General features: G+C 44.5%; 4 protein-coding genes across 9 annotated transcripts; 3 read left to right on the plus strand and 1 right to left on the minus strand.

Moving 5' to 3' along the window:
* Nucleotides 1-6,724: 6,724 nt before the first annotated feature.
* On the plus strand, nt 6,725-126,714 carry IKZF2 (IKAROS family zinc finger 2). 6 transcript variants are annotated; one of them, XM_030488124.1, is made up of 9 exons: nt 7,764-8,003; nt 8,425-8,460; nt 9,760-9,808; nt 10,521-10,625; nt 68,402-68,668; nt 78,579-78,746; nt 103,118-103,255; nt 110,702-110,845; nt 116,541-126,714. In XM_030488124.1, exons 3-9 carry the CDS (start codon nt 9,775-9,777, stop codon nt 117,263-117,265), a joined length of 1,581 nt encoding a protein of 526 aa, XP_030343984.1. In that variant the 5' UTR covers nt 7,764-8,003; nt 8,425-8,460; nt 9,760-9,774; the 3' UTR covers nt 117,266-126,714. The 6 variants fall into 6 exon arrangements, with proteins under 6 accessions (XP_030343982.1, XP_030343986.1, XP_030343981.1 ...); XM_030488123.1 differs by having other exon boundaries at nt 7,981-8,003; nt 9,727-9,808; XM_030488122.1 differs by lacking the exons at nt 7,764-8,003; nt 8,425-8,460 and adding an exon at nt 6,725-6,966.
* Nucleotides 126,715-214,748: 88,034 nt separating this feature from the next.
* Nucleotides 214,749-227,747, minus strand: RBM44 (RNA binding motif protein 44). Its single transcript, XM_030487062.1, is given in 17 exon segments — nt 214,749-215,856; nt 218,533-218,674; nt 218,797-218,939; nt 220,276-220,651; nt 220,958-221,031; nt 221,130-221,194; nt 221,901-222,029; nt 222,381-222,483; nt 222,784-222,856; nt 223,272-223,319; nt 223,819-223,844; nt 223,927-224,101; nt 224,907-225,083; nt 226,030-226,088; nt 226,220-226,772; nt 226,774-226,838; nt 226,841-227,747. Coding segments are annotated over 16 exon segments (3,063 nt in total). The 5' UTR covers nt 227,714-227,747; the 3' UTR covers nt 214,749-215,856; nt 218,533-218,550.
* Nucleotides 227,748-232,896: 5,149 nt separating this feature from the next.
* On the plus strand, nt 232,897-239,579 carry LOC115608978 (lipase member M-like). Its single transcript, XM_030488562.1, has 9 exons — nt 232,897-233,067; nt 233,821-233,986; nt 235,320-235,518; nt 235,727-235,836; nt 236,273-236,409; nt 236,852-236,995; nt 238,156-238,227; nt 238,904-238,969; nt 239,346-239,579. The coding sequence occupies exons 1-9, from the start codon at nt 232,984-232,986 to the stop codon at nt 239,577-239,579; spliced, it is 1,212 nt and encodes a 403-aa protein (XP_030344422.1). The 5' UTR covers nt 232,897-232,983.
* Nucleotides 239,580-251,758: 12,179 nt separating this feature from the next.
* Nucleotides 251,759-258,809, plus strand: LOC115608958 (putative lysosomal acid lipase/cholesteryl ester hydrolase). The gene is made up of 9 exons (XM_030488538.1): nt 251,759-251,989; nt 252,993-253,110; nt 253,727-253,925; nt 254,830-254,939; nt 255,600-255,745; nt 256,323-256,469; nt 257,310-257,381; nt 257,794-257,859; nt 257,982-258,809. The coding sequence occupies exons 1-9, from the start codon at nt 251,810-251,812 to the stop codon at nt 258,213-258,215; spliced, it is 1,272 nt and encodes a 423-aa protein (XP_030344398.1). The 5' UTR covers nt 251,759-251,809; the 3' UTR covers nt 258,216-258,809.
* The last annotated feature ends 12,213 nt before the right edge of the window (nt 258,810-271,022 follow it).

Raw genomic sequence — 271,022 nt, forward strand, 5'->3', positions numbered from 1 at the left:
AGACTCTGATGACATACCATTTCTGCAATGATCAAAAGACTGGTTTGAAAGCCAGCTTCTCACCCCCAGCACTCACTGCAGGTGTGGTACCATCCAGCGAACTGCTCGCTCTGAGTCCATGCACTGTGCTGAGTAGCACAGAGGGGACTAACTAATCCCTGCCCTACTCCCCTGGCCTGGGACAGCTGGGCCTGTCCTCTGGATCAGGTTTTTTTGCAGAGCCACATGCCTACAGGAGCTGTCAGCCTGAAAGATTCATTACCTACTTAGTCCCTGACAACCACTGCAACTAGTTTTCAACCCAGCACCACAGATTCTTCCTAGCTCCCTCCAAGCACCAGCATGGTGTTAGAAAAGCAGTGAAGAAAGAGGGACAAGGGCTAAAGAGGGTAAAGCGCACACCAGTAAATCCATGCTCACATTTTGTAGCTATGCACGCTGAACAGGGGCGATAGTGGTTTTGGAAACGTGGCAAGTGAGGAATGTAATGAAAAAACAGGACATCCTTCAGGTGTTTTGAAAAAGGGCCTTGGTGCCCTGAGAGAAATCATGCAACTAGGTAGAATCAGCGAAAACAACCAGTTTAATTTCCAGGGAAGTATGTAAGCTCCTGAAAGGTAAGACAAGATGTGAGCTTAAAACATGCCAGTTACTCCTCTTGTGCACAGCATGACTCCAGCAAAGGAGGAGTGGGATGCCTAACAGCTCCTGCTGAACAAGAGCACACACAGCGAATTAGACAACCTAACTTCATGTTAAGGTCAGCTATTCGTTTCCTTGTTTGAAAACTCCTATCTACAGTTGTTCAGAGTTGAAGCTGGTTTGGCAGTGTGAGGACCCTGAAGGCACCAAAAGACCTTAATGACCCTGATCAGCCTCAGCTGGGGCCCGCACCCACACTCCCACCATTGGCCAAGTAGCCCATTTAAGATTAGCCCCATGCTTTGCTCTAGGTTTGGGACATGCTGGTCTCCTGCTTGGCAGAAGTTGTGTCCCTTTCTAGCCATGGACCTTGCTGATTCTGACCTACAGATTGACTTCTTGGCTTAACCTCCAACCTGCCTCGTTGCTGCAGACTTGTGTGAGTGTCAGAGTTCTTGGTGAGACCTGGCTGTCATCTCTGGCCTGGCCTGTTCCCTTGCTGGGGGTTGTGGGATGGACCCTAGCTGGTGAGGTTCCTGCCGTGCTGGCCTGGGGCACCCCTGTGGCTCCTGGCCTCCAGGGAGCCACTGGCTCATGTTGTGTACTTACAGGTAGTTTGGATTCAAATAGAAAATGATATTATTCCTCAATTATTTGCCAAGCTTTAAAGAGCAGTAGTGGGAACTCTTTTCAAGCTCAGAAATATACGTATAGGGTGGCCTCTATCTGTTCTATATTTCACATGGGATGATAACTCTGAATATAGCTGTAGTATATCAGGTTTAACCCAGAAAGGATGTGTCAGAAGCCTTACAAGACCTGCACCTGTGATGTTTGCAGCCCAGTTTGTTAGAAGATTTCAGTATGGTAGAAGCCCCTTCAAACCCAAATGGCAGCTTTGGACATTTGAAGATTCAATCATGTTATTCCTGTCATAGAGAAATGGAAGAACTCCACTCCCACCAGCTTTTCAGATGTTCAGTGGTACTTTGCAATACTCAACATAATTGATACCTCTAATTTGGCTAAATTTTAGCTCGAGTAACAAATGCCTATCTGCCTAAATGCCTCCAGCAGCTCTAGCAATTTAAATAGATCCAGCACATTTTTGTATCAGCTGCTTCATGAGCTTCATAATACTGTGTTGTCCTCTGTTTGGTATTGGATGTATGTAATTCTGTTGGTACTTGTGATTTCCAGCCATAAGCAAAGCAAGAGTTAATTCTTATTTTTGTTGAAGTACTAAGCGGGAAGCTAGGTCACGCATAAATCCTCATTGTGCTAGGTGCTGTACAAGCAAAGAATAAAAATGATCCCAGGCTCAAGGCTTCTCTGTTAGTAGCTTGTGTCATAGTTAAATTTTGTTAGGACACTTCAGAATTGCCCTTCCTCATAAATGCTATATCCATATACATTTATATCTCCATAATAGAAGATAAAACCTGTACACTTTTACTGTCGATAATAAAACAGGAAATATAATACTATTTTCCAAGTAACTTGGATATAGCAATTGGAATACACGGGGGTGAAGGAAAGGATCTTTGTTTCTTGTATACTTCTGAGTTACATACATGTGAAGTTCTCCACTTCATAGAATAAGGAAGAAGTATGTGTTGTGAAAACTGTCTCACACGTAGCACACTGAATTCAGTTGGAGGGTACAGAGCAGGAGCTGGTGCCCTTTTAAGAATCAAATATTGTTTCTTGATGAATAAAGCTCTAACAGTAAAGATAAGAGAAGAAAATACAGCAAACCATGTGATAGATTAGCAGAATGTTTTACAGAGTCCCCTACAAAGCATCCGCTGCTCTTGAAAAGCCTAACCAGCCCAAGTGAGAAACTATTCACAAATTTAGTATTCAGATTACATACTCTGCCTTTTCAACTGCTCTCTGTACAATGAATGCCTGTACAACTACAGTAACAGACACAGATCTACAGTTTCTGTGGCCTTTGAGCTATTATGAGTATTGTGCCTCTCCATAAATTACATCTGCATGTCCTGAAAATACCAACTGTTTTAATAGGAATTAATCTGTAGGCTTTTATCTCGGTGAAATACAAGGGATACAGTATGTTGTGTCCATGTTAAAATTAATAAAGTATGCTCTGAAGATATTCAAGGATGTTCATTATTTTCTTTATGGCTCTCTTTATGGATGCATATAAGCATAAAACAGTGCTTTATTGTAGCAAAGAGGAGGAGATGCAATAATGAACAGATTAGTGCTTATATGCTTTTTAGATTGCCCAATGCACAGTTAAGTGAAGAAAGGTCTACTTTTGTCCTCTTCAAAGTATATTGGGATTTGATCCAGTTTGCCTTCAAAGTGCCCTCTTCTGTGGGTAGAGAAGAGAGGGTTCAGTCTAAAGGCAAGAAAGCAGATGCAGGGGTCTGCTGCTCTGTGGTGTTCATAGCTGTCCAAGGCACAGTGTGTTAGATATGCCTTTTTGAATTTGCTAAGTATAAATAGATCTGGAGCTTATGCTGTGAGGAGCTACTATTTATGTGAGTACGTAATACAAGCTTTTTGGGAGTGAACTCCTAGAATACCTTGACCTTATACAAGCATATAAAAAAGGAGAAAAATATAATTTAAACCAGAATTTACACATCTGCATTATGGTTGTTTTGAAGGATAATTCTCACACACATGCAAGCGCACATGCACACATACACAGGGGTTAAACATTTAAATATTTTGCTGAAAAGAGGCTGAGCCCATCACTGACCTATCAAAGCAGGTTACTGACAAATGATGAGGAATTGAATTCTCCTCCCAGGGTCCCTGTGAGACAGGGCAGCTCTATTATCTCCAGCACACGGGGGTAGAACTGAGGCTCAAGGGGACTAAGCAAATACCTGCAGGGACATATGGGTCTTGAGTAGATGATTGTCGGCACTGCCTGTGATCTCCAGGGTAGCTGGGCTTGTGTCCCAGGGTAGGCAGGGCTGTGTGAAGGCTCCTTATGTCTTGTTGATGAAAATAGGAGGGAAACAGACTGCCCACCAGGCTCACAGCAGCTCCAGAAGCATCTCTTTCAGAGCTATGCTGAAGTAATCTCTATAATGTGGCAGAAGTCCATGGCAAAGCTGAGAATTGCTCCTGGAGCATTGCTCAGCAGAAGAAAACCTCTCATTGCATTATTCACCACATTTTAGAAATGGAGAACTGAAATGCAGATAAATAATGACTTGGCTGAAATTACACGGAGGAGCCTGGTGGTCTCTTGGTCCCCAAGCCATCACTTGGTCCTCAAGAATATCACAGCTGCTTTGCTGAGTATCATTTGGGGGCAGGTGTGTGGTTGACATAAACCACTGTGGAGCTCTTGCTGCAGCCCCCAAGCTGAGTTTTGTAGTGAAACCTGTGATTCACCCCTGTGCTGCTGCAGTGAAGATGTGCTCATCTCTGCAGCCCTTGGAGTTGACAAGCTGATTTTTAAAGACAAGCCCTTTCACTTTATTCCCTGTCCCTTACTTTTCCTTTGGTCGCTCCTTGTGTTACCAGCTTCATTTGGTTTTGAAAGCTTATGGAGCAGCAGGATTAAAAAATCAGAGGTATTTACTGAAGAGTATGGGTTTGGCTTTTCCCATCAGCTTCCATGGCTCAAGCAGGTTCCAGCAGCTTTGTGAGGAAAGCTGTTAGCTATTAAATTATTACCTGTAAGAAGAGCCAGCTGGAAGCTTTCAGTTTTCAACGTTTTGATGAAAAGCACCATAAAAATCTTGACAACAAGGCTTGTAGCATTTCAATGACATCTTTTGCATTTTCCCCTGCTTTTCAATGGTCTGTGAAAGTGATCAAAGGCTTCAAAATGCTGCTGAGACCCACATCTTAGGCATTTTGACCCCCCAATATGAACATGGAGGGGGAAAAAAATAAAAGGGAAAACCCGAAGTGTGTGCTATTGAGTGAATTTGGACGGCTTTGGGAAGTCACTTTCCATCTGGAGGAGAATGTCCGTAAGGAGAGTTATTCCGGCGTAAACTGTTATGGTATAATTACACAGCTATAGTTATGCCAGTCTATTTTCTGATGTAGGCAAGCCAAGTCTAGTTGTTGAGACGTAGGTGTGGGAAACAAGAAGTGTGCTTTCTAGGCTCAGCTCTGAGTGCTCTTTGTGGCCTTGGGCCAGTCCCCTAACCTTTCTGCCTCCTTCCTATGCAAAATGAGAAGACTTAAGTTAACCCACTTCACAGATGTGGTGTAATGACTAATTGGCTAAAATTTGTATTGCTGGGGAGAGAGCTGTCTATTAACTTTAGTGTCTTTGGCTGGCTGAGTAATTTAAAGTATGTTTAAAAGTGGAGTTTGTCTCTTTCTCTTAGGATAGGGTGGCTCTGTCACTACAAAGGAGAATGTCATTTGATGTGAAGAGTTTGAGTTAATAAACCCTGGGTTTTACTTTACTGCCTCTAACAACAGTGTTGAGTTCATGTGTAGCTGGTACAAGAGTTAAGGCTGTAGTTAAGATTTTGCTTGAAAGCAAAACTTACAGGTACTGAGAGCCTTTGCAGGCTCTGCATACACAAAGAACGTGGGTACGAAGTGACGAGGCTACGTGTGTCAGTGCATGTCTGAAACTCACTGGCAAATGTGTTATTCCTCTTTGGTAGCAGTGAAAATAAGGGACAACTCCCTGATATTCCTTTTGGCTGCTCTGTTGCATGAAAAAGCCCAAGGGTGTTATGGACAGCCTGAATTCTGATGCTTCCTAGTGTTTGTGTACTTAACTTTATGATTAACTTTATGAATTTGAAGTTAATAATACCTGTGTATATAATGCATGACAAACACAACCACGGGACATTCTTCCCTGTGAGGGTGCTGAGGCGCTGGCACAGGGTGCCCAGAGAAGCTGTGGCTGCCCCATCCCTGGCAGTGTCCAAGGCCAGGTTGGACACAGGGGCTTGGAGCAACCTGCTCTAGTGGAAGGTGTCCCTGCCCATGGCAGGGGTTGGAACTGGATGAGCTTTGAGGTCCCTTCCAACCCAAACCAGGCTGGGATTCTTAATGGGTTGTTAACTCTGGTGCCTATTAATGCCATCACCAGAGTCACAGCACCCAGCAGTTCAGCTTCCGCAGAGAGATGCTTGAAGAAAGGATGATGCTGTTGCACCTGATCTAAGGCCTGTCCAAGGCAAGGGAAAGTACATTCTGTGTTCATCATTGGCACCAAAGACGTCCCGGTGGGTTTGGGTCAGGCCCCGATGAGGGGTAGTGGCTCTAGGGGGTGTTACTTCAGCCTCAGCTGTGAGGGAAAGCACGGTTTTCCTCAGGAGAATCATGCCGGTTTTCCCCCTTTCCACACCGCACTGACTTCTCAGGAGGGGGAAATACGTGGAAAGGCTTTTATTTTAACCGGGCTTTCTCTGTAAGCGTAATGCTTACAGAATGGAAAAGAAATTACCTCATATTTACTTTCAATGTTCATTAGATAACGGCAGCTCTCGACCCTTCCCGCCGCCGCCCCCCCCCACCCCCCATAGGCTCCCACCGTGGGGGTAATTAGCGCCAAGCCAACGCCGGCGGGAGAGCGCCGGGCCGCGCTGAAGGGTTAAAAATAGAAGTGCTGAATCATGACTCCGCCGGCAACTTCACCCGCCCGGCGGCAGCGGCTGCCGCTGCTGAGGGAAGGGGAGAGGAGGAGCGGGGACGGCGGGGTGCAGGGGGTAGCCCCGGTGCCCGGAGGATGGCGGCAGCGCTGCCCTGAGGGGGCGGCGCGCGCGTGTGTCCGTCCGCGTGAGGCGCGGAGCGCACACGGCGGCGGCGGCGGCGGCACTTGTCCTCTAATCGATTGCCGAGCGTGCTGAGCGGCCCTGCCGGCGCGGGCACCCGCCCCCCGCGTCCCCCCCCATCCCTCGCTTCTTCCCCCCCCTCCCGCCCCTTCCCTCCTTCTCTCCCTCCCTTCGCCTTGCCGCGCCGGCCCTTGGGTGAGGCGCCGCGGGGCGGCTGGGGCGGCGCGCACCCGCGGGGCTGCGGGAGCGCGCGTCCGCGAGCGTGTCCGTGTGTCCCCGTGTCCGTGTGTCCCCGCGTGTGAGTGAGTGAGTGTGTGTGAGGAGTGAGTGAGTGAGTGCGGGCGTGCGGGCGCCGGCGGATCGGTTTCTCGGGGTTTGACCAGCTGTCCCAGGCTAACCCTGCTCTCTGAAGATGGAGGAAGTAAAAACAGGATTACCCTTAGCTACAGCTCCACTGCTTTAGTTTCCATAGCCAACTGCCGTGCACAAACACACCTCCACTAGGCAGAGGGAGCCGACACTAATAAAAACACAAACAAAAGGGGGATGGAAGTGATTCACTGCCTGCGCGGCTGAGGTAAATCTGCGCCTGGCTTCTTTTTCTTTCTTTCTTTTTTGTCCCCCCCCCTCTCCTTCACCCCCCCTTTCCTCTCTTCTCTCTCCCCTCCCTCACCCCGGTCTTTCTTTCCCAGGTGGGGAGGACAGCTCCGTCCGGTGTGCGAGGCGGCGGCGGGGACGGCGGGGCTCCGTGTGTGTGTGCCTGCCTCTGTGTGTGTGTGTGTGTGTGTGTGTCTGCCCGTGTGGAGGGGTCCCCGAGTAAAGTGCGGGTGTGCAGCATCTCCCGCACGGCGGTGGGCTCCAGTGACTTGTTGCTGTTAGACCATTAAAAATAATAATAATCATGATAATGGGGAAAGAGAAGGGCAAAAGCGCCGTGGGAGAGGGGCGGCGGGAGCTGTGCGTGTGCCGGGGGGCGCCGGGGCTCGCCCGGTCCGTTAGTCAGCGCCGGCCCCAACTGCCATTTCCCTCAGCGCCCGCCGCCACCTGCGGCCCCGGGGGGCTGCGGCCTGACGCGGCGGCGGCGGGAGGGAGGAGAGACGCAGGGGTGTGTGTGTAGGGGGATGTGTGGAAGGGAAGGGCAGAAAATAAAATAAAACGAAAAATGAGGCAGGACTTCCATGACTTTGACAGGTTGTGGTATGGGCGGGCAGAGCAGGGATGAGGCGCGGAGCCCGGTGTCGCCCAGGGCCGGAGCAGCACTCCGGGGAAGTTGGCCTAGGCGTTCTGCGCGGGGTGTGAGTGCGCCTGCCGGCCCCCTCCCCTCACCTCATCCCGCCCCGCATCCCCTCACCCCATCCCGCCCCGCATCCCCTCCTCTCCCCCCGTTTTCGTGCCGATTCGTAAGGAACCGGTGGATCAAGTTTTTCTCTCTCTCTCTCCCCGCTGGTTAATCGCATTGCTGTAGCACCGGCTGACCTCCCTCCCTCCCTTTCCTTCTCTCTCTCTCTCTTTTTTTTTGTGTGTTCTTCATCTTCCTTCAAAGTATGTGCCATTCCTGAGCGAGTTTCCCCGCCGGCTCATCCCCGGGGCTGCCCGGCTCCGTATGCCCCACCTGTAAGTGCCAGGGGCGGGTTTCTCTCCCCTCTCCCTGTCCCCCCTCCCCCCCCCTTTTTTTCCTACCTCTATCTTTTAAAAATAATATTTTTAAAACTTTCCCCATCTTGCTCTGTCTTCAGCCCGAGCAAAACTCTCTCTCTCTCTCCATTCGTTGTGGAGGGGGAGGCTTAGCAGCTGGGATTTGCCATCACCAGCCTAAAAATGGTGACCAAACTTTTTCTTTCCCCCTTTCTCCTCCCTCCCTTGAAGAAATAAAAAATAAAAATCAAACCGTGTTTTAATTTCGGTTATGGATGTTTCTGTGTTTCTTTTTGTCTTCCTTTCTCTTCCTCCTCCCTTCCTCCCCTTTCTTTCCTTCCACTTCATTGGCTGGGATGATCTTTCCCTGTTGCTTCTGATGTTTCTTTCTTTTTCTCAGTGTGTGCCTGCCTACCTGGACTAGGGGGAAGATAAGGTAATTTTGAAGGGCTTGAGGAAGCGGCTTACCTGTTTTGAAAACTTTTTTTTCTTTGGAGATTTCTTTTTAAGAGTCACGTGAAAATCAGTAATTGAAGAGAGTTTGGTAGCAGCTGGGCAGGTTGAAATTTAAGTGTTATGTGCTGAATGCCTTGGGAATTTGATCTGTTTTATACCAAAGAGGAGCACAGAGAAAAGTATTTATTTATTGGGGGAAAAGGAGGGGAGGGGGGAAAGGAAAGCGGGTTAAGGGAGGGGGAGGGAAGTGGTTTTGGAGACAAGAAGTGAAGCTGCCTGTTTTCCAGTAAGTAATGGAGAAATTCCAGGAGCCAGGGCTAAATATACTTGGCGATCAATACAGAAATGGCTCATTGTGAATAATTTAGCTGCCTGGTGCAGTGAGAGTTTTGAAACTAAAGGCAAAAAAGAGGCCATGGAGGGAGAGAGGAAATAAAATTCTTTTCTGGTCATGTCAGATTCTTAACTTTTCCACTTAAAAGAACATAGTTGTGATTATTGATTTCTTTTTTTCTTTTTTCTTTTTCCCCCCCCCCCCCTCAATATATATCAAATGATAGCTAGGGGGTGTCATTCTATACAGTTACTTGGGTTTCTGGAAAGTAATAGCTTGTTCTGTGTCAGCAAAGTGCTTCCAGAAACTTTAAGATTGCTTCACACCACAAAATGCACGATCTGGGAGTATTTAGTGTGATGTTCGGCCCCGTGCTGTGGCAGATAAATAGGGTTAGAGTGAACAGGTGCCTGTACAGGTGTGTGTGCGTGTACAGTGGTGCGAGACAAAGAGTTGTAGTAACACTGTTGAAGGGGAACAGACATGGGAGGGCTTCTTTTTGTTTAGCTCAGGATGGAGTCTCTTGGAGCGCGCGTGAAAAGAGCAATTGTTAGTAGTATCCATCTCCTCAAAGCCTGTTCTGGCTGTGAGAGCTGATAATTGATAAAGCATTACCATCCCAGCTTGAACAAGACAAGTGGGAAGTCAGGGAAGAACCTCTCAGATCAGGTGAAGATGTGAGTAGGGGAGAAAGGGGGGTATGGTCAGACCAAGATGGTCCCAGTGCAGCCTGCCTAGGAGGCAGCCGAATTTCTCTGCTCACATTATTTGCAGGGAGAGTTCAGTGATTTGCAAATGAGCACATGCAGTACACTTGTGTGTTTCTCTAGGCAATGGTTGCAACAGCAGTAAAATGGGCAACTACTTAGGGCTTTTAAGTAAGTTTAATCATTTAATGGTTGATACTGACAGGCGTCTTTGAGGGTGTACTTTTCTGCCTTGCAGCACTGCACTTTGACTATGGAAGCAGAGGCTGCTGATGGATATATAACATGTAAGTAGTCATTTCATTTGATTATTCTGAATTACTTTTCTTCTCCCACTATCCTTTCTATAATGCAGACACCTGAAACTTTAGCTTCCTTCTGTATGGTCTTTGCATTGAGATGACACTGAATTAATAGCATTAAACATAAGTTTTGTATATGACTGAAAATTGCATGGGGGTGGGTGCTTGAGTGAGTACCTCTAGGTCTAATTATTTGCTGAAGATGAATGAACTTTGCAAATGAGAGTTCATCTTCAGAAATTCAAATTGCAACAACAAACTTTTTATGCCTTTCACTGTGCATTTCTCCTGTTTTCTATGTCAGGGTTTATTTAAGTGCTTTGTTTAACTGTCAGTTAACCCAGAGCTTTTTGGGGGAAGGTCTGTATGGTGAAGTACTGTTTCAGTCTTCTCCTGCTCAGGCTGGATTCTCGGTGTCTGCAAATGGAAAAGTAATCCTTAATTTCTCTTGAGACAAAGCAGCTGGGGCAAGGCTTGTCACAGGTGTGTGTGTGAAAGACTGGTGACAGTAGGTTTGAGGGGACTCTTAAATCAGTTCATCAAACCTTTACTTGTGGCAACTGAGAGCCCAGTTTTTACACAGGCTCTAGAAAACCCCACCAGTGGAAGAGGGAAGGGCAGGGGTGAAGGGAACGGATGGGCTGTAGTTATTAATCGTGGGATGGAAACTTACGGGGAACTTGTTTTGTGGAAGCAGGTGACAATGAGTTTTCGCCCGAAAGGGAGCACTCCGGCATGGCCATTGACCTCACTTCCAGCACACCCAATGGGCAGCATACCTCCCCCTGTCACATGGCAAGCAGTAAGTCTCTTCTTAAGCCTGTTTCTCTCTAGCAGCATTTTTGGGTTAGTCTGATCCTCTGGGTCCTTGGCTTGCTTACCGGGTCTTCACCACTGGCATAGGCATTGCTAATAAAAGAAGAGAAGGACAGGGTAGATTTCTTTTTTTTTTCTTTCTTGTTCATGCTGGTGTCTCATCTAAACATGAACGGGATTACTAGTCTGAACTATCCCAAGGTGGCATTTGAGAGCTGGTCCTTACCTGTTCCAGGTAGGAAAACACTAGGCTTGACATGCGCTGGTTTTGTTTCATCAGGTTTTGAAATCCAAATGGAAATTGTTATTATTATTTACTGTGCTTCTGAGAACAGCTTGAAGTAGCTTTATTTGAAAACAAACACGTTTTATTTACAAAAAGGCTTTACTCTGGCAAAAGTATAAAGTTAAAATATCTGGGTTTGATGACAGGTTGTATTTCACTGTTCCATATAGAAACTTCAGCATCCTATTCATTACCTCAGCTTTGCCTTGACGAGTCCAAAAGTAGTTGGGATAATTGGAAGTTTATGGCACTTGGTAGCTGACTCTCTAACAAACTGAAAGGATTTTGTTTTAGAATGTCAGGGGAGAAATCGAGAAAATGTAGAGATTTGGGAGTCTACTGAAAGTGTCAAGTGCTGATAATATTTTTATAATTATTTTTGTGCTGTATTTTGGAGGTGGCTAAAGGTAGTTTACACACATTTCGTAAAGCCGGCATCCTTCCTTTTCTCTGTGTGTGAGTGCCATGGCTTGTTTTACTGTTGGTTACAATGTTATATCAAGATATTTACCTTAAAGGACCCCTGTGCTTAAGTTAAAAAATAATGTAACATTCTTTGCTTCCAGTATACTTTCAGAGGGTTCCTGTCTATGTGATACTAATTTTCTTCCTAGTGGGTATGCTATAGATGTGTATTTACCTTTTTAAACTGTGAAAGAAAAAGAGAGCTTTCAGGGTTGCTAGCTTTCAAATACACAGCCTCAGAGTCATTCTTCCTGAGAAAAAGATGTCACTTTCCTTTAAGAATTCTTCTTTCCTCCTGCAAATTAAGGGTAAAACGCAGTTTTTATGAGCCTTTAAAACTGAGGGTTATTATGAAGATCTTCCAATTATATACATGTTACTAGAGAATATGATTACTAATACTCTGGACTGAACTTTATATGACAACCGATCATAATTCAGCATCTTTAGACAATTCCAATCCTGCTGCACTGGGATTCTGATATATTTTATTATGTTGTAAAAGTTTTACTACTCACTTTCTTCATTTTCTTTGTTTCCTTTTTATTAATGGGAAGGCTTCATTGGAAGGGAAAAAAATCTCCCTGTTTTAAATCTTCTTTATAATCTAGACTAAAAACCAGAGTCAAATTTGGGAATAAAAAGATCTAGGATGAAGTAATGCAAAAATACTTTAACACATTCAGTATTTTCATGTTCACTGTGTTAACATTTTCAATGGTTTTTAAGCTTTGTTAGTTCTTGCAACACACATATCTGCAGCCTGGCTGAATATCTCATTTTTGTAGATGTGTTTTTTGGTCTCTCACAGGTGTCTCAGCTGCTCTCATCACTGCTACTCTTCTGTTAACCATGTACTGCTGTTGAAAAATTAGGGTCTCTGCTTGGGTTTCCTAAGCCAAGCAAAACCTAAAGTTGTAATTTATTTACTCTGTTTTGCAGAGAGGCAGTTTGTTCTGTCTTAAACATGGGAGGTATTGATTAGAGGTTGTCGGCTTTTGTGGCAGCTGTTACGTTGATTCATTTAAGGTTTTTGGCCAAATCTTGGATCTGGCATGCGTAGACTAAATCGCCAGGCTGTGCTTTAGAGCTTTCCACCTGTTTTACAGGGTACAGGAAATTCTTTTAAAGGTTCTATAACCCAGGGGCCTGCGACCTCTCTTTTTTCTTTTTTTCTTGTTTTTCTTTAAATATATATTTTTTTAAAGGAGAGGTGGAGATGGGAGAGTAAGGAGGAATAGCTCGTGGAGATGTTTTGTATGAATTTGGTAGCTCCTGATGGATTGATCCATCATCCATCACTGTAAGTGGAAGAAGTGGCTGCGTTGTACTTCAGTATGGTTTTGTTTCTAGTGAAATCGCTGGAGGACAGATCTACTCTTCCATTATAGTGAAGCCCAGGGCCTGCCATTCTGGCTGGGTAGGGCCTGCTGATGGAGGAGATGGTATGTAAGTAAGGTGGTACATGGATCAGACCCCAAATATTTCTCTCCTGGTTTTGTTGCCACCATAAGGTGGATGGCCCTACTTAGGTGTGCGCTCAGGACATGCACCTGCAGGGTAGAGATCTAAGTTTTGACCTTTGTTCTTGCATTCCCTTGAATCGTTTGAACCACAGCTCTTAATTTAGCATTAATTTGTGTCTGGCTCAAACAGAGACAAAACCATAAGAAGCAAATTTCTTGGATCTGTACCGAAATGACTGAGCAGCACTCTCCCAGCAACAGTAAAATTATGTGCTAGGTAAAGAGTTTTCTATGTTCATTAGCCCTTGGCAATCCAAGTTAGTAGGAGTTCTGGCTTTGCTACTGATGTTTTCAGGTTCTATTCCAAAAGGTTTCAGGTTAAATATTTTGGCTTGTGTTGGAGAGTTGTCTGCTGCATCCTTTAACCTATTATCATTTTCAAGTAGCTAGACGGTATGTATAGGTTATGGATGGGGCTGACAGTCAATTTTCTGTGTGAATGAGATGATCCTGAAAGATAAATCACAGTAAATCGCCTGTCATAGCTAACTAATGATCTTACATATACCTTACGGTATGTATCTGCCTTTAGCAGAATACTGTATGATTGTTGGCAGATGCTCTGTTCTAAAATACTTTATTGTAGTTTTATGTAAGCAAAGATTTAAAATGTGTGTAAATAGTCAAACATAATACGTTGATAGATCATCTCAGTGTCTTCTACAGCAAAAGACAAATTAGTGCTATACCTGCTGAGTACAGATGATACATTTACATAGCCCCAAATCTGGAAGTCCAGCTTTTCTTCTGATGTTCCGTAGGAAAACTCTTCCAATGGCTGACACCCAGGGCTGGGCGTCAAAGGCTCAATTAACTTTCTGTTGGTACTAGAGAGTTCCCTGCATGGCCCTAAGCCCTCCTATAGACCCCACAGGGTTCAAGGGAGTCTGTGTTGTTGCCTTCAGTGAATGCTGAGCTGGGCTGTAAGTGATCAGGAACCTCTGAATAGGAACTGGCATGCTAATTAAAGGCTGATGGGGAATCCTTATAAAAGAGGCTTTAAAAAGAAATAATTCCCAGTCACCTCCTCATAATACCACACTGAGTTCTTACTACAGTTATTAGAGGGGTTTTTTTTGTTTTTCTATAGCTTAAAATGGACTTAGAATGTCCCCTTTAGAAACTGCGGGGCACAGTTATTTGATTAGTGAGCTTGATGACGGCTTTGTATAGGATGAAGGATACTTCTCTAAGACCACTTGCCTGGTATCATGCAGAAAATAATAACGTCAGCTATTAGCATCTGACAGTCAGTGACAGAGGAAATTTCCTCTTAAATTAGAGGCTTTACAGTGGGTGTCCCAAATAACTTTATCTTTGCTGTCATAGACAAAAGGAGCCCTTAAATGAAACAGTCAGAACAATCATAAATATCAAACCCAACATCTGATGTTTGAAACTGATTAAAATTGTGGTGCACTCTCAAGATCTGTTTGTAGTAAAGTGTTACTAAGTTATGAGAAATAATAGATTAAGAAAACAGCCACTGTCAGCTGACTCTGTTGCTGAAACTGAGGCTATTGCATTTTCTCCATGGTGGGGAATGATCGCCCTGTCTGACAAGATCGCCCCAAATCTTTCTTGATTACTTTCATTTTTGAACTCCAAATTGTCATACGACCCGTTTTGTGACAGTTGTGTTGCCCCAAGCGGAAAGTTTCATGTACCAAAACTGTATCAGCACCATATCTGTATGGATAAAGAAATGCAACCGTTGAGCTTGTCTTTTGGGATGAAACCGTGTAAAATTAGAGGTTGCTTCATGCCTCAGCTGCACGGCGAACAAGCCTTGCCATCACTAGCCTACTGCCCAGGCAAGTGAGGCTGGACCTTGCAGTGGGATTCTTTTGGCTCAGCATATGTTTTTTCAGTATGATGAGGTGACGGGGGCTGAGCCTCTGCAGGAGGCTTTTCTTTAGGGAGGGTGGTTGGAGCTGGCTGGGCTGGGCTGCCGGAGGGGGGACTGAATTAGTGCTTTGAGGCAGTCACTCCCCTGACACGAGCACTGGGGCATGAAGAATTCTGGCAGCCAAACTGTTGTGCTCTGAAGTGGGGATTCAGGTCTTCAGTTCTTCCAAGTATTTCGGAAAGTGTGAAACACCACATATGGTGCTAAAAACTTAGACTGGATAACCTCGAGATGCAGAGGAATCTCTTTCTTCAGCGGCCTTTAAGGAGTAGGATAGGCAGCATCTATTGGTCTGGCTATCTTTGATCTTGCCTTGGTGCAGGGAGGTGGACTTCTGATAGTCCCTTAGGATGTCCTTCAGTCCTTTGTGTCTGACTTTCCAACCTTCACAGTTTGATGTTTAGAGTTCAGCTGTGCCTGATACAGATGTACCTATGGTTTTGCAGGTTGAAGGGCAGTGAAGATGCTTTATGCCAAAATGAGCTTAGACGTAAGGGATGAGCTCAATAAAGTGTGGCAGGGAGCTGGAAGAAGTGAACTCCTTTGACACTTACAGAAGCACTGACTTTGCTTCAGCCTTTTAACCTCAGACTCCCTGGGAATTGCTGGAGGAATAATACTCATTAGAGTTTCAGCCAATGGATTTAGCTTTCTTGAAGTTTAAGGAGGAAAAATAATAAATAAGGTGATGATCAGGCTTTGAACAGAAATCTAGGGGGTTTTGTCCACACCTAAAAAACTGAAGCACTGCAGAGTAGTATTACACTACTTGTTTCATTAAAAAAAGAAAGAAAAAAGGGGTACCTGGAAATGAAATACTTGCTGGGATGCACCTTGGATTGTTGTAACTTCATCCCCAACAGCTTAGATTTTTCACACGGGTATGGTTAAAATAATGAAATAGTTCCTCTGATACAAACTCTGTGCATAAACGAACACCAAGTAGCCGCTGAAACTAATAGGTGTTTAAGTAACTACTATCCATAGCTCACACTCCAATGGCAGAGGGTTCCCCTGTTGATTTTTCATATCTCTGTCACGGTCTCTCTGGCATTCCCTATGGAGTCAGATACTCGGCTGCAAAAACATTCCTCTCTGCCAGTGAGTGTTATAACGAGGGTGGAGCAAAATGATCAGTTAATCTCATTAAATAGGTTTTTATCCATTCTGATGGAAGCCTCTTGAGAGGTCATCTGCCAGGGCTTTGTTGCAGCACACACCTTTTCTTAGGGAGCTTCTGTTATTCTCTTGGACTGTCAGGTTTGGTTAACTTTCCTTGGTACACACCCTGTTACAACACTCGGCGCTCTTGCTAGCTTTAGAGTCAGCAAGTTTTCAAAGTTTGCCTCTGGAATTTCAGTTCCTTTTCAGACATGCCAACAAAAAGAGCAATCTTCATCTTCCTTGAAACGTGGCACTTCGATAGCAGCTGGACAATGAGATACCTGTTAGAGAGCGCTTTGTCTTTCCCATCCATGAATCGGGGGGAATGTGCCACTCGTGTTGAAATCGATGGGTATTTTCTCCTGGGAAATTGGATCAAGGGCTTGTTTCCTGTTCCTGTGGGATACAGGCTCTGTCTAGTCCCCCAGATAATTGACAGTTTGCAGGTCTAGGTTTTGCAAGTGGAAATGCAGCTACCTGTGTCATCTTTGTGAGTTACAGAGGGTGAGTGATGCTCGTCCTCCTTTCAGTGCCAAGAGGGCACCTTGGAAGAATGATGCTATTCTAGCTGGGAGGAAAAGGCTTAGCTCTCTTCTGCCTTTTCCTCAATAATCCCAGTGAAGAAAACTCCTTAGGGGATCCACCTTGAAGCAGGTTGGTAGAAACTTGAAGAGAAGGCTGTGCCACTGCTCTCTGTAGTAACAAAACCTGTTGCTAGCCTGGGCGTGGAGCCTGTGCCATAGCATAGAGTGGTGAATGCTTGGTTGGAGTCCAGATGTCTGACTGCTGCATCCCAATGGAAGGAAGCAGAGCTGTGGTTATCACTGACAAGTGATGAGGCTTGACAGGTATGTGCTGGGTGACCAGAGGCCCAGCTTTTCTCCTGACTCTTGTCACCATAGGGGAGTCCCTTAATGTTTCCGTGCTGCCTTTTTTTCCCTCATGCCTTTTTCTGAATCAGAAAGGTCACAGATCACTTAGGATGGTACATGTTAGGCCTTGTCAAAAGTGGGAATTTTATTACAATATCTACTTTGCTTAGGGGTTGTTTTACATTTAATTTTTGCAACCCCACAATGAGACACTTTCAGAAGTACCTGAATACCAGTGTAGCTTATTTCCTGTCCCGCGCAGGAATAATTGCGGTGGTCTTAAAGCACCCTGTTCTGGTGTGATTACATTAGAGCAACCACAGCATTTTAACACTTCCCATGCAGCTGAGCATTACCAGGTCTGTGTATGGACAAACCCCTATTTACACTGCCCAGCAAAATGTGCCCTTGATCCAGAGCCAGGTCTACATTACCGGCTTGTGCTGGCACTGCTGTGTCAGCCTGTGGCTTTGGAGAGCTGTAATCCCTCACAGGCAGAGCAGCGCTGGCAGAAGCTCCTGCTGTGAGCGTAGCCCTGGCTGGCAGGGTCACCTGCAAGTGGTGTTACAGGTGTTACACTGGAGTGTACCGTAAAACAGCAGGCACTGTTCCTGGAAAAGCTGATTGATACCCCTTATTTCTATGCTGATAAAAAGCTGCCATGAATTAGAACCTCTTTTTTTTAACTGACTTATGCTTTCTCCACATATCCTTGCTTTCCACTTTGTGGGTTGATTCCGGTAACGCTGCGTGACCGAGGCATAGCACCACAGAGGTGGTGTGCTCTGTATGCATCATACCTGCTCTTTCAGCTCATGGTTGCTGTATTCAGCCTGTCCAGAGAGGTTACAGGGCACTGAGTTTACCCTCTGGGAAAGCCAAGATTGCTGGTGATCCCTGTGCTCCTGCAGGGAATGTTATGGGGGGCGCGCACCTATATGTGGTTGTAGGTCAGTCCTAGGGCTAAACTGCACTCCCAAGCCTGGCGTGGAGGGTGTGAGTCTACTAGCTGGTGGTGAATGAAAAAGACAGCAGAGTTTAAGTGCATCATGTCCCTAAACAGGTAGGAGCCTGTTTAGCAGACTGGGTTTTACATAAGACAGGAGCCAAGGAATCCAATTCACTCCAGACGTGCCTCTACTCTCCCCACCACGGCTTCGCGAAGAAGCCGCACCAATTGGGGCTTTTTTACCTCTTTTTTCTATTGTGTTATTGGTACCACTTGTGAGGCTGTTCTGGGCACAGGTGTAGTCACTGTAGTAGGGAAAGTGAGAAAGGGAAGACTAGTGGGAATATTGAAGTCCTTTCCAATCACTGGGCTGGAGAAGGCCTTTTGAGGACTCAGCTCTAGTGTTCACCCTGAAGCTTCATGCAGTGGGGATAGAAGACCCAGCTACATCTTGGTGCTGCCAGTGTCGGGCCCTTTGTCCTGAGGGGTGGAAGTCTGAAGCAGTTTCCAAAGAAACTAGGGCATACCGAAGCACAGAAAATCCATTCGCCTTGTCTGTCCGTCCTATCACCTTTTTTCTTACAAAGTTTCCTCTTATGTGGCGAGGTAAGGCAGTTGTGTTTCATCTCCAGGTAATGGAAGATCTGGGCAGGGCTTACAATAGAGGTGCTCCATTTGCAGTTAAACCACATACATGATAGAGCTTGACTTTCCGATGAGGGCTATTTTCTTGTTTATCCCCTTTGTTCCTCTGCTTGAACAAAACAAGTGTTATACTAAACATATCGATGCTGTGACCTTCAACAGTAGGCTGGAGTTTTTTCAGCTCCTTATGAGTCATGTTTCCCTTGCATTCCCCTCAGCCTCAAAAAAAAATCCATAATTCCATCAGAAAAAAGTGATGGTGTCCTGGTTCTTTTCAAGGGACATGTGTACCCTCAGCCCATGAAAGTGATGTTGGTGAGTGGCACAGAAAGCTGGCTGGAGAAAGCCTGTGATATGCCCACGTCCATGTTATTTTTTCTCATAATTACTCTTTGGGAATTTGTGTGTGTGCAGTCGTATGAAAATTCACACCTACTTTTTCCCAGTCCCCAGCTCAGCCTTCGGACATTTTATGTTTCCCTTTGCAAACAAATGTGCTTTTTTGGTAATGATCTAGCCATAAAACACAAACTGAGAGAATTTTTGGTAACTGTATCTGTGCATCCTTTAAACTCCAGCAGAAAAAATTAAACACTCGTTTCTGTCCAAAGAGCAGCAAACAGGATGATGTGAATTCCCTTCTTTTGAAAATGAAAGAAGTTGCCTCTTTCTGTATGAAAACAGCAAGCCTTTTTACACAGAAGAGGTATGAGGTCTATTCATTTGGGGAAGAGCAGCTATTCTCTTTAAGTCTTGGATGGTTTAAAAGTTTCCAAGGAAGTTGCAGTAGATTGAAGACCTTTGCTGGTTAGCAGCCAGGTCTGTGATACAGGGAGAAGGCTCAGGCAAAGAAGAAAATGGTGTTTGAATTTGGTGAGGTTTTGTCTTGTTTATTGAGAAATTGATATCCTGCAGTATGTGTTTTGCTTCGTCCAGATAATGGCTCCTGAAGGGGAACAAATCTTATTAATTAGCAGGTTTGCATACTGCTTTTAATTGACCGTTCCTAGGTACGGCCTTTGTATTGCACATGCAGTGTCATCGTGAGGGGCCTCTTTCCCTGCGTTTCTGGAGAGTTCACAATGATCTGGCACCTGTGCAGAGTTTGTCCCTGTACAGAAAGATTTTAGAATACACTTTTGGGTCTTAAATTCACTCGGTGCCTTAGTCCTTATCACCTTTCAGATGTAGGCATGTCGTAGACATAGATGTGTATAATAGTTTTACAATTCAATCTCCCCAAATTAGGTGAACTTTACCAGTTCTTTGGATTTTGTTACCAGCACAGGTGGTTCCTGTGTGAGGTTAATACATCTCCATGCAGCTGCATGGAACAATCTGGGGTATCAGCTTTACTTGAAACCCCCTGTTTGAAATTTTTCCTCTAGCTCAAATACACAAGCCTCTCGCTCCATCACTGTTAGGTATTATCCTTTGGATAATCTATTCTTCTAGAGTGTAATGGAATAATATCTCCTCATTATATCATGCATTTCAACAATAAATCTTTAAGAGCTTCACAAAGGATGCCAGCTGAAGAGATACAAATGGGTGAATAAAATTATAGGCTGAAGAGGTGGAGAAAAATTAGAGAAATTAATGTTAGTATGAATTCAGCTCCTATAGGTGGGAGGCAGTCAGCTGCATCATTTTTGTATGTGACTTCAGAATGTCAGATTATAGGTAAGTCTTGAGTTCAGAAGAATGATGTGCTAGTTGTGTATTTAAGGGTCAAGTAGTATATGACGTTAGCAGACTGTGAGAGCTCTGTGAGTTTATTCTTGCATTCTTTTAAATTTGTAGTCTATCAAAATTTCTTCATTTCCCCCAAATCCCGTACATTTGAATGTGAATCCCAAACCAAAGTGTTCTCAGAGTATAAATGCTTTCACCAGTCAGCTGCCCCCACATTAGCTAATATCACTAGAGAAGGTTGGCAGCTGGAGCAAAAAGTATGAAAATGTGTCCAGCCCTGGTTTATGACAAGCCTGTACATGTGAGATGTGTGTAAATACAAATGGAAGGCACTTAGGGAGAGTTTCGGTCACATACTATAGAGACATACAGGCTTGAAAAATACTGGAATCATGCAAGTCTTATGAAATTAGGAAGCCAGAAAGAGGAGAGGTATGTGACTTACGCCTCTGCTAAAGGAAAAGCTATTAAGCGCCACCCTTTTCAAATGTCAAATGCATGGGAAAAAGTTGTTGGAAGCCAGTCTCTGCTAAGGTTCCTGCTCGTAGGACCTACATTTTGTTAGATGTTTGTGCAAAATCACCTCGCTGGTTGGACTGTGAGACCAGACATGACTCAGGCTGTCAGCACGTAACATGGTTTCAGGTTGCTGTCTTACTGCTTTTGTGCTAAAATGCTGTAAAGAGGCATTTGCTTTTTTTCTCACACTTTTCAAGTGCTTTGTTTATTTAATGTCATTAGCGCTATTGTTATTTAAATTTAGCTTCTGACTGGTAACCATTAAATATTTATGGAAAAATCGATAGCACTGAGATTTTTGCTCTAGTAAATATATATCACATATGTATTCAGAACCAAAGCAAACTGCAGTGCATTCCAGGAAATAATCTATAATGATGCTCTGTAACGTACTTGCTCATCTTCGTGTCAAGATGCTTTATCTGTGTCCCGACTGCAGCCAATCCTGCAGTGGAACCCTGGCTGGTTTTTTTAATGGCCTAGAACAACAGAGTACAGTGCCTTAGGAAATGAGTAAAAATAGGTTTTCGTTGTAGAAACGTGGATGATAATTGCAGTGTAATTATTCGAGGTTCTTTAGTGACTCTATATGGAGAGATCCTTAAGTTTTATGTGGCATCTGATTTACAGCACCCCAGTAGTAGACTACTGTGCTGGAAGAGAATGGTGCTAGGGTATTGGTTCTGCTTTGGTTATGCCGATCACTATCATCCATTCTGTCTTCTCAAACATGTGGATGTCGTTTGGTGTCCCAGCTTGTCATGCTTTCCCCACCTTTGCTGTGGCATCTGAATGCCCTTATGAAACTAGTGGGGTGCGAGTCCCTTTCAGGAATTTCTGACATGTCTCTCCTATTGTGAGGTCAGTACTCGGGTCTGAGTAGAGGCAAAACCAGCCCTGCGTTTGGGAGCAGGAAAGTGGTTTTGAGAGAAGGTAGCAATGTGGCAACTGAAGATCGTGGTTTAAAACCAATGCCTAGTTAAAAAACTGTAACTGTGACCTTAAACTGGTTTCAGAGGCAGGCTAGAGTTCATTGGAGGGGTATGGACAAAGGCATGGGATCTGTAGGATGCCTGACGTGTGAACGAGACAATTGTTTCTCCAGCCTGGGTCTCTGCATCATATTCTTGTGCGACTGTAAATGGAATAGATCTTGATAGACCATCATAGAGATGACCTGAATTAATCGTTCTGGCCAGGTGTTTTCAAGAGGGGGATGCTTCCATCTGAGTTGGCGATGAGATTTCAATTTATAATTATGACTGTAGTTTATAATAATAATTCTAATTATATATATAAACAGTTTAATCTACTATAATGTGATATGGTAACATTTGCTGAGCTTTGGCTGCTTTCAGATAGTGAAAATGTGCTGGTGGTTGTTGGCTAGGATTCAGAACCATTTGTCAAAATTTTGTGCACTATGTGAACAACAAAATTTTGTGTGGATTAAGCAATTATTAATTCTCTCCCATTATCCATCAGATAAAACTACAACTAACTCATTAACCAAAATTAATGGTAAATAAAGCCGATCTGTTGTTGAGGAGGCTAATTAGGATGGTAATTGTGTAATGATGATGCATTTAATTTCAAAATGCAGATTTAAAAGCTACTCTTTTTGGCAGTGATAGAGCAAGGTGTTGTGAAATGAAGCAGGATGCTTATCACTGGCACTGGCTTCTTAATTAATGCCACCAGGGTTGCCTGTGGCTTTAGGGTTATTTGTGTCCCCTATAGAGCCCTCAGAAATGTCCTAATTCTGCTCACATTGAAGCCAGTAGTAAAACAGCTTTTTTTTTTAACTTCAATGGGAAGAAGGTGTTACGTGGAAGCACTGGTGTAAAACATTGCACGCTCCTGGGTTTACTACTGCAGCAGCGCATCCGCATGTCTGAGCTCTGGGAATACTGACTGTGCTTTGGGATTTGCTACTGACTTGCCATGGAGATAGATCTGGAGTTTCAGGCCAACAGAACTGAATTGTGACTCAATGTTTAAAAAATGATCGAGTGAGTAATTTTCCATGCAAGTTTCATTACAGTATCTTATGCCCCAAGGATTATTTACTGTAGGTGAACTTCCAGCATTTTTTTCACTGCTATATGTAATCTGGAATTTTTATAAGAAAGGAATAGTTTAAATAGGATCGTGTTTTACCCAAATTGCCTCATTCTAACACTAAAATTAACATCACTAGTAAAATCAGCAGTTGTACCTGCTACACTGTATGCACAATTTCTTTTATCTGTTGTCAAAAATATATTAAATGCCATTATGAGGTGTTGGGGGTTTTTAGCAGAGTGTGTTTGTTTAAATCATTAACAAAGAAATGGGCACTGGATGCAGAATATATGATTCAGTTTGTCTCATCCTTTCTAATCACTCTACTGATTTCTTTCCTTCTGACTTGGTTTAAAGGGAATTACAGAACTGAAAGCATTGAATTAATCTTGAATGTTCCCACTAATCAGACTTGAAGGGAGAATTGAGCATAAATACACTTTACCTATTTTATTTTTAAGTTTTCCTCTGTAAGTTTTTTTTCTTGTGCTTCCTGGTTCATGGGGAGAGAAACCCTACGAGCATGTTTTAGTTACATCACTAATATTAGATCTGAGTAATCGGGTGGCTTTGGCAGCAGCCTCATTTATAAATTGGTGGTGAGCAGATGGCTCACCAAGTTGGCATGCCAACTCCAAACTTTCACAATCATGAGTCAAGTTTGAAATCGCAAGATTGCCTTACATGCCATGAGATATTTTTTGGCTGTTTGTTTAATAAATGAAATTCTCGACGTCCCTTCGCATTTCTGAGCTGTGTTTTGCACCGAAGCATGGCTTCTCAGCAATCTCTAGGGCTGGGAATTCCTGGTTTTTTTCTTAATTTAATGAAGGTGGAGCCTCTTGAAGCCACTTATCCAAAAATCTTGCTGCTAAGAAAAAGCAGTAAATATCAGGCAAAGGGACATAAAAGTGAGAATTGGCATTCCTGGCTAACACCAAATAGTTCGAATGGTTGAGATCATTCACATTTTTACTTTCAGCAGCTCCTGCTTTGTTCATGCAATAATTTACTAGAAATAATTTGCTGGTATCTGTAATCCTGGGTATGCAAATCCGTGCCAATTCATTTGTTTCCCGAGTGTGGGGCTTCAGTTGTTAAGCTGCATAGAGTACAAACGTTATATTTTGAAATGCAAGAGTGAGTATTTTCTGTAAGCAAAATGTAGCAATAAGAAAATAGAGCCGAGCTGAAGTGCTCAGATGTTCTCACTGTGAACACAGCGAAGTTCCAAAAGGGTCAGATTTTGATCCACTTGAGAATTTGGGCAGATACTACCGGAAGGATTTTTTTCTGTTGTTGGTTTTGGGTTTTTTGTTTGTTTGGGGTTTTTTTTTTCTGCTCTTTGTAAGCTATTCCTTCAACTAAAATGAACATGGTATATGTGGGTTATAATGCATTGTGGGACCTGCTACAGAATGATAATTAGGCCTTATTCCTAAATGATTCCACACAAAGTGTGCTGTTGTAAATGCTGAACAACAGCGTTTCATCCATAATCACGTAATTGGTGTGTGCAGCTAATTAGTGTGTGTTCAATTTAGGCTCAGATTTTTTGGAAATGTCTCCTGTTCTGGTCCTGATTTAGCAAAGCTCTTAAACAGATGATTAACTTCCATTGGCTTTAATAGGACTTAAGCACATTCTTAATCGGGGCCATTGTGTCAAATCATGTCTCTTGGTGACAATCAGAACAACCTGCCAGAGCCGTAGGAAAAATATCTGTAGGTCCCCCTTAAATTTAGATTAATCATTTCTTTAATCTGTGAGGCATTTTATTTCAGAATCTGAAACTCTGTGTAGATCGGTCTTTTTTTTTCCTTATTTTCTTTCTTTCTTTTTTTTTTTATTTTTAAGCAAATGGTTATTGTCACAATCTAATTGTATGTATAAAGTTTAAAGATTTTAACTAGCTTGGCAGGAGGCTGTTTACATCAAATCTGCTCAATACACCTTTGAGATGGAAAAGAATACGCATCGGAGCGCGCCTCGCTTGAATATAAATGTCAACGCTGATAGATATCTGTGATAGAAAATTTGTGTGGGAGTAATAATTTAGTAATAAAATAGGTCAAATTAATTCTTATGCTGAAGGGGATACCTTACAATAACCATTTTGTAATGCAGAGCAAACTGTCAAACATAAAATTATGTGGATAGGTGGAGCTGAGATAATGTAATCCATTTCCAGTTGTAAACAAGATTGCTTTAAGAGCTGCTGTAGTAAGATGCATGTTGGCTGACTTTAAGCTGAAAGGTAATTGCCTCTGAATATTAATGTGCATGTGGGGATTTTGTTTTTAATTCTGGGATTTCATCTTTGCCCTATAGCAGTTCTGAAGAGGCCCTTGTTTTCCCAAACCCCACTTTGCTGCTAATTGAAGCTGATGGCAAGTGTTGCGCTTTGGGCCCTTTGATTTTATGTGGCCTGTGTACCTTGGAGAATGCTTTTTTGTTTGGCTATTTTCTTTTTTATTTTTTTTGTTAACCACCTTTTGAGTAGGTGAGTTGTTTTGGAGATGCTCTTGCTGTCCTACAGCAGCTATGGCTAGATCCTGGGCTGGGGGAGGATCAATAGGTTATGAGAAAGGGGAGAAGTTGCTGCACTAATTGAATTGTAGCCTCTTAAGAGAAATGAAAGTTAAGGTGCTGATCCTGTGCTATGTAGCTGGAGAGCTTCCTCAGGAGTAATTCAGGACCTACCCAAAGCCCACTGCATTTTGTGGGAGATTCTCGATCTAGTTCCAGACGCTTTTGGAGTAGACCCATATCATGGGGGCAGATTTTAGGTAGTGACAAACTTAGTCTGGGGGAACATCAGCTGCCTGCATTTGTATATGAAATTGTTTCAGGCGTGGAAGGGAGCAGCTAGGTCACAATCAAGTTGTACCTAGTCTTTCCATTTAAATCCTAGCACTTAGCTGCTACGAGCTATTCTATTACCTGCTGCTTACAGTGAGGCTCAGCACTGGGTACAGGGGGGATTGGTGTTGAGCAAAGTGTAACTGCAACTCTGCTCTGGAACAAACTGCAGTCAGAGTGCTGCAGGAGCTTGAAAATCTGTTGTGTGCTGGGTTCTAACCTGCACGTGTTTTAAGGGCAGTGGGTATGTGGGCTGTCACTGTTCAAAGATGTTATGACTGGCAAGTTAGATATAAGGAAGAAGCTCTTCCCTGTGAGGGTGCTGAGGCGCTGGCACAGGGTGCCCAGAGAAGCTGTGGCTGCCCCATCCCTGGCAGCGTTCAAGGCCAGGTTGGACACAGGGGCTTGGAGCAACCTGCTCTAGTGGAAGGTGTCCCTGCCTGTGGCAGGGGGTTGGAACTGGATGAGCTTTCAGGCCCGTTCCAACCCAAACCAGTCTGGGATTCTGTAAGCGCCCCACATGCCCTTCTAGCAGGGATGATTATTCTTAAGGCAGGCATTCAAAGCAGAGTCCAATGTGCCTTGTTCTCTGCCAGCAGTTTTTCTAAAAAAGAAAAACCAAACAACAAAATGGAGTATTTTTAGCTTAGATCGATTCACTGATCCAGTTTGCTGCATGGTCTCATGCAGTGAGAGGGTGGTATCTGAGCAGGGGTGGGAGCTCCTGGTGCTGGTGTTTCTGCAAAGGCAAAGGTATGCTGAACCAGAGCAATGGGGGCAGCAGCTCAGAGGCACTGGCTTTGCAACCGGCCCCTTCTGCAGGTCACCTTTAGCTCATGCCTCGTGGTTGGACTGTAACCTCATATAATGTCTCTAGTTAAACAGTGGGCAGAAGATAGGTGGTGTTATGGGTGGGAACTGCTCAACAGAGCCAGCCGTGAGTCCTCCACATTCCTGCATATTGCACAAACTTTGGGGTATTGAGGTTTTTGGTTTAGAATGATTTTTAAATTTCCACAGTGCCCTGTCTCTAGTGATTTGGTCTGACACTTCTTGAAGTCAAGGGGAGTCCTTGTGGTAATTCAGTCGTTTTTGCAATGTGATGCTGCTTGTAGCAAAGCTGTTCTATGGATGCCTTTGCTAAAAAATTACTTAGCTACAGAAACATTTGACTGTAGGCTGGTAAACAGAAAAAGTGAGGGTGTGTGGGTTTGTGAATGTATGTTGCCCATTAAGGAGTCTCACTTTATGCTGGGGCTGCTTCATTACTATGATAAAAATAACATAAAAGGATTCTAATAACTAATTAACTTCTTCGCTAATGGATCAAGCATTGTCTTAAGGGCAGCAGTTTAAAGGAGTCTGTTTTATGAAAGTTGACTGGAGATATGTCCTGTGGCTATTACAAACTTTGTTTTATAATAGCATGTATTTTTCAGTAGCTCCTTGCCATTCTGTAATGTGGTTGGAGTGGGAGAAATAGAAAACTGGCCATTTCCCGGCAGATAGCGATAAGTTTCTACTCAGTCAGAATGCTCTATACAGTGTGATAGGTTTATAATTATTATCCTAAGATTGATGTTTTTGGGGGGGAGTGTAAATTTGTGCAGCAGTAATCCATTAAGAAATCAATAATCATTCCATCCTGAAATGCAGTTTCTCTACAACATTATAAATACACACCAAAGACTTTAAAGTCTTCTTGTCTCCCCTTCTCCACCCCACTCCTCCCACTTCCCTGAACTCCAAGTTCAATGTCCTTTGCTGTGTTGGAGAAACAATAATGTTGTAGGACTCTTCTGTTGGATAAAACCAAGGGTGATAGTGTTAGCGTAATCCTGAGAGCCAGTAAAATATTTTAGTGTGAACTTTGCTTCCCCTGCAGTACCCTTTTGATCGCGGGGAAATTCCCCTTCTCCTCTGCCTTGGTTTCATCCCTGGTAGATGGGGATGATGAAGATTCATGCCTTGCTCCTCTGTAAAGGACTGTGGAGAGGAAGTGCTGTATAAGTGCGAAGTCGTGGTATGTGTACGTTTCCTTTTCCTCGCTCCTCCTCCTCATTCAGTCTTGCTTCTTCATGTAACAGTTTTGATAGTCAAACAGAGGTTTGACTATCAGAGGCCAGCACGTCCTGCAGGACTTCCCTTTTTGCTCTGAATTCTCCCCAGCATTTTTGAAATGCTGCTGTAAGTTATCCCCTGATCTAGGGAGCTGGAAACCTACTTTGTCTCAGGGTAAAGGTGTTTGTAGCTGATAAATAGTAGACTCCGAGGGAGACTAAGAGTAGTAGTTATGTTTCTCAGTTGAAGGCTAAAAAAGCAAGATGCTGGCCTGGCCTGGTTTTGATCTTGCAAGGAAAATTATGGATGGGGCAGATCCTGTTAATGTAGTAATGGCCACAAAACATGGAGTACTTCTAATATTATGTTTCCATGTCTTTTATTTTCATTCTTCCTCTACTTCCATTTTGTTAGAGCTGGTTGAAAAATCAGTTTTAATGAAAAATACCTCCATTTTCCACTTGAGTTTAAATTACTATAATGTTTAGCCAGCTCTGCTGTTCATTAAAAAATGAGGCATTCTTTATGATAGGGTTGTATCTTATATCCATGATACTTACCCAGGCTTAATTTCACTCTGTTTTCTCATCTGCCTCAATAAAAGACATGCTCAGCTTGGAATGGATGCAATAACTCAGTACCTGCCTTTTACTTTTCTGAGAACATTGTCATCTAGTACATGGATGCTTACCAGCCTGTTCAGCTTTGAGAGGGAGAGAAAGACCTGAGCGTTCATCACATCCTTGCTTTTGAGATATGAGTATCTCAGGTTATGTCCAGAGGTCTAAGCGAGTGTAAGGTGCGAGGTTTGCTTGTCATTTGGCACATAAAGACCTTTGCTTATCAGAGCAGGGTGTGGGAATATCCATAGTGGTAGAATTATTCACATATTTCAGTGTTCACAGGCTTGCATCTTGGGCAGGGGGTTTTGGAAGAGCTGGTAATGAGTGAAACTGGACACTTAAAAGCCAAGAACACTGCTTCTCATCTGCGTAGTTGCTCTAAAGTAAATTTAAGGCTGCTGTGGTTGTAAGTTCCTCACTGTAATCCTGTATGGGGAGAGTTTTCACGCATGGCTTGATTGTGGGGCAGCTTGACTTCCACTGGTTTGCACTGGAATGTGTGAAGTTGTGATGCTGAGAGGAAAAGGCCCAGATGGCAGCAAAAAAAGTTGGTCGTGCCAGTTGTGTTCAGTACGTTTCCATTCAGCATTGACTTTTTGTCAGGTGAATTGCTTTTCTCTAAGGCCACGAACCCCATAGTGGGTTGCTTTCCCATCAGTAAAGAATACTTCCTTATTTACCTAGAACTGTCCTCCTTGCTCAGATGCTGGGAATGTAAGAGTTCAGCGAGGCCTGGTACTTTGTGGGGTTTGACTCTTCTTAATTCAATGCCGTGTCACTGGTGTCACTTCTCCATTGGCCCACGTACTGATCAATGGCTTTTACACATCAACACAATTCTTAATTTGAAACTAACTCTCCCTCCCCCTGGTCAACTTGTGGTGTAGAAGCAGCAGCCGATTGACAGCTGATTTTTCTGCAATGATTTGCTGAAGTGTTCATGCAAATGACGCATGGCTTTTCAGTGAAATAGGAAGTCTTTATCACATCTTTTTGGGTTTTACCCATTACCTTCTTTTTCCAGTGGTTTGCAGAATGGTGAGTGCTAAAAGCCCAATATCAGCTCACAGGATGCTGTGTTTAACAGATAGGGTTTTATCAGCTCTCAGTTGCATTTGTCTTTACTTCACAAGTCTCTATTTAGAATTACCTGTGAGTGGTTATTTTCCAGTGTGCTTTTGTTAAGACAAACTTTTTTTTGCTTTTTATTGTTGCTGCTGGTATGTTTGGGTTTTTTGAACTACTAAAAGCTCATCACCACATTGATAACTTATGAATGTGTGTGTGTCCACCGATAGCTTGAATGGCAAGATAGAGAAATTGCTGTAAGTGGTTCTTTGGAAAAAAAATTCTTCAAAGAGAAATATTTAACAAATTGAAGGATTAAAAGATGCCATCTCAATAAGTTAGAGTTAATTGGCTGTGTACAAAGCATTTTGAAACAACTTCCCTGAAGATTCTGCATGTTAGGCTTGGAGTGCCTTTCTAGCAAGGCTAGACACTGAGGCTATTTCAAAGGCTGGTTCCATGTGAAAAAGTGCTTATTTTCCAAAGTATTTTTTTTTTCTAATTTCCAGACTCAAAACCATTCTGCATTGTAGTTATGGGTTTGCCTGAGGGAATTTAATAACAGCTTTGCATATCTTCTTTTTTGTGTGTGTGCCCCTCTAGGAGTAACCCATGCTGTAGCGACTGCAAACTGCTACTCTGGAAAACAGTTGCAAGCCACTCTCAGTCTGTGGGCAGTAAGAGTGCTGCAAACTGTATTCAGATCTCTGTGTCACCTCATTTTTCTATTTCTGTTGCTGTGAGCATTATCAAAGTCTCCCAAGTGCAACACGTTGACCACAACCCACGTGAAAGGGCCAACGGTCCTAAACTACTGATTCAACTTTATGCTTGTAGATGTGGTTTAAATCCTGTTGGAATTAAAAGGGAAAAAGAACCCCAAGCCCCCTTATTAGTGTTAGCAGGCTATGGATAAAGTTCAGAAAGGATATTTCATCCAAAGGTTTTAAAGCCCTCTTTAAAGATGAACAAGCAGCATCCTCTGTATTTTCAGAGAATGGAGGTAGGAGAAGAACTTAGCCTCTTTTTGAGCAAGAACCACCTGTCTTTGGGGTCCCTTACTTGGGATATCGTAGGCCTGCCTTTTAGAGATGGCATAGATTGCTAGACCATTTCAAAATGGATCAGGAATACAATCAGATAGGATTCTTGAAGAGCTGGTCTTAAGTGACTTGGTCAATGACATGCAGTGAGTCAACAACTGAGCCACAAACAAGCTGAAATGCTTGTCTTCCAGCTATGAGTTTACCACACCAGTGTTTCTTGCTCTGTGGGTTGCATAGAAGTGTTAAATGTGTTTAATGAAGCTCCCCCCTTCTCTTTCTCACCCCTAATGTCACCTCTAAAAGTCAAGGTAAACTGTAAGAAAGAAAGAAATCCCTAGCATAAAATCAGTAGGAGGAAGTGGTTCACAGCAGAATGCTTTCTTTTCTTTAAATGCTTGTGCTGGAAATTGTTCTTCCCATTTGGCCCACCAAAGGTCTTCACCAAGACTTGCAAGCTGAGGGAGGGTAATAGCTCTCAAATCCTTTGAGCAATGCTGTATTCAAATGGAGAAATGTTAACAAATCTTGTGCAGGCTAATTCTCCCTAGCTTGGTTGGGTAAAGGAGGGGGAAGTAAATCATTGAGTAGGTATATCTTCCATTCAGCAGGAGCTGCACATGATGGGATTATTAGTATTTCTAAACTAAAGCCCCTGACAGATCCTTGGATGCTTAAAGCTGTTGTGATGCTTTACCAGATGGTTCAGAAACTCAGACTGGAATATCTCATTGGCTGGTGCTGAACAATGACATTTCAAACCCACACGTTTGTTTGGATTTTAATTTTCAGGAGGATTAAAGCTTTTTGGGATATGGGCTGTCTCTTTCCATATATATGCTCAGCACCTTATGTAGTTTAGATGCTTTTGCAGTGTCTTTATAGTTCATCATATTACTTATGAAAGAGCAGTTTGAACTGTTGCACATTTTTAGCCATATACCTGGTCTGGCAAAGTGCAGACGGGATAAGTGTCCAAGTTGTTGCCTTGCTTCATGCAATGAGCATGACGACTGCAGCTGCTTTGTCTTGTAGCTGGGAATTGTGTGAACAGGTCATCATACTGAAACATGCTATTTTTGATGCTGTATCCCTCTGTTCTTTTCACTTCTCAAATCTTGTCTTTGAAGCCCCAATCCTGCAAATACTAATGCATTTGCATAACTTGTATCGAGTGGAGTGTTGATGTTTATTCCTGCTAGGTGTTGAGCTGTTCAGTTCTGGCTCTACAAAGTACTTTGAATGAGACCCTGCTGCTCTGGGGGAGAAGATCAAAGGAAATTGGTTGGGTTTTACTCCCTTTCAGTCCCATGGCGTTTTGAAAACAGGATGCAGTGCCCCTCTGGCAAAATGTAAAACATTTTTAGGGCCTGCCAAGTTAGGCAGTCCTCCCTGGCTGCCCACATGACTGTCCTGGTTAGAACTAGGACCTTTCTGCTACTTCTGAACTGCCTTGAAGCAGGAGTATTACTATTAAATTCCCTTCTAAATTCCTTAGGGTAAAGACTGCTAGTTTGTTGCGTGTAGATGTATTGTGTGGTGGTAGGTTACTGTGTAAAAATGTAAGTGCACAGATGATTTTGCGATCGAAGGAAGGATTTGAGCTTAGTGTTTGAGGAATGCAAAACTTGTAACGGTCATTTAAATAAGTGTTAATGCACATTCTACAGTGCAAAGAACCAGGATGCTTTGCTGACAAGTCTAAGAGCTTTTGCTTTTTTCCTGCCCTCTCTTACCCCTGCCAACTCTATTAAGAGAAAAGCATCAGTGGAGAAAAGAGTTTGGTTATGTTGTGAAGAAAAAGGACATTTTCTGTAATTATTTTCATGTGTTAGTCTGGTACATTCAATCCCACTGTTCTCCATATGATTCATCCTATTTGTACATGACTGTTGCATGGTATTAAATAATGTGCAGGGGTTTTTTTTCTGTTAAACGAGTATTCCCTTAGGTTGTCACAAAAAGCTGACACATGTTCATTCTTCACTGAGGGAGTTCTGCATCTGTCGACACTTCAGACATAATCAGTTTAGATTTCAGCAGATGATTAGTGCTCACCTCTAACCAAACTGAGAAGCTGTTCCTCCAAATGGTAACAAATAATATCCTAATTAGTCTTCCACATAAGGAGCCCTCACTGAAAGCTGCTGATCTCGGAGGCCTTTCTGTTCTAGTCCACTGGCTTTACAGACTGTTGTATCAGCATTTATGCTGAGCTTTTATTCCCCCTGTCTCAAAATGCCTCGCAGAGCAATTAATTATGCACCTGAAGATAGGCATTAGCCACGCAACAATATTCCACACACAGTTATGAACGTTTCATTAGTGCCAGTTAATTTATGTATGATTATGAAAGCAAGAGCAGGAACGCTGGGCAGGACTCCAGCATTATCCTATAGCACTTGTAGCTGTTAAGTGTCCCTGTGAAGCTTTTTGACCTGGCCAACCAGTGCAGATGAGTGCAGCTCATGCTGCTTATATACTGGTTTGCTCAAAGCAGGAACCCACAGAGTGAACAGAGCAGAAAATGAAGGGAAGAGGACAGCACGCAGAGTGACTCCTCTGTGCTGCAGTGCCTGGATGGTTGTGACAGCACCAGGTTTTACCAGGAAGTTTTAAATGGGTTTATGCTTTTCTGAGTCTGGTTAGCTAGTTAGCAAAACATGCCCATCCCTGTCTATTAAACTCTCTGTACTTCCTCTTAGCTAACGCTATTTTGCACAAGCCTGGAGTTTTTAAATAGATAAATGTCCACAAAGGCATAATTTAAGAAATACCACTCACAGGGATGGCAAAGAAGCCACTGGCATATCTCAGGACAAAAGTCATGTGAGCAACTATAGCTGGATTAGCGTGACCTCAATAGTACAAAGAATTGAGGAAAGAAAAGAGGGAGAGAGGATGGGGCTGGGGGGAGTAAAGCCGTAAGATGCCTTCCGGAACATGTGCAGCCAGAGTTGTCCAAAGCTAGGCTGAGCAAGCTGAACACCAGAGTGCATAATTATCCGTTAGTTTAAAAAGGAAGTTTTAAAATGTCAATTGGATTTTCAGGTTCGACTCAATAACTTTTTTAAACCCCGCATAAGTTTGAAAGTGGGAGTGCCTATTTTAAAACATAAATTGACAGGAAAAAATCACTTAAATAACAGCAAAAGTGCTGCTTAAATATTTGCTGCCGAAATGTTAAGGAATGTCTACCTACTAAAATTGGGGATGCCACAAAATCAGCACCTAAAAGCAGAGCTTGTAGCAGAAAGGGCTTTATTACTATCGTTGTTGCTTTTACTGTTGGTACAGGGATATTTTCTTCAGTTGATTAAGAGTTCAGTCAAAGTGGGTAAGGCAGCTAGGAGATGAAAAAGCAGAAAGATTTGTTCTCGTCTGCAAGCTGGGGAATGAAAACTGGTTTGAGAGGTTGAGGCCAATTCCAATTTGCATTCAGGGTAAGGTTGACATAAATAATGAATTTAAAAATCATCTAGGAAATGAAGCTGTTAATTATCTTTAATATATTAACATGTAAAATAAATGTGTGAATAAATGAATGTTAAGCTTTTTAAATAAGTGCACATTTTATCCCCTGAGGTAATAAAAAGTACCTGATCTGCTATAAAGCTTACATTTATTTGCAAAATTACTGGTCTCTGTGGCTAATAGTTTTTATTTAGAAAACAACCGAGAAGTCCAAATGCAAGATGAGGACTTGCATGGACTGCAAGACGAGCTACAGTATTTTAGCTGAAGTTTCTTTGTTGCTCTTTTCAATGCTTTTAACCCAACTTTAAAAGGTGATTAAATCACTTGATTGTTAATAGATTCACCATGTCTTTCTCTTAAATAAAATGTATTTGTCTTAGAAACAAGAAGCACAGTACACCTAATCTATCTGCATATTGGTACCGCAGCTGATACGTTATTAGTGAGAAATTTGTTGGTTTAAGAGGGTAAAAATTGATACGGCTGTTATAAGGTGCATGAGAAAATATCTAAATGGAAGATTATGGCAGGCTATAATAGACGAGAATTATGAGGTTACCAGAAGGTTGCAAGCTCCTTCTAGTTTGGTCTGAAAATGGATGTTTCAAATATTTGTTAATGAATTGCCATTAAAGATGAGGAAGTACTGATATATCTTCCAAGTCAAATCAGAAGGCAATATCAACATGAAAAAGAGCCGGAAAATTGTACAGAAAAAGTTGACGCTCTTGAGCTGGAGCAGTGAAAATAAGATGAAACATGATAGTGCACGGTGCAAGGTCAGACACACAGCGGCTAATAAGAATTTCTGTTGTAACTTGTATGCCTGAAAATGGCAGAGGAGGAAAAAGGTCTGAATGTTTTTAGGTGACACAAGATGTCTGTCAGGCACCAACATGGTAAAGTTATGAAAAAGGCACATGCCATGATGTGATATTGCAGTGCTTCCAGTGGAGCAGGGAAATGTTGATGCTGTTTTACTACAGCTTAGCCCACGCAGAGGCCTGCGCTTCAGCTATGAGGCGTCTTCCATTTCTTCAGCTCCCTTTTCAGAGTAGTTTGGGAATCGCTCCTCTCTGTCAAGAAATGAAGGTTTATTCTGCTGCATCTAGTCAGCCTGGTAAATTAAACCTATTGAAAGGGCATGGGACTGCGCCCATTGAAAAGTACAGGAAGGGGTAAATATCAGGTAGGGTGGCAAGCTATTTAAACTTACACAATGGTCACGAGGAGCTGCAGACAACGAATAAAGCAAAGTTACCCTTTTGCTTTTGCCAGAGCATGGGCAGGAGTCTGACACATTTATGAATGGGATCATATGGCATGATGGCCTGGCAGCTGCAGGCTCAAAGTCATGTAGGGCAACGAGGCACCTTTTCACTTTATAGAGGTCACCAGTTGTGTGGCCTGCAATGTCTTCCTTCTCAAATTCTCACTCAAAGGCTGATGCAGTCCCCCTCCACTCTGAAGTCCAAGCCAAGCCTGCGATGTCCGTGCACATAAGCAAGGTCTTGCTTTTTGTGGGCCACAGTTCAGTTGTGCAGCAGCAGAAACATTGTTTCCATGTACTTTTCATGACTTTCTACAACTAGCATTAGTTTTCTACGCTGTTGGTTGACTTGAGCCCCAGAAGGAAAACCAAGATTTTCCTTGGCAAGACCTATTCTAGGTCTCTAGCAGGAAGCAGTTGCCTACAAGAAGCCCTGAGATACATAGAGGTGTGATTATGAACTCCCTATAGTTGGAAGAGATGTTCTGTATTTTACTCTAGAGCTGGAAGAGCTTGGAATTAGTGACGACTTAAGAGTCTGTTTCTGGTTTTGTTTGCTGTGCTGCAAGGCAATGGAAAAATGAAAGTCTTCAGACATCTGTATTTCTTCCTCTCCTTAAAAGAGGAAGGTGTAAGAAGGAAAGTCATCTTGCTGAGCAGCTGTGGAAGGAGTCTAAATGATGTGACATTTTGGCACTGCTTAGTGTTGCTCTTTCATTAGCTGTTGGGAGCAAGGTGACTTCACTTCTCTGTAATAACCCTTGGTAGCCAAACTCAGGCCAGCCATGCAGCAGGCTAAATATTTTGAGGAGGAGAAGAACAAGTAGAAAAAAATAACATTTTAAACAATATGTCCATATTCCCAATAAATATCATTAAAATACATAGTTTTTAGTCTGACATTATTCCCTTGAAAATTGTTTTATACACCTTATGCAGATTTTAAGTGACTTTCAGATTATTTTCTATATCCCTATACTCAGAACCTAATCTTGACTATGAGGAAAAAGTTAGATTTAGGTAGTAAGACTGAGGATTCAGTGTTCCTCATGGACAACAAGTGACAGAAGATGCGTGGTCTGAAAACTTAGTCCATTCCTTTTCCCCCTCGCTTTGTTCAGGGCAGGGTTAGGACCATCTTCAATTTTAAATGACTGAGTAGTGGCAGAAATGAAGGCTCAGGTCTGTGTCTGGAGCACTGGAGATTTAACTCTCCCGTGGCTAACTGCAATTGTAATGGCTGAACCATCTATAATATTTTTTTTATTATTATTAAACCTACTGTAAGCTATATATAAATTTCATGGCAAAATTTGTTTTGATCTTTATAGAAGACATACAGAATGAAAATCCTCAGCTGATGCCAAGTTTTCATTTAGTGTAAAGTACCATAAGTATAGCTCTAATATAGGACTTCTGATTTTAGAGCATCTGATCTTCTAGCTTACTAACTATTGTTCATCTCATTTAAAAAAAAATTTTTATTTAACAAAAAGCTCCATATAAAACATTGTTTGGTTTTGTTTCCCATATATTTATCATGAGAAGAGGAGGAATGCCATTCTTCTGTAGTATGGTTGAAATCATGAGTTCACTCCAATCATCAAAATGAAATTTTACAGTCTACCTCTCCTCTGCCATGAAATAGGATGGTGTCACATCACTTCTGTCAGACGAGCAAGGTACACTGCCGAGGTGGTAAATGAGGCAGGGAATTGGTTTGGGCTGGCTAACTGGAATTTTTGGACAATAGTAGGGCAGTGTTTTCTTACGAAGAATAATTTATAATGTCTTCGAGATTTTTTTTAATGCCAGAACAGTCTGGGATATATTTTCAAAGCTGTGTTCACAGGGCTTGTTAACAAATAATGGGATTTGTGCATGTGCCTCCAATGAATTGCTTTCAAAACGTACCCGTAAGCATCAGAAGTTTTCTGGACACACATTTAAGACTTACTATATTCTTTAAAGGCTAAGAATAGGAATTCCCCAATGCTCTCAGCTTGTATCGTATCTAAAGTACATGCTGGAAGAAACTACTGCAAATGATTGCTTAAAAACAAAACAAACAAATGAAAAAGGACTACCTCAAAATTACCTTTTAATGCAGAATTGTTGTGTTTCTGAGCTGCCTGATGTGACAGTGAGAGACGCTGGGTGTTTCTAGGAGATTTCGTTTAGGTAGGAGAAATATCTACAGCACTATTCAGGGGAAAGGCTATTCTAACCACCTTTACCTCAAGATATCTTGTCTGTCAAACCGGAACAATAAGAAATGGTGCACATCTATGCGTTGAATATAATGTGGTGTTTTGGTGGGTGTTTTGGGGGATAAAATTCACCACAAATTAGTACCTGCTCACCTCGAGGTTGGATCTTGGAATATGATAATTCATTATCTCGTGGACAATGTGACAAATAGGGATCAGTTCTTGCTAATTTGTTTTCCTGTCTACACCTATTTCCACTGCTAGGTTACTATCTCTACAAGGGCTGCATGATTAAGAAGGAAAAGCACATTTTGACTGAAAACTATTACTGAGGTTTTACCTCTTTCCTTTAAATAAAAGTATGAATATAATGTGTATCTCTCTTTTTATCAAGGAATTTGGTTGCCCGAGGCAAGCTGAAAAACTATGGGTGCAGATAGACCTTTGTGTAATACAGCATCCTTAAATATCGCATTAGCAATATTAGTAAGACCTGGTGGGTCCAAGATTTTTCCATGCCTGCAGCCTGCAGTAAAGCTGGAGAAAATCAAAATAGTTGACTTGAGAAATATCTGTGTCTAAAAGCCAGGAAGTGGAGAAGCGCCTTCCTCTGTTCTTATGGTAGTTCTGCTGAATAATCACTTGGCAAACAGCTGTGGCATGTTAGAGAAGCTCCTGGTTGCAGTTTAGGTGTAGGATATTCTGAGAGGCTGAAGGCTTTGCTAACATTTTGTTGGATGTAGGAAATGCTGCGTGGTGAGAATGGTAAATTTTCTCTTAAACCATGTTGGTGATCTGCAGCAGTTGAGGTACTTAGTGTAAATGAGAAAAGCTGATGTTTTTGTCTGCTTGGTGATGGTGGAACTAGCAAATTTGAGGACACTTTAGGGAAAGGAGACAGTCTTTAGAATGATTTTTTCACTTCTTTCCTGAAAAAAGTATCAGGTGGCCTGTGCTCACTGTCTTTTATTTCTTTGGTCCTCCTGGAGCTGGATTTTTGCTCCTGGCTGGCTTTTCAGCAGAGACTAGTCCAACACAAACCAGTTGATCCAGGAGCTTAGGTGGATTCATCCAGAACTGCTATTTAATAAGTCTCCTCTAAGCTGAGTTAAAAACTTCAGTTTTCTTCTCCAAGTTACATTCGCCCAAGTTAACCAGGCATTGAAGCAAATCTGTTTGTTTCTGTTCTCTTTACACTGCTCCTTCTTTTCTGGACCCTTTACCACTGTGAAACAGTTGGCATGTGAACGCAGTCTGTCCTTCCTGTACCGATTAAAAACATTTCCAAAAGGTCTCCTAGAAATTGTCTCTTCTACTGGGAATCAACCTGCCTCCTTCAGTTGTTCTTCATAACATATGCTTTTTTGTATTTGGTGTTTTCCTGATTGCTTTTCATTAAACTGTTTCTGGGATAGTGATAATATGTCCTTGAGGGACTGAAGTGGGATTTATACAAGTTAGATGAGTATTTAGCTTAGATCCAACTTTGGTAGCGCTCTATTTAGTGTTACACTTAGGTGTTTGAGTAATCCTCTTCCCATTCATCGGGGGTCTGAAGACACTAGCAAGCCCCTTTGGCTTGTACAAAATTTGAGTGTGCACCCAAGAGCCTTGCTGAATGAAGCCTTCTAGAAGAATAACCACATAACTTGCTTTTTTACTGGTTCCTGTGTATGGTACTGGCATTTCTCAGCCACATTTCTGCTGTGATCCCTAGTTAAGAATGGAGGTGCCTTACTGTCTTTAGCTGTTGTAGGGGCAACTGTGTCTCATTTTCCTTCAGCTCCATTTTTAATTTGGCCAGGCTTTTGCTCCCTCTTCTCCACAGCTTTTCTAGACTTTTTCCACTTTCCAGAACAAACATCTTTGTGATCCGTGTTAAAGCAGCTTAACCCTTTTTCCTCTTCTTGACCAGTGTACTGGGTTGTGGTTTTGACTACTTGCATATACTAACCCCCAAGTATGAACTATTTAGGCACACATGGCTGCATACTGAGGAAGCTTCTTCAGGCTCACATCTATCAAGCATCATTAGATGTATGATAGTTCTGTTTGCTTCACTTTAGTTTCATTATTTTGCTTTTTAGCAACCGTAAAATGATGTGCAAATGCACATGCACTGGAACATGGAAGGGGAGAGGAAACTAAGACCACATTATGGACTTGCTGTACATCTGTCAAACACATAAATAGGCAAGAGGAGCCTGTATGAGTAAATGAGTATCAATGTATTTTTTAAGAGGTTTAAACTGACCTCTGGAATGATCCTTTGATTTCATTCCAACCTTGAAATATGTTCACTTTTGGTACCCTTTGGCTCCTGCTCTTAACTCTATTTACTGTATAGGCTCCTACTTTAGATCTTCTTCCAAAACTCTTCACCTTTGCTGTTGCTGTCTGGTGCAGAATCTTGTGAAATGCTTTTTAGTGCTCTGACACCCCCCGAAATTCCTTTATGTCACTGCAGTACCATGCCTGAGAATTCCAGAGGCTTTGCTGAGCGTGACCTCTTCTGCCTTGGTCCAACCACCACAGTCTTCAGCACATTGCTTTCCATATTTTCCTAGCTTTCGCTCCTCCTGTATGCAGTTCCCAAAACTTTCTCCCTGCAGTTCATTTTTAGCATTATGGCTAATAGTGTTACCACTTTTCTCTTGACCTGGTATAAAGTGATACTAAACTAAAGGCATTTGTAGCATAATTCACTGATGATTAAGCCTGTGTTGTAGAAATCTCACTTTAGGGTCATTTGTGTGACAGCATGGTTCTTGTGATGGACTAGAATTACGCTTCTTCCTATATAAAAACTCTTATTTCTTTTAAAAGTTTGATATGAACAAGCAAGATTTTTGGCTTGCTACTCACGAGGATGCAAGTTTGTGGCCTTCCTTCTTTTTTCTTTTTTTTTTTTTTTTTTTTTATGGTATTATGTGAAAACAGCGTAATATGCTTATTTCTGGTTTGCAGAGAAGGCATTTTTAGAGCAAGCTGATAGTGAGCCAGAGTCTCTGAAACCTTAAAATTGTGGTTAGCAGACAGCCAGTCTAGGAAATTAGGTCACCATTACCTCACTTTTATATATATATATTATTTTTTAGAATTCTGTAGTATGTCCTGCAGTTGACACTGTTGCTGTCTTGCCAATGGCACCAGCAAGAAGGAGACCAAAAGAAGGGTCTGAGGCTGCAGAGGGGTGAATCAGGGGTGTGAAATCCGCCAGGAGCAGAGCAGCAGTGGAGGGTGGCTGGCTTATTTGGGAAGGAAAGTCCAAGCATAAACTGGTCTTTAACACCACAGAAGTAGGTTGGGTTTGGGGATCTGGGCAGTTTGCAGAGCTCGTGGTAGGAGTTGCTTCCCTGAGGACTGTGGCTTAGCAGAGACAAGGCCAGGAGCAACCATGGTCCTTGTGGGGAGGCAGTTGCAGGCGCTCTGCTTGCCTGAGTGGGTATTTGCCTCTGCGCTCTTGGCTGTTGCAGCCTCCACTGCAGCAGAAATCATCCCCGTGTGGGCTGGTGGGATGAGGTGGGAGCAAGAGTAACTTGAAAACCCAAACCTATTTATATAGATATTAAAAAATATATATTTTTCTTCTCTTAGAAATGCTATTAGCAGATTCTAGGAGTACTGAAAGCTTTATTCCCATCTGTTACACTGTGCATGGCTCTTCTAAGGTGTGACCTTATCAAAGCTGGAATCAAAACACAGAGTGAAACTCAAGGCAGGCTCGATCTAGTTGAGATTCCCTTCAGTAGACCATGGCAATGGGGAACAATGGACGTGCTGCTGAAGTTCATTCTTTCCGTAAGTGTGGTTTTATCGACAAGGAGTGTGTTAGAATAGTGCTTACTGCCTTCAGGATCCTTCTCCCTGCTTTCAGATTTCTGTTTGCTCACTTTGCCTAAAAATAAGGGAGGTTTCTACTCCAACTGTAGTATTGGCTGAGCCAGTAGAGCCATAACTGCTGTGTTAGAAGAACAGGTAGTTGTGCCTTGTCAGTGGGATTATTTGTTAAGCTCCAGCTACAAAACTTTTACTGTTGAGTTTTCTTCATGAGCCAGGAGGAGAACAATTTAAATCTTGGATTAGTCTTCCAGGTCCAGGAAAATAAATCCTTTCAGAGAAAGCTAACGTATCATTGCACAGAGCTGGATTTTTGGGGTTGTTTTTCAGGTGTGCTTTCAGGGCTTTGTGAGGGCTTTCATGTATCAGCGGGAATTTTGTGACTAACTCGGTCATGATACCTTGTAGGAGAAAAACGAGACTGAAAAGGGAAAAGAGGGATCCAGTGGGCAGACTTTGCTGTTTGCACTTGTCTGTAATCCTCTGACTCCGGCAGAGTAGCAGGCTACTAAAGCAGATAAAGGCAAAATTGGCATGTTCCCCATTAACCTGAGTCTCTCAGCCTGCATTTAGTGTCAAGGGAAAATATTTAAGCCCAGAAGTTTGTTTTTTTGGAGAAGTGGTTGTTTGGGTGAGGCAGTTCTTGATGCAAGTTGGAAGATGGGAACTGTATTTTGGGTATTGTTGAACTAGCTTTCAGGAGCTTAACAAGTAGTAAAGCATCAGCCTTGGTGCTTTTTTTCCCCCCTTTTTTTTACTACTTCACCTGTGACAGCTTCAGTTTACAGACTCCATTCTTGTTGTGGAAATTTTATTGTGTGACCGTTTCCTTGTTTAGTAATACAGTGGCTTGGGAGGAAGCAACTTTATACTTTTGATCTAATTTTAAAGCCTCCGAATAGGTCATTCACTCCTCCAACCAATTTCTAAAGATTTTCAAATAAGGCCTAACTCGATTTAGAAGGTGAGGAGTAAAGTGTCGGGGCCAAAACTTTGAAGGAGTTTTCATGTGTAACCTTATTGGGATTTTTAATGGGCTAAATACAGCATTGTAGGCAGAAGCTGTAAGCTGAGATGCCCTCCACCTCAGCAGATCCTTGGGGATATGCCCTTGGGAGGGTTTCAGACTGCAAGAAAATGTGGAAAAACAAGAAGATTGCTCTGCAAGGATGGACATAATGTAGGGAGAGGTTGGGAAAGATAAATCCTTCTGGCCCCCTTCATTATGAGCGTAAAACGACACTTTTGGCTAGAGGCCAGTGAAACCTGGGAGATCTAGGATGGTGCAGACAGGACTAGCAACAAGTTTTGTCAGGGAATGGATTGGATGAGTGCAGATCTGCCTCTGCATTGTGGTTTTTGTTCTGAACACAGAGCATTAACCCCTCTCTTCCTGCTGCTTTCCAGAAGCAGAAACGAGGCTGAGGCACTCAATCCCTCAGAGCAGATGGGTAAAAATTGTGGTGGATTTTAATTAAACTTGGAAAAACAAGCGGAGGTAGAGGAATGCTCTGACAGGAGGTGTAGGATTGTTGGAGGAGCATGTTGTTGTGATACTGACCTGACAATACAGAGGTTAACAGCTATCCCGCCTTCCCCACGCAATCAAAATTTAGCAGCTGCGTGGAGAGGGGGCTGCCAGGCAGATTTGCTTACTCACAAGGAGCATTAAAAAGAAAAGTTGGTTTTGTTTGGTTTTTTGCTTTCTTATCAAAAGAAACTGAAAAATTATTTTCAGCAAGAAATGCTGCAATCTATCATCTCGAAAATGGTCACTTTGAGTGAAAATTTTGGCATTCAACTTCTGGTATCACCTATGGTGGCCCGCTGAGGTGGTGCCTTCAAAGAGGCGGGGAAAAGGTCTTTAAAAGTCTGAAATCAGCTTAAATGCGGCACCTTTCTTACGCCTATGGAAACGCATTTTTCTGTACCTATAAATTTGTTAGGTCTGTGAGAAGTGAAGAAATTTGTCTTTGAACTTAGACCATTAAGGGCTAGTTTTTCAAGAGAATTGGGGGTCGCTCTGCTCCCTTCAAAGTACATCTACGGTGTGGTAGGAATTCAGAGGAATAGGAATTCAGAGGTGTGAATGCAGCTTCTGCAGATTTACCTGGGCTGGCTCTAAGTTAGCTCCTGTGTACATGTAGGGAGGGCCAGTGCTGCACCCCAGCAGCATGGGCATGGTGTGCTTTGGGGATCAACCCTGACTGCATCCCTGGCACTGGTACCCACGAGAGCGAGGGAGCGACTGATGCTGCCTTAAAGGAAGCTCTGTGAAGCTGGCTCTGGGTAGGTTGAGCCTGTGTGTATTTGCACAATCTCATGATCTTCTGGGGACAGTATTTAATTTTTTTTTATGGGAGTTGCATGTAAACATGGGAGGATGGAATTTGGCCTGTAAATAGGATCTATTTGGGAATAAGCCTTTTCCAGAGCTATGTAATAATACTTCTAATTTCTTCAGTTAGAAACAAATGAGGGCCACAATCCTAAAAAAGGCTTACATGGAGGCTTTATTCTAAGATTCACCAAGTACTGAAATTAGCCTGTAACTTCAGGGCTTTCAACTTAAACATGCTCGTTTTCAGAGCCTCAGGCCATAGAGCATTTCACCTTGGAACAGTCGTACTGTTCCAACTGCTGTAAGTCTAGGCATGATATCTTTCTGTTTCCAGAGCTTAAGATGTATTTGCAAGTCCAACTTTTTACAACTAGGAGATACCAAGGGGCATTACTTTATAATGATACGAGGTAGAGCTGGTTTGTTAAAATTTCTTATCTGTTGTAGAATAGGAGGTCAGAACGACGAAAACACCCACGGAGGGTAACTGAACAGCCTGGTGTCATTTGAACTTTTCAGCAACCAAACCCCTTAGGAAATACAGTTTACATGATGTAAGGATGCAAGGCATTTAATGTTCCATCCCTTGAGCTTTTGTACTGGCAGCCCCCTAAGGAATGATACCACTGATGAAGAATTTTTTTTTCCTCTGAAACTTATGACTAATATTTTGCTGCTCTGAGGAAAAATGTGGGGAAAGGATGCTGCAATGTTAACTGGGTGTAGTACAAGGGATTCATGAATGAAATCCAAATTGTCTTGTGTCTGAAGGCTTCTGAGGGCACTGGAGAAGTGCAAAAGGAGTTGCTGTTTGCTGTCAGGTTGTCACCCTTAGCACAGCTCCAGTCCTGATTTTGTGCTTTTACCTACTTGCTTTCAAATAGCATCAGCCTCCACTGTTCCCAGGCTGCTTAGTTGTAAATCACACCAAACCTTTGAATCCTTGAGTCATTTTTCGTTATGACTTTTCTTCCTCTGTGGTATGAAGTACATGTGTGTTATCTGCTCACCTGGAGCAGATCTGAGAGGTGGTGTGGTCTGCAGGAATGAGAACTAGGTTGGGAGGCAGGAGGTGGTGAAATCAGTTCTGGCTCACAGGGCAGAGTTAAGCAAACTGCTTCACCTCTCAGTTTCATTTTTCTCCTCTCTGCAAGGAAAGGGGTAGGGACACTTCCGTGCCTGCCTCCCAGGACGGGCTTTGGGCAGAGTACTTAACTCAATCCCACTTGAATCTTTGGAAACATCAGCATACAGGACATGACTATCTTTTAGCGGCTAATGATATATAGCAGTGATCTGTCATTTGCTCTGGAGCTGCTCTGTGTGGTGCATGTGTGATTTGTGCTTTCTGCGTTCCTGATCATGTTTACATGTGGCTCTGAAGGAGGAGGCATAGCAAAGGTCGCCTGTGTCCATACATTTTAACACAGGCCAATACAAACCCCAGTATTCTGGTGTGGAGGGCGTGCTTTTGTGCTGTGATGTATGCTTTGGTTGTTCGCTGTGGTCAAAATGTGCATGTCCATTGAATGCTGAAAAGTCGCTTGGGGAATCCTGGCTGTCACTTTTTGCTTTTCTTCTGCAGTTTTACTTTATGAGCACCTTTCCTCCAGTTGGGGGAAAGGCTGGCAAACAAACACCCTCACACCTGCCAGCAAGGACCACACCTTGGGCTTCCTGAGAGTCATAGCAGTCAATAATTTATTGCAGGGAGTACAAATCTGTTTTCCAACTCTGCTCAGGCAGCAACCGAAAAACTCAAACCAACTGGAGATAATGCCTATTAGAATAATCTCTTACCTGAGAGCAGCCATTCTTAATAAAAGACAAATAGTCATGGTTTTCTGCCCTTAAATAGCACAGAAAGCCTGTTGATCCTTTGCAGTTTCACTGTAGGAAGAATTGATTCTGTTTTCCACCCCTCAGCTCAGGACCCAGGCTTGCATGGTGTTGCCGTGGTGCTGGCAACAGAGAGACAATGGGACCCTCAGCCCTTGCCTGCTTGTTCTCATAGCCTTATTACTCCAAGATGTGCATTGCCTGTTCTTCTGGTTATGTGTGACAAGGAGAAAACCTGGAGTTTGTGAAAAGCCGGTTTAAAAACCAAAACACAGTGTTTTCTGGGAGGGGATTTTTTTAAGTTTCTATTTTTTATGTTGCAGATCTGGTTTGAAACATAGCTGGTACAACTCTCTTGAGCGCTAACTAGCTTTTATAAAAATTACATAAGCGGTTTTTAATATAAGAAAGTATTTATTTTCCTCTCTTTTTTTTTTTTTTTAATGTCCAAGAAAATATCCAAACATAACAAATTTCTCTGTGTGTTTCTTTAGGACCTTTTTTCCATCTGTCTTTTTCTTTTTTTCCCCTTTGAGAAAACCTGTAGGGTTTCTTTTCTGTTAAAGTTTATAGGTGACTCTGACAAGATTGCTTCTTTCAGGGAGGGTGGGGAGCTGTGTGAGTCAGCTTGCAGGACTTCTGCCCTAGCAATACTTGTGGAGTTAGGAGGAACTCCAGCTTCTACTAATCCATTCTTTTCCAGCAGTATGCTTTCATACATGCTCATAATCTGGGATTAAACCTGGCTTTGTTCAGTGTCCTGGCTGGAAGCTTGATGGGAAGGAAGACTTAGCATGGTGGACAGCCAAGTGCACCCACGTGTCCCGGTATTTTCAGGGCGTATCACAGCATGCCGGGGATGAATCCTGAGTTAATTCCATTGATCGCACCATTAGAGTTCAGGACTGTCCTGTGTACGTAGTGTGCTTGACTTTTACAAGGGAGTGAAACAAGTTGATTGAAACCTTTGAACTACCTGCCTCTGGCATCCGCAGAGAAAGAGCGTCAGGGGTTTAGGGAAAGATAACAGCCACCAAGCTGTGGCTTCTGTGCAGGCATTGATAGGAGAAGTTCTGTGGGTAGAGAGGTCAGACTAGAAGATCATAACAAGCTCTTCTGATCTTAATGTGTCTGAATCTTACCCGACTTCTCAAACTGTTCTACCCCTTCGTTCGTGGTAGTTTTCTTTTCCTTGTTTCACAGTGACTTAACGGTAGGTTCTGTCTCACCATATGATGCTTTGTACAAATGCTTGTAACCTTGTTGCAAATTTGTAGTATATGAAAGTTTTCATAGGTGAGCGTGTCTCTTCATTTCTTTTCACTCGAGATGTTTTCTGTAGTTGTTTCTCTCATGGGAATAGGGGAAAGAAAAGGTCCTGGTCTTTCCCACTGTAGAGCAGAAGAGCAGAGCTTGGGCATTATTAGAATCAGCATCATCGGAAGGACTTTGACTGTATGTGCAAGGCAAGCACACGTTATCTTTTTTTTTTCCCAATGTGAGTTCATTTTTCTTATTCCAAGAATCAATAAATTAATTAAAATAAGTACAAGTTTTTTTTCTGGCATAAACTAATCCATGATCTGTAAAAGGGAATTTGGTATAAGAAATTCCAGTAACATAAAATACTCTGACTAAAACTATCTCAGATCCAGATAGAGCTTATAATATTCTAAGAATCAACCTAACATAGAAAATGGAAATGCAGGCATGGGTAAGACATGTCCTTCTAGGATCTTTGAAAGGACCAAACGGGCAAGAAAGTAGAGGTTGTGGTGGCACAATCTGAGTGTGATTCCCTGCTGAACCTGGGAATGCATAGCAATATGGTCCAGCTTTGCTTGATATCTAATAAGGATGCCTTGCTCTGAAGATGATTTAAGACCGTTGTCTTAGTAATAAATGGTTTCAGCTGAAATGGCTAGTAAAGATTTTCCAAATTCTGTGGAGGGATCTGTGAAGTTCTGCACTGAATAGTCCTGTCCTCACAGAGTTCATTTTGAGGAACTTCAGCCTTGTAGAAGCTAGGTATCTAGTCCAAACTAGTCATTTCATCTTACTCTGTAGGCTCCTCCAGAAAATCATCATCTCACAGAACAGGTGGGATGAAATTATTTGCCCTCTGGAAATGCTTGTTTATTTGGATTGACTTCACAGGGAACCTAGACAGTACTAGCTGGGGCTTGGCTAACTAGCTGTTAGATGTGTAAAACTAGGTGGCATAAATTGGCCCTCGCAGCACTAAATGGTGAGGTGATAGTTAAGCTCACCATGGGGAAGGACAAAGACAGATAAGAATTCATGCAACAAAACCATTCTGGAATTTGAGTATGGCGAGGACACCTCTCATGTTGGTTACTTTAAATACAGTGGTTGTTTTGATATACTATATGCTCATAACAGTAATGCTCTTTGTAGCATCATTCTGGGCGCCGTCTGCTAGTGGAACTCATATGCACTGTAATGAGGAGTTTGGTTAAATACACTCACCACCAGATGATTACGTCCAAGATTAAACTCGGGATAAAAATGACAGACTTCTCCGTTTGTTCAGATAACAGCCATAGCAACTGCTGTACAAGCTTGGTGATAGTTTGTATTCCTTTTGGTATTACTGTGCTACCTGGCATCCTTACTAAGGAGTAAAGTCCTGAGAAGTGGTTATTGAACTTCAGAAATAAGGAACACTTTCACTTTTCTCTGCTTGCTTTGCTGATATGACAAACTAAATGAACCACCCCCACTAAAATCCTAACACTCCTTATGCAGTGATTCACTCAGGCTTATTCCTTCACCATTTCCTCTTGCCCACCTCCGGTCTGGTTACTTAGTCTGTGGACTGTATGGAGTTTTCTGTGATATTTAAGAAGGAATGGGGGAAAGGGTCCCAGTCTGGAAAGGGCTTAAACTTACATCATGATCAGAAATATGTCACAGTCTTCCTTGTCCTTATGTGGCCCCTGAGAAGGAGGTGTGCCAGTTTTCATCTCCTTGAGGAAGTGACTGGACTGGCATCACACTCAGCTGCCTTTGGTTCTCTGTCTCAGTTAAAGCAGATGCCTATTTACAGCTGAACTGGTTCAGAATGGCTTTAGGCTTCATCTAGAGCAAGGCTTTGGTGTCTGCCTCTGGATCGGTAGCTAGACAGCACAGCTGCTTTGCAAAGGGCTGGATTCACTGAAGGAGCCTTTGTGGATTAAGATCCAACTTAGCATTTGTAAGGTTGTCACAAGTAATAGTACAGCCTGACAAACAGCGCAGTCAATAAAACAATGCAGTCCCTCTGTGTACTGTAGTTCTCTGCTCTAGATGAGGTGCAGAGTCCAATTTTGGAGTTACTAGGTCTGAAGCTCCTCTTATTCGCTAACCTGTAAATTCAGGAAAATAGTTTTATTGAAGGCAGCAGGGTGTCAGCAGCATATAAAACATGCGCTGCCGGCTCTGGGCTCGTGAGTCTTGGTCGTGTGAATGGTATAGAGGTTTATTTTTCTTTTCCTTTCATAATAGTGTCCTGCTCTCTGCTGCCAATATAACTACTGGACTTCTTTTTTTAAGTGGAATTTCTGCTGAAAACATGAAAAGCTTGCATAAATAATGAAACTTGAGGCCAGCCTCTTATCTTCAGTGCATTCCCCACTAGCTCTGGTGCATCTCCAGATACGTAGTTTTGCAGGCTGACTAGATCTTTCCCTCCCCCATACCACTTAATCCATCAAACTGTGTCCAGATCACTACAATTCTGAGGTTTTTTGTTGTGCTTGATTTATTTTGTTTGTTGTTGGGTTTTGGGGGGTGGTGGTGGTGTTTTAAATTGGGACAAGCCCATATTCTCAGTAACCAACACCCTGACACCCAGCCAACACAAGTGTAGAGCTGGCTACGAATTATTTAGCGTTTGTTGTAAACTATTTTTCGTGAAGATCCCTCACTAGATCCACAGTTCCTTAAGAGAGCAACTGGGTCTTAATCCAGCGAGCAGGAACAGTACAGACAAGCTGCTGCAGCCTTTGCCCGGTAACAAGCAGTCTTGATAGCATCTGTTGCATGAGGATAAGGATTGGAAATGGCAAGGCCAGTTTTGGAACAACTGCATCCTTGTTTCTCTACCCTTGAGGACGAGGAGGACAAGTGCCTACATGTGGTGGATTTTGTTAGCTGGATCCAGTTGCTGTGTTGAGTTAATGAAGGTCATGTTAGTCCGTGGAATGCCGGGAAAGCAGGAGAAGCTGAAACTGAGCTGGCCCATCCCCAGGCAAACTGGTTTTAACCAGGAAAAAGTCAGAGAATGCGAAGAAACTTCTTGTACATCACCTCAGGCGGTTATGTATTCTGTTTCCTAGTTACATTTTTTTTTTTTCCTGGTATCAATTCCAAAACAAACAAATGGAGAGAGAGACACACACACACGGGGGGGAGGTGGAGGGGGAGCATTCCTTGAAATAACCCTTTGACATCTTGGGCCAAGTTCTCTTGTCCTCAGGCCTGAAGATACAGTCTGTGTGTGCTGATATTGGTAGAGAGCACTCCAGATGTATGCTGCAATGATTGTGAAATGAAACTTCTGATCCCTTTTTATTCATTCAGAAGTAGAATCATAGGACTGTGGCATGTACTGGGCACTACACTCAATAGCAGGATAAAGAAGTGGGCACCGCAGGTACAGACCTCCTGACTATCTGCTGTTGCACCTTTTTCTTACACCAGATAGGAGAGACTACTGGGCAGGAAAGGACCCTGGCATCAATTAGCATCTGGAGGCACAGCCCTAATGGAAGGGCTAGTAGCAAGTCTATTCAAACAGTAGCTTGGATATTTAGAAGTAGTAGTTCAGCACAAGTATTTCCTCTTGGCCTCACTGAGAGAGATGGCACAGTCAAGTGCAGCTCCTGAAGTGTTTCAGTTAGCTGCCTTACCTTGTGAATGCTCAAACCTCAGGCCTGCTCCAGTACTGACTGCAAATTTTCACTGGGGCATTTGCCACGCATGATTGTCATACTACAGTGCTTGAATAATGCTTGAATAAACCTTCTTTTTTTGTCTGTGTGATGTGATCACATCCACTTTCTCTCCTACTCTGTGTTGTTTCTAGTCTTTCAACTAACTTTTGACTCCAAAAAATTTAGGGACTTTATCAGACCTCGCTTTGGAAATGACCATTTGATCCGCTTGAGAGCAAAAGCAGAAGATGTTTCTCAACTTCCCTGTACCGCTGCCCTCTATGTCATCCTGTTTCGAGCTCCTCTATACAGCTCCTAAAGTGCTATATAAGGTTCTGAAAAGTATCACATTGCTTGGCTCGGTGCTTAAGGCAGTAGGGCACACAGTCTCTTTGGCATGCTCCAGCAGCCAGTGGAAACAAGGGTAAGCCAGCTCGTGTACATCTTAGCTTTGGCAAGGATGATCAGAGCCATAGCTCAGCAAGAAATCAGCATTCCCTCTGCAAGTGAAAGGTCAGGAATGCAGAAAGCTCACTGCCTTTTTAAGAAGATTGAAAGTTTGCCCTCCTTTTTTTCCAAAAAGAGGGCAAATAGGGGGATAACAATCCCATTTTCTGGTTTGTGTTTGGCTGAGAATGTGTCATCTAATCTATTTAAGGAATGGTCACATGTAATATTGTAAAGAGCTGGTAACCTCTGGGTCAAATCCGTTCCATTCAGTCCTGCTGTTTGCTTGACTCGCTAGTGGCCAACAATGTTCGTTATCCAGCTGACATCATGTTCTTTCCTGCTCCTAAATTCTCCAGCCAGCAGATAGAGAAGAAACAAAACCTATCAGCACAGGCATTTCCTCATTAAAACCTGTGGTGCTGGGATCTAGAGGGGACACTGTTCTGATGAGTTCAGGATCCTGTGATATTTTTCAAGCATGGACATCCAAACCTAAGCTAAGAAGTGAGCGTAGCTTCGTCAGCAGAAGCACATGTGTGTGCATATGTATATGTGTGTGTACTTTTTCTATCCCAAAGCACAGGCACAAATGTTATCAGTCTTGCTGAGAGAGTGGGTGGGAAACTATTCAGAGAAGCTTTTTTCCCACTGGAAGCCTTTGGTGTCTAGAAATCAAAGCTCTCTGCAGATGTGTGCAAGTCTTGAGGAGATCTAAATTGAGAAGATTTCTAAAATCCAGATGGAATTTCTGATGAAAACAGATGCGTGATGAACACCCTTGCCAGCTTAGAAGTTAGAGGCTGTAGCAGTGCCACGAAGAACTTTGGGCTTAGTCAACCTGAGCAAGTGCTCAGAGTGTCACCATAAGACCTCAAAGGGAGGTTCTTCCTTCTGCTTGAGTTGGGGTCTGCTTCATCTTCATGATTTTCTCAATGACAGCCTTGACATTTTCTGTATAATTCATCCCCTCTTTAAAGCCAGCACTAGTCATGTGCTGTGTTTATAGAGGGAGAGAATAAAATGTTTAAATATTAGATAGGATTTTGTTCTGTGTTTCTTCAAGTAGATACTGTTTTAGCAGATGCAGTTGCTTTTGCTTTCCAAATTACTATTAGTGACCTATTTTGCCTTAAATTAACATCCAGATTCTGGGGTTTTTTAATCAATGTATTCTGTTCACAATGTAATAACAACTTACTGTAATGACACAAATTAATTTTCCTTCTTAGCATAGTATCCAGCCATGCTTTTCTTTTAACATTGGAAATAACTATTATGGAATCAGCCACATGTGATGCGGTCTTTGTGAAAGACATCTCAGCTGGCATGGGGTCATGTTATAAGACATTAGCATTAGAAGTTTCTTCCCACTTGCTTGAACAATTCCTCTTTTATGCAAACATATGCAAAGTCCTGCCTGCCTTTTTCTTGCAGCCTGTGTTAAACTTCAGTTGTCGCTTGAATTCTCGTTCCAAGTTTTTCTGCATCAATTTCTTTGAAACCAACAGTAGAGAACTTAAAGGATGTACAGAGATATTTTTTCTGAAGGGTTCATGAAAGAGGCAGGCTGCTACTCCTAGCTTGAGCCAAAATACATGGAGTGAAGATTGTGCAAGTTATTTTGCAAGCAGATGTATCTTGTCCCTGATAGAGAAGGCACTGGCTTTACAAACGCTGGGATTCCTGTAAGCTTACAGTGAATTAGGGATTTGTTTCTGCTTCCATTGACTTCAGCACATGAACATTAATCTCCAACATTAATCAATTTATTGTTGCTGAACCCCCATAAGGTAAAGAATTACAACCTCTACTTTGTAGATGAACTGAGTTGCAAAGAGATTTAGCTTCCTGTTTAAATGTGTGTTTAGGCACCTAAGGATGCAACTAGGTGCCAAATAAGATTTATGAAAGTACCTTAACTGATTTCGCGTGGAAGTTTAGGTCTTGGAGAAGTGAGGGGCTTTTGTAAATTCAGCTAGGCACTAGGGTATCTATAGCAGCCTCCTGCCGACTTTCCTGGTCTCACCTGTGTTTGGGAGCAGAGCTAGTGCTAAACCCAGACGTGCAGAAATGCAGAAAAATGCATGCAGGAGATGAAAGGTGGCTCCTTGAGCAGCTTGCAGCTTGCGTTGGAGGACAGCACTACTCATGCAGATGTATACAGCCGCTATTTCCCATTTCCATTTATTTCCAGCGTCATAGTCTATCAGCAATCCCCTTCCCCATCTCAGGTTATTTTTCAGCTGGATAATATAGAGGTTTCAAATGTTTGCTTTTATTTTTTAGATTTGTCTTTAGTTAGTTTTAAACAACGCCTGTTTCAGAACTTCCTTGATTGAAATAAGTTCAATGCTTCCTTAGTTCCTGATGCAGGAGACAAGCTCGAGACTGGTTTGCATCCTTACGGCCTGCTGGGAATGAGCTTGCTGTGGAAACCGTTAGGTGGAAATGACAAGTAATAAATTTGTCCAAAAAGGCAGCTTGTGTGCAGGACCAGAATGAAATTTGAGTCAAGTTAAATGAAAATGTTGGGGGAGAAAACACTTCAGCAACATTGAAATAGCTTTTGATGTTTGAAAGTAGAAAACATTTCCATGCTTGTTTCAAAATGATGTATTTTAGCTCAAAAGGGCCAGCACTTGAAAGGCAGAGGTTATACAACTTCAGAAATGTTTTAGTTTCTTTTTGTTCAAATAGACATTTCGAGTCAACTCGAATTATTTTCATAGCAAATGAAACATTTCTGTTTGCCCTATATGATTATTTCTTTCTTTTTGTCTCTGGTAGTCACTGCAAAACCTCTTATTTTCCTTATGCTCCCACCAGAATGGAAGGTTGGAGACTGGAATATTCCACCTCCGTGTGTGCGGGGTGCAGCCGCCTAAAATAAATCTTCAAGCTTTAAGCATCTCAGACTCTGCCTCATGGTGGATGCTTTCTTCTTACCCTAGAGCGAGAATCCCCTGTTGATGATATCTTTAGGGAAGCCAGTGATCCCAAAGCCCCAGGCCAGAAACTTGACAACAGAGCAGTAATGAGGCATTGCTTGTGTGAACAGGTCACTTTCTGCAAAGACTGTATAGCATATATGCACGAATAATGTTCAGAAACATTAGAAGAAGTCAACGGATCCACTATGCACATGGAAGCAGATAAATGAAGCATTACATGTGATATATAAAATTCTATGCCCTACCTGGGAGTATGCATAATGCCTTCCTGAACCCCTCAGGTCAAATTTGGCACCAGGGTAGTTGAATCTGACATGGTTCTGATCGTAACCTTTGCAGCTAGAATTGTGCGGGTACATCGCTTGATGAGAATGTGACAAGAGAAAATTGAATGTAAAGTCTGCTAGACAGCCAATAAATTTGTTTTATATCTGTATCTTTTCCTTGCTTGGCGATTATTTCAGCAGGTGCTGAACTACTTTCTGCTTAGTGTGAGTAAGGGAACTCAAATGACCTACTGTAAATTCTTGATATTTCCTGTACTTATGAGAAGACATAATCATCTGAAGAACTTGTATATTTGGTGTGGATTAAGGCAGGTTTTTAAATAATGCTTCCCCCCAAAAAAAGATGAAGATTGGTCATAACTAGTGGTAGGTTGCTTAGTACTACATAACTGAAATGTCTTCACATTGTCACCAAACCCCTGTTATCTATTTTTAAGCTAGAAGGACAGAGTTGTCACTCAGGTCCTTCTACATTATTTGTTGTAATTCAGGAGACTGTTAATAACAGCATTATCGTTATTAGGTTACAGCCCTCCTAGATTATGATTTTTAGAACCATAAAGCAAGAGTTGCAGAGTTTCAGAGGTTGATTACAGAGAGAAATTTATTGTTATTTCTTACACTTAAATCTGCTAGGCAAGTTGAAACAGCCAAGTAGGAGATCTGGAATAGAAACGATCAGCAGTTAAACACTGAAAAATCTCTACCTCTTCTATTCAGGAGAGCTGTTAAACTATTGCTTATTGTACATTAGTATTCTGCATTTGTTATCTGAAAAGCTACTACAGGCAGCAGTTTGAGCAGGCTATTACCATTTCTAACTTCATGCCACAACGTTCTCGCTTGTCTGCACGGTTGACCCGATCCTGTATGTCATCAGGGAGGAGATGTTTAACTTGTGACACTACTAATCCTTTCCTGAAGGCTTTTCGTTCTTCCTGCACGTTGTCCTTTCATTGCTTTTTGTGAGCTGGAACATGCTTGCTCAGCCCAATGATGAATTCATGTAATTACCTATGTATGTGCTGAAGTCCTGTTGACTTTAACGTTAAAGATCAGCGATTGCTTAAGTATTGCACTGAATCAGGACCCCCCAGGCGTTTTCACATGCACAAGGTAACTTGGGAATTGGTGCACCTTCTTGTAGTTCCCCACTGATGGGAACAAACAGCAGGCTGTGCGTGGGGACAGCTGGGAGCATAGCAGCCCAACAGGGTGCTTGTTTCTCCCCAGGTAAGTAAATCTGCAGAGCACAGTTGGCCTGTATGCCTTTGCATTAACCCAAGTGGGATACGTGGAAACAAATCACGATGTTAGACAAAGTTCAGAGTACTTGGTTAATCCAATTCTAGAAAGCCTCATTAGTCTGTGTGCAGGTATGAGTTATGCAAAAGCACATGTCCGTGCCAGGAGTCTGCATCCCAGTGTAGCTGTGTGTGTGTACCTCTGCAGAAACCCTGTCTGCAGGAGCTCATGGTGCAGTCTTTTCTTTCTCAGCCAAGTTCTCACACAAGGGTAGGGATGATTTTCCATGTGCCTCTTGAAAATGTGCTTGTCTCCACATTTTTATTTTGCTGATATAAATACACCTAATGCACTGTGATAGTGCTGTGTTTTGTAGGGGAGGCTGCACTACTGTCAAGCCCAAAAAGTCTAGGTCGGTCTTGGTGTATGTAGGCATCAAGCTTTCAGAAAATATGATTGTCCTCAGCTGGAATGACTGACAGTCCTGGGAATCACATCTGAATTACAAAAAACCTTGGGTCTCCAGTTTGTATGTTGTCATAACCCAGTAGACACATTATATATTCCCTGCAGAGGCTCATTTGTGATCCTTTCTAACACAGTTTGTGCTCAGAATAGCGTTAGCCCTTTGACAAGAGGGGAGATGTTGCTGTTAGAGCAGTTCCAGTCTGGGCTTCTGCCGGAGCTCTGTGGCATTGCTTTCCCAGGTCGATGATGAAGGAGTGGACTTTAGCTTTCTCCATCCCTTCAGGAGTCATCCATGCTGCTTCCTCAGTGCTTTGGTATTCTGCCAGCCGAGAGAGGGAAGAGCCATTTATAAATATTTCTGGTAATACAGTAAGTACTCTCACATGTTTTGCTCACTCATTTTCCGTATCCAGAAATCTATGCGACCAGAATCGGTTCACTCTCTTTTATTAGCAGAAATAGATCCACAACAATTAAAATTGATTTAAAAAAAAAAAAAAGATAGAGAAAAGCAGCAGCAGCAAGCACAACATCGTATTGACTGACTGTGTGTATATTCACACTGGCTTCCAATCCATGGATAATTACCCCTCAGAGATTGTGTGCTGTGTACAGTATGGAGATGGAATTATGCACTTTAAAGAGCTTTAGTGAGGCTCTTAGGATGCCAAATTCTTTCCTTTTTTCCCCCCCCCCCCCTTTTTTTTTTTCCTTCTTTTCATTGCAGTGAGTAATGATTTTTAAATGCACATGACCCATCCTCAAAAACAAAGTAAGTCATGTCAGTGTTGTTTCGTGTCTGGGTCCCGCTTTTCCTGAATGGACACATTAGAAGTGTGCCCGTGAGGTGAAATCTGGAGCATGGTCAGAAATCTATTGGGCTTGCTGGCCTTTCTTCATGAGGGGAAAGGCAAGTGGAACTTAGATGTTACTTGTTCCGTTTGGCAGCAGGTACCCCAATTGGGTTTACTGCAAGGAAAGAGAACTTGAAAGAGACTGTGGGTACAGATCCCTAGAAGAGCAGACTTACTTGAATGCTAAGAACCAGTGGTGGTGGTTTCTCCGACCTCTTTGTCGGAGCCAGTTGAACTGTTTTGATTTGCAGTTTCACATACATACACAAATTAAAATATTGCCTATAAATTTCAGCCTAAATTGGTTTTGGCAAAGTGATAAGCAAGTAAAAAACAGGGCCTCATCGTAGGAAGTGTCAACCCATCTTAATTTTAGACAGAGATACCAGCTCCTCCTAGAGGAAAAGAGCCAGTACGTAAATAGCTCCCAACAGATCCTTTACCCAAGGAGACAAAAGGGTGACGTGCAGAAGTTGCTGCTAATGCCAAATTTAAGCTTTCCAATGGGAATGTGTCATGTACATGAGGTTTGCGTTTGTCTGTAAGATGTGACTTGATGTTCAGGCAGGAGTGTTTAGTATTGTTCTGTCATAGTTTGGAGGTATTAACAGCTCTCCAGATTTGCTGGAGCTCTTTGGAGGACATCTCCAAAGGTACTATCATGGGAGTTGAAAACGGAGGCACCTTTTGAAACGTATGTAGTTGCAGGGCTGCAGTACTCCTCCATGGCAGGCACTTGTTCTTTGACAGTGATATGGATTTTTATCTTTAATTTATGTTTAGTAACAGTGAATGGTGCTGCATCCTGTTCCACCAGGCTGCTCTGTTAAAAGGAGGGCTCCCAAAGACAACTTGTTGCCCAAAAAGAGATTCTGTAAGAGGAACAGACTGTAGCAGCTACCCTGCCCTCCTGCTCAAGGATGAATGAAGGTGGGCATGGGAGAGCTGTCAGGAGTAGGTTTGTGTGTACAAGCCAGCTTTCTGGGCCCTGTGTCCCAGGAGGTGCAGTGTCCCTGCTCTCTGTGTGTCACCTGGACTGCAGAAGCTAGAACAAGGCAAACAAGGACCTTCCTTGGATGCTGCCCAGCCTCAGTCCCTTAATAAAACAAAGGGCACACACTGCTTTACAGGTAACCAAAGACAAACAAATGAAGTAGTTCTGCCATCCATCAGAGAGGCTGCGTGCATGGCTGTGCGTGGTGGCTGAACGTGCAGTTTCCAGAGTAGCTGAGGTTATGGGATGTTTTCAGGAGAGGACTGCACGTATCTTCTGGGAAAGTATGAGATGCTTCAGTCTATTAATCTGTTATTTCTCCCTGTTCTTGACTTTCTGGAATAATACCGAGTGGTGCTCAAAGCCACTCGCAGCATCTTTCAGTGATGGTGCATCCCATGACCTCCTCAGCAGTCTGAAATGCTTCAGTTTGGGGTTTGGTGCTGCAGTCTCATGTCCTTTCTTGGTTTAGCGGTTGATGGAGGTATGTGCTCAGCATTCTTGGGTACTGTGGGGAAAACGGGGTGGGTGCTTTTGGTGTTTTAATGGTTGATATGTGAAAATGTGTGTGTATGTGCCCATTCTTATTGTTTTAATCTAACTTGAAGAAGCATTCCTTACTTGTTAGATATGTAAATTTTTAGGTACCTAATTATCTGCTTTACTTGCCAACTCTCTCCAGCTCCTTTCTTCCATGATCCCACCACCCTCTTCCCTTCTCATTCCCTTAAATATGTGTAGCTGATGAATAGCAAATCTCCTCATAGAATTCTTCAGGAATATTTACTGTAGGGTTTTGCTTTTGTTTGCTTTTCTGGTGACTTAGAGATGGCATAGTGAGAAAAGAAACATGTGAGCTAAACCTGTTGGTTTGAACATTGTGTCAGAAAATATCCATAAATTGCAAGTTACTACACAGATGTATAGATTTAATGAGACTGTGTAATGCCATTTATTTATGCTAAAGAATCTGACACATACGGTACTGAAAAAAGTTAATACTCTAAGAGTTATTTTATATTTTTCCATTGCCATCTGTCACTGCCTACATAATAATGATACAGGTGAAAGCCTAGCGCTGCTTTAAAAAAAAAAATCAGAATGAATAGTCATTTAAATGTCTTGCTGCTTTAGTAGCTGGTGTGTTTTAAGTTGTGGGAAGGAGGCAACAGAGATACCCTCCCCCTGGTTTTTGTATATTAAATTTGGGGTTTAAACAGATTTATATTCTTGAAGTGACTTCTGAAAGTGGAAGATGATTGTAAACTGTTCTATCCTTTAAATTTGGAAAAATTAAGGGACTAAACCAGACTCTGCCATCTTTATACGATCAGTCTCTAGTTCTTGGAGTAGCCCGTTCATGTACATCTTCAGATGCAGGTGAATTTTTGTGCTCAAAGTCTTGCCTTAATGTGCTGAATTCAGTAGTGTGAGTGTGATTCAGCTGTGAGTGGGTCTTTCTAGATCCCAGATCCCAAATCCTGGTTCCCATTGGCCATCTGAAATGAGTAAAGAAAAGGGAAAAAAAAGAAAAAGAAATAAGGGAAATACACTTTTTCAGCTGTCTCAAGTAAAAATACATGTTTCAAAGCAGCACCAACTCGGCATTTACAAACACACTGGCTTTGCAGAGTTTTCCTTCAACTTTATGCAGTCGTACTGTGGTTAGGCAAAGCTGCTTTCCCTTTTTTCTTTTAATCATAGCAGAGTCCAACACAGCAGTGGCTGTGACGTGTGTGGTGAGGGGTCCCTATGCTCTGATGTTTGCAATCATCAAGGGCAGCAAATAGTCCTATACCAGGGGATTTGCCCATTGCTTTGCATCCAAGGGTGCAGACAAGGCTTTGACTTGAATGAATGAAACAGGTTTTGTTGTTAATCACCTTTTAACAGTGTAGTGACAAAGAGAGAAAATATTTTTGTGGCAGGTGCTTATCCTATAATTTTCCATGGGTTGATGAGTTAGGGAGGTTCCTCCTTTAGAGGAGGAGGAGGACATGGTTGGGTCAGGTTGCATTAAGATGATTTAGAGTTTATATAATTAAAAATAAACACGTCTTTTTCTGAAAGCTGTGAATGATCCAAAGGTGTAACTTTGTAATGAAAGCCTTTCACTTACATAAAATAACGTCTCCAGTGGTAAAAATGCCAGAGAATTAAGCAAAGTGCCTGGTCCAGACGCAGAGAAATCATTCCACTGGCTTCCAACAACTTTTCCAGGTGTGTTTTCAAATATAGTGCAGATCCCTCATGGCAAGTTCCTTATAAATGAAATAATCATTACTGTTCTAATTACTACTCTTTGCGTATGTTGGAAAGCATTTTAGGAAGTCATGCACTTTTTAAGAAGCAGAGATGACAATGAGTGAGCAATGAGGTTTTGGTCACTTTAAATGGATGTTATAAATCACTTTATTTTTGTTTATAAGAGATGATCCATATATAGCTGTAGTTTGTCAGCATTTTCCATTACAAACTTCGAGTTTTGGGTACCGTATAGAGCTCTCAGCAGCCTCTTAGAAAACCCACTTAGAGGTGAATGTTGTGTCATTGCTTAATGAGTATATGTTTCTTCTGCTCCCTTATTAGAATTTGAACCAGTCCTAAAAATAAAAAGGTGTTCATGGTTTAATGTTTTGAGAGACAGAGTGTTTCACTACAGGACTGAGCTCAATTTTATTTTTTCTCCCTCTCTCTGCTTTCCAGCGTGCATCAGAAATAACTCTCCTGAAGTAAAAAAGAGCTGTGGTAGGAGAGGAGACTGACAGTATTTAATGTGTGTGTTGCAGACAGTAAGAGACTCGCTTTAGATCGGCAAGGGAAAGGGCTGTCAAAGACCACCCACGTCCCCGAACCCTGCCTCCTGCAGCTCATGGGAACTGGGAAATGGAAGTTTACAATGAAAAGGGGCCCTGGAGAACACCTGCTATACACCACAGTCACATGCCCCTCCCACCCCCCCCAACATCATCTGCCTGTCTGTAAGGACCGAGAAGTCATTAAGACACAGGCTTTGTGATTAGGGTATGCAGCAGGGGAGCATAGGGGCTGATCAGGTGTTGCATAAAGGCAGAAAGTTTGCTAGCTGACATTTGCTCAGAGAAGCATGTTTCATGCAACATAATAAGGAGATGAAAAAGAAAAACCCCACTCCTTCTCACCCCATCAAAACAGCCTGAAAAGTAACAGAACAAATAAACAAGTATCCAACAATTTCTCCTAATTTGACCATAGGGAAAAATCCATGAGTCCAAGCCTAATAACTGGCTTAGTTTGAACATCAGTAGAGGGGACAGCAGCTAGGAGCTGTGAGTACTGCTGTGTTTGCCTCGTCTTTTGCAGGAGGCGGGTTCTGACACAGTGAAGGGATAGGGAGGAGTCGGGGTGAGGAATCTTCCTCGCACCTATAGGGAATCGGCAGAAACCTTGTACTACATTAAGCACAATACCCTGTTGCACCATCATTACTTTGTAAATATAGGCAAAAAAGGAGGGGGAGATTGGGTCATCAGTACTACTTTTCCTACCCTGGGATATGAATACATGACTCTCACTTGTGCAAGTACAAGTTGCATTTAAGAGTGAAATTTGGCCTGAGGTCCTTCTGGAGAGGAATCTTGCAACACTGAGCCATCATATATAGTTAATTAGGAGTTCTTACTCTTGCCACATGGAGGTAAGCAGCATTTGTGACTTGTGGTGAGCAAACAGCCATGCCTAAAGGCTGGGCATCTGGGGCATATTCCGGTCTAGGTACTGCCATCCTTACTTACACTGAGATAGTTCTTACTAAGGGTCTCACCCTTTGGGCTTCAGCAGAGGCCTTACTGTATGCGACTTAAAAGTCATTGAAACCATCCGAATTTGGTCTTGTTATAGAAAAGAAATTTTGGGTCTTAATGCTGCAGTTGCTGGGATGCCTTGTGCTTAAATCAGAGCTCTTCCAACTGTAACTGTTTAATATTTGTATAAGCTTGTATAGTCATTTGAGCATAAAAGTTGTTCCACAGGTTTAACTGCTGCAGTCTTCATTCCTTGTGTCTGGCCGTGGACAGCTGGATGGGGAGAAGCCGCCTGGTATTTTAAAAGCATTGCTGCTGAAAGCATGCAGCGACAGCCAGGCTGCTGCTCCACATCCGCCAGAGCTGGTTCTCGTGATGGCACAGTATGCCTGGTTAGGGGCCTGATCCAGCTGAAAATGGTTGTTTTTTCTCAGGAAGATTAGTTTTTAACCAGAGTGGTTTACCACACAGTTCCATGAGCACTTCCAATATAAAAGATGGAAGTAGGGTGGGGAGCGAGAGGATGGCAACCACGGTTTGTGTCAGCTAAAACCTGACTGGAGCTCGGCTTAGCTATGCAACTGCATCCTAATTTAAACTAATCTTGGGTGTAACAGACCTGTTAGTCTACACTTACTGCACACACCACCTCCAGAAGATATGAAATAAGTATTCTGTTGCATTTAGTGAGAGTTTAAATTGACTTCAGAGAGGTAGCAGGCTTAAACTGAGACTCTTCAATGTGAAAACTAAGAATTTTGAAGGATGCCTAAATAAGCTGATCACTTCTCACTGTATTTCTGGCGCATTAACCACCTCCATGTGGGCTTGAAGAATCCCGTTTGTAGCATGCAGAAAAGGACTCGGCACAAAGCTCCTGAATCTTTCCATCCTTCCTTCTTTTTATTAGTTCTGAAATGTTTGGTTTGATTTAACTGTTACAAATGGACATAAGCCTGCCGAGGTCACCGTGGCAACATGGTGTCACCATCTAAGATTCGCACTTGCTCAGCAGCCAAAAGCTAAATCTTTGGCAGCTTGTGATAAACAAATTTGACACCCAGCATCAGGGACGTCCATGTGTAATGTAAGAGGCCCTGCTTAGGCTTTTGTTGCTTGACTCTAGAAAGGAGCTGGGTAATTCCCCTTTCTTTGCAGGTGACGTTCACCCTCATTTGTTCCATCCAGCTACAGCTTCACTTTAAGTCCCCAGAAAGCCTCAATCTACTGTGAAAGCAGAACAGGCTTCCTTGAAATACACCTTTCTAAGCCCCAACTGAAACATTTTCCATTACAGTGTCGTTAGGGCAGCGTTGCCCACAGGTGTCGTTTTAGGAGACATCTTCCTTTCTCCTACAGATCAGGGTTACCAACTTCCAGTGCCTTAAGCAGCCCCGAATCTCCTTATTCCTCAGCATCACACCTACACAGCTTTGGAGGGATACCTGCATTTCACCAGGAGAAGAGCATGCCTGTTAGTTTCTCAGGAATTAAATATAATTTGCAGCTAATTTACTACTTAATGTCAACCTGTTTGCCAAGTGCTTTGTGGCTATGAGGCAACAACAGAGCAGATTCCTTGCCTGGTTCTGCCACTGCTCAGCTGGCATTCTCACCCTTTGTATGCATGCCTTTTGAAAAAGGGAAGGTTTGCCCATGCTCCCTTGTTTACACATTTAATAGCTCACAATTAAGCCAAAATGGACTTGAAAAGCCTCGTTAATTAAGAGCCAAATTACCAGCAACAGAAACTCAAAGATGAAGTTTTCTTTTCACCCCTTTATACTATTCCAGGGGGAAAGTATATTTAAACATGCATTCAAGTCTCACTACACTTCTGGAGTGGTGTAGACAGCCTCTTTAAGGACCCTTTTTGCTACCAGAGTGCTCTTAGGCTGAACAAGAGTCAGGGCTCATTGTTCCCAGCTTTTGGCATTCCTTACCTTGAATTTTCAAAGTCTGTCAAGATGGAAGCGTTCTCCCTCCCCCCCACTTCCTTAATTTTCAGTTTAAAAACATTGGTTTGCCATTCCAGATATTAAAGTTAACTGTGTTCCACTCATCATTATTAAGTGTTTTTAACAGTATATAAACAGAGCATTTAATAGTATAGAAACGCTCCACATCTGAGTCTTGCGATCTGTGAGAATTAGGTTCCCAGGTTCAAAACTTGTGAGTAGCTGGGTCATTTTCTATTTGTCTTTAGCTGCCAATTAGCAATGTCATTAATCCACTGCCTAGGAGAAGTTCATGATTAAAATAGACGGTGTCACTGACCATGGACAAGACAATATGCAGAAGGTTGTGCCATAGCTGCCCGTCACTGTGCTGCAGCAGTTAGAGCTCAGTCTCACTCTCCAGAGGGAAGTAAAAATTTCTTAATTTCTCTGCCTCCTGGAGTACAGACAGACACATTATCCAGGCTTTGAATATTGCATTGTGTTGTGTTCTGGACAGGGAATCTGCAGCAGAACCCGGGAGAGCTAATGCACCACCTGCCACCCGTTATTGGAGGAGTTTGGAATTAGGGAACACATTGTGTCCGCATTAGCCGCAAATGTCCTTTGCTGCGTCCACCCACAGAGCCACCCCAAGGCTCCTCGGGGGTGGCAGATTTGAATTTTGCCTCCTCAAGGATGAGTGTCTTGAAGCCGGGCCAGAGCTTTGCGTCCTGCTGGCGAGAGAAGACAGATGGGGGAAGAGGCGCAGGAGGGCTGGAAGGGTCAGGCTTGCTTTTTCTGCAGCTCCGGGGGCAGCAGGGAGGAACTGGTGGTGCACGGCTGCTGCCAGGAAAGGCTAACCTCTAGCCGGAGACCGCAAACCCTTGGTGGCAGTGGCCAGCCTGGTTTTCCGAGGCCACAGATAAAATAAGCAACGACCTAGGACAGCAGACAGTGGAGGAGACAGAGGGGCACAGTCCTGCTGCTTGCTCCCTGGTGTGCTGGACAGAAGGAATTTTCTTCTGGAGAGGGAATTGCACTCTAGCTTGCTTGCTTAAGGAAAAGACGACCAGTGCTTTAGTTTACACCCCACCTGGGGATCAAATCTCTCAGCAAGACAGGAGAGTTTTATTTTCGCCCCCCAAATCTCACTTTTGAGGGAAACAAATTTCCATGACAGAGGATGAAATACTAGGAATAGTTTTCTTAGGTGGATCTTCCAACTTCTGGTTTGTAACTGCACTAATTTGTGGGTGAAGGAAATATTTTGGTACTGAAAACTTGCCAAAATGCTGTTTAAGAGGGAACTGCAGTTTAATTAGCACTTAGGAGACATTAACAATAATTGTATTCAATTTCGCCACTCAGGATAAAGTGTGATTCAGGATCAGCTGGTTGGTGCTCTGAAAGAAAGAAAAAAAAAAAGGAAAAAGAAACATTGCTGTGTGGTCTGGTGAACATGTGCCATTAGCTTTGTGTTTATAGGTAGAAGCTTTTGTGGCTGCTTGTCTCTTTCTTCCCACAAGGTGTTGTGCTGGACTGGGAAAAAGTGGGAGGAACTTGTATTAACTGGAGGGAAAGGGTTTAACTTCAGGTTCATGCTTTTGCAGCAAGCTGGGTTATGGTTTATCCCTGCTATCTCTTTTGCTGTGATTTTTAGGAAAAGTGCCAAATACTTTAAAAAAATTTTCCATTTACTTATTTATGCTTTGCTTTGCCAAAGAATGAGAAAGCCTGCCATGTTTAGCAAGCGTGTGAACAAGAAAGGTGAGGGAATCCAGGGTGTAATTCGATGTGGAGACTTGTGTATGATGCAGGATAGCCATCAATATCCCTTGAATATTTCTTTCTTTTTAACAGCAGAGTTCATTATACTCTCAAAGTTTGTGGCTGTAGGTGAAAACAAAGACAGTGCCACTAAGTGACTGTAGTTTCAAAGGCTGGCTGAGAACAGAGAAGACAAACAATATGCAATTGAAGTGCCTGTTTGTATGCAAGCTACCACACAAGCCTGATATATACACCAGTATGATGTAAGGCAGTGGAGAGAACCTGATTAGCAAAGCCCTCACAACAAGCTGGGGAGATCCCTGCTGCACCAGCGCTCCCCTCCTTGGAGACCTGCAACTAGTCCCAGTTGAAGGAAACCATCCCGCAGCAACAGAGCTAGCAGAGTGTTTCTGAAAACGGCTCTGTGTGTGTGTTTGTGTGTATGTGTGAAGGTGAGGGAAGTAAGAAGAGTAAACAGCCAGAACAACTCTGCAGAATAGCTGGGATATGGTGAAGGATGCAAGAGGAATTACTTGGGCTTTGTGAGCTATGTTTGCAGGAGTTGTGGAGCACGGTGTGTCTGGGAGCAAACGGCTCACTCCGTTTTGTTGGGCTCTTTAGCCTGTTGGATGAAAGCCATCCTTCAGTAGAAAGAAATGATAGGGCAAGATAAAGTAAGTGATCTTCCAGTTTGTAAGCTCTTGCAGCCTTGCTTTCGTTTGTGCTGAGCAGGCAGAGGTCCACAAACTTGAATGGGAAGCAGTGGTTCTCAACACTTACTGCAGTCAAGTGTAGTCCATATCAGAGAAATAGAGTCAAAAATCTGTATACGTAAGGAGACGCATAAGGTACAAGGCTTTCTCTCTCTCTTCTGAGTACATATAAATATATACAATTGGTATGAGCTTTGGGTTATTTAGTGCATTACTGTGCAAAGAGAGTGCACAGGCATGTGGCAGCAACCTGGAGTTTTAGGTGAGGAGTTCAGGGCACTATTTCTGGCTCTACCGTAGCTACTTGTGTGGTCAAGTGTATTAAATCCTGCTCCCAAAGACAGCAAACCATTTATTCGGGCTTCATTCTCAGACTTGCTGAATACCCCAAAAGGCTGCTATTATTAGAGGGAACTGCCATTCCTTAGCTCTGAAAGTGGGCTGTCCATAAATCGCCAATGCCTGCTTTCCATGCAGAGGTGGGACCAGGACCTTGGCTTTTTCCCTGCCAGCCTGCGGAACTTCCAGAACTCTCACTCTTCCTCCCTTTGCTTCTCTCGCTGCTGTGGTGGGTCAGGCCCCCTCATTCTTCTCATGCAAACAGCTTCCTGTTGACCTTTTTCTGCCGCCTTCCCCTTGTGGCAGCGGTGGCCTTGCAGAAGAAGCTATTAAGAAAAATGTACCTTGTCCTTGGTGGGCGGGTGATTTGCAATTGCATAAAGTTTAGGGTGTCTCTTTCATGGCCAGGTTTGGGTGCAGGAGGTTACTGTCACCCACTTATTTCTCTGTGTGCGCTGTTGATACAGGGTTAGCACTGTGGAGCAGAGAGCTGGCCTGGGGCACTGTGCTCTTCCACCACGCCAGGCACCAGCTGGGGACAGGTCATGGTCAAGCTCACAGCCTGGGCTTTTTTCCCTTTTATTTAGACAATAAATGCATCTCTGGCAACAAAAATATCAATTCCCTTCTATAAATGTAGCACTTGAGCATTTTGTAGTTGCAGACTGCTTGGATGACGGTGCCTGTGCTGGTACTAGTCTGCTGTGATCTGATCTGGCTGTGTCCTTGCTCTGGATGGGCTTTGCCGTAATAGTACTTTCATTCCTTAGCTCCCATTAGTGCCTTGATGAAGAGTGGAAGATGCATTTCAACAATTTTACGATTAAAAAGCAACATCTTACCGTTCTTTGGTCTCTGGTGCCTTTACCCTGTTCATTATGCTTTGCCTAGGAGTAGCAGCAGTGATTTAGAGTTGCAACATCAACATCAGTCTCTGAACCTTGTGTTTTCTTTAACTGTAAATTCTGGGGAAGCAGGATGAAGGAGGAAGTCTAAGTAGCAGGATTTGTTCTTTTGACATTTCCAGGCCTGCTGTTTGAAACTCACAGCAGACACATTTACTCATTGGGTTCATGGACATTCCCCTTGGTGGCTGTTCTCTGCAGCACATCTGGCCAGGGTTTGGAGGCACTGACCATGCTCAAGGCACATATTTAGACTCTGAGTCTACTGCTGTCACCAGCACTCCTGCTAATGGCCTTAGTACAGAGGTCAAAGACTGCTTAGATATGAAGGCTGAATCACCTCCTTTATAAACCCCTCAGCAGGATCAAGGCTTAGGGAAGCAGGCACGTGGGCTTGCCTTCTGGCTGACTGTGTGGATGGAGATTGTGACTCTGAGACAGGCCTTTTGGGCACTTCAACCAGCCATTTAGACATTGAAATGGGGGTCTCTAGTGATGACAACACCCCTGTGTGAGAAAGCCTGATGCATTCATTTTCTTTAAAGATATGCTGATCCTGCAAGCTCTTGATAGTTAGAGAAGGTTTATCCTGTGACTTGAGGATCACAGAAATCAGTGGTGAGCCTATCAGTCTAACCAGACAGATACAAAAGATCTTGAAGTGTGCTTATTTCACTTGCAAATACATATAAGCCAGCAGCGTAGGTCTCACTTCAGACCTGTTTGCCTTGGCAGTGTCCCATTTGTGTGAATCAGAAGATGGTAGCAAAAAAGCACTGGAGGTTTATCCAGAGATTGGTCTCCCCTCTGCCAGGAAACCTGCCCAACTCTGGCTTCACTAGGTCCTTGCGTTTTCAGTTATCCTGCTTGCAAAGGATGCTTGTTTCCATGAGTTGTGGTGGTGCAGTGAAACTCCATCTTTGGAGACCCTTCATCTTGGTGCACTAGGCAGGAGAGACCTGGAAGAAGCAACTGTGGCTATGTCCTTTGGTCTTGCGACCTGGGCTTCTTGAAAGCAAGGGAGCTCCTATGTTTCAAGCTAAGCAGGAGGATCAGTTCTTAAGCCTGCTGCATCTCTGCAGCTTTTGGTAGGTCTCTGGATCACACCGTGCCTTAGTTTCTAAGCTGTAAAATAGGGATAGAAATTAAGAATTAAAAAACCCACCAAAACAGGGCCTTGACACAGTTGTAACATGTGGTGCCATCACCGTCATCAGACTGTGCGATTGTGGTGCCATCACCACCATGAGGCCCTCATGTTGGTCAGAGCTTCAAGGCTGTGCTTTAATATTGATAATAGTAGAGGTTTATCATTATATTAGTGATTGGGAACTTAGAACATACATGGGTTTAATTTTTTAATTTTTAATTTTTATTTTTTTTACTTTTTTTATTTCAGCAAATTCAGTAAAGCTAGAAATGCAAAGTGATGATGAATTTGACAGGAAGCCCCTGAGTCAGGAAGATGAGATCAGGGCTCATGATGAAGGAAGCAGCCTGGAAGAGCCTCTCACTGAGAGTAACGAGATGATGGATAACAGAAAGATCCAGGAGCTCTCAAGCGAGGGAGGAATCCGGCTTCCGAATGGTAAACTGAAATGTGACGTCTGTGGCATGGTTTGCATTGGGCCCAATGTGCTAATGGTACATAAAAGGAGCCACACTGGTAAGCAGCTGAAAGAAAATCTGATGACTGCCCGTGGCGTCTGATGTTGATATTACCTGACCCACCCTTCTCTCTTCCCTTTTCATTCATGGGGTAGCAGGAGGCTGGGGAGGGAAAGGTGGGCTTCATTGGTTTGGTTCTCTACCTGCTCCCCAAATTCTGGTGATGCTGTGTTTCTGGCATAGTGCTTCCTTGGCATTGATTTACAGCCTTTAGTTCTTAAAAACAGCACAAAAGTATGAAAATTGCTTTTTTTTACTGTTCCTGACCAGGGGCGAGTTGGTGAGAGTCATTCTTTGGCATGGGGGTATGTGTGTGTTCACGTGTGTGTGCATGTGCAAAGCTTTTGAGCCTTTAAGGTGAGTCTTAGGTGGTCTTCCCTTAGAGGTGCCCACAGTGGACAACATCAGAAGCTTCCTGGGGATCTCTCACCTCCTTTGCAAGTGGCTGGGCATGATGCTGGTGGCCCAACAAACCTGGGATTAGCAAACCCCACAGAGGAAGGACACTCATTACTTAGTGATGCATTGTGTGACAGCTCCATCAGGAAACCTGACCTGAACTGCTCCTGTGGGCTAGCACTTGGCCTCCCCCTAACCATCCAGATGTGGCGTCTTTCAATGCTTGCACTCTGCTATCATTTATTTTTATTACTCTTAGTTATTTCGAAGTTTTGGAGACCAAACCAGCTCACTGGGCTTATGGTTCTGAGAATTGAAGAGGCAGACAAAACCTCTGCAATATGCTGATTGAGCAGGTCTTTGGGGCCTGAAAGATGAGGCCTTGAGTTCAAAATGGAGAATTTCAGGGGAGTTTTAGCTAATGGGACAAACTGGGCTGCTCAAGGGTCAGCCTCACTAAGTCTCTGCTACTCCTCAGGTAGGAGTGGCAGTTACCTCCAACAGGATAAAGTACAGGTGGTGCCAGAAGACAATTCTCTCTGGTTTTGCAGAGGTCTACCTGGCAGAGCCTTTGTTAAAAAAAGCACTTAAGCTTGTGCTTAACTTTCATGATATTTAAGCACATGTAAGTCACCTGAAGTGCTACCATATATGCTTAAGATATACACTTCAATCTTGTTAAGGTTAAGCACAGGTTTTTGTGCTGGAGCTTTCGGTTGGGTGCTTGTTTTCATAGTTTTTTGGACAAAATGAAGTATTTTTTTTTTTTTTTAATCTTTGCTATTATTTAATGGGGTGAGAGACTCGCACAGACTGTGAGATTTCTGCTAAGATATGAAAAGAAAATTGGGGGTTTAAGGTAGAGTGAGAAAGACTTTGCGTAATCCCTTTGTAAACCTGGTAGTTCACAGTCAAGTAGTGTGCTCTTGATGTGAAAGAAATCAATAGAATTTCTGTACAGAGGAATAATAAATATATACTACATAGTTAATGCCCTCTATATAAGTTGTATTGATAATAACTTAACAGAAATGTGTAATGGCAAAGCATTGCAGTATCGTTTATGAATGCAGCCATGATTTTAGACAGCAGTTACGACAGGGGAAAAGCACTAGCTGGAGAACCAAAATCTTGATTAACAATTTGACATGCTGTTACTAGGAAGGAGAAGAGAATTGAGAATGTACAGCCTGAGTCCCCAGCTTTCAACCTCCCTAAAAGTTTTTCATTGACATTCACATGTATCTGAGCATATGTATTGAGGTGCATCAGAGTCCATGTATTTGAACTTGAAGCAGCTAAATTAGACTTGCTAAATTTAGATTTAGGGTATACTTCATTAAATGGTCTGCATTTTTTTGACATACTGACAGCTAGTGCATCTTTTAAATACAGGCAAGCTGCCTTTTTCCTGTGAAAGAAGACATGCAAATTCTCAAAACAAAATCTCATCTGCGTGCGGGCAAGGGGGCTGTGTGCGGATGCAGACATGGGAATTGCATAACTGGTAGCATTTTCCTGCAGCTATTGCTGGTTTCTCGTAGAGGCCCTGATCTTCCCATCCGAGCAGAGGAGCTGTGATATATTGCTCTATACAGATGATCTCAAGGCATATAGAAATGACATTCCTTTTAACGTGCAGCTCGGTGCCTCTAGGCTCAGTAAACCAGTTGGCAAATTTTGCGGGGGATTTTTCTTTTTCTTTCCGCCTTTTTTGTTTGTTTTGTGTTTTAATACATGCTGCTGCTTCACTGTCCCACAACCAGAAGGGGAAGTTTGCTTGGATTTCCACATCCTTGATTTTAAGGAGTATTTTTAACATACTGGTATCTGTCTTTTGAAGTGCAGTGTTTTAAAATCTATTGCCACTTCCTCGGCAGCAGGCATTGATGGGCTGGCCCCAGCTCGTGGAATGAGCCCTGACCTGTGGGTAGTCTGGTTTTGCAGCCCAAGGGGAGAATTGTGGAGGAAGGGAGGTTTTCCCTGGTGATGGAAACCAATGATATTCTTTATCAGCTAAAGCAACTGGCATGTAAAATCCTTACCTCTCAAAGCCAGTTTAAGTGTGTTTTGGGAGCTGAATCTTGCCTTACTCTCCTCTTTATCTGTACAAAACCAAAGCATGGTCTAGTCAAGTTATTTGTGTTGGCAAAGACTGAAGTATTTTTTCTTTTTCCAAAAAACCTGTCAGCATTCTATGTAAATCACACAAAATGCTGCGGTCCATAGTAAGAGGCTGTAATTTTGCATGTATGCTGGGACAAGAGTGTGGCTTTCCTTACACCGGGACGCCAGGCTTTTGCGGAGAAGCTGTGCTGTGTGGCTTTGGCCTGATTACACACATAAAGGGGCACAGTTTTTCTCCAGCCATTATTCATCCTGTTTGTGAGAGGCAGTTGTCTTCCCTGCCACATTATGGTAGTTTGGTCAAACAGATACAGGAATGGGGAAAAATCATGCTGTGCTGTGGAATGAGGCCAGAGTAGATGAGCTCAGTGTCCATCTCTCATCCTCATGTGCCAGAGCAGTCATAATTGTTTCATATCACAGAAATCCCAGACTGGTTTGGGTTGGAAGGGACCTTAAAGCTCAGTCCAGTCCCAACCCCCTGCCATGGGCAGGGACACCTTCCACTAGAGCAGGTTGCTCCAAGCCCCTGTGTCCAACTGGCCTTGAACACTGCCAGGGCTGGGGCAGCCACAGCTTCTCTGGGCACCTTGTGCCAGCGCCTCAGCACCCTCACAGGGAAGAACTTCTGCCTAAGAGCTCATCTCAATCTATCTCCCCTCGGACAGGTTCAAGCCATTCCCCTTGTCCTGTCCCTACAGGCCCTTGTCCAAAAGCCCTCTCCAGATTTCTTGAAGGCCCTCTCAGTTGCCCCTTCCCAATGATAGACCAAGCTGGGGGATTTCCTGTTCATCCTTCAGATCCACACAAGCTCTGCCTCGTGCACGTTGTGCGAGTGATACTCTGGTCCACAGCACCTCCGTCACGGAGTCCGTGGCACTGCTCATCTGATACTGCCCAATGCAGCATTTCTTTGAAACACTGATGATTCAGGTGAAACATTTTTTGTAGTCTGCATGATTCCTCAGGAGAAAGGCCTTTCTATTTATTTGTCATCACTTGCAGAAAAGAAATAAAATGCTCAATGTGGGAATTAAGCATGATGCACTCCCTGCTTTCGTGAGCAGGGTAACTCCCCACCCTCTCCCTCACGTGCCACATCCTCGTGTCAGAAAAATAGCATGTTTCAGGTTTGATTTATTTTCCTCCTTTCCCATAGTATCTTCTTTTGGTCCAAATTTCATATTCCACAGCACATGTCCTGAGTTGCAGCATCTTGTGCTTGGGAATGTTGAGGGAAGGGGAAAAGAAGGTAAGGTCAATAATCCAATTTGTTTGAAGGAATGAAAGGGAACTCCAGAGATTTCTCACCTCTTTAGGCTTTCTGATAGTTGGCCTGATTTAAAACTTTCTTGTTTCTCATTTTTGGTAAAGCAGAAACGTTTTGCTAGTGCAGCCCTGCTGCTGCCTCTGTCATCTGCAAGGTCTTCACGTTGTTCTCCCTTGTGCTGTGAACTGTGATTTTTCTCCACCGTAACATCCAGTCCTTTATTTAGTCCACTGCTGGATGTGTAAATACTTTTCATCTCTAAGGGGGGCTTGGGATTATCCTCATAGAACACCCAGATGTTAAATGCTTTCTCTGTTGTGGATGCAGAGGGACAGGGGCAGAGCAAAGACAAGTCCCTGGGTGCAGGGTATGATGCAGCAGGCAGTGGGGATAGCAGTCTTGTCCCGCTCTCACTTTGGGCTGCTGATAGGTTCTTTTTTGGGGTGCTAACTGTAGGAGAGTCTCATCTCTTTGTTTGCACTCCACATGTATTTTAGTACCATGAAGTCAGTGAAATGAGACAAGTTGTGTGCCCATGAGAGAAATCTTCAAGTTCTGCTATAGCAGCCGTAGCATTATAACTGAACATATGCAACGCTGGAACTCGGAATGCTATTTAAGTTTTGTTTTTTATGCAGAGTTCAAGTTTCTGGGACACAATTAATAAATGAGGAAAAACCCAATTGTGCTGTTCAGTGTATAAGACTTTATGCCTAAGCCAGCTAATCAAGAGCAAATTTAAACAAATGGTCATATTAACACATTGCAATTAACTCCGTTGGACTGCCTGTCTTATTCTTCTAGGAGAAAGGTTTTATTTGGTTTAATTTGTCATTTGTAACCTAGTGCAGGCTTTCTGCCTCTTGCAATGTGAATTGGTTTAGCACTGAATCAAAATTGTAGGGCCAAATTTCTAAACGTGCAATTTTCTGCTTAGGTTCTTAAATCGAACTTTTCCAAGAGTTTCATTTTCTGCTTAAGCATAAGGAAGGGGAGCTTAGATTTTTGAAAGCACTATCTGCATAAAGATGTGTTTTACTTGCAGTACGTGGTAGCTAAACTCTTCTGATACTTTTGCCAGTTCACTTAAAGGATTTTTCTCTCTTAAGAGTATGGTCACAAATCTCTGCACAGAGACACTTGGAAATCACCCAGGATTTCTCAGGAATTTTTCATGAGAGATTTGTCAGTAGTGTTTTATAATAAACTGCCCTATCTGGAAGTAGGTTTTTCCCAATAAAAAACCCTAGTAAAATCACTGTTTACAAGTGATGTGCAGCCTCTTAAGTGAATCTGGTAGGACAGTGAATAGGTATGCAGGCTAGATAGTCCCCAGAATAACAAATACAGAAATGGAACAAATTCTGCTGCTTTGTCTCTCGCTCGTGTAAAGGCAGGTTGCAACTCAGTGTCTGTCACTATGCCGGTAGCACAGCTGATATTCCATTTGTGTTCCTGGGGCAGAGCTGAATCAGAGCAGTTGCAGCATCTTATGAACCAGGAGAAATGTTTTATTTTAACTGAATATTAACAAAACGCCTACTACAGAAGGGTGAAAATCAAGATTATTCAATTATTTGATTATTGCCACACTTTCTGGTGGCAGCATGGGAGCAGTAATTTTGCATTAAGAGGTTAAAAAACCAAATTAAATCCCATTTGAGAAGTACTTAAGCTGTCCTTTGCATATCAAAGGTATGTGCCAAAGGGAAAAAGCTGAGATCTCAGATACACATTTGGCCAGGACTAATGTTAAATGTGGTTCCAAGGGACCTGGTACTTATATGTAGATGGACTTTATCCTGGCTTTCCTTGTTATTGTGAAGAGACTTTAAACCTAGTGGATTTTTTAAAACAAGGATATTAAAACATTCAGAGGAAGGGACTTGAGCACTGCTGTTGAAATAACCAGGCTTCACTATTAATGAGAGCTTCTGCATTATTTTGTGAGTCTCTCCGTTTGATTTCAAAGGGACAAAAGTCACCAGCCAAGGGTTGTGAAGATCTAAACGTCCTTGGTTGTGAGATCTGCAGGCTCTTTGTCCTCAGTCAAATTTCTGTTTTGATACAGAAAATATCACTGATGTATTTTGCACCAGTCTGAGATTCGAAGAAGGGTAACTCATACTGAAACTTCTGCAGAGTGCTTCCGTGCTGAGGCGGTAAAGGAGAGTTTTTGTGCCGGGAAGCTTCCAGTTAAGCAGAAAAAGGAGTTGGTTTGCTTTTTGAAATAACATTTGACATATACACAGTAAAATGTGAAAGCTATTAGGAGGAAGTTAATCACTTCATTTGCCTGGTTTCAGGTTGTATCAGCTAGACAGTGTTCATAACTTGTGCTGTGAAGTCTCCAGGCAGCTGCCATATATTAAAGACACAAAAGGAGATACTTATGAAAAGACTGCATCTTGATAATAACCCTGACTCCCTTGGTTCAATTCACCTTTCATCTCAGTGTTTGTTTACACAAACAGCAAGTTAACTTGGGTACTTGAGTTACTGATGTAGCTAAAGAGCAGTAGTATTTCATTATTATTTTTCCTGGAGGAAGCATAGCTGTCTCGGATGCATGTTAAACAAAGAAGTTTCAGCAGTATTTTGCTGTAATTTAGAGATAAATATTTGAAATTGTACCTTTCAGTTAATGCTTTATTTAACTGTAAAATGATAAAACCCCATGTATTTAGTTATTTGTTTCATCATCAGGGCTGTTCCCTGGCACAAGCCCCTCTTCATAAAGCTTTAGGAAAGGTAATACTTCGCAGGTCTGCCTTACCTTCCCTAGCCCATTCCTGAAGTAACTTTAGATAATTGACTTACCTGTGTTGGAGAACAAGGCTTTTTAGGCATTCTTGGTTTTGTCTGTCTTTAGATATTAAATCTGGAGTTGGAAAGAAACATGGTTTTTGTTTGATTAGCTGTTCCTCCCTCTCTCCCCACTCAGAAAGTCTTTTTTTAATCACTAAGGTTTGAGGGTTTTCTGCCTTAGTTTAGCTCTAAAATAGAGAAAAGGTTTAATACTTAAAGTAGATGCCAAATATTTTGTAGTTACATTGGAGTCACCTAGTTTCCAGTGCTGAAAAGCAAAAAGCTTGCTTAGTCACATTTCAGTATATGTTATTCTTATAAGGAGTTCTTATTTTAATAAATCAATATCAGTATATAGTCAAACAACAGTAAATACATAGCTGTAAGTGGTGAAAAACACACCATGCTCCTAACTGTCATTACCCTCCTGTTGTCGTGAATGTCACCTGTTTAATAGGTCTGTAGTTTCTGGTGTGTCTGTGCTGCCATCACCCCCAAAGAAAGGAAGACATTTTAAACACAGTCAGGGGCTGTCATGGAGAGAAGAAATGTACTGAAGACTTTTTGAGTGGATGTATAGTTTGAAGTGTGGTTAATTTCAGCCTATGAATAAAAACTTTTAATTTTCACACAGGAGTAAGGCAAGTGAATAAGGATGTCAAGGTTGTTAATTTGTTATCAGGAAGTAATAGCACTGGAGAACTGCATACCAGCTTACTAGCAAAAGGCAGCAGGAGAAATAATTGGAAAACAGTCTTCTCGAGGCACTGAAGTGATAAAGAAGTCTGGTTTGGTAGTATCTGGAGTGGGCATCAGACAGCACAGTTCTTGGAACACCAGCAAAATCTTCTTATTACTCAGTCTTTACTTTTTTGTGCACCCTTCTATTGGATAATGGTCTCTCAGATTAGCTGTGCTAAATGGAGAAGCTGCTAATCAATAGCACGAAGGTGGGACTAAAATTAACAGTCATCCCACAAGCCTGCAGCTTAAACAAGGAGTAGGAATCAAGTGATTGCACAGAAGTATAACAAACCGATCAAAGCAGCTATTTACCCAGAATTAAGCCAGTAGGAAAAACGAATTCATGCTGGCTTTAAATAGATACAGAGGTTATTTAAGGTAAAATGTGCTGTTATAGCAGATTCTGTCTGTTGCAAGAGATTTGGTCACTTTGTGGTAAGTGTTTTCATGTCATCTTTGCCACTGAACCATGGTGCAGTGACTATTTGAATTCCTGACCAAAGGCTTTCAGCATCTCTTCGGCAGCCAGTTTATGGAGAAATAATACCTGCTCGTATGTGGCCTCCAAAATATCAAAGGTAAATGGGTGATTTAGCAGGTAAAACACTTTAACTGCACAGTTTTAAATACAACAGGAGTAAAAGGAAAGGCTTTAGACTTGGTTAAGAAACTTGCCACCTTAATGTTGTCATCCTGAAACTGAAGCTATCATTCCTGAATACTGAGAAGCGTGTCAAAGGAAGGAGGTTTGCCTGTTTTCTCAGACAGCGAAAGCAAAACAGAAAAGAAAAAAGCCCCGTGTATTTTTCTACTGCAGTCTCTGCATATCTCTGTTATGGACATTTTGAAATTATATAAAAGAAGATAATGGCTAATCAGATCTTTGAAGTATAGTGTGGGAGTTTGAAAGGGAAACCACAAACTCTTTATCAATTCCAACGAGCTCGTGTTCAGTGTATTGGAAGAAGAGTTTTATGCCCTGATTTTTATTTTTTTTTTTTATTGTTACTCCATAATGTTCTTGGCAAGCTTGTAGGAACCTTAGTATCTTCTTCAGTGCATCTGTGGTGGTTTCAGATGTAATTTCCAGCTCATGCACGTGAAATAAAGTTGCAGAGGTATGGCATTATATATGGCACGTATCCTGCCTTATGCTACCCTCCTGGCAGGGCCGTAATGCTGGCAGTGATTTAAACCACTGAAGCAAGAATTGTTTGTGGACATCTGTAAGAGCTCTTTTCCTCCCTCTCTTTCCATTTGAATCTACAGGCGTATTTTGGAGTTTACACAGAACACATGAACTCCTTTGATAAAAACATAGCATTAATTTTGTCTAGCAAGGGAGTAATCATTTTAAAGCAATTGAAAAAAGGCTTTGCAGAGATGTGACAGTCACACAATGCGTTGTGTTTTTCCATGAGATCTGTGCTTCAGGACAGCGAATTCAACCTCAGAAAGTCCCACCAGGATTTAACCAAGGCTTCAAAACAGGTGATGCACTGAAAAAATGGATTGAGGCTGCTTACATTCTGAAATCTGATGAACTTGGTCCTTACTTGGTGGAAAGCATGCTGGCAGCTAATGCCCAGCTGCAGTAAAGCAACTTCGGCAGGTGGCCGGCACAACTATATGCTTATGCCCTATTGATGTGCACAGTGGGACAAGCAGGTGATTAGAAGCTGATGGCGTGCCAAGAATGCTGGAACAGACTAAGTGTCCTCAACAAATGTTGACAAAGAGTATGGTTTTGATGATACTTCATAAAACCTGTGTGGGTTTGTCAGGGCTTTTCCTCTAACTAGTGACTTTAAATAAGGGTGTTTGTTTTTATGGACCCAGTCCCCACTGCTCAGAGCAAATACAAAGGATTAACATCAAAATAAGTTTTGTATGTGTGTGTGTGAATGCATGGGTTCAGGGGAGAGGGTAAAGTATAGAGTTTCTGTTAATTTAGATACTGTGTTTTTCATCAAACAAGTCTTTTCAATGAGTTTTACTTAGAGCACAAATTTGCATATTTCACAATTTAACAGTGTAACATTTTTCTCGGTGTTTGCTACTGCACAAAGCTTGTGGACCTGATCCTTACTTGCATCTATTCTCTCTATACCACTCTAGCAATGCAAAGCAGCCTTTAAAAAGGGTTTTCAATCAAAGTGTAATGTAAGCAAAAGGTTTGGTTTGAAGCAAAGACCTTAACATCTGTCCAAGTCCAATTGTTCTGCTCAGTTCTAAATACTCATATGGATTGGACCTATACTAAAAATAAGTGCAAAACCATAGAGATAAATACTACAAACTCACAGTCATGGATCTGAATTTTGATCAGAGCTTGTCTTTCGTGAAGGATCAAACCTCTGAGGCAGAGAACTTTAAGAAAATCACTATTGAAGTCTTTGCCCATCGTGCAAAAGAAACAGCCTCTGACTTTAGCAAGCGCCACGTGTGGCAGTGGGGGCCATACGTATGTAAGATGACACTGTTACAGAGAGCGGGATAAAGGGCTTCATGCCTCTTCCAATGTTTCTTGACAGCTCTCTCCCTTCCATTTCCCTTCCAGGTGAACGCCCCTTCCACTGTAACCAATGTGGAGCTTCTTTTACCCAGAAGGGGAACCTGCTGAGGCACATCAAGTTGCACTCTGGGGAGAAACCATTCAAATGTCCCTTCTGCAGCTATGCCTGCCGACGGAGGGATGCCCTCACAGGACACCTCAGGACGCACTCTGGTGAGCCTGCCTTGTCTTCTCTTCCCTCTTGTTTTGCCCTTTGTCATTGCCGTTCAAGTGAAGCAGGTTGTGAAAACAACTGTGTGGTCCTGGTGGCTCTGGGTCTGTACCATCCTCTTCAGATAGCACAGCTCTGAACTTTGGGAAAGCCTTGATGTGAATCAGAAAAGTTGTGGTTAAGCCACACCTCTCCTTTTGTGTAACTGAGCTCCTCTGCTGATGCTATCGTTCTTCCCTTTGAATGTCTCCTTGGGTGTATCCAGGCTTCGCTGGCAGATTGTTTTGACACTCTCAGCCCCAAAGTGGCTGTGAAATTCCAAAGACTGTAAAGAATAACTGCTCTTGGTAGCCTGCTTTTCCGTTCATACCCATTTCTTCATCTAATAAATGCCATATGCTGGTGAGTTCTTACTCGTTCATCTTTCAGAAACCTCCTAATTGCATTTTTGATTGTTACATCTTGCTGTAAAGTCCTAATTCATGGCACCCACAGCACTCACCCTAAAGCAGAAAGTGGTGGAGGGAGACTAGGTTTGTCTTGCCTTGCTACGTGATAGTATCATGTCTATGTCAAGTCTACTTGATAGAGTTTCTTGATATGTTCTGAAAAAATATCTGCCCCGTAACTGCATGTTTATAGTCGGGCTGATAGCCCTGATCAGGATCAGGTGTATTTCTAGTCTTTGTATGCTGCACCAAAGGGCCTCATTCTGCCCACTTACTCAGTTGTGTAGGACTCTTGAGTAAGATTTCCATTTGCTGCATTTTTTATCTTCTAAGATGTTCAACTTCTGTGTCCAGGCCATTTATAGGAGACTGTTTTTCATTGTTGAATGAGCAGAGATAATTGGACTGCTAATAGTGATAGCATTACAGATGAACATTTTGGAGGTATTAGCAAATGTGTGACTGCTGAAACACAGTAGTTGAAGTGTAGCCACAGACGAAAACTCTACTGTGAAAATGCAATCATGGAGCTTCCTGATTCTTTATGTGTGTTTCTTCTACAGGGTCTGCCTCACTTCAGTAGAGGTTTCTGGTTCATGAGCATTAGGTTGGTCTTACGATACACAGTTGCCTTGACATTTCCAGGAATCAGAAAGGATAAGCTAGTAAGCTTCTCCAGGTAGATTTTGGAGTACGCAGGAGGCTGTATTGATGCAAATGCACTGCTGGCAGAAAGCATGAGCTTAAAGGACTGCAGGTGTGGGACTAGGCTGAGAGAACGGTGTGAGAGTTGTCAGCCGAGAGGATTCCGTCTGCAAGTCAGAAGGGACAATACCTGTGGAACTGTGAGATGCAATTTTCACACATCTGACCATAACCATAATTTCAGCTTGAAATTGAGTAAAAAAGAATACATGATCATAATAGCCACCATTAAAATAAGAAAGGGAGTTGTGACATAAAATAGCTCACAAACATTGAGGTTAAAGACTGTATTCATAATACGAATATAGATCTTGTTACCCAGATACAGCCATTGATAGAGATGGATGAATTTTCCCATGTGAAAAGTACGTTTCTGATGTTTCTGCTTTTTGTATGAGGATGAAATGCAAAGGTGTGGGATTTTCAGAAGACAACTAAGCTGCTTAGGCACATGAGTTCCTCTGGATCTCGTTCCCTAACTGACTTAGCTGAGTTCAGCTGTGCTCAATGGGTAATTTCATGTTTTGTTTTCAGTGAGGAAAGTGTCACCCCTCTCAACAGTCAGCTACAACAGTTTTCAGCAGAGGGCCAGCAGAAATAGGCAAGTGCTCCCACAATACTCTCCAAGTTCTTAAGAGTAGCACTCGCAGATGAAGAGTTAAAAACCTAGGATATTGCCCTAAAACCCGGTACCCAGCTGTGAACATGAGCATGGGAGTTAAGATGTCATTCTGTCCACGTCTTATAGGCCAGCTTTGTTGGTCTGTGCATATGTATATGAACGTGGTTCATGGAGAAAATGGGGGGATGTTTCCTAGAGATTTTAAACAGTTTCATATCAGTGTACGATACAGCACTTTCTGCTTTAATAAAGCACAACTGAGAAGTCTGTAAGTAGACCGTGAAGATACAGCAATTCTAGTAACTCATCGAAGGTCTTTTCCAATCTAAATGATTTTATGGTGCTATGAATGTTTACATCTCTTATTTCTGACCAGAAAAGACGATATCAGATAAAACATAGGAAGAAGAGGTTGAAAACTATTTTGAAATATGAGATTTCAATCTAGTACACTTAATATCTAAATTGAGGTGAGTCTGTATATGTTTTTATGTTTATAAAAGGAAAGCTCTTTCAATCAGATCCTCAGCTGATACAGATTGGAACCTCATCCTCTAAGCAAGGAAAGTACTGCTGTTTTGCACCAGCTGAGAATCTGGTAAATGATTTCATAAATGCAAGACCAGTTTCCTTTTTCATGTTGTATGTCCTTTTCATCCTTAAAAAGAAAGTGCTATGAATTAAGAAAAACCAAAAAACACAAAAAGCCACTTTTTCCTTCCCAAGAGGGCTTTAAACTACTCAATTTTTTTATGGAAGGCAGAGTTTGTAAGAAAGGAATTAAAGAATTTTTTCTATCCTTTTTTTTTTTTTTCTCCCAGCTAGTTTGGTCTGCGAATTGGAAAGCACTTTGTGTCACCATTTAGTCAGTTACACCCTCTAACTATTGCCAGTTAGTCAATTTTTCCTGCGCTTAGTGCAGGGTTTTCATACAGTAAGACAGGAAAGGTGAAAAAATAAGGAAATGTGATTGCAAACAGAAATTAGCAGAAGCATCTCAGAGAGAGCTGAAATAGCTGGAACTACTATCGACTTAAAAAACCTCAAAATTGGGGTTGGTTTTTTTTTTTCACTTGGGGTGCATTTTTTGTCCATGCTTTTTAATATTGTTTCCTATTTATTTGAAAGTGTTTCTAAGCATCACAATCCACGTTTTGCTTGCCCTTCTTCTGCAGAATAATATCTTACTGTGTAAGTGTTCCCAGGATGAGTGGTTAACAAAATATTACTCTGCATCTGTAGTGCTGCTGCTGTTTAACCCTAAATAATTAAGGTCGTATCTTGCAGTGATTTAATCCTGCGATTATTTACCATTTACTGACATATGGAGTTCTGATGAACTTCGTGTTTATATCTTCCTCCCACATGCAGCTTTTTTGATTTCAGAAATATAACGATGCCTTCAGGACATTAGTAGAATAATGCCTGTGGAGAGAATGTGCAGAATTACACTAAGAGTGGGCCTGAGCATCAAGGTACTTACAGGACTTTCAAATGTTGTATTCAGAATCAACTCCATAGTTCTGTAACACAGGTGATACAGGAGGGGTGCCTGAGTGGGCTTCCCTCATGTGAGTTGTAAGGACAGGCTGTGGAGGGCTGGGGCAAATGTTGGTAGCCCCTGCTGCAGGATGCACTTGACAAACCAGCAAGGATTGGCTTCGCCTTGCCTGGCTTTTGCTGTTCTCAAGGAGGAAAACATCCAGGCAAAGCCAGTCTCCTGGTGGCAGTCACAGAGTACCTGCTATCTCACCCTGAGACGTGCCCATCTTCTCCATCATTTCTATAATTGCACTATGAGACAAAGGCAGACAGAAAGCCAATGAAACATTCTACTGTAGGCAATTAATGAACAAACCCCAGAAGTTTTAAGGAAGGCCGTTGATCTGACAGATAAATCTGATAATTAAAGCACCTAGATGGTGACTTCTGTAGTTTGAAAGATATATTGTACAGCCTGATGCTGTTTTACCTTGAAAAGCCCTGCATTCTCAAATGGGTGCATAAAATTAGCAGTTATGTTTTGGCATAAATTTCTCTTGTGTCTAAAATGGAGCCAAGTCAGCCCTCCCCTCATAATGCTATTGTAAACACAAATGCTTTGATAATTCTTAAAAAAGTCAAGGCTGCAATGATGAGCAATCTGGAAGAGCCCATAGAAAACATCAGAACATCAGTTTTCAGAGCAGGGCTTGGGCAGTAAGCCATAGATTAGGGGTGGAATCACTTGCTAAGGGGAAAACAACATACAGAATAGATTTTGATTAAGTGTGAACCATCCATCCATCCTTTGCAGTAAGCAAGGATGGCCGTGTGGGCAAATTATTTTGTGGTTTTTTGGTGATTAACAGACTGCCTCGTTGTGCATACACACACACTGGCCACATGAAGCCGCCTCAGGCAACCGTACTTCTGGAATTTCCTTATTTTTCCTTTATCTTGGCAACTTCAATCACTCTCCCTTACTGTGGGAGTATGTAAGTGTTATTCATATAAGAAAGCAGTTTTACTGTTTATTTCTTCCTAAAAAACGGGTAGTCAAATCATTGTTCTTTCCTGTCAGAGAAGCTTTTCCTCACAATAGCTTTAAAAAAATATATTTCCAAGCTATTTCTTTCTTGTTTAGAAAATGCTTTTTTTCCCTTTTCTACTTTTAACAAATATTTGCTTTTTCTTCCCCCTCTTCTTCCTGCATTGCTCCTGCACATTGTTTGTTACTTACTTCCCAGCTCTTCAGTGGTACTGAAATAATGGTATCATTTTATTTGCCAAAGAAAAGCAGTGAAGCATTTGTTTTGAAAAGAGAGGCTTAGGCAAAAACTCCCAAAGGCACTATCTTAGCAATCTATGTACAGTGTGCAAGATAAAAGGGCATATAATTAAAAAGGTGAATGTCCCATTCGTATAAAGGTAGTTTATAAGTCTTTCTATGTTTCTTGCAAGTCTTTCTCATCTCTTTTTCTCCATAAGGGCTTTCTGCTCAGCTCCTCCTATGTGGTAGTAAGCCATTGGAGATGTCCTACATGCCTGCAATTGCATGACTGTTGTCAGCAGAACAAGTGAGATCTCTGTGTGTGACTGTGCTCAGAGGCAGAAAGAACCTGGTTCCTAATGCTGACAACATGCCTGACTCAATACCTGTTTGAGAGAGTCATCCCACCTGTGAGTGTCTCAGTCCAGCTGAAAAATGGGATGAACAAGCACAGTGCTGAAAAACAGTGCTGTGCAGGAAGTCCTGCCTGTCAAAAGCCAGCGAGAATTATTGAAACAGTGGCGAGGACAGTTATTAAAGATAATGAAGAATCAGTGTTTTGAACTGCTATTTTTATCTTCAAGGGACTTTTACCACTATTAACATCTCCACTCTCAAAAGGACCAGTATCTACTCTATAACTATGTTTTTGACGATGGGAACAATATAATTAGAAGAATCTTGGGACCTGAAATTCTCCTTACGCTCTGAGCTGGACTGCCTCAAACATATTGTGAATGGGGAAAAAAGTAGTAAATGTGAATAACTAGGATACTGTCTGTGAAAAATGAAGTAGGAATGTGAAGAGGTGAGGGGATATTTTGCATACAAATCCCATTTCTGCAAATAGGTTAGCAAACAGCACCTTCCATCAGTTGTGATGAGCCAGCGGGTATTTATTCTCTTGGTCTGGTACTTAGAGCTGTATTTAATCAGGCAGGGCTACTCTTCCTCTCAGGTTTTCTTACACTGTTTCAGTTAAACTTGGCGGAATTAACCTTGTCACAAAACCATTTTGTGGTGTTCTTATCGGAATTCAGGTTCCAAACTGTTATAAGCAGGTACACAGTACAGCAGCTCATTAATGCTTCCAGTACCTAGAGACCTTCGCTCTATGTTGTAGAGAGAGTAAAATCTCTGGGATTCTGCTTTCCATATTGTTTCTATGTGCATTTTTTGAAGGCAAGATCAGAATGTGTACAAGGGTAGTGTCTTTCATCCCCTAGGCATCCTTATTTAAAGTTTAATCCCCACGTAGCTCCAACTTGTATCCCATGCTTTGCTAAATCCCTATCTGAACCTGATTCTTGAAGTGGCGGGGTCCTCTTCACCTCCAGAGCACTACGGTTACAAGTATTAGTGTCAGCTATATGAAAAGATCATCTTTTATGTGCTCAGAATTATCTCATTATACAAGCTTGGTCGTGATAAGCCTTTTCTACAGAGCACAATTATCGCTGAGAAAACATCTTTGATTTAAAGGTGCTGTAGGATCATGATCTTTCCACAAAAAATAACATTTGGGCTTTGTTTTCAGGGGAAACTTGTGAAAAGATATGGTTCCACCCAAAGCAAAAAGTGTTCACTTTTTGCTTATTGATCTTTTAAAAGTCTTGAAATTCCATAAAGATTCCCTCTTATCTGTGGTAGTTATGGATCAATCTTTGACTGTTCAACCCAGGAGATCTGTTTCCGACAGATAAGACAGAGAAACAGGAGAAGTGGTCCTGGCAAGCAGAGGTAGATGTGTTGTGTACCAGCCTCATGAATATCTCACTCTTGGTTAAGACTGGATATCAGCTTTTCTTCCTCGCCCATCCCCTGGGGTATGTGATTGATCTGACAGGGGAACAGACGCTATGCACCTTCCCACTTCTTATGGTGCCCCACTATAAGCAGGAGGTGGCCGGCTTCTTCAGTGGTTCAGGCTTGCCTGTAAACTGGCTGAATAGGGAAAGACTCACCCACTCTTTTAGTGGTGAGAGACACCAATACCATGGGAGTATCCTTGTTCTAAATATCAATTCACAGCAAGATTAGTAAGTGCTAAGATTTATCATGGTATCTGTGAGACAAGTCTTGTGCCTCCTGCTGTATCTCTCAGTGGAACATGGCTTTACTGTGTCTCTGGCACCTGCAGGTCTACCAGCTCCATTCTTCAGCAGAGAGAAGGAGGAAAGCATGTCTGGAGGGAGGTTACATCATCTCCTCCTTTCCCTGATCATCTAAGTTTCCTCTCCTTAATGAGACAGAATGGCAGAATTGGGTGTTTGGTGTGAGGTTAAGCCTCTGGACCCTTGGCAAGGAAGAGTTTTGTGTTAAGGCAGCAGATCCTGCACCCCAAAATGGGGAAGAGTATTAATGCCTCAACACTCCAGCTTCACCATGAGGGAAAGTTTCCCCAGGGCACATTTCGGTCCTGCAGTGCAACAAGGTGCTCATAAGGAGGGGACGGGGTGGCTTTTGCCTCTCACTTCAGATCTCCTGAACCTGCTGTCACCTCATCCAGAAGGTCAGATATCACCACAAGGCTTAGGGGTAACTAGGTCATTGTTTAGGCAGCATCGTCGTGGTGAAAGACTTGCATGGGATCATCCCTGATTAACTTTGTCCAGTTCCTTTCTTCCTGCGGGAATGCCTGTGCCAAGATGGAAGTGTGTGTTTTGGGTGGGACTGTTGACGTCCAGTTTTTGTGTGTTTTCTGTCTCTCCTCCACGTTAGCAATTTGCATCTCGGCATCATCAGCCAGATTCTGTCCCTCTTTGTGTTGCCTCAGGCCGTATACAACCAAAATGAAGCACCTGGTCTTGCCCTACTGGACTGCTCATTGGAGAGGAAAGGGACACTTCTCCACTGCTGCGTGATGCCTGTTCTTAAGCCAGACATCCTGCTTTGGAGGAGCAAACAAGACAGTGGCTTTCTTTTTCCTCTGGGCTGTTATTCTGCCACAGTGCTATATGTGGGATTTCACTGACATAAAAAAAGCAGATGAATGTGAGATGACTTCTGCATATAGAGCAGCAGCCCTTCTAAACAGCATGCCTAACCTGTTTTTTTAAACATCCAGAGAGACTGTTTCTATCGCCTCCCTAGGGAGACAGTTCCACTCCCCATCTGCTTTTTATAGCTGTAACTCTCATTTGGATATTTAACCAAAACTATCCTTTCTTTTGCTGCAGATTATTGCTCTTCCTAACACTATTTTTTGTGACTGTGAGTAATCTCTGGGCTCAGTTTACACTGTGATAGGCTGTACTCATTATGTCTGGCATTGATTCTATTCTAGCCTGTCTTTATCTTCCAATCCTCTCCTTTTTTATTTTTACTAATTTTGATTTTTTTTTTGCTACTCTTATTATTATAAGGGACCTAAATTTTGAAGTCATTTTACACTCTGGAAACACGGGCCAGTACAGATGCAGACCCCTTAACCTCATCTCTGCCTCAGTTGCCTGTCAGTGAAATGGAAATAAAGTGCACTTCTCAACCTTGTCACGATGGTGAGAGGGCAGCATGCACAAATGATTGCAAGGCGCACACATATTGCTGCAGTGAAGGTCATGTAAGTACGTAGCAGAGTATTCCGGTGCTGCTTGTGCCCCTGCTGCATAGCATTACATATTATCTCCTTAGTTTTACTTAGCCTTTGTGCAATAGTAAAATGAGATAATTACAAAGTGGAAGGAATAATAACTTTGTATTGTTCCCATAACCACTGAGGTATTATACCCTGATCCTGGTGTGATTATCTTCGACACAATAGTAAGGTGATTATTAATAATGCTAAAGGACTTACTACTTAGCCTGCAATTTTTGTGTCTTGTTTCTTTCATGAGCCCTATCTATTTCATCAGCCCAAAGCCTGTGTGAAGTGGGTATGTGTTGTTGCCTTGCCGTTATCCGTTTTTCAGTGATGGGAAAATGAAATAGGAAAAAACCCCTATGAGACCAGGTTGGCAAATTTGGGTACCTCAGCACCAAGGTAGCTTCATGTGAATCACTTGTCTTTCTGCACCAGAACTACAATGGGCAGGCTGGCAGGTGAGGGTCTAGTAGCTTAGGTATTTAAGGATGTGTGGTCCTTTTCTCTTAAGTTCAAGCTGTAGAGGCCTCTTGTGGCCTCGTTTTCTTTGTCATCAAGGATTGTTTCAGAAATCCAGTGTTTTTACACTCCAGTTGATGTATGTACCTACAAACCCAGAGTTTAAGGTGTAGCTGTAAACACAGGCATTACATGGCCGGGCTCCAAACTCTTTGGGATCTGGGTGTCACATTGTATTAGAATAAGCTTGAAGGATGTAATGCAGTGCATCAGGAGTCCTCCTGCTCCAGAGGTGGCCTTCTGAGGTAGCTGCAGTGGGTTTTGCAGAACAGAGAGCCAAGAAATGGCTGAGAACTTTCTCGTGTTCTTGAGATGCAAACGTGGTATTGACTTGATGAAGCCATCTCTTGGCAAAACCAAGACCACTTCTTGCACATACTCTGACCAGCAAAATACCACAGCAGCTCTAAGGAGGAAAAGAGTTTGGCTTTTTTCCCCCAAGAAAATTGTTTTCAAGGGCAAAAAGCTTTTGCATATTGCCTCCAAGGAAAGAAGATCCAGCATTTGGAGCTCGCCTTTGTCAGTTCTTGAAGGAGTTCGTGAAACTTTTCAGCTTGAGAAAGTTTGAGCTTGGAATCAAATGGTGGTTTGAGGCCACCTTTCCTTGACATCTCAGAGGTGGTTTATGGGGCAGTGTGAAATGGAGAAACGTCACTGACATTTTTGATAATATATGAGTGCTTTAAGGTGTAAGAGAGGTTATTTTTGCCATCTGGAAAGGAAGCCAAGAGAAACTAAAGGGGAAAAAAATAACCCAGTTAACACCACACCATAGCAGAGCTGCAGAAAGCTGCTACTGGTATATTCTCCCAGACTCTCAGCAACCTGTAATTATGAATTATCTGACAGCTAAGATATTGATGGATATCGCTCAAGGAAAATGAGAATGTCTAGATTTTTTACAGTGAACCTGTACTGAACTCTGTGTGACTCTCCTATTTATAACCCTGTGTGAAGTTCAAGGAAACTTGTCCTGGAGGTTTCCTATGAGAGGGAACTGTGTTTTTACCTGACTAAAACTCTCTGGATATTTTCCCATTTTTTATTTGATCTAAGTGTGAACTTTCTCCACCCTCTGCCCCTCCTTCCTTTCTGGAGTGGTTAGAGAGGTTGATTACAGCCAGGATTACACAAGAGATGCCAGTTGCACACATGTTTTGCATAACTGTGCTGTGCTGATTTCAGACAGGGTGCCCCAAGTTCCCTCCCTGCCTTGCAAAAGCGAGTCAAGATCTCTATCTTCATTCCTGAAGCTGGAGAAATGCTGTTGAGGCCCTGCCTATTGAAACTTTGTCAAAGAGCACCTGGCTGGGACTCTCCCCAACCACAGGGTTACCTGTACACTGCAAAGCACTCCCTTTTGGAAAAGCCTCTATGTCGAGTTTGTTCGGGCTTTTTGTATTAAATCTGCGAGAGTCACTCTGCCTCTGTGGGAAGTGCTACAAGTAGTTGGTGGGACAGGGTAATTGAGGAGGATTTTCAGTGTAAGGCAGCAGAGTTCCCCGGGATGCTGTAGCTGCCCAGACAGCCACCTGCTCCCTATCAAGGATGGGGGGATGTGCTCCCCAGGGATGTCTCCTCTCCCTCCTTTCCAGGAAGACAGGCATGAATGCTCTTCCATGCTCCGAGATGGTCAAGAGCCCATGGTGAGGATCCTGATGGGACAGCTAAGACAAGCTCAACCCTGTGCTGATTCTGGGGCTAGTTAAACGTGGCTCTTCAAAAGCAGTGAGCTCTGTTTGAATTCGGTAAGAATGGGGGGCTTTGAAAGCCTTAGCCTGTGTTTCAGTTCCTTTTGCTGAGAAATAGGTACTTTCTTCCTCCTGCCTCTTTTCAGTTTGGAGTAGAAGTCTAGGACAGCACATAGCCAAACAGGACTGGACTGTGCTGACATGCCTACAGCACCATACTGTACCATGGGATAGAGCTGGTCTCACAGGTAGGCAGAGCACAGACTGTTTAAGGGCTTCAGGCTCTTCCTAGAAAATAAATCACATGTAAAGGTAACACTGCTGAGAATCTGATGATGAAATTTTTATATAGAAAAGCAGCACGGGCCATAGACTCTCTCTCACTTGGATACCCTTCGTGTGCATGCATTTTGCTTGTCTCCTTGGAGACAGTGGCTTGTCTGGGAGCAGCTAGCCTTGGCTAGGAGAGGCCTGACATTTCTGGTTTGTGGGATGAAGCTGTGCTGCTGAATTTTCCAACAACCACAGAGGCATGATTTGATAGAAGCATAAGCAGTTCCACGCAAGGTTTTCGTGTGAACATCTTTCTCTAATACCTCTCCGGGGACACCATTCGAGTCTCTGATGTGAAAGACGGGTTCAGATATCTTCGAGGAGAGCCCAGCAATCCCCATCCCTCGGATATCAGAAAGGTTTGAGAAATTTCTCCCTTCCCTTTCCTCCTTTCAAAGAGCTGAGTCAGCTGGACTGGCATGTCTGGAACTCTGTGGCACCGCGAGCAGGCAGTCTGCCAGCTGCATTACACACCGCATCCAAAGGAACACGTCACTCCCCTCTCTTTCCCTCCCCTCATTCCCACCCCCCCCTTCCCTTTTCCCTTTGCAGTCTCCACCCTCTCCCTTTTATTTTTCCTTGTTGATCCGTGTAGGTGAGTCAGAGAAACCTGCTCATCCACAACCTGTTCCTTCTTGCCAAATCCTGGAGCAGCACTCCCAGTTCTTGTTAGGTGTCAGGAATAGGTTATGAAAACAAAAACTGATATAGGCAGTTTACTGGGTATAGAGTGCATGCTGTAAATGAAAACTAAATGCATAGTGAATGTGCCACTTTGAATGTGTTCCTAATAGAGTGATGTCTTTTGTAGGAGGCACTTTATTCTGTGATTCATATGTAATGATAGTTTTCTTCCTATAAAACACCAGGACAGAACAGGGAAATGATTTAAGGCTGAGAGAGCTGGGCTTGTTCAGCCTGAAGAAGAGAAGGCTCCAGGGAGCCTTTAGGGCAGCACCCATTGCCTAAAGGGGCTACAAGAAAGCTGGAGAGGGGCTTTGGACAAGGGCCTGTAGGGACAGGACAAGGGGAATGGCTTTAACCTGCCAGAGGGGAGACTGAGATGAGCTCTTAGGCAGAAGTTGTTCCCTGTGAGGGTGCTGAGGCGCTGGCTCAGGGTGCCCAGAGAAGCTGTGGCTGCCCCATCCCTGGCAGTGTTCAAGCCAGGTTGGACACAGGGGCTTGGAGCAACCTGCTCTAGTGGAAGGTGTCCCTGCCCGTGGCAGGGGGTTGGAATTAGATGAGCTTTAAGGTCCCTCTCAACTGTTCTAAGATTCTGTAGGAGCAAGCACATTTACAAAGAAAAGCCATGTTAACTCCTCTGGATTTTAAAATAACTGGAAAGTGGAAAATTTCCAGTAGGAAAAAAGGTGGTTCACAAAAGTGATTTTGAACAAAATGACTGAGCTTTTGATATCAATTGTAGTTGTACTAATCTGGAGAAACTCCACTGATGTTGGCATAATTCCTCAAAGTTTGCACTACCAATGTGCTTCTGACCCCAGGAATTAAAAAATGATGAATCTGGATCCCCTCAGTTCATAGATACTTAGAAATGAGAGTGAAACATGATAAATTAGCCGTTTTGTTTACCTTATTATATTTATTTCATGAGTGGGGAGGAAGGGGGAAACATGCAAGTTAACTTTTCTCTTTGGTCAACTGACTCTGGGAGCTGGAAACTGGAGAACAGCGTAGTATTGTATCTGTCTTGGGCTGAAACTGCAGGTGCTGGTAATGCTGTAGGATCAAGTGTGTCTCAATATCCATAGCTACGTTTCCATCAAGCAGCATCAACAGATTGCTTTTTGGCATGTTTTGTTGGAATGAAGCTGCTCAGCTTCAAAGAATAGATCATCCACTGGGAAAAGTGCTTTGTTTGACTTGTATGTGTCCCAGTAAAATGTCCACATTAGCTATATTGTGAAAAATGTCTTCATTATGTGTTCCTATCATTGGTCTTTTACAAGCAATGAGTTTTTCCCAAGGGCTAATGATGAACCAGCTTCAGGAGACTGTAAGTATGGTGTTGGTTGAGATGCATGAGATTTCTGCCCTGATCAACATCAAGTTGAGGACTAATTTGACCTGGCTGGTGAGCAGTCCATGGGATAAGATTGCACCATTGGTGAAGAGAAGGTAAAAGGGCCATTTTGTGTCAGGGAGTATAGAACTCATAGTGAGACACAGTCATTTCTCAGAGGGTTCAATCCCAAGACAAGAAAACAGGAAGGCTTACTGCCCAGCCACCTTCTGCAGAGGATGAATCTAGTACAGACAAAAAGGGACTTGAAAAAGGCATTTGAGACATCAGTGTCACAGATAGGAATGAATCCAGATGTCCTAAATCCCAATCTGCTGACTCAGTTCAAGACTCTTCACACACAAAGTAAACAAAAAAATAGATGTAAGAAAATGAGAAAAAGATAGTTTTCTTCTCCCAGGTTTTGAGAAATGAGAAGATTTACACCCTTTCACTCTTGATTCAGACTTCGCACTGAAATCAGCTAATTTAAATAGCCTAGTGGAGCATTCAATATGAATTTTTATTTTGTTGTGGGGGTTTTTTTGGTCATGGAATGCAGTTAAGTGTGTTCAGAGTTTCCTAAATTCCCCTTTTTTGCAGGAAACCTTTTTAAAGTATTTCTGGATGTTGAAAGAGCTCTGTGGTGTGTTGTCCAGCTTTTCTGTCTTTACTTTCAGCCCAGGCAGTTGCTTTTTCGTTCCTCTTTTTCTTTCTCTTCCTTTTGGTTTAATTTCACACCCATGTTTAATTTCCTTTCATTTTGTCTGCCTCCCTTTCAGCCACAATAACAGGTTCTGAATCTATCCAGGGCTTGTAGTGCAAAACTAATCGCACCAAAAAAGAAACATCCTAAACCCCCAAATCTTTCCTGCTGGAAATTGGAATTGCTGAATTTTATTACCCAGAAAAGATTAATGCAGCTTCAATGTCAGACATACACAGTTGATGCAGAAGTTTGTGCTAGAACAGAAGCTGCCCAGTATCCCAGATTCATCTCTCAGAGTTAAAGGATGCCATCATCCTTTAAAAGTTATCTTTATTGTTAATTGTTGTTTTGGTAAGAATTGTTTTCATACAAAATGGTCCTGGCTTCCCCCTGCCAAATACTATGGCTAATTTTGAACATGGAGCACTGAAGACCACAAGTGTTGGTGACAAACATGGTAGGGAAAGGAGGCATCTGTCCAGCCCTGGTGGCAGCAGATTCATTTGCTTTGATGAAGCTGGAATAAATGGGAAGATCATTTAGGAGCAGTGAACTGGCCCAAAACCCCTTATCCTGAAGGAGCCTTTAAGCATATGAGGTTTTCCAAAGTATGCAGCACAGCTTGGCTAAGCACTGTCTGCTTGAGAAAAGTCCCACCCTTGTTTCGAGCTCTTCAATAATGTTGGTGGTAAATATATATGTTGTCAAGTAGAGAGCAATAGGAAGAGATAGGAAAACTGCATAGGTAAGAAGTGTCAGTCAGCTCAATCTGTTTGACCTCATTTGGCACCTGTGCAAGGCATGACAAAACCACATGCTTGAAGAGCAGATCTTTCCAAGGGTGACAAAGGCCTGGGCCACACTGGTTCTTGGGCAGAAAGTAAAGTATAAATAAAAATGTTCATGTCCCAAAGGAGCCCATTAGTTTCACAGCCTGACCTGGTTTTGGAAGCAAGGTTCCCTTCGCTTCTAGCCTTGATCAAAGTAAGTGAAAACTCCCAACTTCAGTGGCGGGGAAGGAAGAGGAGTTGTCAATATTGCTCTTCCCATGTCACTATTATCTTCATAACAGCTTACTGTTAATAGCCTGTTTCCAAAACTTTATTTCTGACAGTAACAAGAAAAGGGAAAACTTACTTACATAAAGGGAAACTGGAGCATGTTCTTGCTATCTCCTAATATGAGACATAAAATAGAATGGTGCTAACAGAAATACTTTTTCTCATGTGGGAGCATGTTGGTGGAACAGTGGAACTCATTGACACGGGATGAGAAGAAATGAACTAGGGATAAGGGCTGGTTCAGAGGTTTTATGCAGAAGAAAACTGTCTAGCTCGATAGGAAAGTTAAAGGCCATGTATTCTCTCTGTCTTCCTGTGTTTATATAGTATAAAATAACTGGTAATGCTATGTTTGGCACTGCTTGCTCCAAGTAATTAATGGATTCTGTTTGCTTTATGATGCTAAAGGACTTCTGCAAGATATGCAAAGGGGCTGCACTTGGAATAAATACAAACTGTATGCAGGTGATCTAAATTGACTTCAGGGTCTTGCTTCCATTGATACTACCTATGAATCTGGCTCGACATCTACATTTGTTTTACCCAAAGGGAGAAAAAAAACCCACAAAACAAACAAAAGCACTTCTCAAGGGAGTGTTTGTCCAGCAGCATTCCTGATCCGCACCGAGGTACCCACACCCTGTGCTGAGTGTGTGAGCTGTTCCTGTCCACCTGCAGTCGAACCTTGGCTTGCAATGATGTGTGGATCTCCAGTCACCTCCTTAAATTCCTGCTGGGCTGTGGCATTGACAGGGAGCGGACAGGACAGGGCAGAGAAGAACAACAGACAAACCTAAACTTGTTTTCATTTTTCCTACTTGCTCTGTTGCTGGAGCAGGGTTAAAATAAAGAGAAGCAAACAAGCACATTTTGTAAGGTTTGTTGTGCAAACCAGTTAACTCTCAGCTTATCAAGTCAAGTTTAATATGACATTAAGGGTCTGAAGTGGAGTGGAAAGTACAGAGCTGGTACATACAGTTAAGGTTTAACCTTCATCTTAAGCCGGTTCCCACCCACATCCAGATAGCATGGAGGCACCGTAGGGAGGAGGCTCCTTTGTGAAGGCACATCTCTCATATTCATTGCAGGGCCTCTCCCCCTTTAAAAGAAAGTTGCAGTAAACCTGGCTGCCTCTAAGTGACTTTGAAGCTATCCAGGTGATAAAACTCCAGATTATTTTGTGGACTTCCTGGGGTTTTTTAGTTTATCTCACCACCAGAGTGCTATTTAAACAGAGTCCCTTTTTAATAGTATTTAACCGTTTCTGAGTGAGCATAAAATTCCTGGGAATCCCACCAGTGTTGGGGTGCCTGGAGGACTGGGATGTGTCGGTATAGAACAAGGACAGTGCACCCAGTTCAGTGGCCTCACAGCACAAGTGCAGAACATTTGCAGTTGGAATTTTCAAATATATCCGGGCAGGAATGTGAAAGCCCCAGTGCCATTACTATAAACTAAAAAACGAGTTTCAGGTGCCTTTTGCCAGGTTCAAAGCTCTTATATTGAAGGAAATAAAGGTAAGCCAAGAGAATTATATGAGGAGAGCGCCTGTATAGCACAATGTATGTTTTGAGGACATGGAATTGGAGCAAGCAGCCATGAATTTCATCTTTTTTCAGAACTAAATACAACTTTAGTGACCTTATCTGTGTTTTCCTTGATTTCGTATGTAATTTATTTGCATGGTTTCACATAGACAGCTACATTTTCCTTTGTTTTTTTACACATACATAGATACAACAGACAAATCTACAAAGAGAACTGTTTGTCTTCTGTGCTGCAAGGGAAGGAAATGGGGTGTAAGATTCTTGCTTTTCTGTTTTTAATTATTTAATAGGTGATGTGAGACTGTGGCAGGAGCCCTGCAAGTATCTGGGCTGTAAGGGAGATTTCAGTAATTCTGTGACTGTGCCAGTGAAACAGGAGTTTGTTTGTTTGTTTGTTTGTTAAACTTCTGGCATAAAAATGCCACCTACTTATTTATAACCCTTGTGGCAGATTGGAACATTGTTTTATCTGTAAAATCCTGCAGAGCAGTTAATAAATAAACACAATCTGATGAATCAGATTAAATAACAGAGCCACCAGTAGCTGCAAGATAAATTGTAATAAACTACTCAAGTAATAAAAGGCTGCAAGCAGAAACATCTTGAAGGTGCAAGTAAGGACCCCAACCCCTTAGCTATTGGACGTGAGCACCAATGTTTACTAGTTTACACTATATTCTGGCTGTGTGCTTATGCATAGAGAAGGTATAGATGCTGGAAAATTTCTCCTAACTAGTGTATTTACTTGTTCTCCATGTGCTCATGTTTTAGTGGGTCTGTTCTAGCCAAAATGTAGCCTGTATGAAGTTCACGTATAATCTGATGTTTAACATTGCTTGGTGCAGGAGTTCAAGGGAGGACTGCACACTAGCACAGTATTCCTAGCTAGCTGCTTATTTTACAGTACCATAAACAACTGGCAGGTAGATGCAGGTGTCAAGCTGCTGTTTTGTGCCCTGGAGATATTTATGGGAAAGGCAGGCACAGGTAGGAAACAACGGGTGTGTAGGTGCAATGTGTTGCCATTGTTTTACTGTGTGCTGATGTACCGCAAGTATCTAGTGGTGTTTCACTGCTAGCTGTATAGGACTACTGTAATAGTACATGATGGTTGTTGACAGAAATAACATATCATTGACTGCTGCTGTGTAAAAAGTGAGGACAAGCCATTTTTCATGTGCTGGGAGGCTCACAAAGTGTTGAACAGCCACATATATATCAATAAGCAATTGATAATAACCTTTACTAAGAGACATTGGGTCACGAGGTTGCGAAGTGAGTCAAGTATTTCAAGATCCAAGTCAAGAAAGTACTAGTTGCTTAATGGCATGTATATAGCCTTCTCCTGTTGTAATGTTGCATTTTAGGTTTTGAACCTTTTGAGGAATCCAAAGTGTCCAGAAACCTTTTTAAGCACAGATCTATCTGTATGGTCTTTTCTACTGCATGACCTAGTGAATCCATCCTTTACCATGTGACCTCACGAAACCTAAAACTTGGCCCAAAATATGATAATCTAAAAGGTGGTGTTGAGTGGGGACATAAGAACCCCATGAGGTCCAGCAATGCATTTGCATCCTGTGAAATATACCCCAGGTATTGCTGCCTCTGCTTGGACTGGCAAGCATTAAAAGGTGAAGGCAAAGTTTTCATAATGTGATTAGAGATTTGGTTCTTTCTGAAAATCAGACTGCTTTAAGGTGTCACAGGTTGGGCACTCAGAAGTGGAAGTACTTGACACTGTGTGTTGCATGTCTGTGTGTGTGTGTGCTCTAGCATCCTGAAGCCTTATTTTAGATGTTTACATGTTGTGACTTCTGCATGCAGATTGTCTTGGACAGTCTTGGGTTAGCTGTGGGACTTGCTGTTATTTCTGAACACCAGTATATACCCATTATTGTGTGTGTGTGTAATCTCCCAGGCAAAAAAAAAAGCAACGAATCAAAGAGCCCCCATGAATTTCAATGAACACATTTACAGTCATTAAGCACAGCAGCAAGATACAGCATCGGAGTGGGAGGCAGTTTCCTTTGCAAAGCTACGTGCCGCTCAGAGACAGCATGGGCTTAGGTCTCACTGTAATTTTTTTTGTGATTAATCCGTTCAGGGGTCTATTATTCATGTAAATATTTTTGTGTGTGAAGCTTTGAGCTGGGCAGCTCTAGAAAAGCCAAAATGCGCTGTTTAATTACAGTAGCAAACTGTGTTATGTCTCTGCAGCCTCAGCCCTCCTGCTGGAACCTCAACCGCTGCCTCGGTCCTCCCTGGCTCCAGCAATTGCTTCCTTGGCTCAGGGAAGCTGGAGGTGGGAAGGACTGTGGCGGTTGTGGTATCCACCTCTTTGTGACTGTTACATTCTCTCTTTTTTGTCCTGTATGGCATTAAATGTCACCAAGCTCAGAGGCATTTTACGTTTCCTGGGCTGACCATCTCATGGCCTGAAAGGACACCATGCGTACGCATTGCCTCCTATGCCACCTATCGTTTTTTCCTGATTTGATATGTATTTTATTCCTTGATCCTCTTTTATTCCTTTTATTATTTTTTTTTATTCTTGATCCTCTACTCTGCACCATCCTGTCTCCTCCTGCTCTTTAATGTTCACTCCCATATCTAATAAAATCACAGTGTATTATTAAGTCCTTAATTTCTCAGTAGAGATACGGGCCGTATTTTTCTGTGTCTACCTACTTGTGTGAGCTTCACCAAATGAGCCTCTGTGCATCTGGCAAAGTGTATGAATTCATTTACATGCTGTAAAGAAGGGAATTATTACCTTAATCATACGTATGAATAATTGAAGCACAGGAAATCAGAATAACTTGCCTGCAGTCACAAAATTTGTAGCGTAGCTAAGAGGTGAACCGTACGCTCCCTAGTCCCAGCCCAGTGCCTTAATCATACTTCCTACCTCTGTGTTAAAACTGATCTTACTTTGATAAGTCTCATGGAAGTGAAAGAGCTGCTTCGTAGTAGGCACCACGTAAATGCAGAACAGCTCCCCTTGCCCAGGTGGCTTCCAGTTTCAGGGAAGAAAGAAGAAATAATGAATTAACACTGGTTATGATCATGACGGTGGATTCTACAGTCTCACTGATAGGTGTAGTTTCAGCCCAAAAGAATCTCAGAATTCTAGAATGGTTTGGGTTGGAAAGGACCCGAAGCTCATCCAGTTCCAACCCCTTGTCACAGGCCGGGACACCTTCCACTAGAGCAGGTTGCTCCAAGCCCCGTCCAACCTGGCCTTGAACACTGCCAAGGATGGGGCAGCCACAGCTTCTCCGGGCAACCTGTGCCAGTGTCTCACCACCCTCACAGGGAAGAACTTCCTTATATCTAACCTAAATCTTCCCATTACCCCTTGTCCTATCACTACGATCCCTGATGGAGAGTCCCTCTCCAGCATCCTTGTAGGCCCCCTTCAGATAGTGGAACATTTTAACTTCTTCGATGCTGCTTCAGAAAGCTTCAGTTGGAGAGTACTGGGGTTTCCTCCAGCTCTGGAGTGCTGGGGGCTGAGTGGGAATTCAGATTTTACAGAAATAAGTGACTCTCGGTGTGCTGCTATCAGGGACTTCCTCAGACTGAAAGTAGCTACGTCAGATGGCCACTTAGTTCACAAATCTTGGCTGGCTTCCCTTCCAAGGCCCTCATGGGGCAATAATGCAAAAGTAATGAAAGTCTGGTGCAACCGTCAGTGCAAAGTCTCTGGTCCTCGGACTAGGCTGCCCTACGTCATATGGCCGTAGTAATGCCCTTTCCTGTGTGAGCTGTTAGTGTTAGCGGTTGAGCAGACGCAGGGACTCGGGACATGGGCAGATGGACAGGAAGGAGTCTGCTCAGCACTGCTGCAGAGGAAACATGGTACTTGAAATAGGGAAATGTGGGACTGCTAAAAGCAGTGCATGTTTTGTCACTGGTCTTAAGGAAGACAGGATTTTAGCTCAGGCTTTAGCTTATGGCAAGGTATTACCTGGGATGCCTTGTTATTTCCCTTTGACTTACATTATATTCTGCTATGCACTCCCATCTCTTTTGAGAACAAAATGCTGTTCAAATGCCTTACGGGCTCTTTCTCTTTCGATGACCTTTTTTTATGACTTTAAAGAAGTTTTCCTAGGCCCAAGTCTGCTTTCTATCTTGCATATTGACCTTAGAGTTACATCATCTCATTGTCACTGCACGCAGACTTCTCAGCTATCAAAGTTGCCCCACAGGACTCAAAGTATTCCTAACTCAGAAACACGTTGCCTTTTATGTCCTCCTCCTATTCTCCCTCCTCCCTCAACGTGAGCATTTTAATTTCACAAGCAAACTCCGTTTCTCTGTGAATTTCAACAAGTGGTTTACCTGTTTCATGGTAAAAATTGTACTTCAAATTTAAATGTCTTTTTCGCTGTGACTGTCATAATATTTTCCATTTGAGGCTGAGACTCCACTGTGGGTTTTCTCTGCCACATTGTCGTTTGTACAAATCTGAGTTTAAATGCGTGGAAATTCTGACATTTCAGTAAGAAATGTAAAGTGTTTTTTAATGTTCTTCAAGTTAGCTGTTTCATAGGTATGGCCGCTGGGTTTTGCCCCGTGCCCTGGTCTTTCCCAGTTCAACAATAGATCGAAGATTTCTCAAGATTTTGGGCTTATTTGCATTCACTATATTGCGTCATTTCTATGAGAATGAGTGGTGGTAATTTCTTATCTGATTGCTTGCCCTGAAAAGGTGATAAAGGAATAATTACCCCAAACCAGGGATTTCCAAACTGACTTTGCTTGGGTGCCATTATCATTGGCAGTGGTGGTTACATACAATGCCAAATGTGGTGTCGTGTACCATGGTCTTCAGTGAGGATCTTGGAGAAGGCAGCTTCATACCAAGCAAGCTGAGCCAAACTTTGAGTGGCTTCACAGTGAAAATGGCTCTATGGTGGAAAGAACTCTCTTGTGTGGGGGATTAGAGAGGGTTTTGTTAGGCAATAGCACTGTTGAGCTCTTTGCCTTCAAGTCAGTGGCCTATAGACCAAGGCTCCTCATGCCCAGTAGTGCAAGTCACATGTTTTGGGGGCAAATTTGGACTACTAACATTTATGTACTATACAGTATTTGAAATCCCTCTTAACAAACCACCATATGAAACCACATGACTGCCATGTGGAACAAAGAATACTGTTGAGGAGATCACTGGAGTTGAATTCTCTAATACACTTTTACAGTTTTCTGTTGGGTAACATGAACTAGATGATCTTAGGGTCCTTTCCAACCCTAACCATTCTTTGATTCTGTAATGTGAAATACAGAAAAATGTCCACCCACTTATAACGTTCATGTCCATAAATATATATTTTGTCATTAGTTACTTTGAGAACACGAGGGGAAATTTGCGGCTATTTCAGTGACTTGACATTTGTCACAATGACAAGGATTCTAAAATCCAGACCGTAATTGCTATCTCAGCTAGCCGTACCTCTTACCAAATGGGTTGTGAGAACTGCTGGTGACACAAACTGCTGCTGTCAGAACTGATTCCATTGTGGTTTGACCTGATCAATGGCACTGCAACCCAAGTCACAGTCACTTTGTGTAATTTTATAGTAGAAATCACAGAATGGTTCAGGTCGGAAGGGACCTTAAAGATTATTTAGTTCTAAGCCCCTCTGTGAAATTGGATTTTACGGGTGTGGGGCTCTGATGTGACTGCATCAGTAAAGCAGGAGGAACAGAATTTGGAAATGAACCCAAGGGAGTTGTATTCAGTCCTCCTCAACTGGAGCTCACAAACTTTGTTCCTCACAGATGTGTTTGAGCAGCTTCCAGTTGTGTATTAGGCAACATGACTAACATTTGTCACATGTTGTTTATTCTTTTATCTTCTCCCCAGAGCAGGCAGAGTGTGTGCTGGAGTATTTCTTTCCTTGGGGAAAGAATACTGTTTCCTTAGGTTCCTCAAATCCCATATTGCCTGTAGAAATTGTGCCTTTATCATTAGCTTTTATCATCTCTATGAACCTTGAATTTTGATGGAATTTGGGTAGCTGACCATCCTAGATATCACTGGAAAAGCTCAGCCTTGTTGTGTGTAAATAGTTTGTGATATTGTTGCAATGCGGGGAGCAACCGTTTCAAGAGGTGTCATACAAACCTTGTTTTGGTTGTTGAATCAATTTTATGGGGTTTTTTGTACTGTGAGCTTGTAGCAGAACATGTTCCTTTGTGCTAAATGACAATATATTTTATTAATTATAGCTGCCTCTTGAACAGCTGAAAGGAATCATCCCTTTCCCTTGTGTCTTACAGTTTATCTGAGTTGCTTGATAATCTGGTGTAGCCAAATCAGGTGGGCTAATCCAGCCCTGTTTCAGCTTGGTTAATACCTGCAATTGCATTGGATTTTTTTTATTAGACAACAAGTTAGCTTCTAATAAAGGCATCAGGCTGACAGACATTGATGCCATCTAGGTCATGAAGAAGCATCGTAATGGTGATGATAAAAGTCTATCCTAGGGAGCCGCTAGTGTGTTTTCCTAAAGGTGCCTCTAGAATGAGATGGCTGGTTTATGTTTAAGAGCTGAGGCTTGATCCAGATCATTCACATCAAGGACAATTACTCTGGGAATGATAATGAGCTTCATGCTTGGCCTCCACTGAGATTTCCAGTGCCAGCACCAGTTGCAGCAACAGTGTAGGGCAGTGAGCAAAATAAATGAAGACCACAACAACTCTTTGGTTTAAGACACAATATTTTCCTGGGCATAAGCCTTATCTCTAAATAAATAAATAAATAAATAAATAAATCCACAGTTTGGATGCTCAGTAAAAGCAGCTTTCTTTTCCTGGTGGAAAACTTGGTTGTGTCACTGAACTGTATGCACAAACTCTTTGAGAAAAACCAAAACTTCTGCAAGTGTGTTCATTTCATCAAATCCCTTTTTTCAAAGACAAAAAAACATTTGAAGCTTTTTGACCAGCTCTGATACTAGAGGCTCAGGCTTTTTCATCTTCCATCATATGGGTGATGTGGGGTGCACACTGTGGTGTGTGCTAGTCCTGCAGAGGCCCCAGACAGTTTCCCCGGCACTGGGACTTTTGTGTTTAGGAGCCCTCTGTCCAGCTTCTTGTTGGCTACGGGTGTCCTCCCCACAGTTTCCCCTGCATTTACCCCATCCCAGTGGTGACGGTACATTTTGGCTGTAATTAGTACAGCTTGGATTTCATTAAGTAAATGACTATGAAAAGCTTTCAATATTGGGTTAAACCCAATAGAAAGATGTATATTATCCAACAGAGGATGTTCTCAATTTCTTTGGCTGGAAACTAAAATTCTTACCTAAGATCTTCAGAACTCTGGAAGAAGTTTGACCTTCCCTATCCCTCAGCCAGCTCTGAAAATCACAGCCAATGGTGTTTTGCTAGACTTACAGTACTGACTTAATAGCTCTCTAGTTATTACAGAATAAATGTTCATGTTCTACAAGTTTAAATTATATTAAAAGCCTTTATTAGCACGACTTGGCAAAATACACTTCTGGCTAGCTTTCTGGCCTTGGGTTAGGCCATTCTTGTGGTTTCTTAATGACATGCTATGAAGAGGATATACTTTATGAGAATCTGGTGCCAGGTTTTGCATGTATTAAGAGGCATTTAACATTTGTTCATAATGCTGCTGAGTGAAACAAACAGAAAAAAATAAATTTGAGTTACAAATCGTATTCATCTGGCTTGATTTTTGTTGTACATGGCCTTTTATATTTTATTTGTGTATATATATGTTATCTATATTTTTTTATTACCCAGTCTCTATGAATTACTGGTGGAAGCTCAGTTCTGGCATGTAACAGTCCTGTTACCAAAGTTACTTTCTGTTATCTTTTAATTTCCAATCTTCCCTTAGTAATTTTGGCAATGTTTTCTCAATGAAAGAAGAACTCCTCTGGGCTGTGTAATGGCTTTCCTCATAGTTGGGAGCAGAATTAGGCCACTGGGGCAGCTCATTTTTGTGAATGCAACTCTTGGTACAATGGACAAAATGTCTCAGAAGTTTCTTTCCCACAAGACTTGGTGACACACAGGCAGTGCTGGGGTGTGATTCAGCTGTTTGGTTTGTTTTCCCCTCTTGTCGTCTGTTTGCTTTGCAACCAACAAGTCCGCCTCTTTTTCCTTCTGCTGATATTGCATGTTAGTGTGAAAAAGGGATGGGGCAAAGTACCCATCGGGTGGGAGGAGGTGTGTGCGACAGGAAAATGGGGCTGGGAAAAAGGTCTGGGACTTGAGTAACCTTTCTTAGGTGTCTTTCCATCACAAGAGTTGTTTGTTGCAAAGGTGCGATTGTTGATAGTAAAAGTGGGTCGCAGTGGATTTGACCTGACGCTCTCATTCTTTCCACAGTGGGGAAGCCTCACAAGTGCAACTACTGCGGCCGGAGCTACAAGCAGCGCAGTTCACTGGAGGAGCACAAGGAACGCTGCCACAACTATCTGCAGAATGTCAGTATGGAGGCTGCTGGGCAGGTCATGAGTCACCATGGTGGGTGGAAACCGCCTGTTGAGGTCTCTTGGACTTGGAGCACCTCTTGCGGGTTTTTTTTCCATCTGTTTTTCTTCCTTCCTTTCAGCTTTGCATCACTTCCATCTTTGCATCATTTCCGTTTTAGAGATAGGTTATGCTCAGATAGGCAGGAGGAGAAAAGATGGGCTAAAGTCCTCTCTCTGTCCAATTTAATAGCAATGGTTTTGCTGTTCAGTCAGTATTTCACTTGTAACTATGTATAAATAGGCAGACATGAAAATAAAACAGTCATCTGTGTAAAGTTACCCTGAAAATTAACCCATAGTTATAGGAGGTAAGGGCGGTGGAGGGATTCAGAAGTCATTCTTTCTACGTCCTCTAATATTATATCACCAAAAAAGAGAGGGATAGATATAAAAATCTCCAGAGCAGAATGAAATTCAGCAATGTTGATGAAAGTAATTATAACCCCCCAAAAATGTTTGTATGCATTTACATGTGTTAGTATTAATATGTTAACTAACACTGCATGTGTTAATATACATAAAGACTGAAGATTGCCAAAAAGATTGTTGAAAACAAGAAATGTCAAACTCCATGAATTTGTTTTCAAAATTTTCTGTAGCTATCAGTGTGGATAATGAGCATAATGTCTGAGACTGCAGGGTTGTAGCACTAAATACTAAATGATTGCTATCCATAAATTGTTATAGTTTCATTCAAAATTAATGGCTTGGAAACTCTTCTAAAACTGAACATCTTTTAACTTTTAGAAGTTGTCTTTAGATGTTTGGTACCTAATCAGAAAATATAAAAAGTACATGTTTTCCATTTTGATTAAAAATTACCATATACAAAAGAATATCAGAAGTTAGATTATAGGTAAATGGAAAGGCAAAAGAATGTTTCCTCTTTTTTTTCCGCATTTTGCTTTTTGTTGTTGAGTGGAATCATATGGCTTCGTTTGGAAATTAATTATGTAAAAGTTCTGAAAGGTCATTTCTAAAAACCTAAAAGTACAAGCTGAAATAAAATGTATTCATCATTAATAATATGGGATGTTTTCTGGTGAAAAAGATCATGAAAAAAAAATAGAGTATTTTTCTGTGAAGAATTTAATCCTATAGAGGCATTCTAAATATATTTGATACATATTGCCAAAAGGTTCATACAGCTGTATTAAGTAATTACAATCTTTACAGACACCCTGGAGACTAAAGTCAACATTTAAAATGTAATGGATGACTTTAAAGATATTGAAATTAGTGGTCATATGCTTTAGGCCTGACTTTATGTTTGTAAAAGTCAGTGGAAGGACTGATTTCAGGGCTCGGCTATTTGCAGGTACCTGTTGTGTGCTCAATCTGTTGGATGGAGTGCTTAGTTGATAGTAGGAGTTTAACCACCAACTCCATTCCCAACAAAATGCACACTCTTTACTCTACAAGGGCATGCTTGTCTTTTATTAGCCAGCGATTTCAGTCAGCCTTCCTTTAGGGGAATAACAGAAGGCTGATGCAGTTATGACAGCCAGGTTGCTTTAGAGATCACACTCCGGAGGATCTTCCCAATTCCAGTCAACTTCTGGGCTTTATTCAGTTATATATTAAAATTGGGTTTCCTTTTGTTGATAGTGTACTTCTGAGGAAATCTAAAGCTTTTTCTAAGCTGCTTAATGCTATGACAAGAAGGGTAAGTCCTTAGCCTTGTCTACCCAAAGAAGCTGGAATGGTTGATCTTGCATCGATTTTTCTACCAACTGAAGTTAAACCAGTGCAAACCCCATGTGGACAGTTCTTTTATTTACAGCCTGACTGACTTTGCTCAGGCTTAAAATAGAAATGTTCACACAACCACTTCGCTTTTCTCAACAAAATTAGCTTAAAACAGCACTTTGAATTCAACTAGTGCCTCTTTCTCCTCCGGGCAAATATGTCTAAATCTCCCCTGGTGAATGTTTAAGGGGATATTTGATCCACTGTCTTTGTTTAGCTGTTTAGTGAGGGCACAGCAAGGACAGGCAGCAACAGGGAGCTCCAAAGTCAGCTGGGACCAGGAATAAATCTCACCTCGCATCCCAGCATCACTCCCACCTCTGAAGCTCAGCATGGGAGCGAGGATCATGAGCACCAACCTGTAGATGTCTGCAGCGAAGTCCTTTCTCCTGGCGCACTATAAAGTCAGCAGGGAGGAGAATACAAATGATTACTCAACTTAACGTTAGGTCTTAATCTAATACTGAAAAATGTATTGATTTTTCTCTCTCCCATCTCACACATGGAAAGGATATTACTGAGGATGAGTAAGTGTATGCTTTGCAGATTTTGATCATTGGTTCATTTTGCATCACATTAGAATTAAGTTTTTCTGACTCTGTTTCCAAATGCTTTTAAGTATTTTCTTCCTGCTGAGTGTTTTGAAGCCTCTGAATGCATTTTGGTGTGACTCCTGATCACAGCTTCACCATTATGCACAGAATAGGTAGAGGTAGGGATTTTCTCATCTGTGTGGGTATTAAGTGTGCAGGCAGCTGTGCTGAGTCTCAACCAATATAGCCAACATTTAACATCAGTCTAACTCATTTCTGCAGAGATGAATTGTTCCAGAAAACTGGAGGCAGCCCCTAGAGAGTTTAAGTGCTCAAGTTGATGGGTTTATAGGCATGCTACAGGCATCTCCTTGGGTGCTTTTACTATGGCCTGATGAGGTCTTTGTCTTGCAGATGGCTAGATCACCTAACTAAAGCCACAGGGGCAAGCAAGAGGTGGGGAAGGAGGGCTAGTTTTCAGTGTGTGGGTAGGAACGTACAAGTCTCTGGGTGTTTCTCCATCCTCTTGCAGGGTGCTATTTGCTTGCTGAGCTGCCCCTCCTTGTGGCTATGTCCTGTTCCCTGCTTAGCACGATGGCTGCTGCAAGAGAGCTCCCACTTCGGTGGCAATTTTTGACTAAGCAGTGCTGTCCCCAGAGGTAGAAATTAGTCTGTGGTCTCCAAGCTAGCGGCATGTTGGAGGTGACTGAAGTGACAGTCTCTGAATGTCAAGAACATGATCTTTGTGGGAACAAATGGAGAAATATTGAAGGCTAGCTATGGTTTACACCCAGTTATGTGTTCTTCTCCATCTTCTCAAAGCAAAAAGTCGAGGGAAATTCTTAAAGTGGAGTGGAGAAGCATACTCTTTTTAGGACAAGGAGAAAGAAGCCTAGCCCTAGGCTATGTGAGGCTCAAAGGCCAGCTCTACATAAAATACACAATGGCCTTGTGTCCTTCCCTCTTAAATAGTTGCTTAAACCATCATTAAAATGCTGGTCCCACAGGAGGCTTCACACCAGGGTCCCTGGGAATATTTCCTGTCATTTCTTTGTGCACACACGCTTTTTTTGATAACAATATTGTGAGCTTAGGAAAGGAAATTGAAGTTGATGGAGTAATGCTAATTTATACCAGCTGAGACTTAGCCCAGTGTCTGTTGTCTGCACACAAAAGTATTTATCAGCACAACACACACTGGGTATGTTTCTTACTTCTTTTTTCCCTATTCTTTCCTCACTGGAACAGCATAGAACTTTTTTAACAGTATGTGTGGTTCCTTACAAATGAAGAAGCAAAACCTAAGAGATAGCCACTTCAAGCACTATGATTGAAAGACCAGTGTCTTCAGGAAAATAAAGACTTTGTTCTGAAGACCATCCAGTGAATTGAGAGTTTGGGCTTAGAAGCAACATTAACTGCAGTTGAAAAGATGGTGAACATCTGCATGGGCAATCTAGGAGTGCACCCCAATAGCTGATCAAGAACATCCTTGAACAGAAACGTACTCGAGCGTGGGCTTTTCATGGACTAGATGCTTGGCTTTTAGAATAAAAAAGCCTTCCTGGGCTGAGGCTGTAAGTTCACGGCATAAAATAAGTTGCTGTATCAAAGCTAGTTATAACGTGTCAGCTGTTCTTCAGTAGCTCCCACTACCAAGGTAATGAAATGTGATGAAATACGACACAAAAGGAATTGCGTTTACTACAGAGTAAATGCGTACACATGAGCTTCTACCACAGAGCAGCTGATTTGTGACAACTGTTGTCTCTGCGTGATCTGTTTTTCTCCTTTTTCATTCATTCTGGTTTTCCTCAAAAAAAGGAAAAGAAAAAAAGGTGCAGGCTGGGCTATTTGTCCTTCATTTGTATATTTTTAAATTGAAAAGAAAATGATTGTATCTAGAATTGACGATGTGATCTTAAGCTTAACTCTTTGGGTTTCTAAAATGTGACATTTAACCTGTTTGGTCCAGTTTTGCATGCAATTTAAATGGTTTCAGAAACTCGACTATTTCTATCTCTCCCTTCTCCCAGGAAATCTGCATAACAAAACACATTCTAGTAACTTACTGCCATCGTAACACAAATATTGGCGTGATTCTGTTGAAACAGAGCCATGCCCTGGATTATAGAGTTGAGTTCTGAGGTGGGAAAGAGAGCTTTCAGCATGAAAGATAGAAAAGAAAATGCTTTTACGGGTGATGCTTTTACTTTTAAAAGGAGTCCAAGCAGAATTTTTGCCTGACTTAGAGAAGAGCAGATGTCTTTTTTAGCACTATTCATTTTTCATGGAAGAAAGGTTTCAAATTCTGTATATGCAATTTTACACACATATGCCCAACAGTAGAATTATTTAATTATTGCTTAATTGTTATAAGACATACAAATGTCACTACATTTGGGGCTTAATCAGATGACTATGAAAGTAATCACGAGGTTTTCAACTGATTTTGTTGGCAAGTACAGTCTTATAAAGCCAACATGCCTTTAGCAGGTCTTTCTAGGAGGGATTTAAAGCCCTCTGCACCTTCCTAGGTCCCCACAACCAGCCTCATAAGACCTGTACACTTAGGACTGGAAATCCTTGAAATTCCACAAGGTCTGGAAATCCTTCAAGTGGCACTCACCTGCAAACTTGGCCCATCGCAGTGAGGATGGGTATTGCCACTGAACAGGGATCCAGGGTTTCACACAGAGCGTGTGTGCATGTGCATGCATACACTGATTTTTGGTAAGCCAAAGGACAGTCAGATGCCAGTTCCCAATGAAAATCAACAGACATAATCTTTCCTTTCTTCCCAAATCTCCTTGGTAAATACTTGTGTAGAACTAGTGCAGATAGCTGCTGACCAAGCATGGTATTTGAATAACCTTAAAAATTTAGCCTTAGCTATTAGAGTATTCCAGACCTCCCAGTCTGCACTGGGCATTTATTAGGTCACTTGAACACTGCATCCCATTTTGTTGCAACATTAGATTCATTTCATATTTATGCTTTTTCTTCCTTTCTTTCACTGAAGCCAGCAGGACTGCCTTGTAAATGAGATACCATTGTGTTTCTCAGGGGGAGCATCCTGTACAAATAAAAAAGCAGCAGAGTAAATCATTTTATAGCATATGGTAGATTCTAAGCCTCAAAGAACTCAGCTTTCCATAGCAGCAGAGGCACAAATGGAATCAAATGAATAAATTGCCATGTTTTCTTATTATGAATGTCTGAATTGAGAAGTTCACCTGAGCAGATACCTTCTTTTGTAATTGCCTGGTATTTGCTCTTCCTTACTAGAAAGAAGGCAAAGACAAGACTTTTATCACCCCATTTTTCATTTATTATGTGCTAGCAAACAGCTGCCTGTTTAAGAACAGGGGAGTGATTATTCCATATTAGGATCCTTAAGGTAGTAAATTTGCATGGGAGGAAAGTAGGCTGGTGGTGTTCATTTATGGCACAGTCTGAGAGAGAGGGTGCCTATGATACACAAGGCTGCTAAGGTGAGAGACCAGAGGAGGACTAGTAGAAGACATGGGTTTCAGTCCTCCTCTGCTACCTCTGCAATACCACCCAAGACTTCACTGGCAGATTTATCTCATGCAGGGAATGCAGTGGGTTGCTCACAGTTTACAAACTATAGGAACTCCCAAAGTCATCCCAGTTTCTCCTGAAATAATTTTTTGCACCTCAACCTTCCCATGGGCTAGTGTCTGATCCTCCTCAAGTTTCTCTGCTACCTTCTGAAGGTGAATGAGGGACAATTAGGCCATATATTAAATTCATGGCAGCAGAACAGAGCTACGTGTGGAATCACACGTGGCATATATTGCAAATGACTCAGACTGTCTGGGCCTGATCTGCAGCATAGTACCGCTGCCCCTTCTTGGTGTTCAGATGGTGTTGGATGTTCAACAAAAGGGAGTACTGGGTAGGTATTTAATGAGTAGCTATGTGTGTCAGCAAGTGACATAAAACCCTGTGCAGGTTGGTCACTCTCCTGGTAAGAAGCCTGTGCTATTTCTCTACTTCTTTTGCTCTAGCACCTTATTCCCCAACTCAACAAGCAACAGTGAGTGAAATGAGTAAAGACAGAAGGGGTCATTGATTTCTTTTTATTGCCTTGAAGACAATGTGTGAGCATTCCCTTAACATAGTTAGCACAGGAATGCTCCCTGCTGATCCCAGAAAGTGGGAAGACAGACACAGAAGACTTGTGTTCACAGGTTGTTAGGTCTTGTTCGAAGGGATAAAAGATTAGAATCATAGAATGGTTTGGGTTGGGAAGGACCTTATGATCATCTAGTTCCAACCCCCTGCCACAGGTGGCTCAAGGCCTCATTCAACCTGGCCTTGAACACAGCCAGGGACGGGGCACTCACAATTTCCTTGGGCAGCCTGCTCCAGTGCCTCACCACTCTCACTGTGTAAAGAATTTCTTATATCTAATCTGAATCTCCCCTGTTTAAGTTTGAACCCATTACCCCATGTCCTATCACTACAGTCATATATCAATAAAAAAATTGATAGTTTCTGCAAGTGATTCTGAAGGGAATTTCCATACAATGTTAGTCCTGTAATTCCAGTCCTGTGTTTGTTGATTTTGCAATCTCATGTATAGAAAGAGGAAACACGCTTTAATGAGCAGATCCTTCATTCGGGAAGCCTTTGTCTTGGGGAATGCACAGCCAGGCCCAGGAAACACAAGTCATTAATGCTTTGTAGTTTTTTTAGTCATTGAGATTAGTGCATAAAGAAAACAAGAACGGCAAGCATGCCTTATGATAAGCATGAAGTTAAGGGACTACACAAAGAATGATAACTAAAAAGTTGCATTGGCAACAGGCGATGATGTTGAAGGGAGAGTAACAGAAAATGTCATCTACAGAGTGAGTTTTCAGAAGTGTACCTTCCTCACTGAACAAATCAAGTCCTTTAGTAAATGCTTAAATTTGGGCTTCTGCTAAGTAAGATGGTCCCAAAGAGAGGCATTTTGTAAATGTGACTCTGCTTAAATGTGATTGCTGTCTTGATGCCCAGTGTGTCCTTGTACCTTGCTTTACTTTGTGTTGCACTTGTTGGGCAGTCAGCAGGGCTCAAATGATTTGTGTTGTCTCTGAAGCGTAGACCAGACTTGTCTGATATGATTTTTTGGTTTTATGTAGTACCTCCTATGGAAGATTGTAAGGAACAAGAGCCTGTGATGGACAACAATATTTCTCTGGTGCCTTTTGAGAGACCTGCTGTTATAGAGAAGGTGACAAGCAACATGGGAAAGCGTAAAAGCTCCACCCCACAGAAGTTTGTGGGTAAGCTTGAAATACGCCTTTTATTATTTTTAGTGTGTAGGTATAGGTTACTTGTTGTTTGCAATAGCCAAAAGAACAAGGGGAAAAGTAGTGCTCTCAGAACTTGGTCGTGATGGGGAAGGCCAACAATGAAGATGATTAAATAGCCGCAAGAAATCCTGAAAATTACTGAATTCATTTTACCCACCCAGAGAATTCAAAAGTGAGGTCCCCAGAATAATGAAAATGGTTTAGAAATCCTTGAGCTTTTTACTGTGCCTTAAGGCTTTTTTGGTTTTTTAAACTTTTCTCTGGCCCTTTTGAGATTTAGACTTGTCTTGTCCTTGCCCCAGCAAATAAAAACTAAGATTCTCATATAATTATTTGTCTCCATATATGTGTGTGTGTGTGTGTGTGTGTGTGTGTGTGTGTGAAAAACAAACAAGTATCTCAAGACTTGTAACTTGTATTACATTCTCGGGAGTTGGCAACAACTGATCTGATAGTACCGGCATGAGGAAATAAAATCCCATCACTTCTGTTGGAAAAACTGCTTGCTCCAAGTGCAATGTTCTGCACACAATAAACTTATTAAGGCATGAATACAAACCAGCACTTTGGATGACTTTTGCATACCAAATTTAGAATCCTAGGCCCAGAATTCATCTTTTGCTTTGTGTTTTGACATCTTAAAATTGTTCAGCTTCTAACAGGAGACAGTATGGGGAATTTTGCTTGGCTTGAGTGGTAATTTAAACTTTCTTTTTACTGCTACTGAGGCAGTGCTAAACTTCTTAGGAGGGAAGTTGGGACATAGAATTATTTGGGGTAAGTGTATGCTGCTAGACTCCAAAGTCATGTAATATGCATTTTCCACACTCACTCCCTGGAAGGACAGTTGTACAGAATTTAAGGCTGTCATATACTCATTCTGCCTACACTGAGGATACTTATGGAGAGAGGATCAGAGCACTGTAAGCAATTAACACAGCCATTTAGAAAAGTTGTTGCCCCTCAGCTAAATGCAGATTCAGATGGATTTGTTAAATCACCACTGAAGGTGGTTTTCAGCTAACCCACATGCTTTTGAATAGTAGGGGGCTAGCAGCATGCAGCAGCTCACCTGGGGGGCACTGACACACTGACCTGGCTGCTCTTAGTCATCTGACCATTTCCAAATATCAGTGCTAAGCCAAGGTTAGGTCAGGAACAATCCAACCCACATGAGGAACGCTGGGAGACATCGGTGTTTCCTGTATTGTAATTAGTACTTCTGATATAAAAGCTTAATTCTTAGACTGTTGTCTTTTAAAAGTGGTCTGAAATGGATTACTGTTTAGCTGATGAGAACTGGAGGATTTATACTCTAATTTACAGCTGTGATAACAGAGCTGAAGAAGGGGGAAATGGGAGCAAAACTCTACTGACAAGCCAAATACAGCTTTATGAGACTGTAAACATGGCCCCATCATAGCAGGTTTCCCTAATGTTGTCTCAGCAAGTACTGTATGTTCTTGCAGGTTGTGATCAACAGTGGTATTAGTTAACCAGGCTGACATTTAAACTGTCAGACCTCAGAAATATTACAGCTTCAAGATGAAGAAGGGCAGTTCACATCTTTCACTCTTTTCCGCCCCCCAGGTTGTCCACAGATGTGAACAGAATTGTTTGCAATACCTCTCAAGGTTATCTTTGCAGGGGCGAAAAACTTAATCTGGGAAGGCTGGAGACCTTGCTTTCTTCCCTTAAATCCTGTTGTACCCAGGCCTGCTCCCATAAACAGTATAGTTTGCTCATTATAAACCTACCTCAACTGATTGGAAATCCTTGCCTGAGATATGCTGTAGCAGATTATTCTTCTCTTCAGTATGGTATACTACTTTGTTGTTAGATAAACTTGTTTCTTCTATAGGTGTAACAGATCATTCTGCTATTTTCTGGGGCTGGGAATTCAGGATTTCATGTGACGTACAGCTGTTTATCCAGATCCAGCTGTAGGGAAAAAATACCCTCTTTCATATTTACTGTATCTTATTTTTCTGCTTTTCTGATCTTTCATGGCATCACCGTGTTTGAAATGAATAACAGCGGTCTCCACTTTGTTCTTTTTCTTTACTTTTTTTTTTCTACCATGACCTCACTTTTCTTCCCGTTTTATCCCCAGTGAAATACTGTTCAACTCTATCAGGAAGAACTTGTAATGGTTCTCTTGCTTGCAGGAAATTTTTCTGTGCATACTGCAAGTGTGGCACGTGTCCAAAACAACTTAATGGTGTTTATGAGAAGGTCATGTAAGCATAAGCTAAAACCTTTGCATGCTACATCTATCAATGCTTTACTGCTGTTTCTGATCAGCAATCTCCAAGGGACCTTGGGTTTGGACCACAGTCTCTACTCTGGCTGAAATTTCGGAAGGGAAGGAAAGGAAGCAACATCCAGCAAATAGAGTTAGTTTCTGAATGAAAGATTTGGTTATATATCTGCTGTTGAGATACAAGTCTTCCCAAACCTGTTGAAAATGGTGGAGGCAGAAAGTATAACTTCTTTCAATGAAGGGAGAAGCACACACTAGAGAAATTGAAAGTAGCCATCTTCAAGCTGATCTCGTGAAGCAGATTCACATATTTTCAGTTTGAATGTGGTGCTCACTCTCACAGAGCATTACTGAGGTGTCAAGAACTAGCAGGATACAAACCAAGACATTCATGTGGCTTACGATAAGGCCACGGTTGTTATAGTAAGAATCAAAAATACACAGGCATTTCAGAACAGATGAAGACCAACCAGCTTCAAAATTAGAGTCAACTTCTAGTTAATGGGGGTCAGAAGGAAGTTTACCTAGTGGCAAATTCTGTGACTGCTTTTTCCAAGATTTCCTGCAGCTTTCTCCCAAGTGTCTGGCATTGCAGTTGCTGTAGATACTTGATGAGATGGTCTACAGGTATCACAGGGCAGTTGTGTCTATGTGCTTTGATCTAGCTTCAAATACCTGCTTTGAGGTTTTTTTGAATGTCATACAATAAGATGACCATAGTGGAGAATGTTTCTTCTTCTACTTCACTATTGTAGGGCCAAGTGTAAATAGAATTTGAGCATAATCTTGCATGAAAATTAAAAAATATGAGTCTGATTAGTTTTCAGTGCAAATTTGGCCAAAGAGGAATTAAAATTGAAAACCATGTTGGACTGGTTTGTTAATTCTTCTGAGCTCTTTTGTTTCACGCCCTCTCCTCCCCACATGATCATTTATTTTACTCTTTTATGTCACGCTCAATTTCTAAGGCTCTGACATCTTTGGAACCAGTTTATAATTAAAGGAATGAATAATTCAGGTCACTGACAATTTACGATTTTCTCTACTCTGCTGTCTGTGCTGGAGTAACTAAACGTGGAAGACAAAAGGAATCAAAATAAGGTTTGTGTCATTCATGAGAGTTGTCCATAAAAGACAGGTATTATTTCTTGATCTATATAGCCTACAAAGGACTGACAGCATGTTTGGCAGCTGGATCAGACTCTCACGAGATCCAGTTCTTTATTCAAACACAGGAATGATGTGGGTGGCCAGAGCAGGTGACAGGGACTAATGTTTTTTCCATTTTCATTCCTTTTCTTCCCACTGTGACAAAGACTCCATCTGCCTCTTGGAGCTGCCCTCCAGTCCCACTTTGGCCCCACCTGGGAAGGAGCTGCTCAATTTCGTATGAGACCGGAGCCACCTCCCATTACAGAGTTGTCCATCCTATCAGTGGTAGGACAGGCATCACAGACAGCGAGACTGCCAGCCCATGGCAGAAACACTGAAAAGAGGATGTTTGATGGCAAGAAGTCACCATTATGTCATGTTAGATTAGGGAGGCCATTGCTTTAGGACTATTTGCTCCTTCTGTCCTTCCTTCCCTGTTTTTCTCCAAATGCCTTGTGTGTAACAAAGAAGTAATTTTCTACATTGTGCTTTCTCACAGCCAGCCATAGGGAAACAAAGTGAGGTGCATGAACATGGTGTCTAATCAGAAGCATGTGAGCAGTATTGCTGAAGAGAGTAGGAATATTTATGTGCTTCACTTTAGACTTGCATTTAATTACCTTCCTAATCAGGACTAAGTTCCCAAGCGAAAGTGATGCATCATCTCCAAGGATAACATGATTGTTCTGTGGGTAATGTTAAATTATTTCTCTATGCATGATTTTTAGATAAGCCACATTAAGTGGAATGAATTATTATAGTCAAAAATAAAATGCTGAGTGATAGCTATGTTGAAATGTACTAATGCTATTTGGAAGAGATTTGGGAATACAGTTCTGTTTCTTTCTTATGGTGGTTTATACACATTTTGTTCCAAGCAATTTTGGCAAAAAGTGATAGAAGATTCTTGAGTTCTTTAATGCTTGGATAGTCAAACCAGTTGTCTGTAGCGACTCCTTGAATGTGTTAGCTTATGCTATTGAAGAAAGTACAAGTTTATGTACCAAGGTAGTGAAAAGTAACAAAGACAATGAATACCAACCAAATTATTTATCAGACTTTGTCAAATCAGCTTTAAAATGTAACAACTAGCTAATATTTGTGTCTGTGACCACATACGAGCATGTATATCTTGTATCTTATACATCTAGTTATGCATACAACCTTTCCTATTTAAAAAAGAGTTGCTGTTACATGAACTTTCCTTGTACTGACACTCTAAAGCCATCACAGGAAAAGCAGTGCTGCTGAGCTGAGGCCTGATGGAAGTAGTAGTAAATTGTTTTTTCAAAGGAGAGCTGTGATAGGTAACATGCCCTACAACTAGCATAATTTACCAGCATATTGGTAATGCCATTGATTTAAAAAGGTTACAAGGATGTGAATTTGGGTTCACATCAGCCAACTTCATCATTATTATGTATTTATTTAACCTGTATCAGTGAAAGTTGCTTTTGCCATTTACCAAATGACACTAAGCTACACAGTGTGGTTTCTCTATTTTGTGTTCTTGCCTAAGCAGACACTGTGGTGGTGGTAGCGATGTCTTTTTCTCAGACCAAAACATTGGGATAGGATTTTTTTCTTTTTTGAGGGGGAGAACTACAAACATACCATAGCTTGACCATGAGATGGCAGATCAGCCCCCAGTGCTCCTGTTACTTGCTCTCTTCTGTGTCATTTTACTGACATTTCTTCTGCCGGTTGAAGGATTTAAATATTGTATCTCTAAAGGTGCCCCTGTACCTGTTGGTCAGGTTTCTTGCTATGCAGCCCTATTGTAAGGTATGTATGAGGCACCGCAGAGTGCCGGGGACGTGTGGCACTGCGTCCTTTAATTTTGGGAGAGTATGTCTAATGATATAAACGAGCAAAGCTTCATTGACCTTGGTGGTTCAATCCCATTTTCTACCAGTTAACATGTATTTCCTAACTTGAAGCACAGGCCCAGTCAGGCCCAGTGGGAGGTTTGGAATTGGTCAGGAAGTCACTGCAGCCACATGCTTCACTTAAAATAAAAAAACAAAAAAAACTGTTGGTGAAGTTGCTGTTTTACCCATCTCAGGACAGAAACTTCATAGGAGGTCAGTTATCAAGTAGATAAGGAGGCTAATTTGGGACTCTGGAATGAATTTCACACCAAGTCAGGGTGAATTTCAAGGTGAAATTCTGCCCCTCCCTACCCCTTTTACAGTGAAGCCTTGAAGTGGTTACGTTCATTTGTCTCATTCATTTGCTCTTGTCCCTTAGGTGAAAAGCTCATGAGATTTGGCTATCCAGATATTCCCTTTGATATGAACCTAACCTATGAGAAGGAGGCTGAGCTGATGCAGTCTCACATGATGGACCAAGCCATCAACAATGCAATCACCTACCTTGGAGCTGAGGCACTTCACCCCCTGATGCAGCACACACCAAGCACAATTGCAGAGGTGGCCCCCGTCATCAGCTCAGCTTATGCTCAGGTCTATCATCCTAACAGGATAGAAAGGCCCATTAGCAGGGAAACAGCTGACAGTCATGAGAACAACATGGATGGCCCGATCTCCCTCATCAGACCAAAGAGTCGAACCCAGGATAGAGAGGGCTCCCCCAGCAATAGCTGCCTGGATTCTACTGACTCAGAGAGCAGCCACGAAGACCGCCAGTCCTACCAAGGAAACTCTGCCTTAAATCCCAAGAGAAAGCCAAGCCCGGCTTATATGAAGGAGGACGCCAAGGCTTTGGATGCCACAAAAGCTTCTAAGGGCTCTTTAAAGGATATCTACAAGGTCATCAATGGAGAAGGGGAGCAGATTAGGGCTTTCAAGTGCGAGCACTGTCGCGTCCTTTTCCTGGACCATGTCATGTACACCATCCACATGGGCTGCCACGGCTACCGGGACCCACTAGAGTGCAACATCTGTGGCTACCGAAGCCAGGACCGCTATGAGTTCTCATCGCACATAGTCCGAGGAGAGCACACATTCCACTAGGCCTTCTCATCCAAAGGGGACTTGTATGAAGTAGAAGAACTGCACATGAAGAAATACTGCACTTACAATCCCACTTTTCCTCAGACATTGAGACGCCTATTTTGTTGTTGTTGCTGTTGTTGTTGTTGCTGTTGTTTAATTATTATTATTATTAACCTTATTTTTTGTGGACCCAACCTCATTTGCTCTGCCCAGCTTAAGAATGGAAAGAAGGGAGGGAAGGGATAAAAGAGGGGTTTGTTGTTGCCGTCACTTTTTGGTGGGTGGCCCGCGTCGCTTTCATGGGAATTGAAAGGCAGCCTGTTTCTGTCTCAATCAGCTGTACATTGTGTCCTGTTTTGGGACATCACTCAACCCTGCTAGGTGCTTTAAAGTCCTGACGAGATGCCACTCACTCATTTACAATTTCAGACGAATAGATAGAAACATTTCAGAGGAGGGCCTTTTCCAAACGTATAGATATGGTGTGGGGTTTCGGTGGCTGGAGGAGAGAGGGGGATCTTTATTCTGCAGAATGAACAATTATTTTTAAAGCAAAACTATTAGGGATTTAGGAGCATGAATGAAAGTCAATGTTCCTTTCAAAATTACTTTTTAGGGTGAGCTGTTTTCCTGGGTTCAGTGTGTATTGCCCCTCTAGAATGTAAATTTAAAGAAAAAAAAAATAAAAACAAAATATATGTCTTAACACTGTACCACATTACAGCAGTTTAGTTTCATAAGTCTGAGGGCCTTTTGTGGTAAGTCTGAGGCTTTGTATTTTTATTTTCCTTAACTTATGAAGCACCTTTTTTAGAATTGTTGATTTGCTGTTACTCCATGCCTATGTATTGACTCACAGGCTTCTTAGAGACCCTTGGGAGCCTTACTTATTTAGTTGCACCCTGTGTTTTAAGAAATAGCATTTAGAAATAACTTTTACACTTGCTTCTAGGACAGTAAGTGGCCTAGGAGTGGGTGAGAGAGTCTGTAGTTTACTCAAGAGGTTCTGCTGCTCTTCTGAAATAATTTTGTTTTAAAATTACGGATTTTAAAATGACAGAAGTCCTAAGTAGCAAAGTGTTCTTTAAATACAGGTATATAGAGATATATAATTATATAAATACTTTCTCATTCTATTATCACAGTGTTAACCTCTTGGCAACAGCCTAAACTAAGACTTGCAGCTGGGAAAAAGCTAGGAGCCAGATCCTTGGCCAGCATTAGTCCCCTTAGCCCCACTGAATTTAATGAAACTACCCCAACTACTTCAGCTACATCAGGAGCCAAGCCTTTACCGTTTAGTCTCTCGTTGACATCTTATTTGCTAATCTGCTGAAGTTCCTTTCGGTTTTAAGTCATCAATTCTACTTTAATTTAGGAGTGGAAGTGTTTGCAGGTTTTGATGCATAGCCTTTGCTCTTCGAGAGCACAGAAGCCCTGCAAATGAGCAGATAGCGTATCACTTTCCCTATTTCTTCAGAAAGTGATACATGGAGATGCAGGTGTTGTGCTTTGATTTGGATTTGCAGATTTCATTTTTATTCCTATGTTATTAAATTCACTGTAGGGAAGACGAAACAAACTTCAGAGTAAGTCTTTGAACTATAGACTGGACAAGAGCAAAAGAAAATCAGACCTCCAATCTGTTTTGGTTCCTTTCTTTCTTTCCCAATAAATAACAAAGCCAACAACCACCCAGCAAGTTGCAGGTTGCATCAGTAAAAACTGGGCTTAAACCTACATGACAGATTGCCATTGAAACCCAACTGTTTGTACCAATCACAATTGAAATGTTGTTGTTTGGCAACAAGAACAAAGCTTGAGAATGGAAAGATCTGCATGGTTTTAACCCCCTCCATGCACACGGTCTCCATGCGCTTGGTGAGACCTTTTCCAAAGTATAAAGTTACTAAAGTGTAAAAGAGAGAGCAAGATCAGGCCATAATGAATTCCCATCTGCTCACTTCAATCTGCGTACTCGATGCATATGCCAGTTTGCTGTTCGTTTTGAGGGTACTGGTTTTTTAATTCTCCTCTTCCTAGACCTGGAGCATGTGAAAGTAGGAGCTGAGTGGTATTGATTGAAATCTTTTTATGGTGACATTCTTGGCAGCTAGAACCTGTGTTTAGAAAGGATACAGTAGATCATGGCCAGATTACCTGATGACTGCTTCCCAGCACTGAAATGCTATTAAGTAGGAGCTGGTAAAGTCTTGAAGTAGCCTATTAATTATAATACAATGTGGAGAGAAATGTCATCTTCTGTAATGTGAGAGCTATCAAGGCTCGGAATATACGGGCTTTGGAGAGACAGATTTAAAGACCTATTCCCAACATTGTTCTTAATGTCATTGGGTTCCTCCCCCTCCTTCTTTCTTCATCCTAATGTAGAGGAAAGTCAGGCAAATGAACCACTGCCGTCCTCCAGACCATTCTCATTTTCTTGTGCTTGGTGCAATCAAAGAAGCTTGTGCAGGAATAAAATGGGGAGGTGCTGGAGGGCATCACTTTTATTCCTTATGGCTGATTCTCTGCAGCCGTGAAGGTTGGCTGAGGAGGTAGCCAGCCGTGTTCTGCATCAGGATGTGCTTGGAAATTCAGAAAAGAGGGTTTGCTTTTTGAGGTCGGAAAAGTCATCTGAGAACAATGTGCAAAGGGAAAGGTGCTGGGCCTGAAGGTCACTTGGCTTGCATGGGCCTCCAGGAAGACACGTGCCTGAGCCAGAGAAAAGGGTTGCCGGCAATCCCTTTCAGTCTCTGGGGGACAACGTTCTGTTCTCCCCTCTGTGGTCAGTGGAAAGAACACAGGCTATGGTTTCTTGGAATGCTTAGCACTAGGGAAAAAGCATTAACAACTTCTGCCCGTGTTTAGGAAAGCACCAGAATACGGGAAAGACAGAGAATAATCTCTTGTGTATTCACAAATAAGTTGGCTGCAATTACATCTGCAGTTTGTTAGTGTGCACTTTCATTCATTGATGATTCATTGATACCTCCTGTAGCATATATTCTGTAGATGTTTAAAGTATCAAACAGGGAGGCTCTGTGGTTTTGTAGCTGGGTTCAGTTAAGCTCAACTTCTTGTTCCAATGGTAGCATGCGAGATCTGTATCTGAGCACCCTATGTCCTGGTATCATAGGCACAGAGAACTGGGAAGGCAGTGGGGAGAGACACTGGTTTAATTATCTTCCAAAAACTGCATTTTTGGAGAGCAAGAAAGTGAGGGGTTACATTAAATCAATGCCTTTTCTGAAGACTCAGTGAAGTTTTTCATCCTAGAGCTAGGGAAAAGATTAAATTCTAGTTCAGATTTTGAACAGTGTTTTGGGCTAGCATTGATTTTTAGCATTTGCTTACTACTGAAAATCACTGGAGGGTTTTATCTCAAGCAGTTTGCCCCTACACAGAAGTGTGCAAAATGAGGCCTCAGAGATTTTTTTTTTTTCCTCTTGCTTCTTCTCTGCAGATTTCTAAGAAAAGCTCTTGAGTTTTGTCGAGTTCATTAGTCATTCACAGTGTACTAGGAATTTCAGTAGATAATCCTTGGCCTGCAGATCCATTTGTTCTAAGTATTTGGTGTTGGAAATTGAACCTGACTGATTTTTATTGGGCTCTCATGAAATTCTTGGAATTGAGTTTCCAGTTAAAAACATGCATTTGCAAATGCTTGTGAACATCCCCATTTTCATAAAAAAAAAAAAAAAAAAGCCATTTCTGCACATATTCCTACCAGTAAACCCTTTTGCTTCTTTTTACATCAAAAATGACAAGATTCTGACTCAATTTAGAGTATTACAAGCCTATTAATTTCAATAGAAGTGTGACTGCTTATTCTGCTCTTGCTATGATCCATATTCTTGGAGCAAAGGGCATTATCTATGTATCTGCTGTTATGGCCAATGAATTTTACAGCCACCTCTCTTTGCAGTCAGTTAGGAGTGCACATCAAAATATATATAATATTTTCAGTAAAGCCAGCTCTTTACTCAGTAACTTATGGGATTAAAACAATTTTATTCTCCTTAAAAAGTGCTTCCATCTATGATGTGATGGGAAATGTGTTTAGGCATTAACCTCTGTTGCTCTGTATTAGGGAGAAAGAATCAAAGTCTGTTAATTGGCCTGATTTTTTAATGGTGGGCGTTTCTACAATGTGAGGTCGCAGCTCACAAAACAGCCATGTGGAACTGAAGTATATTTACTGCAAGGGGAAGAAATTCTCGATTTCAGGAGTTTCCAAATTTTTTTCTGTTTACAAGGGCATTCCTAAATTGGGGCTGTCAGGCAGAAGAGGAGGCCAGGAATTAAACAAACCCTTCAAAACTGGCTTTTTATTACTGTTTCCTAGGTCCTGTGTTAGCTTTTTCATATTCGAAAGAAGCTAGACAACAGACACTCCTTCCTCCAGAAAGAAACTTCAGAGATAATTTATGGAAAGGACATTATTATTATTATTATTTCAGCCAAGGACAGGAGCCACAGTAATACAGTTCCTTTGCCAGATAATATTCCTTTCCTTAACTCTTGCTGTGCATTGTAACGTGATGAGGAGGGGGAAAGGAGGCTGCTCTGATACCCCAGTTGCCTAAACTCAGTGTGGCATTTGAGGAAAAGTGTGATATAATTGGCTTTGACTCTAGAAATTGGCATCTTAGCTTGGCTTAGTATCATTTAAAAACAAAAATGGATGGCAGTAGTGGCCTGTGGTCTAGGGCAGCTGGAGATTTTGAGAAAGTATATTTATATATATATATGGTATCGTATAATTAGATATATGCTTTATTGTATATGTGCCTTTTTCAAATGCATTTTGGAAGTTTGTGATGTCGTTCATGATATCCTACCATACCCTTTCAGAATGCACGACAAAAACCAACCCAAAGTAAACATCCCTTCTGCTATGGTGTAGCGAGGCAGATCCCTCTCCCCTTTGGCACCCTTCTTGGCAGCTCGACCCAGAGGGAGGACCATCTTTGTACTTTGCTGTGAGATTTCCTGGAGTTTGATGGCTTTTAGGAGTGGGAGAGGCTAAGAATTGCCCTAGCAAAGTGCATTCCAGCTACCCAGCCAGACCTGGCCCCAACCAACACAGCATCCCCAGCTGCACAGTGCCCTGCACAGCGCCAGGGCAGCGCTTCCCTGTTCTCCCCCTCCCAAGATTTAAGTAAAGTATGCTTGAAAACAGACTTTGCTGTGCTTTTAAGATGCTGCTGAGGAGCAGACTTTAAAGCATCTACCACTTGCTTCGGCCTGGAAAAAGAAATCTGTCAGAACAAAAGTCCTTTGGAAATGGTTTGTAAGTTTGATGGTCATGCTGCTGCCACCCTGATGGTTGATGCAGAGGTGAGAGAAGCCCATCTGTAGAAGATGTTATGGGGGTTTATTAGCTGGAACACTTGGGTGAGAAGCGCAGCATTTGTTTCGGTGCTTTCCTGGCAGGTTGGTGACCTAGTTTCAGATCTAGTTATTTACCCTGCATGGGTGCAGTATCTAAGTGTGCCGGCACAGGCACAACGTGAACCTGGCAGGGGAGGTGACTAGGTGAGGGTGCTTTGGGTCAGGCCCTGAGCCCGTTGCCAGCTCCTCAGCACCTCTCTTCTGGGGTCTGGGGCTGTGGCAGTCACAGAGAGTATGTGGGAGGAGGAATTAGGTAGAAAAGAGGCAGAATTTGCTTCATCGTAAATATATTCCCTTTATCCCATTAAGAATTGTCCTGAAGTATAAGCCAAGGAGAGCATTACTGGTTTCTGATTTAGCCTCTAACAGCCGTGCCTGAAAGCGTGTGATTATGTCCTTCTCCACTGAAGCTCTCAAGTGAACAGAGGACAGACAGGAGGAGGTGGTGTGCTGACGTCTTGCCATGCTGCACACTTAACAGGCTAAGATAACAATAAAACTGGTATCTAAATCACCTAGCTTTTCCAGCCTTTGGAACGGTGGTTGTTGGTATGCTCACTCGGATCCTTATTTGGGAGGATAACTGCCCGTGCGCTCTCCTTCTGTGAAAAACTTCTTTACAAACTGTCCTGGGTTCAGTTTGTGTCCTTAAACCACAACACAAACAAATCACGGGACAGTGGGCAGAGATGACCGTTTCAACAAAGACTTAGATCACTGTAGTAAACCATATGATTTACAGTTACAAAAGGAGTACTGTGATGTATTTCCTAGCAGTATGTGAAGTATTTTAACAGAGTGAATGACAAGGAAGTTACTCACATCATGTCTTGAGAAGGGCTCATGATGCATACTCTACTGGGAGAAAGGGAGCAGCTTGGCCCAAAGCTTGGGACTGACACTTCCTTCCTGCAGCAGGTATTGATTTAGGTGCATGCACTGCAGCCCAATAAAACATGTGAGCATAATCAGCCTCCTGCCATCCCTTCAATTAGATCTGGAAGTACACAGGAGCTTTGCAGTTAACAATGTGCTTAATAATTACCATTAATTAATTGTGAGATTGGGTCCTTAGTTGCTGATCAGTGCAGTGCAACAGCTCTGGTTAGGTCTTGGTTTTTGGCACTCCATGGTGGGGCTCTGCAGTGAAGACGGTGGTGTAGCAGCCTTAATCCCTCACACTCGGCCATATGTGAATGGCAGCAGCCTCTAGTCTGGATTATCCATCACGGATAAAATATGGGCACCTCCCGCAAGGCATGGTGGAGAGCGTGACTCCATTATTGGCACAACGAGGCCAGTTTGCAGTAAATTGGGCCATTTAGTTTTACCTCAAGTGACATCAAATACGAAAAGCTTCTTGAAGGGGTAGAGGTCACTGAATCCCCTACTATGCACTTACTGGGATTTGACATTGCTTACTGGAAATGGATGTTCGTTCCTGAACACACTGTAACAAGGGAAGGACTTTTTGGTTATTTTTGTAGTCGTTCAGATTCTGAAACTGTGATCAATTATTTGACGAATTGTCAAGTGTCCTCAGAGCTTGAACATGTTCACTTCCTCTGCCATGTAGCAGTCTCCTCGGGCTTTCAGTGGTTTTCTCTTTCTCTCTCCCCCTTTTCCTTCTCTGAGCTTTAAGTCTGGGCCTGCTCTTATCTCCTGTAGCTTGGGGCTGTCTAGGGGTTTGGGGGTTTGTTTGGGAGGGGTTTTTTGTTCATTGGCTGTACAGTCTGTTTACATATTTTTGTACTCAAGTGTAGTTTTATATTAAAAACAGGAAAAAGAAAAAAAGATAGTCAATTTGAGAAAACAAAATATTAAGGTACGTCTCTTTGTAACACTTTAAAGACCTAGGGTACCTTCAGAGATGACTCCACAGTGATGTAATTATAATACTGTATATTTGCCTTCCTTTTTAGTTGGTTTTATTTTCTGGTTGTATTTTTTTTTTTCCTAAAATGTATATCTTTTTATGAGAAACTGGAAACTTTTAATGCAAATGTTTAGAAAGATTTAAAATTGTAAAGTAAAAAAAAAAAAAAAAAGTCATATAATTTTTTTTTTTTTTCCTGTTGGAAGAAAATGCTTTAAAAAAAAGTTTTACTACTGTTGTATTCCAGGGTGGGGGTTACCAACCCCAAATTTGCTTCTTATGTTTCATTCTTGGATCCTGCTTTCTCAACGTGGTCAATGCAGACCTGGATGATTTGCTTATATTAGTCAAAAGAAAAACTTCACCAACAAAACCACCTTTTGGGGTTATTTTTCTGTTCAAGTGCAATACTTTCCCTGACATCGTATTAATATGCGGTGGTTTCTTTCTTCTTTCCTCAGTCCACACAAATCAGTGAAGCAAAATGCTTTGTCTTAAATACATTCAAAGATAAGGGTTAAGTAAATTAGACAAAATTAGACTGACAAAAGGTGAGAGAATGTAAGTTAAGGCTAAAGCCCATACCTTAACTCCTGCTTTTATTTGATATTGAAACACATCCAGTGCATGAATTAAGGACATACCTGTTCTTGCCTCTTCCTTTTCTTTTCTAATTGCAGCTTTCTTTTTAAGAAAAGCACTTAATATTGATGTTTATTAAAAATAACAAAAAATAAAAAGATCTTTTAGTCTGATCCAAAACCCACTCAGTGGAGACTCTTGTTGATTTTCATGATGGGTTTTGGATTAGCCCTAATCTCTTAGCTAGGGCAAAACTGCCATTTACTCTAATGGGAGAGATTTGCCTGTGTAAGAATTACAGGACTCATGTCCTTTATCTACCTGAGAGACCAGAAAAGCTTCTTTAGAGTTGTCCTTGTCTTATATAAGTTTAGATGGGACTTGTTTTACATATCATACATATTTATATATAGTGTATTTTTAATGCCTCCCCCCTCCCCCCCCCCCCAGTAGACTGAAGCCGCTGTTCTGTAAATATGTATTTAGGTACAAAATAAAGAGAGAAAATCCCATTGAGATTTCTTTGCAAGGCAGTCGCTGCGCATGCACAGTAGCCACTTTTGTCTTTTTAATTTGTATTTAGGAGATTTCTTTTTAATAATAACAAAGGTGAGGAGACTGTATCCCTTTCTGACTGATTGCCAAAATGATTTCCCAGACTCTTGTGTTTGAGTTCAACAAGAAAAATGCATTTGGTGGGTGACTGTAGCAGTCACCCACAGGTTCACACTCCTTGGGCTGAGTTCTGGTAACCTCACATAGGTTGCTCAGGTCCTCCCACAAACGGGGACTGTGCTGGAGCAGTGGGATCCTAGCAGAGCACGCACCGTTTTGTGAATGTAATTCAGGATATGGGCTCTGACCCATTTGTCACGGCATCTTCCCTGACTCACAGGGAGCTGCATTCTGCCCACTTTAGTGCTGGTTTCCTGAAGCAAGGCAGGTGAGTAATCTGGCAAATGACTGCTTTTCTCCCCAGTTATGATTCTTTTGGTTCTGTGACAGATGTTCTGAGCTCAAATTGAGGAACCTTTGCAATTTAAAAAAATAAATAGGAATGAAAAAAGAAAATCCAAGAAATGGGAGTTTATTCCAAAAGCCCGTGAAGACACTGGGGATTGTCCCATTTCTTTACATGGTCATTGGAACATGCTCTTATAAAAGGAGTTCAGAAATGATCACTATGACAGTGGTGCATGTGAGCAACCCTAATGTAAACCTGTATCCCCCTGCTAAAAGAGTTTTGCCGCTATAGACTGAACTATGGGACTTGTTATTTTTTTTCTTCATCTTAGTATACATGCATACATATGGTTCCACATCTGTATGTGTGTACTCTGTACATGTGTGAGTGTTGTACAGCCATGTGAGAGTGTGAGTCTGTATGTGTGTATAAATAAAAGAAGCTGCAGAAACTTTGTAATACTTTGTGAAAAGGATTATATTATAAAGGTTTGTACTGTCTTGAGTGCACAGCTACTGGAATAAATGTAGGGAATCTCAGGAACAAGCATATAATTTGTCCAAGAATTATTTCTTCTCAGAAGTGTAAGTGCAGTTTTTAATTCTGTATATTATTTAATATTTTACCAATAAAAATAAACTTCTGACACGAAAGGGTTTTCCATTCAAGCTTTCTGGAAACATTGGTGTATGCATACACTTTGCTTTCTTGCAGCAGGAAACACCTCAAAGGAATCACATTTCTACTGATAACAAAGCCTATGAATTAAATAGAGAGACTGAACATCTTATGAGTTGGGGTTATGAGTGTGGGTTATGAGACTGGTGAACTGGGCACAGATCCACTTTCAATATTCATTTGAAGCTAATGACATTCTTTTCATCAGCTTCAGCACGAGCTAGAGAAGTATCCCCACTAAGATCCTACTATGCCAAGTGGTGACATCGGTCACCTGCCACTGGGTCTACCGTGTTTTTGGAATGAGTTAGTGGCCCAAGGTCCAACTTTTTCTAGAAGACACTCGGAGTGCATAAACAGTTCCTTCGAGCCCTTCCCTTTGCAGGGGTTCCCCTCTGTCGTACCCAGAGGCAATCTTCCCGGTAGAGATTTATCGGGTAGTTCACATCGCTTAACTTGTTCTTTCTTTCATAGTGCAGCTATCAATCCAGTAGCGTTCACAGTACAAACTCTTCAGAATAACAGGAAGAAGGTCTCATGAAGCTTCGTAAGTTGTTTCTTGTTTGTTTTAAGTATCTCTTGTAAATTGTTGGTTAAAGATTAACCAGCCTCTCCCCATAATTAAAATGTTCATTACTGACATGGGAATGGAAACTCCTTAAGATATCATCTGAATAAAACTTAATCTTCCTTTAAGACATGGTTGATGTATATTGTCTCCGAGGAATGCTTCTGTCTGATAAGCAGAATTTCCTCTGCCGCCTTTTGCTCAGGATTGCCAGATTACTGGTTTTGCTTCAAAAAGACCAAATATTCAGCAAATGGGACAGTCCAAGTATTTAAAGTATGGAGAAGAAATCATGTTCTACCATTGTAAGACAGAAATGGCTGACTTGAGTGACTCATGGTCCTGTCTAAGTTTTAGACTTACTGGAGATGGTGACACTCTTTTCATTGACTTCAGATAAGGGTTCTAAGAAGAAGAGAGGAGAACTCATAGGCAGAAACTAAATGACTGATAGTCATTAAGGCTGCTGAGTCATTTGCTGGAGTGAGATTCTGTGCATGGCCTCATGTTGTTAAGGAAGAGAATCTTAGAAATCTGGCCATGAGTCAGGGACAGTATGCTGTTTGTGGCTGTTCAAGTGTCTGGGTGAGAGTCATACCGTGGTGTACCATTGCCTTTCTCTCTAGATCACCCTGTCAGCAGGCAAAGGGCAGGTTGACCTCACCTATTCAACTCCATCTAGGCAACAGGGAATCATGTCCAAACTCCTGCATCACTTCTGCTAGGAAACTCTTACTCTACTGAAAATAGCCTTTTCCTACTTTATAGCAACAGAAGCCTAAAGATTACTCCAGCGACCAGTGCCTGCATAAGCTGTCATCATTGAGTCTTAATTTGGTCTATGGGAGGCAACTGCTTTCAAAATATTTAATCATTTTCTCTGTTACTGGATCAAATTGCAGCAGGTCTTTTAAACTGCAGCATTGCCCTTCATGTTGATTGACTGTATCAGTCTAGTAGCCAGGTAAGTGATGTTTGTCTGACCAGCCTGTCCAGCACCTTGGCATTAAGCTGAAATTCCTCTTGTCACCAACAGGCAGTGACAGCACAAGCGAGCTTTGAGCAGTGCGTTCTGACAAGTGCCTTCTGCAGCTTTACCAAAACAAATATCATTTTCCCAGTTAATAAAGATTAAGTGTTGATTCCTGGCTTTCGCTTCTATAGCGCTAATATTGCTATTTTTATGCACTACTTTCAAGAAATTACTAAAGCTTCATCTAAGAGTGAAATTGTGTTTTTAAAACGTGGTGAATCAAAGCACATTCTTCTCCATCTCTGTGCTCGGATGTCAAATCCCAGCCCTCCAATGAAACATTTCCCACCAAGACATTGCAGAATATATAACAGAATAATGGGAGTTGACGGTAGGCCCTCAAAATCATGTTATGAAACTCACAATAATTGAGGGACTAAAAATGAATTTTGCTTGGATTGCACTTTGAACATGCTTGTTTTGGGGGTTGTTGGGTTTTTTTAGTCAATCCTAATGTAGTCAGTCCTCAATAAACCCAGCTTTAACCTTCTGCCCTTCAGTGTTTATTTTTCTCGGTGCATTGTATAAGCATGTCATAATTTCCAGCATGCAATTAACAATGTTTTGGTTGGGTTTTTTTTCCACAGCAGAGTACCTTAGGAGCCACGGTGACTTCTGGATTCAATGAAATAGGAGTTGAAAGGATTACTGTGTAAGTACTCAGGTCTCTTAATATTTTACAACTAAGAATGAAAGCTCTTTTCAAAGGAATATACTTCTGAAATAGCCTCTGTGTGTCCTATTAATTCCTAGTGCAGAGATTAGGGATGAAGCCCCAGAATACAACATTTCCCAGGGATTTCTCTCAGTGGGGAAACCAAGCCCTTCTAATGAGACTATATAAATGCTCAATATTATCTCATTATTTTTCATTAATCTGCACACACCAGCCCGCCTCCACATGCTGTAATTCCATGTTACCACCCATGTTCACATTAAAATAGGAACAGATTATTCAAGACTCCCACACAAATCGTGAACCTCTATCCCTTCTGATCTGTCACCGGCCATTCCTGGGACTGAGGGATGTCCCCCCTAGGCCTGAAGAAGTCTTTAACCCTGGCAACCCTGCCCTTCAGAGCTAAATGCCTGTATTTATTCCTGGCATCCAACATCTGAGCCCGGCTGAAACTACCCTGTCAAAACTGATTTTTAACAGAAAATTGCTTTTCAATGAACCCATTCTCTATGGAAAGTGTCTGCTTTTCATAGATTTGGGAGGGTTCAGGGTTTTTTTTTTTTCTTAATAAGAAAGCCTGAAACTCTAAACCCTCCAAAGGTTTCTGGGTTATTTTGTTTGGTTTCAAGAGGAAATACTTCCCTGCCCTGAACTCCTGTTTTCATATCAGTTCAAATAATGTCAAGACGCTATTTGCTGCTCTTTCCCATTATTTTCGTTACTTTTCCTGTTTCAGGCTGCCTGTGTGTAGTTTATAGGGTGTGGTGAGGAATGTAAATTATTATTTTCATGTAGGTGTGGTAGCTATTCAGTTGTAAATCTTGTTTTCAATCCTTCTGACTATTTTATTTGTGATCTGCAATATTGATCTGTCTTCAGGGCAGAGAATGCTGCAATCTATCAGGAGCAGAGACTTCTATTCCTTGCTAAAATAAAGCATTCAAAGGACTCCCAGAAATCTCCAAGATGGAAAAAAAAAAAAGATCTTGCTTGAAGCCTTTCTCTTATTTTTTTTTTTTTTTTGCTCTTTGAGATCTGTAGAGGAATTTGTTTCTGTGGTTGATTTGTTTTTATCAGTTGGTTGCAAAATCTGCCTGGCCTCCCTTTTCAAATTCATCTCCTGTGATAGCCTGCCACTGGCTGTCTCTTGATAACTGACTTTAAAGAAACAAGTTTAGAGGTTTGCCTCTGAATGTGATCCATGACGGTGAAGAAACGGGACTAATCTACAAAAGGGAGCTCTGCAGTTGCTGTTGGACTCGAGCAAAGTAGTCAAGCTGTTTTCAGTTCCACACGAGCTGTAGCAGACATGCCTGAAACACAGCTGTATTTTCACACAAGCTGTGAAGAGGCATTTTGGCAGCCCACTGTCAGCGGTACTGCTGATGCTCTGGCTCTCCAAAGCCCTGTTCTGAACCGGCCCCATCATAGGGAGGATGAGCTGCTGTTTAAGGCACGAAGGATACGGCCCCTTGTAGAACCAGATCCTCAGCTGCTACAAATCGACGTGGCCTGAGCAGCCTTACTGGAGCTAAGCTGATTTACTCTTTCTCTGCAAGATGCAAGCGCTCCTCTGAGCTCTCTGGGCTGTTGTGTGTGCTCTTGTGGACATGCTCTCATCTGTGCATGTCCTCTTGTATGTACCTGTTCTGGAGCTAGCCCTTAAAACCACCAAAATGGGTGATTTGTGGATAAATCCAGACATCTAGGAGTATAGTCTAGTATTGCAGATTTTTTTTGTTATGATTAGCTTGAGGCATGTAGAATCCTTGTGCCTGAGGTTGTGGCTAGTATCAGTCACTGGCCTCCATGAAAACTAAAGTTTAGGTGTCACATGCTGCATACTCAAGACTGATGGCCATGATTGATGGTTTTGGGCAGCATACTTATGGTAAATGTGGAATCTAGTTGTCCTTGGATACCTCTGTATATTGTTATCTATCAAAGAGATGTTTTGTTGGCTGACCTGAAAATAACCCAAGTCCTACCAGCTTGAAAAGCTTCTCCTTTCACTGAAGTGGCAGAAATGCATAGTGTTTGGGTAACAGTTGCATTTCCTGAGCAGTGAATGCAAGGTTCAGATGCCTGCAGTACATGCTGAGTGTTATGCTGATGCTGTGTGTCCATGATAAGGCATTTAAAGTGCTTTTTCTCAGGAGTTCTTTTCAAAAATTCATTTCCTCAGTCAAATGTTCTCTTTTATTTACCTTCAACTTTTCCCCCTTTCTTCTAGTAATAAACCAGAAGTTGTCAGTAGGCATTAGAACACAGCAAGGTTTAAATCAATCCAGGTTGATATTAATTATTTGCATTATGTTAGTTCTTAGAAGCCATTCAGAGCTAAGTGATCTAGCAGAGAGCAAAAAATAGGTCCTAGCGAACTCTAAACAGTTTTATCATCTACTTATAAAAAGAAACCAAGTTTCTTCTCATTTTCAGAAGTCCAAGATATTGTGGTCAAAGCATGGATACCAGGCTTGGAGACTGTATTCCAGTAACTGTTCCTCTAATATCTCACTGCTTGAGACTATTCCCCATGTACTTATATATGAGTATATACAGAGATACATCCTTGTGTTCCAGTGGATGGCTTTTCAGTATTTGTGGAGCAGGGAGCTGTGCTTACAGTTGTGCACTGCACTTTTCCCCTGTATTTGTCTGACCTCTAAGCTTTGGCTTAATCACTGCTTTTCAGAATACAGCCCCCCTCCTTATAAATGTGGCCAGCATCACCAGTCCTTGGATGTCTGATCGCAAGCAGAGATGTATTAAAACACGTGTTGGTCAAATGAGTCCAGCTACCCAACAGATCCGGATGGCTTTGGATAACTGACATCCTAATCTTTATCATGCTCGCACAGATCTGCCTCATCTGTGAACGTTACCGGCTCTATTTCTGCCTTTTTTTGTTTAAGTAGATCCTTTGATAAGATATTAAATTATCTGGCTCAAAACCAGATCTAAATGGGACCTTGCTTAGAAACACTACAGCTGGATGATATCCTATTCACAGTTCCTACTGAAAACTGTCCAGTACGTAGATGGACTGTGATCCATTTAATATGAGCACTGATTTTTTATTTTCTCTGGAGAGGGGGAAAGTGATCACAGTATCAATAGCATACCGTTTTTATGGTGGTCATATCTGTTGGAAAGGAAGCTTTTAAGATTAAGCTGGTGTGATGCACCCTGTACAACACACTTCAACTGCTCTTAGGAGACAACTTTAAGTAACAGATGAAAGGTGAAGACTTTTTGGGTGTGGTATAGACTCAAGTTATGAAAGAAAACTGAAGGTATTCAGGAAGGAATGGTTTTGAGGATAACATCACTAGCCAGTTCATTCAGCTTCACGTGAAATTGTCCATATTTTAATGACCTGCTCTCCTGTCCTGCCAACTTCAGATGACCACGATACTAGCCATGTACTTCATTTCCTCATATGTGTTGCTGCGTTGCTGAGACTTCTTTGAGATCCAGATTGTTAAAGGGAAAACTTTGCTGTTATTTCAGGCTGATCTGTGCATGTCTAAGCTAGGCTGCATAAACCATGGATGACGTCTGATGCAATTTTATCTTTAGTTGCTTGCCCCATTCTGCTACCAGGCTTACACACTACCACAATCCCAAACCTGACATTTCTTTTGGTGAAAATGATGGTAGAATAAGCCAAAAGATGATTAGAGCACAACAGCTCTCCCACTGCTGCTCTCTCAGGGTACCCTCTAATTCATCATTGTCAGAGCCTTTGCACCACTTGGCTTATCCCATTCTGCACTGGACCAAAAAGAGGGTTTAGTGCAAAGCACTGTGTATCTATCTCAGGAGGTATTTAGGCAGGAGTATTCCACAACAGCTATTTTGGGCAATTTCCCCACATAGAGAAGCTCTAGTGCTTATCTCGATGGAACGAAAGTCAGGCCTGTTCTTCTAGATAAAATGCTTTCCCCTCCAACTGCCTGATGGCTTATCTCTGGTCTTGCAGCATCACTTGTAACCCTTCTCCTGACCCACTTAACTTTCTGCGTTTAGCAGAGCTGGAGTGGGGGCAGGGAGACTTGATTAATGAAGAATATTCACTTTCTTTTAATGTGAAAAACTCTTCAAGTGCTCTGTGCTCACATAATTAGGACAGAAATCTCTGTTCTTAATCAGCTGATAAATTATCTATGGGCAAAGCTTTAAGAATGTATTTCTGGTGTGTTTGGTTCATATAAATTATCTATTTAGAAGGGGCTTAAGCATTTTTAAGAATCTCCTAACAGAGAACTTTAATAATATCATTTGACACTTGCCACCTTGTTTTCTTTGCCTGTTAAAACAAAACAAAACTGTGTTATTTCTTTTCCATACCCATAACATTTAGTATTAAATCAGTATTTTCGCGAGCATAGCAATCTACTAGTGCTCACCTTTTGAGCTTCAAAAAATAGATAAGGACTAAATATAGGTAGCCAAGGCAGTGAATGCAGTGAATGCAGGTACAGCGAATGCAAACCTATTTGTTAATGTATTTGGAATTAGGCTGGTACTTCTAAGCCATTTCCTAGTGCATGATTATCTATTGAAATGTTTTTATCAGCTAGAGCTGACTGGTGTTAATTCAGGTAGTTTCTTGGAGAGCCACCACATGTGCAGTTAAGCAGGATTCAATCTGGTTTCCTACTCTAACCAGTTTAAGGGACTGGTTAGAGGACTGCCAAGGTGCAAGTGACAAGACACTTGATTGACTTTATAGTTTCAGCTCCAAGGAGAGGAAAGAAGGGATGTAAGCACGTGCACATCCAACTCGTAAGGGTTCTTGCCAGGTTCTGCCTTTGGGAAATGGCAAAACAAGCCAGCAAATCAGTCATTGAATATCTTCATGTGTCACACAGCCTTTCGCATTCTTGCATTTGCCTTCATTCCTTCCATTAATCGTATGAAGTGTCACCATTACACCCACTGCATTCCAAGGACAATTTCACCGCATCACTTTTGATTTTATCTTTTTCCGTGCATTCATTCATAGGTGGAGAGGAAAAATGAGACCTGCTTTACTTAGCCAGTGTGGAGCTGTGATTTTCCTATGCTGGCGTATTGAGCTGTAGCCGTGTGTCACAAATCTGCTGCTTGTCAATTCCCATGTTCTTACTATTCCCTGTCACTTTAAAATTAATTCATTGCTAATCACTTACTCCTCCCAGATGATACCTATTTTCTTGTACCACAAGGTACCACCTGATGCTTCATTTGAGGAGGATGGAGAGAGGGAAAAACAAAACCTGACAGTTGTGCTATGAACCAATATGATTAATATATCCCGTGTGGAACACTGAATTTAAACAGTATTAATAATGAAGCTAGCTCTTTGGTCAGAGCATTGCATCTCCAGATATTGCAGTGTAATTTTGTCTATACAAGGGGGCAGAAAGAGGAAAGGAGTCATATCTTCCTTTCTGAGTTTGTATGGGATCTAGCACTCTCAGGTCTCGGTGGGGCAATTTGACATTAACACCATGCAAATCATAGTTATATTAAAGAGCAACCATCTCTGTGCATTGCCAAAGTTGCTTTTGGAAGCTGTGCTCTGAGTCAGGCTGGAGTTTTCTGAATCACAGAATGGTTGAGGTTGGCAGGGACCTAGACAGGTCACCTACTCCAGCCCCCTCCTCAAGCAGGGTGACCTACAGCAGGTTGCCCAGGGCTGTGATTTTTAGTATCTCCAAGCTTGGAGTCACCACAACCTCCCTGAGCAACCTGTGCCAGCATTTGTAACCATCACAAACCCTTGTTTGTGACCCTTCTTCTTGTGCAAAGATCATGGCAGCATTGGGAAACAGGATGTCCACGTGGAGCACGGGAGGGTGTTGCATGTGCTGGACGGATAAGATCAGGGCAGAGCTCCCTTTTCGGTTGGCGCCAGTTGCTGGGCTCTGCTCCCTGCTTGCAGCACATTTAGTGACAGGGAGCAGCCTTATCTACCAGCCCTGAGCAAGGAAGCCTCAAACCACGGCTAGGAACATTTTGAAACAGATTTTTGTCACCCCAGAGGAAACATCATAGGGGAATAACAGGCCCTGGTAGCTGTAAACCAGTGATGACAAGATAAAGGCACCCAGCTCATCCTTTGTACATATCTAATAGTGTAACAGCAATTAATTTTAATCCATTTATTTCAGGCTGGGAAGGAACAAGGACACTTCTCTTTCTCAGCTCTTCTCACTATTTTGTTTCCTAATGCAATGTATGTGTGCACCTATTTTTTAATGTATATATAGATAAGGGGGGGGGGTGTGTGTCTGTATGTACATACAGAGAATGGGACTTGCTAAAATGGTGGGCTTTGGTATGGAGTTTGAGGAAACACAACCCTGAAAGTCAAAAGAAGGATTTCTGCTGTGTTTTGTGGAGCATCTCATGTACCACTCAGAGCCCAGAGACGTGGCACTGAAGGCATTGCTGGTCTTGGTTGATGTGTGACCTCAAGCCAAATTTGCAGAATTAGATTTTGACCAAAGGCAGTACCTTTCTCTGCTCAAAGAATGTCTTATGCTTGTGGGCAGTGGTAAATGCCCAGAGAAGGCAAGGTTCTTCAGAACTTGGAAGTAAGGCTTTGTCAGAATGTAAGTCGGGTTGTTCTGGTGATTGTCAGCAGGTAATTGAAAGCTGTCACTGCTATCCTCATTAAAAGGATGGGTCAAGTATTAAATCTCTGTGGAGAAGTGAGGGAAGGGGAGCCAGAAAATCACCCACAGGTAGAATGGGATCATATAAGAAGCTGCAGTATTTCAAATAAAATTGATTCTCTTTATTTACTCCCAAATAAGCACCTGAATCAGTATGAATCAATACTAGTGAAATCAATAAACGTATCTCAATTTAGTCTAGTTTAAAATCTATTTCAAAAGAGAGCCAGAGGTAGGCTCTCAGAAAGTGTTTTAACACACCGATGCATGAAATACTGCTGTCAGATAGATTCAGATTATCCCAGATAAGGACATTACATCCCAGAATGAAAACGGGCAGCAGAAATATAAAAGCAAAGAAACTGTTAGCACCAATTTCTTGGGAAATGTCAAAAAGGCTGATGTGAGGAGTGGCGGTGTTTGAGTCCCAGCACCAGCTAATATTTGTATTGCTGCTGTTTGCCCTATGCTTCTGCAGCGGTGAGAAAGAGAGCTCAGTCTCCAGCAATACCAAATAATATTATTTTATTTAACTTTTGAATTTTACCAATAAATGAGAAGTATGTCTTGGTTTTCTTCAAAACTTAGTCATGTCTGACACACCTGGCACCACTTCTGTTTTGAAAAAGGTGGTATTGTTTCCCAGGTTGTAATGACTCCTGAATTCTTTGAAACCTAGTTGCAGAGTATGTTAATCTGTTTTTTACAGTGTTTTTTAATGTGAATTGGTGTCAGTACGTATCTCTGCACGGTTTGCAATGTGTGCCACCCCAAAAAAAAAGATGAAGTTAAACGTGAAAGCCAACCAAAAGCTGGAATAATGAAAAGGTCAAATATATTATTAAACATTAAAATTCTGAGAAGTCCCTGTTGTGCAGCAGATTGTAACAAGAAGAGGAAACAGCACAGCATGAGCGATCTCTCGTGATAAAGATCTGGTGAGCAGAGAAGAGCGGAGGAAGTGGAGCACATGTGATGATTCCTGTTACAGGACGTGGCCCTCCTCCCCATCAGGTGCTGTGCTCAGGGCCTTGCCTGAAATATGCTGGAATTTGGTTAAACTCAGAAATAATTTCTCCTTTTTGCTTATTTCATCAAGCGAATGGGAATCTTTGTTTTTCCAGTCGTAGAAAGGCATCTGAGGCTAAAGTTGTCTGATCCCAATGAAGCATCCCCAGACATGACCTGGAAGGAGTCAGTGCCACATATCTTCAGGATCACCACCTTTGTACCATGCCTCATGTGTAACTCAGACACCTATTTTCCAAGATCTGGGATGGGACTACTGGCACTGTCCCATTTTGCCACCAGACAGGTTGGTACCCAATTATCAGGGCTGGTGGCACATAGGGCTATGAACAAAGACTCCGTTGAAGCTGCTCTTATGAAAGACTTTAAAGGTTTTAAAGCCCCTGTTGTTATTGTAAGGATTGAGCGGCTTTGTGATATTTAGACGCATCATTTAGGGGATGAGCAACAGTTGGTTAAATGACCTCAAATATATAGTATTATTCCTGTCACTCAGTACAATCCACCATGGAGACTTGTTTTTTGTGTGTCACTTGATGATTAGCCTCTGCTTTTACCTGCAGGCAAAGGCAATGAACAAGGTGAGGGTGGTAGAGGTCCACCTATGTCCATACTGTAGCTGTAGTTCATCCAGTAGCATACAGATGCCAAGCCTCAGAGGATGGAGTGAGATAGTACAACCTCTGAGGTTGCCATCCATCCTTTTCATCAGATACCCTGCCTCAGACTGGACTTGCACTTGGCTCTGCAGGTGAGTGGATAGCTGAATTAGATTAGGTTTAGCATTTTTAGCCCTGATGTAGGCACAGGGACACAAGAAAGGGAATCGAGGAGAGAAGGAAAATGGTCAAATTTCATGAATCTCACCAATGGTGATCAGTAGCTGAGAGTTGCTCATGGTAGATTGGGTGGGATTTGCTAATTCACCCATGCATGCAATTTCACTGAGGAGTGAGAAGGCACAATAACATAGCAATATGTGATGAAGGGCCTTGAGGGAAGCAAAGAGCAAGGGGAAAAACCTGCTCTGTGCCCAGAGAGTAGGGGAATCACCCCATCTACTGCATTTGGAAAATGCTGGTATATGCACAGAGATGCAGGCACCAGCCAGGAACCCATGTTGGTTTATGCGAGTTTTTGACATGAATAAGGTCATTCTGAAACTTAATAAACAAATGAAAGGTGAAAAAAAGTGACTCCATCACCTTCCCTCCCCACACAAGTTTTTCTCTAGCTCAAATAATAAGTTACAAGCACAGAGAGTTAGAAATATAGAGCTGAAACGGACTGTGGGAGATGAAGCAGTGTAACACCACCACACAGAGACCAGAACAAGTTTAACTCTCATGCTAAGAAAATTCAATCAGGGTAATACTGATTCAAGCCTTTATGCAGACTGTCTTTACTGTTGCAAGGGGGACGAGGCCCATCTTCACCCTGTACCTGCTCACGCCACCAGGCCACCTTTGCAAGTGGAGATGATGAATCCTGGCACTGTGTGGTTGATCTCCCCAGAGCCCTGAAGGATGGTGTGGTCCCTTGGTTTGTGTGTGCCGATTGCACCCCAGGAAACATTGCTGCTGCAGGGCAAGAGGGCTAAAATCACCTGCCAGGCCCCTGGGGGAAGTCTGTGTTAGAGCTGGGATGCACAAGGGTTGGGATAACAGAAACGGGCACTTTCAGGTTCTGCCTTGCTAATTACTCAGCACTCATCAAAATAACCAGGAAAATAATTTTGCAGATTGTATCAGTTTGTGGTTGGCTTGAACTGGTGCTTTATTCTGCAGGGCTGAAACATGCAGCACTTTTGAAGGCCTGGACTTTTAAAAACCGAGGACATAAGGGGCTTTATTCATTTCTTTCTTTCCTTCCCATTCACCACAGAAGGAAGAAAAAAAATCCCAACAAAAGCCTAATTGATGCCTGTTGTTTTGCTTCCCTCCATGCTTTTATTTCTCTTTGCTGCTTGCTACCTAGTGTTTTCCCTGACTTTAGAGATGCTAGTGAAGAAGCTAAAAGGGAAATGAAACTCTGGCCGTGCAATATTTTCCAGATACATATCCATTTTGCTGTGTGAAGATGAAAAGGAAAACTTAAATCCAGCCCTGAGATGTTTCCATTTCAGGTCTTCAAATAATATTCTAACCCTCTTGCAAGCACTTTAGGACAGAAAGTGTCTTGCTATGTGTGTAGATAGCAAAGGAATGATCCTTTTCTGATTGTATTATGGGAACCCCTTACATGACGCTGTCCTATCGGCCATGCAGCTGGTTTGAAGATCCATGTGATTTATCTTCTAAAAAAATTAATAATCTTTCCAAAACCAAAGAACTTTGGGGTTTTTCTCTCTACTTCAGACGCCTGTCTGGCAAGGGCTGGTTTTAGGTGAAGAGCTGGTTTCAGGAGGCAGCTTGTCAGGCAGGATTGTATTTTAATTTGCCCCCTCCCTACGGATGAATGATTGGCTTAATTCAGGAATTCTGAAATTATTATGATTATTCTCTCTGGGCACGAGAAACACCCCTATGATTTCTCATGGAGTACGCTTTGCTGCAGAAAAATCACATCCCCTCCTGCGCCGGTGCATGAAATGTGTCCTTATGTAAAGAGCAGCTTAGCTCATCTGTTTATTGCTCCATCAGACTCCGCGGCCGTATGTAAACGCTTGGCGTGTTTGTTTGTGTGCTGGTGGTTAATGCTCATTAAGCAGGGAGACTAATAGCACTGCCTGGAGCCACGCAAAGTGGAAGGCAGTTGCCATACAAATTTCCCCAGCTTGATTTGGCAAGTGCAGGCAGCGCTTAACCTGCAGCATCCCTGCTGCTCCTCTTGCCCGTGTCAGCTCTGCAAGCTTGTGCCAAAGCCCAGGATGCTTTATGAACAGCATCTCCCTGCATAAAAGGCACTGATGACTGGGGTGGGGGAACGGTGGGCTGTCGCTGTGCGAGGGATGATGGAGCCATCCCAGGGGTCCCACTCTGCCTGGGTTTCCTCTGTTCTTTTCAAGCTGTGGTCCTCTCCGCTGTCCGCTGCTCCTCCCAGGCATCCTCTGCTCCATTTCAGTCGTGTTTTGCTGGCTGATTTATCCCCCAGCTGCTTCTTCTGCATTCAGGGGATTATTTATGTGTGGCAGCAAATGGGAAACTGAGGCATCTGGCTGTAGAGTGGGTCATGTGAAATATGTCAGTGGTGGTGCAGTGCTAAACTATGAGAAAATATCAGCAGGCTGACAGGTCAGAGGAAGATCAGGGTGCTGATAACTCTCTGCAGGCAGGAGAGATTGGCCAAAGCTGAAAATCTGGCATAGCACTGAGGGCAATATGGGTTTCCCCAACCTGTTTGCATCCCACACACTTAGAGAAAAGTTTCAGTTAGAGACAAAGATGAGAAGCACTTTGGGTTTGTTCTGAAGTTTTATTCTCAGGGATAAACAAGCCTTAGGTACCCAGAACAGGTTTTTCCCCCAAAAAAATGAAGTTGGGGTGTCCACTCACCTGGCCCATATCTGTCAGTAAGCATGAGAACAGCTGTGATGAGAGGTGTCCACAGAGTCACTATCCAGGGCATGTGCCGTATTGAAGGCATCAAATCCCAGCTCTGACAGCTCTGAAATCACCTTATCGGCCACACTGGGTGGATGAAATGCAGAACAGACCCTGCAAGGGGGCTAATGTGTTAGGTGGTTATCAAGGAGCCAGGTTCCATGTGGAGTCATAGAGTTGTGGGATGGTTTGTCTTGGAAGGGACCTTCAAGCTCATCCAGTTCCAACCCCCTGCCAAGGGACACCTTCCACTAGAGCAGGTTGCTCCAAGCCCCTGTGTCCAACCTGGCCTTGAACACTGCCAGGGATGGGGCAGCCACAGCTTCTCTGGGCACCCTGTGCCAGCACCTCACCACCCTCACAGGGAAGAGCTTCTTCCTAATGTCACTCGTTTCTAATGTTAGCATTTATTACAGTTCTCTTGTTTAGACTTGGCAAGATTTGAAGAAGTCTCATCTTGTGACAGGAATCATTGCATGTGTGTGTAGCTAAGGCTGGGGTCTCACTTCAGGAAGGTGTTTGAAGGCAAAACGTAGCATGATGCTCCCTGCTGTGGCTGGAGGCTTCCTGAGGGATGCTGAGAAAACAGGACTGCAGGGTACCCTGTTTGTGGAGAGATGACTTGAGGCACTGTGCATTGCTTTGAACCAAGAGAGAGCTTTTATCCCAAATTCCTTGGGAGGAGAAGGGGTCTTCACCGAGATTTTGGATGCTGAGGATTGGGCTGGGTGCAGAGTAGGCCAATGTGGCAGAAAAACTGGCAATGCCCCCTTCTACCTACCCTGAGGCTCTGGCTATGGCCATGCTGAAGAGTCCAGGCTTTGGTCCAGGCATGTGCAGAAAGCCATGCCTCGGTAGATGTCATACTGGTAATAAAAAACCCCACAACAACAATTAAAGCAAAGTTAATCGGTCTTGGTGGATGTGATTGGGGATTCTGCCATATGTGGAGCATCTGGCTTTAAGTCTCTCGGGGTGAAACCCATCACATGTTTCTCTTGTAGGACGATCTCCAGTCAACTGGCAAAGACTCTGCTGAATGGTCAAAGAATACACAAATGAGTTCTAAAAGGGATTGTCCTCAACACTTATGGTTAAGCAGGTAGTTAAAATGAAGTATTAATACTAGAAAAACTAGGCAGTGCTTACAGCATCCATAGGGTATTTCTCTGATAAGCTGTGGCTGGGATGTGCCAAAGTGTCTAAGAAACTTGGGCGCTAGAGTCTCACTCATTTTGTCTGACAGCTTTGGGCTTCTCAGCCTTCTGCAAACACCAACATAATTTGTCTGGAAGATGAGTGCTTACGTTCAAGTTGTTATCTCCACATAACTTACTGAGTTACCAGTGTCACACTGACTGATGGTGGCTAAAATTTTCCTTTTGTCCTGGATCAGTTAGTCTTGAATGACAGCTTCACTGTGCAGAAGAGATGCATTTGATCTTCAGACAGAGGTTGAAATTAGGTCTTGTGTTTGGTGAAAATACTTTAACCAATAAGATATTGAATGAAACTTTTGCTTTTTCCTTCTCCTTTTTCCTGTTTGGAAGGAGAATTGTCCTTAAATTCTTAATCTTGAAAGACTGAAGTGCCACATTGAAGAGCGAATCTAGAGCATGGTGAAATCCCAGGAGCACACAGTTATGGGGAGGTAAGATGAAAGATACACCATTCCCTCACTGAAGATTTCCTAGTCCTTCTGTTGAGCTGTGGCAACTGCCACTCAGTCAGATGCTTAAAAGGGTCTTGTCTTGAGACACGCAGCTCTTCCTACCCATTCACAGCCCAGGGAACACCTCCATCCACTCCAGGCACAGGTTTCTGCGATCGGGACCAGCCTCTTGGAAGCTCTGGTAAGTCTCAAGGATACAGCCTTTCACCTCCTTTCTCAAGAACTTGACCCAGTAAAGTCAATGAAAGTGTAACTGTGCCCTCTGAGAGCCTTTGGGCTCATGTATATCTAGAAGCACATCCATAAGGATTGATGTACTGAATACAAAATATAGTAGCACTCATTCTGGAATAAGAATTGATTTATTTTAATGTGACTTAATACATTTTCTTATTCTAGCTTAAGAGCGTCCAGAAGAGCTCTTCTAGTCAATTTTCAAGTGTCAACAAGCTGTTTTTCTTGGTCTCACAAACTCATCTTTGAAATGGGAATAACTTAGTCTCCCATATGGTGTTGAAAGCTACTTCATAGCGGAAATCTCCTGTATATTCATACAGAATTTCAGAGGAGCAGGTGGAAATTATCTGGCAATTAAAGTTAGTGCTATGGAGCTAGGACTTGGAATGACATAGTCAATCTATTCAAAGTTCACATCTCCCACTGTCAGCAATTGGTTACGTGACTGTCCATCGTGCTGCTCCTTGGGGGGGAAAAAGGCCTTGAAGAGATGGCAGAATATTTCAGCTGATTTCTGATAACTGCGTTTGAGCAGCTGATTGCATTTATCTGGAAGGAAATGGTTAAAAGCAGTTCTTTCGCAGTTCTGAATCTCGCATCGTTCTGCAGACTTATTGGGGCACTAATGAAGAAAAGTAACTTTCTGTGAATGCAGGAAGTAGCCTCACAGAAAAACGGACATAAAAAGGTCAAGACTCCCCTCAGATGTTCATGTCTAATTTTATTTCAAGCAGGAGATTTCTCTACTCACTTGAAATACTCAGGTTTGAGCAATAATACAGGATGGTTGCCATCATTCTGAAGGGGAAATGCTCATCATCCTCTTGCAGCAGCAGCCAAAGGTGCACCAGTCACCATTTGTCAGAATTGCACAGTATTTTTGTGACTGTTTGTAGCTAATGTTAGATCAGCAGTGAAACACTGAATCACAGAATGGTTTGGGTTGGAAAGGACCTTAAAGCTCATCCAACCCCCTGCCACAGGCAGGGACAACTTCCGTTAGACCAGGTTGCTCAAAGCCCCATGTATTTGTCTCCATTGCAGGAATGTCAGGATTTTTTTTGTTTGTTTCTCCATTTATTTTGTTTCTCAATTTTTTTTTTTTTAATTTTTTTTTTTTTTTCAGTTTACAGGGAACTAATTATTCTCATAGCTCCCTGAAAGGGTTTGCTCAGGCTTTCCAAACTAACTTGACTGGAAGCCCTGATGAACCATTTTAGCTCCAGAATTCATGACTTGTAGGGAGGAATAAGCATATATAAACAGCTGGTTTGGCTGGAAATTGGTGTACAGTATTGCTTCCAATACACAAAAAAATGAAGCACAACACTCCATTGAGGCTCCATCAACGGGCAGGAAGGTTTGCTACCTGTATCTAATAGACACTGCTCTTGTTTAAATTTCTCTCTGATGTTACAGTGAGGAACATTGCGGTGTTGCTGTGAAAACCCTGACAAGCAATAAGGATCCTAGAGAGCATCCTTGGCAGTGTGGAGGCTCATCCACTCCAGACAAAACAGAAGCAAAGCCACATGGCTGGTGGGAATGCAGGAGGTCCCATGGCGTGGCAGCATGTCAGATGCAAACTGATGGAGAGGTGTGCTTCAGGGTCAGCCATAAGGGTTTTGAGAATCCTCTGGAGGATGTCATTCTAAATACATAAAACTGTATATTCATTTCACCACATGAGTGGTAAAAATGGGTATGAGCAACCTAGTGAGACTAGTTCCATGGGGAGAAGCGCTCAGGTGAGATCCTAGAGCCTGGTGCTCAGGGAGGCGAGGGCTCTGTCAATCCTGCTGGGGCCAGAAGGTGATCAGGGAATTCAGTGCTTGGCATGAGCAGTCTTGGAAGAAGCGAGAGTTTAGCAGGCTTAAAATTAAGCAATGAAAATTGAAAGGGAGCATGATCAATCTCCACTGGGAGTTGGTGCGTTTTAAATACGGGATGGTCCTTTGTTGCAACCTGTATAAGTTTGCTAATGCCCCTGATTTATTATAGAAGCTGAAAGAAATAGCTTTGCACAGTGGGATAAGCATGCATTTGACTTGGTTCCAGGTATAGAATAGAGAAGAGCCATCAAAACTGGGAAGAAAATAGCTGCCAACAGTCCTATCTATCTCAGATTATCCTGATTTTCTACTTGCTCTGACAAACCTTGCTCCCTTGTTCCTTCTGATGGAGTCGAGGACAGCATTTCCCTTGGAGAGCAGTTTTTGTTCCGATCAGCATTAACCATGTTTTCTCTGTAGGATATGAAGAGCCTTGGAAAGAAAAATCTCTCCTCTGCTTTCGCCTTGCTTTACTGGCAACAAATACTGGGTACTGCGAATGGAGGAGACATGGGATGGAAAGAGTTCTGACCTCTAAGGTTCAGAATATGCCAGCAGACAGAAGCAGCGCATCTAAGATGATATTCAGGAAGGCATTTTTGATTTGCTATTGGGAGTTACAATACAAAGGAGTATTGTCCCCGGCTCATGACTACCGCAAATGGAAATACCAGACCAAGCCTTTTTTCCCCTCCTCCCTGAAAGAGACAGCAAGAGGCCAGGTAAGCCTTCACCACCCCTTGGTTAGAAAATATCTGTGCTGGGAAAATCCTTACGAGTGGACTGGGTGGATGCTAGAAGATGCGCACTATTAAGCTATGAGATTCTGGTCTGAAATAAACCCAGAACCTGAGTGTTTGAAGTTTCCTGACACTGCAAATGAATATATTTTTGCAACTGTCTGCAAGGGGGATTATGTGCATGCTCTGCAGTCATAGTGTTTTAGTTTGCATGCTCACATAGCACTGCAACTGGAGTTTTATGGTGCTTTTCCTCTTGTTGTGGGAGGGACACCTTCCCAGACGTGTAAAGGACTCTGTGTGTTGGAATGACCAACTAAGTAAAACCATTTATAAAACAAAAATGAAAAATAGGACATTCTAACTAAAAAAAAAAAACCCAACTTCAGGCATTTGGGCACTTTCATAGTCCTTTAACACAACTTGAAAACAAATGGTTAAAATTTGGCTAAGAATACTTACCCCTAGCCACAGATTAAGCAAAATGTCTATTTTATGCCTTTTTTCCCCACCAGGCTATTTAAACCTGTTAAGAAATTAGTTTTCATGTAGAATTTGAGATGTATGGTTGTTTTTTTTTCCTTCTAATATGCAAAATACTTGGATTTTGAGCAATGTTGTAGATTTTAAGCTGGTCAGACATGTATCTAATGGTTATGAAATATGGAGGGGGTTCGGGTCATTCTTTGAGGGTAAACATGGTGAAGAAAGCCACGATTTGGAGTAGTTCAATTGAAATACTTTGTTGGTTGCAGCTTTTGCTCTGTCCTGTGAATGTCCATTCTTTGCCAAGGCATTGGGGATAAAGGCTGTCCTGAAGAAAAATAACTTTTAGGTAGTAAGAGTGGAGAGTGTGTGGCATGAGTAAGCTGGACACCACCTTTATGAGAAGGCTTATATTGAAACTTTGAACTTGCAGTCCATGGTTTTGAAGGAGAAGGTGATGGGGATTTTCCTTGTTTGAGGAATTTGATCTTGAGCTGAATAATATAGCCTTTAAAAGCCCATAGTGGTGATGTGTGTCTTTAAGACAACTATGCAGGTGTGTACTTTTGTACCCAAAGGCATCTCTCCATGTGTTTCCTCATGGACTGAGACTCCAAAATGCCATTGAAGTGCAATAATATTGCTTAGGGAAACTGAAAACAGCCTTGCTTTGAAATCCCATCTCCTCATTGCTAGATGCATCTGGAGGTGTGTGTGTAACAACTGCCCTGATAGTCATAAGCTATATAATGATAAGCTAGATGCAGTTATAAGTAGCTATAAGCTCCTTGGATACCCTAAAAACTGTGGAGGTGGAAAGGAGAAATGAAAGGAGGGCTGGGGTAGAAAGAAATGGGGCAGAAAATGGCATGTATTGCCATGCTTAGACACACATTTTCCCTGTTACACACAGACATGCAGGAGGGGAAGAGGGAACTTGAGGAGAAACCTGTGCTGGGTGTAAGGCAGGGAGCCTCAGGGTGCTACTGCTGTGGACCCGCCAGTAGTGTCTAGTTCTTGTGATTGTCTGCACGTTTGCTATTATTTGAAGGTTTGGGTCTGCTTTGGAGTGATTTTTTAATGTAAATGGAGAGTGTGAGGGCTGCTGGGTTTCATTTTTAAAGAGAAGAGCAGTGTGTTTGTTCATCAGCTGCTGTCAACTGGGTCTCAGGGCAAAGAGGAAGGAGGACAAGATGTGTAAGTTTCGATGATGAACCCTTTCAAGACTATTCTGCCTCAGTTAGCAATTTCTGTAAGTTTGCAGCCAGTGTTTAGTGTGTGGATGGGGGGGGGGAAGGATATTTCTTCCCTTCTCACTCAGAGAAGAAATCTGTCATATCCACAGCAAAATCCATCAGTTCCAAGCTCCTTCCCCTTCCAAAAATCCTTGTGCTCTACTCACCTATGCCATGCCAGGCATGTGGCTCTGGTTACCTTCCCAGTCCCTTGCTCCTCCTTCCTCCACACATTTCCAATGGGTTTTAGATTTGGGATGCAGATCTCTTTTCTCCTGCCCTCCTTTTCTTTGGTGAATTCATCCCAATCCGACCCTGGAGCCTGGGGTGGCACCGAGGCTGGCAGAGGAAGGGTGAGCTTGCACCCCTGTGGCAAGGTGAGCCAAGACGGTGTGGGTAGAATTCATCTGTCTGGCAAATCTGAAGTCTCCCCAGAGCACCCTGTTTTGCTGGGGAGGGAGAGACAATAAATGAGTCACAAAAATGCTGTTCTCAACGCACAGCAAGTGCCACAGGGCTCCAGAGTAGATCTAAAATGTAACTTCTCGGAACATTTCAAGCCATCTCTGCCAAGGCTGGGAGTAGTTCCCTTGCTTTCTGACAGCCCAAAAGCAGACAGGGAAGCTGGCATAGTCACAATCATTATTTTATGACATTTCAGCAAAAGGCCTGTGGCAAGAGACATGTGGACTGTCCAGTTCTCTGTTCCAGCTTTTCACCCATCTATGTCCTTAGAAACACAGACCTGGCAGACACAGCATCTTCTTCTGAGCCCACAGCAAAAAGTTTGCAAGCTCAGGTCCTTCGTGGACCCTCTCAGATGCTTGTCATCGATCTTGAAGATGCAAATTGGTAGTAGCTGAGAAGATTTTTGTTTTCATGAGGTTAAAAGTCAGATTTTGTCAGCAGTGGCTTCAACTGTCAATTAAAACAAGTTTTGTCTGGGTGTTATCTGACACACAGCTTGCTAACTCTGAAATTAAGATGCCACTTCAGATCAAAACAAAATCTCCTTATATTAAAACATTATAACTATGTTTTCGCCTGTAGAACACTGAATAGAAGCTGCTCTTGAAAGGTATTTCATTGGGAAGTATCCATGGATGCTGATGGCAGCTGTCTTTCCTATCTGCCTGTAGGATGCAGACATTCTTGTTCAGTTTCTAGGCACTACATCTCTATGTTAAACTTAAAGATTGGGTTTTTCTCAAGCTTTTTAGGCCTGTGACTCTCATTGCTCAGGGATCGTGGCACAAATGCTATTTCTTTTTTGCAAGATCAGCATAATCAGGCTATATGATCAGTGCTCTGGACTGAATGCCCACAGTGTTCATCCCTAAGTACCATTATCTCATGGCAGGAATGAAATAAGCTCATATGGGTTTCATAGGTGACAGTCCATGTTACCCAAAGACCACAAAGTATGTGCAGGAGTGTTTGATACGGATCTCACAACGCTTTCAAGGAGAATTCCCCTGGGGGTTGCAGTTCACACTTGACTTACTAAAATTTATTTTGAAATGCAACATGTCAGCTCACAGAGGAAACTCTTAATATGGACGAAGTCAAATACCAGTGAATGTGACACTGGATTTGACTCAGATTTCTGGACAGAAACTGTGATCAGTGCAAAGAAGCTACGCTGAAGTTCTTGCTCTCCAATTAGGGAAATGTCAGCGAGCGCACGGCTAAGCAGCAGTCTGGTAAGCACAGGGATGTTTTTATTAAACAGCTTTGGGAAACAAAATTATTTATACTGACCTTGTTTGCCAACTCTTCAGAGGCCCAAGGAGAAAGCTTGCGATTTTGTAAGAAGTAAGGCTCCTTCATTATACTGCTTCCATCTGTCGGGTTAGTTTTTAGGATCTATATGTATTCATCTCTCGGGGAGCAATGGGGATTTCACAGGCAAGAAAACATATGAATGAAACTTTGTTTATCAGTGAAGGGTCTAAGAGTGCTTTCATGTGTCATATGGACACAAACTTAATGACAGGCTGCTGGGATGTGAGCAAGTTCAGCTTAGTTCCGTGCTGTACTGCAGAGCATGTAACCTGTAACTGCTGTATCCAGAAGCATGAATGGATGAGGGGTATGAAGTGGGAGCTTAGGTTCATGTGCAAACAAATCAAAGCTTTTGGGTTGCAAGAGGGGAGAGAGGTGAGGTAAACTCTCCCCTTGACGTCTATGATGATAATTTCCCTAAGATATCATATAAGGTTGCTATTCGCTTGAATGAGAGGATGACAAGCAGTAAGTAGTCTGAAGGTATAACCAGATGAGAGCAAGCCCTAAGCCTGGATAAAGGGTATGATTTTTCCAAAGTGCTTAAGAGACTCATCATTTCCACTTCAAGTCCTACAATAACTTAAGGGGATATGTTTCCCTTTTTGGTGCCTGGTGAAATTTGCAGTGGGTTAAAAGAGGAGCAGCCACCACGTCCGAAACACAGAGCACCACAGGTCCCAGCAAGCATCAGCTGGGCAGAAGCCTGTGAGGATCAGCCTGAGCTCCCCAGATTTGGTGTGGCAGTAAGTGGGGCTTCTTGTGAGAGGTGATGTGATATCAAGCTTGAGGAGCAAGTGCCTGGTGGTTCATGTTCACTTTATTGGAACTATTTATTACCTTTTGGAAAATGCAATTAAAAGTGAAATCACCCATTTGACATATGGTTTATTGACCCCATCTAATTAAAGTCTGCCTGGGATAAAAGTGCTGTGGTGAGCGCAGGTGAGATCCCAGTGAAATCCTACCGCTGAAATGCCTTCCCAGGGCATGTGCAGACCAGAGGAAAGAAAGATGGAATAAAAATGAATAATGCTGGCTGCAGGAAAGAGGTGAAATGATTTCCTGTTACACTAAGCGTGTCTCTCCTCATTGCTGTCCCCAGTGAACAGAGTCAGGAGCAGGGCAGTGCTGCACTTGTGAGGTAATCCCCAAACTGTATTCAGAGCTGGCAAACTCATAATGAGTTTTTACTGTTCTTCTGCACCACAGAGGCCCCACGAAGCTGTTTGCCTCTTGTCCTGCTGTTCATAGTCTTTCAGGTATATTCTTGTGATTTCAGGAGGCTTGGTCAGTCGTCTGCTCGGCGTTGCTGTTTGGCAGGTTAAAACATGCCCAGAAGTCAGATGTGTTGATGCTGATTTCTCCCCATGCAGGGACAGAGAGGCACATCCCTCTGTGCATGGTTGGGGCGTGCATGGGAATTGCAAAACCAGGCACCTTCCTTAAAAAGGGATCTCTGGCAGGGTTAGGACCCGCTCTGAACCTTGTAGCAGTTACAACGCGTGCTGTGTTTGCAGCCTGAGTAAGCTGCTGGGCACTGAGTAGCATCAGGTCATGTCCACTAAAATCTGTCTGCTGGAGGCTATGCTGCCATCGCTGCCTGTGCTAGCTGGCTTAGAGTAAGGTAGCCTGTCTGTTTAAGATGCAAAGACCTCTATTAGGTTCAGTATTGCTGTTCTTGACTTCTTTTATTGAAGGACTTTGAAATGAAGGTAACTCCTGCATCCTTTAGAAGTATACCCATGTAAGTTAGGAATCATAGAGTCCTAGGGTGGTTTGGGTTGGAAGGGACCTTAAAGCTCATCCAGTTCCAGCCCCCTGCCACAGGCAGGGACGCCTTCCACTAGACCATGTTGCTCCAAGCCCCATCCAACCTGGCCCTGAACACTGCCAGGGATGGGGCAGCCACAGCTTCTCTGGGCACCCTGGGCCAGCGCCTCAGCACCCTCACAGGGAAGAGCTTCTGCCTAAGAGCTCATCTCAATCTCCCCTCTGGCAGGTTAAAGCCATTCGCCCTTGTCCTGTCCCTACAGGCCCTTGTCCAAAGCCCCTCTCCAGGTTTCCTGGAGCCCCTTTAGGCACTGGAGCTGCTCTAAGGTCTCCCCTTCAGGAGCCTTCTCTTCTCCAGGCTGACCCAGCCCAGCTCTCTCAGCCTGGCTCCAGAGCAGAGCTGCTCCAGCCCTTGCAGCACCTCCTTGGCCTCCTCTGGACTCGCTCCAACAGCTTCACATCCCTCTTGTGTTGGGGAAGTAGCATCTTAAAAAAAAAAATCATATGCATCCCGTTTTGTAGCTTTTCCTACTCAACCTGGAACACATTAAATGAGCAGTGAAGCACATGGTGTGGAGCCATGCTCACAGTCACGGAGCCCATCTCCATCTGCCTCTTTCTCAATCCCCTGTACCTGTCTAGCTCCATTGCTGTGGTGTTGCAGTAGGGAAGTTGGTTGTAACATCACTAGAACAAACTAATTTTTAATTCAGTATTGCCTTCACATTGGTTTTTTCCTGCTCTGTCAGTGCTTGGTACTTCACCTGAGGCCTGGCTTCAGGTAACTGATGGAGCACAGAGGACTTCTGCTCCTCTTGGGAAGTATGGGCCTTGCTCGGGTGGCTGCTGCTGCAGCTCCCAGTCCTGGGCTCTGCATCACCCCTGGCTCTGCTTCTCCTCAGCTGTTCATGCTGGCCCTCCCATTGCCTCCTGAGATGCACCTGGATCTCTTCTGGGCACTTAGGTGCAATCAGGGCATGTCCCTAAATCACTATGCATGAGTGAAAACCTTGAGAAAGCAGGAGACAAGTAACCTTTCTTTCCTGGCTCATGAGTTTCAAGGCAGTGTTGGGATTCACTGAGAAACGAGTGGTTTGTCAGCTCTTAAAAGCTAAGGAAGCTATTCCGTTTGGTACGATGATGGTGTGTGCCCACCCTCTTAGGGGCAAAGCAGTTGTGGCATCTCATCCTCCAGTACCAAGCCGCGTTCCACTTTTCCCATGGCTCTTTCCAGATCTCCACAGCTAGTTTGGTCTTGACTAAAGCAAACCTTGGAAGGATGTGCCTTCCCTGTGCTGCAGACAAGGTAGAGCTCTGCAGAGCTGCAGTAACAAAGCGGGGACAGCTTTCTTTCCTTCTGCCTGCTGCAGAGCTGGGCTCTTCGGCACCCCTTATTTATTAACTCTTGCTCTCTAAACCTGTTCTCGCTCTCACACCTCCGGAGCTCTGCAGCCACTTCTTGCACCTCCCACAAGTGCACATGCTTTTGCTCCAAGAGCCTCCCTGGATTTCGGACCTGTGTGTGATCAGAATGAATTAAGACTTGGCTGAGGCATGGGATTATTGCAGACCTGTCACTTCACAGTATGTTCCTGTTACAGCCCACACTCGTGTCTGCTAGTATTTTAAAGTAAACTTTAATTAGCATCTTCCAAAGGGTGTGAATAAATTGTTTTATTGTTGTTTTAGGTTTGGTTTTGTTTTAAGGAAAAGAGTGTTTACTCACCAAGGACATGTTTCCAAACTCTTCATGAACACTGGTCCTGCTTTTCTGATACCTCACTGTGAAGCTCTGTGTAGTGCCGTTGGTGGGAGCAAGGATGCTCAGTGGTGGGGTAGGACCTGACATGGAGGCACATGCAAGCACTGAAGTCTTTTGAGGCCATGTTGGAGCAATGCTGTCAGACTCCTGACGGCCATGTGTCACCCATTTACTAACAAACTATTCCAATAAGAGTCACTTTGGGCTAAGTAGATCTGTGTCTGCCTTGGTTTGGTCTAGCAGCTCCTTTACCTATAGTCTGATGGGCACAGCTTGGGCTTGGTGCCCTCAAAGGTATTACACAGCTTCTGTGTAACACTGCTGCAATCCAGCAACAGTGGAGATGTCTCCCCCTTATTGTAAATAACATGTTCAAAATGTTCTTTGCAAGGAGCGTTGAGCATGTTGTCCAGCCTTCCCTCCAGAAAGAGTGAATCAGGTATCTGATGTGGTCAAGGGATCTGCTCATAGATAGAAAAGAGATGCAAGGGATGTTTTGTACACGGCTGAATTCCTGCAGAATTTCTTTTGAAACTGCTGAAATTAAGGATATTATTATTGTGTGAAGGTTTCTACCCGTCACCCAACCCATTTACTAGGCTGAATTTGTGAAAATGGTGGAATAATGGATTGGAAGGGGCTGAGCTACAGACCTGTTCACCCTCTTTGTGGGGAGAGCGTTAAGGAAGGGTTGAGAAATCAAGCTGGGGCTGGAGTGTTACCTGCTAGTGCTGGCACAGAGTAGTGATCCCCACCCCATACCGTCTGTTTTAAAAGGTGGTGTGTGATGTGAGGAAGGTAAACCCGCAGCCTGGAATACTGGAGGCAGGAAGAAGTAAACTAGCAACAGGGGGAAGAGGCTAAATTTAAAGGCCTGGGTGTTTCAGAGGACAGAAGGTGTTGACTTGGGTGAGCTGTGAGGACTCCATTGGCTTTTGCATTGCTAGGAAATGTACTTGAGCAAATGTGCTGGAATGAAGTGTTCAGGCAGATAGATTTACTCCTTTTAGTTTCACCCATGCATGGCTTCAGTTCCACCCATCTTGTTTAAACAAACATACTTGGTGGGGATGAGGCAAGGAAAATCCTGTTCTCTGCTTGTGTTTGTTCTTCCCTCTGCTCCTCCAGCAGGGACACTCGAAACACAGATGGAGCTCAAGGCGTTAGGTTTTAACAGATCCAAATCAATTTGATGTGCCCTTAAAAATTCCCACAGTCATTTCCAGTGGCATCCACAGAGCTGCTAACAGATGAGCATGTGCCCAGTCACTAGCTGCTGCATGTATTGGTTTTCTCATACTGAAAGCCATTCTTTTCCTGTAATGTGAAGGCTTCAAGTGTGCCTTTTTGGTGGCATCAACACAAGAGCATCTTTAGAAGTTACAAAGTACTGTTATTTGGAGTATCAACATGGGAGCAGCAGGGCAGTAGAGACCGGGTTGTCATCTTGTGTTTCTAAACCAGTTGTTCCCAGTTTCCTAGTGAGACCTATCAGTGACTGCCGCATAAAAAGGCTTCCTGTAGGTAGTCAGAAAAAGGATAATGTCTGGGAATTGAAACATCCAATTCCCTGGTCCATTAGTTGTGAAAATGGGCTACCAGCAGTTCCCCAGAAGACACAACCAACTGCTTGAAGGAGGACCATCTGCCTACTGGGAAGGACTGGAGAAAAGTTGGCCTGCATTGCTTCCTAATATGAGATAGAGGGAATCAAGAGAACTGGCAGCCAATGCTGTGCTTACCCACTGGTGTATGGCATTGTCCTCATTTGTGTGAAAATAGTATTTGATGACTTGGAAAAACAGTCTTCAAAATAGGAAAGGATTATTCTATTTATGCCATTTCTGCTTTATTCCTTCCCCCAAGGTTACACAAAAGTGATGGTGGGAATGGGCCTCAGGAGGTTTGTAATCTAACCTCCCATCTGGAGCAGGACTGTCTCCAACACCAGATCAGGTCAGCCATGGCTTAGACTACCCAAGGTTTGATCACTGCTGTGGATGGAGATGTCACCATCTTTCTGTGTAACCTGTTTGAGGTCTATGCTACCCTCCTAGTGCAGTTTATTTCTTATTGTCGAATCTGGACCTTACAAGCTACAATATGTGGCCATTGGCCCTACCTGCCATTACCAAGAAGCGTGACCCTGTCATCATCACAACTCCCCTTCAAATCCTGTAGGCAGGAGCTTGACTGTAGAAAGTGACACCAGTTTCCCTTTTGTATTGGTTTTGTGCTCGGGAATGACGCTTCATGCTCCTTGGCATTGCTACTGGAGGAGAAAGTGGTTTTCTGTAGCCATGACCTCCCCAGCTGGGGAAGAGCTGTGACAGATCCAAACCCTGTGAGAACAGTGGGAAAGTCCAAACCATGCAAGTCCATAGGGCAAACTGTGTCTCTGAGGAAGAGTTCACTTTCTTTCCTCCATGGCTTATCCTACTGAGGAAGAGAGAGAATTCAGTCGCTATTAACATTGATTATCAGTATAAAGGATTATAAAGGACTGAGCTCTGATCAGGAAGCTCTGATGCAAGTTCCCAGTCTTCCCTATTCCCCTTCTCCTGACTCACCTGGTCTGCTTGCTGCGTGTTGCTCCATCCCGGGGGAAGCAGAGCACTCAACACATTGCTCACCTCTCCTGTGACCTCTCTGGTGCCACACCTTTGTTGGGTGACAGCAACAAAAACAGCACAGAGAATTCCCAAAAGGGTGAGGACTCCTTAATCCCTTCAGAAAACCAACCCGATACTTCATGGGTGGGTCCCTGCTAGTCTCAGGGTAAATTAACATCTCCTTCCTCATCCACAGCTCTGTGCCTTTGTGATCACACTAAATGCAAGTGCCAATCCCATGTGCCTCTGGCCAGTCTGCCTCCTTGTTGGCAAAGGTAGTACTTCATGGGGACAAGGGTCTTACCCTCTTAAAATGCCAGCCCTTTTTCCTTTCCCTAGTTCCACATATGGCTATGTAATCATGGGTCAAGTTGTGTGCCTAGCAGCCGGTGCGAGAGTCCGCTCACCACCACTGGCTTAGAGCTGTTGACAGTTTTGCTGTTTCTTCAGGTGATCTCCCTCAGTGTTTTCCTTAACTGTGTTTCTCTTTGAACTGAATCCTTTGTCTATTTATTTAGCATCTTTCTTCCATCCTGTATTTTGTACAGTCACATCACCATGGTATCGAGACACTCTGTGGTCAGTATTAGATGTTAACCATTAAGACGCTGGAGAGTTTACCTCCATTTTCAGAGAAAAAGGCTAAAAGAAGCCAATTGCCCAAGTTATGTGATATATTGCAGGTGAGACTGAACTCATGGGCCCCATTCCTCCTAGTCAGACCATCCTTTCCGTTTGGTGTTTCAAAAAAAGACATGTTCCATAGGGCAGACCCCAGCTCACAATCTCTTTGTTAAGAAATCTTGACGTTTTCCTGCCTTTCCCTGCATTTGTAAGGTGGTGATTTATCAAGAAAGAACATAGCAAACCAACATCTTGTTCTACAGCTTCACCACAGGGATGATTCACATGGACTGCATGGCATCTGGCACTGGGTTTTGGCTGCTCCTCTGGAAATAGTGAGCCCTTTGTGGATATCTGGTTATTAGATGATGAATTTTTGTTTGCTTTCACCTCAACTTAATTCAGACTCAGGTGCCACACATCTTCATTAATCCTCTTAGCCACAATTTGGTTGCACCCTCTTACCTGAAAGAAAGGAATTTGATAATGCACCGATGAAATGAGCTGCAGCGATCTGACATTCAAACCCAGACAAACAAAACTCTCTCAACTCTCTTGGAGAAAACCACATCAATTACACTGTCAGTTATATTTACCTTGCACAGTCCTGAACCATCCCAAGGCTGAAACGTGTGTTGTCAGTGTCTGGGGCAATGCCTCTGCGGTTAAGGATGTGCCCCGGTCACTGGGATGGACTGAGGACACAGCACACAGAGGTGCATCCATGGGCTGAACAAGGCTGCAGGAATGCTGAAGAGCAAAGTCTCCAATACACGATTGCCACAAAATCTGACCGAGTTCAGCAAAGCTCATTTTGTAAGCTTGGGCTTACAAAACAGAAGAAGAAAGGGAAAAAAAGGAAGAACCTGCTGGAAAGGAGGGATTTCCCGAATTTCTGCAATGTCAGGCACTGACTGCATTCCTGTGCCATGAGGACAGTGTAGTCCAGAAATGCTCATTTTGTCTATTTTCCCACTGGCCTTTGCTTCTTGCTTATGTGCAGTAATTTGCACCGTATGGCAACAATCCCCTCGCCAGACCCTGGGGTTAGAATGGGAACTTTGCTTCTGACGTTAAGCTGGGAGTAGCTGTCTGGGTACCCATGCAGGGGAGCAGAGAGAAAGTGCCCTGTTCAACCTCTGGGCTTGCACACCCATTGCTCCCCTCTGCGTTTTGAAGCGCTGCCGGTACCTCACTTCCCTGAGCTTGGAAACCTACCATCACAGCCCTCGAGAGTGGCTCTCCTCCCGAGGCTGACGAGCAGTAAATAAGGAGGGTTTTGTTCTGCTGTCGTCTACCTCAGCACATTCAATGGGGAAAATTAAAACAGACGCATGAGCGGATTAGGTGTCAGAAAACATCTAATTATGGCTTATAAAATTACCGGCTCAGTGGCTTACAAATGGAAATGTGCAGGGGAACCCTGTATCAGTGTAGCCTCCAGCTTATCCCTGAAAGCCTCATCTCCAGAGAAAAGGGAAAGAAGCAATCCCTCCAGAACAGTCTTCTACCTGCCATGGCAAATGGAGACAGTCTGGTTCCTTGGGAGCCGTGTGCGCCCTATGTTTCAAAACAGCCTGTCTCCTGAAGGGTAGTAAAAGATAATGTTGCTATTCATTACATAGATCCTCTCTGCCCACTCTCAGCTCCTTATGTGGTTTCTGTCATGTTTTTTGCTGAATGGTGCAGACCGATGCTGTTCTTCGCACTGCCGCAGTGCTTAGAGTCTGTGCCCACATCTGTGATGCTTCAAGAAATTCAGACAGAGGCCTTTGCCCCTCTGAATTTATGATTTGATGGCCTAACAGTTATGGTTTGGTTATGGTTTAATGTTACATAATGATTTAATACTTCTCACCTTTAACAATTTCCCATGAAATGCAGGCATGACAGCAAATACATTTTGCTCTCAGTTTTGAGCATAGTACGTTCTGCGGTGTAACCTCCGTGTGTTTGTAACCTACAGGACAAAGACTGTCCCCAGAGCTGTCTGCCAAGGCATGGCAAGGGAGAAGTGTGACTCCCCAGAAGGTAATTACTTGCTTATCAAAAGTTATTGGAGTTTTTAATGGGCTTTGTGTACATGCAAAATGCATACACACAAATAGGAATTCGCCAAGGTTTTTCCAGCTATCTCCTTAAACCTTTCAGAGTGAGTGTTTCAGTGAAACTTTGGTGCAACAACAACAAATTGTTGTATGTACGACAACTTTTTTTTTAAGCTTTCTTCAAGATAGCCAAAATCTCTCTTTTCAAAATGTACCAGCTGCATCCTTAACTGTTGGAGAGCCTGTATCCCTCCCTCTCAGTAACTAATACCCTATCGCTGGTATGTTGTATCTATCCTGACTGATCAGAAGCCAAGCGCTGCTTCGGAGTCCAAGGGCCAAATCTTGGCTCAGCTCAGCTTAGTATCACATAGGCCTTACATGCAATGGCTTTTCCTCATACTGACTCATGAATATAGGTGTGCCCTCAACTTCTTTTGGAGCATTTAAGTGGAATAACTCAAATGGGAAGGGAACGCCTTGTGCTTTGCCTGGTCTGCTTGTACTGGTCTTGCCACAGCACTGGTGAAGACGCAGGGTTTTAGTCCTGCCTTAGAGAGATCCTGGGCTCAAGGAGTTTTTCAAACTGGGTTATGTTTTATGGGAAATAGCGTTTGTCATTTTGTGTTTCCAAATGGATTGCAACAGATGTGTATCTCTGGGCTTCATATCTCTACCCTTGGAATATTTACCTGTGCAGACCTGATGAGTGTTTTACTAAGTTTTTCTATGCAATTTCCTATAGTGCCTTAGTTTTGTAAGCAAGATGAAGTTCTTCTTGCAAAAATCTCTGAGCTACTACAGTAGGTGCACAACCTAGGCAGCTAACAACCCTTACAGTAAGCAGATACTCTTGGTAAAAAACAAGAGCTGAGGGGTGGCTTTGGCAGGTCATACTCTCAGCACTGCTCAGTATATTTCCTCAAGTACAGCATCTTCAGATTGCACATGTCCTGCCTAGGCAAAAGCCTGCATATGGCTGCAGCTATCATATCTACCACAGGCATATCTACCAGTAGAAATGTGGTCTGAATATTTGTGGCCAGCTTGGGACCGGTGAGGCTGTGAGCAAATATGTTTGTCCTAGTTGTAGCTCTTGTCATGAGATGGTTTTGATGGGATGTCTCTATCACTCCATGTGCAGAGTGTGACCTGGAGAGCCAGTTTGCACACATGGACATCAGTGCCACTTTTGGTCAGCACTGTGCAATGTTTAACATCCTAAAGGAGAAGTCCTGGCCGCAATGTGGTGAATAGCAAAGTCCCCATGGGGCTGATATTTCACAGGACTCTACCAGAAATACAGCTTGTCAGATTTATGGTGCAGCTTCCTCTTCCCTTGGTGCAAAGTTGCTTCTGTTTTGTTTTGTTTTTCCTTTTTAACTAGAAGTTACCTTTTTCATGTGCACATCTGCTTTCCACCCCAAATCTTGGTATTTATGTATCGTACTACTCACAACCAAGCAGTTCTGGCTGAAAACCAAAGTATTTTTGTGCAAAATGGCATTAGTCTTTCATGGGAATTGTGGTTTTCAATACCTTCTCCTTCCACTCTCCTTTCCAGGCCAAGTTTTGTTGCAACCTGCAACTCCCAGGATGTGCATAGACAGAGCGAGCATGTGTGCTAAGCTATGAACATCTTTAGCTTTCAAGGCCTTATAAATTTTGGTGAAAGAAAACAGGCTAAAAAGCAAAATATGGAGGAAAAAGGCAAAAGAAAAGCCTTAAGGGGCAATAACTGAAGCTCAGTGACACATTTTTGAGTCATGATATTTCACTGAAAAATATTTTTCTAATGTGGAAAATTCTGATAAAACCAAAATTGTGTATCAGCACTTCCTATAGGAAAATACCTTTTCTTCCAATTTTCAATCTAGTCTACTCCTATAACAAGGAAAAAAGTTTTGACTGAAGTTGGCTTATGTGGGATTTTAACAACCCAACCAAATGCATCAAAAGCCTTCAAGATATTTCACAACAAAATTCTCTGGAGTTCCACAATGTTTGTCCAGCGTCCTGAAATTCAGGAAAGTACTTTGAGACATGAAAAGTTTATTTGCAGAGTTAGCAAGTTGGAGGGGTAGCTGCCTGAAATAAATCTAATTCCATTGACTTCAGTGCTACAGTGATTTACAGCGCTGGCGAGTGTCGCTCAGTGATTTGAGCTCGCAGCTTGCTGCGCGTAGAGCTTGTGCTGCTTTCATTTACCCATATGGGAAAAGTGGTATAATGGGGCTGCAACTGTGCAACTGCTATAAATGTGCTTGTTTCCATGAAGGGATAGGCTTTTGTGTGTATGTTTAGTTGTTTGTTTGGTTGGGTTTTTTAATTTAAGTGTGTTTTGCTCTCTACAACTACCTGAAAGGAGAACGGAGCCAGGAGGTGGCCGATCTCTGCTCCCAAGTCACAACTGATAGGACAAGAAGAAACGGCCTCAAGCTGCACCAGGGCAGGCTTAGATGCAGATTAGGAACAATTCCTTCCCCAAAGGGTTCTCAGGCATTGGAACAGGCTGCCTAGGGCAGTGCTGGAGTCACCGTCCCTGGAAGTGTTCATACACCGTGTAGACGAGGCCCTCAGTGACATGGGTTATTGGTGGCCTTGGCAGTGCTGGGGTAAAGGTTGGACTTGATGAGCTTAAAGGTCTTTTCCAACCTGGTTGATTCTATGGTTCTGTGTCCACAGTAGTGGTTTTCTGCTATTAACTGAGTTTTGCAAATTACAGCACCTCTGCTGAAATACTGAGAACTGGGTGTATGTCCCACCTGAGGAAAAAAAAAAGCTTTTTCAGTTTAAAAGTTCCTTTTGGAGTCAGAAAACAACACATTCAGCTCTGCCAATCTATGGAAATCACTGGTTCTGTTTATACAGCAATTAAATGGGGATTACAGCTGCCGTGGAGCTCAGCACCCCGTCCTCTCCCCTGTGCACACCAGGAGCATTGTTCCCTGTAGCCGTCAGCACCAGCCTGAGGACAAGGTGGGTCATGAAGATGGGAGAGGGTGGTTTCTGCCAGGGAATGAGACTTAAAGAAAGAAAAAAAACCAAAACAAAACCAAAGAAGACAGGGTGGGGAAGGAGCGATAGTTATGTTTTCTTCTTCCAAAGGTGTTTTCCATGGCCATCCTTGATGCAGGGCAGTGGGGAAGGGAAATGTCTGTACCAAGTGCACCCTGGTAGTCATCCTTCAGGGCATGTGTTATACAAGGTGCTATACAAGCATGTGGGCAGAGGTTGTCCTTGCCCTGAAAGCACTGGCTTACCCTGAAGGACTCAGTTTGGAGGCGGCATCCTCCTGCTCTGCTCAGAGGAGCCTCACATCAGGGATGGAGCGAACCAGAGAGGTGAATGCGTGTCTCTGCTTCAGCAGGATCCCTTGGGCTCAGTACAGCTGGACAGCCACCAGCAGAGCCAGATTCTTGCTCCCCATGGAAACAGCCTCCCGTAACGCCCGTCCCTGCTCAGACAGCCCTAATCCTCCCACCGCAGTCACCCTGAGAAGCCTCCCGGCTCTCTTATCAGTGAGGATCTGTCTTTAGCAAATATTTACAAGGCTGCTTTGCAGCGGGGATGGTGAGCCAAAGTGGGTGGCGGGGGCCCATGCTGTGGAGAAGGCACTAACTGGGACAGGATGGGGGGCACAGCCTTCCCACAGGGTCCCTGCGGTGTGTGGGGCCACATCAGCCCCCCACATCTCCCCCCATGCTGGGGAGACCTGGCTGTGCCCCTGTGAGTTACAGCATCCTGACCTTTGCTGCCAGCAGAAAACCTTCAAAACAAGTGTCAGTGTGACTCCCCCAGGAGGAGATGATGCCTTGGTGACAGGGAGCATGGTCGGAGATGGGGAGATGTGTTTTTTCCTCAGAAAAAATGGCTTTTCTTGCAGAGAGGGGAGGTTTAGGGGGGAAGGGGAGCCCTGTTCCACACCAGCTACAAGTTCAAGTGCTGAGGAGCCACAGGCTATTTAACAACAGCTTTGTAGTTAGTCACATAGCTCCATTCTCAGCTTTCAGATGTTGGGGTTTTTTGAAGACCCACCAGAGAACAAACTCCAGCATTTATCCTGCCTCAGCATGGAGGGTTATCCAGAAAACATACCCTCTGGACACAGCAAGCAAATTCAAGCCCATGCATGGGTTACCCTGATGGTCACATGGGAATTTATTTCCACTTGGTGGTAGGGCAGGAGCTGTTTTGGTGGTGCTGCTGCAGAGGTTGTGAGCTGAACTCCCTTGAGCAGAGCCGGTGTGCAGGCTTGAGGAGCAATACCTGGTGAGGTTTTACAGCCCTGGTTGGAAAAGGATTCAGGTTGGCACAAGAGAGAGAAGCAGAAGAGGAGGCCTGGTCATTAGGGATGAGGAGACAATGCACACACAGTGCCACCATATTTTGACACAGCAACTCAAAGTATGGGACTGTAAGAGAAGCTCAAGCAACCGATGAGAGATGATCCCAATAGTGGCATCTTGGACAGACCAGTGAGAGCCAAAATGAATCACGAGGAGGCACTTCCTGCCCAGCCTCTCCATTCCTGGGAGGTTCATGTTGGTACAGGTCAGGCTGCAGGTCCAACACCCAGATCTCAAGTGTTCAGGACTGCATAGCCTGGTTTGCAGCTGAAATTCATAGCAAAACCAATGCTTACCCCACCCATGGGGGCACACATGGAGGCTTGGGCAATCTTCAGGGAACATGGGGATCTTCAAAAGAATTAAAAAAGAAAACACTGAGCCCTGCCAAAAACCCACACACAATTAAAATACAGACAAAAAAAAAAAGGGCAAAAAACCACAATCCCAAAAAACAGGCTATGGGAAAGTAACAGGTACTGTCCAGCTTCTGGTCTGACCTTGGTGATGGCTACGGATGCACCAAACTGGAGTTTTCACACCTAAAGGTGACAGCACCTGGGTCCATAAATACCAGTGCATATAGGTGTAAGCTCACTTTTTTTCTTTCTTTTCTCACTGCAGCATTCAGTCAGTTCTGCCTTACGAAGGAAAGGTGAATGTGAAAGATGGAGGGGCTTTGTTACCTTATTAATGGTATGTAAAGTAAATGGGGCCTGAGAACCATTTGAGCTGGAAGCAATAATCAGCCTTTGTGGTAACATCCTTCTCCCTGGACAGGCAGCATTGAGAACACAGAATTACAGAATCTTAGAATGGATTCTGTGGAAGGGATCTCAAAGCTCATCCAGTTCCAAACCCCTGCCATGGGCAGGGACACCTTCCTCTAGACCAGGTTGCTCCAAGCCCTGTCCAACCTGCCCTTGAACACTTTTGTGGGAATGAGTGTTAACACTACATAGTGCAGCACAGTAAGTAAATGATATCTGGAGCCTTTTGCAGCATTTGTTGGCTTTTTACATCTCCCTGCATTGCTCTTTTGCACCATGCAAACTGACCAGTGGTAAAGGAGATGTGCCCCTCACTTTTGCAGCAGCACAGGGGAAGATTAGGAGCCATTAAAGTTTTGGATTGGTTCTGAAGTGCCTTTGCACACGCATCCCATATCCCTTTGTATAACAGGACGATGCTGTTTACGGAGGTAACACGTACTGTCAAAAACCCGGGCAAAGGAAAAAACCTGACATCTCCTTGGTTTTGAGCCTCAGCTTTGTCTCTCCTGCCTGCCGAGAGGCAAGCGGTGCCCCGCAGACTGCGTGGCTTGCAGGGCATCTAGTGGCCGGATGCTGTACGAGTGCTCAGGGCGTTGCAATGCTTCCCATATACCCTCTTTCAACAGCGGCTCTAGTCAGCCCTCTCACCCTGAAGAGGTTAATGTCCCTCATTACACAAATACAATCAACCCCTGGAGGCCAAAAATGTTGCCACTAATCTGATTTAAAAGATATTCTCCCTCTCCTTTCCCTCCTCTCCTTCCCAAAGTACCTGTTTTGGATAAGAAGCAAAACTTTGCAGATGGCTTCAATCCTCCCTCTGTTGAGTGTATGGGAATAATGCTTAGTGGCAGTGGCATCCCTTCACACACCAGTGTAGCTTCCCCAAGCACACCGAGGAGCTGCTTTGTGGAAGCCTGAGTGCAAACATCAGTTTGGAGGAAGCCTGCTACTACTGCCTAATTTTTGGTTGCACGATTTGGCACGGGCATGTCTCAGCTTAAAAAGACTGAAGAAATCACAGGATTGGGTGGGAGAAAGAAAAATATCACATGCCGTTTTGCAAAGCCAAAATTTCTTAGCACACTACAGGGGTTCAGGACCAAATCTGCCTCTGCCAGCAGTGAGATGCCCAGGAAAGTACGGCACAGCCGTGCCTGCAGCCATCTCTGGCTCCAGGGATGTGAAAGGGACAGGGAAGAGCCAGGAACACCACAGTGGCACCAAGTGCTGCATTTGCTTTCTTTAAATATTCAGAGGATGATACCTGTGGCAAACAGTCCCTGAAAGTACAAGTGCAATGTAGCAGATTGGAGGCTGATAAAAAAGACTCTTTTGTAAGGACTTGTGTCTCCTGGATTTTATAGGAAAATGCACACAAAAGCAATTACTGGGGTGTGAATAATTTCATTTCTTAATGGCCTGACAGTTTTGACAGCTCTGAGCTTGTTATCTATCACAAACTTTCTTGATCTCCTAACTTTAATGTGACTTTTAATTATACTTTCATATGAGTAAAAGGACAGACAGTCTATAGTCTGGTTTCCATTCAGTCTAACATATTTAAAGCGTAAAGGAAACTTTTCCTCCTAGCAGGGTAAAAAGGGTGATTTGGATGTCTAATGTGGTACATATATGTAAAAAAAAAAACCAAACCAAACACAAATAATTCAGAGTTTGTTCTCTGTATGTATGGAAGGTAAATCGGTGCTTTCTTTCCCTCCCTTTTTGGAGCTGCTGGGAAAGCCGTCTCCTCCTGGCTATGCCTGTGTTTGCTCATGGAGGTTTGAGTTTGGAGTGAAGTTGTGGGTGTTGTTCCCAGAGAGGGGTCTGGTCAGAGAGGGTACTTCAGCGAAGGAGATGGGGACATGAGGATGTCCCTGAGGGGCTCACTCTGCGCCAGGCATGGCGGAGGTACAGGGGTTCCCATGTGTCCCAGGCTACAGGGAGGCTCTGGAGACAGTTTATGGCAAATGTCATTTAAAAATTATCACAGTCCAGCTAATTGCTCTCCACAGTTGAAAAAGAATAATTCTTTCCATTCAGAATTTAAAAAACAAGAAATCACCTGATCACCACAGGCCTGAGCTACCAATGCCTTTGCTGCGGACCTTGCTGGGAGAGCAGTAAGCTGCATGACCTCTCCTAGAAGACCCTTTTCATTTCCAAAACACGGGCTTGCCTCCTCAGTCATGCTGATGCTCAGCAGCATTGTGCATCTTGGTCCCCATGGCCCATGTTCCTCCTGCTCAGCCACTGGTCTGAGGGCAATGCCATTACAGACCAGCACTAAAAGGCTAGGTATATTAAGGATTATAAAGAACTTGGAAGCTATAGTGAGGGACATCACATACACTGGAAGAGGTAAGATGTGAGCAGGAACTAAAATGTAAATCAAAATTAGGAAGATTATACTAAACCTATAATAAACCCCACAACAAACAAAGTCTACTGTGTTCTGCCAGATCAGTCATTTAAAAGTTAGGAGGGAGCAAAGTTAGGGATACTTGTAGAACACACTTATTTCTCCTGCGTATGTGCATTAAAGCACATTCTTTCATGTCATCATTATATATTAATTTTTCTATATGACCTGTTATGAGCATGTCTTAGAATATTGGAAAGCAACAGCATATATGACCAGAAGGCCTCTGGAGTTGCAGAGGTATTAAATAGATCCCATACATCAGTTGTTTTGTTGGTCTGTCTAGTGACAGGCTGCTGTTTATCTTATGATAAAATAGCATGTTAGGGAAATGCCTCTTTCAACTGCATTTGTATAGAGAATGTTTTTGTAGAGAGAAAATATACGGAAAAGGTAAGATGAGAAAAGTTAAAAAAAAAAAAAAGTAACTTGAGAAATTCAGGGGCAATAAATCACCACAGCAGATGGTATTCATCTGTGAATGCTGTGCAGAGCTATCAGTTTAAAAAATTGCACAGGAGTGTGCCATTAAAATGCAGACATAATATCTGCCTATTTTCACTGCCCATCGTTGTGGTACCTGGGCAGGTATGAAGTGACTTGGTTCTGCCTGCCAATGTCTCTAGGTGCCTTCAGAGCCCACCCAGTGTTCCCACCACAGCCTTGGAAAATTTGGCTCAGTGGATTATGTGTCTATTTACTTGCTAATTCTCTCAATTATAGCGAAGAAGTGCAGCTGAAGAAGTGTAATCTGAAGAATATTTGTTAAATCCATGGGATATTGATTTACAATGATCTTCCTGCCAACTTACATGCTTGGAGAAAAAAATGCTTTATGTTGAGCTCACATGTGTTTCATCCTAGGTTTTAGAGGGCTTTTGGATGTGTTGGCCCCATGGATGAGGAGACAGCCTGCGATATGCCTACATATGGTTCTGAAGATCAGGAATTAAGTCTTATGTTGCCACCAGTGTGCAATACAGCAGCAACTGCTCTTGCTGTCAGGATCATTCTACGGACCCATCATGGTCACCCTGAGTGGGGCTTTTCAGTTAATTCCCATGGTTGGGATACAATGGATGAGAAATACTGTGTCTCAATCCAGTCTTGGGTCTGCAAGATAGAGCATCATCCATGAGAAAGCATCCCCAGCTGGTTGGTGGGAGCTGCCTGTTCTCCCAGAGAAAGAGGTTAAGTAGGGGCCAAGCTATAAAATACTGGGAGAGTGCAATCAGCATGTCAGCTATAAGGAAAAAAAACACCAGCTTTATCAAATTTGGGATTTCTAGCAATTCTTTGAAAGTGTTGGCAAAATAATGGACATAAGGGAATCCAGGAAAAGATGCAGAAGTTAGCACTTGGATTATGAAGCTCACATTTAGAGCTTTGGAAATTGCAGACTGCGTAAACTGGGAGTTGAGTGACAGTAAGTAAACCCCTTCATCTCTTGAATCCTATTTTCTCTCTTCCTCACCTTGCAGATCACAGTGTGAGGATAAATTCAGTAGAAGACTGTGAAGTTATGGCAGGTCACAGTTGCATAAAGTAAGGGAGTCTCTGCATTTGGGAACCTGTGATGCGGTTCTCCTGTCGTTTAAGATTTGGCAAAGAAAAGGAAAAGAAAGACTGGTTAGAAAGCCATGGTTGTGGCAGTGCACAGCTATTTCTGCCATATATATAATTATGTAAATATATACATTATAATAAATAATCAGTGCCTGGATACAATTGCCATTGGAGCAACCTGCTGTGCTGGCGACACAGCTTAATAAGTGGACCAAGAAACAGGGTCTTGCGGACCAGCTTTCACCTGGCGGGGAGGAAGGAGGGAGCAATGTGTGCACACAGGGATGCAAGCCCAACGGGGTAAACTCTCTGCATTGGCTTGTGATTGGGAAAATATTTCCCCTCTTCTAGATTAAAGTGGGAGATGCTGGCTTTATGCCCTGTGAGTCCTGTTTAGAATATATACACAGTGTGGGTACTTTCTTTTACAATAAAGAAAAAAAGTGTTGTTTCATTCGCCAGTCCTAAAATGATGATTTGTAAAGAAAAGAAAATTGATTTCAAGGCCACAGGAACAAATTGAGGGGTCAATTTTGACTTTAATTCCAACAATTAATTAAAGAACTCTTCTGGAAAGGTTTGTAAAATGAATATTGATCTCGGATCTCAGGCACTCTGCAGTCATGTCTCCGTCCTGGTTTATATCCTTCCATTTTGATTTATGGATTGAGTTTAGCAAATAGTGGAGCTACATGACAGGGCTACTCAGCAGCACTGTGCAAGCACTTATCCTGAGAGCACAAAGCTCATTGCAGTCATCTGCACAGTGGATCCAGAATATTTTTACAGCGTGAGCAATGGATGTGTCGCTTTTGGTGCGTGCTTTGATGACCAGGAGTCACCTACTGCTGTCCTGCCCCAGCTTACCCTCCTGCCTCCCAGTAAATGTCCCTCTGAGCAATATTTTTGTCTCTACAGCAGTGTAAAATGAACTAAGTTCTGCATTGTTGAGAGGGCAAGAATGCATTTGATACTGGAAGACGCAGAAATTGTTGATAACCTTTGTTTTAAAAGAAACTTGTCTGTAGAAGGATGGCCAAGGTTGTGTTTGGTTTTTGAGTTGTTTTGGTCGGTTGTGTTGGGATTTCTTCATGGCACGGCTGGGGTCTTTTCCTACCAGGTATCTCTGATTGCTGAAGAAGAGGTGCTTGGGGTAGGTGTGGGTGTGGGAAGGCAGAAAGGCTCCTCCTGGTACCTGCTGCAGATGGGTTTGCTCCATTTTTGATGTCCTGCTCCATAGTGTGGGCACTGCGAGGCTGGGCAGAAGTACAGCCTTCACGCCCTGAAGAGTATGCCTTTTCTCTTTCATTCTCTTTATTCTCTCTCTTTGTCCTACTCCCTGTGAACACTTGTTCATGGATTTGGGGTGAAGGACACAATAGTTCTGTTTTCTATCAACCCCTTCTCTGCTATAAATGGGAAATTTTCAGAAGGGTTAATCTGAACAATTGTCCTTAGCACTTCACCAGTTTCCCTTCTTCTTGCCCAGTTTCCCTTCTTCTTGCACATGCCCTTTATACTGACTGCAAAACACAGATTTCTCCAGCTGAGTGGGTTGAGTTTGCCAGGAAAATCGCCTCTGCCCGGAAAAAGTTTGGTGACACAAAAGCACTGCCCCAACATTTGCAATCCTACAGTAAGTGACTACATCGAATGAATTTCTAGCATCACCTGGACCTTAATCAAGTAGCATCAGATTTAATGCTATTGCTGCAGATAGAAGCCTGGGAAGCAAAGATCTAGCTTCAGAAAACATTCCTACCTGCTCAGTATAAATCATGTTCACTCTTCACTGGAGGATAATCAGATTGACAGGTGATAGATATTCAGCATAACTTAAAAAGATTAGGTGTGAATTGTAGTCACAGTGTAAAGTAAATAGTAAAAATCAAGGTTTTTAACATTGGGAATTACTGCATAGCTGAAAAGCACCCCTGGCTCTGAAATACAGCTGGTATTTAGAGTCTTATTGTTTTATTTACTACTGCATTTAAAGCACACCCAGCTAGTTACCCAACTACTTATAAAACATATTTAATGTTTGGAGGCACCCAGTACAGCTATAGAGTGATTTTTAAGGGCATGCAAACATAGTGTGTTAACAGCATTACATGCACCTGAGTTCTCTCTGGAAAAAAAAGAACCAAAGAACACAAACGAACCCTCTTTGCAAGTAGACTTGATCATCTCATCCAGAGTTTTGTAGATGAGCTACACAGCTCAATCTGGTTGACTTCCTGACACTTGATGGGAACCATTTAAAAGGATAAACTCGAAGAGATCAATACCCCTTACATACTATAAGTGATATAGCACCGAGTACTCCAAGGCTGTTAAAAACTCTGTGATAAAGGACTGCTCAGAAATTAAACAAGAAGAGGGGGGAAAACCCACCTGGTGGTTGTAGGGACTTAGTATCATTTCACTGCATGGGGGATTTATCTGCAAAGCTGGGGGCTGATGACAGTCTTTCAGGCAGGTTTTCCTCAGGTTTTGTTCCTGATTTACATGGGTAGCAACAACAATATCAGACAGAAAGTCTGTGAGCAGGCAGAGATGAGAAGAGGCGCCGCGGAGAGAGGCACCCGTGTGTGTGTTTATCCATTTATGAAAATGGGGAATCCAGAGGCAAACATGCTCAGCAGTCCCCTGGTGCAGATAATTGAAAGTGAGTGCTGAAAGCATGCGCTCCTGTTTCATGCTCCAAGGGTTAATAGTCTTCTGGGGCACTTAAAATGAAGCTCCTTTGAGAGTCCACATGATATCTCCTGCCTATCCCTCAACCATTACTTTGCTTCTCCTTTCAGTAAATTCTTATTATTTAGGACAGAGTGGTGGTTATTTTTCCCTGGCAAAACTCATGCTGGCTCACCCTTCACATATTATATTCATCAAGAGGCTCTACAGCTTTCCCTAAGGATCTTTGCTGCTATTTTTCCTGGTAGTGTGGGGAGGGACTGGGAGTCCTGGGAGAACCATTAGTTCATTTTGAAAGGATTGATATGGACCTGGCCTTCTTCCAGTCCTTCCACTGCAGAAATTGTAACTTATCATTTAAAAGCATACATTATTTTTGTTAGCAGTTCAGCTACTTCATTCTCAGTTCCTTCAACTTTTCTGGATGGGTGCCATGGAAACCCAAATGATTTATTGTAATTTAGTGGTTGGGATTGAATGAGCACCTCTTTATCACCATTTGTACATCTCCATCAGCTCTGGGCATGGTGCAGAGCAACCCAGCCCCAACATCCAGTGCAGGAGGGACAGTAGGATCCAGCAAAGAAATAGAGAGCGTGTTCAGCATCGGGTACTGAAGTTGCTCAGCCGTGTGGCAATGGCGGCAACCTGAGTTTGATCTGGGGCAGAGCCCAGCTTGCTGTCTGCTTCACATCTTTCTTAAGTGCGTTGGGTTTCTGAACTGGAAGGACTAAAGGTAAGAGATGCCTCTCCTTCTGTATGCTGCAATATAAACATATTCATATATTCGGGCACACATCAGGGCTGGTGAAAAAAGTTACTCTGCATTAGTAATTTTGCTGGCACACTGAGGTGCATGCAGTCTCCCATGTCTAGCTGAATCCCTGCCTTTCCTGTAAAACTGATGTGTAAGACCATGTCTTGAGCTTGTTTCCCATTATCTGAACTATTGCTGCTTTGCTATGGGACTCTTCTTGCTGTCCTGTTGGCATGGAAATAGAAATCAGAACAGAGACTGAAGACCCTTCAGTGTCTGCTCAGTGAACCCTCCCTCTTCAATGATGTGTACAGATTCATTTTTTGCCAGTTGCCCCAGATATCTTCTTCCACTCAGTAGAAGAATCTCAGCAGAAATATTGCAATATAAGAAGTAATGAATCTGTGCTGCCCTATTGCACGTAGGAATGCTACATGTGCTGCGCTAATGAATTTATAAGCTGGAGTAATGCAACAAGCCTGCTGCTACCTCACATCTGCATGCACCTATGGACACACATAATGCTGCCTTATGTTAATAGCAGGATGGCCAAATAATACAGGACAGCAAACTTCCTCTCCTGAGATTATTTTGCTGGTGCAGACACCAAGACCGAGCCATTTAAACTAGAAGATGCAGATCCCTGAGGCTGAATATAAAATATTTATATGAAGAGACCATGGACCAATAAATTTCAGTTATAAATGTTTACAGCTGAAGGTAGTTATAAATAACCTCCAAAAGCAATATTTCAATTTGCACTTATTGTACTTGTACTACACGTTATATTTTCAGGAAACAATAATAATTGTAGCAGGACATGGAATTAGCTCATGTTTAATGAATGATTACCCGATTTAGTTGTGATCATTATAACATCAGGACACAATTAAAACTGTGAAATGTTGTTTATTCTGGAGAGAGAGATGGGACTGTTTCTCCATGGCTACCATTTGTATGTCCACCAATGCATAATCTGTTCATTAAATTGTGATAGAGGTGGGTAATAAATTTGTCTGACAACTCCTAGTTCTTGAATTTCCAGTCATCTAACTTCAGTTGTGCAGGCTTCACATGGTCTTTGGCAACAGAGAGTTAAAGCCAGGAGAAGATTCACTCTTCAGTGAGCTTAATGGCCATTTCCTACTGATCTGCAAGAACTCAACTTCAGATCATCGCAGGGACCATACCCTCCTGTGTGTTCGCTGCACCCAGCATGGCTGCTTTCTCCTCATCTTCTTCTTTAACCTCTGTATTCCTTGTACGGCAGGGCATAGGTTTGTTTCAAGTTGTCATCTTGCAATTAAACATTTGGGATGGGTTTTAAAGAGAGAAATACCTTACCTGGTGACACAGATGTAAATGATGTGTTGACATCTATGTTGGGTTGATCCAGCCTTCTCTGGTGTAAGTGGGATGGTTTATGCTATAAAAGTGAGTTACTCTTGGTGTAAGGCAAGCACTTGCTAATAAATCTGGTTGTCTATCTCATCTTCTGGTGACTGTCCTGTGACAGGGACCAGTAAGTTTTTTCCAGAAGGGGAGAGCTCTTGGGTTGTCTCTCTGCCAAATCAACCTCAGATACGGTGGGAGATAAGAGAGTTACAAATAACTCTATACTGACTTTGCATTCAAGTTGGAGAACACTTACCTAACCTGAAACTCTAACAGTTGGGCTTCACCTTTCACTAGGAATGGAAGCTGTACAAAACTAAAGCACAGTCCTTAGGGTCCGTGAGAAAGTCAGAGAGAGGGAGAGGCATCTACTGAGGATGATTTATCCCATGCTTGTCATCGGATGCCATGAGTCTTCTCCTAGGGAGTCTTATTGCTTGTTGTTGACTGTAGAGAGCACTCTACAACAGCCTCTGAATGATCAGCTTTCACTAGACAGACAGCTCTTCTGTGGCTAAATATGATGAGATGACATCTATCCTCTCTAATGTTTTTGATATCCTCTGAGTGTTTCCTGCCTAGTTGCACACTGTGATAATTTTTCCCTTCTTTTTTTTCTGTCTGTCTTTGTCTTTCCCCAGTGCCCTGTGTCTGGCTGCCTTTATCTAGCCCACATGTCTCTGTGGAGAAAAGACTGACTTTGGCAGGAAGTATGTTCTTAGCTTTTCCCGGAGAGGACATGACTTACTGCAAGGATAGATGGGAGCTGTAGACAGGATGAACCACAGCGCAAGGTGCCTCCAAAGCCCTCTAGAGAAAGCTCTTAGGTGTGCCTTGGCCAACCTGGTATACAGGATACCTCTGCGTACAGAAGATGCCTGAGGGGTGATACTTTAGAAGTGAGGTACCTCTATAACTTCAAGGCATGAGTCTTCATGATAGTGCTGTGACTGTGTTGGTTTAAAGATATGGGTGAAACAAGATCTGCAAGGACCAAGTAATATATTGAACAAACTTCTATAGCTAGTAGAGGTCACGCAAGCATAGAGTAGAAATAGCGTGTTAATAAACCCAGCAAATCTCAATGCTAAATGCAAGCTTAGCACCTTTCTTCCATGTCTAGGTAGACTACCTGCAAGAAACTGAGATGGGCACAATTATAGGAGAGGGTTTATTGGTTGCATGGGAGAGGTATTAGATGGCTGCCTCCTAGGTAAGAGGTACCAAAAATTTATAATCCAGACAAATATTTACTGTTTTGCAGTTAATAAATGTTACAACTGTCTTCTAGGCAATGTCTAGATCCACTTGGCGGGTGTTGGACTGCTGTGCTTGCTCATTATGAAGTTTAACATTGATGGGAAAGCTGTTTGGAGGCTAAGAAGGGGCAGCACTGGGAAAATGGTGAGACAGAGTTTACTTTTCTTGCGTTCACCATGGTCTAATGCACTTTGTAAGCTCCCTTCTCTCTTTCTTTTCTTTTCTAAGAGAGTACAAGGCGGCTGCTGAATTTCCCCCTCACAGTCTGCATTTCCCCTAATAACTACCTGAGATAAATTTAGCTGGGAAACCAAACTGGTTGGGCTGCCTTCTGGGGGAAAGCAACCCTTTTGCAGGCTTTGATCTGCGCTATGATGTTTAGAATGTGCAAATAGACAGAAAAAGGAGAACTGGGCAAATATTTGAATGCAGGTGTCTGTGGCAGCTCCCCTTTAGCAAGCACTCCACCCAAGAGCCCATCGGAGAGCTTTTGGCTGTGCTATCTCAGGACTGGCTCCTAAATGGGTAGATGAAGACAGCAAAAGCAAGACTAAAAGTAAGGACATTTCTGCTAAGGATGCACAGCATTCCCATGCTCCCCTCCACACTTTTGAATAAGATCTGGTATTACTGAGTTGCTGGAGCAGGTCCAGAGAAGGGCAATGGAGCTGGTGAAGAGCCTAGAGCACAAGTGTGATGCGGAACGGCTGAGGCACCTGGAGGGGTTTAGTCTGAAGAAGAGAAGGCTCAGGGAGGACCTTATCGCTCTCTACAGCTACCTGACAGGAGGATGGAGCCAGGAGATGGCTCGTCTATGCTCCAGCCAGAAGGAACAAATGATAGGACAAGAAGTAACATCCTCAAGCTGTGCCAGGGAAGGTTTAAATGGAGATTAGGAACAATTCCTTCCGCAGAGGGTGCGCAGGCATTGGAACAGGCTGCCCAGGGCAGTGCTGGAGTCACCGTCCCTGGAAGTCCTCACAAACCGTGTAGATGAGCGTCTCAATGGCATGGGTTAGTGGTGGCCTTGGCAGTGCTGGGAACAGTTGGACTTGATGATCTTAAAGGTCTTTTCCAAACCAGTTGATTCTTTGATCCTACGAGGCTGTGACCCTCATGGCCAAAGAGGGTATTTCAGGCAAATTTTTCCCATTAACGAAAGCAGAAGAGTATTTCCAAAAGCACAAGCATAGCCCTGCTGCCAGTGATGAACTGCTCTTGCTCTTAAACCAAGGCCTCAGTTGAATGCTTTGGTGCATTGGGACCTTGGAGTAGATACAGGATTGTGCACTCTGCACCTGCCCTTGCGAATGCATCACTTAGGGCTCTCATTCAGCTGCTTTTCAGTAGCTTTGTGCAGAACAGCTAGACAAAGGGAAAAATGGGCAAAGATGATGAAAACATTAATACATATGAAGGTTCCATTAATTATTGAATTACTAATTCAATTATTGAAGAACAATTATTAATATTTATAGCACCCAGATTGGTGGTGATAGATTAACCATGATGGCATAATTTAACAAATATTTTTAAAATAAAACATTTAACAAATAACATTTCCACCATTTTCCATCTTAAAAAGAAGTGTGAAGGGTTCATGAATATATGCAATCTTTTCTGATTTTAAAACACGGGTTTGATTATTTTATTTTTATTATGGATTGCTTTAATGTAGATTTTATCCTCAGGTTGTTTCCCAACGAACTTCTGCACTCTCTTAGGCAGAAAGAAACCTATGGCAAAATAAGCTTATAGTAACAGCAATATAAATCCACGGTGTAAGTACAGGAGTAAGTAAATGCATAATACAGCTATTTCTTTCTACTGATTTCTCTTTCTGACATCTTTGTAACACAGTGATTGATGTATATGAAAACAATTTAGCATATATTAAACTAGGGAGTCAAAATATTACTTTAAAGTTTTCCAAGGTACATTGATCCAAACTTATGTCAGAATCTCCTGAAAGGTTACACTGACCCATGTTTTGCAATATTCATTTTTCATTGCAAAAGTTCCTACATGACATTGCAGTAAAACCTAACACATACATGTATACCAACATGCAAAATTTCACAAAGAAAATTTCTGAAACTAAACATCAAATGAAATTTGCAGCTTCTGCAAAATGTCAGATTTGTAAAGGCTTGTTGGGCTTTGTCAAAAAATGATTTGCAAATGTTTTTATCTGCAAAAGGTTTATTCTACTGAGGGGAAAAAAGGATTTGGGGGGAGATCATTCCACCTGATCTTATGATAAGCCTACGCCTGCCAAATTTTTAAGCCTCATCTGTAGGAACTCTTTCAACAGATGTTTGCTGTGTGTGATATTATCGTGTTTTCTCTGAAGTATTTAACTGCACTTCATAGGGAAAAACAATTCCTTGACTTCCTTCACAATAACATAATGTCAAAAATAGACTTGAGATCTTGTTATTTATATTACTGAAGTACTGAATGGCCTTTCCTGAGAACAGGCTGTTCTAGCATCAAATAGAGTACCGAAGTACGGTGGGAGATGGTCTTTGCTCTGAAGAACTAACACTTGAGGTAAACAAGACAGACAAGGAGAAGATGACAAATGGAGCATCCTAAAACTGCCGCAGAGAAGTGATGGAATATAAGTGGCAAACCTTAGCCATTTTCCGAAGCATCCCACCATTTCCTGTTTATTTATATCTGCTCATCATCCTTCCTTTCTAATAGCCAGAAGGGGCCTGGGACATGCTCCTGGTGACAAGAGATGTAAAATTCCTTCTTTGCTTCAGTGTTTATACCAAGAAATAAACTTATTAAGGAAGCAGAACTAGAAAATGCCCCAGGTTGTACCTTGTAACTCAGCTGAAGATGGGCTGGTAGGGAATGAGGATGACTAAATTTCTTCATTCCTGCCTTGCAAACCACAATGACTGATCCACTATAAAAAAGTTGGGCTGTTAAATTGCTATTTAGCAAATACAAACTGAAACAGCTCTGGTACATCTGAAATGATGCATCTTTGCAAAGCGTGGGCATCAAACTAGCCCACTTGCCTGTACAATTGCTTTAGTTACCTCTTCATAGGCCTGGCTAGTGAGGCTGGTCCTTTAGGAGCTCATTACCCTGAAGCTCAAAAAGGAAGCTGGCTTACAGGTTCATTTTATTTAAATGTGTCAATTATTATTTATTTATTCTGGGCAGAAAAAAATAGCTGAAAATATGCAGTTTTTCCAACGCATCAGAGTAAGTTTCTACTGTCTTTGTTAGTGCCCTTTTTCAGGATGTATGTGCCAATCTATGAGAGTGCTCTGGACTTCAGTTTCTTCTGCCCTGGGTCATATCACAGCTGTAATCTCTCTGCCATGAATTTACCAGAGAATATGTGGAGTTTGCAAATAATATTTCCTTGCCTAAAGACAAGGCGATGTTTCTTTAGCAGTTGCTGGTCTTTGAACTTCTCCAAGTGCTTTGTCGGCAAGCAAGCTCTCTTCAGGATTCTGCTTCCTCTGATATATAGGAGGCTATTTCTTGGCATGAAGTAATTAGAAGCAAGGCAATTTTACAGCAGAAGGCATAGGGGTGCTCACTAATCACAGCCTTCTCCCTGCTCAAGTGCTGCGCTTGCTGACGAACCCCTCTTTGCTGCAGGCAATTGTGTTTTCTGGGGCAAATCAGGTCACTGACATCCGTGTGCTTCCTTGTGGCTAATGCAATAAGCTGGAGCTACAGGAGACATCTCTTCAGGACAGCACTTGCCATGGGTGAATGTGGGCACCCTGCAAGGTGGAGGCAGTCATTAACTGTCCACCTGATAGAGTTTGGAGCTGGTCTGGTGGGGCATTCATTTGCAAAAAGGTGCTTGTGCTCATCCAAGCATGAGGAGGGAATAGGCAATATCTTCTCTAGAGTGGGAGGCTTTCCCAGCAGAGTTTGTGCTCCACTTGGAGGGAAGTGATCTTTCCCAACAACCCGAGCACCCCAGAGGGAAAGCAGAACCATGCAAGGCTGTCACACATCCCTTGGATAATGCCAATGTTCTTCAAACCACTCATAATTTTAGAAACAGCTCTGAATAAGCAGGATGGTGGCCTGAAGTCTTTTCACTGATGACTGCAAATGCAAATGGGGAGTTTCGTTGTACAGGATATAAGGGAAGCCCAGATGTGATGCACTAATTGTCTGAAAAGCCTGACCTACATAGTGCCCTCTGCAATTCAAATCATGATGATCTTCCAAATCAAAGCTCTTCTGACTTTGACATGCAGAGTTTGAAACTGCTGCTTGTCTACAGCTACAGGACCAGGTTACAGGTCTGCGCCATGCAAAGAGCTTGTTTTCTGTTATGTGTTTGTGTAGGAAGATGTAGTTTATCCAAAGAGATAGCAATTCCCTTCCTCATATTTGTCACCACAGCTGGAAGCCAAAATGGATTATTTATTTTTGTTGTTGCTGTTTTTCAAGTATTAGATACCTGCAAAGAAGATTCAAGTAAAACTTCACTTAGTGGGGCTCCTTGAAATAGTCTTATTTCAGGTTTTCCATGGAGAAGGTGCTGGTTATACCCTGCTTCCCTGCTCACACAAAGGTCATTGAGTCAGCACTAGGGCATGGCAGACCAATGGAGCCGTCTTTCAGGATGTGCAGCTCCTCAAGAGCTGGTGCTCAAGGGCAGATGCATGACAAAACAGCAGTTTTCTTTGCCAGGATATATGGAAAGAGAGGAAAATGGTAGCAGTAGGTGTTCTTATTCTCAAAGTTTAAATCCAGCATCCATCCAATGCAGGACAAGAGTAGTACCTTATCCTTTACAAGTAAAGTCACACCTGGTGAGGAGAGGAACAAGGGAAAAAATGGTTTTCATGGAGAAAAAAAAAAGTCTTCCCAGCAGATGTCTCGGCCAGCCAACGAGGATTACAAACCTCCCTGGGAATCCTTTCTTTATGGCTAGTGAGAAGGTGATATTGCTAGTGACAGCACAGAAAGATTGGCTGAAATAAAATAAAGAGGTTTCCATGGTGATCCCTTCATATTGCAGTAAATTTCATCTTGCAGTCAGCCGGGTTGTGTTTCTTCCCCCGGAGGAAGAGTCCTCGGCTCCCCCTGCGTTATTAGTTACTACTGGTGCTAACGAAATGCCAGCAGACCCCGAGTAAAGCCAGTGACAGGGACGTCTATGCAATGGCCTTGTTAATTATCTCAAAGAAGTGGGACTGCCCAGGCAGCCTGCAGGTGCTTTAGAAATAATCCTGCTTTCTGTTTTAAACTGTAAATAGATAAAGAATTGATATAAAGATATAGCTGTGCGTAAAGATCAGAGAGGAAAGAAGGAGGTTTCTTCCCATTTTACAGCTGGGGAAAGAACCATAGTCAAAATGTGTAACTGCCCTAAAACCAGAGCCCAGCTGCTGTTAGAGGAGGGAATTGAATGTGTAATTCCCAAACTCCAGCACAGAAGATGCCTTTCCTCCTGAGGTTAATGCCAGGGAAGGCACTGACCTGCAGAGAGATTGCTGGCAGGGAAGGGAAGCTCTTTGCACTTGGGTGACCAATGCAGTATCACCTAGGAAGCGTAGCAAAGGGAAGGGGTGAGGGGTCCTCCCAGGTCTTGTGCTGACAGAGGTGAAAACTGTCTGGTGAAAGAATGACCTTTCCTTTGGGAAGATGAGGAATCCCCTCCAGCTGTTGAAGCTGATTACTCACAAGCTTCACATAAGCATAATCTCTCCTACAGTCTGAAGAAATGAGCAGCCGCAAGACGTGTCTGCCTGTGGGTAGGCTCAGCGACGAGCTTCCCAGCTCACTCCTGGGACGACGGCATCTTTCCATCTGCATCTGAAATTGAGAGTCACAAGCGCAGTGCTAGTCAAGCTTTGCAGCCCAGAACATGCTTGACATGAAAAGCATTTCCCTAAGAAGGTGTGTCATTGAATGCAAATGAGTGCTGCCTTAAGATCATGTGAATTTCTGCTACAGAACAAATCTCTTCTATCTGCTTAATGTACTACACAACCAGAAAAATGTTGACCTACCCATTGCCATACTCAAACCTCTGTGTCTTTGGAAACGTTTATTTTATATTATAGACAGTTCAAATAATGTGCTGGAGACTTAGGAAGCAAAGAGGGATGTGCAGGAGAGATGCCCAGATTACTGCTAGCTGTAATGGCTTAGGGTGACTCTTGGGTGAGCAGAAGGTGTATGAGGGTGAGCTGCTTCTAAACATCAAAATTACTGGGGTTGGCTACCAGCTCAAGCTGGGAACTGATCATGGAGAAGGATAAAATGAAGCCTCTGAAGGCTGCCTTCTTTTCCTTTTCACCCCTGAAGTTAATCTTCCTTCCAGAGCTTAGGAAAGCTGAAATTTGTTTCTCCTGAAGCCACTGTGCTTGACTTTAGCAAAATGCTGGATCCCACCTTCTGCTGTCCTGTTTGTAAATCTGCAATTACTGCACTGTCAGGAAGCTGGGAGCTGTGATTGCAGCTCTGAGTTTGGAAAGCACTAGCCCATCCAGCCTGGCAAACAGCCAGTCCTTGCACTGTCTTCTACCTGGGCTCTGTACAGTGGCCACAGTGGCCAAGGTGTGATATTGAGGGTCTGCTGGCCATCAAACTGGCTGGTTGGACAGGCTGATGCACTCAGAGGTAATTGCACTGTCTGCACAGGCACATGTTACACCTGGAGCTTTGAGGTGCTCAGGTTTGTTGAGCCCCAGCCACTTTTCAGGACAACCTTTCATCAGGTGAGGCAAAATTCGAGACAATCTTCCATCAGATGGAGCTGAGAGAGAGGGGGTGTCAGAAGCTGCTTGAACAATGGGAGCTTTGTGTTGGATTTCTTATTTTGCTATTTGGAAGAAAACTGTTGCGTCCTCTGGCTGGAACACTGGATTGGTGCTCCACAAAGATGTCTTCTGCGAGGAGCCGGGACAAATGGGAACTTTCGTAAGGAAAGGAACTGGTATGAAGTTGCCACTCCGACGGAGAAAGTCATCCCAAGTGCTAATTTCCTGCCATTGTCAGTGTGAATTGGGGCTCAACCCTCTAGTTTGCAGTAGGGCAGCTACAAAAACATGTTTGGCAGCCAACTTTTAATGTGCAACTAGTGCTGTTCATATTATTATGTTAAGGGAAAGCTGTGATTCTTTCTGCAAAGAAAAGAGCTATTTAAAAGAAAACAAACCACAGAAAACAATGAGAGATCAAGACACATGCTGACTGGCTCTGCAAGGAGAGCTTGAGAAAGTCTTAGAGGGAAAATAAAGAGACATAGGGTGGAGGCTGTGATTGTTATCCCAGTTGAGTGCTGTTGAGCTGCAGTGCATTGGCGTCAGCCAGGTAATCTGCTTGGAGTGATTGCTCACATCTCCCTCGCTTTTCCCTGGCAGTGGCACGTGTGTATTACTGGGGTAAATTTGCTTTGCAAATCTACCTTTGTGTCTTCAGATTAGCTGTATTTGCTCAAGGATTTTAGAGGTAATGTGGGGGAATATTCATGCTTCTATTAGTTAAAATTTCTGCTTTTTGTTAACGTCGTAACATAATGTCATCCAAGGCAAGCACCTAAAGTGGGTATTTTGGGCATTTGAGATGCATTTTTTTATTTCTTTGCTTTTAAATGGTTTCTCTTGAAGTTACTGAGTCCAACGTGGGTAACTGCTGTGCTCGCTGCATGAGTACAGCTCAGGTTGACCATGGTCTCCTGCTTTTGCTAGGTGGGAGTGCTGCTTCACAGCAACAGCTGAAAACCCACTGAGCCTGGTACCTACAGTAAAGTCATCCAAGGACACATGTCAACATTCACTCTCAGCATCACCTCTTCAAGTGTGCTTCAGCCGCACAGTGCTCTCTGCTCTGCTAGCACTGCTGGTAGTGCACCCTTTGTGCAAGCCCTCTCAGATGTGCATCCTTTGGCCCAGAACCTGACAGCAAAGAGTGCAGTACATGGTCCCCTGGCTGTGAAGGCTGAACAATCATGTCTTGCCATGACCAGGTAACCAGGTATTAATTTTGGGGGTGATGTGAGAAAAAGAACCAAAGAACCTGATTGCCTGTGCTGTCAAAGCTGGAAAGGGGGAAGCAAAAGGTCCCGGGCATGTTATTCAGTCACCTGCCTGTGCCAGAGGAGCCTTGTGATGCTTTCCCACCAGCCAGCTTTATTCCCAGCAGAACGGTTTATCACAGGCCTCTCTATTTAAAGCAGAGAGAAACTCATTTCAGCAGGAATTTTTGCCTCAGACCAGCCCTGCACCACATCTGCTGCATGTCCAAATTATCTGGGACAACTTAATGACCTCAGCATGTTGCACCTTATAAACAGGATTTTTAGTCAAAGACCATGGGCAGATTCAGAGGAGAGTCAAAGGGTCTTTAAAGCATAAGAGGAGGGGAAAAGAACCATTCATAGCATGGTAAAATAGGCTGAAAATGCACAAAATTATGGGTTCTGATCTCAAAACTATCTTGGGGAACCTGACAAAAAAGCTTCAGCTTTTTCACCAGCAACATGACCTGAAAATAGGCTAGAGATAGTAGAGCAGAAGAAAAAGAGAGAAAAAGGAGTGGGCTATTGCCATAGAGGCGATACTGGACATCACATATATCTTCTTGGTACACCCAGGTGAGGCCAAGAAACTCTCGTTGCCCTTCGAAAAGCTGTAGAGCAGCAGAGCTCTGCTTGGTCTAGCACCAGGCTGGCTGCCCTGCATCCCAGCAGACATGGTGGCAGGGAAGTGGGGGAACTGCAGGAGAAGAGCATTAACCAAAAACGTGCTGCCTGGATGGCCCAGACTTCAGGGATCACCCAGAGTTTGGAAGCAACAGAGAACTAAACATGTTAAGCAAAGTGGCCTTGCCTGAATCTCTGCTGAGGTTCAGAGAAGGCCAGAAGTATCTTTCAGGCTCTGAAAGCAGAGAGGAGCAGTTCACAGACATACAACTGCACATGAGGGGGGTTGGAACTAGATGATCTTTAAGGTCCCTTCCAACACAAACCAATCTGTGACTCTGTGATTGGTGTAGGCATCCATCCACCAGAAAGCACTAGCAGCATGCTCAAACATTGCACCGAAGTAGGCAATCATGGACTCCAACCGTGTGGCATCTGCAGGAATCTGATACTCTTTACTAAAAAAAAGGGGGGGGGGGGGACTTTTTTACAATTCCCGTTTGTTAAAAAATGTGCAAGCACCTCATTAACTCTGATGGTACGATAGTTTTGGCTAGCTGCATTGCTAAGCATGTGTTAAGCTCTGAGTTGGTGCAAGAAATTACCTTTGTAACAGCAGTGGAGTCTTCTGAATGCAGTTAGCACCTCCCCAGCGCTGATAAGGTGCGAAAAATGATCTTCCCATCTACAGTTGTGTCAACTGAATGCAATTAGCACCTCTACATGTGTTTAAAATCATGACCCCAGGTTATACATTTCAGCAGCCTGCAATACATTAGCACTTAATCCCATCTTTGTGAATCAAGGAAAAAAAGTCGCTGCAAAACCAGTGCAATGAATACAATTAAGTGCCATTAACATTCCATTAACTATTTTTAATGAAGCAAATCCAATCCCAGATTGGGGAACAATGGACTAGGGACTTTTCATAGCTCACGGACAGTTGCTTGCTGTATATACATGTGTTGGAGGAAGATCTCTTTACTCCTGCTAGACCTTGTTTAAACAGCTCTGTTACACTGGGGTGGCAAAGCCAGGCTTTTCTCTTGGATCGTAGGGTACAGGCACCCCAGAATGCTGCAGAGAGTGCAGGATGCTCCTCCTAAAAATGCTGCCTTCTCTGAAGCAAAAAAAAAAGAAAGAAAAGAAGGAGGAAAAAAGCACAATAGGTATTTTTTCCTTTGGTGCAAGTAGCCAAGTTCCAGCGTGTTGATCATTTATTATATCCCTCTCAGGCTATTAATCGCATCTTTAACTGCATTAAACCAGATTCTGTCTATGTCTCTGTATGGAAGCCTTTCCGTGTCCAAATAATTATTGTCAGCAGTGTCCAAACTCCTCCTTTTATTGCTGTTTTCCTTCCAAGTTTCACTGACTAAAAATTACTATATGGAGGATTGTGTAAGTGGGCCTGACACAAGAGCTTCAGTAATATTTTTCTTGCAAACACAGCATGTATACAGAAATGGTCATCTTCAGACATCAAATATGAACACTTTTGTTATGCATATTTGAAAGCTGTAAATAAGAAAGTAATGTAGACACACCTCAGTGGGATGGGAAAATATTTTCATCCCAAACACATTTTTACATTATATATTTAACAAATGATGAGTCTAAGCCATTTTCTTTGCTGGAGCTCATCTGGCCCTCTTTGCCCAAAGCCATATTTTTCAAGAAGTTTTGCTGAAATCGTTGGCAATGCTCCCCAACAAGGAGCATCCCAATGCTGGGGCTTGGGATGGAAGCTGGGTGCAACAGTGGCAGCCTCTATACCTCACCTCTATTCATTTTTTAAAAGCCAGCTATTGATTTTTCACTTTCAAGGGGGATCTGCAACAGCTGTGAATTGTTTTTTATTATTATTTACTTTTTTTCATGAAATTTGTAATCAAAAGGGACAGATCCCCATCTGGGACACTTGACAGTGGATGTACAGGGCTACTCCTGCTGCTGGCAGCAGCCCCATGCTGGTGTGGCATCTATATCTTGTTAGGGCAGAAGGAAACACCATGCTCAACTCGTTTCGCTCCCTACATATCACAGGACATAAAGCCTTACTCAGTGATTCCTACACAGAGGTCCAAATAACTTTTGGTTGAACTAGGGCATATCTTTGAGGAAGAAGCGCTCAATCTCGCTGTAATTTATTCTTGATCATCCTTTATTTTCTCTGTATTTCCACAATGCACGGTATTCTGCACAGGAATAACTGCTCCTAGAAAGATGAACATCTGCAAAGAGCTCTCTGAGAGCAATACTGTCCTGATTCTGAACCTAAATCCAAACCCTATCGCAGTTAATAGGGTTTCCTCCTACTGCAAATTTAAATGTTCATGGGGGTTTTTTCTTCTAAAGGAAGCCAAGGTTGCTGATGCAAGTTGGGGAGGAAAAGAGGGGTTCCTTCCTTTCCCCTCTCTCCCAGGAACATGTGAGATGAAGTTATCATACAAGATGAATGTCCATCAGAAAAGTCCTTCACACCCCTGAGAAGCCTCCAGGACAGCCGGGATGTGAATGCCCACTGGTAAGTGCCTGGAACACTGCTGTTGCCTTTTGCCTTGGCACAGCAGCATAAAGTGACCTTCTCCTCTGTTTTCTCCTGAAAACTGCCCCCAAAAGTCCTTGTGCCAGCTATAAATATTGCATTGTCACGATGGTGGACATGCACATTCTGCACATTGCTGTGAACATGACCTGTGTCCCTTGGGGCAGCCAGGGCTGAACTTCACATACCACAATCCACTAACTTCCTGGCACATATGGGGAAGGGTCACCATCTTTTTCCAGGTACACAATATTGAGGTGTTGTGGTATACAAAGCTTGAAGTGCCTTGAAGGAAAAAAACCCCAAACAAACCAAACCAAACCCCCCAACCAAACATCTTTCTACATCCAAGCATGAGAGCTTGGGTGTCTAGCTCAGTCTTCTGGATCAACAGTGTTAACGGAAAGGGGCCTGATCTGAAGGCTGCTGAAGGCAGTGGAATCAGTGGTTAGGTCTGGCTGATGTTGGCTTTGCTGGCTATTTCTTTGACTTTTTAGTGGGTCTTCTATGAGATCTACAGGTCCCAGTGAGGAAATCAGGTGTGGGGGAATCACAGCTGACTTTTATTAGATTCTGCCTTTTAGCAGTTCCTTTACTGCACTGAGATAAATACCTTTGCTATGCATATCCATGCACTGGTCTGGCATTGCTGAGAGCTGCAACGTGAATCTGACTGTGCACCTTTTCACAGAGCAATTCCTGCGAGAGTCATGCTGGTTGCTGCAGTGAGAGCTGCCAGGGGGAAACAGCATCCAAGCAAGATGAGCTTGCACCTCGTAGGCAAAGCAGTGTAAGGGGTCACTGCTGGCTGAGGGTGAATCTGGGGGACAAAGTGACTGTGCTGAATTGTTGCCATCTTGCTGCTTTGAAAAGCAATGCAGTATTGTGGTCAACAAAGCAAGTCAGGAAGAAATGAATCTGTTTTAAGGAAAAGTCCTAAAGCTGGAGGTGAGAAAAGACAACTCAGCGTTATTAAGAGTAAGTGGATTTGGGGCCATGTGCCCAGCTGGGGCCACCCAGCGCTGCAGCAGCCTCTCGCTCGGAGCCAGGACATTCTGCAGTCCCACTTGGATGCAGGTGGGAGGATGCAGCACTGACAGCCATCCATTCTGGAAATTAAATTCCACTCCCCTCGGTCGTCCTCAGCTCACAGCCCCACTTGCTTGCTGGAGGATTGCTGAGCGCGCAGATTAGTATGGGCTAAGTCCAAAACCTATGAGATCAGCGAGAAAGGCTTCAGCATCCCAGGGAGGCATGATCTTGGTACTCCAGGAGTGGATTTCATCTCACGTGTGTCCAGCTGTGGGCATGAGGAGTGGGATGGAAGTGGGGACCTCCTTTGCTATCTGTGGGCTGGAGGTCAGCACATAAACTATTAGACACTGTGGGATGCATGGCTGTCCTGCTGCTGTGAGTGGGATGGGACAGGCAGTGTTTCCGTGGAGCCTGCCTGGCTTCCCTTTTTCTCCATCCCAGCCTGAAACCTTTCAATAAGGACTGAACTAATGGACCAAAGAGCCCAAACCTTCTTGTTCAAAGCAGTGGGAGGGGATAGGGATCAACCACAGGGTTAAGTGTCTCTCTTTGAACCAGGGGGCAAATCCCTGTTATGATATCCTGCCTCTGTGGGCTGAAGTCCCTGCATTTGGGGAGAGGAAAATCTGAGCAGTTAACTGGAGCTAGGAGAGTATGGCTATGTTGGCAGGGTCCGACAGGGTCTGCTTTTGGCCTCAGACGCAGAAAATCCCCAAAAACAAAAGCATGATCCTTGCTTGAGACTCCTGCTGGGTTTTCCAGTGGTATCCTGGGGAAAAACAGTCTGTTTAGGCTATTGCACAAGGCAGATATTTATAAAACTGTATCTATTTAAGCAGAGGAATGTGCTTTTTCCCAGTGAGGTCTCTGAAAAACCAGCAGTATGTCGCTTGACCCAGGCCTTTAACTTGAACTGTCTTGGCGGTTTAATGAAACTAAATAGCTGGACTACAGGGAGTTCATTAGTAAGTAATCCAAAGGCGAAAGCTCTGTGAGCTTGTTCAGCTCTCAAACACTTATTTGTGTTTGCCAGATTCACTAGAGCAAAACCCCTTAATAGGCACTGGCAGTATGTGCAACATGCTCTCCTCTGATCTGGAGACAGTGACACATGTACTGGGGTGACTTCATCTTTCTACAGGACTTAAGGAAAAGGCCAGGACATGGTGCAGTCCCCTGTGTTCCACTGGGCAGGCTCGAGTGGATTTGCAGAAGTGCTTCTGCTGCTCAACTTCTCAAACCTCTTGCTTCTGGCAAAGCAAGCAAGGGACTCTTGTTTCTTTCCAAAAAAGCTTTCAGAAATGGCTGCTGCTGCCAGCAGTGCAACGCTGAACCTGCAAGGGACTCTGGCTTTCTTGTCATGCAATTATGAGCTGGTTTATTGCGTGCCTTTTGCCCAGGATGTGAAGTGCCTGTAGGGTTTTGGCAGGTTGTAAAACAGGATGCAGAATTGCTGCTTATTTCCTTCGAGTGGGGGTTTAGAGGAGGGAGAAGGGAGAGGATCTTCCTCCCGCTGCGCAAAGGATTTCTGGGTTTCCAGAAACCAAGTGAATGTGCTTAAGTTTCACTCTCTTTAATTCACAGGCATAAACAAGATTAGACTGGTTTAGACTAGATATTAGAAAAATTTGTCACTGGAAGGGTGGTCAGGCATTGGAACGGGCTGTCCAGGGAAGTAATGTAATCATCATACCTGGAAGTGTTCACAAACCATGTAGACGAGGCCCTCAGTGACATGGTTTAGTGGTGGACTTAGCAGTGCTGGGTAAAAGTTGGACTTGATCTTAAAGGTCTTTTCCAGCCTAAGTGATTCTGCGATTCTCTGATTCTAAGATTTACAAATAAATGAGCTGCAGCACCACTGAAGGTTTGGCAGGGAGCTCACTGAGGGCTGTTTGAGATAATTAAAGGAATATCCTGACTCCAATATACTTAAATTTATTTTTTAAGGTAGCATGTAAAGACCAGCCAAACACTGTGCTGGCTCTTAGGGGTTGTCCACCATGAAAGCCCTTAGGGAAGGCTCTGCATGCCACATCCTAGAGGTAGCATTTAGTTTTTTCAGACCTGATTAAAACCTCTTACTGTGAATTTGGTAGAAGCCCAGTGTAATCATATGGTGAACCCTTGGGCTGGAATTGAAGGATTGTGGATTACATCCATGCAGGAAAACTTCCCTGACCTGAGTTAAAGCTTGTGTCATCCTAGGAAGAAACAGGGTTTTCTGTAATTGAAATTTGTTTTGTGGGAAAATTCTTGCTGGGCTGTAGTGTAGCTGCCACACAAGTACTCCTAAAAGTAAATAATCCCATCTGCTGGGTGCTTCTTGCAAAGAAATTGACTGTGGACAGGTATGAATATGAAATATGAATGTTATAGAGGGGAAAACATCAACCTGAGTAATAGATATCCCAAATGTTGCCAGACCTGTAGTGGTTTCAGCAGTGCAGTTTTTCTTCTGGAATGTGCAAAATGCCCCAAAGATCAAGTAGATTTTGAAAGGGGGCTTGAGTCTTTACTGGAGGTACCTAAACCTGTCTCAATTTATACCACAGCACTGCATTCCCAAAAGAGCCTGCACTAAATTAGGCATTGCCAAACACAACTTCCATGTCTTAAATTTACAGTATGGAAAAAGACTGGCTACCTTATAGTAGCCTTCCAATACCTAAAGGGGACCTAGAAAAAAGGTGGAGAGGGACTTTTGACAAGAGCATGTGGTGGCAAGACAAGGGGGAATGGCTTTAAACCTGCAGAGGGGAGATTGAGATGAGTTCTTAGGCAGACATTCCTCCCTGTGAGGGTGCTGAGGCGCTGGCACAGACTTTTCCCAGAGAAGCTGTGGCTGCCCCATCCCTGGCAGTGTTCAAGGCCAGGTTGGACACAGGGGCTTGGAGCAACCTGCTCTAGTGGAAGGTGTCCCTGCCCGTGGCAGGGGGTTGGAACTGGATGAGCTTTAAGGTCCCTTCCAACACAAACCAGTCTGAGATTCTGTGGTGTTATCCAGAGGTATGATGTGAAAGTTCTTGTGGCAGCTACAGGAGATTTCAAGGTCTGCTGAAGCCCCGGTAGCAATCCTGTTTTCTACGAGCTCGGGCCAGCTGCTAGCCTATGCAGGCACCTCTTCTCCTTTTTGCTAGCCTGGCTCAGTGCAGTCCAGAGGGCTGACAAAAAGCCAGAACAGCTCTGCAAGTCTCCATTCCCAGTGTGGTGTTGGGAAGAGCAGTCACGTGCCCTTCTCCACAGGTGCTGTATAAGCATTGGCTTCCATGCTACAGCAATGAGGGGTGTGCTTTTATTCCTAAACCCTCCTTTCCATGTAAAACAGAATCCCAGCAGTCCCATCCGAGCAGTCTTTCTGCACTTGCTGTGACTATCCAAAGCAGCCCTGCAGTCGAAGTCCAGGCAGGACAAAGCCTCCATGCAACCCAGCCCATGTCTCAAGGTGCTGCTACAAGTCCTGCGTGCCCATGCTGTGCTCATGGCACAGGAGGAGACCTGTAGATGCTTGCTCATGCACTGGGATGAGTGGCTAGAGCATGGGTAGGTCTCTCTAAGGCTAATCTTATAGCAAGTGACATGCATGGGTCAGGTCTGTAGCTTTGGCAAGGTTGAGTGTGTTGTTTTGCTGGGCACTTGTGGGAAGCCTGTCCATAAATGTCCCTAGAGACATGGGGTGTTCCTGAGGAGATGGCCTGGAACACGTGGGCTTGGGTTTAGATGGGAAAAGTGGCGCTTTTCCCTGCAAGGGAAGCAAGAATGAGACAAAAGCAGCGCAGCAACGACATCTTGTGATGCGCGGTGACGGCTGCATGTGCCTGCTGCGAGAGCCAGGCACTCGGCAGTGTCCTCACTGGGAGGGCAGGGAGCATGGAGCTGTTGGACAGGAAGGGACGTTGTCCCCAGCATGTTGTGATGAAACAGAGCCAAAGCAGGGTTTTGCCCACAGCAAAGCAGGGGTGGGAGTGAAAAAGCTGCAAAGGAAAGTCCTGCTTATTGCATTCTCTTTTTTCTCTTTTAGTATGGCAATGCTGCAAAGCACTGAAATCTCTCTCGAGTGCTCTGTGAGAACCTATGCTCCACCCATCTGCAGGTATCTTCTGAAATAGGTACACCAGTAACATTTCATTTTCTTTTTGCAAAAAGTATGCAAGTGCAAGTATTCTGTCTTACATCTGAGGATCACTGTGGCTGAAGACTCACTTATCAAGACGCAGACCAGTGTTTCATCCCAAACAAGGATAGTAGTACCCATCCTTTCCCAATCTGATTGCACCAAAGAGGAGCAGTGGCAAAAATTACTCCAGACTTGCACCCTGGGGCTCAGGATTCAAGGTTTGTAGTGGAAGGGCAGCAGCAAAGACTGAGAGCAGGTTGAGTTGGTGCCTCACCATTGCCCAGCTGCTGAAGAGCAGCCTCTTTAATGTACCAGCTCAACCCACCAAGTGGACAGTTCTTCTCGAGGCCCTTCAGTTGTAAGCTGGGTTGAACTGTGGCCAATTTTATACTGAACTCTTGCAAAATCAGTATGTTTTGGAACTGTGGTGGCTGAGTTTCTTCTTGAGATGTCGTCTTTGTTGCCGCCGGTGCTTCCTTGCAGAGCTTGCGAGACAGAGGTCACACCAGAAATAAAGGAAAGCCTTTGCATGAAGCCCTGCAGCATCCATCTGCTGTGCTTAAGGTAATGGTGAGCAGAAACACACTCCTGTCTGATCTATGTTGTGTTACGTCTCTGGGTAGGATTTTTGGAGACACCTACAACACGTAGCAGCAGAAGTGCTACTGAAAGTCAATGAGACTTTGTTCAGAACAGCCTCGGGTGCTTTTGAAAGACTTGTCCTCTTGTAGATTTCTTTAAAGACTTGTAAATTATAGTTAATTCCTACGGCTTAGGTGTATTGATAGAACCCAGGTTTACATTCCTGTCCTCCTTAGGATCCCACTGCTGGGGCCTCCTAGTCAGCCTGGATTTAAAGTTTGGCAGGGCTCAGGCATAGCAACTCCTGCCTTCAACTGCATGAGAGAGCCACAAATGTTGCCCGTGCCCCTGTGTCCTGTTGCCCAGCCTGAAGAGACAGGTCTGCATACCGCAGCTGGGACAGTGCTCTCACACCACAAGAACTCAAACTCATCCAACACAAGCTTCTGCGGACAAAGTAAAGCTGGTTGAGCTGTGGTCATCCTCTAGGCCACCTCCAGCTGAGAAACCAAGCTACTTGCAGGGCACCTCTGCAAGGAAAACAAGAGTGGCTGCAGTTTGGCATGGTTTGTGATGCCAATTTATCTCTTTCATGTGGAAACAGAGGTCCCTGTTGCACTCAGGCTGAAATGAATGCTATCAAGGATTGTAACTAGGCCACCTGCCTACAGAGCCATCTTCACCAGGGACCGTAGTGATAGGACAAGGGGCAATGGATTTAAACTGAAACAGGAGAAGTTCAGGTTAGATATAAGGAAGAAGTTCTTTACTGTGAGGGTGGTAGCACAGGCTACCCAGAGAAGTGGTAAATGCTCCATCCCTGGCAGTGTTCAAAGCCATGTTGGACAGTCTTGGGTGTCATGGTCTAGTGTGAGGTGTCCCTGCCCATGGCAGGGAGTTGGAACTAGATAATCTTAAGGTCCTTTCCAACCATAACTATTCTATGATTCTATGCCATTACATACCTCTGGGGATTTTCTTGTTGGCTTTGGTTTGAGGGGTTTTTTTAGGGAATATGGGTTCTTCCTGTGTTCTTCACAGATAATCAGGAAGAAGTACCCCCCATAAATGAGATAAAAACCTGACAAAGTTTTGTCTGCTTCATCACTAGGTATTCCAACCTCTTCTGATCAGAAACAGCATGTTGCTTCCAGTGAGCCTGACCGAGGTTGTTGACCTCTGGCAGATTAAATAGTCTTGCCCTATAGGTCAGACAGGTAAAACATGGTCTGCAGGAAACAGTAGAGGACTGAGGGTAGGAGGTGGGGGGCAATAACAGTCTTTTGCAGAAAAGTCACTGGTTTTGTCCAGAAACCAGTGTCACATCTCAACACACCATAGGCAAGGGTTGGTGTTTTCATCTGGATGCTTGTGCAGAACCTGGCCCGTGGGGACACCAGACTCCTCAGTTTTCACTGTGGTGCTGGGCTTTGTTGTTGCACTACAGAAAGGAGGCACAGCTGCCTCTGTCCTCTGGGTCTGAGGGGAAGGTTCAGCTCTCGGAGGCAATTTGCAGTAATGTGACAGCATGTCTCAATTCTGCTGAAATTTCACAGGAAAACCTTTGTTGCCTAGCTAGATCCACAGGCAGGTTCGAAATCAAGACCAAGGTTGTCCTGTCTGTGCAAATATAAATTCCAAAATATATCCTTGTGGCTTGCTGCTCGAAGTCTTCCTCTGCTGGTTTGGAAAAGGTCTGATTTAATTTGTAAAATTCTGGGGGGAGCTCAGAGTAAATGGTGCTGAGGAGAAGACAAAGCCACGGCTACAGAGAGGGGGTCCTGTCTGCATCTCAGGTTGTAGATCATAGAATCAGGGAATGGTTTGGCTTGGAAAGGACCTTAAAGCTCATCCAATTCCACCTCCCTGACAGGGGCAGGGACACCTTCCACTAGACCAGGTTGCTCCAAGCCCCTGTGTCCAACCTGGCCTTGAACACTGCCAAGAATGGGGCAGGCACAGCTTCTCTGGGCAACCTGTGCCACCACCTCACCACCCTCGCAGGGAAGAACTTCTTTCTTATAGCTATCCTGTAGGAGAGGATGGAAACTATTTGATTATTGCCAAAGCGAAGTAACTGCTTGGCTGGAGAAGAAAGAGTTAAAGAAGAAGCAAAGTACACTGTGTGATTAAGCAGAGCAACCCAGCTGGACAGGAGCAGGAGAACAGAAAGATAAGGAACTGATTATTTTGGGACTGTTTGTGAAACAACGAAGAATGTTGGAAAAAACAAAACCGTAAACCAGGAACTAAACATGATGTGCTAAAACTAGCTTGGTATAAAAGGTAGAGCAATAGGCTAAAAATATTTTTTGCTAGAATGGTATAAAAGCTAGAGCAATAGGCAATAAAGTGATTTGCTGCATGAAGATGCTCTGAGTCCGTGCCTTTCATACGCCACACTATCCCAAATCTCCCCTGTTTAAGTTTGAACCCACTGCCCCTTTTCTTATCACTACAGTCCCGGAAGGGTCCCTCTCTGGCATCCCTGTAGGCTCCTTTGAGATGACTATTGGGTTTTGCAGGACTTTACTAGTGTGGTTGTCAAGACCCTGAAGGTGACATTGTGTAATGGACCTATAAGTCACTATGGGCACCAGACTCTGGTTTGGAAACTTCTCAGGAGGCTGCCTGACCCACTGCCCTGGCCGAAGCAGAGGGAGAGCAATGGCCATGGCTGCTTCCTCCTGTCTTGGCTTTCAAAGAGGATGCTCACCCCAGAAGGTGGGCTGGGTAGAATCATACCAGGGATATGCAGTATGTCAAAGGTTAGCTGTGTCACCTTCTCTTTCTTAATCCCTGCAGACTGAAAGCCCAGCTGCTGTTGGATCAGGAAACAGTAATTCATAGTGGAAACGGCTCTTGCACTGAGAAGAATTGGATCCTGTGTCTTCCCACACTGACGACTCAAACCTTTTTGTTGAAGTTGGGAAGGACAGTTGGATTGTTCTTAGTCATCTCCAATGCCTGTGTGGATGAGGGTGGAGGTGGGTGGCAGGTGTGATTTTTGGTTTGGTTTTCTTTCTTCTTTTTCCCTTGTGCCTATAGATCGACGTGTCTGCGGTGGCGTTGCTCACAGCAGCTCCTCTGAACAGCACTCAGAGGTCCATGAGTGCTCAGGCTTGCTCTGAGGGCTATGGGGGCAGCAGTAATAAATGAATGAAGACCGGAGAGCAACAAGTAAAGCTGTGAGTCACCCTCAGTGCACAGGGTGTCATGGATCGAAATAGGGGTTGGTTGACCCTGACAGGCTTGTCAAGGAGATGCCTATCTGAGTGCAATGGAAAAAAACTTGCAGAGTGAAGTGCTTGTGAACTATTTTAAGGTTGTGGTGTTGTTTGTCTTACAACTGAAGTGTGAAACCCCTTGTGGATTTTTAATTTCTTAAAACAGATCCTTAGGTGCTAGGTTTTCTGCTAATTGGTGCACAGGATGGTGCATTAACATATAATACATTGGGTAATATAAAAGAGAGATTGCCCACTGAACTACAGCATTTGTGCAACATCTGATGCTATGATTTTTGTAAACAAAGAGAAGTCTCGTGTCCTTATGAAACCACTCAGTCACTCCCTGGGAAGACCTGAACTCTTTGGTTGATTTCTGTCATATCTCATAGTTTCTCTAGGCCTTATGAGGAGAGGTTGAGCGAAGCAGCACTGCCCGCAGAGGGTCCCCATGGAGGGACAGGCTCCTGACGCAGGTTCACCTTTTATTAGTTTCCAACAGATTCAGCAGCACACAAAACCAGAGGAGACTTCAATCATTCCGCTGCTAGACTGCCTCCTCGGCTGGCAAACTATCTGTATAACTGTACGGGAGGAAAAACCCGCTCAAAGCTTCCTGCTGCTGATTGCCGCCTATAAAAAGATCTTGACAACCTCTCCTGTGAAAAGCTCTCACACCTTCACTCTGCAGCATGCCTTTGATGCTTTAGCAAGTGGGTAGTCCTGAGGCTACCGAAGTGCCTTTCCTTTGTCTTCTGTGCTGCTCAGCTCCTGCCTGCCTGCACAGGCATGTCCCTCCCATAGTGGATGTGGACCCCCTAGATGTGTTGGGAGCTCTCACCTTTGGAGGAGGTGCTTGGAGGGGCCCTTATTTGGCTCGGGTACCGCAGGTTTGTCAGCTGCAGTGATTATAGCCTGTAGATCATCAGAGTTCTGGGGGAGGGAAGAAGACATTCAGCACTGAAATTAAGCTTGGGCCAGATGCTCCATCCTTTTCTAGGTGGGGGTTCAAGAGCAATCCCTCTCTGCTCCTAGCTCCTATTTCATATTTGACTGATATAAAGGAAGCATCATCCATTGGTGTAATGGGATCATAGGAAAACAATGAGGCGTGAAATGATTTTTCCTTCTTTCCCAGATAAATCCCTTGTTGTAAATTAAGTAGTTTACCCATTTAACTACAGGTGAATCACAGATGCGTGCATAAGTCTACTGTTAATAAGGAGGGAGATTATCCAGGACAAACTTTCAGACCTCTTGGGTCTCTCTTGCTAATGATGAAGTAATGTTCTTCACAAGTTGTTATCACTGAGATAATGGGGAAGCTGGGGAAGGAACATAGCATCAGCTGCTCTCAGTGTGTGGGATCTGGATGGGGTGATATCCCCATGCTGAAAGTATTATCCAGTTCTCCACACACAAAAGAAAGTTTCTATTGAAAACAAACATAGGATTAGCATTGGATCAAGTTGTCCAATGGAGGCAAATGTTGGAACAGGTGGACAGCTTTCCCAAGGCCAACAGGAGCAATCCCTTGGCTGGGCTCTGCCAGCAGCGGAGCTGGAGCCCATGGCAGGGTGTCCTTTGACTCTGCATGGTGACCTTCGCATTCATGAACCTCCCTGGTGAAATCTGAAATTACATTCACACCATAGCAAATGCAGTCAAGTATAGCTAAGACAGCAGAAAGACAGGACTCATCCTGTTCTTCACTGAGTTGTCTTTCAAAATGAGTTGGAAATGCTGTTTGTTTTACACAGTGGATATTAATTCACATTTTTAAAAGGCCTTGAAGCGCAGTGAGAGTTTTATCCCCATGGTCTGGGGATCAAGCCCTGACAAGGCTTGACTGTGTAATAGGAAGAGTTAGCAATGGGAAACTATTAGTAAGGAGAGCAACAGCTGAGCCCCTCAGGCTGCCAAGTGCAAGGCTGTCTAGTGCTAACTGCAGGAGTCACTGATGTTTCTGACAGGTCAAGTATTAATGGGGTCTTAACAAAGATAACAGAAAATGACTGTGAGCAGCAGGCTGTCATGGAAGTAGCAGGTTCATATTTTATTCCTGCAGCCAGAGCTCTCCTGGCCCCCTGTGGCTCAAATTGGCTGTCCCAGTGGTGCAGAAGTACTGCTGAGGATAATCATAGAATCATATTCTCTTAAAGCCATGTGATTTGGGGGCCTCATGATGGTAACTAAAGATACTTACAAGTCATTGAGGCACAAATGCATATGAACTGAGGCACAGTGTCATCCCCTGGTGCTAAAACCTCCCTCCTCCCCAGCCCAAATTCAGAAGACGTTGTTAGCAATATGGCAAAGAAACCTTCCCAACATAACACCTACGTGTGTCTGCAGAGCCATTTCTTGATGCACACGTAATGTGCCAGCTCAGGGAGCCCCCATGCCCTGGTGGGAAGCCTGCATGCAAGTGGGTTCCCACAGTAAGGAAAAATAGCCTGAATACAGTATTTGTACAGCTTATATCTGCTTCTGGTAAACCCACATTTCTCTGATAGGAGAAGAGGGTGTCTGACATCCACCAAGCTCTAGCTGATGCTTCCCAAGACCCTGCAGCCTAGCATCACTCACAGCTCATGGGAAGTAGTTTTGGGGAGCTGTTTCCCTCCCTTTGCTGGTCCTAAAGCAGAGTCTATGGCTGCCATGTGCACTTGGACCTCTGATCCTGGCAACATTGCTTCTTCTTAGCAATTTGCCTGTGTTAAAATTGTATTTGTTCATGTTTTTTGGGAGTGTTGCTCAAAACTGGCTTTTTCCTCTAGATCTGGTTTATAAATCACTTGTCTCCTCACTTGGTTGGGGTGTAAGGGTGTCTCCAGGCAGATATATGGACTAAAATGTTTCTCTTTAGTGGCTCTTAGGTTATCAAGACTGCAGACAAGGTTGGAGATGTAAGAGGTGTTGCATGGGTGTTGGGTTTGGGGAATTTAAGACAGCTTATCCTCCCTCTGGAAAGGGAATTTCAGTCAGGCACTGACTTGGTGTTTGGCAATGACCTCTGCAGGATTTGCAAAGGTGAGGAAAGCCCTGACATCTCATAACATCTTGTCTGTTTTGTACATGTCTCAAGGCATAGTCTTAGGAGATCTCTAGTTGCCTAATGTGGAAGGGCTGCTTAAAGTCCAGCTCTGGATTTCAATGGGTTTCTTATCTTCCAGTTGGTTCAGCGAGGAGATTTGTTTGCTGTTGCTGTGGGTGTGTGTCACAGCACTCTGAACCTCCATCATGCATCCTGCTGAATCCTGCTGCACCACACATCACATCCAGCCTTAGATCAGGACAACTAAACCAGACTCCTGGCCTTTCCCACATATTGAGCAAAGCTGTTTTGCACTTCAAATGCTAAGCCAGGCGGATATTCTCCTTTCTGTCAATATGCAAGTTATGTACATTTTTCCTCTTGCAAAATTTCCAACGGTGGGGAGATAAAAATACTGCCCAACTTTATGGGAGACCAAAAGGGACAAGGGGCACAAAGGGACTGCCAGATTTAGGAGCTGAATCTAAAGCCACTGAACGCTTTTCAGTCTTAACAGTGTGTCCTGCTTCTAAGGGATGATATCAATTGTTGTGCAGCTTAGAGAGTTATTTACAAAGCTATTGTCAGCAAGCTTGTTCAGGCAAATAAGTGGGGAGCCTATTGCTTAATCCTGTTTTCAGAAACACTAATATAATATCAGAGAGTGTCACCTTCATGAAAGCATCAGCTGGAAACATGAGGTAAGTTTTCCTATGCCTTTCCATTACCTTTGCTTTTTGGAAGAAAAAAGGTTAAATACCAAAGAGAAACAGTACGTTAAGACTCATATTCTAGTCCAGAGCTTAATGCTGATATTCACATTTCTCCCCTTTGGTGACATGAATGCTGCTAGAACAGCCTCATCTGCAGCTGAAATGCCCTCCAAGAGTATCATGCTCACAGGAAATAGGATGCTGAAATCACAGCCTTCTTGGTGAAGTATTTTTATATTGTCTCCTCTTCTTCAGACCTGATCTTCCACCCTCTTCTCCTGGATAATGGTTTCTGGATGTCTGCTCTTGCCTGTGCTCTTCTGCAGTCCATGTCTTTGCCTTAAATTCAATGCAGCACTTATCCAAGGACTGCTTTGTTTCTTACTGATGATATTTAAGCTGCAATAATCCTGCAAGGGCTTTTTCTACCTGATATCAAAGACAAATGGTTTGAATTTTGATCCTGTTGTAAGGACCAGCCTACCTCTTTCACAAAAGCTGGAGTCAGCATGAGAGATTTAAGTTAAGCAGCATTTTTCCTGTTACCAAAGACATTTCTGCTTTGGTCTGGGAGTGGAATTAATTCCACAGTTATAACTAAAATAATGTAGTGTTTCTGCCTATGTTAGCAAAAAGTGTCTGATTAGTCCCTTAAAAACTCCCAAGTGCCTATAACTCATGGCCATAGCTGACAGGATTTGGATCCAGCTCCACTTGTTGTGGAAATCCTACCCCACTGCCTCTGCTTTCAGATCATTCCTCTCATCTCTGACTTAATTTGATCTAACTATAGCTCACTGGCAAATGACAATTCATAGTTAGGCGATTTTCAAAGTCTAATTGCTCCAGAGTTTTCTCAGTACTTGAGAATTTCTTAATTGTATTAGCCAAGGTGAGGATAATTGCTGCTTTCATATCCTTGAAACTTCTCATACAAAAGAGGCTTATGCAAGAATCTGCTTATTCTCTCCAATAAATGATCTCTCTGTTATTAAGGAGTGTGTATTGGGGGACTGCTGGGAAGCATTCCTCTGCACCATTATGTACTTGAACAAAACCTGAAACTTGCAGATACAAGACTAAATTATAGTCTGGGGCAATCATCAGAACACACTTTTTTCCTTTTTTTTTCCTGGAGGTTGCTCGTTCAAAAGAAGAATAAGCCCCGAATCTACAAATAACCTGGTATTTTGCATTTTGGGGATCTTCTGGGTGGGGGAAATCTCCTATTTATAGGTCACTGGTGCTCTAACATTGCTCCTGGTCATGGATACCGATGTTGTCCTATTTAAAACTACTAGTCTTTGCCAGTCAGTGCCTTATTTTTTCCTTTGATCATGAAATCCTCAAGCAGGGACCATTTCTTCCCCTGGTTTGTATAGCTTCAGGATCTTGAGATTATACAGGGCTTCTAGTCATCTCAGTATTGTAGCTCTGTGCTTGTGCATAAACTGCAATAAAGCCACTCCAGCAGAGAATTAGGCATAATGTTCTTCCTTAAGCTCCAGCAATTAAACATATGCATGCACAGTAAAATGCCATGTATCACTTCTGAGGCTACAACTACCATTAGAGAAAAAAAAAGGAGGATGAACCATATATTTTCTAACATGCCAATTCAATAGACTGAGTGTGGGAAGGAGGCATTCAGTGAGTCAAACACTTAATGCGAGAAGCAAGTTCTGCACAAATTGCTGATAAGGTAGACAAATTTCACAGCCCTTTCTGGGGAAAATATTGCATTTCATGGTGCTTTACAGATGATGAGAAATCCTATTAAAATCCTGAAAAAAATATGTATACAAGTTAAACGTGGATATTTAAAAGAACCTGTAGTTTTGGATACAGGATAAGAAGTAAAATGGGCATCTCTTAGGGATAAAAGTAAGTGTCATAGAGGTTTTACACCAGGTCCTTGGTAAAAAGTAATCTTCTTATAGTTACAGGACTGATTTCTCTTGTACCACATGAAATAATGCTCAGAAATAGTCCAAGTATTTATTTCAATTGCTAGACAAACTGAAAGGATAAATAAGATGAAGACTGTAATGATGGGTGTTTTAAGGACTGCAAGAATATCAGACCTTTCAGGTAAGCTCTTTCCTTACTCCAGGACTTTAAATCAAGATGGGTTATGCCATCATTTTGAGGCAGCTGAGCTATAATTTAGGAGCTTTTCCCAGTAACCGTGCCTGGCTGAAGTAGAGTGGTATGAGCTTTGCAGAGGTTTAAATCATTGCTTTTTAAACTCAGATGCCAGTGCTCTGACTGCGGGGATATGCTGATGCAGCAAGGCCAGCTTGTGCTACCTACTGTATTTCCCTGTCCATCTGGGTGTGAAGCAGATCCACTCCCATTGGTACCCACCTTGGCAGCCATACCTTTGGCCACATACTTTTGTTACACATACTTTTAAATCCTCCAACTGGATTCTGTCTATCCAGCACTGGATAGGTCTCAAAGTAGCTCTAGAACTCTTAGTAGCAACATAAATTTTCTCCAGATCAGGAATCAGCTCACCATGAATAAACGTTGCTCTACCAATACATCAGTGTGTTTTCCCCTGCTATGTTGCCTGATCATGTTTGCTTTAAAAGCACCTCCAGTGCCAGGGTTGCAATAGGACCTGGTTTTCTGTGGAAGAGAAGGATAGGCTCTGCACCAGAGTCCTCCTGGGGACACCCTGACCTCTGGTGACCAGGTACTTCACTAACACTGTGCTCCAGGGAAGCTTTGCGCTTTACTTCTCATGCATTAACACATAGAATAGCAAACCTCCTGAACTCTCCCCAGAGGAGCTACTTGTGGTCACCATGCAACTTGGTGTTTGGAGAAACCCTTATATTCCTTGGAGTTACTGCCACCTAATGACCCAGTGGAGGACCAAACATGGACCCAATTCAGCCATGTCCCATTTCATTGCTATAAACCTGGTACTGCCGAATTCCTGCATTAGTCTGCTTTCATTAGCTGTAGTACTACAGAAATGAGAAAATGGCATGTGACAAAGCCCCTAGCAGATGAACTAGAATGCTTTATCTGCCATAGATCCAGGAAAGCCTGGTTTCCCGTAGGCTTGTCCTGCACCTTGGCACCTTAGCATGCTCCAAAGTCCAACCAGGACCTGTTGCTTTCGTGTGATCTAATATGAAACCAGTAGTCTGGAATAATTGGTCTTGGGAAATTAATGCCAAGTTACTTGCAGAACTTCAGGAAGAACCATCGCTTCTTTGTGACAGTTAAGTACTGGGAGGTGTTGAAATGGTCACAAGTGACCTCCTCTAGTGAAGGATAACAAATGATTAGCTTGTTGGGGCTGTGTCCATTACCAAACACCCAGAAATATTCGAAGGGAAAAATTGCCTTCAACCACAGATTACTTTACTAAAAATAGCACTAGGAATGACTCTTATGTCAGATGGTGTGAAATGATGTAAAAAACAATGCCTTTTTGAGAGCCTCTATTACAAGGGAAGTATGGGATGCTGCTGTAATAGTCATTTATATGGTTGCCTGCCAGCAGGTCCATGTATTTGTTACTGGCAATGAATGTCCACACTCCTGGAAGGAAAAATGTTTGTCCTCAGACTCTGACAAGATAGGTTATCCCCTTCGGATGGAGGAAGAGGCTCTCAAAGGAAAATTATCTTCCCAGTTTCTGCTCCTGGAAGCTCTTCCCAGGGCATTTTGCAACTGTGCTACAAGCCAACTCAGCTCCTGTGAGGTTTCAAAGGGGCACACTGAGTCTGGAAGTGGGAAGAGGATGTGAGGCTTTCAATTTGACTGTCAGGGTTGGGATGTGAAGTTCTGGTTGAAGGCATAGGGATGAGACAAGCAAGCTTATCACATAGCTTCTTGGAGGGATGAATTACAACCTGGAAGGACAAAGAAAAGCTTTCTAACAAGAAGAACTAGAGCTGTCCGAGTGTAGTGGTGGGGTGTGGAGATGAAGGTGGCTCATCCCCAACATGTTGTGGTGCTGGAGAAGCAGGAGAAGGGGAAGGAGATGCCAACATGTTGCAGCAGCCAGAGGGAGACCAGGATAGCAAAGGGTCAGTGGTTCCTTGCTGCTCTGCAGGCATGACTGCTCATCTGACCTGTGTATAACATCAGGATCACTTTTTTCACTAAAAAAAATTTTTTCTTTTTTTTTTAAGAATTCTGAAGAACTAGAAAATTGCCTTGAAAATGAAAAGGAGACTTGAAACAACTTTCAGGTATGAAACTACTTGCTATTCAGGTGTGAAACTACAGTGAGGAAGCATTTTTTGATTAGTATTTTCAACTAAAACCTAGCTCAATTACAAGTGACAGGACAAAACATGATGATGAGCTTCCCAAGTCTGTAAATATGCAATTAATAACATGCTCATCTACAAAAGGAAAGAAAAAAAGATAAAGGATGGCATGAAGTAGCAAAAAACTAGCATGTGCTTTTTGCTATGGGAGCTGTTGCCATCATTATTTAGTAGTAAACCTTAGGAACTGGCTTTGCTCTCAGGACATGTGATGTCTGTTCTTATAAACATGCTCAGAAACACGTTTTAAAGTGTTTGTATGAATTGAAAGGGGCAACTTTGGGAGAAACTGTAAACCCATTTTGGAAATCTTACTCCCATTTTCCGAGGTACCTGAGTGCAAAGTGGGACTGGAGGAGATCTGTGGCCAAGTTCAGGTCCCAAGGTGTGCTCAGGAGCAATGGCTGGTAATACCTGCTGTCATGGGCTGACTCATTAGCAATAGAGATTTACAGGAAACTCCTTCACTGTGTGTGGTTCTGGCAGGTTCATTCTCCTGGGACTGAGACCCTGAATCTTCTGTGGCACTTCCCTGAAAGTCTTGAGAAGCTTCTCAGGTGCAGTTACCTCTTGGAGAGGCACTCCTGGCTCCCCACCAAGGATGCTGAGAGCTGCTTATGAGGTTTAAATAGGTTACAGCTGCCATCTCTTCCACATGTTCTCCTGCCAAGAGTGCTCCTGAGCCTCTTGCAGAAATGCTGAATGGCTTCTTGAAGCCCAAAGCAGGGCTGACAGCCTTCCCACTGAAACATTTTATGATGAAGAAGCCTGGTTTGCAGCTAACCAACTCTGCTATTTCAGTGACTGATGTTCTCAAGGGTTTTTTCTTTTTGCCTTCTCTTTTGAGCAACATTTTTCTTACTCTCCCTGAGGTATGTTGTCTGCCCTATTAAATCTCCTGGAGTACCATTCAGAGACTGTGAAAGCCCCAGTGGTATGTGTCCCTGCCTTCAGGAGACTTCACATAGTCTTTGCTGCCCTGCCATGCAACAGGAGGTATAAACATGACACTTAGGGATGTGTTTTAGTGCTGGACTTGGTAGTGTTAGCCTAACTGTTGGACTCAATGATCCCAGAGGTCTTTTCCAACCTAAATGATTCTGTGATTCTAAGATAATGGGAGACTTCTGGTAGGGGAAGAGGAGGAAAGGCCAGGACTCCTGACTGGGAGCTGGTTGCAGGTAAAAGCAGGTTGGAAATTACCTAATGGGAAAGGTCATGTGTGGATAAAAGGAAAAGGTGGGATTGTTCCTTCATTCTTGTGCATGTGAGTTTTAAGCTGGGTGACCTGTCTGTGTTTTCTCTTGTTTGTGATCTGGGGCTTTCTGCCTCTTTATATATGATCCTCAAAGCTAAGAATAGGCACTTTCTAAAATGTAGATCCTTCATCACTTAAAATATTTCTGCCCTCTTATAGGGGCATCTCCAGCAGAGGAAGATGAGTTGTTACAGACCTGGCTTTTCACAGCAGCCTGGTCAGAAGGTGCAACCATGGAAAAGGAAACATTTCCTTACCCAGTACAGTGTCTTTCTTATGCTATGAGGTTAAAGGTTTCTCTTACCTTTCTTGTCAGCCTCAAAGGTGGGTGAAATAGAGTGTTGTGGCTTGATGCTGTTGGAAGAAGCAAGCCCATACCACATCTTCAGAGACACCATGGTGAGGCTTCCAACAAGGCTGGGAACTTATGGATAAGGACACCTTGAGTAAGCGTTTGTAATGCTGCAATTTGCGGTGCATTGTGTTGCTTTCTGGAAGTGTTTGGATAACTTAACGGGCCCCTTACAGCATCCGAGGAAGAAAAATTTGACATCGTTAGACAGTGCTTTGATGAGGAGAACATTTGTATTTAATTAATACTGTTCTACAGTAACGGGTGTGAAGCTGTGGAAAGCTGAGCAGGGATGAGAACAATGTTGCCCAAGTCCAGCAATGCAGAAACAAATTATTAGTTTAACAGGGCATGAAATTACCCTTTCTGTTTTCTTCAAATTTAATCTTAGTTCACAATATAATCTGCCATGGCTGATGAAAACCCATCAGGGTTGCCCATGCAAGCAACCCAAAAACATTTGCCTTCATGTAGGACTCTGATGTGTAGCTCTGAGGACTGTTAGCAGATTATCAGCCCTGGACACCAAAAGAGACCCTGGCAAAACTCCCATGGTTATTCTTTTATAACTTCTTTTTCTTCTTTATTGCCCTTAGTGGCAAGGCATTTGGAGGACTGCAGAAAATAAAGCATTTTTATCAAAGCACATGGGTTTTCTGCAAGGGCCTGTGGAATGATTTGCTGTATGTGCCTTGGGGCAGCTGTGTGGCAAGTGGGAGAAGATGCTCCCTGCTCAGCAGTAGAGTTACAGATCCAGATGGAGTCCACAAAATGCTGAATTTGCTCTTTGAAATCAGTAATGCCCAAGACATTGGGAATGAGAAACTTCACAGCTTTCTTAGATGCTCTAAGGAGCTGTGTTTAACTCTTCCCAAGCAGGAAAGCTTGGTAGCTGGTTTCCTGGCCTGCTTTAGGCACACAGATGAGAGAATGGGATGATGGTACTGCTGCAAATACTGAACAGACTTGTGTGTCTGCATCGTCATTTTGTCTCATTTGAATAGTTGATAATTTGTCCAAACCTAGAACTGCTTCAGAGTAAAACTGTCTACACCCAAGAAGTCTTAAAATGTAGGCGATTACATGAATATTTGAAGGTCTAATAGTGGGTGAGTGATAAAAGAGTGAATGGAAATTCACCTAATCCAATCAATAACAAAATCTCAGACCATTGCAGTAAACTTGTGACTGAATATGAAATCAAAACAACTTTAAAAATACTGGCTTTCAGCTCAGCCTTGAAAGCTGTCCCACTTCCACCCTATTTTAAGTCCACACCAACCATTCCCAGCTCTGCATCCTTTACCTCTGCTGTCTTCTCTGTGGTGTTGGTGAAGGTACTTCAGTAGAAGTGTGTAATGACACAAGAATTTCTTTTTCTTGCTATTGTGCAGATGTAAAATTAGCTGCTTATCCAGTGGTAATCAGATGTGACTATTTGGCAAGCAGCCCTTTTCTGAAGAACCACTGTAGAGATGCTGTTGAATGTGATAGAGAGGGGTAGAAACTTTAAAGTTAAAACATAAACACAAACCACTTGCAAATACGTGGCAGGTGGCTGAAATTACAGCTGTTAATGGCCTTATAAAATGACTGAGAATCTGTTGCTTAACCAGCCCCTTGAGTCTCACAGTACTTGTTCTGGCATTGAAATCGATGACAAAGCTGTCACTGATTTCCTGGGAACTGAGCAAGAACACAAATACTTCCTATTTGTTGCAGACTTTAACTGAATCATGAGCAATGCTTTAAAAGGAGGGAATAAACCCCTGGGGCTAATTTACATATGTTTTTACACAAGCATGTCTGGAGTTGCATAGAGCAACACTGATTTCTACCTGCCACTGATAAGGAGGGCTCACCAGCTTGTATTTCTTTTATGCTTTAGTGATCTCTAAACTAGGAGACCTTTGTATGAACATCTTTAGACAGTATGGAATGGCTGAGGGCTCTGGATCAATTTTATCTTGTCCAAACTAGCCTGACTTTAAGAGAAAGCTTATGAAGAGTGAGTAGCCTGGAGTACGTGGAATAGTTCTGCATCGCCTGGTAGCAGTGCCTGTGAAACTGAAGGTGCATGGCTGATGGTTTATACATAAGACTTCAGGGGGTTGGGTGCTTTGCTTTGAAAAGTGAAAGGCTGACACAGTCGCAGTTTTCCTTCAGCATCACTTAGTTCCGATAGGGCATTTTTTTGATGTCAGTGGGAGTTGTGGCTGTAGCAAACCACACACAAGGTGCTAACAAGTGGTTCCTGACATCGTTTAAAAATAAGTTCATTGTGGACTGTTAAACTCTTGCAGTATCTGTCTGCTGGCATTCCTTTCTCTCCCGGCAAGCTGACTTGGCTTTTCAATGGAGGCTGGATTGCAACAAAAGAAATTGATATTTTGTTCTATGAGATAAAGTTTATTTACAGTTAATTGTTGGATTTATTGCTTCCAGACAATACAACAGTTGAAATGTCAATTTGTATTATCTTTCCTTCAGACCTGTATCAATAGCGATCCACTGAGCCACTGTTAAAGCAGCAGAACAGAGGGCAGCCAGGAGAGATCTCCAGTCACCCGCTGTGAAAGTGGAGGCATTGGGCTCCAAAAGCCATGATCCCTCATGCTTTCCATCTATTCCTTTGGAGAAACCTCTTCATTGTGTCAAAAGCTTTTTTAAAGCAAAAACCATGTTCAAAAGGGAAGCAATGACTGTTTCCTTGCTTACGCCCTGTCGTGCTGGTCCTGGGCCTGCTTGGCACACGCTTTCCTCCCTGAAACCCACCTCTACTAAGTGTGAGTAATAGATGCCAAACTTCCTCAGCATGTCTCAGGATATAATGCAGCCCAGAGTGATTAGGTTTGCTTTGACTTGTTCACACTACACTGATTCATTGCCCAGATTCATTAGGCTGGAGGAACACTAATGACTTTTCAGCATTTGAGATGGGATGGATCATTAGATGGTCACCAATAGTTTCATTTTGGTTTTGTTCTTTTTTTTTTATTCCCTTACTCTTCAGGAAATAGACCAGAAAATTGGATTTTTAAATTTTTTTCCTATCTAAAAATAAGCTGTAAATGTAGCATTGTTTTTGGCTGTATCATTATCTGAAGTGCAAAGGTCCTAGATAGAACCTTCTAGAGGGCAGCTTAGCCTTAGATTTAATTTCAAATATGAGCATATCCTTGTCCTTTCAGTGAAGTTTTACAATATTGCATACTTGCTGGAAATCTGTACGACTTTGCAACACTTCATTTATGAGTAGTGACATAACAAGATTAACATTGACCTTTCTGCAGCGAAGGTACTCCCTACCTTTCCCCCAAGGCCCATAGGCTGCTGTTGAGTAAAACTAGCGCCACATATTTGAAATTCCATATTGAGATTAATGGATAAGTAGTCTGGAAAAAAAGAAAAACAAATAAAAAAAGGGGGGAGGATTTACTTATTTTGCTATATCTGCTCGATGGTTTGCAATTTCTCATTCTATGTAGACATGCAAAGTAAGATAGAGCATCGGTATATTGATGGGCAGAAGATAACACAAACACTACCTTGAAAACTTGCAGATGGTGTTCATCTTGCAGTATTTTTTGTTTGCAAGTCATTATAGCTGATTCTTTGTTCTAACATAGGAGTTCTCTGAAGGGCAAACAGCATCTGTTGTGGCTGTCCAGCATGGAGCACCTCTGATGGTCAAAAAGGGAGCTGAGAGGTCACACTCTTTCAGTCCTGTGTCACAGGAAGAGTGGGAACAACAAGGATTTGGTGAGAGGAACAGAAACGTGATACATCAGATACAGGGCCACCTGGAAGGCAAAGAGGTCTGCTAATTCCTGCAGGTATTGGTGTCTCTGAAGGTGGCACAGGTTAATTTAAGCTGTGTTTGTGCTCGAAGTCCATCCCCAGTCAAGCCAATAGTCCTCATGGTAATTTGCTACAATCTTTATTCCAGAAATGCTCTTCTTCAAGGACTGGAAAACTTGATTTCAGGAGGATATCATTCTAACTGGTGCAGGGGCAGCCATGCATAGAATGGTCAGCAAGGAAGCTGTAATTAAGTAGTAACCTCCATGGTGAGTGTGCATTAGTAGCCAACAGCTTCTCTTTAATAAGACTTTTCAGCTTTGGACTTAAAAAACCATAATCCCAATATATGCAGTCATCCCACTTGTGAGGCCCTACATACCATCTCTGATGCTGGCTAACAGCAACATGCTTAGCAGAAAACGTATGGCTGTGGAATTCTCCCTGGGGCCCTCGCTGTACGAGAAAAGTCTCTGTAGATCCACATCTCAGCTCTGCATGGCTCGCAGTTGCACAGGCTGCTGCTTTGTCTGTGAAAACAAGCTCACATCAGCTTCAAATCCCTGCCTGAACTTCCAGAAAACTAGAGAAGGCATTTCCTTTGCCTGGGTTTTTAGGCAGGCTGAGGCCACAGCTCTAGGCAGGCAGGCAGCAGGCTTAATGCAGTCCCTCTCCTATCTGTAACGGCTATAAATCTTAGCCAACACCTTAGCCAGGAGAAGGTAGGACATGCCACCAAGTATGTGGGAGGCAGAGTAGCAGGTCTGCTGATATATTAATTAAAAGGTGTAAGGAGTCATCAGGTTTTGAGTTAACGCTGCAAGTTCAGAAATGCTGGAGTATTTTCCTATTTTCCCCCAGATTTTTAAAATCCAAGTTCTTTAAAAGAAGCCTTGCATAAACAGACTGTATGCATGAGGAGAAGGGGTAGGATTGTATTTTAAACCATGTAACATATTGCTAATCTGATATCGAGATGACGATGGGATACAATATACCTGGGTAAAATGGTTTGAATAACTTGATTTGAGAATTCTTCTATTGTCTAATTCAAATCTAAATGAAAGGTGGCTGTCCTAGTTACATGAGCCACATGTTGAAGGTACCAGCTTCAGTTAATGTTGTCAATGTATTTGAACCCATTTTATTACCTGGACTTAAAACCAGTTTAAGTTCTCAGTAAAACTGCTTCCAACAAAATTCTGAAACTTTTCCATAGAGCTAAAGAACTATCCAGTTTCTTTTTCCAGGTCAGAACCTTGACGAATGTTGTGCAATGTAGAAAAAAGGGTTTGAAGAAATGTGTATGTTTCCTTTCTTGTATTAAAAATTCCTGGCTAGGTCTCTTAAGCAGCTCTTAGCAAACAAAGGTGTATTTTTCTACTCTAGATAATATTGGCAGGTATCTTTGGCATCATGCATCTGTGTGACTGGCTCCTCTTCTTTATTATTTCCATGCATTAAGAAATTGAGAAGTGAGGAAAGTACGACTTTCTTTTGGAAACATTTAGACCAGCTGAGGGGAAGGGACGTTTGCTGCTCTTTTGATGGGGCCTTGGTACTGAAGATGCTTTACATCTTTATTTGTTTATTGGTAACTTCATTCATCGTGGCTGGCAATTTCTGTAAAAGTAAGTAAAACACTGACATCTAGTGCCTAAAATAAAGCATCCAAACGTGCTCTCATGAAATTCCAGTCTTGGACCTCTAGGTTGGATGTTGACTGTCCATTAATATTATGACTGGAGTGTGTTATGGATATTCATATTATGGTTTAGCTCTGGATCAATGAAAGGAAGCTATTGGTTTGTGCACTTAATGTTACAATATGCAGCTGGTGAGACAGGGTGGGAGATGAAGGTCTGTGTCTAGCAGGAGCTGGTTGTACTGGGGTGCTGGAATAGGGGTGGTCAAACACCAGGAAAAACAGACCTATGCATTATCTCTTATTGTTTTGAATATATGAGGATTTTAAGAGGAATATGTTAATATATAGTAATATAGCACACTTAAACACGGAATATAAGGGGGGGAGGGGAGGCTTTTTCCATGATTGTGAGTATGATCCTTACTGATCCACATGGAAGGGAGTTGCAAGGTGGGGTTTTTCATCAGACCTGTGGAGGTAAAGCTGTTAACCAAGAAATGGCTATAGGCCATAAAGTGGCCATTGAGGGCCAGTTTTGAGAGCTGGAACCCTAACCCTGGGAGTATGCCCTTCTTGTCAAGTGAATCATTACAATGTCTTCCTTTCCTGATTCTCATGCTGCTTTTTAATATCTTTTTGTTCGCCTTTATTATTTGATTGTTCAAAACAGGGTAGTCCTGATGAGACAATCAATAGCAAGAGGGAGCTCAGCTGCTCTCTCTGAAGTGGGTATGAGTTTGCCTTTTCCTCCAGAGCCAGTTCCTCCTCCTGTGTTCTTTCCCTTGCTGTAGCCAGTCCTCATTTAACTCCTCTGAGCCTCAGGCACCAAGAGCTCTTCTGGCAGCCTGTGTGCAAATAGTTTTTAAACCAGGGCTGCCTACTAATTTTTAACTGGCATTTTAATAATTTCATTATTTAATAGCCATTTCGAGGCCATTGTGGAAATGGCAGAAGTAATCTTTGGTTTGCTTTGGTACCACTTCATGCCTTCTGTCCCTTCCCCTTTTCTTGATGCTTAATGCGATCATTTTTTGTAGTTGTTCTGCAAGATGAAGGGTGCAGACAATCTTAGTTAAGTCCACCAAGGGAGCACAAAAAAGCAGTGGGGTTTGCAAGGCCTTTTTTCATAGGTCAGATTTAGTGGCTAAACTACATAAAAACAGAAGTTCTTCTGCCCCTGCAAAACCCCAGATCATAACAGAGCATTTGAAATCCACATGAAGTTGTACCGGCTTAAATGTCTTTAAACACAAACAAAGAATGCAAACAGACAAAAAGTGTGGGTATTTCCATGTGCTGAAGCCATCGAGGCAAACATGAACTCACATGTTATTTCTACAGGCAACTCTGGTGTTTCCAGGTACAATAATGAATGAAGACAAATCACTTTTGTGTAGATGCTTTCCTAAAAAAAGTTTATCAGGCTTCTCAGAGGCAGTGTTACAGAAGTCCCTTGCCTTGCCATGCTGCACTGTGCTGATGAGCTGACAGAAGCAGAAAGGCAAGCCTGGAGCATGTGCTGGGAGCCACATTGAGTTGGCTATTAAAAAAAGTATATATACCAATAGTTGCCTATACTTATTGCTCCAGAGGAGGTAGCTAAGTCTTTAAAATCAGTTAGGAAACCAGCTCAACAGCCTGGAATAATTATAGGGCATTTCTTGCTCATTTTCTATATAATCCATTAAGTATATCCTCAATTTATCTTCCTATTTCTGCTATGTCATTTGCAGTTTCTAGTCTACAGAAGTATATTTAAGGGATTAGCCAGCAGCCAGACTGATGATACTTGGTATCTGGAATCTAAGCTCAGGAGCAAGGATTTCTTTCAGTCTGCCACGAATAACCCATTTTGTATTTATTTTGCATCTTTTGTTGTCTAAATGAAATAGCAAACATGTTCTAGACACTTTTGTTCTGGCTACTAAAATATAGGAATGACAGAAACTTTCTATGTCAGCCAGCCTTCTAGGAAACCTGAAGTCATATCTGAGTTACTCAAGTTTAATAGCTTAGGGTGGGAGGTAGTTACTTTCCGTAACATCTTTCTCTATCAAGAATTTTGTTGTAACCCTCGATTCAGAATTATTCCACTGACATTATAAACTGTAGTGTAATGCCTTATAATGTCACCTCTTACTACCACAGAGAAACCTTTATGTTATGAGTTAGATTATACGTTCATAACCTACACCAAAAATGCAGATGAATATAATGAAAGTAGATTGCTAATGGTGTTGAGGTGGCATTTCAGCTGAGAATTTGTTTTTGTGGGTTTTTTTTACTAATATGTCTGAGAACATGAAATAAATTAGCCAGATTTTTGTCTTGCCAAAAAAAGGAGCCAAAGTCAATTATCTTCAATGGTGGTTCACCCATTTACCATCAATAGAAATGATGTCAGTAAATCTCAGGTTTGCTTTTGGCTTCACTCTTGGTTTTTTAGTCAGTTTTCATTTGACATAGCTGCTGTTGATTTTTCTTATGCCATTTCTTTAGACAGGAGATGAAAAGCCTGAAGTTGAATTTATCCTTCCATTATCAGACTGATAGACCCTAGTTTAAAGGCTGCTTTTGCCTTTCTTTTTTTCCTTTTCCTTTTCCTTTTCCTTTTCCTTTTCCTTTCCCTTTTCCTTTCCCTTTCCTTTCTCTTTTTTCCTTGCTTCTCCTCTCTTTTCTCTTCCTCTCTTTTCTCTTCCTTTCCCTTCTCTTCCCCATCCTCCTCCCTACCAAACCACCCACAAGGACTGGAGAAGATGCAGGGAAGAACACCATGTGCTACAACCTCTCCCTCTCTAGGGACTCCTCAGCATCTGATATCCTGGAACATTTTCCTTGGCTGATACGGGGAAAGGCTTGTCCTGGCAAATCCTTCTTTTTTAATGGAAGACAATCTTGCTGTGACAGCTTGGAAGGAAAGGTACTGGAGATTAGATACTTCCTCCAATCCTCCTTTATTTTGGTGGTAATAAATTCATTGGTATGGAATTCATATCAGCACCATGCTATTTCAGTGTCATTCTTCTGACACAAAGCCTATCCATGGGTAGAATGGCAATGAAGACAGTTTCTCAGGAAACATTTTGCTGTTGGAAAAGACTGGGTTTGTTCAAATTATATATGGCACTCTATGTAGGCAGTACGCAGGTGGACTTTTATGTGGCTAAGCAAGGGTGGATTGCCATGTTGGTGGCACTGTTCAGGAGGGCACCATGTGTAGGACATGCCCAGCACCAGCTTTCTGTCCTGGCACCTTAGGCTTAGCATCAGAGTCTGGACATTCGCACTTAGGGAACTGGTTTCTCAGTCACCGGAGAGTGCTATCCAGTGAGGCTTTACACAGATGGAGTTTTAGCTGGGTAAGTAAGTGAGGATATCCATGTTGGTGGCACTGTTCCAGAGGGCACCATGTCTAGGACATGCCCAGGGCCTGGTTTCTGTCCTAACGCATTAGGCTTAGGAGCAGGGTCTGGATGTCTGCCCTTAGGGAACTGGTTTCTCGGTCACCAGAAAGTGCTGTTCAGTGAGGCTTTCACAGATGGAGTTTTAAGTGGGTAAGTAAATGAGGATACCCATGTTGGTGGCACTGCTTCAGAGGGCACCATGTGTAGGTGATGCCCAGCACCACCTTCATGTCCTAGCACCTTCGGCTTAGCATCAGGGTCTGGTCGCGCTTGGGGAGCTGGTTTCTCGGTCACCGGAGAGTGCTGTCCAGTGAGGTTTTACACAGATGGAGTTTTATTTCGTAAGTGGGTGAGGATATCCATGTTGGTGGCACTGTTCAGGAGGGCACCATGTGTAGGTGATGCCCAGCACCAGCTTTCTGTCCTGGTACCTTAGGCTTACCATCAGGGTCTGGATGTTTGCACTCTAGAGAGTTGTTCAGTTGTCCGCCTGAGAGCGCTGCCCCAAGCCATGGGTCAGCTCGCGTCCGGACCTGCTCCAGCTAATCCCCCCGGGACTGGGCTGGTGCCGGGACTGGTGCCGGGGTTCTGGGAGCAGCCCGGGCCGTGCCGGCTCCTCGCTGCTGTGTTTGGCCATGGGAAGCGTCAGTCTGTGCCCACCATCCCCAAGGAGGCGCCGTGGGCTGTGCTCCCGTTCCAGCACGCCGGTTCAGCACACGTCGCTCCAGGACTCTGCTGCAGGACCCCATGCACTATGCCGAGGGGCTGCGGGACCGGGGACATGCGGGGCCGCGAAGCTGGTGCTGCACAGAGGTTCCTGAGGTTCACTGGTGTTTATGTGATGTGTGTCTGGGGAGATGCGGATGATGTGGCTGAGGAGCGATCGAACGGCGATTTGGACCTACCACCACCAAAGTACGCAGAGTCACGGAGATTACAGACCAACGGGATGCCACTGGATCCATGGTGGTGACTATCTCTTGCTGCAACTCTATCCCCACTGCTTGCTAGATTTTTGCTAGATTTCGTTCTTTTCTATTTTCTCTCCCTTTCCTATTGCTATTTTCTCACCACAATAAATTACTACTTTGTTTAGTTAAAAAAGCAATAGATCTCTTTGATTAGCGGCATTTGACCTCGCTTGTGTCTTAATCTCACTCTGAGTATAACACGGCACCTCAGCTGCTCGTGTCCTCCTGGACCAGGACAGGGTCATTGCCCCAAACCGGCCCCGTGGGGGCTCCGGCTGACGCGAGGGGTGGTTATGGGTCTCGATGGAAGGTCCCGAGGCCGTGCAGAGCCGGGAGTAAGCCGCTCCTGAGAGCCACAGCTGGGGTTAAAAAGGAAGAGAGGAGCGATCCTGATGGAAACCGGTGTGGAACTTGCGTTGCGAGGGCTTTGGCTGGACCTTTCATCCCAGCTCCGCGTGTTCTGCCCGGGAACGAAGGCAGGAAGAGGAGAGACGCGCCGCTGGGTACGGGGACGGCGACTGCAGGTGACGGGGCTGCGGGGACGCCACAGGCCGGAGATAGATGGCCGGGCGGCAGGACCCGGGGCGGCCCTGGAGGGGGGCGGGGCCTGTGAAATTAGGGGGCGGGGCGAGTATGGCGGAGGGCGGGGTTACATCTATAAAAGGAGATGAGGGCGGAGCGATGTCTATAATAGGAGGAGGCGGGGCAGCCTGATGTTTATACAAGGAACGGGCGAGGGGCGGGGCCAGGCGGGTGCGGTTTTGGCGGCTCTTCCGGCGTGGTGAGTGCGGGCGGCGCCGCTCCCGGATCGGGGCTGCCGGTCCTCCGGGTCCCGGGGCATAAAGCCCGGAGGGTCGGAGCCCGGTGCCTTCGCCGCCCGCCGGTCCCTGACCCCGAGCGGTTTGGGGCTCCAGCGGGGGCTGCGGCTCAGCAGAGCCGGGCGCGAGAGCGGGGACCAGCGCCGGTGGGTGCTGCTTGGCCGCGGCGAGCCCCGCGTTCCCGGGACGTGGCTGCCGGGGGGCGCCAGGCCTCGCTCCCCGAGAGAGCCGAGCCCTGTGGGGCTGGACACCGGCTCTGGAGCTCCCCGAGAGCGTGGGGTTCGCTCCCGAGGAGGGTACCACGGGCTCCGGCACACGCGGCCGAGTTCTGGGAGCAGAGACCGAGGCCTGAGTCTGGCCTGGAACCGGGCTCGGAGCGGAGCAGTAAAGTTCTGAGTTTGGAAACCAACCAGCTCCTGGGGCCATTTTGGGCACAATGGTAGAGCTGCTTGTTATCCTGATCTCTGGCATGCTACTTTTTAAGCCTAGTTCAGGTTAAAGGGGCTCTTCTGGTGACCTGTACCTACGGAGGGGGACCATAGGAGACCTCCTGAGAATAAGGATACTTTTTCCAGTTCAAGTCAAAGTTCAAAGTTGAAGCTTCTGTTCTTGCTCTGGATGTGGAGATGTGAGTAAGGTTGGAGCACCCACTGTCATTCCTGAGATTCCTTTCCTCTACCCTTAATCTAATGAGGAAGGAGAAAGCTTACAGTGATAATGGTGGGATGACTAGTACCAATTCTGCTATGGGGTCTGGATTTTGGGGAGGCAGGAACAGGAAAGGTAAAACTGTCATTCCAGATACAAAGGCCATCTAGTTTAACCTGGGGCATACAGACTGTTCTTTCACCGCCTGGCTCCTGCCATGGAATTTTAGGTGGCAAAGCAAGGGTGGATATCCATGTTGGTGACACTGTTCCAGAGCTCACCACGTGTAGGTGATGCCCAGCACCAGCTTCTGTCCTGGAACCTTATGTGTGGGAACAGGGGCTGGACATCTGAATTTAGGAAGCTGGATTCTGGGCCGCCTGAAAGCGTTGCCCTGAGCGGCAGTACAGAGCTGGGAGTTTTAGGTGGCAAAGCAAAGGTGGATTGCCATGTTGGTGATAGTGTTCCGGAGCATCCCATGTGTCGGTCAGCCCACTCCCGCTCGGGTGAAGGCAGCATTAGCTCCATCTCCTCCCGGTGGAACAGACAGTTGCTTGTTCAGACACATGGAACAGGGAACAAAACAAAGTATCCAGAAACCCATTTTTCTCACCCATCTTCCTTAGCCCTCTTTGCACTTCCACCAAAGGAATTTCTCTCTAGCCTCAGGCTAAAAATCCTTCCTTCTTTCTACAGTGTTGAATATGAACATAGAGGATGCAATGCAATTTTAGAAGGAAATGTTTTGTGGTTTGGTGGGGTGTTTTTGCTTGCTTTAACTGAGTGGAAAATCCTGACTGAGCTCATACAGCTCCACCTGCAGCAGGTAACACAGAGTGTTCACTTAAGATGATTCGGATAGAGGGTGAGGGCTCAAGCTGCAAGGAGGTCATTGCCCCCTAAATCTGTTCTCTAATATTTTAAGTTAGCTCTCCCTTTCAAAGGGAGAAGAAGAAGAAACAAGGAAACAGGAATGACCAGCACAGGGTGCTAACTTGAGTGTTTCACATCATCCATGTTTCTGCTTTCCCAACAGAAACAAAACAGGTTGCATACCAGAAAGCCAGTTCTGTCCTAAACTGTTAGCACCACTTCCTACCTAATTAGAGAATCATGTCTGGGCAACCCAACCAGCGGCGTGTGCTGTTAATAATGTAGAGCAAAGCCTTTGGCTGCTTTCAGCTTGGTATGAACAGGGAAGAAACTGAGGGCCTCAGTTGCGGCTTCAGGACCAAGTTTACAGTACTGGCTGCTGAAAACAAGGCTGGGGTGCTGAAAGCGTTACCTGCAGTGGGGCTGCTGAGAGGAAAGGGATGAGATCTAGAAACAGCAGAACACCAGCACAACTTTTTGAAGAAGGGATTGTAACCTTTATTCACATTTGCTGCTGTTTTCAACAGCAAATGCAGCTGGGATCTAGAACTAAGTACAACAAATAAACAGAGATGTACAACAGCAGCGTACTGTCTTTCCTGCAATATCACAGCATGAGCCTGTGTCAATCAAGGGTAATTCTCCTCACCCCCAGACTAGACGCATACACTTAAGCTGCCTTTCTTTGTCAGAAGAGGATTTAAAATCTAGACCTCTTCTGTACAGTATCTCTCTTTATCAACCCAACCCAAAAGTTTCAGGGGGTATATGCTTCCCAAGATACCAGACCATGGGACACACAAAGAAGGATTTAGAAGCCCATTCTCTGCTTGCAACAACGCAAGTGGGAGATGAGATAAGAAAATGCCCTGTTTGGGGCAGGAGGGCTGAGAGGGGGGGAATCCAGGCTGCATCCTGAAGGAGCTGTTTAAGCCCTACCACTGCTCTGCAGCATGGAACACGCTCCTAAGTCAAAAACGGACATGAGGATGCTGCTGCAGCGCTGCGTTAGGTAACCAATGCACCAGCACTGCCAGCTCCAAAGCCTAGCTTCCTCCAGTAAAGCCCCTGCTGCCTCCTCTGTGCCTCCCTGATATTCAAAGGATATATGAAATTTCAACAAGACTATTCAGAACCAGATTATCTGGAAAGCACAAGCATGTTGGCTACTTGTTAACATCTTAGCAGCTACTACCATGTCTAAAATTAAGTGGCATGCCAGAGCTGGGGGTTGTGTACTCCAGCCTAGAAGAGCCCTGCCAGTATTGGGAGTCTTGTTTCACTGAAGTGTGATCTACCTTAGAGAAACCTGCTGAAATGCTTGAACCAACTACGGGGAACAACAAAACTGGGATGAATCATTTAATATCTACATAAACAGAAAAACACCTCAAACTGACCTTCAGGTTATATTCTCTTGGATAAGACTGAACATGAAACAGTGACGCTACCCGAGTTTTCATTAAGATCTGCTGAAATAAACCAAACAAGAAGTACAATACGATCCCGGAACAAGCTGAAGGATGGAAGTTGCAAAATCTTCATCTTCCAAGGGGAGATGATCAGTTCTTCATAGTTGGAAAGCCATCTACTTAGAGAGAAAACAAGAAATACTAATAAAACACACCAGCAGGTGAATTTTGTTTGTACACACTCAAACTGAACTAAAGGGAATGCCACCAGTTTTAATACCCCAGAAAAACCACTAGAAGCTTTAACAGTTTTGCTAGGGACTGCAGAAGTACACAGCAGAATTAGGTTTCCTAGCTTCAACAACCACAAGTAAGAAGTAAGTACAATAAAATGTATCAATCAATCATCTTTGTGCAACAAATCATACTTGGGGGGCATTTTTTTATTAATTCAATTAATTCAAAATTAAGTTCCCAAACCATCATTTAGGAATACGTAGACTCGATGCATTTCTTTATGTTTCTCAAAGCACTGGTTTAGTTGTGCTTTGGAAGGACCCCTCTCTATTGGTCTGGTTTTAAACTGTAGACTGTTAATTTCACAGAAAGCTTCCAAGCATGAACATTGGGTAATATTTAAGGCAAAAACCATTTTTAATGATGCACTGAATAACTTTGATAGCACCACAACTCCTGTTAACTACTGCCTACCATTAGGTTTAGAAAACAGAACAAGGTTAGAGCGAGCTCTTCAAGTAAATGTGACAGCCCCTCCCTAATGAGAATAAAAGGACTTTCCAGTCCAAAACATAATTTCAATGAAGTTCCTCCTTCCAACTTAACAAACATACAAAATCCAGAAACGTTCAGATCCAACTCTAGGCTAAGTCAGCTAAAGAAAAAAGCAAGATTCTATCATGCTTTACTTTAAAGCTGAAGTTGTTATACATTAAATACTATGTAATACAGCTTGATATAAAACTATTATCTGTACAACTCTGGATGTTTCATCAGCTTGCAAGAACATAATGCTCTGAGGTGGTATTTCTCAGTGGACACTTACACTTCAGGAATGTCTGAAGCTATACACATACCAGAATTAGGACAGATGAGCTCGGAGCAGACTCTTTTCTTAAAAATATTAAATGTTTCTTACTATGGAAAGATGAGAATTCTTTTCTTTTCCCTATTACCTACTATTTCACAGCTTCCTCATGATGAAAGTAAAAATTGTTATGGGCCAGCATCTCTCTAGCAAAGCAACAGAGAACAAAATACTATCATAGGAATAATGACTGTAAAGCCCACACAACATTTAAAAGAAACAAATAAATTACTTGACAGGGAAAGCACAACACACTTGAGGCCATTAAAACCTTAGTAACTGAAAATATTTTCAAGTGTAAGGTTTTATTTTATGACTTTATGTCCGTATCTGCAGCCCTGTATAAGTCAGTCAGTGGATTAATACAAAGAGTTCTCTCTTGTCAAATTTATGTTGATTCAGAGAGGCATCCGTAAAAGCTCACAGGGCAGTCAAAGGCCAAAGTAACAAACTTATGCCACACAGTAATCCTTTCAAAAGGAACTCAGACAAACATGCATCTTGGTTGAGATTCTTTCATGCTCTTCGTCGCTATGTATGTAAAATCCTACCCTATGCCTCTGTATATTTAACAAAATCTACAGTCATTCTTTCTGACAAGGACTGAAGATGAATGACTTATAAGCATCTATTTGTATATTTAATGTATCTATGGAAGCTCTTCTAGCCCAAGCTCCTGTTTTGTCTTACTGGGCAGAACCACTCTACTCTTAGTACAGTTCTAGTATCTAACGTACAGCAGTTCTGTTCAAGTTAGGGCTGTGCTGTGGTTTACTTGTGCACTACAGTAACGTGCACAGGCATCTGACTAGGAGAATTTAGTCTGATAAGCAACATTGAATGGGTAGCAAAGATACTTAGATATGTAAAACTATCAGCATAAATACTACTCATCTTAGAAGAGGTGGTCTTGATTAAAACCAAACTGACTCCTTGAAATAGTGGCTTTGAGACCAAAATCAAAGTGTCAAGAATTTGGTGCAGTTTGGGGAGGAAACAACACAGAAGAATAAATATTGTACAGATTGTGTTTGTAGGCAAAAGTGAAGCTAGAGCATTGCTAAGAACATCTGGGACAGTGCAGGAAACCTCATAGTGCAGGAAACCTCATAGTGGCACTGCTAGCAGCCCTAAAATAAGCAGAACACCAAGCTTATTAGGAGACTGAAACAAGCATCAACTCCAAGATGTCTCCTACAGGAGAATATCCCTGGAATTCTGGGCTGTGGTTTTAGCATGTTCAGGTTGCTGCAGCTTCCTCCAGCATCCGGTGCTGTGTCACCATACAAGGTGTCTTTTAACATGAAAAAAACCTAAAAGAAATACAATCTTATTCTGTTAAGACTTCTACTCCAGAACTCATCCATCACAGAGAAATCCTCCAGTTTTAAACCAAAATTGAGCCTGTGCTGGGATTTCTTTATGAACTGCTACACAAGGACTGGCCATTAGGTGTCAGCTTTGTACAGAATATGTATGACAGTCTCCACTATATTAATCAGTACCATAGTTGACATAATAAACCCAGTAGTATGTTTACGGAGTGCACAGAGCTAGCAAGTCAAGATGTTCTGCTAAACAGCTAGCAATGCTGAGAAGCTATTGCTTCAGTGGATTCATTCACATCCTTCTTTCAGAGCTTTATACTAAGTTACTTACTAATCTAGTCAGGCTATACAGCTACAAAAATTCGGGGGGTGTGGGGGGCGTGTTATTTCAATGTATTTCTGTAGGCTAGAATACCCACTTATTTACATGCCTTTTCTCACTTCTGACTGGATTTCTTTAGAATGGCAGAGGTCCTTGCCACAATAGTATTGATGGACAAGCCACTTAGGATACCATTGTTGTTCTTCCTCACCTCCAGCAAAGCAGCCAAAATTGTGTCTCTAGATGAATAAAAGAAAGACCTGTTTACATAACATGTTGTGCAATACGTTTAGGACTTAGTTACCATGGATATTTGATCCATTAGAAATCAAGGGCAGAAAGGAAATCCAAATCCTCTCACCTGCTAGCCTGTGGATGAAGTCCTTTAAGTTTCTCAACTAATTTGGTAAAACTGCTCAAATTCAAATTATCAGGTAAAATAAAGACATCATATGACTTATTGGAGTAAGAAGATGGTTTGAACAGGAAGTTTTCTCCAGTATCCTAGAATTTCATCAAAAAGGTACAATACTTAACTCATTTTTGCAAGTAATACATCTATTTACTACTAATAAATATTCCTGTTATGGAAAATGGAAAAAGAAAAAAATGACAGCTACAGATTCAGCTCAATAAGTTATTCTAATACAACCAGTCATATTATCCAATTTGTAAATTATAGAATGGGTTGTGTTGGATAGATAATTTATTAGAAATAAAACTACTACATGCAGACCCCACTTGGAGTACTGTGTACAGTTCTGGTGTCCTCAGCGTAAGAAGGACATGGAGCTGTTGGAGCAAGTCCAGAGGAAGCCACAAGGATGACCAGGGGACTGGAGCACCTCCCGTATGAAGACGGGCTGAGAAAGTTGGGGCTGTTCAGCCTGGACAAGAGAAGCTGCGTGGAGACCTCAGAGCAGCTTCAAGTATCTGAAGGGGGCCACAAGGACGCAGAGAGGGACTCTTCATCAGGGACTGTAGTGATAGGACGAGGGGTGATGGGTTTAAACTTAAACACGGAAAGTTCAGGCTGGATATAAGGAAGAAGTTCTTCCTTGTGAGGGTGGTAAGGCACTGGCACAGGTTGCCCAAAGAAGTGGTAAATGCTCCATCGCTGGCAGTGTTCAAGGCCAGGTTGGACAGAGTCTTGGGTGACATGTTCTAGTGTGAGGTGTCCCTGCTCATGGCAGGGGGGTGGAACTAGATCATCTTAAGGTTCTTTCTAACCCAAACCATTCTATGATTTACATGTAACTGACATTCCCACTACTTTAAATTAGATATGATACACATTTCCCAGGGGACTAGCATGTTTAAAAGCTAAATCCCCAAAGGTAGCATATCTATATAGTTTATGAAAGCAACACCAGCAATTACTAACTGCCTTATCCTCCAAGGACCAACCTGAGCAAATAGAAAATACTAAATTTAAACAGACGTGTTTCCTAGATTTATATTAAAAACCCCAACAGCCACCCCTCCAGTATCCCAAAATCTTTCTTGTATAACATCACAAGACATTCACTTTAAAAAATTGTTCCAAGTGGAAACTCAAAAGAGGAGAAAAGCAAGATGAAAACTCTAATGCAAATTACTAGGTTCCCGACTGGTTTAGGATTAAGAAAAAACACATGGAGTATCACGGTTTGATGCAGAAGCAAATGACTGGTGCTCTCAGTCTTCTGCAGCAGCATGCCAGGAATTTATTAGTGACACACGGTATGTTTTCCTATCCTAACATCATTCTCTATATACTAAAAATGCAATGTGTTATGAGACAAGAAGTTTTAAAGCTCTTAATTTGCCATATAAAGAATCCTTAGTAGTAATTATTTACCTTTTGTTTAACTTCAAGCAAATAAGGATCTTCTGTAGATGGTTTCTGATCAGGGCACTTTGTTTCTGAAGGTACATGTGTAGAACAAGAGGTTTTTGAAGAAGTTATTTTCTCAGAAGCAGAAGCAGTGACAGGGGCTTCCACAGAATCGGAGGCTGAAGCGAGTGCGTTATTTTGATCATTTCTTTGACTCTTCCCAACAGGTTGGATTTCATGGGAAAGCTTATTTTTAAGAACTTGGGAAACCGCATATTTACTCTCTGATGAAGTATTTACAATTTTAACACTTACTCCTTTTCCTTTTATCTTCTTGTGGTTCATTTCCTCTACAGCTAACTTGGCTTTACTAAAGTCTTTAAAGGAAAGAAGTGCGCATCTAAGGCATAAAATTTAAGAAAAAAAGAAAAAAGAAACTAAGTAAAACACATTACTCTCAGTAATAACACGTGATGAGCATTACACATCTTTTGAGCATTAACTATATCTCCATTAAACTCAACAGAAAATTTCAGGCTCAACTTATAAGGTGAGAAGCTGTCTGGAATGACAAGCTTTTGTCAACCTATCTATATCTCTATTAATCACTGAAATGAATGAACAACTCTGTCCTCTCTCCCATGGTTTGCTTACTTCGACAGAAAAAAAATATAACTTGAAACAAGTAAAACTTCTATTAATATACCTGCAGTTATTAGATTCCACAGAGACAACAATGTCACAAATCTGATACTTCTGGAAATGTGATCTTAAATCAGCCTACAAAATAGAACAATATTTGGTTGCAAGTGTGTGATATGAAAGAATTCAGAAAGAGGCAAGACATTACTGCACTATGTAAATAAGAACAGACATACCTCTGACACTGAGGAACTTAGGCCATCAACACGAATAAAAGAATACTCGTTTCCACTCTTTGCTTCTAACAATGAACGTAAGAAACCAAAGTGTTACTATTTTTGTTCCAGTTCAAGCTAACACCTCAGTAGATCTCAGAAAGTATAGATGAAAAACCTTTAAAAGAACCTATAAGAATGAAGAGTATCTTCTTACAGAAAACAGGTGTCCTGAAAAGCAGAACAGTTCAGTTTGTGAAATCTGCTTTCCCTGAGTATTCTCTGAGGTTTGAAGAGGCAAAAGAAGTACAACCAAAGAAAACGCTGGTCTGAACTAACAGGTACCAGTGCTAAAGCATGGGCAGTGTACTCCGAGTCCCCACAAGCTCTCTGCTTTCAACAGATTGGGACTTCTAACCATGCCCATCAGTGGGACCCAAGCGTCCAAACACAGACCGTTCCCCCTCCAGAAGTATGGAGAATGGAGCAGAAAGAGAAGGAATAGGAAAAAAAAAAGAAAGATTTCCAGCTAGGTGACTGGCTGGACATTTACTAAATTGAGTTTTCAATTTAGTGTGAAGTTTTCAATGAAAACTGTGGCTGAAGGGAGCTGAATTGTACATGGATTGTACATGGATTCATGGATTCATGGATTTCAAGACAATGAAAAAGAATCTGAAAACCTAGCTAGCATTTCTTCCAAGTTTACTTATGCTTGTGGAAGGATCAGAATACTCAAATAACAAACAAACACTATTATTAGGTACAGCAATTTAAAGCACACAACCTCACCTCTTAAATCAACTGTGTCTTGTTCTTGTTGCTTTTTTGTGTCTTCAGCTATTACTGAAGAATTTGCTACTGCCAAGTTCTCTTTAGCATCAAACCAATCTTCATTCCCTTCTTCATTTTTCACACAGCCTTGATGGTTGAAATAAATTTCAGTGTGTTAAAATTCAGACCATAATATGTCATATGAATGAATAACAAATCTCTGTGCTTAAGAAGATTCCAGCTACCTACATGACTTGGTACTAGGTACCAAGTACTTGGTACAAAGAGGTGACACATACTAGTTTTCCCTTCTGATTTAAGTAGCAACATTTTTTTTTTTTCCAAGATGTCAAGTATATATATATAGAGCTGATATAATCTTAAACATTCCATCACAGAAAGCACAGCCGAGTATCCATACATGTTTTACACAGGGTTTGGGGTTTTGCTAACAACTTAACCAACAAATAATACTTGTAAGAGAAGCAGATGGCTTACCACGTTCCTCAACCTGACTTTTAGGTTGTTCTTCCAAAGTCTTGGATGAAGTAGAGTCACTTGGCTCACCTCCATCAGTTAAACCTTCAACCTGTGGATTGTCCTACAAACATGTCACAGCACTTGCACCTGATTATACATTATTTTTCTGAGCTTCAAAATATTAATTGATTAAACAGGTAAATTTTTAAAAGTTAACCTACTGATTGTATTCAAGAACCCTCAAGTTACTTTATTTTGAAAGGACCATCAAAATTCTGGTCACATGAGCTACTTTGGCAACTACTGGCACAGAATCCCTGCTTAAGCCCTTAAGACTCTGCTTGTATTTGCGTACACCTAAAAGGAGACCATGCTTCACAACATTAATGTCTATGAAACTCAGTAATCAAGAAGTCCATACCATGGTGTCAGAAATCTTCCTTTCTTGCAGTTCTGGTGCTTTAGAATGAGATTTTCTTGTGCCTGAAACAGAACTAAAAGAGAGCCAAGAATTTCATACAAAATATGTCACAACAATTTTAAATTCTACAATGATATACCAAGTACTCTGAAGTATTCATTTAAGGATTTCCAAAAGCTCACAGTAAAATAAATGTGCTTAAGAAATCTTAAAGTAAGAATCAAAGTTTTTTGATACCTGTAATTTATAAAGGCATTGATTGCAACCTGAAACATAAAGCTATGTTCCAGGCTTATGTTAGGTTATTTTTCCTTTATACCTAGATGGCCTTCTGCGTGATGTTTTGATGGATGTCTCTACAATTTGAAATCTCTGTGCAGTTTGTGATTAATTTTATTAATGCTTAACAAGAAATTTGAAAAAGATCACTAGTTGTTCACCTGATGCAATAAAAACTTCTTGATGGATTTGTTTTAATCTCCACTTACATAAAGTAACTGGGTATGGTTCTTGAATGTGCAGAACCATGTGCCTTCCTGGAACCCGAAATGATTTTTCTATCATTCTTCATAACTGAATTGTAATCTCAGCAGAACAGCTGCTTATATGCCTAATATTATCTTCGTTAGTAGCAAAGTCTTTTTGCTCTGGTGGGGTTTTTTGTGGGTTTTTGGTTGGTTGGTTGGGTTTGGGGTTTTTGGGGGGTTTTTTGGTTTTATTTTTAACACAGACAGCATTAAGATTAGAGACAAAGATTTTAGTAGTGAAAGCAGGGAACCAGGAAAGTTATCTGTAAATTGAAAACTTTGGCTATAAAGATAGTAAATATGCAACTGCATAGTTTGCATACTAGAATGCTGCAGAGTAAAAATTTCCTTAAAATTAAAGCACTGTACCCAGAGTGCTATGCAAGTCTTTCAGCTAAACAGTTTGGAGAAACAAGACATATCCTGAAATAAACAAATTGTAAGATTAACTTCTCTTAAACTCACTTCCCCTTTATTCTAAAACATATCACAAATGAGAACTACTTACTCAGTGCAAAGATCCTCTCTGAACAACTGTCAAACAAAGAAAAGATTTGTCTTAATTTTCTGGAGGAAAAGGATTTCTATTAACAACAAAAAGCAATTAAGAAATTACCTTGGAGGGGACATAAGAACAGTAGATTTGGAAAAACTTCATCTCAACTGATAGCGGAGAAAGTGCACTTAAAGGTGCACCCATTTTTATTTTCATTTTCATACTGTTGTAATTCTTTTCCAGCTCTTCCAAAACCAATGTGAGAGCTGAATCTAATTCTGAATTTTCATTAAATCTGTTAAAAAATGTATAAGAAAGCAAGATCAACTTAGACAGACATTTATTTTACTGCTTCTAGATTTGCCCAAATATTTTACAGTTTTTAAAGATTCCTCTACATCATGTAAGAACATGAGCTCACTCCTAACACAGAATCCCAGACTGGCTTGGGTTGGAAGGGACCGTAAAGCTCATCCAGTTCCAACTCCCTGCAAGGGCAGGGACACCTTTCACTAGAGCAGGTTGCTCCAAACCCCGTCCAACCTGGCCTTGAACACATCAGGAGTTCTCTGGAGCCCAATCTGTTTCACAGCATCACAACCTGCTCTCTTGAGCCCTCTCCTAAGCTGCAGAGCACACACTACGTTAAGGAAGTTTTACAGCTATCCATGGCACAGTAAAGTGTTCAGAGGCAGGACTTCTTGGTTGAATTCCAGGTTCATTACAGGATGTATGCTTACCAGCTAGAGTCTGCAATCCCTACCCCCTTCCTGCCTCACCTCCTTTTTCTCCTTTACCACTTCCTCCCCAGTTCCCTCTCTGTGCATCTCATCCATTCCTGAATGGACTCTCTGTACTACTCCTCCTGTACAGAAAATCATTCCTGGAAACAAACTGTATTTTGCTGGGTCTGTGTATGCTACAGAAAAAATTAGGCTGAAAATAAGACTCCCAGTTACCAGAATGTAAACTCTTTTGGACAACAATGCTAACTATAAAGACTATTAGAAGCTATGGGTAGAATACCTCAGGAACATTTAACAATTCATGCCTTTTAACCAAGTTATCAATTTCATTTAAAAGGACATTAAAGTACATGCCTGCTAAAACATGTGTTTTCCTCCAGAGCTAGTTTGTAAATCTTCAAGCAGTGCTGATAACACATCTGAAAATGAGCATTTAGAATCTGCAATTCTGCTTCAACTGCTCTCTCCAGTATTTTTTTACAGTCAGTTGATGTAGAATTCTTCACAGCTTGTTCATCAAGGTGTACAGGCCTTTAAAATAATAATAATAAATAAAATCTTGGAGGCCTTCAGTAAGTATTTTAAGTTCATTATGGTTTATTTTGAAGAAAGTAGCTCTCTCCAGAAGCTATTTCTGATATGATTCAAGGAAAAAAAAAAAACAACAAGAAAAATGAAATCAGTTCCTCCTATTTACTACACAGGAAAAAATAATGATGTGCAGTAGCTTTCACACTATTATCAGCCTTAACTGAGAGGTGGGAACTGCATGAGCGCCACAATCATTTGTAAGAAACTTTTTCTTACACCCACTCAGAATTCCCCCCACAGTAACTGCTGGTTCTTGCCCTTTCAAAATGCACCTCTGCAAAGAATTTGCCTCTGTCTTCTCTGCAACCCACCACCAGACTGCCAAGAGCTGCAGGGATGTTTCCCACCTCCCCAGACTTCCCTGCTCTGCACTGACCATACCGAGTTCCCTCAGCTCTCCCCACACATCAGATTCTCCTCCCACCATTCCTGTGGCCCTTCAAGTGGACTTCCCCCAGCCAGCCAATCTCTTATACTGTAAAGCCCAGAGCTGGAGATACCTTTCTAGATACAACCCCACAAGCATCCAACTGAGAAGAATCAACACTTCCCTCCACCCACTGGCTGCACTCTTGCTAATGCAGCCCCAGGATACGGTTTCCTTTCTTTGCCATACAGAGGCACTGCTGACTTACACTCGACTTGTTCTTGGCCAGTCTGCAACTGCAGTCCGAGGATGTCTAGGGTTTTGTTCAACTTTGGGTGGTCTTCAGCTCATGCTTCTGACTTGTCCAGGTCCTGCCTACCCTCCAGCATAGCAACCACTGCCAAGCGGTCTTTTAATACCATCATTTTTGCTAAGTTACAGACAACCTTCCAACCATTAAAAACATAAATAACTTATCTAGCATCTAGAATTCTAAACTAAGAACAATTCATGACCCACCTGTCAGTGCTCATCTTTAAGTCACTGCTACTCGGCTCAGTTTTGGATTCCTGCTGTTCCTAAACAAAAATAATATTTCAAAATGTTATGGATTAACATTTGTATAGACCAGTTGTGAGCAACTTTCAGTTAAAAAAAGTTCTATCTATCAAAATTCTTTGGTTGTAGGTTGGATTCTTTTTGTAATTACCTGAATTTGTGAACTTCTTTTAGCTAGTGCAGTATTGCCATCTGAGGGTTCTTCCAGGGTGTTGGTAACCTGTGACTGAATTTCCTCTGTCCTACCAGCTTCATACGAGCAGTCCGTATTACAAGCAACGTCTGCATAGGTTTCACAGCACCATCCCATCAGTCGAGATGTGTTCATCATTGTTATCTCTGTATTAATAGCTCTGGACGAGAGACAAACCTGAGCACAGGTACTTCTGCTTGTTGTAAAGCAAGCTCTAAAATCAGAACTTGCATCAACAGCCTGGTTAACTGCAGAGGCACAGGCAATGTTTACCAAACTTTCACAATGCTCCAGCTCTGAGTTCATAGAATTGGGATTTCCATGGGAGGATTTATCTGCAAGATCCGCCCCAAAAAAGGGTTTCTTGCTAGTGAGAATTTCAGAGATTGCAATATGGGTTTCAGCATCCTTTACAGTGCAGTCAGTGCAGGTGGTAACATGTGTGCACATGCCAGATTCTTCACAACTGCAGAAATCCAAGTCCTCTGCGTGTATGCAAACTTGCATGGCTACTGCAGGGGCCCTTTCTCTCAGAGACAGTGAAGGATTGCTTTGCTTCGCTGAGATGCTGTGAATGTGTCTGCCAGTTTTTGCAGACACTTCTTCAGTTATAGCCATTTGGGGTGGCAGCGTGCCATCAATCAGTGCCACGTCTTTCACCTCTCCATCTTCTAAACTGTCATATACAAACAGATTTGGACAGACCCCATGAGAATGACTTTCAAGTATACTTCCACAAACAACACTATGATACTCTGTTTGCTCTTCCTGATGATCACAAGTCATGCCACTGCAATCTTGCAGAGACAGAGAGTCCTGAAGCAGGTGGGGAAGCTCTGGCGTAGCTACTTCTGGGCAGGTCTGGTCATCTACGATATACTCAGAAGCAGAACAACAATCTTCTAATAGGTCAGTGAGATTTTGTTCCTGTGTGACTCCACCCCCTGGAACTTCATGAATGGGGTCTATCAGACTTAAGGTTTCAATTTTTATAGTTTCCCTTGGTTCAGAAAACTCACTTGAGCTATTCTCATCATCAAAATCTTGCTCGTGAGCACTGAGATACTCCAGCTGTGAATCTTCACTCAAATAACTTTGTCTGCAATGATCACACCCCCCGCAATTGAAGTGCGTATCATCACGTGCCCTTTCCAACCCTTCAGCTTCTTTCTTGTTTTCATCTACCTTTGCACAGCAAATTCCCATTCTCTTTTTATTACACATGTCAAGATCTGCATCTGAGTATGAAATTAAATAAGGTAAATTTTCCTCTGACAACTTTAATTCAGGAACATTGGCAGAACATGCCTGGCCAAAAACAGAGTGGTTGGGTCCTGCTGCAACATCTCCGATGAGCATCTGCTCAGCTTTCTCAGAGTAAGAAGAAAGAAGGGAGGTCTGACTGAAGCATCTTTTTTTGCTTTTAATATCACTGTTCTTTTCCAATTCCATGGCACAAACACTTAAGCCCTCTTCCTCAGCAGTAACCCACACCACTCACTTCCACTGCAAGTTCTCAAAGTCATCAGCTTCTCTCTTCCTATCACTTTCTCACCTTAAAAATTAAGAGAAGTTTGAGGTACTCCATGGTATACAAGAAGACATTACTGTTTAAAAAGTACATTAAATTAACCATCTTATTTTTAACTACTGCATGCCAGTACAGAAGCTAGGAATTATACGATACTATAGACATCCTAAGAGCTCATGGAAGGCTGTTAAAAGAATTTGCTGTTCTTGCTTGTGTGACTTCGATTGAGTAAAAGCATCCCCAAGGCCAACCAATCCAATTTTCTTATATTTTTGGGCAAAGTTTCCATCCTCTTACCACTGAAGCATTTCTTGTCTGAATCAACAGAATCCCTGGTGATACCCAGCAAGCTATTTACATCATATGCTAAGTCCATGACAGCACACAAGGGGTTTAGATGCCTGTACTGACTTCTGAAAGCCAAGATGCTGATGGTCGAGGACTCAGTGACCACAAATGACCTCACATCATTCCTGACTGCATACTGGCCCGTAAGCACTTCTTGCTGCAGAAAGCTTACAGCTTCTTGAACCATGATCAGTGTATTTATTACAGGTAAAATCCTTCAGGACCTATAAAAACTACTTAAATGAGTGAAGAGGTGGTGGCGGTGGCATTCGCTGGTTCTCCTCCACTAAGCATCATTCTTAAAATGGTATCATTTCAAAAAACTTAATAAAACCCATTTAAATCATTTAACAGAACTCATCAATAGGAGTCAGCCACCTTCCAAAAACACCCTTTACCATGATTTCATTAGCTTTATTACTCTAACTTTACCTTGATCTCCTAACTGAAGTTTTGAGTGACTCTATCTGTGAAACTATAAATCTTTCTGTAACTCTACCAAAGCACCTCTCACATGCCTATACAGAAATCACAACGTATTATCACTGTGATAAATAAAGTGGGGATCTTTTCCCCCCACTTCAGAACAAGAATCAGAATAGCTCTGTGCCCTAGATAAACAACGATAACCTTGTCGTTACTACCACCAGCTCTGGTATTAAAAGCACAGCTCCCGCACCCCAGCGCGGCGTGGAGAGCCACAGCAGAGCCCCCGGGGCCGGAGAGCGGGGTCAGCCCTCGGGAGCAGCCCAGCGTGCTGCACACCCAAGGAGGACCCGCAGGCAGGGCACCGCCGCCCCAGTAACGCGCCCGTACCCGAGCCGAGCCGCCGGCTCCCCGTTCCCCTCACCCCTCACCTCACCCACCGACCGCTCCACAACGGACCGACCCAGCCCCCGCCCAGCGGCCGCCCGCTGCCACTGACCCCGCCCGCGCCTCCAGCCCATTGGCTGCCACTTGAACCGCTCTAGCGCCTGATTGGCCGGCGCGGCGCCTGCTGCCTCCCGACGCCATGAGGGCGGTTGGTCGCTGTGCCTCCTCGTCCCTCGCCCTCAGGGCGCGGGGGTGGTCCTGCAGGGCGTCCTCCATCAGTGCTCTTCTTGTCACAGGAAGCCCCAACAGTCATTAAAGCCCACCAGCAGTTTATTATAAATAGTTGTCAATTCTTCCCTGCCTTCCCCCAGAAGCTTATATCGAAGAGAGGGATACATAGAGATGTTAGATGTCTCAGTTATGTATGCTTTCTAAAGCACTTGAATGAAATATAACAATTTTATGTTATAGGCACTGGTCTCTAACCTGGCTGTAATGTTACATAAAGCACAGCGAATTACAGTCCTGCCTGTAACTCCTTCCCCTCTTGAGGGCATGCAGACTTGATGCAAGCTCCACGGGTGCCTTTCTGGTGTCCTGTCCCCAGAACGGAGCCAAGCTATTTTTTAATTAATATATGCTGGAAAGAAGGGGGAGTGATTTTTTTTATCTTGGCATATTTGAACCTGGTTTTCCACCTTTTCTCCTTGCCCTCCAGGGGAAAAATCAGGCCCTGGTTTGAGTCACGGCTCCTGTGAGGGTCAGCCAGGGAGAGCTTCTGGCACCGTCTCCAGCTAGTCTTTAAAGACAACTTCAAATAAAGGTGGAATTATGTAGGCTTTCCAAAGAACGCATGTTTACATTGCAGCAAGTGCAGCTCGGCCAGACCTGTCAGGTAGAGGTGACGGGTGCCCGTAGCATGCTAGGGCTTGTTGGCAAGGAGTGGAGAAGCAGCCTTGAAGGTAGTGGTGCCAAAAATGACACCCACAGCCCACGCCACCCCTTGCCATCCCTGCAGGCAGCTCCTCAGCCACCAGGCAGCTGCTGGCAATGGCAATGGGAAGAGGTGGAGCCTGTTGAAGTGCAGGGCAGGCAAAAGGATGCCGGAGAGGGCCTCTTCATCAGGGACCGTAGTGATAGGACAAGGGGTCCTATCCCACATCTCTCAGTTTAAACTTAAACGGGGGAAGTTCAGGCTGGATATAAGGAAGTTCTTCCTTGTGAGGGTGGTGAGGCACTGGCACAGGGTGCCCAAAGAAGTGGTAAATGCTCCATCCCTGGCAGTGTTCAAGGCCAGGTTGGACGGAGCCTTGGGTGACATGGTCTAGTGTGAGGTGTCCCTGCCCATGGCAGGGGGGTGGAACTAGATGATCTTAAGGTCCTTTCCAACCCTAACTCTTCTATGATTCTATAAAAAGTGCCTTAGCGAGGGCTGTGATAAGCACATACAGAGATAACTGACCAGATAGAGGTAACTGAAAATTGGGTGGGCACAAGCACACAGCAGAGGAAGTTACTTTTCATTGTGGTCCAGACAAGTCATCCTTTGTGGTCAGGAAAAAAGACACATCCTCTCACCAAACCTGCATCCCATGGCCAATGAGAGCAAAAGGTAACCTCATCTACAGCTTCTTTCCTCACCAGGAAGGGGTTTCTTGTTCATTTTTTTTAAAGAGCACCCCCAGCAGTCATTATAGGGACTGGGAGATTTTGCTTTTCCAGGCAATGGCTCATTACATGCAATGAGGCAGTGAGACGAGCCAAGGAGAGCTGGATGGGTTTCCCACAGGAGCTTGCTGGGATGAGCCAGGCTGGCCCCAGGCATCCCGCTATACCCCATGCACCCCGGAGCACCCAGAACACCAACACCAGCCCCATGCACCCCGCTGTGCCCCGCGAACGAATGCCAACCCTGTGCAGCAACACCAGCTCCACTGCGGTTGCAGAGAGACCCAGAGGCTGCACATCCTCCAGTCCACAGAGGTCATGGGCAACTTCAGATGATGCTGTGCCTCATCGAGTGGAAATAACTAGTTCGTTACAGCTCTAAACTCTTCCTGTAGTGCCACAAAAACATTCCCAAGCGAGCCCTGGCAGGAAAGGTGTCTCATTCCGCAGATTAGAGGGAGTGGCAACCCGTGACGTTCCCAAATGCGTGGAACAGAGGGAATAATAGCCTGATGCATGGTGTGTGAGAGCAGTGTGCTCAGGCAGCGGGGACCTCCTGCTTGGCAGACATCAGGAAGAAAGGCACCCCCACCTCTTCTGGACCACAACAGGTAATCCTTCCTCCCTGGGTGCCTTTGTGCAGACTGCCAGCCAGGGGCCATCCCCAGGGATGGCCGGAGAGAGCTGTAGGTAGGTGAAGAGCCCCACGATGGGAAGGCAGGGCTTCTCCAAGAGTCCTGGGTCCAAAGGAAGGTTGCTTCTGCTGGGTGGAGTGGTGGTGGGAGTGCTCAGGGGCCAGGACCATGCTGCTGGTGGAAGAGGTTTCACCCTGCTGCACCTCTCAGAGGTCACTTGGAGCTCTCAAGGTCTGCTGAGCTGAGGAACCTTTCACAAAGGGAATATTTTTGCAGGTTGGCTGTTGAAGGAAAGGGCCGCCCTAGGCAAGGCTCTTCCCTTGAATTTGCATGCTATTCTCCAGATGTTATGCCACAAAAATGCTTTCCGTCTCTCCTTGCTTTTCTGAAAGGCTCAGTCTTGAAAGTAATGAGCTCAGTGGAAAGGCTCTGTTGAGTGGGCATGGGAATGATCCCTCAGCTGCCTTCCCCTGAGGGGATGTCAGCAGCAACAGGATGTGCAGCAAGGGGTCTTGGTCCCAAATCACAGCCCAAAAGGTTCAGGGTGGAGGTGAGGAACCCTTCTTCCCCCGGAGTGGGGAGCAGCCATGCGAGGGGGGTGTCCGGGCTCTGCTGAGCCGAGCCACAGCCACCCCAACCTCATGCTGACAACACCCCACTGTGAGCTGGAGGGTGGACAAGGCGGGTGCCGAGGTCCCCTCCAGCAGAGCAGCAGTGACTGTGTGATCCTCCAGGGTCACATCACAGGAGACGCTCCAAGGACACCAGAGGGAGCAAGTGGCCTTCTCCCCAACTGCAAAACCACCTCCTGCAGCACGGGAAGTGAGTTCCTCCAGCAGAAGAGAGACGGAACAAGGAGAGATAGCTGGGAAGTGACAGAAACCTGCTCACAGGACTCCTTTCCGCAGGAAGATACTCTGCAGGGAAGCAATGGGCTGGATGTAAGATACCTGGTGCTGGCATCTGGCCCTGGTCGCTGCTTCCCACACAGCCCTGCACAGGCACATGCATTCAGACAGGATTGGGTAGGGCTCCATGCAATTTAACTATTCAAGCATGTCGCACGAGAGCTGAGGCACTATTTCCATTGCCAATTTGTTGTCTCGAACAAATAAAATGGTTTGTGGTAGGAACATTCAAAACATATGCTTCAAAACCCTTCCCAGGAAGAACAGCAGGTCTCCTGGGGTAGTATTTCACTCAGGTTTGCAATATCAACTCACGTGTGTCCTGGGGTCTCTTTCAGGTTGGGTAGAGCCCAACCAAATCACGTTATTTGATTACATATTAAGAACAAAACCTCCATGGTCCTGCAACTTGAAATCAGGTGGTTTCCTCTTGATTAGTTCAGCTATCAGTTTAACCAAATAATCTATTCTTACGAGTCTCTGAGACATCATTTTAAATGAATAGTCTATAATCACCCCCTCAGAAAACAGATTTGCCCAGGTGCATATAGCTGTATACATACACATGCATTTTTCTGAATACAGTGATCTGATGGAGAGTGTGTGATTAAATGGGACAGAGTTTGGACTCTGGCATTGTTCAAAATGAGCAAAATGAGGCATTTTTAGGACAAATTGGAGGATTTTAAATGTATTGCACCTGTTGAGTGGTCAGATTGATATACTAACAGAAGTGAAGTGCATGCAATCCCTAGCTTCTGTGTCAGTACTGTCAATGTCTCTCATGCTCATCATGTTGACAATGTTTTGCAGAGCACCATGAAGTGGCTGTTCATAACCATTGCTTATTTAATGTGCATCAGTGAAAAGTCAAATGCAAGTCCTGAGGCGTCCATGGATGTCGTAAGTCCTGACTTCTCTCCCTTCTTTTCCTGCTTGGGCATGCAAGCTGCCTATGTTGCCATAAAGACCGATGGTCTTTGTGTGTACATGTTCACCAAAGTTTGGTACCAGGGTTTTATTAGAGAATTTATTTCCCTGTGCTTATGTACATAGAGATTTATGGCAGACATTGTGGGAGATTTGGGTGAAATCAACAGGGTTGGTCAATGTAGCTGTCTCAGGCTTGGAGCTTCACTGTCGTTGCTGCCCCGCTCTTAGAATCATAGAATCCCAGACTGGTTTGGGTGGGAAGGGACCTTAAAGCTCATCCAGTCCCAACCCCCTGCCCCGGGCAGGGACACCTTCCACTAGAGCAGGTTGCTCCAAGCCCCTGTGTCCAACCTGGCCTTGAACACTGCCAGGGATGGGGCAGCCACAGCTCCTCTGGGCACCCTGTGCCAGCGCCTCACCACCCTCACAAACATTGATTGCAACATGAAAAGTGACAATGGGTCTGTCTTTATCAGATCTGCTGAAAGAGCAAGGGAAACTCACAGCTGCCAAAAATTTTAGCTGAAGGCATAACATTGCCACAGCATTGGTGGAAGGGGCATTGGGAGGTCCGTACTCCAACCTCCTGCTGATAGCAGGAGTCACCACCATGAGCTCAGGGCAGCCACTGTTGGCTTCATCCAGACAAGCCCTGACACCCTCCAGAATGGAGACCCCCACCTCCCTGGGGACCTGCCCCACACTGTCCTTCCCTTTTCACAGGGTGAAATTATCCGCTACCATGGGTACCCCTATGAGGAGCATGAAGTGGTGACAGATGATGGCTATTACCTCACCATGCAGAGGATTCCTCATGGCAGAGACAATCTGGAAAGCATGAGCACCTCCCATGAAGCAGAGGCACAGGGCTCCAGCATGTTCTGTCCCCGTAAGTGCCACAAGGTCTGCCTGGTCGAGGGACCCTGAGAGCTTTGCTGGGCTGAAGATGCCCAGGGCTGAAGATGGTCAGGGCTGCCTTGTCATGGGCTGGATCCTCAAGGAGACAACTTTCTCTGTAGGATTAGCAGAAGAAATGCAGGTGCCCTCCACACCAAACTTCTTGTTCTTGTTCTGAGAGGATCTGCTCCAAAGAGGGAGGAAAAGATAAGGAGAATGAATGGGACAGAGAAATTTTGCTCCAGGTTTTACCTCTGCTCAAAACCAGCCAGTGGAACAGCAAAAAGCCATTTGTGAGCAAAAAAACCCCAGCCAATTTCCAGTCCAATGCCGTCTCACCATTTTGGCTCCTTTCTGTTCTTCACTTGAACCACTGTTTCAAAGTGAAGGGGGTGATGCCCCATTCTTGGCAGGGTGTCCCTCTCCAAGGAAGCAGGAGAACCGGCGTATGAACATGGCAAATGGGTGTAAAAAGCCAACATTCCCTTCAGGACACTTTGTCCTCAGCTGTCCAGGGTGGGAACGTGAGTCTTATATTGAGGGTCTGAAAAACAACAGAAAAAAAAGACAAAGTAAAGAAAAAAAAAATAAAGTCACTTTTACTTCAACTTTTCATGCTGCAACCTATGGTCACTCTACCATATGAATTCAGATATCCCTGTGATAACCCTGTCGTGGCTGTGAAGCTGGACCTGGTTTGAGCAGAGCAGAGACCTCCAGGCAACCTTTCCAAACTAAACCTTTCCATAATCTCTCTTCCTCTCTCTTCCTACAGCACTTCAGGCTTCCTGTTCCTTTGTAAAAAAGTTTGTAAGCTTGTTGTGAGGAGCTGAGACTTGCCCATATGGCTTAAAGTGGGCTGAATTGAGTGGAGGAGATGCTCTTGGCCCCTCCAGTAGCGTGTCTCTTGCAACAGGGCATCATGGGGTTGCTGTGCCTTGGGAGGTTCTTAAACTCTGCTGGGTTTTCAGTGTCTCCTGGTCAGACCTGGAGTACCTGAGTCAAACAAAAGGCACCATGAACAGGGTGGTCTCCATGCAAAGCGCACAGCCATTGTTCAGACAGACACAGGTTCAGTTTCCTTCTTTCTGGGAGCATAATTCAGTGTGGAGTCCAACCTTATTTTTCAGCTTCACTATATTGATTTTCTCTGCCCTGGGATGACCAAAGAGCATATTTCAAAAACAGCTCTCCAAAGAGGTTGAGGGCATAGCTGACCATCTCCCTGCACTGGAGTCACTTCCCCAAGAGGTTGCTGCGAAAGCAATACCTGGATGTGAATTTTGCTAGTGGTCAGAGAAATGATCCTACTTTTCTTTCTTCAGCTCCAAAGCCCGCGGTCCTCCTGCAGCATGGCCTGGTGTTGGAGGGAAGCAACTGGGTTACCAACTTACCCAACAGCAGCCTGGGCTTCATCCTCGCTGATGCTGGCTATGACGTCTGGATCGGAAACAGCCGGGGGAACAGCTGGTCACAAAAGCACAAAAAGTTTGAGTTTCACCAGCAGGAATACTCAAATTACAGGTACTTCCTGCAAAACTGAAGGGTGGGCAGGTACCTGGTACCCTCAGCAGTGTCTGTAGGCTGGAGGAGCAGCACTGCTGACAGTCACACCATCTGCCAGTGGGCATAAACCAACTCCACCAAGATACCTGCCAGAGCCCTCACCTGCTCCCCAAATAGTCAAAGCACTAAGGTCAGTAATTTTGTTATGTGCCCATCTCTGTTGCAGCTTTCATGAGATGGCCATGTATGACCTTCCAGCAACGATCAACTATATTCTGCAGAAAACTGGACAGGAGCAGTTATACTACGTGGCTTACTCCCAGGGAACCACCACAGGTACTTAGGAGGAGATCAGACCGCTGTCAGGATTATGTTTAGTTGCGCACCCCTGGTTTGGAAGTGTTCTTCTGAGAACACGGACAGGGAGGGTAATGTCTAGGCACATCCAAGCAACAAAAGGAAAAGAGCAGGTAAAAAATTCCTGTTTGCATTAACAGAACAGTTTTGAGCAGCGACAGCCCAAAAATGGTTGCAGTGATGGTTTTTGGTGCATCCCACTGCTCTCAGAGCCTCAAGAAGGGCTTGCGGGAGCTGCAGCTGGGCTGAGCAGTCAAGCTAGGAGCTAAAATGCATCAGTAGCAAAGGCTTCAGGTCAAGTCACCAACCTGCTAGAGCCACCTCCAAGGGTTCTTCTGATGGGCACACACACCTGGGAATCAACAACTCCTTCAGAAATAACCTGGCAGGGTCTGCTTCCTTCTCCCTCCCACAGGTTTCATTGCTTTTTCGTCCATTCCTGAGCTGGATCGCAAAATCAAGATGTTTTTTGCCTTGGCTCCTATCACCACAAACTCAAATATGAAGTCACCCTTGGTAAGGGTGTTAGACCTTCCCGAGGGGCTGGTTAAGGTACGTCCTTGCCACACACTTGTCTGGTGTGAAGGGAAAGGAGGGAACAGGAAGGTCTCATCACTTGAGACATGCAGTGCTTGTACATCGCTTTCATTTCCCTTTGTGTGTGCCCTTTGCATTGAGCAGGTAGGTACGTTTGTGCCTATGCCCTTGAGGCTGCAGGGTGTTGAACAGTGTAAAGCATCCTCTTGTCCAGCCCTAATCTGAGAACAACTATTTCTAGCTATTACTTTTGGGTCCATCTTCCTAGGAGAAACCTCTTGTAGGAAGATCAGGGCTCTTCCAGGGCCATGGCCATTTCTGAAAAGCCAAAATCACAAAGCCCAGTAAAGCTGTGGCAAGGAAGGCAGAAACTTTCAGGGATGAGCAGAGAGTTGGGGAGTGTCTGAAGACAAAAGAGGAATGTGACCACACTGATCAATGCCTTTGACTTTCACAGCTCATTTTAGGACATACAGTGGTCTTCGATAAGGGCGAAATCCTGCAGCAAGTGATTTCCAAACTGTGCAGCTACCCTATCTTCAAAAGCTTTTGCTCCTTGGTCCTTTACTTGCCTGGTGGGTTTACCAACAGCTTAAATGTGGTATGTACACTCCAGCTTACCTTTTAAGCAATCCAGTTTCTCGTTGTTTGAGCCTGAGTTGTCAACTAGCTGCCTTCACCTGGCCTTTCACCTCTTCAATTTGTTGAAAAATCTTGCCATTGAGTCAACGTTTTGCAATCTGGCCATTGTGATGCTCTTGCATTGGCACCAGAGGGAAGCCCAGGGTGTGCACAAGGTCAGATGTCTGCTGAGCACACTGTCTCCCCAGAAGGGATGATACCAAAGGGGAGAGCACAGAAATTCATTTGGTGCTTCAGGGGCACCCAGGGTTTCTCTTTCACTAAGTGATTTGTAATTTCACGTGTGTTTTAATAACAAAATGGGCTCTTGCAGAACAAACTTCCCTTCAGTCCACTGCTAGGAGATGTGGGCCCTCAGACTCTTCAGTCCACTATCCCTTAGAACATACTAAGCCTTTCCCTGTGCTGCACTGCACTCTGAACACAGAGTCATAGAAAAATTCAGGCTGGAGGCACCAGGGTGCAGGTCTTCAGCCCAACCCTGCTCCCACCAGGGCCAACACTACAGCTGTAGTAAGTTGCCTGGGGACATATCCAGGTGAGTTGGGTGGTCCCAGGGATTCCCCACTCACACAGGGGCTATTTCCTTGGGGCCAGCCAAGATTTCAAAGTCCAGATCTTACCACAAACCACTCATGTAAGCAAAATTGAAGACAGGTCCATGTAAAGTGCCAAGCAATAATGACTTGATCATGGATGGAGTCAGAGCTAGGCCACTGTTTCTCAAAGAAAGTGGGTTAATTTCTTAATATTCCAAGGAGAAAACACATTAGAAACAACATGTAGAACTATTGTCATGAGTTGCCCATTGTCTTTACAAAAGGACCCTGAGCACAATATGTGGAGTTTACTTTGGATTGAAAACCACATAGACTCATAACATGACCCAGCGTTCCATGGGAATTGCTCAGCTTACTGAAGGAAGCTCTACAGGACCTTTCATGCTGCTGTCTGCAGCATGAATTCTCATGGCACGTGGCTGAGCTGTGCCTTCACAGAGCTAAGATGAAGCAGTTTGTGTGAGTGGAAGATTTCTGTGGCTACTGAAAAGGATCAGGTTTATTTCTAATGGGATTTCCCTCCATGCAGAGAATAAATGTCTCCAATGGTTTCTTGCAGAGCCGCATAGATGTCTACCTGTCCCGCTACCCTGATTCAACATCCATAAAAAACGTGTTACACTGGCGCCAGGTAATACTTCCTGCTGCAGAATAAGATTGCATGTAACCAGGGCCCATGTTCTCTCAGCTGCCAAGGACGTCTTCTCAATGCTTGGATATAATCCTCCATTGCTCTCCCTGCAGAGCTATATTAGAGAGAAAGGGGAAAATTGACATGAAACACTGGTGCAGATGCAGTTCTTTTAGCCATAACATTCAACAAAAGATGACCAAGAGTCTTAGGAGCTGATAGGAGATGGAGATGGAAGAAAAAAATGGTAATAAATCAGCACAGGAGATGCTAAAGGCCAAGAGCTGTGGGTCAGTAGAGACAGCTAATCATAGAAAAACTAATGATTGAAAACATGCACAGATTCATATCCTTCTGTTGTAGACACTGACCATGAGAGACAAAGGAAACTTGCCCAAAGGTCTGATTTATGCCTTCTTTGAGGCTAGCTCTTGGTGCACTGTGGGTTTCTGGGGCCTCAGCCTCCAAATAGCAGACATGAGCAACGCCAGGCAGTCTTGCAGGTCGTGCTGAGATCTTCCTCAAGGTTGATCTCCCCTCCCAAAAGACAGTATCACATGTAACATGTAGCCTTGGTGGCAGACAGGAGCTGTACAATTCCTCGCTTGCCTCTTTTATCTTTCTTATGGTTCCCCCTAATGCATGGATAATAAATACAACTTCCCTCCTTTTCCAGCTCTATCAAACAGGGGAATTCAAATATTATGATTATGGCAGTGACAACATGTTTCATTACAACCAGGTAAGAGAAATCCATTCTCATTTGTTAGTTTTAAAAGAGAAAAGAAAAAAAAAAAAAAGGAAAGACAGACTAAAATTACATTGAAAATATTGCAGTAGTTGAGACTGAATTTGATGGGATTTACCTTATATGGTTAAACTAGTTTGTACCTTTCTTACAAAACCCATGTCTGTGATGTTGTTCAGTGATGACTTTTTGACTCTCTGATGAAAAGCACAGGAGCCCAAGGCATAGTCAGGATCTCTGCTGATAGTTTCTGTACCACCTCTTAGGATAGAGGAGAAATTCCAAGCAGCAATCAGGAATACTTTGAAGTTTTGACTTGCCCATGACCTCCCAGGTTTTCCTTCCTCAAGCCACACTATTTGTCTTGCAGACCACACCTCCCTTCTACAAACTGGAAAACATGAAAGCCCCTCTTGCTGCATGGTATGGTGGCAAGGACTGGATTTCAGCCCCCGAAGACGTAAACATCACACTGCCTCGGATAACCAATGTGGCGTACAAAAAGTACATTCCTGAATTCGTCCACTTTGATTTCCTTTGGGGTGTGCAAGCATATGAACAAGTATACAAAGAAATTCTTGACCTGATGGAGAGGAGCACCTAGAGCTGGACCAAGGGCAATAATTGTTGGTTTCTCGTTTGATTGATGGAGCTTCTTTTAGTTAAAAAGGAAAAAAGAGAAGGAAAAGGCTGATTAAACACTGTGCTTGGTTAGGATTGATATTACTTTGGCAAGTGACAAAAAACAAGCCAATCCAATGATCTGGAAAGCACATAGGATTTAGGTTAAGTAAGTTAAAGTCCTTGAAGAAGTGGGGCATGGCCCTTGGACCCTGAGTGTCCTAGGTGCCTCACTGATGTGGGCTTCCAGAAACATGTAATTTCCATGGAATTTGGCTTCTGGGCACACTTAGGTTCCCAGCTGCAAACACCTAGATAGCAGCTCAGCTTTCTCCTGGGCACTGGTGTTCCACAAGAGTAGGTGTGCTTAGATGGGAATGTGGTGGGTCAAGTGATGAATCCTTCTGATGCAGGTTTATCCACCTTCCGGTGACTCTTCCATACCAAGAATCCCAACATCCTAACATTCTTTGCTTTTCTTTACAGTTGGAAGGAGCTAGAAACAGTGTGACAGGTGACAGTGAAAAGACCTCACTTTTTTTCCCATGAGAACTGCCCACTTTGCTGATGTAGGGAACATCTTTCTCAAATTCATGTTGATTTGGGTAACAACAGCCTTGCTCATACACGAAAGAGTTTTCAATAAGTTCTAAGCAGGAAACACCATTTTGCACCATTTTAAACAATATTCCCAAGGCACAACCTTTTACCAAGTCTCAGGAAGTGCTTCTGTTTTCCTTATATGGGACAGAGAAGAGTCTGGTGGAAGCAGCAATGAGTCTAACTTTGTTTTCAGCTTGGATTATACTTCTTAATAATATATTGATTAGGGGAGGAATTGTGAATTTGCCTGTTTGTGTAACTACCTTCTTAAAATATGCCTAGGAGCAGGCAGGGCAAAGGATAAGATGCTCTTTCCACAAAGGTGTACAAATAGTAATCTTAATAGTAATAGTAATAGTAATAGTAATAGTAATAGTAGTAATAGTAATAGTGATAATAATAATAATAGAGAGGGTCTGCTGGGCTTTTTGTGGTTGTAATGCCATAAACCTCTGGAGGAGTATGGGGGTTTTCAGCACAGATGTCTTGCCACGTGCAGGAGAGGGAGAGCTGCTCGTCCAACACTCCCCCCTGCTCAGGGGTGGCTTTCAGTGGCTTGTAACACTGGCAGAAAACTAACACTAGGCAGAAGTTCTTCCCTGTGAGGGTGCTGAAGGGTGCCAGCTGAGGCGCTGGCACAGGGTGCCCAGAGAAGCTGTGGCTGTCCCATCCCTGGCAGTGTTCAAGGCCAGGTTGGACACAGAGGCTTGGAGCAACCTGCTCTAGTGGAAGGTGTCCCTGCTCGTGGCAGGGGGTTGGAACTGGATGAGCTTTAAGGTCCCTTCCCACCCAAACCAGTCTGTAATTCTGATTCTGTGAAATGTCTGGAGATGGTGGGATGGGGATGATGATGCATGTCCTCGTAGGACAACTGCAGTGGGCTCTGTTTGAGTTATCATCAAAAGGGACCAGCTGTAAAGGTATTTCACTTTCCATCCTTGCAGCTAGAATTGACCACAGAAGGAAACAGGATGGAGAGCAGTAATCTCAGGGTGAAATAATTAGGTTATAGGTTAGATATTATCTATCTGGTGTGACAGTGTTTAGCTACCTCACTTAGCATATTTGTAATGACAACTTTTTCTGTGTAATTAGTTATTTATGGCAGGGCTCTGCCCTGGAGCAGCATTCTTACAGGACTGCGTTGTCATGCCATGGATATCAATGCAAATGCAAGAAGACTTTTCTGTCTCTGTAAATAAACACCCAAAGCTTGGCAAGATGTTTCCCAACAGACTTCTGAAAAGCTTGCAAGAAGTTATTTACTTCTGAAGATTTCTAATAACTGCAGGGTTTAGTATCTTCTCTTTCTGTTCAGGTTGTCATGTTTGTGCCGCTTCAGTAATGATGTGGTGTAATGTTTGTATTGCATTACCTTCATTCATTGGCATCTCCTATGACTGCTTTTTCACGAAGTTCTTTCTAAATCAAGTTCTGGAAGTCCTCTGATATGTGCTTCCTGTCTCCCATTAAAGGATCAGTAATCGCTGAAGCAGAGCATTCTGGAACCAAACAGAACAGTAAACAATCAAGGTGCTTATAGGATAAATATTATGATGTTCTGACATGTGGGATTGCTTTGATCAATAAACAGATTATGTTGATGCTGGGACTGGAGTCCTTGCATGTCTCAAGTCTGTCAGGCAAGTCAGAAGTCATCAGGCAGGTCCATGGTAATGGCACACATCCAAGGCCAGGCTGGGACATCAACCCATGATGTCAGGGTCCAGATCAACTGAATCTCTTGACCTTAGACTTCACAACACAGCATGAGGCCTTCACCACCCTCATAAATGTATTCATGCCACAGCACTATTCCTTTTTTATTGTCCCTGCATGAGCTAACCAGCCTCAGTCCTACACTTACATGTGTGACGGATAATGGGCATTCAGTGTCCTGGTTTCAGCTGGGATAGAGTTAATTCTCCCCCTAGTAGCTGGTGCAGTGCCGTGTTTTGGCTTTAGTCTGAGAACAATGCTGGTAACACACTGATGTTCTAGTTGTTACTCTAAATCAAGGACTTCTCAGTCTCTCATGCTCTGCTGGTGAGGACAGGCAAAAGAAGCTGGGAGGAAGCAGAGACAGGACACCTGACCTAAACTAGCCAAAGGGGTATTCCATACCACAGCATGTCATGCCCTTTGTCCCTCTACTCTACTGTGATGAGACCCCCACCCTGCAATCCTGCATCCAGCTCTGGAATCCTCAGCACAGGAAAACATGAACCTGTTGGAGAGGGTCCAGAGAAGGGCCACAGAAATGATCAGAGGGATGGAGCACCTCTGCTATGAGGAAAGGCTAAGAGAGCTGGGGTTGTTCAGCCTGGAGAAGACTCCAGGGAGACCTTATTGTGGCCTTTCAGTACTTAAAAGGGGCCTATGAGAAAGATGAGGAGAGACTTTTTAGCAGGGCTTGTTGCAACAGGTTGAGAGGTGATGGTTTTAAACTAAAAGAGGGGAGATTCAGCCTGGATGTGAGGAGTAAATTACACTGAGGGTGGTAAAACACTGGCACAGGTTGCCCAGAGAGGTGATGGATGCACCATCCCTGGAGACATTCAAGGCCAGGCTGGATTTGGTTCTGAGCAACCTGATCTAGTTGAAGGTGTCCCTGCCCGTTACAGGGGAGTTGGAATAGATGAGCTTTGAAGGCCCCTTCCAACCCAAACCATTCTATGCTTCTATGATTCTATGCCCAGTATATAAACTGGGGGGAGTTACCCAGAAAGGGCTGGTCACTGTTTGGGGACTGGCTGGGCATCGGTCAGTGGGTGCTGAACAGTTGTACTGTGCATCATTTGGGGTTTTTTGGGAAGGGGGGTTATTCCTTTCTCTCCGTCTCTTTTTTCATGTTATGTTATGTCATGTTATGTTATGTCATGTTATGTCATGTCATGTTATGTCATGTCATGTCACGCTATGTTATGTCATGTCATGTCATGTTGCTGTGTTGCTGTACTGTTGTATTCTATTCTATGATTATATTTTACTTTTATTTCAATTATTAAACTGTTCTTATCTCAGCCCCTGGGTTTCATCTTTTTCTGATTCTCCTCCACATGCCACCATGGGGCTATGGAGGGGTGGAGTGAGCAAGCAGCAGCGTGGTACTTAAGCTGGCTGGGCTTAAGCCACAGAATTCAGCCACTTTCTTACTGTCCTTCTAGATGTGCTAATGCAAAGCCATTCTTGATCTGCTTGCTTATGGCCAAAAGGGCTTAAAACCATATCACATCCTATTCAAAATACAGTAGTTGCACCATGTTTGCTGACCTATAATTTTCTATCATCATCATGGTCAATGCAAAAAAAGGCAGCACACACATGAACTACAGAGCGTATAGTCCAACTCCAGTCTGTGTCCACACTGGAGAGGTGATAAGCACATGTACTACAGTGTCCTTGCTGCTTGAGGGTTATGCTTTGGTGTCTGCTTTAAGCAATATACTGACCTTCCTGGTTATTTAGAAACTCATTTGTACCAGGGTTAATCTAGGATAAGGTTTAATCGACTTATGTCAGATGGTGTACTCCCTTTTCATGGTTTTTTGGTCCTTAACAGCAAGCATGACAACAGTTTGCAGCAGTGACCAGCACTGCTGAGTAGTTTTATTCACTTGAGGACAGGTTGCTTTCTTATTTCAGGAACTATAAGCAATTTCTGTGTTCTTCCCTATGTTATTTCCAAATTTTCTTTTGAGGTTGCTTGGAAGAGAGACCCAGTAACTGCTCTTTGAGACTTATATTTTCATATAGTGGTACTATAGGCAGATAGGAATGGACTACAGAGCCCTGGGAGAGGTGGTTAGGGGCTCTGGAGCTCAGATAGTTTTTTCATCAATTCTCCAGGACAAAGGGGAGGACCTTAAAAAAGCTAGGCGTGTTTGGCAGGTTAATAAACGGTTAGAATGCTGGTGCCATAGTCAGGGGTTTGGCTATTTAGAACATGGGGCTCCATTTGGGAGGCCAGATCTACTGGAGGCTGGTGGAGCTGGTCTGACAAAGAAGGGGAAGAGCTGTTTTGGTAGGAGGCTTGCCAGGCTGGTCAGGAAAGCTTTAAACTAGATGTGTTGGGGGAGCATTGATCCATCCCAACATTCCTGGTCAGTTGCCAGCACCTGTAATAAGTGCTTGGAGCGATGTAGAGATGTTCCAGCTGCCCCAGCCATTGAGTCGGCTGCATTTGGAGCTCGGCTGAGGTGCCTCTATACAAATGCCCGTAGTATGGGGAACAAACAAGAGGAATTAGAGATGTGTGCAAGGCTATGGGAATATGATGTCATTGGTATCACAGAAACATGGTGGGATGGCTCCTATGACTGGAATGTCGGAATGGAAGGTTACAGGCTGTTTAGAAAAGACAGGCCAGGCAGACAGGGAGGGGGTGTTGCTATCTATGTCAGTGATAGGCTAGAGAGTATGGAACTCTGTCTGGGGACGGGTGATGAGGTAACAGAGTGTTTGTGGGTCAGGATCAAAGGGAAAACAGCAACAGGGGACATTACGGTGGGGATCTGTTACAGGCCGCCTGATCAAGAGGACTCTGTGGATGAAGCGCTCTACAGACAGATAGGAGCAGCCTCACGCTCGCAGGCCCTGGTCCTCATGGGGGACTTCAACCATCCTGACTTCTGTTGGAGGGACGGTACGGCCTGGCAGAAGCAATCCAGGAGGTTCCTCAATTGTGTGGAAGACAACTTCCTCTTTCAAGCAATAGAGGAGCTGATGAGGAGAGGTGCCATGCTGGACCTGCTCACCAACAGGGAGGGACTGGTTGGAAATGTAACGCTCCAGGGCAGCCTTGGCTCTAGTGATCACGATATGGTTGAGTTTGAGATCCTCAGGACAGTGAGAAGAGCATGCAGCAAGCTCACTGCCCTGGACTTCAAGAAAGCAGACTTTGGCCTCTTCAGGAACCTCCTTAGTAAGGTTTCATGGGATACAGTCCTAGAGGGCAGGGGGGCCCAAGACTGCTGGTCAGTATTCAAGGATCACCTGCTACATGCTCAAGAGTGTTGCATCCCGACTAGAAGAAAGTGCAGCAGGAGGGCCAGGAGACCTCCATGGATGGACAAGGAGCTGCTGAGGAAACTTAGAGGGAAAAAAGAAGCTTATAGAAGGTGGAAGCGAGGACAGGCGGCCTGGGAAGAATATAGGAGCATTGCCCGAGAAGCTAGGGACCAGGTTAGGAAAGCTAAGGCCCAGCTAGAATTAAGTTTGGCAAGGGATGTAAAAGATAACAGGAAAGGATTCTATAGAAACGTAGCAAATAAAAGACAGACTAGGGACAATGTAGGCCCTCTCCAGAAGCTATCAGGAGAACTGGCTACCATGGATTTGGAGAAGGCTGAGGTTCTTAATGACTTCTTTGCCTCAGTCTTCACCAGCAAATACTCTGACCACATCACCCAAGTCTTGGAAAGCAAATGCACGGACTGTGAGAATGAAGACCTTAGGCCCACTGTAGGAGACGATCAGGTTCGAGACCATCTTAAGAACCTGAATATGCACAAGTCCATGGGACCTGATGAAATCCATCCACGGGTCCTGAAGGAGCTGGCGAATGAAGTTGCTAAACCACTGTCCATCATATTCGAAAAATCCTGGCAGTCAGGTGAAGTTCCCGATGACTGGAAGAAGGGTAATATAACCCCCATTTTCAAGAAGGGGAAGGTGGAAGACCCAGGGAACTACAGACCAGTCAGCCTCACCTCTGTGCCTGGCAAAATCTTGGAACAGTTTCTCCTGGAAAACATGCTAAGGCACATGAAAAACAACGAGGTGGTTGGTGACAGCCAACATGGCTTCACTAAGGGGAAATCCTGCCTGACCAGTTTGGTGGCCTTCTATGATGGAGCCATGGAACTGATGGACAGGGGCAGAGCAGTTGACGTCATCTACCTGGACTTGTGCAAAGCGTTCGACACTGTCCCGCACGACATCCTTGTCTCTAAATTGGAGAGACATCAATTTGATAGATGGACCACTCGGTGGATAAAAAACTGGCTTGATGGCCGCACGCAAAGAGTTGTGGTAAATGGCTCGATGTCCAGTTGGAAACCTGTAACGAGTGGTGTCCCTCAGGGATCGGTGTTGGGACCGGTCCTGTTCAACATCTTTGTCGGCGACATGGACAGTGGGATTGAGTGCGCCCTCAGCAAGTTTGCCGACGACACCAAGCTGTGTGGTTTGGTTGATACGCTGGAGGGAAGGGATGCCATCCAGAGGGACCTTGACACGCTTGTGAGGTGGGCCGATGCCAACCTTATGAAGTTTAACCAAGCCAAGTGCAAGGTCCTACACCTGGGTCGGGGCAATCCCAGGCACTGCTACAGGTTGGGCGGAGAAGAGATTCAGAGCAGCCCTGCAGAAAAGGACTTGGGGGTGTTGGTTGACGAGAAGCTTAACATGAGCTGGCAGTGTGCGCTTGCAGCCCAGAAAGCCGACCGTATCCTGGGCTGCATCAAAAGAAGCGTGACCAGCAGGTCGAAGGAGATGATCCTGCCCCTCTACTCTGCTCTCGTAAGACCTCACTTGGAGTACTGTGTACAGTTCTGGTGTCCTCAACATAAAAAGGACATGGAGCTGTTGGAGCGAGTCCAGAGGAGGGCCACGAGGATGATAAGAGGGCTGGAGCACCTCCCCTATGAAGACATGCTGAGAGAGTTGGGGCTGTTCAGCCTGGAGAAGAGAAGGCTGCGTGCTGACCTCATAGCAGCCTTCCAGTATCTGAAGGGGGTCACAAGGATGCTGGGGAGGGACTCTTCCTTAGGGGCTGTAGTGGTAGGACAAGGGGTAATGGGTTCAAACTTAAACAGGGGAAGTTTAGATTAGATATAAGGAAGAAGTTCTTTACAGTGAGGGTGGCGAAGCACTGGAATGGGTTGCCCAGGGAGGTTGTGGATGCTCCATCCCTGGCGGTGTTCAAGGCCAGGTTGGACAGAGCCTTGAACCATGTGGTTTAGGGCAAGGTGTCCCTGCCCATGGCAGGGGGGTTGGAACTAGATGATCTTAAGGTCCTTTCCAACCCTTACAATTCTATGATTCTATGATTCTATGATTCTATATGGCCATGGAAGGTTACATGAATAGATGTAACTATCTTTCGCACTCTTCACAAGCCTATGTTAGTCTCCATTCCTGACCCTGGCCTATGTCGTGTGGGACATGCTACTGCTCCCTGAAGGTCTTAAATATATATGTGTGTATATATATACACACACGCACATAGGTATTCTATATATGCATATGCGCCATAAGCATATATGTGTATGTATGTATGTATCTATGTATACGTATGTATGTATATGTGTGTGTATATATGTATAAAAATACATATAAATAATCCCAAGAGCATTATGATACCAAATTTGAAAAAATTTAGTGTTTATTTATTGAGCAAGTTTGCTGAAGTTGGCCCAGGTCATGGACAAAACAAACTCTTTCAGCTTTAGCAGACTCTTTGAAGCCAATTGTACAATGAAGAGAGATCAGAGAAGAAGTACAAGAAGTTCAGGGTTGTTCTGCGGTCTTCTGAGCAAAGAAACAGGGGAAGAGTAAGATAAGACAAAGCACTGGTGACCACATCTCAGCTATTTCACGACCAACATTTGGGGACATTTATGCTTTGTTAATTCAGTTTCACTACTGTGAATAAACACTGCATAAACAATTCTAGCAAGGTGTTGTGAAAAGAATACACTGTTTCATCACAGCTTCACTGTGCAAGTCTACCATGAGTAAAATCCCTACTACATGTGTAATCAGAGATGCTGGAGATATCCCAGCCCAGCTGGGGGGCTTTAAACTAGGAGAAGTACAAACAGATTAGGACTGTATCTTATTAGGTTCTTTAACTTAAGCAAGGTTCTCCAAGGTTACTGCAAGGGAATCCTGCTTATCTGGCAGGAATTACACTAGACTTTATGTTCTCTTATTGCTAAAATCAGAATGATAGTCTCTTTCCTAGCTCAGGATCCCAGTTCAGATGACAGCTAGTTAAGCACCTCCCTGATTGTGACTGGTTTACCCTTGTGCTTGGCAAGAGGCAATGGATAGAAGGAAACAACCAGCATCCTGGTCATACAGGCAGCAGACTTGTACATGCATGAAAACACTGGGAGAAACACCAGGGCAGGAGTTAGAGGAATGGTATGCATTGGTAGCCAAGGACATGATAAACACCAATCAGACTGGTAAGCACTGAGGAGCATGTTGCTTGCACTGTGATGCGCCACGGAGAAGGTGACTCATCAGCAGAAGACCTGCATCTGTTAACAGGACAGCAGTGGGGATACAGCACATTTCATGGGTCATTTCTCTTCTTGTTATCCCAACAGCAGGATGTGTTACAGTCATATGATAACAAAAAAGTGAAACAGCCAGCAGCAACGTTGCCTAGTATTTATGAAGCATGAAGTAAACAGGATGCAGAAGCAAAATGTCATGCCATAGTAACTTCTGACTCCTAAAGCACCTTCGAGGCCAAGAAAGACTTGGCCTTTGGGAACCCAGAAGGCTTATGGAGAACTCAGTAGCTGGCAATCCTTGCCTTCTATATCACACTCAGGTGACCTTGGGCAGGCTACTTCGTACACACATTTTGGCCCCTCTGAAAGTGTGTGTATGAAAGTGCTGATTGGTACAGTCTACTTGGTTAGAAAGCTAAATAAAATACCTTTCTGTTTCTAAATGGTCTTGAGTTTTCTTACACTGGCTCCCACCTCAATACTGTAAAAACATCCCATGAGCATGGTTATACAGCTTCATTTTAAGATGCCCATGTTAGTCTATTTAATTTTGTGCACCTTACCATGTATTATGGCATCCTGGCCTGTAGGTTATACTAGTGATTATTTACAATCCTGTTAAGTGCACAATCACAGAAGTAGCATGACAGCATTGCTCTTTCCACCTATACTGTGTCAAAACATCCAATGTGGGTCCTAGAGGAACTAGAGTTAGAACTTCAAATAACTCAAAGGTCTTCCTTTCTTCCCTTGACTAAGCTCCGCAAGAGTTTCTCAGTAAAAAGATAGCTGCTCTTTTCTCCAACTTCTTTCCTTCCTACCACAGTTATGATACGTCCTGGTCTGAAATCACACGCTAGCCTCAGCACTGATACTCTGGTCTGATAGCCTTGTCCCATGGCCTGAGGATGCTGGAGAAATCTCTGCTGCCTCGTATCTAGTACTAGTACTTTGTATCTCCACTAGATAACTAGTACCCTGTGGAAGTAGGAGACAGCAGACTTGACAGTGGATGAAGTAGCTGACCGTACAAATAAAAGGTAAGACCTGTCTTGATGCTAGTGTGGTAGTACACAAGCTGGGTAAGGGCTTCTCCATCCCTAGGGTGTTTTCTAACTCCTCCTTGGACACACAGTGGAATTGCCCTTGACACAACCTGTAAAGTCCATCTTATGTAGAGGGATTTTTGCACTCATGGGAATGGGAAGACATTTTCAAAAGCCTAAAGTAGGCACAAGGACAGAAGTAAGGTAATGAAACAGTGAAGGCTCAGGCCACAGGAGCTGTCAGGAAGAGAGCACCCACACACAGCATCCCTTTGCATCAGCAGTTGTGGCACTGACAGAAAATGATAGACTGGTGGATGGAGTAACACATGCTTGATCTGGGCTGTGTTCCACAGCTTGCATACTGCTCACAGACCATGGCTGGTATGAATATTAGAAGTCAGCCTAATCCATGACCAGGAAAGATATACTCAACCAAAGCACCTGATAGCCAACTGAAGGCTTAGTCTTTTAGGTGGCTACCAAACAGCTAGAGAAAGGCGTAGGTTGTAAGGTGGAGAATGAGGTGGAGGTGGAGAATGAGCACCTTTACTCTGTGAAATACCTACCACTTCACCCAAATGGAGGCATTGCACAGGCTCTGCTGTCTATCAGCAAGAGGCTACACTTGGCACTTGTCCAGAAAATGTTGCAAAGGTTTTGCAAGTTGTCAGTTGCTAACACACTACCACTTGGGTGTAAGGGCTATGTGGAGATTACCTGGGCCACTGTCACTTCTGAAGAGTGGTGCACCAAGTGCCTCCCATGCAGGAAGCCAGTGAAGCCTGACCTGTCCTTGCTGTTTTGTCCTTGTTTCAGCTGGGATAGAGTTAGTTCTCTCCCTAGTAGCTGGTACAGTGCTGTATTTTGGCTTTAGTCTTAGAATAATGCTGATACCCTAATGCCATCTAGCCATCGAGGGACAGAACCCATTTGTATTTCTGGAATGACAGGAGGATCTCAACAGCACTTGTACTGCATGGTACTTAGTTGCCAGCTGGGTTTAAGCCATGACATGTGCCTATGGAGAGGTTGACATACCGCTGAGGGCTTGTGAAGCTGATAAAGTCCAAGTCCTTTCATTGCCCCAGGAGCATTTCTAAGAGGCATTCCCAAAGAACTCCTTGGAGTTAGGAAATGACCCTTTACAAAGAAAACCTGTTGACATTTTTTTACTATGGCTACCGTGAGCTTAGGGTGCAATTCCATAGCTGAAATTCCGTGCTGCACCACTCCACTGCTTTTGGAAACAATCCTTTGCAACCACGAAAGTCATGACCACATGGCCAAGCAGAGGAAGTTATCAAAGACATGACTAGCACACACATCACTTAATTGGAGGACGTGATGTGGTCCAGCATGGTGCCAGGGATCTGACACAACGTGCTGGTTTTAATACTGGTGATGATAGAGCCACCACCATTCACACCACCAGCCTGATCAGTTACGACAGTGGCCTCTGCCAGGTAATGTATTTTCCTTCGCATAATTCAGATTTGCATTGGAGCTATCCTGAGGGTGGAAAAGCATTCATTGCTTTTGTTCTTGTAACTTGCCTATTGGCAATACCATAGAGAGGGTTACTGGGAATATTTCAGAGAGCAGATACATCTCATGGTGTGAGTGACCCATTAGGAGGAGGAAGAAGAGAGGTAGAGAGTAACCAGATGGCTGGTGAGATGATTTGCAACTTATGCTACTGTCATAGCATAAGAGCCTGTCAAGGGATTAAAAATCATATCTGATATTAAGCGGGTATATTAAAAATAGATCTCTGCTTGGAAAAGAAAAGTCTCTAAGGTGATCAGAATGGTTTCTGGGTTTTTATTTTAGGCTACACTTATTTTATAAATAGCCTTCCTATGAGGCTCTACCAGTTTCAGTTCACAGGATCCTTCTGTTCATAGTGGCTTCCGGGTGCAAAAGCTAAGCAACAGAGAAACAGCAAAAGTATAGACATAGTCATAGCCCAGCCAACCTAAATGTGTTCCTTCTATAGCATAAACCCTTACTTTAAATTAATTAATTCACTTTGAATTAATTCCCCCTCTGTGACAATTGGCCTGACAGTATTTTCTATCAGTTCTTGGATTATAAAGCAGTTTCTCTACTTTTTACCATTAAAAATATAAAAATGGGTCTTGCCAAGCACCAGATCCAGTCTGTACGGAGGAGTATGAAGAGCCTTGCATGGACTGTAATGGTAGATGGAATTGGGAATCCATTCTGCTTCCAGCCCAGACCGTGATATATGGTCTTCAGGCATATAAGAAACCTAACCCATCATAACGAAGTAGAAACAGACATTCATAACAATGTTAAATAGCAATAGCAACAGCAATAGCAATGGCAATGGCAATAGTAATAGTAATATTTTACACAGGCACAAGATGTGGCTGTTGATTGCAATCCTGGTTTTAACACAAGCACCCGTGAACTCAGAAGATGTCATCGAGCAGAAAAAGGTTATAAATCCCGAGACTTTCATGAATGTTGTAAGTCAGGAGAACTTTGGACTTCCACTCTGTCTGAAAGCTTGGGGACGTTTATCTGGGGAGAGAGGGATGGAGGGGACGTATGTCGAGAAGCTTGGGTCTTCATGTGTGCTGGTTTTCTTGAGTGGTGCAGTCTGATGTTGCCTCCATACCATCATTAGCAAGCCCTGCTTCCTGAAGGAGTCCTGTTCCTCCCAGCAGTATGAATTGCAATTGCCAGCACTTCACTTACCAGGTCAGTTAGAGAAGGGGGTAAACCCAGCCTGGATTTGATCAGACACCTTCCTGAAGGGTCAAAAGTTGTGCATGGCTTCTCTCCTTCAGCTGCGGCAAGTCCAGGTGAGTTCTGCAACTCTCTGAAGGTGGTTTTAAATGGACCCATGACATGGGCAATTAAATTGCTAAAATTAATCCCTTCTGCCAACTGCGTGACAAAGCAAGCATACGGCGATGTGTAGGCAGGACCACAGCTGGATTTCACCAGACTGAAACTTCACAATCTGTGGAGTTTTCAGCATAAATAAAACTCGGGCAATAACCTCAAGAACCATGAGACAAATCCTACAGGGTTTGTCTTATTGCCCTTCCAGTCAGCCCAGCTCAGCAGGTTCAATATGCCCTGCTATCTTATCTGCCCCACACATCAGCTCAGAGTGTGACATGACATGTCAGATGTCAGTAAATCCTTTTCATTTCAATCTTTGGGTTTGGAAACATCTCAAATACATGTGCTGCTGCAGCTGCGAGGGAGCCCTGCTGCCACTCACCCCCTCCTGCTCACAGAACAAGCTGAGCATTTCCTCTTCCCTTTAGCATCTCATGGGGCATCGTATGGAGAAGAGAAGGCTCAGGGGGGACCACTCTCTACAACTACATGACAGGAGGATGGAGCCAGGAGGTGGCTGGTGTCTGCTCCCAAGGAACAAGTGACGGGACATGAGGAAACGGCCTCAAGCTGTGCCAGGGGAGGTTTAGCTTTCCACCTGTGTTTTTCTTTCCCCAGAGCCAAATCATCTGCCACAGAGGGTACCCCAGTGAGGAGTATGAAGTCCTGACTCGTGATGGCTACTATGTCAGCCTCAACAGGATTCCTTATGGAAGACCAAATCCTAGGAACAGAGGTACGTGACTATTTCACAAGGAAGCCAGCAAAAAAAAAAAAAAAACCCAAGCAAACAACATAACAACAAGGGATGAGCCTGACCAGCCAGGGGAGCATTTATTGTGAAAGCAAAAATACCAAATGCACAGTACTTCTCAGATTTACAGTCACACTTCTAGCAGCCAGCACAGAAAAGTGTGTCTACAGCACAGCAACTGCCTGTCACATCCAGCAGAGACCTGAGCCTTAAAAAGGCCCAGAGGATGCAGACGTATCTTAAGAGATATATCTTAATTTAATTTCCCCCCCCATAAATCTGTGCATCTGAGGTTTGAACAATCTCAGGAATGAGCCTGTACGTTTGAGCTTTCACATGGTTGTTCTCAGTGTCCGCTGCACTAAGCTTGTGGGGATGAGCTGGTGGGGTCTCAAAGGCTTAGGAGGGACATCTGCAGCTCTCCAGCCTGAGACAATGAGGGCAACCACCACAAGACAACTACAGCAAGGAAATGTCATTCGAACGCACATTGTATGTTCTCTGGCAGTGTGAGAAAGAGGCTTTATTGGCCTGAATTTGGGGTGAATAAGCAGAGGAATTCTGGTTCAGTGCAATGTGCTGTTTCTTTCACATCCAGGGCCCAATCCAGTCGTGTTTCTCCAGCACGGCTTACTCGGAGAAGGCAGCCACTGGGTCGAAAACCTATCTAACAACAGCCTTGGCTTCATACTCGCAGACTCTGGCTATGACGTCTGGCTGGGAAACAGCCGGGGGACAAGCTGGTCCCAGCGACACCAGCACCTTTCTGCTGACCAGGCTGAATTCTGGGATTTCAGGTGGGCTGGAGCACATCACAACAGCACAGCCCATTCCTCTGCCTGTCACTAACCTCTAGGCAGAGGTGGGTGCCTCCGAGCAGGCAAGTCAGAGCACCACATCTCCGGTATGGCCTCCCCCAGCATTCCCGGTGATGTGCCAGGGATTTGGAGGTACCTGTGCAGACCTGCCTGCTGACACGGTGCCAGCAGCTCCCTGCAGCTGCCTGGCCCTGCTGCATGCATGGGGACATCCATCCTGCAGAGACATCAGCCCTATCTTGGGGCCTCTGTGGGGACCTCCCTCACCAAACCCCCCCAGCAAGGGGTCCAGAAGCACCATTGCCACCTACCCTTCTCCTAGATGTTGCCCACAGAAACCTTGTTCCCAAGAATGGCTTTTTAAACTGCTACTGCCTCTCCAGAACTGATCTTCAGAGCAGTCCTGGATTTCCCAAGCTCATAAACATGCTTCCAGTAAGAAAAAGCTGATAGAGCACCTCTGTGCTTCACCTTATCACACTAAAAAGCACATGGGCAGTAACCAGTGCTCCATGCACTGCTGGGAAAGAGCATCTCTAGGAGCAGAGCTGGTGCTGTAACCCTGACAAGAGCCAGTTCTGGGGCTGCAGACCTGGATGCGCAGCTGGGCAGGCTCTGCACAATCTCTTTGCTGCTAACCATGGCTATGGGAGGACTAAGCCCTTTCAGGGAAGGATGAGGCCGTGGCAGGATGGATACATTCAGCCCCTGCGCAGTTTCACCCAGCACAGGGCTCTCCTACCTCATAGGAATTTTCTCCTGGTAAATCAGCCATGGATATTAAGCCCTTCAGTACAGAAGCAATGCAAGGCAGCCAAAATTCAAAGGGAGCTTTGCTCTACGGGTGTTATCTTATAACCAGTGAACTGCTCCTGTGTTGCAGCTTCCATGAGATGGCAATGTACGACCTCCCAGCCATGATCAACTTCATCCTGCAGAAGACTGGACAGAAGCAGATCTATTACATTGGCTACTCCCAGGGCTGCACGATTGGTGTGTTAGAACTGCCTGGACCACCCTGAAAATCCTCATTTTGGTGTTTGTAAGCAGGAAGCAGAGAGGTCCAATCTTTGAGGGCTGACAAGCAGGCAGACTAGGTAGAAGGTCTCTTGCAATGAGGCACACAAGCCATGCTCTCATATAAGACATCTGGGAGGACCAGCATGCTCGTAGGGGAGTCAGAAAGCTCCTTGCTGCAACTATAATTCAACCTAGAAAACCAAGTTGCAGCATCCCGCATCAAAACCAAAGGCGTTTTGCATGGATGTCACAGCTTCTGCTTTCCAATGAAATGCATTGTGCTTCTTTTCACCTGGGCCATCAGGGGTATGAGATAATCTCTGTGATGATGACACCCTTTAGCAGGGGTTGATGGAATATGACAGCACTGTTCCCTTTACCTGGTGTATGGGGCAGGACTTCCCATTAGTAGTAGTCATTGAAGTGCCTCATCAGCCACTTCTAACCACAGGAATAAAGGCTTTGCCTCCTTCTGGACATCTCTAGTACTAATGCTAAGCAGAAAGGTGGGAAGAGATCCCAGGTTTCTAATTGGATGTAATGCCAGCTAAACAGGTCTGGGCAAGCATACCCTCAGATTAAGCACCTGAAGAAAGATGAACCCTGTCTTAGGTTGTTTTTCTGTTTCCTCAGCGTTCATTGCCTTTTCATCCATGCCAGAACTGGCTCAGAAAATCAAACTGTTTTTTGCCCTGGCTCCAGTAGTGACAGTCAAACATGCCAGAAGTCCCATCATGAAACTGTCCTTCCTTCTAGACAGGCAATTCAAGACGTTACAGGTAGGGGATTGCTCCATGCTCTCCTCTCCCAAACACGCCAGTGCTAGAAAAGGGATTGTGCCCAGACACAGCCCCCAGGGCTATCTGACACAGCAGGAGACAGCTAATTCCTGCTGATTTATAAGCACAGACACGATTCATCAGGTGCAGGTGCACCCTGCACAGTCCCTTTGTTGAGTGCACGCCTGCCTTCCATCTGCAGGATCTTAAGGTGTTGAAGCTGGTCTTTCTGTGGGGACACCTGTTGAATTCATGGACAGATCACCTGGGAAAGAGCAGCTTTACTGTGTTGATGTTAATGACAAACCCAGCACTTGGGGGGCAGAAGAGAGTCCCGAGTACTGATTTCCTTGGTGTGCATTCAGTCAGCATCACCTCCTGCACTGAACTGTGCAGAGGGGCAACTAGCAGGGCAGGGGGGCAAAGGAAAAGTGGGTTTGACCCATGTGAGCGCCACACATCCCCTCCCCACACAGCTCAGGGGACAGCGGCTGGTGGCACATCAAGGGGGGCAGTTTGAGGTCCAGGCTCAAGGAAGGAAAGTGCCAGACACCAACCTTGCCCTTTGCTCCTGCAGCTCCTGCTCGGCAGAACGGACGCCTCGCTGCGGATGAGGAAACTGTGGAGGTTTCTCCCCCAGCTCTGCAGGAACCAGCTGCTGCACAAGCCTTGTGCCAACCTCCTCTTCCTGCTGGGTGGCTACAACGAGAAGAACTTCAACATGGTGAGTGCAACCACTCCGCGTGGGGATGAGAGAGCCGGAGCCCTGGGCTGCACCACTTGGGAGCACCCAGCAGCACCTACTGCCACCGAGACCATTTGTACATCCCACCAGCACTCCTGGGTGCAGCCCCTGCTCCTACCCACCCTGGGTGACCACAAGTAGTCACTAAGGTCTTCAGCACAGCCCCTGAGCCCAGAAGAGGTATCTCCAGGAGCTAGAGGGTACCTCATCCTTCACCATTCTCCTCCTGGAGCTGTCTGAGAGCAATGGGTTTTTAATGAAGATTATATTCCTGGCCCAACTCTCCAGGCAGCTTGACTCAGCAGTGGCTGTTTTGGGAAATGCATCATCTGGCAACTGCCATCCTTGCTCTTATCCATTGGAAAGCAATCACAGAATCATAGAATCAACTGGGTTGGAAAAGACCTTTAAGATCATCAAGTCCAACCATTCACCAGCACTGCCAAGACCACCACTAAACCATGGCACTGAAGGCCTCGTCTACACAGTGTGTGAACACTTCCAGGGACGGTGGCTCCACCACTGCCCTGGGCAGCCTGTTCCAATGCCTGAGCACCCTGTGGGGAAGGAATTGTTCCTAATCTCCACCTAAACCTCCCCTGGTGCAGCTTGAGGCTATCTCCTCTTGTCCTGTCACTTGTTCCTTGGGAGCAGAGACCAGCTGCATCCTGGCTCCATCCTCCTGTCAAGCAGTTGCAGAGAGTGATAAGGTCTCTCCTGAGCCTTCTCTTCTCCAGACTAAGCCCCTCCACTTTCCTCAGCCATTCCTCACCAGATTTGTGCTCTAGTCTATGATAGTTTGAATGTGTTTCCTTGCAGACACGGCTGGATGTGTATACATCCCACTATCCGGATAGGACATCTGTCAAAACCATGATACACTGGGCCCAGGTAGGTTCCTAGCACAGAAGCAACCCTTACAATACCTGGGACTGATGTTTCTATACTCTGAGCCCAGAGTGTGACAAGAAAGTAAGAATGATCAGGTTGTTGATCATCCAGCACCACCCTGCACATGAGCTGGTGATGAGCAGGTCTGCAGAGGTACGAGCTTCACACCGCAGCAGCCGAAGTGTCACATGCAATGCCTTGGTTTGCCAACCCATAGCTAGGGATAGGAGTGGAGCTGGAGCTCAAAGCATCACCCTGTTAAAAAAGGTAGAAAGTCCAGCTTTGGAAGGATGCCACCTCTGTGCATCACGACCTCCTCTCACGACATGATCCTTTTAGGAGGCTAGGAGATGCAGGACCTGCCCAGAGGTGCTCCCTGGCCTCCCACCGCAGACCTATCCTCTCCTTGCAGGTAATGAAATCAGGAGAATTCAAAGCCTTTGACTATGGCAGTGAAAACCCAGCCATATACCACCAGGTAGGAGGCTGCACCAGCAGTGCTGGTGGCTGGAGGTGCCAGGGCTCTGTGGTGTGGGGACATGTTGGCTTGCAGCGGTGGACAACAGCAGCAGCTCCTCAAAGCCCCCCGTGTCTCTCCAGGAGACACCTCCCTTGTACCATGTGGAGGAGATGCCCGTGCCCACCGCAGTGTGGTCGGGAGGACAGGACTGGGCAGCTGACTGGAGAGACATCCGCCTGCTACTGCCCCGCATCGCCCACCTTGTTACCTACAGCCACATGCCCGACTGGAACCACTGGGACTTCATCTGGGGCTTGGATGCCCCCGCGCGACTCTACAGCAGCATCCTGGAGCTGATGGAGGGGTCTCAGTAGAGTGGTGGGTCCCCAGGGAGATGCCAGTGGCCTGGCCCCTCTCCGTCAGCTGGGACATCCCCTATTGTCCCCTCCTTACTGCTGGCCTGACACACTTGTGGTGATGGTGCTTCCCATGCAGCCGTTGGTCATCAGGGTTTGTCCTCCTTGCTTGAGAGCTCATCATGGTCCAGTGACACCGTGCAGGCAGGCAGCACCGGGGTAAACCGAGGCATCAGGGCAGGCAGGAGCCACCAGTCAGGCAGCCCTGCTGGAAGGGTGATGGTGGAGCCACATCCTGGGCTGTGCAAGGGGGATGTGAGGACCCTGCTGTGACCCCAGTGGGTTGGAGATGAGAGCACCCAACCCACAAGGAGATGGGAAGGAGCTGGGCTTATTGGGTCTGGCCATGGGGAGGTGGGGGGTGTCTGAGTCCAACCCCCAGTCACAAGAAGGGATGCAGGGAGTGGATGGATGTATGGCCATGGTTCCCCTATGAAGCTGCCACCAGGCTGGTGTTCTGCTGTGGTGTGCATGCCCTTCCATGTGGTCCCACCCTGCTGCTTGCTGGAAAAACGGAGGTGGGGAAAATCCCTCCTAAATAAAGAATCATCAGGGTTGAAGGGACATCTGGAGATCATCCAGTCCAACCCCCTAGCAAGGCAGGGCCACCCAGAGTGGGTCACACAGGACCATGTCCAGGTGGGTTTGGAACATCTCCAGAGAGGGAGGTTCACAACCTCCCTGGGCAGGCTGTTCTACTCCTCTGCCACCATCAACAGAAAGAAGTTCTTCCTTGTGTTGAGGTGGAAGTCGTGTTTTAGTTTATGGCCATTGCTCCTTGTCCTGTCACTGGATACCACTGAAAGAGTCTGGCACCATCCTCCTGGCACCCACCTTTGAGATACTGATCTGCATTGATGAGATCCCCTCTCAGTCTGCTCTTCTCCAGACTAACCAAGCCCAGCTCCCACAACCTCTCCTCATAAGTGATGCCCCAGACCCCTGATCACCTTTGTGGCCTCTTGTCTGTCTTTTACTGAGGAGCCCAGAACTGGACACAGTGCTCCAGATGTGGCCTCACCAGGGTCAGTAGAGGGGGAGGATCCCATCCCTCGACCTGTTGCCACACTCCTCCCTATGGCCTCCAAGATACTCTTGTCCCTCCTGGCTTAAGGGCACGCTGCTGACTACACCACTGATCACAACCCTTCATAGAATCACAGCCTGGTTTGGATTGGAAGGGACCTTAAACTCATCCAGTCCCAACCCCTTGCCACGGGCAGGGACACCTTCCACTAGATCAGGTTGCTCCAAGTCCCGTCCGACTGGCCTTGAACACTGCCAGGGATGGGGCAGCCACAGTTTCTCTGGGCACCCTGTGCCAGTGCCTCAGCACCCTCACAGGGAAGAACTTCCTTATATCCAACCTGAACTTCCCCTGTTTCAGTATGAACCCATCATCCCTTGTCCTATCGCTACAGTCCCTGATGAAGAGTCAGTCCTTCTCCGGCATCACCCGGCCCGTTCCCATACCACCTCACCATCCTTCCATCCAACCCGCTCTTGCTGCGCTCACACACGAGGATGTGATGGGAAGAGGCGGGGCCTGGCGGAGGCGGGACCATGCGGAGCGGGGCGGGGCGTTGCGGGTGCCACGGAGGGCCACGGAGTGCGGCGGGTGGTGGCGGTACGCGCGGGACTGGCGGGGCTGGGCGTGGTGCAGCGGCTCTGCGGGACCGGCTCCGGCTCCGGCTCCGGCTCCGTGCGGCTGGTGGAGGCGGCGGCCCGCGCCGGCGGCCGCGTCTGCACCCGCCCCTTCGGTACGGAGGAGCTCCGGGGAGTGGCACCGGCTGCGGAACCGGCCCGGCCCGGGACGGGGGCAGCAGCGGGGATGGGGGAGCTGCACTGCGACCGCCGTTGTGGGGCCGGTTCCTGAGTGGGGGGACACGGCGCTGGGGGTCTCTGGTCCTGTGGGTGCAGTGGAAGCACACTGGAGCCAGTGACGGGTGGTACAGGGGGTCTGGGGCAGGGTCTGCTGACTCCAGCTGGTTTTGGGGGTCCTGCCTTGGGGTGGCCTCCTCCTCCCCCGCAGCGTCAGGGCTGGCAGAGATGGGGGCATATTGCATCCACGGCTCCTTGCCAGGGAACCCCGCCTTCTGCCTGGCCACTCGCTATGGCCTGCTGGGTCCGGAGGCTGCCGTCCATCATCCCCTGCTGCCCTCCATGACCTACAGCAGAAGTTGAGCTGCACAGGGCAACCCAGACCTCGCCATTCTCCCACGGGGACTGAGCATCCACACCGCGAGTTTCCAGGTGTCACCCTGTGCACGGCGCTGTGGGTGCTCCCTAAGAAGTGCCCACAAGTGTGAAACAGGTACCACTCCTCCACTCCACACCTCCACTCCCACTCGTTGGCACTCAGCTGCAGAGAGACACACACCTTGAGAGCTGAGGACAAGCATGATGTGTCACAAGCTTCTCTGAAGCGAATGGCAACACTGCCATCACCGATGGCCCTCCCCAGCATCAAAATGCAGACCGATGGAGGCTGAGATGGCAGCAAGGGCTGGGGCTTTGCCTCCACTCAGAAACCCTGCCCCAATTCGCTCTGCGCACCACTCAGGCCGGTTACACAACCCCCGCACCCCCAATTCTGCCCCTAACAGCCCACACGTCCCTCCCCTTGCCCCGTCAACTAGTGCCCTGCCAGCTCCACCTCTGGCCAAAGAGGAACCAGCATAAACCACTCTGACAGCAACACCACCCCACCACCAAAGTCGTCTCTGGAAACCAGCACCTGATATGCCAGAGATTCCCCCTGCAACCAGCCAGGACCAACACACATGGAAAAAACGCCAGTGGTTGCTGAAGGTTAAAATCGCGTGTGCGGTGCAATTGTGCTGCATCCCTTAAAGCGGCCTGGGGCAGGAAAGTAGTCAAATGGCCAAGAGACGGTTGGAGAAAGCGCTTTACTGGGTGCCCGCAGCTAATACGGAATAGCTGGGAAAAGGGCAGCGATAGAAGCTGTTGCAGGACACAGACAAGGAGGAGGAGGAAGCGCCAAGGAGCTGCTCCAGAGGCACAGCCATCATCCCGGAAGAGCCAGGGATGCTCCAGGGGCCCGCAGCCCTGCAGCCAGGGAGATCCCCTGCCCAGGAGCACCCTTCTCTCTCCCCTGCTCTTCGCGCTGCCGCTCCGCTCCTCTCCTCGCTCGCTCTTGCGCACGGCTCCTTCCGCACACGAGGGACACCGCCGCTTTCTTCTCTGCAGGCAGCCGCTGCACAGGTCGCAGGACGCGATCAGGTCCGAGTCAACCACCGCTGCTCCGTCGGGAGAACAGAGAGAGGCGAGGCCGCCCCGGAGCGAGCGCTGCGCAGCGCCACCGGCCCCGCCCGTCCTCCCGCCCCACCCCGCCAAACACGTCGCCGGCTTTTCTCACCGGGGTGGGGCCCCGGGGCTCCGCCGGGGCTGGAGGCGAGCTTGCAGGCGGCACCCTGGGCAAACGCTGTTGGGCATCCGGGCCCTCGCATGCTCCTTCTCTCGGACTGAGGGGCAGCCTGACCTGTACCCCATATGCTAGCGGGGCGGTCACCCCACACAAGCTGCCAGCTCAGTGCTCTGAAGAGTGCGGGGCACTTCCTGCCCTAAGGGCAGGGGAATCGCTGGTGCCTCTGGCAAGGGCATTTCCCTCATACAGGGCGGCCCCCCTCGGCTCGGCACTCCCAACAAGCCCCAGGGAGGCCGAGTTACGGGCGGGCCGTCTTGGTTGCAGCACGACGCCGCATCTTCAGGAGCTCCACTTTCCCGCACCCTGGGCTGTGGAGATGGTGGCTCTCACCCTTCTTACAGGGTTGCCCTTCTCTCCGGGCAGGCAACATGGCCAAAAGCCAACAGAAGCAAAGACCCCGGCCCTGCTTACAGGGAGGGCACCCAGCTCAAAGCCAGCCAGGACACCCCAAAGGTGCCAGCGACACCCTTGTGTGGCCACAGCCCCGGTGATAAGGTGGTCCCAGTGCCCAGACTGCCTTTCTCTTTCCTCGTCTTCAGCCTCCCGGGCTTCCTCCAATCCGCTCTTCTTGTCGGTCGCTCTGGCCTCGCAGCGCCACACGATAGACACCTCCTCTCTCTGCTCCACCACTGGTGCGAAGACGGGAGAACGCGGTCAGAGCCGAGCGGGGCCAGGAGCTCCCGACAGCCTCCCCGGCCCCGCCGTCCTCCCGGAAGTACCCCCGGCCCACCCTCGGACAACACTCCCCCGTCGGCTTCTCTCCCGGGGTCGGTGCTCTGGGGTGCCCTGCAGGGACGAGGGCGAAGAGCTCCCTGCTGCTGCGGGCTCCTGACTGCTCCCGGCGGGCGCTGGACTGCCGTGGACCTTCTGCAACCTCATTTCCCGGCCCCGCCGGGCAGACAGCATGGCTAGAGCTGACTCCACGACTCAGCTCCCGGCGCCCCAGGCAGGCAGCGGGGCTGGTTCTGACCACGAAACTCAGGTCCAGGTCCCTCGGGGCAGGCAGCGGCGCTGGTTCTGGACTCGGGGCTCAACTCCCGGCCCACCTGGGCAGGAAGCAGGGCTGTGCTGGCCTCGGGGCTCATATCCCAGCCACCCCTGGCAGGCAGCAGGGCTGGTGCTGGATTCAGGGTTCAGCTCCCGGCCACCACCAGACATGCTGCCCTCCCGGGCTGGCCGAGACCTGAGCCCCGAGGCCAGCACCAGCTGAACTGCTTGCCCGAAGGGGCCGGGAGCTTAGCTCCAAGGCCAGCACCAACTATGTTGCTGCCCGGGGGGGGCTGGGAGCTGAGACCTGAGACTCGCACCAGCACCACAGCCTGCGTGGGGGTGCTGGGAGCTGAGCCCCGAACCAGCACCAGCTCCGCTATGTGCCTAGGGTGGCCGGGAGTTGAGCCCCAAGGCCAGCACCAGTGCTGCTGCCTGCCGGGGGGAGTGGGGAGCTAAGCTCTGAGGACAGCACCATCCAAGCTGCCTGCTGTGAGGTCAGGAGCTGAGACCCCAAGTCTGGCAGCAGCATCACTGCCTGCCCAGGGAGCCGGGAGCTGAGCCCCGAGGACAGCAGAAGCCCCATTATCTGCTTGGGGAGGCCAAGAGTTGAGCCCCGAGGTCAGCACCAGCCCTGCTGCCTGCCAGGGGGTCGGGAGCTGAACCCTGAGGCCAGCACCAGTCCCTCTGCCTGCCTGGGGGGCCTGGAGCTGAGGTCCGAGGTCAGCACCATCCCTGCTGCCTCCCCAGTGGGGCCAAGAGCTGAGTTCCAAGGTCAGCACCAGCCCTGCTGCATACCAGGGGGGACCTCGACCTAAGCTCTGAGACCAGCACCAGCGGTGCTTCCTGCCCGGGGGGGGGGGTGGGAGCTGAGCCCTGAGGCCAGAAACAGCCCCCTTCCCTGCCCGGGGGGCCAGGAGCTGAGCCCTGAGGACAGCGTCTGTCCCGATGCCTGCCCAGGGGGCTGGGATCTGAGCCTACTTCTGGCCACAGGTCTCAGCTCGTGGCCCCCCCCTGGCAGGCAGCTGGCCTGTTGCTGGCATCGGAGCTGAGCACCCGGCCCCCCCAGCTCAGGCAGCAGAGCTGGTGCTGGCCTTCAGTCTCAGCTCCCAGCCAGGCAGTAGGGCTGATGCAGCCCTTGGGGTTCACGTCCCAGCCTCTCCAGGCAGGCAGCGGGGCTTGTGCTGGCCTCGCGGCTCAGCTCCAGGCCCCACTGCGCAGGCAGCAGGGCTGGTGCTGGCCTTGGAGCTGAGCTCTTCGTACCCCCGGGCAGGCAACGGGGCTGGGGCTGGCCACGGGTCTCATGTCATGGCGTGCCCAAGCAGGCAGCGGCACTCATGCTGGCCTCAGTCCTCAGTTCCTGGCCACTCCGGGCAGGCAGTGAGTCTGGTGCTTGCCTCGGGGCTCAGCTCTTGGCCCCCCCCCCGTGCAGGCAGTGTGGCTGGTGCAGGCCTCGGACCTCTGCTGTTGGCCCCACTGGTCAGGCAGCCGGGCTGGTTCTGGCCTCTGGTCTCAACTGCCTGCCCCCGGGCAGGCAGTGGGGCTGCTGCTTGCCTCACGTCTCAACTCTCCACCCCCCAGAGCAGGCAACAGGGCTGGTGCTAACCTCGGAGCTGAGCTCTAGACACCCCCAGGCAGGCAGTGGGGAGGTGCTGGCCACGGAGCTCAGCTCTTGGCCCCCCTGGGTAGGCAGCAGGGCTAGTTCTGGCCTCGTGTCTCAGCTCCAGGCCCACCCGGGCAGGCAGCGCGGCTGGTGCCCACTGGGCAGGTAGCGGGGCTGGAGCTTGCATCAGTGCTGAGCTCCCAGCCCCTCCAGGCAGGCAGCGGGGCTGGTGCTGGCCTCAGAGATTTGCTCTTCACCCCACCGGGCAGACAGAGGGGCTGGTACTGGCCTTGCTTCTCATCTCCCACCCCCCCCCCCGAGTATGCAGCAGGGCTGTTGCTTGCTTTGCATCTCAGCTCCTGGCCCACTGGACAGGCAGCGAGGCTGGACCTTGCCTCGGGGCTCAGATCCCGGCCCCAACATGCAGGTTGGTGTGGCTGATGCTGACCTCAGGTCTCAGCTCCAGGTCCCCCCAGGCAGGCAGCAGGGCTGGTGCTGGTTCAGGTCTAAGGTTCCAACCCCCCCGGGTAGGCGGTGGGGCTGGTGCTGGCCTCAAAGCTCAGGTCTTGGCCCCCACGGTCAGGCAGCAGGGCTGGTGCTGACCTCAGGGCTCAGTTCCTGGCCCCACCGGGCAGGCAGTGGGGCTGGTGTTTGCCTCAGGGCTCAGCTCCCGACCTCCTGGGCAGGCAGTGGGTCTAGTGTTGGCCTCGGGGCTGAAATCCTGGCCCCGCCAGGCAGGCAGCGGGGCTGGTGCTGGCTTCGGAGCTGAGCTCCAGACACCCCTAGGATGCCACAATACACAGTGCAGCTCCCGGCCACATATTGTGACATCACCTGCCACGCACTGTGGCATCCCCCAGCCCAGCACGGTGCCATCGCCAGACACACACTGTGACATCACCGCTCTCGCTGCTTATATTGCATCCAGTGACTCCCCCATGACAGTCGCTGTGGGGAGGCGACTCTGAGAACTTCCCAGAGCAGCACCTGCGGCATCGTCGGGCAGCGCCCAAGAGGAGGCACCTTCCGCACTGGCTTCCTGGAGCAGCCCCCTCCATCAGCGCTGCCACAGCTGGAAGTTTTCGTCCTTTCCTGCTGCCTCATGAATGAAAAATCCTTCCTTGGTAAGCCCGCAGGAAGCCAGTTCAGAGAAACAGACTGAATCCAATGGTCTGAGTGAGCACTCCTCAATGTCCAAGTTTCCAGCTGGGGATGAAGCAGTGGCAAATATGAAGGCCCATGGTAACAGCCCTCAGCCACGCACTGTGACATCACCTCTCTCGCTGCTTATATTGCATCCAGTGACTCCCCCACGGCAGTCGCTGTGGGGAGACGACTCTGAGAACTTCCCAGAGCAGCACCTGCGGCATCATCAGGCAGTGCCCAAGAGGAGGCAGCTTCCGCACTGGCAGTGGCAGCATCACGCAGGTGCACCAGCCCTGCACCATGGCTCCAGGGTTCGTGGGGGATTTCTAACTTCTGCCTGGGGGTCCCTGTTCCAGAGGCACCCACAGCTCCTCCGGTTGCTGCAGCCCTGGCTGTCTCGGGAGCTGGAGCGCTTCTTTGGCATGGAGAGTTTCAAGGCGTTGATGCTCATACGTGAGATCCTGGGTGCGCTGCCTGTCTATGGGCTCGATGAAGGAGTCCTGGACGCGGTGCTGCGGCCTGACCTGCAGAGCCACATGAAGACTCATTGAGGCCACTGGCAAAGATGAAGATACAAAGCCCAGCACCTCCTGATCCACAAGGGCTCCTGTGCTGCCAACGGGTTGGGGGACAGCCACGGAGGCTTAGAGTGCTCCACTGACTTTAGCAGGTGGAGGGAGGGCAGCGCTGTGGCAGGAAGCACTGAGGCCAGAACCAGCCCCCTGCGTGCCCCGGGGGCTGGGACCTGAGAGGCTTGGAGCTCAGCTCCTGTCCCACCAGGCAGGCAGTAGGGCTCGTGATGGTATCTGGGCTCAACTCCCGGCCCCCCTGGGCGAGCAGCAGGGCTGGTGCTGGCTTTGGAGGTCAGGTCTTGGCCAGAAGTTCAGCTCCGATGCCAGCGCCAGATGCGCTGCCTGCCCACGGGGCCAGGAGCTGAGCCCTGAGGCCAGCACCAGCCCCGCTGCCTGCCCAGGGAGGCCGGGAGCTGAGCCCTGAAGCCAGCACCAGCCCCGCTGCCTGCCTATGGGGGCCTGAAGCTCAGCTCTGATGGCAGCAGCAGCTCCGCTGCCTGACTAGGGGGGCCAAGGGCTTAGCTCCGAGGCCAGCACCAGCACCGCTGTCTTGCCGGTGGGGCCAAGAGCTGAGCTCCGAGGTGATTCTTAGAACACATTAAGAACTCGGCAACGAAGTTGAAGTTGACAAGCAGGTATTCTTTATCGCAGCGCTGGGAGACACAGGGGATATGTCCTCCTAATGTGTGTCCTGTTTATGCATCAAACAGACCCTGATTATATTGCTGCTTAACATACCTATTCATTACATTTCCGATAGACGTCATACATATTCATTACGTGTTCTTTTGGTTGGGCTTTTTAGGTTTGGAAAGTTTTGTTATGTCAGCAACCACTAGTCCAGTTTTGGCTGATTATCATGAAATATTCACCTAAGATACTTTCCATTGCTATTGTTACAAAGCCACCAAGCTTAATGTTACTTAGAACTGAATTTTCTTATTTACAAAGGATTATATTTCATTTAGTACTTCCTTGTCTCAGAGGCCAGTACCAGCCCCGCTGCCTGCCCGGAGGGGCCTGGAACACACCTCCGAGGCCAGCACCGGCCCCACTGCCTGCTCTGGGGGGCAGGGAGCTGAGCCCTGACGACAGTACCTCCCCACTGCCTGCCCAGTTACACCAAGAGCTGAGTCTTGAAGCCAGCACCAGCCCCGCTGCCTGCCTGGGGGGACACGGAGCTGAGACCCGAGTCAAGCAGCAGTCCCACTGCCTGCCCCGGGGGGCCGCAAGCTCAGCTCTGAGGCCATCACCAGCTCCACTACCTACCTAGAGGGTCCAAGACCTGAGTTCCGAGGCCAGTACCAGCCTGGCTGTCTGCCCAGGGGGGCCGGGAGCTGAGCTGTGAGGCCAGCACCAGCCCCTCTGCCTACACGGTGGGGTCTGGAGATCAGCCACGAGGCCAGCAGCAGCCCCGCTCCTTGCCTGGGGGTTCCAGGAGCTGCGATCCAAGGCCAGCACCAGTCCTGCTGCCTGCCCGCAGGGGTCTGGAGTTCAGGTCTGAGGCCAACACCAAACCTACTGCCTGCCCAGGGGAGCCGGGAGCTCTGCTGGAGGCCAGCAGCAGCTGCGCTGCCTGCCCTGGGGTTCGGGAGTTGAGCTCTGAGACAAGCACCAGTCCTGCTGCCTGTCTGGTGGGGCCAGGAGCTGAGCTCCGAAGCCAGCATCAGCTCCGCTGACTGCTCGGGGCAGGCAAGAGCTGAGCTCCGAATCCAGCACCAGCTCCTCTGCCTGCCCGGGGGCCCTGGAGCTGAGCCCCAGGTGCTGGAATTGCAGCTCAGCTCCCGGACCCCAGGGCAGGTGGCGGGACTGCTGCTGTCCTCGGGGCTCAAATCCCAGCCCACCTGTGAAGGCAGTGGGGCTGGTGCTCACCTCGGGTCTCAGTTCCCAGCCCCCTTGGGCAGGCAGTGGGGCTGAAGCCGGTCTCAAGGCCCTGAGGCCTGCAAAAGCCCTTCTGCCTGCCCAGAGGGACCAGGAGCTCAGCTCTGAGGCCAGCATGAGCCCCACTGCCTGCCCAGGGGGACCAAGAGCTGAGCTCCGAGGCCAGCATGAGCCCCACTGCCTGCCTAGGGGGACCAGAAGCTGAGCCCCGAGGCCAGCACCAGCTGTGCTGCCTGCCTGGGAGGTCGGGAGCTGACACCCGAAACAGCACCAGCCCTGCTACCTGCCCGAGGGGGCGGCGAGCTGGGACCCAAAGCCAGTACCAGCCCCGCTGCCTGCCCAGAAGGCCAGGAGCTCAGCTCCACCACCAGCACCACCCCTCTACCTGCCCGGTGAGGTCTCGAGCTCAGCTCCGAAGGCAGCACCAGCCCCGCTGCTTGCCTGGGGGGGCAGAGAGCTGAGAAGTGAGGCAAGCACTAACCCCACTGCCTGCCTGGGGGGGCCCAGGAGCTGAGACACGAGTCTGGTAGCAGCACCGCTGCCTGCCCAGAGGACTGGGAGCTGAGACCCGAGGACAGCAGGAGCCCCACTGTCTGCCCGGGACGTCCAGGAGCTGTTCCCCGAGATCAGCACCAGCCCTGCTGCCTGCCGGAGGGTTGAGACCTGAGCCCTGAGGCCAGCACCAGTCCCTTTGCCTGCCCGGGAGGCCCGAAGCTGAGCTCCGAGACCAGCACCAGCCCTGCTGCCTGCCCAGGGGAGCTGGGAGTTGAGACTCAAAACTGACACCAGCCCCGCTGCCTGCTCAGGTGCCAGGAGCTGTGTCCTGAGGCCAGAACCAGCCCTGCTGCCTGCCCGGAGCTATCAGGAGCTCTACTCCAAGGCTAGCACCAACCCTGCTGCCTGGCCGGGGCGGGTCTGGAGCTCAGCCCCGAGGCCAGCACCAGACCCGCTGCCTGCCCAGGGGGACGGAGAGCTGAGCCCTGATGCCAGCACCAGCCCCACTGCCTGTCCAGGGGGGTCAGGAGTTAAGACCCGACGACACCACTAGCCCTGCTGCTTGCCCAGGAGGCCAAGAGCTCAGCTCCAAGGCCAGAACCAGCCCCACTACCTGCCCTACGGGGGCAGGGAGCTGAGCCCCGAGGCCAGCACCAGTCCTGCTGCCTGCCCGGGGGGGTGGAGAGCTGAGAAGTGAGGCGGGCACTAACCCTGCTGCCTTCTTGGGGGTCCCAGGAGCTGAGACACGAGTCTGGTAGCAGCACTGCTGCCTGCCCAGGGGACCTGGAGCTGAGACCCGAGGACAGCAGGAGCCCCACTGTTTGCCCGGGGCTTCCAAGAGTTGTGGCCCGAGAGCAGCACCACTGGTGCTGCCTGCTGGGGCGTCGGGAGCTGAGTCCTGAGGGTTGGTGATGACCCCGCGTCCCAGCTCCCCGCCCGCCCGGGCAGGCAGCACGGCTGGTGCTGGCCTAAGAGCTGAGCTCCAGATGCCCTCGTGCAGGCAGCGGGACTCCCGGCCCATCCTTGCAGGCAGCGGGGCTGGAGCTTGCCTAGAGGCTCAGATCCCAGTCCCCTCGTACAGGCAGTGGGTCCAGTGCTGGTCTTGGAGCTCAATTCCTGACCCCTGCTTGCAGGCAGGGGGCCTGTTGCAGGCCTTGGGGCTGAGCTCATGGCCCGGTCAGGCAGAGGGCTCGTGCTGGCCTCGGAGCTCAGCCCCAGTCCCCTCTGGGAAGTCAACGGGGCTGGTGCTGGCCCCGGAGCTGAGCTCCCGGTCCCCCGGGAAGGAAGCGGTGCTGGTGCTGGCTTCGGAGCTCAGCTCCCGGCCCCCCCGGGCAGGCAGCAGAGCTGGTGCAAGATCGGGGCTCAGCTCCCGGCCTCCAGCTAGGCAGCAGGGAGGTAATGTACTCGGGTCCCAGCTCCCGGCCCCCAGCTAGGCAGCAGGGAGGTAATGTACTCGGGTCCCAGCTCCCGGCCCCCAGCTAGGCAGCAGGGAGGTAATGTACTCGGGTCCCAGCTCCCGGCCCCCAGCTAGGCAGCAGGGAGGTAATGTACTCGGGTCCCAGATTCCGACTCCCTCGGGTAGGCGATGGGACTGCTGCTGCCCTCAGAGCACAGCTGCCAGTCCCCCCCGGGCAGGCAGCGGGGTTGGTGCTGGTTCGGGGCTCAGCTCCAGGCCCTCCTGGGCAGGCAGCACGGCTGGTGCTAGCCTCGGACCTGAGCTCCAGAACCCCCCACGCAGGCACCAGGGCTGATGCTGGCCTCGTGTCTCAGCTCCCGCCACCCCCGGGCAGGCAGTGTGGATGGTGCTGGACTGGGGGCTCAGCTCCTGACCCTCGCAGTCAAGCAGCGGGACTGGTGCCGGCCTCGGGGCTCAGCTCCCGACCCTCGCAGTCAAGCAGCAGGATTGGTGCTGGCCTCGGAGCTCAGCTCTTGGCTGGAAGTTCAGCTCCGATGCCCGCACCAGCCATGGGGCATGCGCGGGGGGCCAAGAAATGAGGTCTGAGGCCAGCACCAGCCCAGCTGTCTGCATGGGGGGGCCGGGAGCTGAGCTCCGGGACCAGCACCAGCCCTGCTGACTTCCCGGGGGGCCTGGAGCTGAGGTCCGACACCAGCAACAGCCCCGCTGCCTACCCTGGGGGACGGACACCTGAGACCGGAAGCCAGCACCAGCACTGCTGCCTGGCTAAGGGGGCCAGGAGCTGAGAACGGAGGCCAGCAGCAGCCCTGCTACCTGCAAGCTGGGACCGGGAGCTGAGTCCCGAGGCCTGCACCAGACCCGCTGCCTGTCCTGCGGGGGGCGGGAGCAGAGTCCTGAGGCCAGCACCTCAGCTGCCTGCCCAGGGGTGCCGGGAGCACAGGTGCGAGTTCAGGACCAGCCCCACTACCTGAGTGGGAGCTCAGCTGCCATGCGAGCGCCAGCTCTGCAGCCTGCAGTGGGGGACTGGAGCTGACCACCAAGACCAGCACCAGCAACGCTATCTGCCCAGAGTGCCCGGGAGCTGAGACCCAAGGCCAGCAGCAACCCCGCAGCCTGCCCGAGGAGACCTCGAGCTGAGCTCCGAGGCCAGCACCAGCCAAGCTGCCTGACCCGGGGGGGGCTATGAGTTCAGCCCTGAGGCCTGCAACAGCCCCCC

This window comes from Strigops habroptila, chromosome 5 (genome assembly GCF_004027225.2).
Source record: "Strigops habroptila isolate Jane chromosome 5, bStrHab1.2.pri, whole genome shotgun sequence".
In the NCBI taxonomy this organism is placed as follows: Eukaryota; Metazoa; Chordata; class Aves; order Psittaciformes; family Psittacidae; genus Strigops; species Strigops habroptila.

What these genes read in the sequence shown, in the direction of transcription:
- LOC115608958 (XM_030488538.1), top strand. Translation starts at nt 251,810, where the DNA reads ATGTTAAATAGCAATAGCAACAGCAATAGCAATGGCAATGGCAATAGT. An exon ending in CCATGATACACTGGGCCCAG is followed by an intron (nt 257,382 to 257,793) that starts GTAGGTTCCTAG and finishes CTCTCCTTGCAG; the next exon opens with GTAATGAAATCAGGAGAATT. An exon ending in ACCCAGCCATATACCACCAG is followed by an intron (nt 257,860 to 257,981) that starts GTAGGAGGCTGC and finishes GTGTCTCTCCAG; the next exon opens with GAGACACCTCCCTTGTACCA.
- LOC115608978 (XM_030488562.1), top strand. Translation starts at nt 232,984, where the DNA reads ATGAAGTGGCTGTTCATAACCATTGCTTATTTAATGTGCATCAGTGAA. An exon ending in CTGAGGCGTCCATGGATGTC is followed by an intron (nt 233,068 to 233,820) that starts GTAAGTCCTGAC and finishes CCCTTTTCACAG; the next exon opens with GGTGAAATTATCCGCTACCA. An exon ending in CTCCCAGGGAACCACCACAG is followed by an intron (nt 235,837 to 236,272) that starts GTACTTAGGAGG and finishes TCCCTCCCACAG; the next exon opens with GTTTCATTGCTTTTTCGTCC.
- IKZF2 (XM_030488121.1), top strand. Translation starts at nt 7,568, where the DNA reads ATGACTTTGACAGGTTGTGGTATGGGCGGGCAGAGCAGGGATGAGGCG. An exon ending in TGCTGATGGATATATAACAT is followed by an intron (nt 9,809 to 10,520) that starts GTAAGTAGTCAT and finishes TTGTGGAAGCAG; the next exon opens with GTGACAATGAGTTTTCGCCC. An exon ending in GCAGGTCATGAGTCACCATG is followed by an intron (nt 103,256 to 110,701) that starts GTGGGTGGAAAC and finishes GGTTTTATGTAG; the next exon opens with TACCTCCTATGGAAGATTGT.